Raw genomic sequence first — 288,358 nt, forward strand, 5'->3', positions numbered from 1 at the left:
TCTCTATGAACATGGAAACATCTACAACGCCATCTGTACGAACATGGAAATATCTACTCCGCCATCTGTACGAACATGGAAATATCTACACCGCCATCTGTATGAACATGGAAATATCTACACCGCTATCTGTATGAACTTGGAAATATCTACACTGCTATCTGTATAAAATTGAAATTATCTACACCACTATCTCTATAAACATGGAAATATCCACACTGATGTCTGTATATACATGGAAATATCTACACCGCTATCAGTATAAACATGGAAATATCTTCACCGCTATCTGTATAAACATGGAAATATCTACAACGCTGTCTCTATAAACTTGGAAATAACTACACCACTATCTCTATAAACATGGAAATATCTAGACCGCCATCTCTATAAACATGGAAATATCTACACCACCATCTGTATAAACATGGAAATACCTATACCACTATCTGCATAAACATGGATAATCTACACCGCAATCTCTATGAACATGGGAAAATCTACACCGCCATCTGTACGAACATGGAAATATCTACACCGCCATCTGTATGAACATGTAAATATCTACACCGCCATCTGTATTCACATGGAAATATCTACACCGCTAACTGTATGAACATGGAAATATCTACAAGGCTATCTGTATTTACATGGAAATATCTACACCGTTATCCCTAAGAACATGGAAATATCTACACTGCTATCTGTATGAACATGGAAATATCTACACTGCCATCTGTATGATCATGGAAACATCTACACCGCTACCTTTATGAACATGGAAATATCTGCACCGCTATCTCTATGAACATGGAAATACCTGCACCGCTATCTGTAAGAACCTGGAAATATCTGCACCGCTATCAGTATGAGCATGGAAATATCTACACCGCTATCTCTATGAACATGCAAATATCTACACAGCTATATGTATCTCAATGGAAATATCTACACTGCAATCTCTATGAACATGGAAATAACTACACTGCTATCTGTACAAACATGGAAATATCTACACTGCCATCTATAAGAACATGGAAATATCTACACCACCATCTGTATAAACATGGAAATATCTATACTGCTATCTGCATAAACATGGATATAACTACAACGCCATCTCTATGAACATGGAAACATCTACAACGCCATCTGTACGAACATGGAAATATCTACTCCGCCATCTGTATGAACATGGAAATATCTACACCGCCATCTGTATGAACATGGAAATATCTACACCGCTAACTGTATGAACATGGAAATATCTACACCGCCATCTGTATTAACATGGAAATATCTACACCGCTAACTGAGTGAACATGGAAATATCTACACCGCTATCAGTATTAACATGGAAATATCTACACCGCTATCTGCATGAACATGCAAATATCTACACAGCTATCTGTATATCAATGGAAATATCTACACTGCTATCTCTATAAACATGGAAATAGCTACACTGCTATCTGTATAAACATGGAAATATCTACAGCGCCATCTCTATGAACATGGAAATGTCTACATCACCATTTGTATGAACATGGAAATATCTACACCGCCATCTCTATGAACATGGAAATATCTACACCGCCATGTGTATGAACATGGAAATATCTACACCGCCATCTGTATGAACATGGAAATATCTTCACCGCCGTCTGTATGAACACGGATATATCTACACCGACATCTGGATGAACGTGGAAATATCTACACCGCTATCTGCATGAACATGGAAATATCTACACAGCTATCTGCATATACATGGAAATATCTACACAGATTTCTCTATAAATATGGAAATAAGTACAGCGCTATCTGTATAAACGTCGAAATATCTGCACCGCCATCTGTATGAACATGGAAATATCTACACCGCCATCTGTACGAACATAGACATATCTACACCGCCATCTGTATTAAGATGGAAATATCTACACCGCTATCTGTATAAACATGGAAATCTCTGCCCAACTATCAGTATAAACATGGAAATGTCCGCACCGATATCTGTATAAACATGGAAATATCTACACCGCTATCTGCATAAACATGGAAATATCCACACCGCTATCTGTGTAAACATGGAAATGTCAACACCGCTATCTGTGTAAACATGGAAATAACTACAGTGCCATCCGTGTAAACATGAAAATATCTACACCGCCATCTCTAAAAACATGGAAATATCTACACCGCCATCTGTATGAACATGGAAATACGTTCACCGCTATCTGTATAAACATGGAAATATCTACAACGCTGTCTCTATAAACTTGGAAATAACTACACCACTATCTCTATAAACATGGAAATATCTAGACCGCCATCTCTATAAACATGGAAATATCTACACCACCATCTGTATAAACTTGGAAATAACTATACCGCTATCTGCATAAACATGGAAATATCTACACCGCCATCTCTATGAACATGGAAAAATCTACACCGCCATCTGTACGAACATGGAAATATCTACACCGCCATCTGTATGAACATGTAAATATCAACACCGCCATCTGTATGAACATGGAAATATCTACACCGCTAACTGTATGAACATGGAAATATCTACAAGGCTATCTGTATGAACATGGAAATATCTACACCGTTATCCCTATGAACATGGAAATATCTACACTGCTATCTGTATGACCATGGAAATATCTACACCGCTATCTGTACGAACATTGAAATATCTACACCGCTATCTGTATGAACATGCAGATATCTACACAGCTATCTGTACATAAATGGAATTATCTACACTGCTATCTGTATAAACATGGAAATAACTACACTGATATCTGTATAAACATGGAAATATCTACACCGCCACCTGTATGAACATGGAAATATGTACACTGCCATCCGTGCGAACATGTAAATATCTACACCGCCATCTGTATGAACATGTAAATATCTACACCGCCATCTGTATGAACATGGAAATATCTACACCGCCATCTGTATGAACATGGAAATATCTACACCGCTATCTGTATGAACATGGAAATATCTGCACCGCTATCTCTATGAACATGGAAATATCTGCACTGCTATCTCTATGAACATGGAAATAACCACACTGCTATCTGTACAAACATGGAAATATCTACACCGCCATCTATATGAACATGGAAATACCTACACCACCATCTGTATAAACATGGAAATATCTATACTGCTATCTGCATAAACATGGATATAACAACACCGCCATCTCTATGAACATGGAAACATCTACACCGCCATGTGTACGAACATGGAAATATCTACTCCGCCATCTGTATGAACATGGAAATATCTACACCGCCATCTGTATGAACATGGAAACATCTACACCGCTAACTGTATGAACATGGAAATATCTACACCGCTATCTGTATCAACATGGAAATATCTACACCGTTATCTGTATGAATATGGAAATATCTACACCGCTATCTGTATAAACATGGAAATATCTACACCGCCACCTGTATGAACATGGAAATATCTACACCGCCATCTGTATGAACATATAAATATCTACACAGCTATCTGTATATCAATGGAAATATCTACACTGCTATCTCTATAAACATGGAAATAACTACACTGCTATCTGTAAGAACATGGAAATATCTACACCGCCACCTGAATGAACATGGAAATACCTACACTGCCATCCGTACGAACATGGAAATATCTACACCGCCATCTGTATGAACATGTAAATATCTACACCGCCATCTGTATGAACATGGAAATATCTACACCGCCATCTGTATGAACATGGAAATACCAACACCGCCATTTGTATGAACATGGAAATATCTACACCGCCATCTGTATGAACATGGAAATATCTTCACCGCCATCTGTATGAACATGGATACATCTACACCGGCATCTGGATGAACATGGAAATATCTACACCGCTATCTGCATGAACATGGAAATATCAACACTTCTAACTGTGTGAACATGGAAATATCTACACCGCTATCTGTGTGAACATGGAAATATCTACACCGCTATCTGTATGAACATGTAAATATCTACACCGCCATCTGTATGAACATGGAAATATCTACACCGCTAACTGTATGAACATGGAATTATCTACACCGCTATGTGTATCAACATGGAAATATCTACACCGATATCTGTAAAACATGGAAATATCTACACCGCTATCTGTATGAACATGGAAATATCTACACAACTATCTGTATGAACATGGAAATATCTACACCGCTATCTGTATGAACATGCAAATATCTAAACTGGAATCTGTATGAACATGGAAATATCTACACCGCTATCTCTATAAACATGGAAATATCTACATTGCTATCTGTTTAAACATGCAAATATTTACACCGCCATCTCTATGAACATGGAAATATGTACACCGCCATTTGTATGAACACGGAAATATCTACACCGCCATCTGTATGAACATGGAAATACCTACACCGCCATCTGTATGAACATGGAAATATCTACACCGCCATCTGTATGAATATGGAAATATCTTCACCGCCATCTGTATGAACATGGATATATCTACACCGGCATCTGGATGAACATGGAAATATCTACACCGCTATCTGCATGAACATGGAAATATCTACACAGCTATCTGCATATACATGGAAATATCTACAGAGATTTCTCTATAAATATGGAAATAACTACAGCGCTATCTCTATAAACTTCGAAATATCTACACCGCCATCTGTATGAACATGGAAATATCTACACCGCCATCTGTACGAACATGGACATATCTACACCGCCATCTGTATTAAGATGGAAATATCTAGACCGCTATCTGTATAAACATGGAAATATCTGCCCAACTATCTGTATAAACATGGAAATATCCGCACCGCTCTCTGTATAAACATGGAAATATCTATACCGGTATCTGCATAAACATGGAAATATCCACACCGCTATATGTGTAAACAAGGAAATATCTACACTGCTATCTGTATAAACATGGAAACATCTACACCGCTATCTGTATAAACATGGAAATACCTTCACCGCTATCTGTATAAACATGGAAATATCTACAATGCTGTCTCTATAAACTTGGAAATAACTACACCACTATCTCTAGAAACATGGAAATATCTAGAACGCCATCTCTATAAACATGGAAATATCTACACCACCATCTGTATAAACATGGAAATATCTATACCGGTATGTGCATAAACATGGAAATAACTACACCGCCATCTCTATGAACATGGAAATATCTACACCACCATCTGTACGAACATGGAAATATCTACACCGCCATCTGTATGAACATGTAAATATCTACACTGCCATCTGTATGAACATGGAAATATCTACACCGCTAACTGTATAAACTTGGAAATATCTACACCGCTATCTGTATGAACATGGAAATATCTACACCGTTATCAGTATGAACATGGAACTATCTACACTGCCATCTGTATGAACATGGAAATATCTACACCGCTATCTGTACGAACATGGGAATATCTACACTGTTATCTGTATGAACATGGAAATATCTACACCGCTATCTGTATGAACATGGAAATATCTACATCGCCATCTGTACGAACATGGAAATATCTACACGGCTATCAGTATGAACATGCAAATATCTACACAGCTATATGTATATCAATGGAAATATCTACACTGCTATCTCTATAAACATAGAAATAACTACACTGCTATCTGTACAAACATGGAAATATCTACACCGCCACCTGTACGAACATGGAAATATCTACACTGCCATCCATACGAACATGGAAATATCTACACCGCCATCTGTATGAACATGTAAATATCTACACAGATATCTGTATATCAATGGAAATAGCTACACTGCTATCTCTATAAACATGGAAATAACTACACTGCTATCTGTATGAACATGGAAATATCTACACCGCCACCTGTATGAACATGTAAATATCTACACTGCCTTCCGTACGAACATGGAAATATCTACACCGCCATCTGTATGAAGATGTAAATATCTACACCGCCATCTGTATGAACATGGAAATGTCTACACCGCTTAGTGTATGAACATGGAAATATATTCACCGCTATCTGTATGAACATGGAAATATCTACACCACTATCTGTAAAACACGGAAATATCTACACCGCTACCTGTATGAACATGGAAATATCTACACCGCTATCAGTATGAACATGGAAATATCTACACCGCTATCTGTATAAACATGGAAATATATACACAGCTATCTGTATATCAATGGAAATATCTACATCGCTATCTCTATAAACATGGAAATATCTACATTGCTATCTGTATAAACATGGAAATATCTACACCGCCATCTGTATGAAGATGGAAATATCTACACCGCCATTTGTATGAACATGGAAATATCTACACCGCCATCTGCAGGAACATGGAAATATCTTCACCGCCGTCTGTATGAACATGGATATATCTACACCGGCATCTGGATGAACATGGAAATATCTACACCGCTATCTGCATGAACATGGAAGTATCTACACCGCTAACTGTATGAACATGGAAATATCTACACTGCTACCTGTGTGAACATGGAAATATCTACACCGCTATCTGTATGAACATGGAAATATCTACACCGTTATCTGTATGAACATGGAAATATCTACACCGCTATGTGTATGAACATGGAAATATCTAGACCGCCATTTGTATGAATATGGAAATATCTACACCGCCATCTCTATTAACATGGAAATATCTTCACCGCCATCTGTATGAACATGGATATATCTACACCGGCATGTGGATGAACATGGAAATATCTACACCGCTATCTGCATGAACATGGAAATATCTACACAGCTATCTGCATATACATAGAAATATCTACACAGATTTCTCTATAAATATGGAAATAACTACAGCGCTATCTCTATAAACTTCGAAATATCTCCACCACCATCTGTATGAACATGGAAATATCTACACCGCCATCTGTGTGAACATAGACATATCTACACCGCCATCTGTATTAAGATGGAAATATCTACACTGCTATCTGTATAAACATGGAAATATCTGCCCAACTATCTGTATAAACATGGAAATATCCACATCGCTATCTGTATAAACATGGAAATATCTACACCGCTATCTGCATAAACATGGAAATATCCACACCGCTATCGGTGTAAACATTGAAATGTCTACACCGCTATCTGTGTAAACATGGAAATATCTAGACCGCCATCTGTGTAAACATGAAAATATCTACACCGCCGTCTCTATAAACATGGAAATATCTACACCGCCATCTGTATGAAAATGGAAATAACTACACTACCATCTCTATAAACGTGGAAATACCTACACTGCTATCTGTATGAACTTGGAAATATCTACAGTGCTATCTGTATAAAATTGAAATTATCTACACCACTATCTCTATAAACATGGAAATATCTACAGTGCTATCTGTATAAAATTGAAATTATCTACACCGCTATCTGTATAAACATGGAAATATCTTCACCGCTATCTGTATAAACATGGAAATATCTACACCGCCATCTGTACGAAGTTGGAAATATCTACACCGCTATCAGTATGAACATGCGAATATCTACACAGCTATATGTATATCAATGGAAATATCTACATTGCTATCTCTATAAACATGGAAATAACTACTCTGCTATCTGTATAAACATGGAAATATCTACACTGCCACCTGTACGAACATGGAAATATCTACACTGCCATCCGTACGAACATGGAAATATCTACACCGCCTTCTGTATGAACATGTAAATATCTACACAGCTATTTGTATATCAATGGAAATATCTACACTGCTATCTCTATAAACATGGAAATAACTACACTGATATCTGTATGAACATGGAAATATCTACACCGCCATCTGTATGAAGATGTAAATATCTACACCGCCATCTGTATGAACATGGAAATATCTACACCGCTAACTGTATGAACATGGAAATATATTCACCGCTATCTGTATGAACATGGAAATATCTACACCAATATCTGTAAAACATGGAAATATCTACACCGCTATCTGTATGAACATGGAAATATCTACACCGCTATCTGTATGAACATGGAAATATCTACACCGCTATCTGTATGAACATGGAAATATATACACACCTATCTGTATATCAATGGAAATATCTACACCGCTATCTCTATAAACATGGAAATATCTACATTGCTATCTGTATAAACATGGAAATATCTACACCGCCATCTGTATGAACATGGAAATATCTACACCGCCGTTTATATGAACATGGAAATATATACACCGCTAACTGTATGAACATGGAAATATCTTCACTGCCGTCTGTATGAACATGGATATATCTACACCGGCATCTGGATGAACATGGAAATATCTACACCGCTATCTGTATGAACATGGAACTATTTACACCGCTAACTGTATGAACATGGAAATATCTACACCGCTACCTGTGTGAACATGGAAATATCTACACTGCTATCTGTATGAACATGGAAATTTCTACACCGTTATCTGTATGAACATGGATATATCTACACCGCTATGTGTATGAACATGGAAATATCTACACCGCTATCTGTATGAACATGGAAATATCTACACCGCTATCTGTATGAACATGCAAATATCTACAAAGTTATCTGTATATCAATGGAAATATCTACACTGCTATCTCTATAAACATGGAAATAACTACACAGCTATCTGTAAAAACATGGGAATATCTACACCGCCACCTGTATGAACATGGAAATATCTACACTGCCATCCGTACGAACATGGAAATATCTACACCGCCATCTGTATGAACATGTAAATATCTACACAGCCATCTGTATTAAAATGGAAATATCTACACCGCCATCTGTATGAACATGGAAATATCTACACCGCTAACTGTATGAACATGGAAATACCTACACCGCTATCAGTATGAACATGGAAATATCTTCACCGTGATCTGTATGAACATGCAAATATCTACACAGCTATCTGTATATCAATGGAAATATCTACACTGCTATCTCTATAAACATGGAAATAACAACACTGCTATCTGTATAAACATGGAAATATCTACACCGCCATCTCTATGAATATGGAAATATCTACACCGCCATTTGTATGAACATGGAAATATCTACACCGCCATCACAATGAACATGGATATATCTACACCGCCATGTGTATGAACATGGAAATATCTACACCGCCATCTGTATGAATATGGAAATATCTTCACCGCCATCTGTATGAACACGGATATATCTACACCGGCATCTGGATGAACGTGGAAATATCTACAGCGCTATCTGCATGAACATGGAAATATATACACAGATATCTGCATATACATGGAAATATCTACACAGATTTCTCTATAAATATGGAAATAACTACAGCGCTATCTGTATAAACTTCGAAATGTCTACACCGCCATCTGTATGAACATGGAAATATCTACACCGCTATCTGTACGAACATAGACATATCTACACCGCCATCTGTATTAAGATGGAAATATCTACACTGCTATCTGTATAAACATGGAAATCTCTGCCCAACTATCTGTATAAACATGGAAATATCCGCACCGATATCTGTATAAACATGGAAATATCTACAACGCTATCTGCATAAACATGGAAATATCCACACCGCTATCTGTGTAAACATGGAAATGTCTACACCGCTATCTGTGTAAACATGGAAATATCTACACCGCCATTTGTATGAACATGGAAATATCTACACCGCCATCTCTATGAACATGGATATATCTACACCGCCAAGTGTATGAACATGGAAATATCTACACCGCCATCTGTATGAACATGGAAATATCTTCACCGCCATCTGTATGAACATGGATATATCTACACCGGCATCTGGATGAACATGGAAATATCTACACCGCTATCTGCATGAACATGGAAATATCTACACAACTATCTTCATATACATGGAAATATCTACACAGATTTCTCTATAAATTTGGAAATAACTACAGCGCTATCTCTATAAACTTCAAAATATCTACACAGCCATCCCTATGAACATGGAAATATCCACAGCGCCATCTGTACGAACATAGACATATCTACACCGCCATCTGTATTAAGATGGAAATACCTACACCGCTATCTGTATAAACATGGAAATATCTGCCCAACTATCTGTATAAACATGGAAATATCCGCACCGCTATCTGTATAAACATGGAAATATCTACACCGCTATCTCATAAACGTGGAAATATCCACACCGCTATCTGTGTAAACATGGAAATGTCTACACCGCTATCTGTGTAAACATGGAAATATCTCCACCGCCATCTGTGTTAACATGAAAATATCTACACCGCCATCTCTAAAAACATGGAAATATCTACACGGCCATCTGTATGAACATGGAAATATCTACACCACTATATGTATGAACATGCAAATATCTACACAGCTATATGTATATCAATGGAAATATCTACATTGCTATCTCAATAAACATTGAAATAACTACACTGCTATCTGTATAAACATGGAAATATCTACACCGCCACCTGTACGAACATGGAAATATCTACACTGCCATCCGTACGAACATGGAAATATCTACAATGCCATCTGTATGAACATGTAAATATCTACACAGCTATCTGTATATCAATGGAAATATCTACACTGCTATCTCTATAAACATGGAAATAACTACACTGCTATCTGTATGAACATGGAAATATCTACACCGCCATCTGTATGAACATGGTAATATCTACACTGTCATCTGTACGAACCTGGAAATATCTACACCGCCATCTGTATGAACATGTAAATATCTACACCGCCTTCTGTATGAACATGTAAATATCTACACCGCCATCTGTATGAACATGGATATATCTACACCGCCAAGTGTATGAACATGGAAATATCTACACCGCCATCTGTATGAACATGGAAATATCTTCACCGCCATCTGTATGAACATGGATATATCTACACCGGCATCTGGATGAACATGGAAATATCTACACCGCTATCTGCATGAACATGGAAATATCTACACAACTATCTGCATATACATGGAAATATCTACACAGATTTCTCTATAAATTTGGAAATAACTACAGCGCTATCTCTATAAACTTCGAAATATCTACACCGCCATCCCTATGAACATGGAAATATCCACAGCGCCATCTGTACGAACATAGACATATATACACCGCCATCTGCATTAAGATGGAAATATCTACACCGCTATCTGTATAAACATGGAAATATCTGCCCAACTATCTGTATAAACATGGAAATATCCGCACCGCTATCTGTATAAACATGGAAATATCCACACCGCTATCTGCATAAACGTGGAAATATCCACACCGCTATCTGTGTAAACATGGAAATGTCTACACCGCTATCTGTGTAAACATGGAAATATCTCCACCGCCATCAGTGTAAACATGAAAATATCTACACCGCCATCTCTAAAAACATGGAAATATCTACACCGCCATCTGTATGAACATGGAAATATCTACACCGCCATATCTATAAACGTGGAAATATCTACACTGCTATCTGTATGAACTTGGAATTATCTACACTGCTCTCTGTATAAAATTGAAATTATCTTCACCACTATCTCTATAAACATGGAAATATCTACACCGCTATCTGTATAAACATGGAAATAACTTCACCGCTATCTGTATAAACATGGAAATATCTACAACGCTGTCTGTATTACCTTGGAAAAAACTACACCACTATCTCTATAAACATGGAAATATCTAGACCGCCATCTCTATAAACATGGAAATATCTACACCACCATCTGTATAAACATGGAAATATCTATACCGCTATCTGCATAAACATGGAAATATCTACAACGCTATCTCTATGAACATGGAAATATCTACACCGCCATCTGTACGAACATGGAAATATCTACAACGCCATCTGTATGAACATGTAAATATCTACACCGCCATCTGTATGAACATGGAAATATCTACACCGCTAACTGTATGAACATGGAAATGTCTACACCGCTATCTGTATGAACATGGAAATATCTACACCGTTATCTGTATGAACATGGAAATATCTACACCGCTATCTGTATGAACATGGAAATATCTACACCTCTATCTGTATGAACATGGAAATATCTACACCGCTATCTGTATGAACATGCAAATATCTACACAGCTATATGTATATCAATGGAAATATCTACATTGCTATCTCAATAAACATTGAAATAACTACACTGCTATCTGTATAAACATGGAAATATCTACACCGCCACCTGTATGAACATGGAAATATCTACACTGCCATCCGTACGAACATGGAAATATCTACAACGCCATCTGTATGAACATGTAAATATCTACACAGCTATCTGTATATCAATGGAAATATCTACACTGCTATCTCTATAAACATGGAAATAACTATACTGCTATCTGTATGAACATGGAAATATCTACACCGCCATCTGTATGAACATGGAAATATCTACACTGCCATCCGTACGAACATGGAAATATCTACACTGCCATCTGTATGAACATGTAAATATCTGCACCGCCATCTGTATGAACATGTAAATAACTACACCGCCATCTGTATGAACATGGAAATATCTACACCGCTAACTGCATGAACATGGAAATAACTACACCGCTATCTGTATGAACATGGAAATATCTACAAAGCTATCTGTATTAACATGGAAATATCTGCACCGCTATCTGTATGAACATGGAAATATCTACACAGCTATCTGTATAACAATGGAAATATCTACACTGCTATCTCTATAAACATGGAAATAACTACACTGCTATCTGTACAAACATGGAAATATCTACACCGCCATCTCTATGAACATGGAAATATCTACACCGCCATTTGTATGAACATGGAAATATCTACACCGCCATCTGTATGAACATGGAAATATCTTCACCGCCATCTGTATGAACATGAATATAGCTACACCGGCATCTGGATGAACATGGAAATATCTACACCGCTATCTGCATGAACATGGAAATATCTACACCGCTAACTGTATGAACATGGAAATATCTACACCGCTATCTGTGTGAACATGGAAATATCTACACCGCTATCTGTATGAACATGCAAATATCTACACCGTTATCTGTATGAACATGGAAATATCTACACCGCTGTGTGTATGAACATGGAAATATCTACACCACTATCTGTATGAACATGGAAATATCTACACCGCTATCTGTATGAACATGCAAATATCTACACAGCTCTCTGTATATCAATGGAAACATCTACACTGCTGTCTCTATAAACACGGAAATAACTATTCAGCTATCTGTAAAAACATGGGAATATCTACACCGCCACCTGTATGAACATGGAAATATCTACACTGCCATCCGTACGAACATGGAAATATCTACACCGCCATCTGTATGAACATGTAAATATCTACACGGCCATCTGTATGAACATGGAAATATCTACACCGCCATCTGTATGAACATGGAAATATCTACACCGCTAACTGTATAAACATGGAAGTATCTACACCGCTATCAGTATGAACCTGGAAATATCTACACCGCTATCTGTATGAACATGCAAATATCTACACAGCTATCTGTATATCAATGGAAATATCTATACCGCTATCTGTATAAACATGGAAATATCTACATTGCTATCTGTATAAACATGGAAATATCTACACCGCCATCTCTATGAACATGGAAATATCTACACCGCCATTTGTATGAACACGGAAATATCTCCCCCGCCATCTGTATGAACATGGAAATATCTACACCGCCATCTGTATGAACACGGAAATATCTACACCGCCATCTGTATGAACATGGAAATATCTTCACCGCCATCTGTATGAACATGGATATATCTACACCGGCATCTGGATGAACATGGAAATATCTACACCGCTATCTGCATGAACATAGAAATATCTACACCACTAACTGTATGAACATGGAAATATCTACACCGCTATCTGTGTGAACATGGAAATATCTACACCGCTATCTGTATGAACATGGAAATATCTACACCGTTATCTGTATGAACATGGAAATATCTACACCGCTCTGTGTATGAACATGGAAATATCTACACCGCTATCTGTATGAACATGGAAATATCTACCCCGCTATCTGTATGCACATGCAAATATCTACACAGCTATATGTATATCAATGGAAATATCTACACTGCTATCTCTATAAACATGGAAATAACTACAGAGCTATCTGTAAAAACATGGGAATATCTACACCGCCATCTCTATGAACATGGAAATATCTACACCGCCGTTTGTATGAACACGGAAATATCTACTTCGCCATCTCTATGAACATGGAAATATCTACACCGCCATGTGTATGAACATGGAAATATCTACACCGCCATCTGTATGAACATGGAAATATCTACACCGCCATCTGTACGAACATGGACATTTCTACACAGCCATCTGTATTAAGATGGAAATATCTACACCGCTATCTGTATAAACATGGAAATATCTGCCCAACTATCTCTATAAATATGGAAATATCCGCACCGCTATCTGTATAAACATGGAAATATCTACACCGCTATCTGCATAAACATGGAAATATCCTCACCGCTATCTGTGTAAACATGGAAATGTCTGCACCGCTATCTGTATAATCATGGAAATATCTCCACCGCCGTCTGTGCAAACGTGAAAATATCTACACCGCCATCTCTAAAAACATGGAAATATCTACACCAAAATCTGTATGAACATGGAAATACCTATACCGCTGTCTGCATAAACATGGAAATATCTACACCGCTGTCTCTATAAATTTGGAAATAACTACACCACTATCTCTATAAACATGGAAATATCTAGACCGCCATCTCTATAAACATGGGAATAACTACAGAGCTATCTGTAAAAACATGGGAATATCTACACCGCCACCTGTATGAACATGGAAATATCTACACTGCCATCCGTACGAACATGGAAATATCTACACCGCCAACTGTATGAACATGTAAATATCTACACCGCCATCTGTATGAACATGGAAATATCTACACCGCCATCTGTATTAACATGGAAATATCTACACCGCTAACTGAGTGAACATGGAAATATCTACACCGCTATCAGTATTAACATGGAAATATCTACACCGCTATCTGCATGAACATGCAAATATCTACACAGCTATCTGTATATCAATGGAAATATCTACACTGCTATCTCTATAAACATGGAAATAGCTACACTGCTATCTGTATAAACATGGAAATATCTACAGCGCCATCTCTATGAACATGGAAATGTCTACATCACCATTTGTATGAACATGGAAATATCTACACCGCCATCTCTATGAACATGGAAATATCTACACCGCCATGTGTATGAACATGGAAATATCTACACCGCCATCTGTATGAACATGGAAATATCTTCACCGCCGTCTGTATGAACACGGATATATCTACACCGACATCTGGATGAACGTGGAAATATCTACACCGCTATCTGCATGAACATGGAAATATCTACACAGCTATCTGCATATACATGGAAATATCTACACAGATTTCTCTATAAATATGGAAATAAGTACAGCGCTATCTGTATAAACGTCGAAATATCTGCACCGCCATCTGTATGAACATGGAAATATCTACACCGCCATCTGTACGAACATAGACATATCTACACCGCCATCTGTATTAAGATGGAAATATCTACACCGCTATCTGTATAAACATGGAAATCTCTGCCCAACTATCAGTATAAACATGGAAATGTCCGCACCGATATCTGTATAAACATGGAAATATCTACACCGCTATCTGCATAAACATGGAAATATCCACACCGCTATCTGTGTAAACATGGAAATGTCAACACCGCTATCTGTGTAAACATGGAAATAACTACAGTGCCATCCGTGTAAACATGAAAATATCTACACCGCCATCTCTAAAAACATGGAAATATCTACACCGCCATCTGTATGAACATGGAAATACGTTCACCGCTATCTGTATAAACATGGAAATATCTACAACGCTGTCTCTATAAACTTGGAAATAACTACACCACTATCTCTATAAACATGGAAATATCTAGACCGCCATCTCTATAAACATGGAAATATCTACACCACCATCTGTATAAACTTGGAAATAACTATACCGCTATCTGCATAAACATGGAAATATCTACACCGCCATCTCTATGAACATGGAAAAATCTACACCGCCATCTGTACGAACATGGAAATATCTACACCGCCATCTGTATGAACATGTAAATATCAACACCGCCATCTGTATGAACATGGAAATATCTACACCGCTAACTGTATGAACATGGAAATATCTACAAGGCTATCTGTATGAACATGGAAATATCTACACCGTTATCCCTATGAACATGGAAATATCTACACTGCTATCTGTATGACCATGGAAATATCTACACCGCTATCTGTACGAACATTGAAATATCTACACCGCTATCTGTATGAACATGCAGATATCTACACAGCTATCTGTACATAAATGGAATTATCTACACTGCTATCTGTATAAACATGGAAATAACTACACTGATATCTGTATAAACATGGAAATATCTACACCGCCACCTGTATGAACATGGAAATATGTACACTGCCATCCGTGCGAACATGTAAATATCTACACCGCCATCTGTATGAACATGTAAATATCTACACCGCCATCTGTATGAACATGGAAATATCTACACCGCCATCTGTATGAACATGGAAATATCTACACCGCTATCTGTATGAACATGGAAATATCTGCACCGCTATCTCTATGAACATGGAAATATCTGCACTGCTATCTCTATGAACATGGAAATAACCACACTGCTATCTGTACAAACATGGAAATATCTACACCGCCATCTATATGAACATGGAAATACCTACACCACCATCTGTATAAACATGGAAATATCTATACTGCTATCTGCATAAACATGGATATAACAACACCGCCATCTCTATGAACATGGAAACATCTACACCGCCATGTGTACGAACATGGAAATATCTACTCCGCCATCTGTATGAACATGGAAATATCTACACCGCCATCTGTATGAACATGGAAACATCTACACCGCTAACTGTATGAACATGGAAATATCTACACCGCTATCTGTATCAACATGGAAATATCTACACCGTTATCTGTATGAACATGGAAATATCTACACCGCTATCTGTATAAACATGGAAATATCTACACCGCCACCTGTATGAACATGGAAATATCTACACCGCCATCTGTATGAACATATAAATATCTACACAGCTATCTGTATATCAATGGAAATATCTACACTGCTATCTCTATAAACATGGAAATAACTACACTGCTATCTGTAAGAACATGGAAATATCTACACCGCCACCTGAATGAACATGGAAATACCTACACTGCCATCCGTACGAACATGGAAATATCTACACCGCCATCTGTATGAACATGTAAATATCTACACCGCCATCTGTATGAACATGGAAATATCTACACCGCTAACTGTATGAATATGGAAATATTTACCCCGCTATCTGTATGAACATGGAAATATCTACACCGCTTTCTGTAAAACATGGAAATATCTACACCGCTATCTGTATCAACATGGAAATATCTACACCGCTATCTGTATGAACATGGAAATATCTACACCGCTATCTGTATGAACATGCAAATATGTACACAGCTATCTGTATATCAATGGAAATATCTACACCGCTATCTGTATAAACATGGAAATATCTACACCGCCATCTCTATGAACATGGAAATATCTACATCGCCATTTGTATGAACACGGAAATATCTACATCGCCATCTGTATGAACATGGAAATATCTACACCACCATTTGTATGAACACGGAAATATCTACACCGCCATCTGTATGAACATGGAAATATCTTCACCGCCATCTGTATGAACATGGATATACCTACACCGGCATCTGGATGAACATGGAAATATCTACACCGCGATCTGCATGAACATGGAAATGTCTACACCGCTAACTGTATGAACATGGAAATATCTACACCGCTATCTGTGTGAACATGTAAAAATCTACACCGCTATCTGTATGAACATGGAAATATGTACACCGTTATCTGTATGAACATGGAAATATCTACACCGCTATTTGTATGAACATGGAAATATCTACACCGCTATCTGTATGAACATGGAAATATCTACACCGCTATCTGTATGAACATGCAAATACCTACACAGCTATCTGTATATCAATGGAAATATCTACACTGCTATCTCTATAAACATGGAAATAACTACACAGCTATCTGTAAAAACATGGGAATATCTACACCGCCACCTGTATGAACATGGAAATATCTACACTGCCATCCGTACGAACATGGAAATATCTACACCGCCATCTGTATGAACATGTAAATATCTTCACAGCCATCTGTATGAACATGGAAATATCTACACCGCCATCTGTATGAACATGGAAATATCTACACCGCTAACTGTATGAACATGGAAATATCTACACCGCTATCAGTATGAACGTGGAAATATATACACCGCTATCTGCATGAACATGCAAATATCTACACAGCTATCTTCATATCAATGGAAATATCTACACTGGTATCTCTATAAACATGGAAATAACTACACTGCTATGTGTATAAACATGGAAATATCTACAATTCCATCTCTATGAACATGGAAATATGTACACCGCCATTTGTATGAACATGGAAATATCTACACAGCCATCTCTATGAACATGGAAATATCTACACCGCCGTGTGTATGAACATGGAAATATCTACACCGCCATCTGAATGAACATGAATATATGTTCACCGCCATCTATATGAACATCGATATATCTACACCGGCATCTGGATGAACATGGAAATATCTACACCGCTATCTGCATGAACATGGAAGTATCTACACAGCTATCTGCATATACATGGAAATGTCTACACAGATTTCTCTATAAATTTGGAAATAACTACAGCGCTATCTCTATAAACTTTGAAATATCTACACCACCATCTGTATGAACATGGAAATATCTACACCGCCATCTGTACGAACATAGACATATCTACACCGCCATCTGTATTAAGATGGAAATATCTACACCGCAATCTGTATAAACATGGAAATATCTTCCCAACTATCTGTATAAACATGGAAATATCCGCACCGCTATCTGTATAAACATGGAAATATCTACACCGCTATCTGCATAATCGTGGAAATATCCACACCGCTATCTGTGTAAACATGGAAATGTCTACACCGCTATCTGTGTAAACATGGAAATATCTACACCGCCATCTGTGTAAACATGAAAATATCTACACCGCCATCTCTATAAACATGGAAATATCTACACCGCCATCTGTATGAACATGGAAATATCTACACCGCCATCTCTATAAAGGTGGAAATATCTACACCGCTATCTGTATGAACTTGGAAATATCTACACTGCTATCCATATAAAATTGAAATTATCTACACCAATATCTCTATAAACATGGAAATATCTACACTGCTGTCTGTATAAACATGGAAATATCTACACCGCTATCTGTATAAACATGGAAATATCTTCACCGCTATCTTTATAAACATGGAAATATCTACAACGCTGTCTCTATAAACATGGAAATAACTACACCACTATCTCTATAAACATGGAAATATCTAGACCGCCATCTCTATAAACATGGAAATATCTACACCACCATCTGTATAAACATGGAAATAACTGTACCGCTATCTGCATAAACATGGAAATATGTACACCGCCATTTCTATGAACATGGAAATATCTACACCGCCATTTGTATGAACATGGAAATATCTACACCGCCATCTGTATGAACATGGAAATACCTACACCGCCATTTGTATGAACATGGAAATATCTACACCGCCATCTGTATGAACATGGAAATATCTTCACCGCCATCTGTATGAACATGGATACATCTACACCGGCATCTGGATGAACATGGAAATATCTACACCGCTATCTGCATGAACATGGAAATATCAACACTTCTAACTGTGTGAACATGGAAATATCTACACCGCTATCTGTGTGAACATGGAAATATCTACACCGCTATCTGTATGAACATGTAAATATCTACACCGCCATCTGTATGAACATGGAAATATCTACACCGCTAACTGTATGAACATGGAATTATCTACACCGCTATGTGTATCAACATGGAAATATCTACACCGATATCTGTAAAACATGGAAATATCTACACCGCTATCTGTATGAACATGGAAATATCTACACAACTATCTGTATGAACATGGAAATATCTACACCGCTATCTGTATGAACATGCAAATATCTAAACTGGAATCTGTATGAACATGGAAATATCTACACCGCTATCTCTATAAACATGGAAATATCTACATTGCTATCTGTTTAAACATGCAAATATTTACACCGCCATCTCTATGAACATGGAAATATGTACACCGCCATTTGTATGAACACGGAAATATCTACACCGCCATCTGTATGAACATGGAAATACCTACACCGCCATCTGTATGAACATGGAAATATCTACACCGCCATCTGTATGAATATGGAAATATCTTCACCGCCATCTGTATGAACATGGATATATCTACACCGGCATCTGGATGAACATGGAAATATCTACACCGCTATCTGCATGAACATGGAAATATCTACACAGCTATCTGCATATACATGGAAATATCTACAGAGATTTCTGTATAAATATGGAAATAACTACAGCGCTATCTCTATAAACTTCGAAATATCTACACCGCCATCTGTATGAACATGGAAATATCTACACCGCCATCTGTACGAACATGGACATATCTACACCGCCATCTGTATTAAGATGGAAATATCTAGACCGCTATCTGTATAAACATGGAAATATCTGCCCAACTATCTGTATAAACATGGAAATATCCGCACCGCTCTCTGTATAAACATGGAAATATCTATACCGGTATCTGCATAAACATGGAAATATCCACACCGCTATATGTGTAAACAAGGAAATATCTACACTGCTATCTGTATAAACATGGAAACATCTACACCGCTATCTGTATAAACATGGAAATACCTTCACCGCTATCTGTATAAACATGGAAATATCTACAATGCTGTCTCTATAAACTTGGAAATAACTACACCACTATCTCTAGAAACATGGAAATATCTAGAACGCCATCTCTATAAACATGGAAATATCTACACCACCATCTGTATAAACATGGAAATATCTATACCGGTATGTGCATAAACATGGAAATAACTACACCGCCATCTCTATGAACATGGAAATATCTACACCACCATCTGTACGAACATGGAAATATCTACACCGCCATCTGTATGAACATGTAAATATCTACACTGCCATCTGTATGAACATGGAAATATCTACACCGCTAACTGTATAAACTTGGAAATATCTACACCGCTATCTGTATGAACATGGAAATATCTACACCGTTATCAGTATGAACATGGAACTATCTACACTGCCATCTGTATGAACATGGAAATATCTACACCGCTATCTGTACGAACATGGGAATATCTACACTGTTATCTGTATGAACATGGAAATATCTACACCGCTATCTGTATGAACATGGAAATATCTACATCGCCATCTGTACGAACATGGAAATATCTACACGGCTATCAGTATGAACATGCAAATATCTACACAGCTATATGTATATCAATGGAAATATCTACACTGCTATCTCTATAAACATAGAAATAACTACACTGCTATCTGTACAAACATGGAAATATCTACACCGCCACCTGTACGAACATGGAAATATCTACACTGCCATCCATACGAACATGGAAATATCTACACCGCCATCTGTATGAACATGTAAATATCTACACAGATATCTGTATATCAATGGAAATAGCTACACTGCTATCTCTATAAACATGGAAATAACTACACTGCTATCTGTATGAACATGGAAATATCTACACCGCCACCTGTATGAACATGTAAATATCTACACTGCCTTCCGTACGAACATGGAAATATCTACACCGCCATCTGTATGAAGATGTAAATATCTACACCGCCATCTGTATGAACATGGAAATGTCTACACCGCTTAGTGTATGAACATGGAAATATATTCACCGCTATCTGTATGAACATGGAAATATCTACACCACTATCTGTAAAACACGGAAATATCTACACCGCTACCTGTATGAACATGGAAATATCTACACCGCTATCAGTATGAACATGGAAATATCTACACCGCTATCTGTATAAACATGGAAATATATACACAGCTATCTGTATATCAATGGAAATATCTACATCGCTATCTCTATAAACATGGAAATATCTACATTGCTATCTGTATAAACATGGAAATATCTACACCGCCATCTGTATGAAGATGGAAATATCTACACCGCCATTTGTATGAACATGGAAATATCTACACCGCCATCTGCAGGAACATGGAAATATCTTCACCGCCGTCTGTATGAACATGGATATATCTACACCGGCATCTGGATGAACATGGAAATATCTACACCGCTATCTGCATGAACATGGAAGTATCTACACCGCTAACTGTATGAACATGGAAATATCTACACTGCTACCTGTGTGAACATGGAAATATCTACACCGCTATCTGTATGAACATGGAAATATCTACACCGTTATCTGTATGAACATGGAAATATCTACACCGCTATGTGTATGAACATGGAAATATCTAGACCGCCATTTGTATGAATATGGAAATATCTACACCGCCATCTCTATTAACATGGAAATATCTTCACCGCCATCTGTATGAACATGGATATATCTACACCGGCATGTGGATGAACATGGAAATATCTACACCGCTATCTGCATGAACATGGAAATATCTACACAGCTATCTGCATATACATAGAAATATCTACACAGATTTCTCTATAAATATGGAAATAACTACAGCGCTATCTCTATAAACTTCGAAATATCTCCACCACCATCTGTATGAACATGGAAATATCTACACCGCCATCTGTGTGAACATAGACATATCTACACCGCCATCTGTATTAAGATGGAAATATCTACACTGCTATCTGTATAAACATGGAAATATCTGCCCAACTATCTGTATAAACATGGAAATATCCACATCGCTATCTGTATAAACATGGAAATATCTACACCGCTATCTGCATAAACATGGAAATATCCACACCGCTATCGGTGTAAACATTGAAATGTCTACACCGCTATCTGTGTAAACATGGAAATATCTAGACCGCCATCTGTGTAAACATGAAAATATCTACACCGCCGTCTCTATAAACATGGAAATATCTACACCGCCATCTGTATGAAAATGGAAATAACTACACTACCATCTCTATAAACGTGGAAATACCTACACTGCTATCTGTATGAACTTGGAAATATCTACAGTGCTATCTGTATAAAATTGAAATTATCTACACCACTATCTCTATAAACATGGAAATATCTACAGTGCTATCTGTATAAAATTGAAATTATCTACACCGCTATCTGTATAAACATGGAAATATCTTCACCGCTATCTGTATAAACATGGAAATATCTACACCGCCATCTGTACGAAGTTGGAAATATCTACACCGCTATCAGTATGAACATGCGAATATCTACACAGCTATATGTATATCAATGGAAATATCTACATTGCTATCTCTATAAACATGGAAATAACTACTCTGCTATCTGTATAAACATGGAAATATCTACACTGCCACCTGTACGAACATGGAAATATCTACACTGCCATCCGTACGAACATGGAAATATCTACACCGCCTTCTGTATGAACATGTAAATATCTACACAGCTATTTGTATATCAATGGAAATATCTACACTGCTATCTCTATAAACATGGAAATAACTACACTGATATCTGTATGAACATGGAAATATCTACACCGCCATCTGTATGAAGATGTAAATATCTACACCGCCATCTGTATGAACATGGAAATATCTACACCGCTAACTGTATGAACATGGAAATATATTCACCGCTATCTGTATGAACATGGAAATATCTACACCAATATCTGTAAAACATGGAAATATCTACACCGCTATCTGTATGAACATGGAAATATCTACACCGCTATCTGTATGAACATGGAAATATCTACACCGCTATCTGTATGAACATGGAAATATATACACACCTATCTGTATATCAATGGAAATATCTACACCGCTATCTCTATAAACATGGAAATATCTACATTGCTATCTGTATAAACATGGAAATATCTACACCGCCATCTGTATGAACATGGAAATATCTACACCGCCGTTTATATGAACATGGAAATATATACACCGCTAACTGTATGAACATGGAAATATCTTCACTGCCGTCTGTATGAACATGGATATATCTACACCGGCATCTGGATGAACATGGAAATATCTACACCGCTATCTGTATGAACATGGAACTATTTACACCGCTAACTGTATGAACATGGAAATATCTACACCGCTACCTGTGTGAACATGGAAATATCTACACTGCTATCTGTATGAACATGGAAATTTCTACACCGTTATCTGTATGAACATGGATATATCTACACCGCTATGTGTATGAACATGGAAATATCTACACCGCTATCTGTATGAACATGGAAATATCTACACCGCTATCTGTATGAACATGCAAATATCTACAAAGTTATCTGTATATCAATGGAAATATCTACACTGCTATCTCTATAAACATGGAAATAACTACACAGCTATCTGTAAAAACATGGGAATATCTACACCGCCACCTGTATGAACATGGAAATATCTACACTGCCATCCGTACGAACATGGAAATATCTACACCGCCATCTGTATGAACATGTAAATATCTACACAGCCATCTGTATTAAAATGGAAATATCTACACAGCCATCTGTATGAACATGGAAATATCTACACCGCTAACTGTATGAACATGGAAATACCTACACCGCTATCAGTATGAACATGGAAATATCTACACCGCGATCTGTATGAACATGCAAATATCTACACAGCTATCTGTATATCAATGGAAATATCTACACTGCTATCTCTATAAACATGGAAATAACAACACTGCTATCTGTATAAACATGGAAATATCTACACCGCCATCTCTATGAATATGGAAATATCTACACCGCCATTTGTATGAACATGGAAATATCTACACCGCCATCACAATGAACATGGATATATCTACACCGCCATGTGTATGAACATGGAAATATCTACACCGCCATCTGTATGAATATGGAAATATCTTCACCGCCATCTGTATGAACACGGATATATCTACACCGGCATCTGGATGAACGTGGAAATATCTACAGCGCTATCTGCATGAACATGGAAATATATACACAGATATCTGCATATACATGGAAATATCTACACAGATTTCTCTATAAATATGGAAATAACTACAGCGCTATCTGTATAAACTTCGAAATGTCTACACCGCCATCTGTATGAACATGGAAATATCTACACCGCCATCTGTACGAACATAGACATATCTACACCGCCATCTGTATTAAGATGGAAATATCTACACTGCTATCTGTATAAACATGGAAATCTCTGCCCAACTATCTGTATAAACATGGAAATATCCGCACCGATATCTGTATAAACATGGAAATATCTACAACGCTATCTGCATAAACATGGAAATATCCACACCGCTATCTGTGTAAACATGGAAATGTCTACACCGCTATCTGTGTAAACATGGAAATATCTACACCGCCATTTGTATGAACATGGAAATATCTACACCGCCATCTCTATGAACATGGATATATCTACACCGCCAAGTGTATGAACATGGAAATATCTACACCGCCATCTGTATGAACATGGAAATATCTTCACCGCCATCTGTATGAACATGGATATATCTACACCGGCATCTGGATGAACATGGAAATATCTACACCGCTATCTGCATGAACATGGAAATATCTACACAACTATCTGCATATACATGGAAATATCTACACAGATTTCTCTATAAATTTGGAAATAACTACAGCGCTATCTCTATAAACTTCAAAATATCTACACAGCCATCCCTATGAACATGGAAATATCCACAGCGCCATCTGTACGAACATAGACATATCTACACCGCCATCTGTATTAAGATGGAAATACCTACACCGCTATCTGTATAAACATGGAAATATCTGCCCAACTATCTGTATAAACATGGAAATATCCGCACCGCTATCTGTATAAACATGGAAATATCTACACCGCTATCTCATAAACGTGGAAATATCCACACCGCTATCTGTGTAAACATGGAAATGTCTACACCGCTATCTGTGTAAACATGGAAATATCTCCACCGCCATCTGTGTTAACATGAAAATATCTACACCGCCATCTCTAAAAACATGGAAATATCTACACGGCCATCTGTATGAACATGGAAATATCTACACCACTATATGTATGAACATGCAAATATCTACACAGCTATATGTATATCAATGGAAATATCTACATTGCTATCTCAATAAACATTGAAATAACTACACTGCTATCTGTATAAACATGGAAATATCTACACCGCCACCTGTACGAACATGGAAATATCTACACTGCCATCCGTACGAACATGGAAATATCTACAATGCCATCTGTATGAACATGTAAATATCTACACAGCTATCTGTATATCAATGGAAATATCTACACTGCTATCTCTATAAACATGGAAATAACTACACTGCTATCTGTATGAACATGGAAATATCTACACCGCCATCTGTATGAACATGGTAATATCTACACTGTCATCTGTACGAACCTGGAAATATCTACACCGCCATCTGTATGAACATGTAAATATCTACACCGTCTTCTGTATGAACATGTAAATATCTACACCGCCATCTGTATGAACATGGATATATCTACACCGCCAAGTGTATGAACATGGAAATATCTACACCGCCATCTGTATGAACATGGAAATATCTTCACCGCCATCTGTATGAACATGGATATATCTACACCGGCATCTGGATGAACATGGAAATATCTACACCGCTATCTGCATGAACATGGAAATATCTACACAACTATCTGCATATACATGGAAATATCTACACAGATTTCTCTATAAATTTGGAAATAACTACAGCGCTATCTCTATAAACTTCGAAATATCTACACCGCCATCCCTATGAACATGGAAATATCCACAGCGCCATCTGTACGAACATAGACATATATACACCGCCATCTGCATTAAGATGGAAATATCTACACCGCTATCTGTATAAACATGGAAATATCTGCCCAACTATCTGTATAAACATGGAAATATCCGCACAGCTATCTGTATAAACATGGAAATATCCACACCGCTATCTGCATAAACGTGGAAATATCCACACCGCTATCTGTGTAAACATGGAAATGTCTACACCGCTATCTGTGTAAACATGGAAATATCTCCACCGCCATCAGTGTAAACATGAAAATATCTACACCGCCATCTCTAAAAACATGGAAATATCTACACCGCCATCTGTATGAACATGGAAATATCTACACCGCCATATCTATAAACGTGGAAATATCTACACTGCTATCTGTATGAACTTGGAATTATCTACACTGCTCTCTGTATAAAATTGAAATTATCTTCACCACTATCTCTATAAACATGGAAATATCTACACCGCTATCTGTATAAACATGGAAATAACTTCACCGCTATCTGTATAAACATGGAAATATCTACAACGCTGTCTGTATTACCTTGGAAAAAACTACACCACTATCTCTATAAACATGGAAATATCTAGACCGCCATCTCTATAAACATGGAAATATCTACACCACCATCTGTATAAACATGGAAATATCTATACCGCTATCTGCATAAACATGGAAATATCTACAACGCTATCTCTATGAACATGGAAATATCTACACCGCCATCTGTACGAACATGGAAATATCTACAACGCCATCTGTATGAACATGTAAATATCTACACCGCCATCTGTATGAACATGGAAATATCTACACCGCTAAATGTATGAACATGGAAATGTCTACACCGCTATCTGTATGAACATGGAAATATCTACACCGTTATCTGTATGAACATGGAAATATCTACACCGCTATCTGTATGAACATGGAAATATCTACACCTCTATCTGTATGAACATGGAAATATCTACACCGCTATCTGTATGAACATGCAAATATCTACACAGCTATATGTATATCAATGGAAATATCTACATTGCTATCTCAATAAACATTGAAATAACTACACTGCTATCTGTATAAACATGGAAATATCTACACCGCCACCTGTATGAACATGGAAATATCTACACTGCCATCCGTACGAACATGGAAATATCTACAACGCCATCTGTATGAACATGTAAATATCTACACAGCTATCTGTATATCAATGGAAATATCTACACTGCTATCTCTATAAACATGGAAATAACTACACTGCTATCTGTATGAACATGGAAATATCTACACCGCCATCTGTATGAACATGGAAATATCTACACTGCCATCCGTACGAACATGGAAATATCTACACTGCCATCTGTATGAACATGTAAATATCTGCACCGCCATCTGTATGAACATGTAAATAACTACACCGCCATCTGTATGAACATGGAAATATCTACACCGCTAACTGCATGAACATGGAAATAACTACACCGCTATCTGTATGAACATGGAAATATCTACAAAGCTATCTGTATTAACATGGAAATATCTGCACCGCTATCTGTATGAACATGGAAATATCTACACAGCTATCTGTATAACAATGGAAATATCTACACTGCTATCTCTATAAACATGGAAATAACTACACTGCTATCTGTACAAACATGGAAATATCTACACCGCCATCTCTATGAACATGGAAATATCTACACCGCCATTTGTATGAACATGGAAATATCTACACCGCCATCTGTATGAACATGGAAATATCTTCACCGCCATCTGTATGAACATGAATATAGCTACACCGGCATCTGGATGAACATGGAAATATCTACACCGCTATCTGCATGAACATGGAAATATCTACACCGCTAACTGTATGAACATGGAAATATCTACACCGCTATCTGTGTGAACATGGAAATATCTACACCGCTATCTGTATGAACATGCAAATATCTACACCGTTATCTGTATGAACATGGAAATATCTACACCGCTGTGTGTATGAACATGGAAATATCTACACCACTATCTGTATGAACATGGAAATATCTACACCGCTATCTGTATGAACATGCAAATATCTACACAGCTCTCTGTATATCAATGGAAACATCTACACTGCTGTCTCTATAAACACGGAAATAACTATTCAGCTATCTGTAAAAACATGGGAATATCTACACCGCCACCTGTATGAACATGGAAATATCTACACTGCCATCCGTACGAACATGGAAATATCTACACCGCCATCTTTATGAACATGTAAATATCTACACGGCCATCTGTATGAACATGGAAATATCTACACCGCCATCTGTATGAACATGGAAATATCTACACCGCTAACTGTATAAACATGGAAATATCTACACCGCTATCAGTATGAACCTGGAAATATCTACACCGCTATCTGTATGAACATGCAAATATCTACACAGCTATCTGTATATCAATGGAAATATCTACACTGCTATCTCTATAAACATGGAAATAACTACACTGCTGTCTGTATACACATGGAAATATCTACACCGCCATCGCTATGAATATGGAAATACCTACACCGCCATTTGTATGAACATGGAAATATCTACACCGCTATCTCTATGAAAATGGATATATCTACACCGCCATGTGTATGAACATGGAAATATCTACACCGCCATCTGTATGAACATGGAAATATCTTCACAGCCATCTGTTTGAACATGGATATATCTACACCGGCATCTCAATGAACATGGAAATATCTACACCGCTATCTGCATGAACACGGAAATATCTACACAACTCTCTGCATATAGATGGAAATATCTACACAGATTTCTCTATAAATTTGGAAATATCTACAGCGCTATCTCTATAAACTTCGAAATATCTACACCGCCATCCCTATGAATATGCAAATATCTACACTGCCATCTGTACGAACATAGACATATCTACACCGCCATCTGTATTAAGATGGAAATATCTACACCGCTATCTGTATAAACATGGAAATATCTGCCCAACTATCTGTATAAACATGGAAATATCCGCACCGCTATCTGTATAAACATGGAAATATCTACTCCGCTATCTGCATATACGTGGAAATATCCACACCGCTATCTTTGTAAACATGGAAATGTCTACACCGCTATCTGTGTAAACATGGAAGTATCTCCACCGCCATCTGTGTAAACATGAAAATATCTGCACCGCCATCTCTAAAAACATGGAAATATCTACACCGCCATCTGTATGAAGATGGAAATATCTACACCGCCATCTCTATAAACATGGAAATATCTACACCGCTATCTGTATGAACTTGGAATTATCTACACTGCTATCTGTATAAAATTGAAATTATCTACACCACTATCTCTATAAACATGGAAATATCTACACCGCTATCTGTATAAACATGGAAATATCCTCACCGCTATCTGTATAAACATGGAAATATCTACAATGCTGTCTCTATAAACTTGGAAATAACTACACCACTATCTCTATAAACATGGAAATATCTAGACCGCCATCTCTATAAACATGGAAAAATCTACACCACCATCTGTATAAACATGGAAATATCTATAACGCTATCTGCATAAACATGAAAATATCCACACCGCCATCTCTATGAACATGGAAATATCTACACCGCCATCTGTACGAACATGGAAATATCTACAACGCCACCTGTATGAACATGTAAATATCTACACAGCCATATGTATGAACATGGAAATATCTACACCGCTAACTGTATGAACATGGAAATATCTACACCGCTATCGTATGAACATGGAAATATCTACACCGTAATCTGTATGAACATGGAAATATCTACAGAGCTATCTGTATGAACATGGAAATATCTACACCTCTATCTGTATGAACATGGAAATATCTACACCGCTATCTGTATGAACATGCAAATATCTACACGGCTGTATGTATATCAATGGAAATATCTACATTGCTATCTCTATAAACATTGAAATAACTACACTGCTATCTGTATAAACATGGAAATATCTACACCGCCACCTGTACGAACATGGAAATATCTACACTGCCATCCGTACGAACATGGAAATATCTACACCGCCATCTGTATGAACATGTAAATATCTACACAGCTATCTGTATATCAATGGAAATATCTACACTGCTATCTCAATAAACATGGAAATAACAACACTGTTATCTGTCTGAACATGTAAATATCTACACCGCTATCTGTATGAACATGGAACTATCTACACCGCCATCTGTATGAACATGGAAATATCTACACCGCTAAATGTATGAACATGGAAATATCTACACCGCTATCAGTATGAACATGGAAATATCTACACCGCCACGGTATGAACATGCAAATATCTACACAGCTATCTGTATATCAATGGAAATATCTACACTGCTATCTCTATAAACATGGAAATAACTACACTGCTATCTGTATAAACATGGAAATATCTACACCGCCATCTCTATGAATATGGAAATATCTACACCGCCATTTGTATGAACATGGAAATATCTACACCGCCATCTCTATGAACATGGATATATCTACACCACCAAGTGTATGAACATGGAAATATCTACACCTCCATCTGTATGAACATGGAAATATCTTCAACGCCATCTGTATGAACATGGATATATCTACACCGGCATCTGGATGAACATGGAAATATCTACACCGCTATCTGCATGAACATGGAAATATCTACACAACTATCTGCATATACATGGAAATATCTACACAGATTTCTCTATAAATTTGGAAATAACTACGGCGCTATCTCTATAAACTTCGAAATATCTACACCGCCATCCCTATGAACATGGAAATATCCACAGCGCCATCTGTACGAACATAGACATATCTACACCGCAATCTGTATTAAGATGGAAATATCTACACCGCTATCTGTATAAACATGGAAATATCTGTCCAACTATCTGTATAAACATGGAAATATCCGCACCGCTATCTGTATAAACATGGAAATATCTACACCGCTATCTCATAAACGTGGAAATATCCACACCGCTATCTGTGTAAACATGGAAATGTCTACACCGCTATCTGTGTAAACATGGAAATATCTCCACCGCCATCTGTTTAAACATGAAAATATCTACACCGCCATCTCTAAAAACATGGAAATATCTACACCGCCATCTGTATGAACATGGAAATATCTACACCACTATCTGTATGAACATGCAAATATCTACACAGCTATATGTATATCAATGGAAATATCTACATTGCTATCTCAATAAACATTGAAATAACTACACTGCTATCTGTATAAACATGGAAATATCTACACCACCACCTGTACGAACATGGAAATATCTACACTGCCATCCGTACGAACATGGAAATATCTACAATGCCATCTGTATGAACATGTAAATATCTACACAGCTATCTGTATATCAATGGAAATATCTACACTGCTATCTCTATAAACATGGAAATAACTACACTGCTATCTGTATGAACATGGAAATATCTACACCGCCATCTGTATGAACATGGAAATATCTACACTGCCATCCGTACGAACGTGGAAATATTTACACCGCCATCTGTATGAACATGTAAATATCTACACCGCCATCTGTATGAACATGTAAATATCTACACCGCCATCTGTATGAACATGGATATATCTACACCGCCAAGTGTATGAACATGGAAATATCTACACCGCCATCTGTATGAACATGGAAATATCTTCACCGCCATCTGTATGAACATGGATATATCTACACCGGCATCTGGATGAACATGGAAATATCTACACCGCTATCTGCATGAACATGGAAATATCTACACAACTATCTGCATATACATGGAAATATCTACACAGATTTCTCTATAAATTTGGAAATAACTACAGCGCTATCTCTATAAACTTCGAAATATCTACACCGCCATCACTATGAACATGGAAATATCCACAGCGCCATCTGTACGAACATAGACATATATACACCGCCATCTGTATTAAGATGGAAATATCTACACCGCTATCTGTATAAACATGGAAATATCTGCCCAACTATCTGTATAAACATGGAAATATCCGCACCGCTATCTGTATAAACATGGAAATATCTACACCGCTATCTGCATAAACGTGGAAATATCCACACCGCTATCTGTGTAAAAATGGAAATGTCTACACCGCTATCTGTGTAAACATGGAAATATCTCCACCGCCATCAGTGTAAACATGAAAATATCTACACCGCCATCTCTAAAAACATGGAAATATCTACACCGCAATCTGTATGAACATGGAAATATCTGCCCAACTATCTGTATAAACATGGAAATATCCGCAGCGCTATCTGTATAAACATGGAAATATCTACACCGCTATCTCATAAACGTGGAAATATCCACACCGCTATCTGTGTAAACATGGAAATGTCTACACCGCTATCTGTGTAAACATGGAAATATCTCCACCGCCATCTGTGTTAACATGAAAATATCTACACCGCCATCTCTAAAAACATGGAAATATCTACACCGCCATCTGTATGAACATGGAAATATCTACACCACTATATGTATGAACATGCAAATATCTACACAGCTATATGTATATCAATGGAAATATCTACATTGCTATCTCAATAAACATTGAAATAACTACACTGCTATCTGTATAAACATGGAAATATCTACACCGCCACCTGTACGAACATGGAAATATCTACACTGCCATCCGTACGAACATGGAAATATCTACAATGCCATCTGTATGAACATGTAAATATCTACACAGCTATCTGTATATCAATGGAAATATCTACACTGCTATCTCTATAAACATGGAAATAACTACACTGCTATCTGTATGAACATGGAAATATCTACACCGCCATCTGTATGAACATGGTAATATCTACACTGTCATCTGTACGAACCTGGAAATATCTACACCGCCATCTCTATGAACATGGAAATATCTACACCGCCTTCTGTATGAACATGTAAATATCTACACCGCCATCTGTATGAACATGGATATATCTACACCGCCAAGTGTATGAACATGGAAATATCTACACCGCCATCTGTATGAACATGGAAATATCTTCACCGCCATCTGTATGAACATGGATATATCTACACCGGCATCTGGATGAACATGGAAATATCTACACCGCTATCTGCATGAACATGGAAATATCTACACAACTATCTGCATATACATGGAAATATCTACACAGATTTCTCTATAAATTTGGAAATAACTACAGCGCTATCTCTATAAACTTCGAAATATCTACAACGCCATCACTATGAACATGGAAATATCCACAGCGCCATCTGTACGAACATAGACATATATACACCGCCATCTGTATTAAGATGGAAATATCTACACCGCTATCTGTATAAACATGGAAATATCTGCCCAACTATCTGTATAAACATGGAAATATCCGCACCGCTATCTGTATAAACATGGAAATATCTACACCGCTATCTGCATAAACGTGGAAATATCCACACCGCTATCTGTGTAAAAATGGAAATGTCTACACCGCTATCTGTGTAAACATGGAAATATCTCCACCGCCATCAGTGTAAACATGAAAATATCTACACCGCCATCTCTAAAAACATGGAAATATCTACACCGCAATCTGTATGAACATGGAAATATCTGCCCAACTATCTGTATAAACATGGAAATATCCGCACCGCTATCTGTATAAACATGGAAATATCTACACCGCTATCTCATAAACGTGGAAATATCGACACCGCTATCTGTGTAAACATGGAAATGTCTACACCGCTATCTGTGTAAACATGGAAATATCTCCACCGCCATCTGTGTTAACATGAAAATATCTACACCGCCATCTCTAAAAACATGGAAATATCTACATCGCCATCTGTATGAACATGGAAATATCTACACCACTATATGTATGAACATGCAAATATCTACACAGCTATATGTATATCAATGGAAATATCTACATTGCTATCTCAATAAACATTGAAATAACTACACTGCTATCTGTATAAACATGGAAATATCTACACCGCCACCTGTACGAACATGGAAATATCTACACTGCCATCCGTACGAACATGGAAATATCTACAATGCCATCTGTATGAACATGTAAATATCTACACAGCTATCTGTATATCAATGGAAATATCTACACTGCTATCTCTATAAACATGGAAATAACTACACTGCTATCTGTATGAACATGGAAATATCTACACCGCCATCTGTATGAACATGGTAATATCTACACTGTCATCTGTACGAACCTGGAAATATCTACACCGCCATCTCTATGAACATGGAAATATCTACACCGCCTTCTGTATGAACATGTAAATATCTACACCGCCATCTGTATGAACATGGATATATCTACACCACCAAGTGTATGAACATGGAAATATCTACACCGCCATCTGTATGAACATGGAAATATCTTCACCGCCATCTGTATGAACATGGATATATCTACACCGGCATCTGGATGAACATGGAAATATCTACACCGCTATCTGCATGAACATGGAAATATCTACACAACTATCTGCATATACATGGAAATATCTACACAGATTTCTCTATAAATTTGGAAATAACTACAGCGCTATCTCTATAAACTTCGAAATATCTACACCGCCATCCCTATGAACATGGAAATATCCACAGCGCCATCTGTACGAACATAGACATATATACACCGCCATCTGCATTAAGATGGAAATATCTACACCGCTATCTGTATAAACATGGAAATATCTGCCCAACTATCTGTATAAACATGGAAATATCCGCACCGCTATCTGTATAAACATGGAAATATCCACACCGCTATCTGCATAAACGTGGAAATATCCACACCGCTATCTGTGTAAACATGGAAATGTCTACACCGCTATCTGTGTAAACATGGAAATATCTCCACCGCCATCAGTGTAAACATGAAAATATCTACACCGCCATCTCTAAAAACATGGAAATATCTACACCGCCATCTGTATGAACATGGAAATATCTACACCGCCATATCTATAAACGTGGAAATATCTACACTGCTATCTGTATGAACTTGGAATTATCTACACTGCTCTCTGTATAAAATTGAAATTATCTTCACCACTATCTCTATAAACATGGAAATATCTACACCGCTATCTGTATAAACATGGAAATAACTTCACCGCTATCTGTATAAACATGGAAATATCTACAACGCTGTCTGTATTACCTTGGAAAAAACTACACCACTATCTCTATAAACATGGAAATATCTAGACCGCCATCTCTATAAACATGGAAATATCTACACCACCATCTGTATAAACATGGAAATATCTATACCGCTATCTGCATAAACATGGAAATATCTACAACGCTATCTCTATGAACATGGAAATATCTACACCGCCATCTGTACGAACATGGAAATATCTACAACGCCATCTGTATGAACATGTAAATATCTACACCGCCATCTGTATGAACATGGAAATATCTACACCGCTAACTGTATGAACATGGAAATGTCTACACCGCTATCTGTATGAACATGGAAATATCTACACCGTTATCTGTATGAACATGGAAATATCTACACCGCTATCTGTATGAACATGGAAATATCTACACAACTATCTGCATATACATGGAAATATCTACACAGATTTCTCTATAAATTTGGAAATAACTACAGCGCTATCTCTATAAACTTCGAAATATCTACACCGCCATCCCTATGAACATGGAAATATCCACAGCGCCATCTGTACGAACATAGACATATATACACCGCCATCTGCATTAAGATGGAAATATCTACACCGCTATCTGTATAAACATGGAAATATCTGCCCAACTATCTGTATAAACATGGAAATATCCGCACCGCTATCTGTATAAACATGGAAATATCCACACCGCTATCTGCATAAACGTGGAAATATCCACACCGCTATCTGTGTAAACATGGAAATGTCTACACCGCTATCTGTGTAAACATGGAAATATCTCCACCGCCATCAGTGTAAACATGAAAATATCTACACCGCCATCTCTAAAAACATGGAAATATCTACACCGCCATCTGTATGAACATGGAAATATCTACACCGCCATATCTATAAACGTGGAAATATCTACACTGCTATCTGTATGAACTTGGAATTATCTACACTGCTCTCTGTATAAAATTGAAATTATCTTCACCACTATCTCTATAAACATGGAAATATCTACACCGCTATCTGTATAAACATGGAAATAACTTCACCGCTATCTGTATAAACATGGAAATATCTACAACGCTGTCTGTATTACCTTGGAAAAAACTACACCACTATCTCTATAAACATGGAAATATCTAGACCGCCATCTCTATAAACATGGAAATATCTACACCACCATCTGTATAAACATGGAAATATCTATACCGCTATCTGCATAAACATGGAAATATCTACAACGCTATCTCTATGAACATGGAAATATCTACACCGCCATCTGTACGAACATGGAAATATCTACAACGCCATCTGTATGAACATGTAAATATCTACACCGCCATCTGTATGAACATGGAAATATCTACACCGCTAACTGTATGAACATGGAAATGTCTACACCGCTATCTGTATGAACATGGAAATATCTACACCGTTATCTGTATGAACATGGAAATATCTACACCGCTATCTGTATGAACATGGAAATATCTACACCTCTATCTGTATGAACATGGAAATATCTACACCGCTATCTGTATGAACATGCAAATATCTACACAGCTATATGTATATCAATGGAAATATCTACATTGCTATCTCAATAAACATAGAAATAACTACACTGCTATCTGTATAAACATGGAAATATCTACACCGCCACCTGTATGAACATGGAAATATCTACAATGCCATCCGTACGAACATGGAAATATCTACAACGCCATCTGTATGAACATGTAAATATCTACACAGCTATCTGTATATCAATGGAAATATCTACACTGCTATCTCTATAAACATGGAAATAACTACACTGCTATCTGTATGAACATGGAAATATCTACACCGCCATCTGTATGAACATGGAAATATCTACACTGCCATCTGTACGAACATGGAAATATCTACACTGCCATCTGTATGAACATGTAAATATCTACACCGCCATCTGTATGAACATGTAAATAACTACACCGCCATCTGTATGAACATGGAAATATCTACACCGCTAACTGCATGAACATGGAAATAACTACACCGCTATCTGTATGAACATGGAAATATCTACAAAGCTATCTGTATTAACATGGAAATATCTGCACCGCTATCTGTATGAACATGGAAATATCTACACAGCTATCTGTATAACAATGGAAATATCTACACTGCTATCTCTATAAACATGGAAATAACTACACTGCTATCTGTACAAACATGGAAATATCTACACCGCCATCTCTATGAACATGGAAATATCTACACCGCCATTTGTATGAACATGGAAATATCTACACCGCCATCTGTATGAACATGGAAATATCTTCACCGCCATCTGTATGAACATGAATATAGCTACACCGGCATCTGGATGAACATGGAAATATCTACACCGCTATCTGCATGAACATGGAAATATCTACACCGCTAACTGTATGAACATGGAAATATCTACACCGCTATCTGTGTGAACATGGAAATATCTACACCGCTATCTGTATGAACATGCAAATATCTACACCGTTATCTGTATGAACATGGAAATATCTACACCGCTGTGTGTATGAACATGGAAATATCTACACCACTATCTGTATGAACATGGAAATATCTACACCGCTATCTGTATGAACATGCAAATATCTACACAGCTCTCTGTATATCAATGGAAACATCTACACTGCTGTCTCTATAAACACGGAAATAACTATTCAGCTATCTGTAAAAACATGGGAATATCTACACCGCCACCTGTATGAACATGGAAATATCTACACTGCCATCCGTACGAACATGGAAATATCTACACCGCCATCTTTATGAACATGTAAATATCTACACGGCCATCTGTATGAACATGGAAATATCTACACCGCCATCTGTATGAACATGGAAATATCTACACCGCTAACTGTATAAACATGGAAATATCTACACCGCTATCAGTATGAACCTGGAAATATCTACACCGCTATCTGTATGAACATGCAAATATCTACACAGCTATCTGTATATCAATGGAAATATCTACACTGCTATCTCTATAAACATGGAAATAACTACACTGCTGTCTGTATACACATGGAAATATCTACACCGCCATCGCTATGAATATGGAAATACCTACACCGCCATTTGTATGAACATGGAAATATCTACACCGCTATCTCTATGAAAATGGATATATCTACACCGCCATGTGTATGAACATGGAAATATCTACACCGCCATCTGTATGAACATGGAAATATCTTCACAGCCATCTGTTTGAACATGGATATATCTACACCGGCATCTCAATGAACATGGAAATATCTACACCGCTATCTGCATGAACACGGAAATATCTACACAACTCTCTGCATATAGATGGAAATATCTACACAGATTTCTCTATAAATTTGGAAATATCTACAGCGCTATCTCTATAAACTTCGAAATATCTACACCGCCATCCCTATGAATATGCAAATATCTACACTGCCATCTGTACGAACATAGACATATCTACACCGCCATCTGTATTAAGATGGAAATATCTACACCGCTATCTGTATAAACATGGAAATATCTGCCCAACTATCTGTATAAACATGGAAATATCCGCACCGCTATCTGTATAAACATGGAAATATCTACTCCGCTATCTGCATATACGTGGAAATATCCACACCGCTATCTTTGTAAACATGGAAATGTCTACACCGCTATCTGTGTAAACATGGAAGTATCTCCACCGCCATCTGTGTAAACATGAAAATATCTGCACCGCCATCTCTAAAAACATGGAAATATCTACACCGCCATCTGTATGAAGATGGAAATATCTACACCGCCATCTCTATAAACATGGAAATATCTACACCGCTATCTGTATGAACTTGGAATTATCTACACTGCTATCTGTATAAAATTGAAATTATCTACACCACTATCTCTATAAACATGGAAATATCTACACCGCTATCTGTATAAACATGGAAATATCCTCACCGCTATCTGTATAAACATGGAAATATCTACAATGCTGTCTCTATAAACTTGGAAATAACTACACCACTATCTCTATAAACATGGAAATATCTAGACCGCCATCTCTATAAACATGGAAAAATCTACACCACCATCTGTATAAACATGGAAATATCTATAACGCTATCTGCATAAACATGAAAATATCTACACCGCCATCTCTATGAACATGGAAATATCTACACCGCCATCTGTACGAACATGGAAATATCTACAACGCCACCTGTATGAACATGTAAATATCTACACAGCCATATGTATGAACATGGAAATATCTACACCGCTAACTGTATGAACATGGAAATATCTACACCGCTATCTGTATGAACATGGAAATATCTACACCGTAATCTGTATGAACATGGAAATATCTACAGCGCTATCTGTATGAACATGGAAATATCTACACCTCTATCTGTATGAACATGGAAATATCTACACCGCTATCTGTATGAACATGCAAATATCTACACGGCTGTATGTATATCAATGGAAATATCTACATTGCTATCTCTATAAACATTGAAATAACTACACTGATATCTGTATAAACATGGAAATATCTACACCGCCACCTGTACGAACATGGAAATATCTACACTGCCATCCGTACGAACATGGAAATATCTACACCGCCATCTGTATGAACATGTAAATATCTACACAGCTATCTGTATATCAATGGAAATATCTACACTGCTATCTCAATAAACATGGAAATAACAACACTGTTATCTGTCTGAACATGTAAATATCTACACCGCTATCTGTATGAACATGGAACTATCTACACCGCCATCTGTATGAACATGGAAATATCTACACCGCTAAATGTATGAACATGGAAATATCTACACCGCTATCAGTATGAACATGGAAATATCTACACCGCCACGGTATGAACATGCAAATATCTACACAGCTATCTGTATATCAATGGAAATATCTACACTGCTATCTCTATAAACATGGAAATAACTACACTGCTATCTGTATAAACATGGAAATATCTACACCGCCATCTCTATGAATATGGAAATATCTACACCGCCATTTGTATGAACATGGAAATATCTACACCGCCATCTCTATGAACATGGATATATCTACACCACCAAGTGTATGAACATGGAAATATCTACACCTCCATCTGTATGAACATGGAAATATCTTCAACGCCATCTGTATGAACATGGATATATCTACACCGGCATCTGGATGAACATGGAAATATCTACACCGCTATCTGCATGAACATGGAAATATCTACACAACTATCTGCATATACATGGAAATATCTACACAGATTTCTCTATAAATTTGGAAATAACTACGGCGCTATCTCTATAAACTTCGAAATATCTACACCGCCATCCCTATGAACATGGAAATATCCACAGCGCCATCTGTACGAACATAGACATATCTACACCGCCATCTGTATTAAGATGGAAATATCTACACCGCTATCTGTATAAACATGGAAATATCTGTCCAACTATCTGTATAAACATGGAAATATCCGCACCGCTATCTGTATAAACATGGAAATATCTACACCGCTATCTCATAAACGTGGAAATATCCACACCGCTATCTGTGTAAACATGGAAATGTCTACACCGCTATCTGTGTAAACATGGAAATATCTCCACCGCCATCTGTTTAAACATGAAAATATCTACACCGCCATCTCTAAAAACATGGAAATATCTACACCGCCATCTGCATGAACATGGAAATATCTACACCACTATCTGTATGAACATGCAAATATCTACACAGCTATATGTATATCAATGGAAATATCTACATTGCTATCTCAATAAACATTGAAATAACTACACTGCTATCTGTATAAACATGGAAATATCTACACCACCACCTGTACGAACATGGAAATATCTACACTGCCATCCGTACGAACATGGAAATATCTACAATGCCATCTGTATGAACATGTAAATATCTACACAGCTATCTGTATATCAATGGAAATATCTACACTGCTATCTCTATAAACATGGAAATAACTACACTGCTATCTGTATGAACATGGAAATATCTACACCGCCATCTGTATGAACATGGAAATATCTACACTGCCATCCGTACGAACGTGGAAATATCTACACCGCCATCTGTATGAACATGTAAATATCTACACCGCCATCTGTATGAACATGTAAATATCTACACCGCCATCTGTATGAACATGGATATATCTACACCGCCAAGTGTATGAACATGGAAATATCTACACCGCCATCTGTATGAACATGGAAATATCTTCACCGCCATCTGTATGAACATGGATATATCTACACCGGCATCTGGATGAACATGGAAATATCTACACCGCTATCTGCATGAACATGGAAATATCTACACAACTATCTGCATATACATGGAAATATCTACACAGATTTCTCTATAAATTTGGAAATAACTACAGCGCTATCTCTATAAACTTCGAAATATCTACACCGCCATCCCTATGAACATGGAAATATCCACAGTGCCATCTGTACGAACATAGACATATATACACCGCCATCTGTATTAAGATGGAAATATCTACACCGCTATCTGTATAAACATGGAAATATCTGCCCAACTATCTGTATAAACATGGAAATATCCGCACCGCTATCTGTATAAACATGGAAATATCTACACCGCTATCTGCATAAACGTGGAAATATCCACACCGCTATCTGTGTAAAAATGGAAATGTCTACACCGCTATCTGTGTAAACATGGAAATATCTCCACCGCCATCAGTGTAAACATGAAAATATCTACACCGCCATCTCTAAAAACATGGAAATATCTACACCGCAATCTGTATGAACATGGAAATATCTACACCGCCATATGTATAAACGTGGAAATATCTACACTGCTATCTGTATGAACTTGGAATTATCTACACTGCTATCTGTATAAAATTGAAATTATCTTCAGCACTATCTCTATAAACATGGAAATATCTACACCGCTATCCGTATAAACATGGAAATATCTTCACCGCTATCTGTATAAACATGGAAATATCTACAACGCTGTCTGTATTAACTTGGAAATAACTACACCACTATCTCTATAAACATGGAAATATCTAGACCGCCATCTCTATAAACATGGAAATATCTACACCACCATCTGTATAAACATGGAAATATCTATACCGCTATCTGCATAAACATGGAAATATCTACAACGCTATCTCTATGAACATGGATATATCTACACCGCCATTTGTATGAACATGGAAATATCTACACCGCTATCTGTATGAACATGGAAATATCTACACCGTAATCTGTATGAACATGGAAATATCTACAGCGCTATCTGTATGAACATGGAAATATCTACACCTCTATCTGTATGAACATGGAAATATCTACACCGCTATCTGTATGAACATGCAAATATCTACACGGCTATATGTATATCAAAGGAAATATCTACATTGCTATCTCTATAAACATTGAAATAACTACACTGCTATCTGTATAAACATGGAAATGTCTACTCCGCCACCTGTACGAACATGGAAATACCTACACTGCCATCCGTACGAACATGGAAATATCTACACCGCCATCTGTATGAACATGTAAATATCTACACAGCTATCTGTATATCAATGGAAATATCTAAACTGCTATCTCAATAATCATGGAAATAACAACACTGTTATCTGTCTGAACATGTAAATATCTACACCGCTATCTGTATGAACATGGAAATATCTATACCGCCATCTGTATGAACATGGAAATATCTACACCGCTAACTGTATGAACATGGAAATATCTACACCGCTATTAGTATGAACATGGAAATATCTACACCGCTACGGTATGAACATGCAAATATCTACACAGCTATCTGTATATCAATGGAAATATCTACACTGCTATCTCTATAAACATGGAAATAACTACACTGCTATCTGTATAAACATGGAAATATCTACACCGCCATCTCTATGAATATGGAAATATCTACACCGCCATTTGTATGAACATTGAAATATCTACACCGCCATCTCTATGAACATGGATATATCTACACCGCCATGTGTATGAACATGGAAATATTTACACCGCCATCTGTATGAACATGGAAATATCTTCACCGCCATCTGTATGAACATGGATATATCTCCACCGGCATCTGGATGAACATGGAAATATCTAAACCGCTATCTGCATGAACATGGAAATATCTACACAGCTATCTGAATATACATGGAAATATCTACACAGATTTCTCTATAAATATGGAAATAACTAAAGCGCTATCTCTATAAACTTCGAAATATCTACACCGCCATCTGTATGAACATGGAAATATCTACACCGCCATATCTATAAACGTGGAAATATCTACACTGCTATCTGTATGAACTTGGAATTATCTACACTGCTATCTGTATAAAACTGAAATTATCTTCACCACTATCTCTATAAACATGGAAATATCTACACCGCTATCTGTATAAACATGGAAATATCTTCACCGCTATCTGTATCAACATGGAAATATCTATACCACTATCTGCATAAACATGGAAATATCTACAACGCTATCTCTATGAACATGGAAATATCTACACCGCCATCTGTACGAACATGGAAATATCTACAACGCCATCTGTATGAACATGTAAATATCTACACCGCCATCTGTATGAACATGGAAATATCTACACCGCTAACTGTATGAAGATGGAAATATCTACACCGCTATCTGTATGAACATGGAAATGTCTACACCGTTATCTACATGAACATGGAAATATCTACACCGCTATCTGTATGAACATGGAAATATCTACACCTCTATCTGTATGAACATGGAAATATCTACACCACTATCTGTATGAGCATGCAAATATCTACACAGCTATATGTATATCAATGGAAATATCTACATTGCTATCTCAATAAACATTGAAATAACTACACTGCTATCTGTATAAACATGGAAATATCTACACCGCCACCTGTACGAACATGGAAATATCTACACTGCCATCCGTACGAACATGGAAATATCTACAACGCCATCTGTATGAACATGTAAATATCTACACAGCTATCTGTATATCAATGGAAATATCTACACTGTTATCTCTATAAACATGGAAATAACTACACTGCTATCTGTATGAACATGGAAATATCTACACCGCCATCTGTATGAACATGGAAATATCTACACTGCCATCCGTACGAACGTGGAAATACCTACACCGCCATCTGTATGAACATGTAAATATCTACACCGCCATCTGTATGAACATGTAAATATCTACACCGCCATCTGTATGAACATGGATATATCTACACCGCCAAGTGTATGAACATGGAAATATCTAAACCGCCATCTGTATGAACATGGAAATATCTTCACCGCCATCTGTATGAACATGGATATATCTACACCGGCATCTGGATGAACATGGAAATATCTACACCGCTATCTGCATGAACATGGAAATATCTACACAACTATCTGCATATACATGGAAATATCTACACAGATTTCTCTATAAATTTGGAAATAACTACAGCGCTATCTCTATAAACTTCGAAATATCTACACCGCCATCCCTATGAACATGGAAATATCTACACCGCCATCTCTATGAACATGGAAATATCTACACCGCCATTTGTATGAACATGGAAATATCTACACCGCCATCTCTATGAACATGGAAATATCTACACCGCCGTTTGGATGAACATGGAAATATCTACAATGCCATCAGTATGAACATGGAAATATCTACACCATCTCTATAAACGTGGAAATATCTACACCGTCATGTCTATAAACGTGGAAATATCTACATCGCTATCTGTATGAACTTGGAAATATCTACACTGCTCTCGGGAAAATTGAAATTATCTACACCACTATCTCTATAAACATGGAAATATCTACACTGCTATCTGTATAAACATGGAAATATCTACATCGCTATCTGTATAAACATGGAAATATCTTCACCGCCATCTGTATATACATGGAAATATCTAGACCTCCATCTCTATAAACATGGAAATATCTACAACACCATCTGTATAAGCATTTAAATATCTATACTGCAATCTGCATAAACATGGAAATACCTACAGCGCTATCTGTATAAACATGGAAATATCTACACCGCTATCTGTATAAACATGGAAATATCTTCATCGCTATCTCTATAAACATGGAAATATCTAAAATGCTGTCTCTATAAGCTTGGAAATAACTACACCACTATCTCTATGAACATGGAAATATCTAGACCGCCATCTCTATAAACACGGAAATATCTACACCACCATCTCTATAAACATGGAAATATCTGTACCGCTACCTGCATAAACATGGAAATATCTACACCGCCTTCTCTATGAACATGGAAATATCTACACCGCCATCTGTACGAACATGGAAATATGTACACCGCCATCTGTATGAACATGTAAATATCTACACTGCCATCTGTATGAACATTGAAATATCTACACCGCTAACTGTACGAACATGGAAATATCTGCACAGCTATCTGTATGAACATGGAAATATCTAAACCGTTATCTGTATGAACATGGAAATATCTACACCGCTATCTGTATGAACATGGAAATATCTACACCGCTATCTGTATGAACATGGAAATATCTACACTGCTATCTGTATGAACATGCAAATACCTTCACAGCTATCTGTATATTAATGGAAATATCTAAACTGCTATCTCTATAAACATGGAAATAACTACACTGCTATCAGTATAAACATGGAAATATCTACACCGCCATCTCTATGAACATGGAAATATCTACACCGCCATTTGTATGAACATGGAAATATCTTCACCGCCATCTCTATGAACATGGAATTATCTACACCACCATTTGTATGAACATGGATATATCTACACCGCCATCTGTATGAACATGGAAATATCTTCCCCGCCATCTGTATGAACATGGATATATCTACACCGGCATCTGGATGAACATGGAAATAACTACACCGTCATCTGCATGAACATGGAAATATCTACACAGCTGTCTGCATATGCATGGAAATATCTACACAGATTTCTCTATAAATATGGAAATAACTACAGCGCTATCTCTGTAAACTTCGAAATATCTACACCGCCATCTGTATGAACATGGAAATATCTACACCGCCATCTGTACGAACATGGACATATCTACACCACCATCTGTTTTAAGATGGAAATATCTACACCGCTATCTTTATAAACATGGAAATATGTGCACCACTATCTGTATAAACATGGAAATATCCGCACCGCTATCAGTATAAAGATGGAAATATCTACACAGCTATCTGCATAAACATGGAAATATCCACACCGCTATCTGTGTAAACATGGAAGTGTCTATACCGCTATCTGTGTAAAGATGGAAATATCTACACCGCCATCTGTGTAAACATGAAAATATCTACACCGCCATCTCTATAAACATGGAAATATCTACACTGCCATCTGTATGAACATGGAAATATCTTCACTGCTATCTGTATGAACTTCGAAATATCTACACTGCTATCTGTATGAACTTGGAAATATCTACACTGCTATCTGTATAAAATTGAAATTATCTACACCACTATCTCTATGAACATGGAAATATCTACACTGCTATCTGTATAAACATGGAAATATCTACACCGCTATCTGTATAAACATGGAAATACCTTCACCGCTATCTGCATAAACATGGAAATAACTACAACGCTGTCTCCATGAACTTGGAAATAACTACACCACTATCTCTATAAACATGGAAATATCAAGACCGCCATCTCTATAAACATGGAAATATCTACACCACCATCTGTATAAACATGGAAATACCTATACCGCTATCTGCATAAACATGGAAATATCTACACCGCCATCTCTATGAACATGGAAATATCTACACCGCCATCTGTATGAACATGGAAATATCTACACCGCCATCTGCATGAACATGTAAATATCTACACGGCCATCTGTATGAACATGGAAATATCTACACCGCTAACTGTTTGAACATGAAAATATCTACACCGCTATCTGTATGAACATGGAAATATCTACACCGTTATCTGTATGAACATGGAAATATCTACACCGCTATCTGTATGAACATGGAAATATCTACACTGCTATCTGTACGAACATGGAAATATCTACACCTCTATCTGTATGAACATGCAAATATCTACACCGCTATCTGTATGAACTTGGAAATGTCTACACTGCTATCTGTATAAAATTGAAATTCTCTACACCACTGTCTCTATATACATGGAAATAACTACACTGTTATCTGTATAAAAATGGAAATATCTACACCGCTATCTGTATGAACATGGAAATATCTACACCGCCATCTCTATAAACGTGGAAATATCTACACCGCTATCTGTATGAACTTGGAAATATCTACACTGCTATCTGTATAAAATTGAAATTCTCTACACCACTGTCTCTATATACATGGAAATAACTACACTGTTATCTGTACAAAAATGGAAATATCTACACCGCTATCTGTATAAACATGGAAATATCTTCACCGCTATCTCTATAAACATGGAAATATCTACAACGCTGTCTCTATAAACTTCGAAATAGCTACACCACTATCTCTATAAACATGGAAATATCTAGACAGCCATCTCTATAAACATGGAAATACCTACACCACCATCTGTATAAAGATGGAAATATCTATACCGCTATCTGCATAAACAAGGAAATATCTACACCGCCATCTCTATGAACATGGAAATATCTACACCGCTATCTGTATGAACATGGAAATATCTGCACCGCTATCTGTATGAAGATGTATATATCTACACCATTATCTCTATGAACATGGAAATATCTACACCGCTATCTGTATGAAGTTGTAAATATCTACACAACTATATGTAAGAACATGGAAATATCTACACCGCTCTCTGTATGAACATGCAAATATCTACACAGCTATCAGTATATCAATGGAAATATCTACACTGTTATCTCTATAAACATGGAAATAACTACACTGCTATCTGCATAAACATGGAAATATCTACACTGCCATCTTTATGAGCATGGAAAGATCTACACCGCCATCTGTATGAAGATGGAAATATCTTCACCCCCATCTGTATGAACATGGATATATCTACACCGGGATCTGGATGAACATGGAAATATCTTCAACGCTATCTGCATGAACATGGAAATATCTACACAGATATCTGCATATACATATAAATATCTACACAGATTTCTCTATAAATATGGAAATAACTACAGCGCTATCTCTATAAACTTCGAAATAACTACACAGCCATCTGTATAAACATGGAAATATCTACACTGCCATCTGTAGAAACATGGAAATATCTACACCGCCATCTGTATGAACATGGAAATATCTACACCGCCATCTCTATAAACGTGGAAATATCTACACCGCTATCGGTATAAACTTAGAAATATCTACACTGCTATCTGTATAAAATTGGAATTATCTACACCACTATCTCTATAAACATGGAAATATCTACACCGCTATCTGTATAAACATGGAAATATCTACACGGCTATCTGTATAAACATGGAAATACCTTCACCGCTATCTGTATAAACATGGAAATATCTACAATGCTGTCTCTATAAACTTGGAAATAACTACACCACTGTCTCTATAAACATGGAAATATCTAGACTGCCACGTCTATAAACATGGAAATATCTACAACACCATCTGTATAAACTTGGAAATATCTGTACAGCTATCTGCATAAACATGGAAATATCTACACCGCCATCTCTATGAACATGGAAATATCTACACAGCCATCTGTACGAACATGGAAATATTTACACCGCCATCTGTACGAACATGTAAATATCTACACCGCCATCTGTATGAACATGGAAATATCTACACCGCTATCTGTATGAACATGAATATATCTACACAGCTATCTGTATATCAATGGAAATATCTACACTGCTATCTCTATAAACATGGAAATAACTACACTGCTATCTGTATAAACGTGGAAATATCTACACCGCCACCTGTATGAACATGGAAATACCTACACTGCCATCCGTACGAACATGGAAATATCTACACCGCCATTTGAATGAACATGTAAATATCTACACCGCCATCTGTATGAACATGGAAATATCTACACCACTAACTGTATGAACAGCGAAATACCTACACCGCTATCTGTATGAACATGGAAATATCTACACCGCTATCTGTATGAGCATGGGAATATCTACAACGCTCTCTGTATGAACATGGAAATATCTACACCGCTATCTGTATGAACATGGAAATATCTACACCGCTATCTGCATGAACATTGAAATATATACACAGCTATCTGAATATACATGGAAATATCTACACAGATTTCTCTATAAATATGGAAATTTCTACAGCGCTATCTCTATAAACTTCGAAATATCTACACCGCCATCTGTACAAACATGGACATATCTACACCGCCATCTGTATTAAGATGGAAATATCTACACCACTATCTGTATAAACATGGAAATATCTGCCCAACTATCTGTATAAACATGGAAATATCCGCACCGCTATCTGTATAAACATGGAAATATCTACACTGCTATCTGCATAAACATGGAAATATCCACACCGCTATCTGCGTAAATATGGAAATGTCTACACCGCTATCTGTGTAAACATGGAAATATCTACACCGCTATCTGTATGAACATGGAAATATCTACACCGCTATCTGTATGAACATGGAAATATATACAACGCTATATGTATGAACATGCAAATATCTGCACAGCTATCTGCATATCAGTGGAAATATCTACACTGCTATCTCTGTAAACATGGAAATAACTACACTGCTATCTGTATACACATGGAAATATCTACACCGCCACCTGTATGAACATGGAAATATCTACACTGCCATCCGTACGAACATGGAAATATCTACACCGCCCTCTGTATGAACATATAAATATCCACACCGCCATCTGTATGAACACGGAAATATCTACACCGCTAACTGTATGGACATGGAAATATCTACACCGCTATCTGTATGAAAATGGAAATATCTACACCGCTATCTGTATGAACATGGAAATATCTACACCGCTCTCTGTATTAACATGGAAATATCTACAACGCCATCTGCATAAACATGGAAATATCTACACCACCATCTGTATAAACATGGAAATATCTATACCGCTATCTGCATAAACATGGAAATATCTACACCGCCATCAGTATTAAGATGGAAATATCTACACCGCCATCTGTATAAACATGGAAATATCAGCACCAATATCTGTATAAACATGGAAATATCCGCACCACTATCTGTATAAACATGGAAATATCTAAACCGCTATCTGAATAAACATGGAAATATCCACACCACTATCTGTGTAAACATGGAAATGTCTATACCGCTATCTGTGTAAACATGGAAATATCTACACCGCCATCTGTGTAAACATGAAAATATCTACACCGCCATCTCTATAAACATGGAAATATCTACACCGCCATCTGTATGAACATGGAAATATCTACACCGCCATCTCTATAAACGTGGAAATATCTACACCGCTATCTGTATGAACTTGGAAATATCTACACTGCTATCTGTATAAAATTGGAATTATCTACACCACTATCTCTATAAACATGGAAATATCTACACCGCTATCTGTATAAACATGGAAATATCTACACCTCTATCTGTATAAACATGGAAATATCTTCACCGCTAACTCTATAAACATGGAAATATCTTCAACGCTGTCTCTATAAACTTGGAAATAACTACACCACTATCTCTATAAACATGGAAATATCTAGACCACCATCTCTATAAACATGGAAATATCTATACCACCATCTATATAAAAATGGAAATATCTATACCGCTATCTGCATAAACATGGAAATATCTACACCGCCATCTCTATGAACATGGAAATATCTACACCGCCATCTGTACAAACATGGAAATATCTACACCGCCATCTGTATGAACATGTAAATATCTACACCGCCATCTGTATGAACATGGAAATATCTACACCGCTTACTGTATGAACATGGAAATATCTGCACCGCTATCTGTATGAACATGTAAATACCTACACCGTTATCTCTATGAACATGGAAATATCTACACCTCTATCTGTATGAAGTTGTAAATATCTACACAGCTATCTGTATGAACATGGAAATATCTACACCGCTATCTGTATGAACATGCAAATATCTACACAGCTATCAGTATATCAATGGAAATATCTACACTGTTATCTCTATGAACATGGAAATAACTAAACTGCTATCTGCATAAACATGGAAATATCTACACTGCCATCTTTATGAGCATGGAAATATCTACACCGCCATCTGTATGAACATGGAAATATCTTCACCGCCATCTGTATGAACATGGATATATCTACACCGGCATCTGGATGAACATGGAAATATCTTCAACGCTATCTGCATGAACATGGAAATATCTACACAGATATCTGCATATACATATAAATATCTACACAGATTTCTCTATAAATATGGAAATAACTACAGCGCTATCTCTATAAACTTCGAAATAACTACACAGCCATCTGTATGAACATGGAAATATCTACACTGCCATCCTTAGAAACATGGAAATATCTACACCGCGATCTGTATGAACATGGAAATATCTACACCGCCATCTCTATAAACGTGGAAATATCTACACCGCTATCGGTATAAACTTAGAAATATCTACACTGCTATCTGTATAAAATTGGAATTATCTACACCACTATCTCTATAAACATGGAAATATCTACACCGCTATCTGTCTAAACATGGAAATATCTACACGGCTATCTGTATAAACATGGAAATACCTTCACCGCTATCTGTATAAACATGGAAATATCTTCAACGCTGTCTCTATAAACTTGGAAATAACTACACCACTGTCTCTATAAACATGGAATTACCTAGACTGCCACGTCTATAAACATGGAAATATCTACAACACCATCTGTATAAACTTGGAAATATCTGTACAGCTATCTGCATAAACATGGAAATATCTACACCGCCATCTCTATGAACATGGAAATATCTACACAGCCATCTGTACGAACATGGAAATATTTACACCGCCATCTGTACGAACATGTAAATATCTACACCGCCATCTGTATGAACATGGAAATATCTACACCGCTATCTGTATGAACATGAATATATCTACACAGCTATCTGTATATCAATGGAAATATCTACACTGCTCTCTCTATAAACATGGAAATAACTACACTGCTATCTGTATAAACGTGGAAATATCTACACCACCACCTGTATGAACATGGAAATACCTACACTGCCATCCGTACGAACATGGAAATATCTACACCGCCATTTGAATGAACATGTAAATATCTACACCGCCATCTGTATGAACATGGAAATATCTACACCACTAACTGTATGAACAGTGAAATACCTACACCGCTATCTGTATGAACATGGAAATATCTACACCGCTATCTGTATGAGCATGGGAATATCTACAACGCTCTCTGTATGAACATGGAAATATCTACACCACTATCTGTATGAACATGGAAATATCTACACCGCTATGTGTATGAACATGCAAATATCTAGACAGCTATCAGTATATCAATGGAAATATCTACACTGCTATCTCTATGAACATGGAAATATCTTCACCGCCATCTGTATGAACATGGGTATATCTACACCGCCATGTGGATGAACATGGAAATATCTACACCGCTATCTGCATGAACATGGAAATATCTACACAGATAACTGCATATACATGGAAATATCTACACAGATTTCTCTATAAATATGGAAATATCTACAGCGCTATCTCTATAAACTTTGTAATACCTACACCGCCATCTGTATGAACATGGAAATATCTACACCGCCATCTGTACAAACATGGACATATCTACACCGTCATCTCTATTAAGATGGAAATATCTACAACACTATCAGTATAAACATGGAAACATCTGCCCATCTGTATAAACATGGAAATATCCGCACCGCTATCTGTATAAACATGGAAATATCTATACCGCTATCTGCATAATCATGGAAATATCCACACCGCTATCTGTGTAAACATGGAAATGTCTACACTGCTATCTGTGTAAACATGGAAATATCTACACCGCAATCTGTGTAAACATGATAATATGTACACCGCCATCTCTGTAAACATGGAAATATCTACACCGCCATCTGTAAGAACATGGAAATATCTACACCGCCATCTCTATAAACGTGGAAATATCTACACCGCTATCTGTATGAACTTGGAAATATCTACACTGCTATCTGTATAAAATTGAAATTATCTACACCCCTATCTCTATAAACATGGAAATATCTACACTGTTATCTGTATAAACATGGAAATATCTACACCGCTATCTGTATAAACATGGAAATATCTATACCGCTATCTGCATAAACCTAGAAATACCTACATCGCCATCTCTATGAACATGGAAATATCTACACCGCCATCTGTACGAAGAAGGAAATATCAACACCGCCATCTGTTTGAACATGTAAATATCTACACCGCCATCTGTATGAACATGGAAATATCTACACCGCTAACTGTATGAACATGGAAATATCTACACCGCTATCTGTATGAACATTGAAATATCTACACCGTTATCAGTATGAACATGGAAATATCTACACCGCTATCTGTAAGAACATGGAAATATCTAAACCACTATCTGTACGAACATGGAAATATCAACACCGATATCTGTATGAACATGCAAATATCTACACTGCTATCTGTATATCAATGGAAATATCTACACTGCTATCTCTATAAATGTGGAAATAACTACACTGCTATCGGTATAAACATGGAAATATCTACACCGCCACCTGTATGAACATGTAAATATCTACACTGCCATCTGTATGAACATGGAAATATCTACACCGCTATCTGTATGAACATGGAAAAATCTACACCGCTATCTGTATGAACATGGAAATATCTACACCGCTATCTGAATGAACATGCAAATATCTACACAGCTATCAGTATATCAATGGAAATATCTACACTGTTATCTCTATGAACATGGAAATAACTACACTGCTATCTGCATAAACATGGAAATATCTACACTGCCATCTTTATGAGCATGGAAATATCTACACCGCCATCTGTATGAACATGGAAATATCTTCACCGCCATCTGTATGAACATGGATATATCTACACCGGCATCTGGATGAACATGGAAATATCTTCAACGCTATCTGCATGAACATGGAAATATCTACACAGATATCTGCATATACATATAAATATCTACACAGATTTCTCTATAAATATGGAAATAACTACAGCGCTATCTCTATAAACTTCGAAATAACTACACAGCCATCTGTATGAACATGGAAATATCTACACTGCCATCCTTAGAAACATGGAAATATCTACACCACGATCTGTATGAACATGGAAATATTTACACAGCTATCTGTATGAACATGGAAAAATCTACACCGCTATCTGTATGAACATGGAAATATCTACACCGCTATCTGTATGAACATGCAAATATCTACACAGCTATCTGTATATCAATGGAAATATCTACTCTGCTATCTCTATAAACATGTAAATAACTACACTGCTATCTGTATAAACATGGAAATATCTACACTGCTATCTGTATAAACATGGAAATATCCACACCGCTATCTGTGTACACATGGAAATGTCTACACCGCTATCTGTGTAAACATGGAAATATCTACACCGCCATCTGTGTAAACATGAAAATATCTACACCGCCATCTCTATGAACATGGAAATATCTACACCGCCATTTGTATGAACATGGAAATATCTACACGGACATCTCTATGAACATGGAAATATCTACACCGCCATTTGTATGAACATGGAAATATCTACACCGCCCTCTGAACATGGAAATATCTGCAACGCCATCTCTATAAACGTGGAAATATCTACACCGCTATATGTATGAACTTGGAAATATCTACACTGCTCTCTGTATAAAATTGAAGTTATCTACACCACTATCTCTATAAACATGGAAATATCTACACTGCTATCTGTATAAACATGGAAATATCTACAACGCTATCTGTATAAACATGGAAATATCTTCACCGCTATCTGTATAAACATGGAAATATCTACAACACTGTCTCTATGAACTTGGAAATAACTACACCACTATCTCTGTAAACATGGAAATATCTAGACCGCCATCTCTATAAATATGGAAATATCTACACCACCATCTGTATTAACATGGAAATATCTATACCGCTCTCTGCATATACATGGAAATATCTACACCGCCATCTCTACGAACATGGAAATATCTACACCGCCATCTGTACGACCATTGAAATATCTACACCGCCATCTGTAGGAACATGGAAATATCTACACCGCCATCTGTATGAACATGGAAATATCTACAACGCTAACTGTATGAACATGGAAATATCTACACCGCTCTCTGTATGAACATGGAAATATCTACACCGCTATCTGCATGAACACGCATATATCTACAAATCTGTCTGTATATCATTGGAAATATCTACACTGCTATCTCTATAAACATGGAAATAACTACACTGCTATCTGTATAAACATGGAAATATCTACACCGCCATCTCGATGAACATGGAAATATCTACACAGCTATCTGCATATACATAGAAATATCTACACAGATTTCTCTATAAATATGGAAATAACTACAGCGCTATCTCTATAAACTTCGAAATATCTCCACCACCATCTGTATGAACATGGAAATATCTACACCGCCATCTGTGTGAACATAGACATATCTACACCGCCATCTGTATTAAGATGGAAATATCTACACTGCTATCTGTATAAACATGGAAATATCTGCCCAACTATCTGTATAAACATGGAAATATCCACATCGCTATCTGTATAAACATGGAAATATCTACACCGCTATCTGCATAAACATGGAAATATCCACACCGCTATCGGTGTAAACATTGAAATGTCTACACCGCTATCTGTGTAAACATGGAAATATCTAGACCGCCATCTGTGTAAACATGAAAATATCTACACCGCCGTCTCTATAAACATGGAAATATCTACACCGCCATCTGTATGAAAATGGAAATAACTACACTACCATCTCTATAAACGTGGAAATACCTACACTGCTATCTGTATGAACTTGGAAATATCTACAGTGCTATCTGTATAAAATTGAAATTATCTACACCACTATCTCTATAAACATGGAAATATCTACAGTGCTATCTGTATAAAATTGAAATTATCTACACCGCTATCTGTATAAACATGGAAATATCTTCACCGCTATCTGTATAAACATGGAAATATCTACACCGCCATCTGTACGAAGTTGGAAATATCTACACCGCTATCAGTATGAACATGCGAATATCTACACAGCTATATGTATATCAATGGAAATATCTACATTGCTATCTCTATAAACATGGAAATAACTACTCTGCTATCTGTATAAACATGGAAATATCTACACTGCCACCTGTACGAACATGGAAATATCTACACTGCCATCCGTACGAACATGGAAATATCTACACCGCCTTCTGTATGAACATGTAAATATCTACACAGCTATTTGTATATCAATGGAAATATCTACACTGCTATCTCTATAAACATGGAAATAACTACACTGATATCTGTATGAACATGGAAATATCTACACCGCCATCTGTATGAAGATGTAAATATCTACACCGCCATCTGTATGAACATGGAAATATCTACACCGCTAACTGTATGAACATGGAAATATATTCACCGCTATCTGTATGAACATGGAAATATCTACACCAATATCTGTAAAACATGGAAATATCTACACCGCTATCTGTATGAACATGGAAATATCTACACCGCTATCTGTATGAACATGGAAATATCTACACCGCTATCTGTATGAACATGGAAATATATACACACCTATCTGTATATCAATGGAAATATCTACACCGCTATCTCTATAAACATGGAAATATCTACATTGCTATCTGTATAAACATGGAAATATCTACACCGCCATCTGTATGAACATGGAAATATCTACACCGCCGTTTATATGAACATGGAAATATATACACCGCTAACTGTATGAACATGGAAATATCTTCACTGCCGTCTGTATGAACATGGATATATCTACACCGGCATCTGGATGAACATGGAAATATCTACACCGCTATCTGTATGAACATGGAACTATTTACACCGCTAACTGTATGAACATGGAAATATCTACACCGCTACCTGTGTGAACATGGAAATATCTACACTGCTATCTGTATGAACATGGAAATTTCTACACCGTTATCTGTATGAACATGGATATATCTACACCGCTATGTGTATGAACATGGAAATATCTACACCGCTATCTGTATGAACATGGAAATATCTACACCGCTATCTGTATGAACATGCAAATATCTACAAAGTTATCTGTATATCAATGGAAATATCTACACTGCTATCTCTATAAACATGGAAATAACTACACAGCTATCTGTAAAAACATGGGAATATCTACACCGCCACCTGTATGAACATGGAAATATCTACACTGCCATCCGTACGAACATGGAAATATCTACACCGCCATCTGTATGAACATGTAAATATCTACACAGCCATCTGTATTAAAATGGAAATATCTACACCGCCATCTGTATGAACATGGAAATATCTACACCGCTAACTGTATGAACATGGAAATACCTACACCGCTATCAGTATGAACATGGAAATATCTTCACCGCGATCTGTATGAACATGCAAATATCTACACAGCTATCTGTATATCAATGGAAATATCTACACTGCTATCTCTATAAACATGGAAATAACAACACTGCTATCTGTATAAACATGGAAATATCTACACCGCCATCTCTATGAATATGGAAATATCTACACCGCCATTTGTATGAACATGGAAATATCTACACCGCCATCACAATGAACATGGATATATCTACACCGCCATGTGTATGAACATGGAAATATCTACACCGCCATCTGTATGAATATGGAAATATCTTCACCGCCATCTGTATGAACACGGATATATCTACACCGGCATCTGGATGAACGTGGAAATATCTACAGCGCTATCTGCATGAACATGGAAATATATACACAGATATCTGCATATACATGGAAATATCTACACAGATTTCTCTATAAATATGGAAATAACTACAGCGCTATCTGTATAAACTTCGAAATGTCTACACCGCCATCTGTATGAACATGGAAATATCTACACCGCTATCTGTACGAACATAGACATATCTACACCGCCATCTGTATTAAGATGGAAATATCTACACTGCTATCTGTATAAACATGGAAATCTCTGCCCAACTATCTGTATAAACATGGAAATATCCGCACCGATATCTGTATAAACATGGAAATATCTACAACGCTATCTGCATAAACATGGAAATATCCACACCGCTATCTGTGTAAACATGGAAATGTCTACACCGCTATCTGTGTAAACATGGAAATATCTACACCGCCATTTGTATGAACATGGAAATATCTACACCGCCATCTCTATGAACATGGATATATCTACACCGCCAAGTGTATGAACATGGAAATATCTACACCGCCATCTGTATGAACATGGAAATATCTTCACCGCCATCTGTATGAACATGGATATATCTACACCGGCATCTGGATGAACATGGAAATATCTACACCGCTATCTGCATGAACATGGAAATATCTACACAACTATCTGCATATACATGGAAATATCTACACAGATTTCTCTATAAATTTGGAAATAACTACAGCGCTATCTCTATAAACTTCAAAATATCTACACAGCCATCCCTATGAACATGGAAATATCCACAGCGCCATCTGTACGAACATAGACATATCTACACCGCCATCTGTATTAAGATGGAAATACCTACACCGCTATCTGTATAAACATGGAAATATCTGCCCAACTATCTGTATAAACATGGAAATATCCGCACCGCTATCTGTATAAACATGGAAATATCTACACCGCTATCTCATAAACGTGGAAATATCCACACCGCTATCTGTGTAAACATGGAAATGTCTACACCGCTATCTGTGTAAACATGGAAATATCTCCACCGCCATCTGTGTTAACATGAAAATATCTACACCGCCATCTCTAAAAACATGGAAATATCTACACGGCCATCTGTATGAACATGGAAATATCTACACCACTATATGTATGAACATGCAAATATCTACACAGCTATATGTATATCAATGGAAATATCTACATTGCTATCTCAATAAACATTGAAATAACTACACTGCTATCTGTATAAACATGGAAATATCTACACCGCCACCTGTACGAACATGGAAATATCTACACTGCCATCCGTACGAACATGGAAATATCTACAATGCCATCTGTATGAACATGTAAATATCTACACAGCTATCTGTATATCAATGGAAATATCTACACTGCTATCTCTATAAACATGGAAATAACTACACTGCTATCTGTATGAACATGGAAATATCTACACCGCCATCTGTATGAACATGGTAATATCTACACTGTCATCTGTACGAACCTGGAAATATCTACACCGCCATCTGTATGAACATGTAAATATCTACACCGCCTTCTGTATGAACATGTAAATATCTACACCGCCATCTGTATGAACATGGATATATCTACACCGCCAAGTGTATGAACATGGAAATATCTACACCGCCATCTGTATGAACATGGAAATATCTTCACCGCCATCTGTATGAACATGGATATATCTACACCGGCATCTGGATGAACATGGAAATATCTACACCGCTATCTGCATGAACATGGAAATATCTACACAACTATCTGCATATACATGGAAATATCTACACAGATTTCTCTATAAATTTGGAAATAACTACAGCGCTATCTCTATAAACTTCGAAATATCTACACCGCCATCCCTATGAACATGGAAATATCCACAGCGCCATCTGTACGAACATAGACATATATACACCGCCATCTGCATTAAGATGGAAATATCTACACCGCTATCTGTATAAACATGGAAATATCTGCCCAACTATCTGTATAAACATGGAAATATCCGCACCGCTATCTGTATAAACATGGAAATATCCACACCGCTATCTGCATAAACGTGGAAATATCCACACCGCTATCTGTGTAAACATGGAAATGTCTACACCGCTATCTGTGTAAACATGGAAATATCTCCACCGCCATCAGTGTAAACATGAAAATATCTACACCGCCATCTCTAAAAAAATGGAAATATCTACACCGCCATCTGTATGAACATGGAAATATCTACACCGCCATATCTATAAACGTGGAAATATCTACACTGCTATCTGTATGAACTTGGAATTATCTACACTGCTCTCTGTATAAAATTGAAATTATCTTCACCACTATCTCTATAAACATGGAAATATCTACACCGCTATCTGTATAAACATGGAAATAACTTCACCGCTATCTGTATAAACATGGAAATATCTACAACGCTGTCTGTATTACCTTGGAAAAAACTACACCACTATCTCTATAAACATGGAAATATCTAGACCGCCATCTCTATAAACATGGAAATATCTACACCACCATCTGTATAAACATGGAAATATCTATACCGCTATCTGCATAAACATGGAAATATCTACAACGCTATCTCTATGAACATGGAAATATCTACACCGCCATCTGTACGAACATGGAAATATCTACAACGCCATCTGTATGAACATGTAAATATCTACACCGCCATCTGTATGAACATGGAAATATCTACACCGCTAACTGTATGAACATGGAAATGTCTACACCGCTATCTGTATGAACATGGAAATATCTACACCGTTATCTGTATGAACATGGAAATATCTACACCGCTATCTGTATGAACATGGAAATATCTACACCTCTATCTGTATGAACATGGAAATATCTACACCGCTATCTGTATGAACATGCAAATATCTACACAGCTATATGTATATCAATGGAAATATCTACATTGCTATCTCAATAAACATTGAAATAACTACACTGCTATCTGTATAAACATGGAAATATCTACACCGCCACCTGTATGAACATGGAAATATCTACACTGCCATCCGTACGAACATGGAAATATCTACAACGCCATCTGTATGAACATGTAAATATCTACACAGCTATCTGTATATCAATGGAAATATCTACACTGCTATCTCTATAAACATGGAAATAACTATACTGCTATCTGTATGAACATGGAAATATCTACACCGCCATCTGTATGAACATGGAAATATCTACACTGCCATCCGTACGAACATGGAAATATCTACACTGCCATCTGTATGAACATGTAAATATCTGCACCGCCATCTGTATGAACATGTAAATAACTACACCGCCATCTGTATGAACATGGAAATATCTACACCGCTAACTGCATGAACATGGAAATAACTACACCGCTATCTGTATGAACATGGAAATATCTACAAAGCTATCTGTATTAACATGGAAATATCTGCACCGCTATCTGTATGAACATGGACATATCTACACAGCTATCTGTATAACAATGGAAATATCTACACTGCTATCTCTATAAACATGGAAATAACTACACTGCTATCTGTACAAACATGGAAATATCTACACCGCCATCTCTATGAACATGGAAATATCTACACCGCCATTTGTATGAACATGGAAATATCTACACCGCCATCTGTATGAACATGGAAATATCTTCACCGCCATCTGTATGAACATGAATATAGCTACACCGGCATCTGGATGAACATGGAAATATCTACACCGCTATCTGCATGAACATGGAAATATCTACACCGCTAACTGTATGAACATGGAAATATCTACACCGCTATCTGTGTGAACATGGAAATATCTACACCGCTATCTGTATGAACATGCAAATATCTACACCGTTATCTGTATGAACATGGAAATATCTACACCGCTGTGTGTATGAACATGGAAATATCTACACCACTATCTGTATGAACATGGAAATATCTACACCGCTATCTGTATGAACATGCAAATATCTACACAGCTCTCTGTATATCAATGGAAACATCTACACTGCTGTCTCTATAAACACGGAAATAACTATTCAGCTATCTGTAAAAACATGGGAATATCTACACCGCCACCTGTATGAACATGGAAATATCTACACTGCCATCCGTACGAACATGGAAATATCTACACCGCCATCTGTATGAACATGTAAATATCTACACGGCCATCTGTATGAACATGGAAATATCTACACCGCCATCTGTATGAACATGGAAATATCTACACCGCTAACTGTATAAACATGGAAGTATCTACACCGCTATCAGTATGAACCTGGAAATATCTACACCGCTATCTGTATGAACATGCAAATATCTACACAGCTATCTGTATATCAATGGAAATATCTACACCGCTATCTGTATAAACATGGAAATATCTACATTGCTATCTGTATAAACATGGAAATATCTACACCGCCATCTCTATGAACATGGAAATATCTACACCGCCATTTGTATGAACCCGGAAATATCTCCCCCGCCATCTGTATGAACATGGAAATATCTACACCGCCATCTGTATGAACACGGAAATATCTACACCGCCATCTGTATGAACATGGAAATATCTTCACCGCCATCTGTATGAACATGGATATATCTACACCGGCATCTGGATGAACATGGAAATATCTACACCGCTATCTGCATGAACATAGAAATATCTACACCACTAACTGTATGAACATGGAAATATCTACACCGCTATCTGTGTGAACATGGAAATATCTACACCGCTATCTGTATGAACATGGAAATATCTACACCGTTATCTGTATGAACATGGAAATATCTACACCGCTCTGTGTATGAACATGGAAATATCTACACCGCTATCTGTATGAACATGGAAATATCTACCCCGCTATCTGTATGCACATGCAAATATCTACACAGCTATATGTATATCAATGGAAATATCTACACTGCTATCTCTATAAACATGGAAATAACTACAGAGCTATCTGTAAAAGCATGGGAATATCTACACCGCCATCTCTATGAACATGGAAATATCTACACCGCCGTTTGTATGAACACGGAAATATCTACTTCGCCATCTCTATGAACATGGAAATATCTACACCGCCATGTGTATGAACATGGAAATATCTACACCGCCATCTGTATGAACATGGAAATATCTACACCGCCATCTGTACGAACATGGACATTTCTACACAGCCATCTGTATTAAGATGGAAATATCTACACCGCTATCTGTATAAACATGGAAATATCTGCCCAACTATCTCTATAAATATGGAAATATCCGCACCGCTATCTGTATAAACATGGAAATATCTACACCGCTATCTGCATAAACATGGAAATATCCTCACCGCTATCTGTGTAAACATGGAAATGTCTGCACCGCTATCTGTATAATCATGGAAATATCTCCACCGCCGTCTGTGCAAACGTGAAAATATCTACACCGCCATCTCTAAAAACATGGAAATATCTACACCAAAATCTGTATGAACATGGAAATACCTATACCGCTGTCTGCATAAACATGGAAATATCTACACCGCTGTCTCTATAAATTTGGAAATAACTACACCACTATCTCTATAAACATGGAAATATCTAGACCGCCATCTCTATAAACATGGGAATAACTACAGAGCTATCTGTAAAAACATGGGAATATCTACACCGCCACCTGTATGAACATGGAAATATCTACACTGCCATCCGTACGAACATGGAAATATCTACACCGCCAACTGTATGAACATGTAAATATCTACACCGCCATCTGTATGAACATGGAAATATCTACACCGCCATCTGTATTAACATGGAAATATCTACACCGCTAACTGAGTGAACATGGAAATATCTACACCACTATCAGTATTAACATGGAAATATCTACACCGCTATCTGCATGAACATGCAAATATCTACACAGCTATCTGTATATCAATGGAAATATCTACACTGCTATCTCTATAAACATGGAAATAGCTACACTGCTATCTGTATAAACATGGAAATATCTACAGCGCCATCTCTATGAACATGGAAATGTCTACATCACCATTTGTATGAACATGGAAATATCTACACCGCCATCTCTATGAACATGGAAATATCTACACCGCCATGTGTATGAACATGGAAATATCTACACCGCCATCTGTATGAACATGGAAATATCTTCACCGCCGTCTGTATGAACACGGATATATCTACACCGACATCTGGATGAACGTGGAAATATCTACACCGCTATCTGCATGAACATGGAAATATCTACACAGCTATCTGCATATACATGGAAATATCTACACAGATTTCTCTATAAATATGGAAATAAGTACAGCGCTATCTGTATAAACGTCGAAATATCTGCACCGCCATCTGTATGAACATGGAAATATCTACACCGCCATCTGTACGAACATAGACATATCTACACCGCCATCTGTATTAAGATGGAAATATCTACACCGCTATCTGTATAAACATGGAAATCTCTGCCCAACTATCAGTATAAACATGGAAATGTCCGCACCGATATCTGTATAAACATGGAAATATCTACACCGCTATCTGCATAAACATGGAAATATCCACACCGCTATCTGTGTAAACATGGAAATGTCAACACCGCTATCTGTGTAAACATGGAAATAACTACAGTGCCATCCGTGTAAACATGAAAATATCTACACCGCCATCTCTAAAAACATGGAAATATCTACACCGCCATCTGTATGAACATGGAAATACGTTCACCGCTATCTGTATAAACATGGAAATATCTACAACGCTGTCTCTATAAACTTGGAAATAACTACACCACTATCTCTATAAACATGGAAATATCTAGACCGCCATCTCTATAAACATGGAAATATCTACACCACCATCTGTATAAACTTGGAAATAACTATACCGCTATCTGCATAAACATGGAAATATCTACACCGCCATCTCTATGAACATGGAAAAATCTACACCGCCATCTGTACGAACATGGAAATATCTACACCGCCATCTGTATGAACATGTAAATATCAACACCGCCATCTGTATGAACATGGAAATATCTACACCGCTAACTGTATGAACATGGAAATATCTACAAGGCTATCTGTATGAACATGGAAATATCTACACCGTTATCCCTATGAACATGGAAATATCTACACTGCTATCTGTATGACCATGGAAATATCTACACCGCTATCTGTACGAACATTGAAATATCTACACCGCTATCTGTATGAACATGCAGATATCTACACAGCTATCTGTACATAAATGGAATTATCTACACTGCTATCTGTATAAACATGGAAATAACTACACTGATATCTGTATAAACATGGAAATATCTACACCGCCACCTGTATGAACATGGAAATATGTACACTGCCATCCGTGCTAACATGTAAATATCTACACCGCCATCTGTATGAACATGTAAATATCTACACCGCCATCTGTATGAACATGGAAATATCTACACCGCCATCTGTATGAACATGGAAATATCTACACCGCTATCTGTATGAACATGGAAATATCTGCACCGCTATCTCTATGAACATGGAAATATCTGCACTGCTATCTCTATGAACATGGAAATAACCACACTGCTATCTGTACAAACATGGAAATATCTACACCGCCATCTATATGAACATGGAAATACCTACACCACCATCTGTATAAACATGGAAATATCTATACTGCTATCTGCATAAACATGGATATAACAACACCGCCATCTCTATGAACATGGAAACATCTACACCGCCATGTGTACGAACATGGAAATATCTACTCCGCCATCTGTATGAACATGGAAATATCTACACCGCCATCTGTATGAACATGGAAACATCTACACCGCTAACTGTATGAACATGGAAATATCTACACCGCTATCTGTATCAACATGGAAATATCTACACCGTTATCTGTATGAACATGGAAATATCTACACCGCTATCTGTATAAACATGGAAATATCTACACCGCCACCTGTATGAACATGGAAATATCTACACCGCCATCTGTATGAACATATAAATATCTACACAGCTATCTGTATATCAATGGAAATATCTACACTGCTATCTCTATAAACATGGAAATAACTACACTGCTATCTGTAAGAACATGGAAATATCTACACCGCCACCTGAATGAACATGGAAATACCTACACTGCCATCCGTACGAACATGGAAATATCTACACCGCCATCTGTATGAACATGTAAATATCTACACCGCCATCTGTATGAACATGGAAATATCTACACCGCTAACTGTATGAATATGGAAATATTTACCCCGCTATCTGTATGAACATGGAAATATCTACACCGCTTTCTGTAAAACATGGAAATATCTACACCGCTATCTGTATCAACATGGAAATATCTACACCGCTATCTGTATGAACATGGAAATATCTACACCGCTATCTGTATGAACATGCAAATATGTACACAGCTATCTGTATATCAATGGAAATATCTACACCGCTATCTGTATAAACATGGAAATATCTACACCGCCATCTCTATGAACATGGAAATATCTACATCGCCATTTGTATGAACACGGAAATATCTACATCGCCATCTGTATGAACATGGAAATATCTACACCACCATTTGTATGAACACGGAAATATCTACACCGCCATCTGTATGAACATGGAAATATCTTCACCGCCATCTGTATGAACATGGATATACCTACACCGGCATCTGGATGAACATGGAAATATCTACACCGCGATCTGCATGAACATGGAAATGTCTACACCGCTAACTGTATGAACATGGAAATATCTACACCGCTATCTGTGTGAACATGTAAAAATCTACACCGCTATCTGTATGAACATGGAAATATGTACACCGTTATCTGTATGAACATGGAAATATCTACACCGCTATTTGTATGAACATGGAAATATCTACACCGCTATCTGTATGAACATGGAAATATCTACACCGCTATCTGTATGAACATGCAAATACCTACACAGCTATCTGTATATCAATGGAAATATCTACACTGCTATCTCTATAAACATGGAAATAACTACACAGCTATCTGTAAAAACATGGGAATATCTACACCGCCACCTGTATGAACATGGAAATATCTACACTGCCATCCGTACGAACATGGAAATATCTACACCGCCATCTGTATGAACATGTAAATATCTTCACAGCCATCTGTATGAACATGGAAATATCTACACCGCCATCTGTATGAACATGGAAATATCTACACCGCTAACTGTATGAACATGGAAATATCTACACCGCTATCAGTATGAACGTGGAAATATATACACCGCTATCTGCATGAACATGCAAATATCTACACAGCTATCTTCATATCAATGGAAATATCTACACTGGTATCTCTATAAACATGGAAATAACTACACTGCTATGTGTATAAACATGGAAATATCTACAATTCCATCTCTATGAACATGGAAATATGTACACCGCCATTTGTATGAACATGGAAATATCTACACAGCCATCTCTATGAACATGGAAATATCTACACCGCCGTGTGTATGAACATGGAAATATCTACACCGCCATCTGAATGAACATGAATATATGTTCACCGCCATCTATATGAACATCGATATATCTACACCGGCATCTGGATGAACATGGAAATATCTACACCGCTATCTGCATGAACATGGAAGTATCTACACAGCTATCTGCATATACATGGAAATGTCTACACAGATTTCTCTATAAATTTGGAAATAACTACAGCGCTATCTCTATAAACTTTGAAATATCTACACCACCATCTGTATGAACATGGAAATATCTACACCGCCATCTGTACGAACATAGACATATCTACACCGCCATCTGTATTAAGATGGAAATATCTACACCGCAATCTGTATAAACATGGAAATATCTTCCCAACTATCTGTATAAACATGGAAATATCCGCACCGCTATCTGTATAAACATGGAAATATCTACACCGCTATCTGCATAATCGTGGAAATATCCACACCGCTATCTGTGTAAACATGGAAATGTCTACACCGCTATCTGTGTAAACATGGAAATATCTACACCGCCATCTGTGTAAACATGAAAATATCTACACCGCCATCTCTATAAACATGGAAATATCTACACCGCCATCTGTATGAACATGGAAATATCTACACCGCCATCTCTATAAAGGTGGAAATATCTACACCGCTATCTGTATGAACTTGGAAATATCTACACTGCTATCCATATAAAATTGAAATTATCTACACCAATATCTCTATAAACATGGAAATATCTACACTGCTGTCTGTATAAACATGGAAATATCTACACCGCTATCTGTATAAACATGGAAATATCTTCACCGCTATCTTTATAAACATGGAAATATCTACAACGCTGTCTCTATAAACATGGAAATAACTACACCACTATCTCTATAAACATGGAAATATCTAGACCGCCATCTCTATAAACATGGAAATATCTACACCACCATCTGTATAAACATGGAAATAACTGTACCGCTATCTGCATAAACATGGAAATATGTACACCGCCATTTCTATGAACATGGAAATATCTACACCGCCATTTGTATGAACATGGAAATATCTACACCGCCATCTGTATGAACATGGAAATACCTACACCGCCATTTGTATGAACATGGAAATATCTACACCGCCATCTGTATGAACATGGAAATATCTTCACCGCCATCTGTATGAACATGGATACATCTACACCGGCATCTGGATGAACATGGAAATATCTACACCGCTATCTGCATGAACATGGAAATATCAACACTTCTAACTGTGTGAACATGGAAATATCTACACCGCTATCTGTGTGAACATGGAAATATCTACACCGCTATCTGTATGAACATGTAAATATCTACACCGCCATCTGTATGAACATGGAAATATCTACACCGCTAACTGTATGAACATGGAATTATCTACACCGCTATGTGTATCAACATGGAAATATCTACACCGATATCTGTAAAACATGGAAATATCTACACCGCTATCTGTATGAACATGGAAATATCTACACAACTATCTGTATGAACATGGAAATATCTACACCGCTATCTGTATGAACATGCAAATATCTAAACTGGAATCTGTATGAACATGGAAATATCTACACCGCTATCTCTATAAACATGGAAATATCTACATTGCTATCTGTTTAAACATGCAAATATTTACACCGCCATCTCTATGAACATGGAAATATGTACACCGCCATTTGTATGAACACGGAAATATCTACACCGCCATCTGTATGAACATGGAAATACCTACACCGCCATCTGTATGAACATGGAAATATCTACACCGCCATCTGTATGAATATGGAAATATCTTCACCGCCATCTGTATGAACATGGATATATCTACACCGGCATCTGGATGAACATGGAAATATCTACACCGCTATCTGCATGAACATGGAAATATCTACACAGCTATCTGCATATACATGGAAATATCTACAGAGATTTCTCTATAAATATGGAAATAACTACAGCGCTATCTCTATAAACTTCGAAATATCTACACCGCCATCTGTATGAACATGGAAATATCTACACCGCCATCTGTACGAACATGGACATATCTACACCGCCATCTGTATTAAGATGGAAATATCTAGACCGCTATCTGTATAAACATGGAAATATCTGCCCAACTATCTGTATAAACATGGAAATATCCGCACCGCTCTCTGTATAAACATGGAAATATCTATACCGGTATCTGCATAAACATGGAAATATCCACACCGCTATATGTGTAAACAAGGAAATATCTACACTGCTATCTGTATAAACATGGAAACATCTACACCGCTATCTGTATAAACATGGAAATACCTTCACCGCTATCTGTATAAACATGGAAATATCTACAATGCTGTCTCTATAAACTTGGAAATAACTACACCACTATCTCTAGAAACATGGAAATATCTAGAACGCCATCTCTATAAACATGGAAATATCTACACCACCATCTGTATAAACATGGAAATATCTATACCGGTATGTGCATAAACATGGAAATAACTACACCGCCATCTCTATGAACATGGAAATATCTACACCACCATCTGTACGAACATGGAAATATCTACACCGCCATCTGTATGAACATGTAAATATCTACACTGCCATCTGTATGAACATGGAAATATCTACACCGCTAACTGTATAAACTTGGAAATATCTACACCGCTATCTGTATGAACATGGAAATATCTACACCGTTATCAGTATGAACATGGAACTATCTACACTGCCATCTGTATGAACATGGAAATATCTACACCGCTATCTGTACGAACATGGGAATATCTACACTGTTATCTGTATGAACATGGAAATATCTACACCGCTATCTGTATGAACATGGAAATATCTACATCGCCATCTGTACGAACATGGAAATATCTACACGGCTATCAGTATGAACATGCAAATATCTACACAGCTATATGTATATCAATGGAAATATCTACACTGCTATCTCTATAAACATAGAAATAACTACACTGCTATCTGTACAAACATGGAAATATCTACACCGCCACCTGTACGAACATGGAAATATCTACACTGCCATCCATACGAACATGGAAATATCTACACCGCCATCTGTATGAACATGTAAATATCTACACAGATATCTGTATATCAATGGAAATAGCTACACTGCTATCTCTATAAACATGGAAATAACTACACTGCTATCTGTATGAACATGGAAATATCTACACCGCCACCTGTATGAACATGTAAATATCTACACTGCCTTCCGTACGAACATGGAAATATCTACACCGCCATCTGTATGAAGATGTAAATATCTACACCGCCATCTGTATGAACATGGAAATGTCTACACCGCTTAGTGTATGAACATGGAAATATATTCACCGCTATCTGTATGAACATGGAAATATCTACACCACTATCTGTAAAACACGGAAATATCTACACCGCTACCTGTATGAACATGGAAATATCTACACCGCTATCAGTATGAACATGGAAATATCTACACCGCTATCTGTATAAACATGGAAATATATACACAGCTATCTGTATATCAATGGAAATATCTACATCGCTATCTCTATAAACATGGAAATATCTACATTGCTATCTGTATAAACATGGAAATATCTACACCGCCATCTGTATGAAGATGGAAATATCTACACCGCCATTTGTATGAACATGGAAATATCTACACCGCCATCTGCAGGAACATGGAAATATCTTCACCGCCGTCTGTATGAACATGGATATATCTACACCGGCATCTGGATGAACATGGAAATATCTACACCGCTATCTGCATGAACATGGAAGTATCTACACCGCTAACTGTATGAACATGGAAATATCTACACTGCTACCTGTGTGAACATGGAAATATCTACACCGCTATCTGTATGAACATGGAAATATCTACACCGTTATCTGTATGAACATGGAAATATCTACACCGCTATGTGTATGAACATGGAAATATCTAGACCGCCATTTGTATGAATATGGAAATATCTACACCGCCATCTCTATTAACATGGAAATATCTTCACCGCCATCTGTATGAACATGGATATATCTACACCGGCATGTGGATGAACATGGAAATATCTACACCGCTATCTGCATGAACATGGAAATATCTACACAGCTATCTGCATATACATAGAAATATCTACACAGATTTCTCTATAAATATGGAAATAACTACAGCGCTATCTCTATAAACTTCGAAATATCTCCACCACCATCTGTATGAACATGGAAATATCTACACCGCCATCTGTGTGAACATAGACATATCTACACCGCCATCTGTATTAAGATGGAAATATCTACACTGCTATCTGTATAAACATGGAAATATCTGCCCAACTATCTGTATAAACATGGAAATATCCACATCGCTATCTGTATAAACATGGAAATATCTACACCGCTATCTGCATAAACATGGAAATATCCACACCGCTATCGGTGTAAACATTGAAATGTCTACACCGCTATCTGTGTAAACATGGAAATATCTAGACCGCCATCTGTGTAAACATGAAAATATCTACACCGCCGTCTCTATAAACATGGAAATATCTACACCGCCATCTGTATGAAAATGGAAATAACTACACTACCATCTCTATAAACGTGGAAATACCTACACTGCTATCTGTATGAACTTGGAAATATCTACAGTGCTATCTGTATAAAATTGAAATTATCTACACCACTATCTCTATAAACATGGAAATATCTACAGTGCTATCTGTATAAAATTGAAATTATCTACACCGCTATCTGTATAAACATGGAAATATCTTCACCGCTATCTGTATAAACATGGAAATATCTACACCGCCATCTGTACGAAGTTGGAAATATCTACACCGCTATCAGTATGAACATGCGAATATCTACACAGCTATATGTATATCAATGGAAATATCTACATTGCTATCTCTATAAACATGGAAATAACTACTCTGCTATCTGTATAAACATGGAAATATCTACACTGCCACCTGTACGAACATGGAAATATCTACACTGCCATCCGTACGAACATGGAAATATCTACACCGCCTTCTGTATGAACATGTAAATATCTACACAGCTATTTGTATATCAATGGAAATATCTACACTGCTATCTCTATAAACATGGAAATAACTACACTGATATCTGTATGAACATGGAAATATCTACACCGCCATCTGTATGAAGATGTAAATATCTACACCGCCATCTGTATGAACATGGAAATATCTACACCGCTAACTGTATGAACATGGAAATATATTCACCGCTATCTGTATGAACATGGAAATATCTACACCAATATCTGTAAAACATGGAAATATCTACACCGCTATCTGTATGAACATGGAAATATCTACACCGCTATCTGTATGAACATGGAAATATCTACACCGCTATCTGTATGAACATGGAAATATATACACACCTATCTGTATATCAATGGAAAAATCTACACCGCTATCTCTATAAACATGGAAATATCTACATTGCTATCTGTATAAACATGGAAATATCTACACCGCCATCTGTATGAACATGGAAATATCTACACCGCCGTTTATATGAACATGGAAATATATACACCGCTAACTGTATGAACATGGAAATATCTTCACTGCCGTCTGTATGAACATGGATATATCTACACCGGCATCTGGATGAACATGGAAATATCTACACCGCTATCTGTATGAACATGGAACTATTTACACCGCTAACTGTATGAACATGGAAATATCTACACCGCTACCTGTGTGAACATGGAAATATCTACACTGCTATCTGTATGAACATGGAAATTTCTACACCGTTATCTGTATGAACATGGATATATCTACACCGCTATGTGTATGAACATGGAAATATCTACACCGCTATCTGTATGAACATGGAAATATCTACACCGCTATCTGTATGAACATGCAAATATCTACAAAGTTATCTGTATATCAATGGAAATATCTACACTGCTATCTCTATAAACATGGAAATAACTACACAGCTATCTGTAAAAACATGGGAATATCTACACCGCCACCTGTATGAACATGGAAATATCTACACTGCCATCCGTACGAACATGGAAATATCTACACCGCCATCTGTATGAACATGTAAATATCTACACAGCCATCTGTATTAAAATGGAAATATCTACACAGCCATCTGTATGAACATGGAAATATCTACACCGCTAACTGTATGAACATGGAAATACCTACACCGCTATCAGTATGAACATGGAAATATCTACACCGCGATCTGTATGAACATGCAAATATCTACACAGCTATCTGTATATCAATGGAAATATCTACACTGCTATCTCTATAAACATGGAAATAACAACACTGCTATCTGTATAAACATGGAAATATCTACACCGCCATCTCTATGAATATGGAAATATCTACACCGCCATTTGTATGAACATGGAAATATCTACACCGCCATCACAATGAACATGGATATATCTACACCGCCATGTGTATGAACATGGAAATATCTACACCGCCATCTGTATGAATATGGAAATATCTTCACCGCCATCTGTATGAACACGGATATATCTACACCGGCATCTGGATGAACGTGGAAATATCTACAGCGCTATCTGCATGAACATGGAAATATATACACAGATATCTGCATATACATGGAAATATCTACACAGATTTCTCTATAAATATGGAAATAACTACAGCGCTATCTGTATAAACTTCGAAATGTCTACACCGCCATCTGTATGAACATGGAAATATCTACACCGCCATCTGTACGAACATAGACATATCTACACCGCCATCTGTATTAAGATGGAAATATCTACACTGCTATCTGTATAACCATGGAAATCTCTGCCCAACTATCTGTATAAACATGGAAATATCCGCACCGATATCTGTATAAACATGGAAATATCTACAACGCTATCTGCATAAACATGGAAATATCCACACCGCTATCTGTGTAAACATGGAAATGTCTACACCGCTATCTGTGTAAACATGGAAATATCTACACCGCCATTTGTATGAACATGGAAATATCTACACCGCCATCTCTATGAACATGGATATATCTACACCGCCAAGTGTATGAACATGGAAATATCTACACCGCCATCTGTATGAACATGGAAATATCTTCACCGCCATCTGTATGAACATGGATATATCTACACCGGCATCTGGATGAACATGGAAATATCTACACCGCTATCTGCATGAACATGGAAATATCTACACAACTATCTGCATATACATGGAAATATCTACACAGATTTCTCTATAAATTTGGAAATAACTACAGCGCTATCTCTATAAACTTCAAAATATCTACACAGCCATCCCTATGAACATGGAAATATCCACAGCGCCATCTGTACGAACATAGACATATCTACACCGCCATCTGTATTAAGATGGAAATACCTACACCGCTATCTGTATAAACATGGAAATATCTGCCCAACTATCTGTATAAACATGGAAATATCCGCACCGCTATCTGTATAAACATGGAAATATCTACACCGCTATCTCATAAACGTGGAAATATCCACACCGCTATCTGTGTAAACATGGAAATGTCTACACCGCTATCTGTGTAAACATGGAAATATCTCCACCGCCATCTGTGTTAACATGAAAATATCTACACCGCCATCTCTAAAAACATGGAAATATCTACACGGCCATCTGTATGAACATGGAAATATCTACACCACTATATGTATGAACATGCAAATATCTACACAGCTATATGTATATCAATGGAAATATCTACATTGCTATCTCAATAAACATTGAAATAACTACACTGCTATCTGTATAAACATGGAAATATCTACACCGCCACCTGTACGAACATGGAAATATCTACACTGCCATCCGTACGAACATGGAAATATCTACAATGCCATCTGTATGAACATGTAAATATCTACACAGCTATCTGTATATCAATGGAAATATCTACACTGCTATCTCTATAAACATGGAAATAACTACACTGCTATCTGTATGAACATGGAAATATCTACACCGCCATCTGTATGAACATGGTAATATCTACACTGTCATCTGTACGAACCTGGAAATATCTACACCGCCATCTGTATGAACATGTAAATATCTACACCGTCTTCTGTATGAACATGTAAATATCTACACCGCCATCTGTATGAACATGGATATATCTACACCGCCAAGTGTATGAACATGGAAATGTCTACACCGCCATCTGTATGAACATGGAAATATCTTCACCGCCATCTGTATGAACATGGATATATCTACACCGGCATCTGGATGAACATGGAAATATCTACACCGCTATCTGCATGAACATGGAAATATCTACACAACTATCTGCATATACATGGAAATATCTACACAGATTTCTCTATAAATTTGGAAATAACTACAGCGCTATCTCTATAAACTTCGAAATATCTACACCGCCATCCCTATGAACATGGAAATATCCACAGCGCCATCTGTACGAACATAGACATATATACACCGCCATCTGCATTAAGATGGAAATATCTACACCGCTATCTGTATAAACATGGAAATATCTGCCCAACTATCTGTATAAACATGGAAATATCCGCACAGCTATCTGTATAAACATGGAAATATCCACACCGCTATCTGCATAAACGTGGAAATATCCACACCGCTATCTGTGTAAACATGGAAATGTCTACACCGCTATCTGTGTAAACATGGAAATATCTCCACCGCCATCAGTGTAAACATGAAAATATCTACACCGCCATCTCTAAAAACATGGAAATATCTACACCGCCATCTGTATGAACATGGAAATATCTACACCGCCATATCTATAAACGTGGAAATATCTACACTGCTATCTGTATGAACTTGGAATTATCTACACTGCTCTCTGTATAAAATTGAAATTATCTTCACCACTATCTCTATAAACATGGAAATATCTACACCGCTATCTGTATAAACATGGAAATAACTTCACCGCTATCTGTATAAACATGGAAATATCTACAACGCTGTCTGTATTACCTTGGAAAAAACTACACCACTATCTCTATAAACATGGAAATATCTAGACCGCCATCTCTATAAACATGGAAATATCTACACCACCATCTGTATAAACATGGAAATATCTATACCGCTATCTGCATAAACATGGAAATATCTACAACGCTATCTCTATGAACATGGAAATATCTACACCGCCATCTGTACGAACATGGAAATATCTACAACGCCATCTGTATGAACATGTAAATATCTACACCGCCATCTGTATGAACATGGAAATATCTACACCGCTAAATGTATGAACATGGAAATGTCTACACCGCTATCTGTATGAACATGGAAATATCTACACCGTTATCTGTATGAACATGGAAATATCTACACCGCTATCTGTATGAACATGGAAATATCTACACCTCTATCTGTATGAACATGGAAATATCTACACCGCTATCTGTATGAACATGCAAATATCTACACAGCTATATGTATATCAATGGAAATATCTACATTGCTATCTCAATAAACATTGAAATAACTACACTGCTATCTGTATAAACATGGAAATATCTACACCGCCACCTGTATGAACATGGAAATATCTACACTGCCATCCGTACGAACATGGAAATATCTACAACGCCATCTGTATGAACATGTAAATATCTACACAGCTATCTGTATATCAATGGAAATATCTACACTGCTATCTCTATAAACATGGAAATAACTACACTGCTATCTGTATGAACATGGAAATATCTACACCGCCATCTGTATGAACATGGAAATATCTACACTGCCATCCGTACGAACATGGAAATATCTACACTGCCATCTGTATGAACATGTAAATATCTGCACCGCCATCTGTATGAACATGTAAATAACTACACCGCCATCTGTATGAACATGGAAATATCTACACCGCTAACTGCATGAACATGGAAATAACTACACCGCTATCTGTATGAACATGGAAATATCTACAAAGCTATCTGTATTAACATGGAAATATCTGCACCGCTATCTGTATGAACATGGAAATATCTACACAGCTATCTGTATAACAATGGAAATATCTACACTGCTATCTCTATAAACATGGAAATAACTACACTGCTATCTGTACAAACATGGAAATATCTACACCGCCATCTCTATGAACATGGAAATATCTACACCGCCATTTGTATGAACATGGAAATATCTACACCGCCATCTGTATGAACATGGAAATATCTTCACCGCCATCTGTATGAACATGAATATAGCTACACCGGCATCTGGATGAACATGGAAATATCTACACCGCTATCTGCATGAACATGGAAATATCTACACCGCTAACTGTATGAACATGGAAATATCTACACCGCTATCTGTGTGAACATGGAAATATCTACACCGCTATCTGTATGAACATGCAAATATCTACACCGTTATCTGTATGAACATGGAAATATCTACACCGCTGTGTGTATGAACATGGAAATATCTACACCACTATCTGTATGAACATGGAAATATCTACACCGCTATCTGTATGAACATGCAAATATCTACACAGCTCTCTGTATATCAATGGAAACATCTACACTGCTGTCTCTATAAACACGGAAATAACTATTCAGCTATCTGTAAAAACATGGGAATATCTACACCGCCACCTGTATGAACATGGAAATATCTACACTGCCATCCGTACGAACATGGAAATATCTACACCGCCATCTGTATGAACATGTAAATATCTACACGGCCATCTGTATGAACATGGAAATATCTACACCGCCATCTGTATGAACATGGAAATATCTACACCGCTAACTGTATAAACATGGAAATATCTACACCGCTATCAGTATGAACCTGGAAATATCTACACCGCTATCTGTATGAACATGCAAATATCTACACAGCTATCTGTATATCAATGGAAATATCTACACTGCTATCTCTATAAACATGGAAATAACTACACTGCTGTCTGTATACACATGGAAATATCTACACCGCCATCGCTATGAATATGGAAATACCTACACCGCCATTTGTATGAACATGGAAATATCTACACCGCTATCTCTATGAAAATGGATATATCTACACCGCCATGTGTATGAACATGGAAATATCTACACCGCCATCTGTATGAACATGGAAATATCTTCACAGCCATCTGTTTGAACATGGATATATCTACACCGGCATCTCAATGAACATGGAAATATCTACACCGCTATCTGCATGAACACGGAAATATCTACACAACTCTCTGCATATAGATGGAAATATCTACACAGATTTCTCTATAAATTTGGAAATATCTACAGCGCTATCTCTATAAACTTCGAAATATCTACACCGCCATCCCTATGAATATGCAAATATCTACACTGCCATCTGTACGAACATAGACATATCTACACCGCCATCTGTATTAAGATGGAAATATCTACACCGCTATCTGTATAAACATGGAAATATCTGCCCAACTATCTGTATAAACATGGAAATATCCGCACCGCTATCTGTATAAACATGGAAATATCTACTCCGCTATCTGCATATACGTGGAAATATCCACACCGCTATCTTTGTAAACATGGAAATGTCTACACCGCTATCTGTGTAAACATGGAAGTATCTCCACCGCCATCTGTGTAAACATGAAAATATCTGCACCGCCATCTCTAAAAACATGGAAATATCTACACCGCCATCTGTATGAAGATGGAAATATCTACACCGCCATCTCTATAAACATGGAAATATCTACACCGCTATCTGTATGAACTTGGAATTATCTACACTGCTATCTGTATAAAATTGAAATTATCTACACCACTATCTCTATAAACATGGAAATATCTACACCGCTATCTGTATAAACATGGAAATATCCTCACCGCTATCTGTATAAACATGGAAATATCTACAATGCTGTCTCTATAAACTTGGAAATAACTACACCACTATCTCTGTAAACATGGAAATATCTAGACCGCCATCTCTATAAACATGGAAAAATCTACACCACCATCTGTATAAACATGGAAATATCTATAACGCTATCTGCATAAACATGAAAATATCCACACCGCCATCTCTATGAACATGGAAATATCTACACCGCCATCTGTACGAACATGGAAATATCTACAACGCCACCTGTATGAACATGTAAATATCTACACAGCCATATGTATGAACATGGAAATATCTACACCGCTAACTGTATGAACATGGAAATATCTACACCGCTATCGTATGAACATGGAAATATCTACACCGTAATCTGTATGAACATGGAAATATCTACAGAGCTATCTGTATGAACATGGAAATATCTACACCTCTATCTGTATGAACATGGAAATATCTACACCGCTATCTGTATGAACATGCAAATATCTACACGGCTGTATGTATATCAATGGAAATATCTACATTGCTATCTCTATAAACATTGAAATAACTACACTGCTATCTGTATAAACATGGAAATATCTACACCGCCACCTGTACGAACATGGAAATATCTACACTGCCATCCGTACGAACATGGAAATATCTACACCGCCATCTGTATGAACATGTAAATATCTACACAGCTATCTGTATATCAATGGAAATATCTACACTGCTATCTCAATAAACATGGAAATAACAACACTGTTATCTGTCTGAACATGTAAATATCTACACCGCTATCTGTATGAACATGGAACTATCTACACCGCCATCTGTATGAACATGGAAATATCTACACCGCTAAATGTATGAACATGGAAATATCTACACCGCTATCAGTATGAACATGGAAATATCTACACCGCCACGGTATGAACATGCAAATATCTACACAGCTATCTGTATATCAATGGAAATATCTACACTGCTATCTCTATAAACATGGAAATAACTACACTGCTATCTGTATAAACATGGAAATATCTACACCGCCATCTCTATGAATATGGAAATATCTACACCGCCATTTGTATGAACATGGAAATATCTACACCGCCATCTCTATGAACATGGATATATCTACACCACCAAGTGTATGAACATGGAAATATCTACACCTCCATCTGTATGAACATGGAAATATCTTCAACGCCATCTGTATGAACATGGATATATCTACACCGGCATCTGGATGAACATGGAAATATCTACACCGCTATCTGCATGAACATGGAAATATCTACACAACTATCTGCATATACATGGAAATATCTACACAGATTTCTCTATAAATTTGGAAATAACTACGGCGCTATCTCTATAAACTTCGAAATATCTACACCGCCATCCCTATGAACATGGAAATATCCACAGCGCCATCTGTACGAACATAGACATATCTACACCGCAATCTGTATTAAGATGGAAATATCTACACCGCTATCTGTATAAACATGGAAATATCTGTCCAACTATCTGTATAAACATGGAAATATCCGCACCGCTATCTGTATAAACATGGAAATATCTACACCGCTATCTCATAAACGTGGAAATATCCACACCGCTATCTGTGTAAACATGGAAATGTCTACACCGCTATCTGTGTAAACATGGAAATATCTCCACCGCCATCTGTTTAAACATGAAAATATCTACACCGCCATCTCTAAAAACATGGAAATATCTACACCGCCATCTGTATGAACATGGAAATATCTACACCACTATCTGTATGAACATGCAAATATCTACACAGCTATATGTATATCAATGGAAATATCTACATTGCTATCTCAATAAACATTGAAATAACTACACTGCTATCTGTATAAACATGGAAATATCTACACCACCACCTGTACGAACATGGAAATATCTACACTGCCATCCGTACGAACATGGAAATATCTACAATGCCATCTGTATGAACATTTAAATATCTACACAGCTATCTGTATATCAATGGAAATATCTACACTGCTATCTCTATAAACATGGAAATAACTACACTGCTATCTGTATGAACATGGAAATATCTACACCGCCATCTGTATGAACATGGAAATATCTACACTGCCATCCGTACGAACGTGGAAATATTTACACCGCCATCTGTATGAACATGTAAATATCTACACCGCCATCTGTATGAACATGTAAATATCTACACCGCCATCTGTATGAACATGGATATATCTACACCGCCAAGTGTATGAACATGGAAATATCTACACCGCCATCTGTATGAACATGGAAATATCTTCACCGCCATCTGTATGAACATGGATATATCTACACCGGCATCTGGATGAACATGGAAATATCTACACCGCTATCTGCATGAACATGGAAATATCTACACAACTATCTGCATATACATGGAAATATCTACACAGATTTCTCTATAAATTTGGAAATAACTACAGCGCTATCTCTATAAACTTCGAAATATCTACACCGCCATCACTATGAACATGGAAATATCCACAGCGCCATCTGTACGAACATAGACATATATACACCGCCATCTGTATTAAGATGGAAATATCTACACCGCTATCTGTATAAACATGGAAATATCTGCCCAACTATCTGTATAAACATGGAAATATCCGCACCGCTATCTGTATAAACATGGAAATATCTACACCGCTATCTGCATAAACGTGGAAATATCCACACCGCTATCTGTGTAAAAATGGAAATGTCTACACCGCTATCTGTGTAAACATGGAAATATCTCCACCGCCATCAGTGTAAACATGAAAATATCTACACCGCCATCTCTAAAAACATGGAAATATCTACACCGCAATCTGTATGAACATGGAAATATCTGCCCAACTATCTGTATAAACATGGAAATATCCGCACCGCTATCTGTATAAACATGGAAATATCTACACCGCTATCTCATAAACGTGGAAATATCCACACCGCTATCTGTGTAAACATGGAAATGTCTACACCGCTATCTGTGTAAACATGGAAATATCTCCACCGCCATCTGTGTTAACATGAAAATATCTACACCGCCATCTCTAAAAACATGGAAATATCTACACCGCCATCTGTATGAACATGGAAATATCTACACCACTATATGTATGAACATGCAAATATCTACACAGCTATATGTATATCAATGGAAATATCTACATTGCTATCTCAATAAACATTGAAATAACTACACTGCTATCTGTATAAACATGGAAATATCTACACCGCCACCTGTACGAACATGGAAATATCTACACTGCCATCCGTACGAACATGGAAATATCTACAATGCCATCTGTATGAACATGTAAATATCTACACAGCTATCTGTATATCAATGGAAATATCTACACTGCTATCTCTATAAACATGGAAATAACTACACTGCTATCTGTATGAACATGGAAATATCTACACCGCCATCTGTATGAACATGGTAATATCTACACTGTCATCTGTACGAACCTGGAAATATCTACACCGCCATCTCTATGAACATGGAAATATCTACACCGCCTTCTGTATGAACATGTAAATATCTACACCGCCATCTGTATGAACATGGATATATCTACACCGCCAAGTGTATGAACATGGAAATATCTACACCGCCATCTGTATGAACATGGAAATATCTTCACCGCCATCTGTATGAACATGGATATATCTACACCGGCATCTGGATGAACATGGAAATATCTACACCGCTATCTGCATGAACATGGAAATATCTACACAACTATCTGCATATACATGGAAATATCTACACAGATTTCTCTATAAATTTGGAAATAACTACAGCGCTATCTCTATAAACTTCGAAATATCTACACCGCCATCACTATGAACATGGAAATATCCACAGCGCCATCTGTACGAACATAGACATATATACACCGCCATCTGTATTAAGATGGAAATATCTACACCGCTATCTGTATAAACATGGAAATATCTGCCCAACTATCTGTATAAACATGGAAATATCCGCACCGCTATCTGTATAAACATGGAAATATCTACACCGCTATCTGCATAAACGTGGAAATATCCACACCGCTATCTGTGTAAAAATGGAAATGTCTACACCGCTATCTGTGTAAACATGGAAATATCTCCACCGCCATCAGTGTAAACATGAAAATATCTACACCGCCATCTCTAAAAACATGGAAATATCTACACCGCAATCTGTATGAACATGGAAATATCTGCCCAACTATCTGTATAAACATGGAAATATCCGCACCGCTATCTGTATAAACATGGAAATATCTACACCGCTATCTCATAAACGTGGAAATATCCACACCGCTATCTGTGTAAACATGGAAATGTCTACACCGCTATCTGTGTAAACATGGAAATATCTCCACCGCCATCTGTGTTAACATGAAAATATCTACACCGCCATCTCTAAAAACATGGAAATATCTACATCGCCATCTGTATGAACATGGAAATATCTACACCACTATATGTATGAACATGCAAATATCTACACAGCTATATGTATATCAATGGAAATATCTACATTGCTATCTCAATAAACATTGAAATAACTACACTGCTATCTGTATAAACATGGAAATATCTACACCGCCACCTGTACGAACATGGAAATATCTACACTGCCATCCGTACGAACATGGAAATATCTACAATGCCATCTGTATGAACATGTAAATATCTACACAGCTATCTGTATATCAATGGAAATATCTACACTGCTATCTCTATAAACATGGAAATAACTACACTGCTATCTGTATGAACATGGAAATATCTACACCGCCATCTGTATGAACATGGTAATATCTACACTGTCATCTGTACGAACCTGGAAATATCTACACCGCCATCTCTATGAACATGGAAATATCTACACCGCCTTCTGTATGAACATGTAAATATCTACACCGCCATCTGTATGAACATGGATATATCTACACCACCAAGTGTATGAACATGGAAATATCTACACCGCCATCTGTATGAACATGGAAATATCTTCACCGCCATCTGTATGAACATGGATATATCTACACCGGCATCTGGATGAACATGGAAATATCTACACCGCTATCTGCATGAACATGGAAATATCTACACAACTATCTGCATATACATGGAAATATCTACACAGATTTCTCTATAAATTTGGAAATAACTACAGCGCTATCTCTATAAACTTCGAAATATCTACACCGCCATCCCTATGAACATGGAAATATCCACAGCGCCATCTGTACGAACATAGACATATATACACCGCCATCTGCATTAAGATGGAAATATCTACACCGCTATCTGTATAAACATGGAAATATCTGCCCAACTATCTGTATAAACATGGAAATATCCGCACCGCTATCTGTATAAACATGGAAATATCCACACCGCTATCTGCATAAACGTGGAAATATCCACACCGCTATCTGTGTAAACATGGAAATGTCTACACCGCTATCTGTGTAAACATGGAAATATCTCCACCGCCATCAGTGTAAACATGAAAATATCTACACCGCCATCTCTAAAAACATGGAAATATCTACACCGCCATCTGTATGAACATGGAAATATCTACACCGCCATATCTATAAACGTGGAAATATCTACACTGCTATCTGTATGAACTTGGAATTATCTACACTGCTCTCTGTATAAAATTGAAATTATCTTCACCACTATCTCTATAAACATGGAAATATCTACACCGCTATCTGTATAAACATGGAAATAACTTCACCGCTATCTGTATAAACATGGAAATATCTACAACGCTGTCTGTATTACCTTGGAAAAAACTACACCACTATCTCTATAAACATGGAAATATCTAGACCGCCATCTCTATAAACATGGAAATATCTACACCACCATCTGTATAAACATGGAAATATCTATACCGCTATCTGCATAAACATGGAAATATCTACAACGCTATCTCTATGAACATGGAAATATCTACACCGCCATCTGTACGAACATGGAAATATCTACAACGCCATCTGTATGAACATGTAAATATCTACACCGCCATCTGTATGAACATGGAAATATCTACACCGCTAACTGTATGAACATGGAAATGTCTACACCGCTATCTGTATGAACATGGAAATATCTACACCGTTATCTGTATGAACATGGAAATATCTACACCGCTATCTGTATGAACATGGAAATATCTACACCTCTATCTGTATGAACATGGAAATATCTACACCGCTATCTGTATGAACATGCAAATATCTACACAGCTATATGTATATCAATGGAAATATCTACATTGCTATCTCAATAAACATAGAAATAACTACACTGCTATCTGTATAAACATGGAAATATCTACACCGCCACCTGTATGAACATGGAAATATCTACACTGCCATCCGTACGAACATGGAAATATCTACAACGCCATCTGTATGAATATGTAAATATCTACACAGCTATCTGTATATCAATGGAAATATCTACACTGCTATCTCTATAAACATGGAAATAACTACACTGCTATCTGTATGAACATGGAAATATCTACACCGCCATCTGTATGAACATGGAAATATCTACACTGCCATCTGTACGAACATGGAAATATCTACACTGCCATCTGTATGAACATGTAAATATCTACACCGCCATCTGTATGAACATGTAAATAACTACACCGCCATCTGTATGAACATGGAAATATCTACACCGCTAACTGCATGAACATGGAAATAACTACACCGCTATCTGTATGAACATGGAAATATCTACAAAGCTATCTGTATTAACATGGAAATATCTGCACCGCTATCTGTATGAACATGGAAATATCTACACAGCTATCTGTATAACAATGGAAATATCTACACTGCTATCTCTATAAACATGGAAATAACTACACTGCTATCTGTACAAACATGGAAATATCTACACCGCCATCTCTATGAACATGGAAATATCTACACCGCCATTTGTATGAACATGGAAATATCTACACCGCCATCTGTATGAACATGGAAATATCTTCACCGCCATCTGTATGAACATGAATATAGCTACACCGGCATCTGGATGAACATGGAAATATCTACACCGCTATCTGCATGAACATGGAAATATCTACACCGCTAACTGTATGAACATGGAAATATCTACACCGCTATCTGTGTGAACATGGAAATATCTACACCGCTATCTGTATGAACATGCAAATATCTACACCGTTATCTGTATGAACATGGAAATATCTACACCGCTGTGTGTATGAACATGGAAATATCTACACCACTATCTGTATGAACATGGAAATATCTACACCGCTATCTGTATGAACATGCAAATATCTACACAGCTCTCTGTATATCAATGGAAACATCTACACTGCTGTCTCTATAAACACGGAAATAACTATTCAGCTATCTGTAAAAACATGGGAATATCTACACCGCCACCTGTATGAACATGGAAATATCTACACTGCCATCCGTACGAACATGGAAATATCTACACCGCCATCTTTATGAACATGTAAATATCTACACGGCCATCTGTATGAACATGGAAATATCTACACCGCCATCTGTATGAACATGGAAATATCTACACCGCTAACTGTATAAACATGGAAATATCTACACCGCTATCAGTATGAACCTGGAAATATCTACACCGCTATCTGTATGAACATGCAAATATCTACACAGCTATCTGTATATCAATGGAAATATCTACACTGCTATCTCTATAAACATGGAAATAACTACACTGCTGTCTGTATACACATGGAAATATCTACACCGCCATCGCTATGAATATGGAAATACCTACACCGCCATTTGTATGAACATGGAAATATCTACACCGCTATCTCTATGAAAATGGATATATCTACACCGCCATGTGTATGAACATGGAAATATCTACACCGCCATCTGTATGAACATGGAAATATCTTCACAGCCATCTGTTTGAACATGGATATATCTACACCGGCATCTCAATGAACATGGAAATATCTACACCGCTATCTGCATGAACACGGAAATATCTACACAACTCTCTGCATATAGATGGAAATATCTACACAGATTTCTCTATAAATTTGGAAATATCTACAGCGCTATCTCTATAAACTTCGAAATATCTACACCGCCATCCCTATGAATATGCAAATATCTACACTGCCATCTGTACGAACATAGACATATCTACACCGCCATCTGTATTAAGATGGAAATATCTACACCGCTATCTGTATAAACATGGAAATATCTGCCCAACTATCTGTATAAACATGGAAATATCCGCACCGCTATCTGTATAAACATGGAAATATCTACTCCGCTATCTGCATATACGTGGAAATATCCACACCGCTATCTTTGTAAACATGGAAATGTCTACACCGCTATCTGTGTAAACATGGAAGTATCTCCACCGCCATCTGTGTAAACATGAAAATATCTGCACCGCCATCTCTAAAAACATGGAAATATCTACACCGCCATCTGTATGAAGATGGAAATATCTACACCGCCATCTCTATAAACATGGAAATATCTACACCGCTATCTGTATGAACTTGGAATTATCTACACTGCTATCTGTATAAAATTGAAATTATCTACACCACTATCTCTATAAACATGGAAATATCTAAACCGCTATCTGTATAAACATGGAAATATCCTCACCGCTATCTGTATAAACATGGAAATATCTACAATGCTGTCTCTATAAACTTGGAAATAACTACACCACTATCTCTATAAACATGGAAATATCTAGACCGCCATCTCTATAAACATGGAAAAATCTACACCACCATCTGTATAAACATGGAAATATCTATAACGCTATCTGCATAAACATGAAAATATCTACACCGCCATCTCTATGAACATGGAAATATCTACACCGCCATCTGTACGAACATGGAAATATCTACAACGCCACCTGTATGAACATGTAAATATCTACACAGCCATATGTATGAACATGGAAATATCTACACCGCTAACTGTATGAACATGGAAATATCTACACCGCTATCTGTATGAACATGGAAATATCTACACCGTAATCTGTATGAACATGGAAATATCTACAGCGCTATCTGTATGAACATGGAAATATCTACACCTCTATCTGTATGAACATGGAAATATCTACACCGCTATCTGTATGAACATGCAAATATCTACACGGCTGTATGTATATCAATGGAAATATCTACATTGCTATCTCTATAAACATTGAAATAACTACACTGATATCTGTATAAACATGGAAATATCTACACCGCCACCTGTACGAACATGGAAATATCTACACTGCCATCCGTACGAACATGGAAATATCTACACCGCCATCTGTATGAACATGTAAATATCTACACAGCTATCTGTATATCAATGGAAATATCTACACTGCTATCTCAATAAACATGGAAATAACAACACTGTTATCTGTCTGAACATGTAAATATCTACACCGCTATCTGTATGAACATGGAACTATCTACACCGCCATCTGTATGAACATGGAAATATCTACACCGCTAAATGTATGAACATGGAAATATCTACACCGCTATCAGTATGAACATGGAAATATCTACACCGCCACGGTATGAACATGCAAATATCTACACAGCTATCTGTATATCAATGGAAATATCTACACTGCTATCTCTATAAACATGGAAATAACTACACTGCTATCTGTATAAACATGGAAATATCTACACCGCCATCTCTATGAATATGGAAATATCTACACCGCCATTTGTATGAACATGGAAATATCTACACCGCCATCTCTATGAACATGGATATATCTACACCACCAAGTGTATGAACATGGAAATATCTACACCTCCATCTGTATGAACATGGAAATATCTTCAACGCCATCTGTATGAACATGGATATATCTACACCGGCATCTGGATGAACATGGAAATATCTACACCGCTATCTGCATGAACATGGAAATATCTACACAACTATCTGCATATACATGGAAATATCTACACAGATTTCTCTATAAATTTGGAAATAACTACGGCGCTATCTCTATAAACTTCGAAATATCTACACCGCCATCCCTATGAACATGGAAATATCCACAGCAACATCTGTACGAACATAGACATATCTACACCGCCATCTGTATTAAGATGGAAATATCTACACCGCTATCTGTATAAACATGGAAATATCTGTCCAACTATCTGTATAAACATGGAAATATCCGCACCGCTATCTGTATAAACATGGAAATATCTACACCGCTATCTCATAAACGTGGAAATATCCACACCGCTATCTGTGTAAACATGGAAATGTCTACACCGCTATCTGTGTAAACATGGAAATATCTCCACCGCCATCTGTTTAAACATGAAAATATCTACACCGCCATCTCTAAAAACATGGAAATATCTACACCGCCATCTGCATGAACATGGAAATATCTACACCACTATCTGTATGAACATGCAAATATCTACACAGCTATATGTATATCAATGGAAATATCTACATTGCTATCTCAATAAACATTGAAATAACTACACTGCTATCTGTATAAACATGGAAATATCTACACCACCACCTGTACGAACATGGAAATATCTACACTGCCATCCGTACGAACATGGAAATATCTACAATGCCATCTGTATGAACATGTAAATATCTACACAGCTATCTGTATATCAATGGAAATATCTACACTGCTATCTCTATAAACATGGAAATAACTACACTGCTATCTGTATGAACATGGAAATATCTACACCGCCATCTGTATGAACATGGAAATATCTACACTGCCATCCGTACGAACCTGGAAATATCTACACCGCCATCTGTATGAACATGTAAATATCTACACCGCCATCTGTATGAACATGTAAATATCTACACCGCCATCTGTATGAACATGGATATATCTACACCGCCAAGTGTATGAACATGGAAATATCTACACCGCCATCTGTATGAACATGGAAATATCTTCACCGCCATCTGTATGAACATGGATATATCTACACCGGCATCTGGATGAACATGGAAATATCTACACCGCTATCTGCATGAACATGGAAATATCTACACAACTATCTGCATATACATGGAAATATCTACACAGATTTCTCTATAAATTTGGAAATAACTACAGCGCTATCTCTATAAACTTCGAAATATCTACACCGCCATCCCTATGAACATGGAAATATCCACAGTGCCATCTGTACGAACATAGACATATATACACCGCCATCTGTATTAAGATGGAAATATCTACACCGCTATCTGTATAAACATGGAAATATCTGCCCAACTATCTGTATAAACATGGAAATATCCGCACCGCTATCTGTATAAACATGGAAATATCTACACCGCTATCTGCATAAACGTGGAAATATCCACACCGCTATCTGTGTAAAAATGGAAATGTCTACACCGCTATCTGTGTAAACATGGAAATATCTCCACCGCCATCAGTGTAAACATGAAAATATCTACACCGCCATCTCTAAAAACATGGAAATATCTACACCGCAATCTGTATGAACATGGAAATATCTACACCGCCATATGTATAAACGTGGAAATATCTACACTGCTATCTGTATGAACTTGGAATTATCTACACTGCTATCTGTATAAAATTGAAATTATCTTCAGCACTATCTCTATAAACATGGAAATATCTACACCGCTATCCGTATAAACATGGAAATATCTTCACCGCTATCTGTATAAACATGGAAATATCTACAACGCTGTCTGTATTAACTTGGAAATAACTACACCACTATCTCTATAAACATGGAAATATCTAGACCGCCATCTCTATAAACATGGAAATATCTACACCACCATCTGTATAAACATGGAAATATCTATACCGCTATCTGCATAAACATGGAAATATCTACAACGCTATCTCTATGAACATGGATATATCTACACCGCCATTTGTATGAACATGGAAATATCTACACCGCTATCTGTATGAACATGGAAATATCTACACCGTAATCTGTATGAACATGGAAATATCTACAGCGCTATCTGTATGAACATGGAAATATCTACACCTCTATCTGTATGAACATGGAAATATCTACACCGCTATCTGTATGAACATGCAAATATCTACACGGCTATATGTATATCAAAGGAAATATCTACATTGCTATCTCTATAAACATTGAAATAACTACACTGCTATCTGTATAAACATGGAAATGTCTACTCCGCCACCTGTACGAACATGGAAATACCTACACTGCCATCCGTACGAACATGGAAATATCTACACCGCCATCTGTATGAACATGTAAATATCTACACAGCTATCTGTATATCAATGGAAATATCTAAACTGCTATCTCAATAATCATGGAAATAACAACACTGTTATCTGTCTGAACATGTAAATATCTACACCGCTATCTGTATGAACATGGAAATATCTATACCGCCATCTGTATGAACATGGAAATATCTACACCGCTAACTGTATGAACATGGAAATATCTACACCGCTATTAGTATGAACATGGAAATATCTACACCGCTACGGTATGAACATGCAAATATCTACACAGCTATCTGTATATCAATGGAAATATCTACACTGCTATCTCTATAAACATGGAAATAACTACACTGCTATCTGTATAAACATGGAAATATCTACACCGCCATCTCTATGAATATGGAAATATCTACACCGCCATTTGTATGAACATTGAAATATCTACACCGCCATCTCTATGAACATGGATATATCTACACCGCCATGTGTATGAACATGGAAATATTTACACCGCCATCTGTATGAACATGGAAATATCTTCACCGCCATCTGTATGAACATGGATATATCTCCACCGGCATCTGGATGAACATGGAAATATCTAAACCGCTATCTGCATGAACATGGAAATATCTACACAGCTATCTGAATATACATGGAAATATCTACACAGATTTCTCTATAAATATGGAAATAACTAAAGCGCTATCTCTATAAACTTCGAAATATCTACACCGCCATCTGTATGAACATGGAAATATCTACACCGCCATATCTATAAACGTGGAAATATCTACACTGCTATCTGTATGAACTTGGAATTATCTACACTGCTATCTGTATAAAACTGAAATTATCTTCACCACTATCTCTATAAACATGGAAATATCTACACCGCTATCTGTATAAACATGGAAATATCTTCACCGCTATCTGTATCAACATGGAAATATCTATACCACTATCTGCATAAACATGGAAATATCTACAACGCTATCTCTATGAACATGGAAATATCTACACCGCCATCTGTACGAACATGGAAATATCTACAACGCCATCTGTATGAACATGTAAATATCTACACCGCCATCTGTATGAACATGGAAATATCTACACCGCTAACTGTATGAAGATGGAAATATCTACACCGCTATCTGTATGAACATGGAAATGTCTACACCGTTATCTACATGAACATGGAAATATCTACACCGCTATCTGTATGAACATGGAAATATCTACACCTCTATCTGTATGAACATGGAAATATCTACACCACTATCTGTATGAGCATGCAAATATCTACACAGCTATATGTATATCAATGGAAATATCTACATTGCTATCTCAATAAACATTGAAATAACTACACTGCTATCTGTATAAACATGGAAATATCTACACCGCCACCTGTACGAACATGGAAATATCTACACTGCCATCCGTACGAACATGGAAATATCTACAACGCCATCTGTATGAACATGTAAATATCTACACAGCTATCTGTATATCAATGGAAATATCTACACTGTTATCTCTATAAACATGGAAATAACTACACTGCTATCTGTATGAACATGGAAATATCTACACCGCCATCTGTATGAACATTGAAATATCTACACCGCTATCTGTATGAACATGGAAATATCTTCACCGCTATCTGTGTGAACATGGAAATATCTACACCGCTATCTGTATGAACATGGAAATATCTACACCGCCATCTGTATGAACATGTAAATATCTACACCGCCATCTGTATGAACATGGATATATCTACACCGCCAAGTGTATGAACATGGAAATATCTACACCGCCATCTGTATGAACATGGAAATATCTTCACCGCCATCTGTATGAACATGGATATATCTACACCGGCATCTGGATGAACATGGAAATATCTACACCGCTATCTGCATGAACATGGAAATATCTACACAACTATCTGCATATACATGGAAATATCTACACAGATTTCTCTATAAATTTGGAAATAACTACAGCGCTATCTCTATAAACTTCGAAATATCTACACCGCCATCCCTATGAACATGGAAATATCTACACCGCCATCTCTATGAACATGGAAATATCTACACCGCCATTTGTATGAACATGGAAATATCTACACCGCCATCTCTATGAACATGGAAATATCTACACCGCCGTTTGGATGAACATGGAAATATCTACAATGCCATCAGTATGAACATGGAAATATCTACACCATCTCTATAAACGTGGAAATATCTACACCGTCATGTCTATAAACGTGGAAATATCTACATCGCTATCTGTATGAACTTGGAAATATCTACACTGCTCTCGGGAAAATTGAAATTATCTACACCACTATCTCTATAAACATGGAAATATCTACACTGCTATCTGTATAAACATGGAAATATCTACATCGCTATCTGTATAAACATGGAAATATCTTCACCGCCATCTGTATATACATGGAAATATCTAGACCTCCATCTCTATAAACATGGAAATATCTACAACACCATCTGTATAAGCATTTAAATATCTATACTGCAATCTGCATAAACATGGAAATACCTACAGCGCTATCTGTATAAACATGGAAATATCTACACCGCTATCTGTATAAACATGGAAATATCTTCATCGCTATCTCTATAAACATGGAAATATCTAAAATGCTGTCTCTATAAGCTTGGAAATAACTACACCACTATCTCTATGAACATGGAAATATCTAGACCGCCATCTCTATAAACACGGAAATATCTACACCACCATCTCTATAAACATGGAAATATCTGTACCGCTACCTGCATAAACATGGAAATATCTACACCGCCTTCTCTATGAACATGGAAATATCTACACCGCCATCTGTACGAACATGGAAATATGTACACCGCCATCTGTATGAACATGTAAATATCTACACTGCCATCTGTATGAACATTGAAATATCTACACCGCTAACTGTACGAACATGGAAATATCTGCACAGCTATCTGTATGAACATGGAAATATCTAAACCGTTATCTGTATGAACATGGAAATATCTACACCGCTATCTGTATGAACATGGAAATATCTACACCGCTATCTGTATGAACATGGAAATATCTACACTGCTATCTGTATGAACATGCAAATACCTTCACAGCTATCTGTATATTAATGGAAATATCTAAACTGCTATCTCTATAAACATGGAAATAACTACACTGCTATCAGTATAAACATGGAAATATCTACACCGCCATCTCTATGAACATGGAAATATCTACACCGCCATTTGTATGAACATGGAAATATCTTCACCGCCATCTCTATGAACATGGAATTATCTACACCACCATTTGTATGAACATGGATATATCTACACCGCCATCTGTATGAACATGGAAATATCTTCCCCGCCATCTGTATGAACATGGATATATCTACACCGGCATCTGGATGAACATGGAAATAACTACACCGTCATCTGCATGAACATGGAAATATCTACACAGCTGTCTGCATATGCATGGAAATATCTACACAGATTTCTCTATAAATATGGAAATAACTACAGCGCTATCTCTGTAAACTTCGAAATATCTACACCGCCATCTGTATGAACATGGAAATATCTACACCGCCATCTGTACGAACATGGACATATCTACACCACCATCTGTTTTAAGATGGAAATATCTACACCGCTATCTTTATAAACATAGAAATATGTGCACCACTATCTGTATAAACATGGAAATATCCGCACCGCTATCAGTATAAAGATGGAAATATCTACACAGCTATCTGCATAAACATGGAAATATCCACACCGCTATCTGTGTAAACATGGAAGTGTCTATACCGCTATCTGTGTAAAGATGGAAATATCTACACCGCCATCTGTGTAAACATGAAAATATCTACACCGCCATCTCTATAAACATGGAAATATCTACACTGCCATCTGTATGAACATGGAAATATCTTCACTGCTATCTGTATGAACTTCGAAATATCTACACTGCTATCTGTATGAACTTGGAAATATCTACACTGCTATCTGTATAAAATTGAAATTATCTACACCACTATCTCTATGAACATGGAAATATCTACACTGCTATCTGTATAAACATGGAAATATCTACACCGCTATCTGTATAAACATGGAAATACCTTCACCGCTATCTGCATAAACATGGAAATAACTACAACGCTGTCTCCATGAACTTGGAAATAACTACACCACTATCTCTATAAACATGGAAATATCAAGACCGCCATCTCTATAAACATGGAAATATCTACACCACCATCTGTATAAACATGGAAATACCTATACCGCTATCTGCATAAACATGGAAATATCTACACCGCCATCTCTATGAACATGGAAATATCTACACCGCCATCTGTATGAACATGGAAATATCTACACCGCCATCTGCATGAACATGTAAATATCTACACGGCCATCTGTATGAACATGGAAATATCTACACCGCTAACTGTTTGAACATGAAAATATCTACACCGCTATCTGTATGAACATGGAAATATCTACACCGTTATCTGTATGAACATGGAAATATCTACACCGCTATCTGTATGAACATGGAAATATCTACACTGCTATCTGTACGAACATGGAAATATCTACACCTCTATCTGTATGAACATGCAAATATCTACACCGCTATCTGTATGAACTTGGAAATGTCTACACTGCTATCTGTATAAAATTGAAATTCTCTACACCACTGTCTCTATATACATGGAAATAACTACACTGTTATCTGTATAAAAATGGAAATATCTACACCGCTATCTGTATGAACATGGAAATATCTACACCGCCATCTCTATAAACGTGGAAATATCTACACCGCTATCTGTATGAACTTGGAAATATCTACACTGCTATCTGTATAAAATTGAAATTCTCTACACCACTGTCTCTATATACATGGAAATAACTACACTGTTATCTGTACAAAAATGGAAATATCTACACCGCTATCTGTATAAACATGGAAATATCTTCACCGCTATCTCTATAAACATGGAAATATCTACAACGCTGTCTCTATAAACTTCGAAATAGCTACACCACTATCTCTATAAACATGGAAATATCTAGACAGCCATCTCTATAAACATGGAAATACCTACACCACCATCTGTATAAAGATGGAAATATCTATACCGCTATCTGCATAAACAAGGAAATATCTACACCGCCATCTCTATGAACATGGAAATATCTACACCGCTATCTGTATGAACATGGAAATATCTGCACCGCTATCTGTATGAAGATGTATATATCTACACCATTATCTCTATGAACATGGAAATATCTACACCGCTATCTGTATGAAGTTGTAAATATCTACACAACTATATGTAAGAACATGGAAATATCTACACCGCTCTCTGTATGAACATGCAAATATCTACACAGCTATCAGTATATCAATGGAAATAACTACACTGTTATCTCTATAAACATGGAAATAACTACACTGCTATCTGCATAAACATGGAAATATCTACACTGCCATCTTTATGAGCATGGAAAGATCTACACCGCCATCTGTATGAAGATGGAAATATCTTCACCCCCATCTGTATGAACATGGATATATCTACACCGGGATCTGGATGAACATGGAAATATCTTCAACGCTATCTGCATGAACATGGAAATATCTACACAGATATCTGCATATACATATAAATATCTACACAGATTTCTCTATAAATATGGAAATAACTACAGCGCTATCTCTATAAACTTCGAAATAACTACACAGCCATCTGTATAAACATGGAAATATCTACACTGCCATCTGTAGAAACATGGAAATATCTACACCGCCATCTGTATGAACATGGAAATATCTACACCGCCATCTCTATAAACGTGGAAATATCTACACCGCTATCGGTATAAACTTAGAAATATCTACACTGCTATCTGTATAAAATTGGAATTATCTACACCACTATCTCTATAAACATGGAAATATCTACACCGCTATCTGTATAAACATGGAAATATCTACACGGCTATCTGTATAAACATGGAAATACCTTCACCGCTATCTGTATAAACATGGAAATATCTACAATGCTGTCTCTATAAACTTGGAAATAACTACACCACTGTCTCTATAAACATGGAAATATCTAGACTGCCACGTCTATAAACATGGAAATATCTACAACACCATCTGTATAAACTTGGAAATATCTGTACAGCTATCTGCATAAACATGGAAATATCTACACCGCCATCTCTATGAACATGGAAATATCTACACAGCCATCTGTACGAACATGGAAATATTTACACCGCCATCTGTACGAACATGTAAATATCTACACCGCCATCTGTATGAACATGGAAATATCTACACCGCTATCTGTATGAACATGAATATATCTACACAGCTATCTGTATATCAATGGAAATATCTACACTGCTATCTCTATAAACATGGAAATAACTACACTGCTATCTGTATAAACGTGGAAATATCTACACCGCCACCTGTATGAACATGGAAATACCTACACTGCCATCCGTACGAACATGGAAATATCTACACCGCCATTTGAATGAACATGTAAATATCTACACCGCCATCTGTATGAACATGGAAATATCTACACCACTAACTGTATGAACAGCGAAATACCTACACCGCTATCTGTATGAACATGGAAATATCTACACCGCTATCTGTATGAGCATGGGAATATCTACAACGCTCTCTGTATGAACATGGAAATATCTACACCGCTATCTGTATGAACATGGAAATATCTACACCGCTATCTGCATGAACATTGAAATATATACACAGCTATCTGAATATACATGGAAATATCTACACAGATTTCTCTATAAATATGGAAATTTCTACAGCGCTATCTCTATAAACTTCGAAATATCTACACCGCCATCTGTACAAACATGGACATATCTACACCGCCATCTGTATTAAGATGGAAATATCTACACCACTATCTGTATAAACATGGAAATATCTGCCCAACTATCTGTATAAACATGGAAATATCCGCACCGCTATCTGTATAAACATGGAAATATCTACACTGCTATCTGCATAAACATGGAAATATCCACACCGCTATCTGCGTAAATATGGAAATGTCTACACCGCTATCTGTGTAAACATGGAAATATCTACACCGCTATCTGTATGAACATGGAAATATCTACACCGCTATCTGTATGAACATGGAAATATATACAACGCTATATGTATGAACATGCAAATATCTGCACAGCTATCTGCATATCAGTGGAAATATCTACACTGCTATCTCTGTAAACATGGAAATAACTACACTGCTATCTGTATACACATGGAAATATCTACACCGCCACCTGTATGAACATGGAAATATCTACACTGCCATCCGTACGAACATGGAAATATCTACACCGCCCTCTGTATGAACATATAAATATCCACACCGCCATCTGTATGAACACGGAAATATCTACACCGCTAACTGTATGGACATGGAAATATCTACACCGCTATCTGTATGAAAATGGAAATATCTACACCGCTATCTGTATGAACATGGAAATATCTACACCGCTCTCTGTATTAACATGGAAATATCTACAACGCCATCTGCATAAACATGGAAATATCTACACCACCATCTGTATAAACATGGAAATATCTATACCGCTATCTGCATAAACATGGAAATATCTACACCGCCATCAGTATTAAGATGGAAATATCTACACCGCCATCTGTATAAACATGGAAATATCAGCACCAATATCTGTATAAACATGGAAATATCCGCACCACTATCTGTATAAACATGGAAATATCTAAACCGCTATCTGAATAAACATGGAAATATCCACACCACTATCTGTGTAAACATGGAAATGTCTATACCGCTATCTGTGTAAACATGGAAATATCTACACCGCCATCTGTGTAAACATGAAAATATCTACACCGCCATCTCTATAAACATGGAAATATCTACACCGCCATCTGTATGAACATGGAAATATCTACACCGCCATCTCTATAAACGTGGAAATATCTACACCGCTATCTGTATGAACTTGGAAATATCTACACTGCTATCTGTATAAAATTGGAATTATCTACACCACTATCTCTATAAACATGGAAATATCTACACCGCTATCTGTATAAACATGGAAATATCTACACCTCTATCTGTATAAACATGGAAATATCTTCACCGCTAACTCTATAAACATGGAAATATCTTCAACGCTGTCTCTATAAACTTGGAAATAACTACACCACTATCTCTATAAACATGGAAATATCTAGACCACCATCTCTATAAACATGGAAATATCTATACCACCATCTATATAAAAATGGAAATATCTATACCGCTATCTGCATAAACATGGAAATATCTACACCGCCATCTCTATGAACATGGAAATATCTACACCGCCATCTGTACAAACATGGAAATATCTACACCGCCATCTGTATGAACATGTAAATATCTACACCGCCATCTGTATGAACATGGAAATATCTACACCGCTTACTGTATGAACATGGAAATATCTGCACCGCTATCTGTATGAACATGTAAATACCTACACCGTTATCTCTATGAACATGGAAATATCTACACCTCTATCTGTATGAAGTTGTAAATATCTACACAGCTATCTGTATGAACATGGAAATATCTACACCGCTATCTGTATGAACATGCAAATATCTACACAGCTATCAGTATATCAATGGAAATATCTACACTGTTATCTCTATGAACATGGAAATAACTAAACTGCTATCTGCATAAACATGGAAATATCTACACTGCCATCTTTATGAGCATGGAAATATCTACACCGCCATCTGTATGAACATGGAAATATCTTCACCGCCATCTGTATGAACATGGATATATCTACACCGGCATCTGGATGAACATGGAAATATCTTCAACGCTATCTGCATGAACATGGAAATATCTACACAGATATCTGCATATACATATAAATATCTACACAGATTTCTCTATAAATATGGAAATAACTACAGCGCTATCTCTATAAACTTCGAAATAACTACACAGCCATCTGTATGAACATGGAAATATCTACACTGCCATCCTTAGAAACATGGAAATATCTACACCGCGATCTGTATGAACATGGAAATATCTACACCGCCATCTCTATAAACGTGGAAATATCTACACCGCTATCGGTATAAACTTAGAAATATCTACACTGCTATCTGTATAAAATTGGAATTATCTACACCACTATCTCTATAAACATGGAAATATCTACACCGCTATCTGTCTAAACATGGAAATATCTACACGGCTATCTGTATAAACATGGAAATACCTTCACCGCTATCTGTATAAACATGGAAATATCTTCAACGCTGTCTCTATAAACTTGGAAATAACTACACCACTGTCTCTATAAACATGGAATTACCTAGACTGCCACGTCTATAAACATGGAAATATCTACAACACCATCTGTATAAACTTGGAAATATCTGTACAGCTATCTGCATAAACATGGAAATATCTACACCGCCATCTCTATGAACATGGAAATATCTACACAGCCATCTGTACGAACATGGAAATATTTACACCGCCATCTGTACGAACATGTAAATATCTACACCGCCATCTGTATGAACATGGAAATATCTACACCGCTATCTGTATGAACATGAATATATCTACACAGCTATCTGTATATCAATGGAAATATCTACACTGCTCTCTCTATAAACATGGAAATAACTACACTGCTATCTGTATAAACGTGGAAATATCTACACCACCACCTGTATGAACATGGAAATACCTACACTGCCATCCGTACGAACATGGAAATATCTACACCGCCATTTGAATGAACATGTAAATATCTACACCGCCATCTGTATGAACATGGAAATATCTACACCACTAACTGTATGAACAGTGAAATACCTACACCGCTATCTGTATGAACATGGAAATATCTACACCGCTATCTGTATGAGCATGGGAATATCTACAACGCTCTCTGTATGAACATGGAAATATCTACACCACTATCTGTATGAACATGGAAATATCTACACCGCTATGTGTATGAACATGCAAATATCTAGACAGCTATCAGTATATCAATGGAAATATCTACACTGCTATCTCTATGAACATGGAAATATCTTCACCGCCATCTGTATGAACATGGGTATATCTACACCGCCATGTGGATGAACATGGAAATATCTACACCGCTATCTGCATGAACATGGAAATATCTACACAGATAACTGCATATACATGGAAATATCTACACAGATTTCTCTATAAATATGGAAATATCTACAGCGCTATCTCTATAAACTTTGTAATACCTACACCGCCATCTGTATGAACATGGAAATATCTACACCGCCATCTGTACGAACATGGACATATCTACACCGTCATCTCTATTAAGATGGAAATATCTACAACACTATCAGTATAAACATGGAAACATCTGCCCATCTGTATAAACATGGAAATATCCGCACCGCTATCTGTATAAACATGGAAATATCTATACCGCTATCTGCATAATCATGGAAATATCCACACCGCTATCTGTGTAAACATGGAAATGTCTACACTGCTATCTGTGTAAACATGGAAATATCTACACCGCCATCTGTGTAAACATGATAATATGTACACCGCCATCTCTGTAAACATGGAAATATCTACACCGCCATCTGTAAGAACATGGAAATATCTACACCGCCATCTCTATAAACGTGGAAATATCTACACCGCTATCTGTATGAACTTGGAAATATCTACACTGCTATCTGTATAAAATTGAAATTATCTACACCCCTATCTCTATAAACATGGAAATATCTACACTGTTATCTGTATAAACATGGAAATATCTACACCGCTATCTGTATAAACATGGAAATATCTATACCGCTATCTGCATAAACCTAGAAATACCTACATCGCCATCTCTATGAACATGGAAATATCTACACCGCCATCTGTACGAAGAAGGAAATATCAACACCGCCATCTGTTTGAACATGTAAATATCTACACCGCCATCTGTATGAACATGGAAATATCTACACCGCTAACTGTATGAACATGGAAATATCTACACCGCTATCTGTATGAACATTGAAATATCTACACCGTTATCAGTATGAACATGGAAATATCTACACCGCTATCTGTAAGAACATGGAAATATCTAAACCACTATCTGTACGAACATGGAAATATCAACACCGATATCTGTATGAACATGCAAATATCTACACTGCTATCTGTATATCAATGGAAATATCTACACTGCTATCTCTATAAATGTGGAAATAACTACACTGCTATCGGTATAAACATGGAAATATCTACACCGCCACCTGTATGAACATGTAAATATCTACACTGCCATCTGTATGAACATGGAAATATCTACACCGCTATCTGTATGAACATGGAAATATTTACACCGCTATCTGTATGAACATGGAAAAATCTACACCGCTATCTGTATGAACATGGAAATATCTACACCGCTATCTGAATGAACATGCAAATATCTACACAGCTATCAGTATATCAATGGAAATATCTACACTGTTATCTCTATGAACATGGAAATAACTACACTGCTATCTGCATAAACATGGAAATATCTACACTGCCATCTTTATGAGCATGGAAATATCTACACCGCCATCTGTATGAACATGGAAATATCTTCACCGCCATCTGTATGAACATGGATATATCTACACCGGCATCTGGATGAACATGGAAATATCTTCAACGCTATCTGCATGAACATGGAAATATCTACACAGATATCTGCATATACATATAAATATCTACACAGATTTCTCTATAAATATGGAAATAACTACAGCGCTATCTCTATAAACTTCGAAATAACTACACAGCCATCTGTATGAACATGGAAATATCTACACTGCCATCCTTAGAAACATGGAAATATCTACACCACGATCTGTATGAACATGGAAATATTTACACAGCTATCTGTATGAACATGGAAAAATCTACACCGCTATCTGTATGAACATGGAAATATCTACACCGCTATCTGTATGAACATGCAAATATCTACACAGCTATCTGTATATCAATGGAAATATCTACACTGCTATCTCTATAAACATGTAAATAACTACACTGCTATCTGTATAAACATGGAAATATCTACACTGCTATCTGTATAAACATGGAAATATCCACACCGCTATCTGTGTACACATGGAAATGTCTACACCGCTATCTGTGTAAACATGGAAATATCTACACCGCCATCTGTGTAAACATGAAAATATCTACACCGCCATCTCTATGAACATGGAAATATCTACACCGCCATTTGTATGAACATGGAAATATCTACACGGACATCTCTATGAACATGGAAATATCTACACCGCCATTTGTATGAACATGGAAATATCTACACCGCCCTCTGAACATGGAAATATCTGCAACGCCATCTCTATAAACGTGGAAATATCTACACCGCTATATGTATGAACTTGGAAATATCTACACTGCTCTCTGTATAAAATTGAAGTTATCTACACCACTATCTCTATAAACATGGAAATATCTACACTGCTATCTGTATAAACATGGAAATATCTACAACGCTATCTGTATAAACATGGAAATATCTTCACCGCTATCTGTATAAACATGGAAATATCTACAACACTGTCTCTATGAACTTGGAAATAACTACACCACTATCTCTGTAAACATGGAAATATCTAGACCGCCATCTCTATAAATATGGAAATATCTACACCACCATCTGTATTAACATGGAAATATCTATACCGCTCTCTGCATATACATGGAAATATCTACACCGCCATCTCTACGAACATGGAAATATCTACACCGCCATCTGTACGACCATTGAAATATCTACACCGCCATCTGTAGGAACATGGAAATATCTACACCGCCATCTGTATGAACATGGAAATATCTACAACGCTAACTGTATGAACATGGAAATATCTACACCGCTCTCTGTATGAACATGGAAATATCTACACCGCTATCTGCATGAACACGCATATATCTACAAATCTGTCTGTATATCATTGGAAATATCTACACTGCTATCTCTATAAACATGGAAATAACTACACTGCTATCTGTATAAACATGGAAATATCTACACCGCCATCTCGATGAACATGGAAATATCTACACCGCCATTTGTATGAACATGGAAATATCTACACCGCCATCTCTATGAACATGGAAATATCTACACCGCCATTTGTATAAACATGGAAATATCTACACCGCCATCTGTATGAACATGGAAATATCTTCACCGCCATCTGTATGAACATGGATATATGTTCTCCGGCATCTGGATGAACATGGAAATATCTACACCGCTATCTGCATGAACATGGAAATATCTAGACATCTATCAGAATATACATGGAAATATTTACACAGATTTCTCAGTAAATATGGAAATAACTACAGCGCTATCTCTATAAACTTCGAAATATATACACCGCCATCTGTATGAACATGGAAATATCTACACCGCCACCAGTACAAACATGGATATATCTACACCGCCATCTATATTACGATGGAAATATCTACACCGCTATCTGTATAAACATGGAAATATCTGCCCAACTATCTGTATAAACATGGAAATATCCACACCACTATCTGTATAAACATGGAAATATCTACACTGCTATCTGCATAAACATGGAAATATCCACACCGCTATCTGTGTAAACATGGAAATATCTACACTGCCATCTGTGTAAACATGAAAATATCTACACCGCCATCCCTATAAACATGGAAATATCTAGACCGCCATCTCTATATAAATGGAAACATCTACACCACCATCTCTATGAACATGGAAATATCTACACCGCCATCTGTACGAACATGGAAATATCTATACCGCCATCTGTATGAACATGCAAATATCTACACCGCCATCTTTATGAACATGGAAATATCTACACCGCTAACTGAATGAACAAGGAAATATCTACACCGCTATCTGTATGAACATGGAAATATCTACACTGTTATCTGTATTAACATGGAAATATCTACACCGCTAACTGTATGAACATGGAAATATCTACACCGCTATCTGTACGAACATGGAAATATCTACACCGCTATCTGTATGAACATGCAAATATCTACACAGCTATCTGTATATCAATGGAAATATCTACACTGCTATCTCTTTAAACATGGAAATAACTACACTACTATCTGTATAAACATGGAAATATCTACACCGCCACCTGTATGAACATGGAAATATCTACACCGCCATCTGTACGAACATGGAAATATCTACACCACCATCTGTATGAACATGTAAATATCTGCAACGCCATCTGTATGAACATGGAAATATCTACACCGCTAACTGAATGAATATGGAAATATCTACACCGCTATCGGTATGAACATGGAAATATCTACACCGCCATCTGTATGAACATGGAAATATCTACACCGCCATCTGTATGAACATGGAAATATCTACACGGCCATCTGTATGAACATGGAAATAACTGCACCGCTAACTGTATGAACATGGAAATATCTACACCGCTATTGGTATGAACATGGAAATATCTACACCGCTATCTGTATGAACATGGAAATATCTACACTGCTATCTGTATGAACATGGAAATATCTACACCGCTATCTGTATGAACATGGAAATATCAACACCGCTATGTGTATGAACATTCAAACATCTACACAGCTATCTGTATAACAATGGAAATACCTACACTGCTCTCTCTATAAACATGGAAATAACTACACTGCTATCTGTATAAACAGGGAAATATCTACACCGCCAAATGTATGAACATGTAAATATCTACACCGCGATCCGTACGAACATGGAAATATCTACACTGCCATCTGTATGAACATGGAAATATCTACACCGCCATCTGTATGAACACGGAAACATCTACACCGCTAACTGTATGAACATGGAAATACCTACACCGCTATAGGTATGAACATGGAAATATCTACAACACTGTCTCTATAAACGTGGAAATAACTCCACTACTATCTCTATAAACATGGAAATATCTAGACCGCCATCTCTATAAACATGGAAATATCTACACCACCATCTGTATAAACATGGAAATATCTATACCGCTATCTGCATAAACAAGGAAATATCTACACCGCCATCTCTATGAACATGGAAATACCTACACCACCATCTGTACGAACATGGAAATATCTACACCGCCATCTGTATGAACATGTAAATATCTACACCGCCATCTGTATGAACATGGAAATATCTACAGCGCTATCTGTATGAACATGGAAATATCTACACCGGTATCTGTATGAACATGGAAATATCTACACCGCTATCTGTATGAACATGCATATATCTACAAAGCTATCTGTATATCAATGGAAATATCTACACTGCTATCCATATAAACATGGAAATAACTACACTGCTATCTGTATAAACATGGAAATAGCTACACCGCCATCTCTATGAACATGGAAATATCTACACCGCCATCTGTATGAACATGTAAATATCTACACTGTCATCTGTATGAACATGGAAAAATCTACACCGCTAACTGTATGTACATGGAAATATCTACACCGCTATCTGTATGAAAATGGAAATATCTACACCGCTATCTGTATAAACATGGAAATATCTACACCGATATCTGTATGAACATGGAAAAATCTGCACCGCTATCTGTATGAACATGGAAATATCTACACCGCTATCTGTATGAACATGCAAATATCTACACAGCTATCTGTATATCAATGGAAATATCTACACTGCTATCTCTATAAACATGCAAATAACTACACTGCTATCTGTATAAACATGGAAATATCTACACTGCTATCTGCATAAACATGGAAATATTCACTCCGCTATCTGTGTACACATGGAAATGTCTACACCGCTATCTGTGTAAACATGGAAATATCTACACCGCCATCTGTGTAAACATGAAAATATCTACACCGCCATCTCTATGAACATGGAAATATCTACACCGCCATTTGTATGAACATGGAAATATCTACACCGCCATCTCTATGAACATGAAATATCTACACCGCCATTTGTATGAACATGGAAATATCTACACCGCCATCTGTATGAACATGGAAATATCTGCACCGCCATCTCTATAAACGTGGAAATATCTACACCGCTATCTGTATGAACTTGGAAATATCTACACTGCTCTCTTTATAAAATTGAAATTATCTACACCACTATCTCTATAAACATGGAAATATCTACCCTGCTATCTGTATAAACATGGAAATATCTACACCGCTATCTGTATAAACATGGAAATATCTTCACCGCTATCTGTATAAACATGCAAATATCTACAACGCTGTCTCTATAAACTTGGAAATAACTACACCACTATCTCTGTAAACATGGAAATATCTAGACCGCCATCTCTATAAATATGGAAATATCTACACCACCATCTGTATTAACATGGAAATATCTATACCGCTCTCTGCATAAACATGGAAATATCTACACCGCCATCTCTATGATCATGGAAATATCTACACCGCCATCTGTACGAACATGGAAATATCTACAGCGCCATCTGTAGGAACATGGAAATATCTACACCGCTATCTGTATGAACATGGAAATATCTACACCGCTCTCTGTATGAACATGGAAATATCTACACCGCTATCTGTATGAACATGCAAATATCTACAAATCTGTCTGTATATCATTGGAAATATGTACACTGCTATCTCTATAAATATGGAAATAACTACACTGCTATCTGTATAAACGTGGAAATATCTACACCACAATCTCGATGAACATGGAATTACCTACCCCGCCATTTGTATGAACATGGAAATATCTACACCGCCATCTCTATGAACATGGAAATATCTACACCGCCATCTGTATGAACGTGGAAATATCTACACCGCCATCTGAATGAACATGGAAATATCTTCACCGCCATCTGTATGAACATGGATATATGAACGCCGGCATCTGGATGAACATGGAAATATCTACACCGCTATCTGCATGAACATGGAAATATCTACACAGCAATCTGAATATACATGGAAATATTTACACAGATTTCTCTGTAAATATGGAAATAACTACAGCGCTATCTCTATAAACTTCGAAATATCTACACCGCCATCTGTATGAACATGGAAATATCTACACCGCCATCAGTACAAACATGGATATAGCTACACCGCCATCTGTATTACGATGGAAATATCTACACCGCTATCTGTATAAACATGGAAATATCTGCCCAACTATCTGTATAAACATGGAAATATCCACACCGCTATCTGTGTAAACATGGAAATATCTACACTGCCATCTGTGTAAACATGAAAATATCTACACCGCCATCCCTATAAACATGGAAATATCTAGACCGCCGTCTCTATATACATGGAAACATCTTCACCACCATCTCTATGAACATGGAAATATCTACACCGCCAACTGTACGAACATGGAAATATCTATACCGCCATCTGTATGAACATGTAAATATCTACACCGCCATCTGTATGAACATGGAAATATCTACACCGCTAACTGTATGAACATGGAAATATCTACACCGCTATCTGTACGAACATGGAAATATCTACACCGCTATCTGTATGAACATGCAAATATCTACACAGCTATCTGTATATCAATGGAAATATCTACACTGCTATCTCTATAAACATGAAAATAACTACACTACTATCTGTATAAACATGGAAATATCTACACCGCCACCTGTATGAACATGGAAATATCTACACTGCCATCCGTACGAACATGGAAATATCTACACCACAATCTGTATGAACATGTAGATATCTGCAACGCCATCTGAATGAACATGGAAATATCTACACCGCTAACTGAATGAACATGGAAATATCTACACCGCTATCTGTAGGAACATGGAAATATCTACACCGCCATCTGTATGAACATGGAAATATCTACACCGCCATCTTTATGAACATGTAAATATCTACACGGCCATCTGTATGAACATGGAAATAACTACACCGCTAACTGTATGAACATGGAAATATCTACACCGCTATTGGTATGAACATGGCAATATCTACACCGCTATCTGTATGAACATGGAAATATCTACACCGCTATGTGTATGAACATGCAAACATCTACACAGCTATCTGTATATCAATGGAAATACATACACTGCTCTCTCTATAAACATGGAAATAACTACACTGCTATCTGTATAAACAGGGAAATATCTACACCGCCACCTGTATGAACATGTAAATATCTACAGCGCGATCCGTACGAACATGGAAATATCTACACCGCCATCTGTATGAACATGTAAATATCTACAATGCCATCTGTATGAACATGGAAATATCTACACCGCTAACTGTATGAACATGGAAATATCTACACCGCTATCTGTATGAACATAGAAATATCTACACCGCTATCTGTATGAACATGGAAATATCTACAACGCTATCTGTATGAACATGGACATATCTACACCGCTATCTGAATGTACATTCAAATATCTACAGAGCTATCTGTATATCAATGGAAATATCTACACTGCTATCTCTATAAACATGGAAATAACTACACTGCTATCTGTATAAACATGGAAATATCTACACCGCCATCTCGATGAACATGGAAATATCTACCCCGCCATTTGTATGAACATGGAAATATCTACAGCGCCACCTGTATGAACATGGAAATATCTACACCGCTATCTGTATGAACATGGAAATATCTACACCGCTCTCTGTATGAACATGGAAACATCTACACCGCTATCTGTATGAACATGCAAATATCTACAAATCTGTCTGTATATCATTGGAAATATCTACACTGCTATCTCTATAAATATGGAAATAACTACACTGCTATCTGTATAAACGTGGAAATATCTACACCACAATCTCGATGAACATGGAATTATCTACACCGCCATTTGTATGAACATGGAAATATCTACACCGCCATCTCTATGAACATGGAAATATCTACACCGCCATCTGTATGAACGTGGAAATATCTACACCGCCATCTGAATGAACATGGAAATATCTTCACCGCCATCTGTATGAACATGGATATATGAACGCCGGCATCTGGATGAACATGGAAATATCTACACCGCTATCTGCATGAACATGGAAATATCTACACAGCAATCTGAATATACATGGAAATATTTACACAGATTTCTCTGTAAATATGGAAATAACTACAGCGCTATCTCTATAAACTTCGAAATATCTACACCGCCATCTGTATGAACATGGAAATATCTACACCGCCATCAGTACAAACATGGATATAGCTACACCGCCATCTGTATTATGATGGAAATATCTACACCGCTATCTGTATAAACATGGAAATATCTGCCCAACTATCTGTATAAACATGGAAATATCCACACCGCTATCTGTGTAAACATGGAAATATCTACACTGCCATCTGTGTAAACATGAAAATATCTACACCGCCATCCCTATAAACATGGAAATATCTAGACCGCCATCTCTATATACATGGAAACATCTTCACCACCATCTCTATGAACATGGAAATATCTACACCGCCATCTGTACGAACATGGAAATATCTATACCGCCATCTGTATGAACATGTAAATATCTACACCGCCATCTGTATGAACATGGAAATATCTACACCGCTAACTGTATGAACATGGAAATATCTACACCGCTATCTGTACGAACATGGAAATATCTACACCGCTATCTGTATGAACATGCAAATATCTACACAGCTATCTGTATATCAATGGAAATATCTACACTGCTATCTCTATAAACATGAAAATAACTACACTACTATCTGTATAAACATGGAAATATCTACACCGCCACCTGTATGAACATGGAAATATCTACACTGCCATCCGTACGAACATGGAAATATCTACACCACAATCTGTATGAACATGTAGATATCTGCAACGCCATCTGAATGAACATGGAAATATCTACACCGCTAACTGAATGAACATGGAAATATCTACACCGCTATCTGTAGGAACATGGAAATATCTACACCGCCATCTGTATGAACATGGAAATATCTACACCGCCATCTTTATGAACATGTAAATATCTACACGGCCATCTGTATGAACATGGAAATAACTACACCGCTAACTGTATGAACATGGATATATCTACACCGCTATTGGTATGAACATGGCAATATCTACACCGCTATCTGTATGAACATGGAAATATCTACACCGCTATCTGTATGAACATGGAAATATCTACACCGCTATGTGTATGAACATGCAAACATCTACACAGCTATCTGTATATCAATGGAAATACATACACTGCTCTCTCTATAAACATGGAAATAACTACACTGCTATCTGTATAAACAGGGAAATATCTACACCGCCACCTGTATGAACATGTAAATATCTACAGCGCGATCCGTACGAACATGGAAATATCTACACCGCCATCTGTATGAACATGTAAATATCTACACCATCTGTATGAACATGGAAACATCTACACCGCTAACTGTATGAACATGGAAATATCTACACCGCTATAGGTATGAACATGGAAATATCTACAACGCTATCTGTATGAACATGGAAATATCTACACCGCTATCTGTATGAACATGTAAATATCTACAATGCCATCTGTATGAACATGGAAATATCTACACCGCTAACTGTATGAACATGGAAATATCTACACCGCTATCTGTATGAACATAGAAATATCTACACCGCTATCTGTATGAACATGGAAATATCTACAACGCTATCTGTATGAACATGGACATATCTACACCGCTATCTGAATGTACATGCAAATATCTACAGAGCTATCTGTATATCAATGGAAATATCTACACTGCTATCTCTATAAACATGGAAATAACTACACTGCTATCTGTATAAACATGGAAATATCTACACCGCCATCTCGATGAACATGGAAATATCTACCCCGCCATTTGTATGAACATGGAAATATCTACAGCGCCATCTGTATGAACATGGAAATATCTACACCGCTATCTGTATGAACATGGAAATATCTACACCGCTCTCTGTATGAACATGGAAATATCTACACCGCTATCTGTATGAACATGCAAATATCTACAAATCTGTCTGTATATCATTGGAAATATCTACACTGCTATCTCTATAAATATGGAAATAACTACACTGCTATCTGTATAAACGTGGAAATATCTACACCACAATCTCGATGAACATGGAATTATCTACACCGCCACTTGTATGAACATGGAAATATCTACACCGCCATCTCTATGAACATGGAAATATCTACACCGCCATCTGTATGAACGTGGAAATATCTACACCGCCATCTGAATGAACATGGAAATATCTTCACCGCCATCTGTATGAACATGGATATATGAACGCCGGCATCTGGATGAACATGGAAATATCTACACCGCTATCTGCATGAACATGGAAATATCTACACAGCAATCTGAATATACATGGAAATATTTCCACAGATTTCTCTGTAAATATGGAAATAACTACAGCGCTATCTCTATAAACTTCGAAATATCTACACCGCCATCTGTATGAACATGGAAATATCTACACCGCCATCAGTACAAACATGGATATAGCTACACCGCCATCTGTATTACGATGGAAATATCTACACCGCTATCTGTATAAACATGGAAATATCTGCCCAACTATCTGTATAAACATGGAAATATCCACACCGCTATCTGTGTAAACATGGAAATATCTACACTGCCATCTGTGTAAACATGAAAATATCTACACCGCCATCCCTATAAACATGGAAGTATCTAGACCGCCATCTCTATATACATGGAAACATCCTCACCACCATCTCTATGAACATGGAAATATCTACACCGCCATCTGTACGAACATGGAAATATCTATACCGCCATCTGTATGAACATGTAAATATCTACACCGCCATCTGTATGAACATGGAAATATCTACACCGCTAACTGTATGAACATGGAAATATCTACACCGCTATCTGTACGAACATGGAAATATCTACACCGCTATCTGTATGAACATGCAAATATCTACACAGCTATCTGTATATCAATGGAAATATCTACACTGCTATCTCTATAAACATGAAAATAACTACACTACTATCTGTATAAACATGGAAATATCTACAAAGCCACCTGTATGAACATGGAAATATCTACACTGCCATCCGTACGAACATGGAAATATCTACACCACAATCTGTATGAACATGTAGATATCTGCAACGCCATCTGAATGAACATGGAAATATCTACACCGCTAACTGAATGAACATGGAAATATCTACACCGCTATCTGTATGAACATGGAAATATCTACACCGCCATCTGTATGAACATGGAAATATCTACACCGCCATCTTTATGAACATGTAAATATCTACACGGCCATCTGTATGAACATGGAAATAACTACACCGCTAACTGTATGAACATGGAAATATCTACACCGCTATTGGTATGAACATGGCAATATCTACACCGCTATCTGTATGAACATGGAAATATCTACACCGCTATCTGTAAGAACATGGAAATATCTAAACCGCTATGTGTATGAACATGCAAACATCTACACAGCTATCTGTATATCAATGGAAATACATACACTGCTCTCTCTATAAACATGGAAATAACTACACTGCTATCTGTATAAACAGGGAAATATCTACACCGCCACCTGTATGAACATGTAAATATCTACAGCGCGATCCGTACGAACATGGAAATATCTACACCGCCATCTGTATGAACATGTAAATATCTACACGGCCACCTGTATGAACATGGAATCATCTACACCGCTAACTGTATGAACATGGAAATATCTACACCGCTATAGGTATGAACATGGAAATATCTACAACGCTATCTGTATGAACATGGAAATATCTACACCGCTATCTGTATGAACATGTAAATATCTACAATGCCATCTGTATGAACATGGAAATATCTACACCGCTAACTGTATGAACATGGAAATATCTACACCGCTATCTGTATGAACATAGAAATATCTACACCGCTATCTGTATGAACATGGAAATATCTACACCGCTATCTGTATGAACATGGACATATCTACACCGCTATCTGAATGTACATGCAAATATCTACAGAGCTATCTGTATATCAATGGAAATATCTACACTGCTATCTCTATAAACATGGAAATAACTACACTGCTATCTGTATAAACATGGAAATATCTACACCGCCATCTCGATGAACATGGAAATATCTACCCCGCCATTTGTATGAACATGGAAATATCTACACCGCCATCTCTGTGAACATGGAAATATCTACACCGCCATTTGTATGAACATGGAAATATCTACACAGCCATTTGTATGAACACGGAAATATCTTCACAGCCATCTGTATGAACATGGATATATGTGCACCGGCATCTGGACGAACATGGAAATACCTACACCGCTATCTGCATGAACATGGAAATATCTACATAGCTATCTGAATATACATGGAAATATCTACACAGATTTCTCTATAAATATGGAAATAACTACAGCGCTATCTCTATAAACTTTGAAATATCTACACGGCCATATGTATGAACATGGAAATATCTACACCTCCATCTGTACAAACATGGACATATCTACACCGCCATCTGTATTAAGATGGAAAATCTACACCGCTATCTGTATAAACATTTAAATATCTACAACGCTGCCTCTATAAACTTGGAAATAACTACACCACTATCTCTGTAAACATGGAAATATCTAGACCGCCATCTCTATAAACATGGAAATATCTACACCACCATATGTATAAACATGGAATTATCTATACCGCTATCTGCATAAACATGGAAAAATCTACACCGCCATCTCTATGAACATGGAAATATCTACACCGCCATCTGCACGAACATGGAAATATCAATACCGCCATCTATATGACCATGTAAATATCTACACCGCCATCTGTATGAACATGGAAATATCTACACTGCTAACTGTATGAACATGGAAATATCTACACTGCTATCTGTATGAACATGGAAATATCTACAACGTTATCTGTATGAACATGGAAATATCTACACCGCTATCTGTATGAACATGGAAATATCTACACCGCTATCTGTACGAACATGGAAATATCTACACCGCTATCTGTATGAACATGCAAATATCTACACAGCTATCTGACTATCAATGGAAATAGGTACACAGCTATCTCTATAAACATGGAAATAACTACACTGCTATCTGTATAAACATGGAAATATCTACACTGCCACCTGTATGAACATGGAAATATCTACACTGCCATCCATACGAACATGGAAATATCTACACCGCCATCTCTATAAACATGGAAATATCTACACCACCATCTGTATAAATATGCAAATATCCATACCGCTATCTGCATAAACATGGAAATATCTACACCGCCATCTCTATGAACATGGAAATATCTACACCGCCATCTGTATGAACATGGAAATATCTATACCGCCATCTGTATGAACATGGAAATATCTACACCGCCATCTGTATGAACATGGAAATATCCACACCGCTAACTGTATGAACATGGAAATATGTACACCGCTATCTGTATGAACATGGAAATATCTACACCGCTATCTGTATGAACATGGAAATATCTACACCGCTATCTGTATGAACATGGAAATATCTACACCGCTATCTGTATGAACATGCAAATATCTACACAGCTATCTGTATATCAATGGAAATACCCACACTGCTATCTCTATAAACATGGAAATAACTACACTGCTATCTGTATAAACATGGAAATATCTACACCGCCATCTCTATGAACATGGAAATATCTACACCGCCATTTGTATGAACCTGGAAATATCTACACCGCCATCTCTATGAACATGGAAATATCTTCACCGCCATTTGTATGAACATGGAAATATCCACACCGCCATCTGTATGAACATGGAAATATCTTCACCGCCATCTGTATGAACTTGGATATATGTACACCGGCATCTGGATGAACATGAAAATATCTACACCGCTTTCTGCATGAACATGGAAATATCTACACAGATTTCTCTATAAATAAGGAAATAACTACAGCGCTATCTCTATAAACTTCGAAATATCTACACCGCTATCTGTATGAACATGGAAATATCTACACGGCCATCAGTATGAACATGTAAATATCTACACCGCTAACTGTAAAAACATGGAAATATCTACACCGCTATCTGTATAAACATGGAAATATCTACACCGCCATCTCTATGAACATGGAAATATCTACACAGCCATCTGTATGAACATGGAAATATCTACACCGCCATCTGTATGAAGATGGATGTATCTACACCGGTATCTGGATGAACATGGAAATAACTACACTGCTATCTGCAGCAACATGGAAATATCTACACAGCTATCTGCATACAGATGGAAATATCTACACAGATTTCTAAAGAAATATAGAAGTAACTACAGCGCTATCTCTATAAACTTCGAAATATCTACACCGACATCTGTATGAAGATGGAAATATGTACACCACCATCTGTATAAACATGGAAAAATCTATACCGCCATCTGCATAAACATGGAAATATCTACACCACCATCTGTATAAACATGGAAATATCTATACCACTATCTGCATAAATATGGAAGTATACACACCGCCATCTGTATTAAGATGGAATATCTACACCGCTATCTGTATAAACATGGAAATATCCGCACCACTATCTGTATAAAGATGGAAATATCCGCACCGCTATCTGTATAAACATGGAAATATCTACACCGCTATCTGCATAAACATGGAAATATACACACCGCTATCTGTGTAAACATGGAAATGTCTGCACCGCTATCTGTGTAAACATAAAAATATCTACACCGCCATCTGTGTAAACATGAAAATATCTACACTGCCATCTCTATAAACATGGAAATATCTACACCGCCATCTGTTTGAGCATGGAAATATCTACACCGCCATCTCTATAAACGTGGAAATATCTACACCGCTATCTGTATGAACTTGGAAATATCTACACTGCTATCTGTATAAAATTGGAATTATCTACACCACTATCTCTAGCAACATGGAAATATCTACACCGCTATCTGTATAAACATGGAAATATCTACACCGCTATCTGTATAAACATGGAAATATCTTCACCGCTGTCTCTATAAACATGGATATATCTACAACGCTGTCTCTATAAACATGGAAATATCAACAACACTGTCTCTATAAACTTGGAAATAACTACACTACAATCTCTATAAACATGGAAATATCTAGACCGCCATTTCTATAAACATGGAAATATCTACACCACCATCTGTATAAACATGGAAATATCTATACCGCTATCTGCATAAACATGGAAATATCTACACCGCCATCTCTATGAACATGGAAGTACCTACACCACCATCTGTACGAACATGGAAATATCTACACCGCCATCTGTATGAACATGAAAATATCTACACCGCCATCTGTATGAACATGGAAATATCTACAGCGCTATCTGTATGAACATGGAAATATCTACACCGGTATCTGTATGAACATGTAAACATCTACACCGCCATCTGTATGAACATGTAAATATCTACACCGCCATCTGTATGAACATGGAAATATCTACACCGCCATCTGTATGAACATGGAAATATCTACAGCGCTATCTGCATGAACATGGAAATATCTACACAGCTATCTGCATATACATGGAAATATCTACACAGATTTCTCTATAAATATGGAAATAACTACAGCGCTATCTCTATAAACTTCAAAATATCTACACCGCCATCTGTATGAACATGGAAATATCTACACCGCCATCTGTTCGAACATGGACATATCTACACCGCCATCTGTAATAACATGGAAATATCTACACCGCTATCTGTATAAACATGGAAATATCTCCACCACTATCTGTATAAACATGGAAATAACCGCACCGCTATCTGTATAAACATGGAAATATCTACAACGCTATCTGCATAAAGATGGAAATATCCACACCGCTATCTGTGTAAACATGGAAATGTCTACACCGCTATCTGTGTAAACGTGGAAATATCTACACCGCAATCTGTGTAAACATGAAAATATCTACACCGCCATCTCTATAAACATGGAAATATCTACACCACCATATGTATGAACATGGAAATATCTACACCGCTATCTGTATGAACTTAGAAATATCTACACTGCTATCTGTATAAAATTGGAAATATCTACTCCACTATATCTATAAACATGGAAATATCTACACCGCTATCTGTATAAACATGGAAATATCTACACCGCTATCTGTATAAACTTGGAAATATCTTCACCGCTATCTGTATAAACATGGAAATATCTACAACGCTGTTTCTATAAACTTGAAAATAACTACACCACTGTCTCTATAAACATGGAAATATCTAGACTGCCATCTCTATATACATGGAAATATCTACAGTACCATCTGTATCAACATGGAAATATCTATACCGCTATCTGCATAAACATGGAAATATCTACAGCGCCATCTCTATGAACATGGAAATATCTACACCGCTATCTGTATGAACATGCAAATATCTACACAGCTATCTGTATATCAATGAAAATATCCACACTGCTTTCTCTAAAACTTGGAAATAACTACACCGCTATCTGTATAAACCTGTAAATATCTACACCGCCACCTGTATGAACATGGAAATATCTACACTGCCATCCGTACGAACATGGAAATATCTACACCTCCATCTGTATGAACATGTAAATATCTACACCGCCATCTGTATGAACGTGGAAATATCTACACCGCTAACTTTATGAACATGGAAATATCTACACCGCTAATGGTATGAACATGGAAATATCTACACCGCTATCTGTATGAACATGGAAATATCTACACCGCCATCTCTATAAACGTGGAAATATCTACACCGCTATCTGTATGAACTTGGAAATATATACACTGCTCTCGGTATAAAATTGAAATTATCTACACCACTATGTCTATAAACATGGAAATATCTACACTGCTATCTGTATAAACATGGAAATATCTACACCGCTATTTGTATAAACATGGAAATATCTTCACCGCTATATGTATAAACATGGAAATATCTACAACGCTGTCTCTATAAACTTGGAAATAACTACACCACTATCTCTGTAAACATGGAAATATCTAGACAGCCATCTCCATAAACATGGAAATATCTACTCCACCATCTGTATAAACATGGAAATATCTATACATCTATCTTCAGAAACATCGAAATATCTACACCGCCATCTCTAAGAACATGTAAATATCTACACCGCCATCTGTATGAACATGTAAATATGTACACCGCCATCTGTATGAACATGGAAATATCTACACCGCTGACTGTATGAACATGGAAATATCTACACCACTATTGGTATGAGCATGGAAATATCTACACCGCTATCTGTATGAACATGGAAATATCTACACCGCTATCTGTATGAACATGGAAATATCTACACTGCTCTCTGTATAAAATTGAAATTATCTACACCACTATCTCTATAAACATGGAAATAACTACACTGCTATCTGTATAAACATAGAAATATCTACACCGCCACCTGTATGAACATGGAAATATCTTCACCGCCATCTGTATGAACATGGATATATGTACACCGTCATCTGGATGAACATGGGAATATCTACACCGCTATCTGCATGAACATGGAAATATCTACACAGCTATCTGAATATACATGGAAATATTTACAAATATTTCTCTGTAAATATGGAAATAACTACAACGCTATCTCTATAAACTTCGAAATATCTACACCGCCATCTGTATGAACATGGAAATATCTACACCGCCATCAGTACAAACATGGATATATCTACACCGCCATCTGTATTACGATGGAAATATCTGCCCAACTATCAGTATAAACATGGAAATATCCGCACCGCTATCTGTATAAACATGGAAATATCTACACTGCTATCTGCATAAACATGGAAATATCCACACTGCTATCTGTGTAAACATGGAAATATCTACACCGCCATCTGTGAAAACATGAAAATATCTACACCACCATCCCTATAAATGTGGAAATATCTAGACCGCCATCTCTATATACATGGAAATATCTACACCACCATCTGTATAAACATGGAAATATCTATACCGCTATCTGCATAAACATGGAAATATCTACACCGCTATCTGTATGAAGTTGGAAATATCTACACTGCTCTCTGTATAAAATTGAAATTATCTTCACCACTATCTCTATAAACATGGAAATATCTACACTGCTATCTGTATAAACATGGAAATATATACACCGCTATCTGTATAAACGTGGAAATATCTTCACCGCTATCTGTATAAACATGGAAATATCTACAACGCTGTCTGTAGAAACTTGGAAATAACTACACCACTATCTCTGTAAACATGGAAATATCTAGACCGCCATCTCTATAAACATGGAAATATCTACACCACCATCTGTATAAACATGGAAATATCTATACCGCTATCTGCATAAACATGGAAGTATCTACACCGCCATCTCTATGACCATGGAAATAACTACACCGCCATCTGTACGAACATGGAAATATCTATACCGCCATCTGTATGAACATGTAAATATCTACACCGCCATCTGTCTGAACATGGAAATAACTACACCGCCATCTGTACGAACATGGAAATATCTATACCGCCATCTGTATGAACATGTAAATATCTACACCGCCATCTCTCTGAACATGGAAATAACTACACCGCTAACTGTATGAACATGGAAATATCTACACCGCTATCTGAACATGGAAATATCTACACCGTTATCTGTATGAACATGAAAATATCTACACCGCTATCTGTATGAACATGGAAACATATACACCGCTAACTGTATGAACATGGAAATATCTACACCGCTATCTGTATGAACATGGAAATATCTACAGCGCCATCTGTATGAACATGGAAATATCTACACCGCTATCTGTATGAACATGGAAATATCTACACCGCTCTCTGTATGAACATGGAAATATCTACACCGCTATCTGTATGAACATGCAAATATCTACAAAACTGTCTGTATATCATTGGATATATCTACACTGCTATCTCTATAAACATGGAAATAACTACACTGCTATCTGTATAAACATGGAAATATCTACACCACCATCTTGATGAACATGGAAATATCTACACCGCCATTTGTATGAACATGGAAATATCTACACCGCTATCTGTATAAACATGGAAATAGCTACACTGCTATCTCTATAAACTTTGAAATAACAACTCCACTATCTCTATAAACGTGGAAATATCTAGACCGCCATCTCTATAAACATGGAAATATCTACACCACCATCTGTATCAGCATGGAAATATCTACACCGCTATCTGTATAACCAAGGAAATATCTTGACCGCCATCTCTATAAACATGGAAATATCTACACCGCTATCTGTATAAACATGGAAATATCTACACCGCTATCTGTATAAACATGGAAATAGCTACACTGCTATCTCTATAAACTTTGAAATAACAACTCCACTATCTCTATAAACGTGGAAATATCTAGACCGCCATCTCTATAAACATGGAAATATCTACACCACCATCTGTATCAGCATGGAAATATCTACACCGCTATCTGTATGAACATGGAAATATCTACACCGCTATCTGTATGAACATGGAAATATGTACATTGCTATCTGTATAAAAATGGAAATATCTACACCGCTATCTCTATAAAGATGGAAATATCTACACCTCTATCTGTATAAACAAGTAAATATCTTGACCGCCATCTCTATAAACATGGAAATATCTACACCGCTACCTGTATAAACATGGAAATATCTACACCGCTATCTGAATAAACATGGAAATATCTACACTGCTATCTCTATAAACTTGGAAATAACTACACCACTATCTCTATAAACTTGGAAATATCTAGACCGCCATCTCTATAAACATGGAAATATCTACACCACCATCTGTATCAGCATGGAAATATCTACACCGCTATCTGTATGAACATGGAAATACCTACACCGCTATCTGTATGAACATGCAAATATCTACACAGCTATCTGTATATCAATGGAAATATCTACACTGCTATGTCTATAAACATGGGAATAACTACACAGCTATCTGTAAAAACATGGGAATATCTACACCGCCACCTGTATGAACATGGAAATATCTTCACTGCCATCCGTACGAACATGGAAATATCTACACCGCCGTCTGTATGAACATGTAAATATCTGCACCGCCATCTGTATGAACATGGAAATATCTACACCACCATCTGCAGGAACATGGAAATATCTACAGCGCCATCTGTATTAAGATGGAAATATCAGCACCGCTCTCTGTATAAATATGGAAATATCTACACCGCCATCTCTATAAACGTGGAAATATCTACACCGCTATCTGCATGAACATGGAAATATCTACATTGCTATCTGTATAAAATTGGAAATATCTACACTGCTATCTCTATAAACATGGAAATATCTACACCGCTATCTGTGTAAATGAGAAAATATATAGACCGCAATCTCTATAAACATGTAAATATCTACACCGCTATCTGTATAAACATGGAAATATCTACACCGCTATCTGTATAAACATGGAAATATCTACACCGCTATCTGTATAAACTTGGAAATATCTGCACCACTATCTGTAAAAAAATGGAAATATCTGCACCGCTATCAGTATAAACATGGAAATATCTACACTGCTATCTGTATAAACAGGTAAATATCCACACTGCTATCTGTGTCAACATGGAAATCTCTTCACCGCTATCTGTATAAACATGGAAATAACTACACCACTATCTCTATAAACATGCGAATAACTACAACACTATCTGTGTAAACATGGAAATGCCTATAGCGCTATCTGTGTAAACATGGAAATATCTACACCGCTATCTGTGTAAACATGGAAATATCTACACCGATATCTCTATGAACATGGAAATATCTACACCGCCATCTGTACGAAAATGGAAATATCTATACCGCCATCTGTATGAACATGTAAATATCTACACTGCTATCTGTATATGAATGGAAATATCTACACTGCTCTCTCTATAAACATGGAAATAACTACACTGCTATCTGTATAAACAGGGAAATATCTACACCGCCACCTGTATGAACATGGAAATATCTACACTGCCATCTGTATGAACATGGAAATACCTACACCGCTAACTGTATGAACATGGAAATATCTACACCGCTATTGGTATGAACATGGAAATATATACACCGCTATCTGTATGAACATGGAAATATCTACACCGCTATCTGTATGAACATGGAAATATCTACACCGCTATCTGCATGAACATGCAAATATCTACAGAGCTATCTGTATATCAATGGAAATATCTACACTGCTATCTCTATAAACATGGAAAAATCTACACTGCTATCTGTATAAACATGGAAATATCTACACCGCCATCTCTATGAACATGGAAATACCTACACCGCCATTTGTATGAACTTGCAAATATCTACACCGCCATCTCTGTGAACATGGAAATATCTACACCGCCATTTGTATGAACATGGAAATATCTACACCTCCATCTGTATGAACATGGAAATATCTTCACCGCCATCTGTATGAACATGAATATATGTGCACCGGCATCTGGATGAACATGGAAATACCTACACCGCTATCTGCATGAACATGGAAATATCTACACAGCCATCTGAATATACATGGAAATATCTACACAGATTTCTCTATAAATATGGAAATAACTACAGCGCTATCTCTATAAACTTCGAAATATCTACACCGCCATCTGCATGAAGATGGAAATATCTACACTGCCGTCTGTACAAACATGGACATATCTACACCGCCAACTGTATTAAGATGGAAATATCTACACCGCTATCTGTATAAACATGGAAATATCTGCCCAAATATCTGTATAAACATGGAAATATCCGCACCGCTATCTGTATAAACATGGAAATATCTACACTGCTATCTGCATAAACATGGAAATATCCACACCGCTATCTGTGTAAACATGGAAATGCCTACAACGCTATCTGCGTAAACATGGAAATATCTACACCGCTTTCTGTATAAACATGGAAATATTCGCACCGCTATCTGTATAAACATGGAAATATCCGCACCGCTATCTGTATGAACATGGAAATTTCTACAACGCTATCTGCATGAACATGGAAATATCTACAACGCTATCTGTATGAACATGGAAATATCTACACTGCCAACTGTAGGAAGATGGAAATATCTACAACGCCATCTGTATTAAGGTGGAAATATCTACACCGCTATCTGTATAAAAATGGAAATATCTACACTGCTATCTGTAGAAACAAGGAAATATCTCCACCGCTATTTGTGTAAACATGGAAATATCTTCACCGCTATCTGTATAAACTTGGAAATAACTACACCACTATCTCTATAAACATGTAAATATCTACAACGCTATCTGTGTAAACATGGAAAGGTCTACACCGCTATCTGTGTAAACATGGAAATATCTACACCGCTTTCTGAATAAACATAGAAATATCTACACCGCCATCTCTATAAACATGGAAATATCTACAACGCCATCTGTATGAATATGGAATTATCTACACCGCCATCCGTATGAACATGGAAATATCTTCACCGCCATCTCAATGAACATGGAAATATCTACACCGCCATCTGTATGAGCATGGAAATATCTACACCGCCATCTGCATGAACATGGAAATATCTACAATGCTAGCTGTATGAACATGGAAATATCTACACCGCTAACTGTATGAACATGGAAATATCTACACCGCTATCTTTATGAACATGGAAATATCTACATCGCTATCTGTATGAACATGGAAATATCTGCACCGCTATCTGTATAAACATGGAAATATCTGCACCGCTATCTGTATAAACATGGAAATATCTGCACCGCTATCTGTATAAACATGGAAATATCCACACTGCTATCTGTGTCAACATGGAAATATCTTCACCGCTATCTGTATAAACATGGAAATAACTACACCGCTATCTCTACAAACATGTAAATAACTACACCACTATCTCTACAAACTTGGAAATATCTAGACCGCCATCTCTATAAACATGGAAATATCTACACCGCCATCTGTATTAACATGGAAATATCTACACCGCTATCTGTATGAACATGGAACTATCTACAAAACTATCTGTATGAACATGCAAATATCCACACAGCTATCTATATACCAATGGAAATATATATACGGCTATCTCTATAAACATGGCAATAACTACACTGCTATCCGTATAAACATGGAAATATCTACACCGCCATCTCTATGAACATGGAAATCGCTACACCGCCATTTGTATGAACATGGAAATATCTACACCGCTATCTGTATGAACATGGAAATATCTGCACCGCTATTTGTATGAACATGCAAATATCTACACCGCTATCTGTATGAACATGGAAATATCTACACCGCTATCTGTATGAACATGGAAATATCTACACAGCTATCAGTATATCAATGAAAATATCTACACTTCTATCTCTATGAACATGAAAATAACTACATCGCTATCTGTATGAACATGGAAATATCTGCACCGCCATCTCTACGAACATGGAAATAGCTACACCGCCATCTGTATGAACATGGAAATATCTACATCGCCATCTGTATGAACATGGAAATATCTTCACCGCCATCTGTATGAACATGGATATATCTACACCGCCATGTGGATGAACGTGGAAATATCTACACCGCTATCTGTATGAACTTGGAAATAGCTACACAGCTATCTGCATATACATGGAAATATCTACACAGCTTTCTCTATAAACGTGGAAATAACTACACCACTATCTATAAACTTGGAAATATCTACACCGCCATCTGTATGAACACGGAAATATCTACACCACCATTTTTAAGAACATGGAAATATCTACACCACCATCTGTATTAAGATTTAAATATCTGCACCGCTATCTGTATAAACATGGAAATATCTACTCCGCTATCAGTATAAACATGGAGATATCCACACCGCTATCTGTGTAAACATGGAAATATCTACACCACCATCTGTATAAAGATGGAAATATCTGCAACGCCATCTGGATCAACATGGAAATATCTACACCACCATCTCTATAAACGTGGAAATATCTACACCGCTATCTGTATGAACATGGAAATATCTAAACTGCTATCTGTATAAAATTGGGAATATCTACACCGCTATCTCTATAAACGTGGAAATATCTACACCGCCAACTGTATGAACATGGAAATATCTAAAGTGCTATCTGTATAAAATTGGGAATATCTACACCGCTATCTCTATGAACATGGAAATATCTACACCGCTATCTGTATAAACCAGAAAATATCTAGACCGCCATTTCTATAAACATGTAAATATCTACAACGCTATCTGTATAAACATGGAAATATCTACACAGCTATGCATATCAACATGGAAATATCTACACCACTGTCTCTGTAAACATGGAAATATCTAAACCGCCCTCTGTATAAACATGGAAATATCTACACTGCCATCTCTATAAACATGGAAATATCTACAACGCCATCTGTATGAACATGGAAATATCTACACCGCCATCCGTATGAACATGGAAATATCTACACCGCTCTCTGTATATACATGGAAATATCTACACCGCTATCTCTATGAACATGGAAATAACTACGCCGCTATCTTTTTAAATATGGAAATAACTACACCGCCATCCGTATGAACATGGAAATATCTACACCGCTATCTGTATGAACATGGAAATATCTACACAGCTATCTGTATATACATGGAAATATCTACACTGCTATCGCTATGAACATGGAGATAACTACACCGCTATCTCTATAAATATGGAAATATCTACACTGCCATCTCTATGAACATGGAAATCACTACACCGCCACTTCTATGAACATAGAAATATCTTCACCTCCATCTCTATGAACATGGAAATATCTACACCGTGATTTGTATGAACATGGAAGTAACTACACCGCAATCTGTATGAACATGGAAATATCTTCATCGCCATCTGTATGAACATGGATATATCTACACCGGCATCTGGATGAACATGGAAATATCTACACCGCTATCTGCATTAACATGGAAATATCTGCACAGCAATCTGCATATAAATGGAAATATCTACACAGCTTTCTCTATAAACATGGAAATAACTACACCGCTATCTCTATAAACTTCGAAATACCTACACCACCATCTGTATGAACATGGAAATATCTACACAACCATCTGTAGGAACATGGAAATATCTACAGCACCATCTGTATTAAGATGGAAATACCTGCACCGCTCTCTGTATAAACACGGAAATATCTACACTGCCATCTCTATAAACGTGGAAATATCTACACCGCTACCTGCATGAACATGGAAATATCTACATTGCTATCTGTATAAAATTGGAAATATCTACACTGCTATCTCTATAAACATGGAAATATCTACACCGCTATCTGTGTAAACGAGAAAATATATAGACCGCCATCTCTATAAACATGTAAATATCTACACTGTTATCTGTATAAACATGGAAATATCTACACCGCTATCTGTATAAACATGGAAATATCTACACCGCTATCTCTATAAACATGGAAATATCTACACCGCTATCTGTAAAAACATGGAAATGTCTACACCGCTATCTGTATAAACTTGGAAATATCTGCACCGCTATCTGTATAAACATGGAAATATCTGCACCGCTATCAGTATAAACATGGAAATATCTACACCGCTATCTGTATTAACAGGTAAATATCCACACCGCTATCTGTGTCAACATGGAAATCTCTTCACCGCTATCTGTATAAACATGGAAATAACTACACCACTATCTCTATAAACATGCGAATAACTACAACGCTATCTGTGTAATCATGGAAATGCCTATAGCGCTATCTGTGTAAACATGGAAATATCTACACCGCTATCTGTTTAAACATGGAAATATCTACACCAATATCACTATAAACATGGAAATATCTACACCGCCATCAGTATAAACATGAAATATCTACACCGCCATCTCTATAAACATGGAAATATCTACACAGCCATCAGTATAAACATGAAATATCTACACCGCCATCTCTATAAACATGGAAATATCTACACCGCCATCTGTATGAACATGGAAATATCTACACCGCCATCTCTATAAACGTGGAAATATCTACACCACTCTCTGTACATGGAAATATCTACACTGCTATCTGTATAAACATGGAAATATCTACACCGCTATCTGTGTAAACATGGAAATATCTACACCACTATCTCTATAAACATGGAAATATCTAGACCGCCATTTCTATAAACATGGAAATATCTACACCACCATCTGTATACACATGGAAATATCTATACCGCTATCTGTAGAAACATGGAAATATCTACACCGCTATCTCTATAAACTTGGAAATATCTGCAACGTTATACGTATCAACATGGAAATATCTACACCAACATCTGTATAAAGATGGAAATAAATAACTACACCACAATCAGTATGGACAATGAAATATCTACAGCACTATCTGTATAAACATTTAAATATCTACACCGCTATCTGCGAAATCATGGAAATATCTACACCGCTTCCTCTGTTAACATGGAAATATCTACACCGCTATCTGTATAAACAAGGAAATATCTACACTGCCATCTCTGTAAACATGGAAATAACTACACCGCTATCTGTATGAACATGAAAATATCTACAGCGCCATCTGTATAAACATGGAAGTATCTACACCGCTATCTCTATAAACATGAAAATATCTAAACCGCCATCTCTCTAAAAACGGAAATATCTACACCGCCATCATTATAAACACGCAAATATCTATACGCCCCTCTTTATGAACATGGAAATATTTCCAACGCCATCTCTATAAAGATGGAAATATTCACACCGCCATCTGTATAAACATGGAAATATCTACACCGCTATCTCTATAAACATAGAAGTATCTACAATGCTATCTGTGTATACATGGAAATATCCACACTGCCATCTGTGTAAACATGGAAATAGCTACACCGACATCTGTATGAACATGGAAATATCTACATGGCCATCTGTATAAACATGGAAATATCTACACCGCTATCACTATAAACTTGGAAATATCTGCACCGCTATGTGTATCAAGATGAAAATATCTACACCGCTTTCTCAGTAAACATTTAAATATCTACACCGCCATCTGTATGACCATGGAAATATCTACACCGCCTTCTGGATGAACATGGAAATATCTACACCGCTATCTGTATGAACTTGGAAATATCTACACCGCTATCTGTATAAACATGCAAATATCTACACCGCTTTCTGTATAAACAAGGAAATAGCTACACCGCCATCTCTATAAACATGGAAATATCTACACTGCCATCTGTAAAAACATGGAAATATCCACACCGCTATCTGTATATGCATAGAAATACCTACACCCCTACTGTATGAACATGGAAAAATCTGCACCGCTGTATGTATAAACATCTAGATATCTACACCGATATCTCTATAAACATGGAAATATGTACACCGCCATCTGTAGAAACATGGAAATATCTACACTGCCATCTCTATAAACATTTAAATATCTCCACAGCCATCTGTGTGAATATGGAAATATCTACACCACCATCTGTATAAAGATGGAAATAAATATTTACCCCGCAATCAGTATGGACATGGTAATATCTACACCGCTATATGTATAAACATTTAAATATCTACACCGCTATCTGCATAAACATGGAAATATCTACACCGCTACCTCTGTAAACATGGAAATATCTTCACAGCTATCTGTATAAACATGGAAATATCAACACGGCTATCTCTATAAACATGGAAATATCTACAACGGTATCTGTGTAAACATGGAAATGTCTATACCGCTATCTGTGTAAACATGGAAATTTCTACACCGCCATCTGTTTGAACATGGAAATATCCACAGCCCCATCACTATAAAGATGGAAATACCTACACCGCTATCTGTATAAACATGGAAATATCTTCACCGCTAAGTGTATAAGCATGGAAATATCTACAACGCTATGTGTATAAACATAGAAATATCTACACCGCTATCTGCATAAACATGGAAATATCTTCACCGCTATCTGTATAAACATGGAAATATCTACACCGCTCTCTGTATAAACATGGAAATATCTACACTGCTATCTGCAAAACGGGGAAGTGTCTACACCGCTATCTCTATAAACATGGAGATATCTACACCACCATCTGTACAAACATGGAAATATCTACACCGCCATCTGTACGAACATGGAAATATCTACACCGCCATCTCTATAAAGGTGGAAATAGCTACACCGCTCTCTGTATGTACATGGAAATATCTACACTGCTATCTGTATAAAAATGAAAATATCTACAACGCTATCTGTATAAACATGGAAATATCTACCCCGCTATGTGTATGAACATGGAAATACCTACACCGCTATCTCTATAAACTTGGAAATACCTACACCACTATCTCTATAAACATGGAAATATCTAGACTGCCATTTCTACAAACATGGAAATATCTACACCGCCATCTGTATAAACATGGAAATATCCATACCGCTATCTGTAGAAACATGGAAATATCTACACCGCCATCTCTATAAACTTGGAAATATCTGCACCGCTATGTGTAACAACATGGAAATATCTACACCGCTATCTCTGTAAACATGGAAATATCTACACCGCCATCTGTATGACCATGGAAATATCTACACCGCCATCTGGATGAACATGGAAATATCTACACCGCTATCTGTATGAACATGGAAATATCTACACCGCTATCTCTATAAACATGCAAATATCTACACCGCTATCTGTATAAACAAGGAAATAGCTACACCGCCATCTCTATAAACATGGAAATATCTACACTGCCATCTGTAAAAGCATGGAAATATCCACATCGCTATCAGTATATACATAGAAATATCTACACCGCTACTATATGAACATGGAAATATCTACACCGCCATCTGTAGAAACATGGAAGTATCTACACTGCCATCTCTATAAACATGGAAATATCTACACAGCCATTTGTCAGAATATGGAAATATCTACACCACCATCTGTATAAAGATGGAAATATATATCTACACCGCAATCAGTATGGACATGGAATTATCAACACCGCCATCTGTATAAATATTTAAATATCTACACCGCTATCTGCATAATCATAGAAATATCTACAACGCTTCCTCTGTTAACATGGAAATATCTACACCGCTATCTGTATAAACAAGGAAATATCTACACTGCCATCTCTATAAACATGGAAATATCTACACCGTTATCTGTATGAACATGAAAATATCTACAGCGCCATCTGTATAAACATGGAAGTATCTACACGGCTATCTCTATAAACATGAAAATATCTAAACCGCCATCTCTCTAAAAACGGAAATATCTACACCGCCATCTTTATAAGCACGGAAATACCTATACCGCCCTCTCTATGAACATGGAAATATCTACAACTCCATCTCTATAAAGATGGAAATATGTACACCGCCTTCTGTATAAACATGGAAAAATCTACATCGCTATCTCTATAAACATAGAAATATCTACAACGCTATCTGTGTATACATGGAAATATCAACACTGCCATCTGTGAAAACTTGGAAATATCTACACCGCCATCTGTATGAACATGGAAATATCTACATGGCCATTCGTATAAACATGGAAATATCTACAATGCCATCTCTATAAACATGGAAATATCTACACCGCCATCTGTATAAACATGGAAATATCTACACCGCCATCTGTATAAACATGGAAACATGAACACCGCCATCTCTATAATCATGGAAATATCTACACCGCCATCTGTATGAACATTTAAATATCTACGCCGCCACCTGCATAAAGATGCAAATATCTACACCGCTATCTGTATGAACATGGAAATACCTACACTGCTATCTGTATAAACATGGAAATATCTTCACCGCTATCTCTATGAACATGAAAATATCTTCACCGCTATCTGTATAAACAAGGAAACATCTACACAGCCATCTCTATAAACATGGAAATACCTACACGGCTATCTGTATGAACATGAATATATCTACAGCGCCATCTGTATAAACATAGAGGCATCTACAACGCTTTCTCTATAAACATGGAAATAACTACTCCGCCATCTGAATGAACATGGAAGTATCTACAACGCTATCTGTATGAACATGGAAATATCTACACCGCTATCTGTATGAACATGGAAATATCTACACCGCTATCTGAATGAACATGGAAATATCAACTCCGCTATCTCTCTAAACATGGAAATAACTACACCGCTATCTCCTTAAACATGAAAGAATCTAGACCGCCCTCTCCATAAACATGGAAACACCTACAATGCCATCTGTATAAACATGGAAATATCTACACCACCATCAGTTTAAACATGGAAATATCTATAAGGCTATCTGTAAAAACATGGAAATATCTACACCGCTATCTGTATAAACATGAATATACCTAAACCGCTATCTGTATGAACATGGAAATATCTACACCGCTATCTTTATAAACATGGAAATATTTTCACAGCTATCTGTATAAACATGGAAATATCTACACCGCTATCTCTATAAACATTGAAATATCTACAACGGTATCTGTGTAAACATGGAAATGTCTACACCACTATCTGTGTAAACATGGAAATTCCTGCAGCGCCATCTGTTTGAACATGGAAATATCCACAGCGCCATCACTATAAAGATGGAAATACCTACACCGCTATCTGTATAAACATGGAAATATCTACACTGCTAAGTGTATAAGGATGGAAATATCTACACCGCTAAGTGTATAAGCATGGAAATATCTACAAAGCTATCTGTATAAACATGGAAATATCTACACCGCTATCTGTATAAACATGGTAATATCTACACTGCTATCTGCAAAACAGGGAAGTGTCTACACCGCTATCTCAATAAACATGGAGATATCTACACTACTATCTGTATAAACATTGAAATATCTACACCACCATCTGTATGAACATGGAAATATCTACACCGCCATCTGTATAAACATGGAAATATCTACACCGCCATCTGTATAAACATGGAAACATCAACACCGCCCTGTCTATAACCATGGAAATATCTACACCGCCATCTGTATGAACATTTAAATATCTACGCCGCCAAATGCATAAAGATGCAAATATCTACACCGCTATCTGTATGAACATGGAAATACCTACACTGCTATCTGTATAAACATGGAAATATCTACACCGCTATCTCTATGAACATGGAAATGTCTTCACCGCTATCTGTATAAACAAGGAAATATCTACACTGCCATCTGTATAAACATGGAAATATCTACACCGCTATCTGTATATACATGGAAATATCTGCACCGCTATGTGTATAAACATGGAAATATCTATACCGCTATCTCTATAAACACGGAAATATCTACACCACTATCTGTATAAACATGGAAATGTCCACACCGCTATCTGTATAGACATGGAAATATCTACACCGCTAACTGTATAAACATTGAAATATCTACACCGCTATCGGTATAAACATCCGTATTTGCTCTTAATTTATACCCAAGGCTGGGATGTTTCATATGAAAAAAGACCAAGTACATAATTAGTCTATATTTGGTCTGGCAATTGATCTCTGCAATAATGAAACCTCAAAGACAATCAAATCTGAAATCTAAGCTACATATTAAATAGCTTGATTTTTAGGTAGCACGTTGCTGTGTATGCTGGCTTCATAGAAAATGCAAGTAGCAATGGCCATTTTTTAATATTCATTAGCCTTGAAGTCCTCCTAATTTTGAATCACATAGAAATAGAAATCTAATCTCACTAGATTTTTTTTTTTTTGAAACTGTGTCTGGCTTCGTTGCCCAGGGTGAAGAGCAGGGCATGATCTTGGCTCACACCTCTGCCTCTCGGACTCAAGCCATCCACCCACCTCAGACTTGGGGTAGCTGGGACCACAGGCACGTGCCAGCATATCCAGATAATATTTTTATTTTTGTACAAATGGGGTTTGTCATCTTTCCCAGGCAGGCCTCAAACTCCAAGACTCAAGCAATCCACCTGCCTTGAATTCCCAAAGTACTGGGTTTACAGGTGACAGCCATTACGCCCAGCAACTAAACTTCTAAAAATCAATTTTACATAAAATTATCTAAGCGTGCAAGGAAAGATAAGAAGCCTAAGGAACCAGTGAGTTGAAGAATAAATGCAGTTTAAATCATACATGTAAACAACATGATGTGATGTGGTAGGAATCATCTAACATGCTTTAAAGCATGAGTAAAAGGTCTTTTCTTAGAAAACTGGATCTTAGTTTAGGATATCTTTAGATAAGAGTATGAAAAGTCATATCATATTGATAAGTGAAGTGCTTCCTTTGGCTAATTTTAGGGATAGGACATTTACTTTCATATAATTCATAGGAATCTTAGACTGAAAAATAAAATTTCCCTTCTCAAATCCTTACTTTCATACATTTTTTGCATTTCTTTCACTTTTGTGTTAATGGCCTATGTCTCAACATATTCTATTAAGCCTTCTGGAAACACATACTTTGTTTCCAGCCTCTTCAGAGAACCATCACTCCACTTCCTAGGCTTCTGAAGAAGCAGACCCAAGCTTATAGTTATTACATATTTCTAAATCTAGGTGACCAAGAAAAATTGATACTTTTCCCATCATACCTTTAAGTTAATAATCAGGTGAATGCTGAGAGGTAAAGACCCAAGAGTGTTGGTTGTCTAATTGTGCAGCTGTATAAACAAATCTTAATGCTTGAAAATATTCAAAGGTTATTCTCACGTTGATTGTTGGTAACTATGTGTAACAACATGAAAAGAAAAAAAATCAAAGAATTACGTCTGAGGATAATACACAATCTCTAAGGGTAAGAAGAGCAACAAAAATTCTGCTTCAATTACCACTGAAATAATATATTTATCCTGTAAAATCTATGGTGGCTGGTTGTAAAAATTAGGCATTAGCAAACTGATAAAGACTTTTTAATGAAAACATTATGAAACATAGTTTTTAAAAAGTTAAATACACCCACACCAGTTTTTCACATTCTTTGGGCTGCTTTAATGCTGCCATTAAATAATTGATTTAGTTGTGACATAGATCCTATGTTCCATTCAGTCTACCATTCATAAAGATGCAATGTAAGGTAACAAAAGTATAAATTGTGTGTGTGAGGGGGAGAAGTCAAGAGTATTTTTATGTGACAGAAGTTAAGTTGTTATCAGTGTAAAATAGTCTGTTACAAATACAGGACTCTGTATGTTAGTTTCACTTACCAGAAAGAAATAAATTACAGCAGATACACACACACACACCAAAAAAGGGAAAAGAAACAAAGCTTAGCACCACAGAAAACCACCAAACTAGAGAGATGAACAATAAGAAAGGAAGAAGTGAACAAGTAATCTAAAAAACAAGTAATGAAATGGTAGAAGGAAGTCCTAATTTATCAATAATAAACTTCAATAGAAGTGGATTAAACTCTACTTAAAAGATATAAAGTGGATGAATGGATTCAGATAGCAAAACCCACCTATGTGCTGCCTACATGATACTTACCTCACTATTAAAGACAAATAGACTGAAAGTGAAGAGATGGAAAAATATATTTTATGCAAACAAATGAAAAGCAAGCAGGAGTAGCCACAGTCATGTCATATTTTAAAAGGCTTTAAATAAAAAAACTATATAAAAAAAGAATGTCACTGTATAATGAAATGATAAAAGGTCCAATTCAATAAGAGGATGTAACATATATGTTACTTAGGTGTAACTATATATGTACCCAACACCAGAACAACCAGATATGTAAAGCAAATATTAGATTTAAAGGTAGAGATGGACTGCAATACAATATTAGTAGGAAATTTCAACACTCCACTTTAAAAACGGACAGATTATATGAAGAGAAAATCAACCAAAAAATGACAGACTCAAACTATACCATAGACCAAATGGACCTAGCAGGTAAAGAAGATCTCACCTGATATGGTTTGGCTGTATATCCCCACCGAAATCTCATCTTGATTATAGCTCCCATAATTCATACATGTTGTGGGAGGGAACCAGTGGGAGATAATTGAATCATGGGGGCGGTTTCCCCCATACTGTTCTTGTGGTAGTGAATACGTCTAACAAGATCTGATGGTTTTATAAGGGGGAACCCTTTCACTTGGTTCTCAATTCTATTTTGTTTGCTACCATGTAAGATGTGCCTTTCGCCTTCCATCATGATTGGGAGACCTCCCCAGCCACGTGGAACTATGAGTCCACTAAACCTCTTTTTCTCTGTAAATTACCCAGTCTCGGGTATGTCTTTATCAGCAGTATGAAAACAGACTAATACATCATCCAGCAGCTGCAGAATACAAATTATTCTCAACTGTACACCAAACATTCTCTAGGACCAATCATGCATTATGACACATAATAAGTCTTAACAAACTTAAGAAGACAGATATCATATGAAGTATCTTTTCTGATTACAGTGATATAAAGCCAGAAATCAACAACAGGAAAGCCCTTGGAAATTTTATAAAAACATGGAAATTAAATAGCATGCACCCAAGAAATCAATAGGTCTCATTAAGACATTAATAGGAAAATTTCAAAAGTCACTGAGACAAGTAAGAATGAAAATCCAACATACCCAAACCTATGGAACGTAGCAAAAGCAGTTCTAAGAGGGAAATTTATAGCAATAAAAGCCTACACCAAAAATGAAGAAAGATTTTCAAATCACAAAGCAAAATTATACACTTCAAGTAACTAGAACATCAAAAACAAACTAAACCCACAATTGGTAGAAGGAAGGAAATAATAAAGCTCACAGCAGATATAAAGGAAACAGACACTAAAAAATATTTCAAAAGATAAATAAGACAAAGTGTAAAGGTAAAACTGACAAACCTTTAGCTAAACTAAGACAAAAGGAGAGAAAATTCAAATAAATAAAAGATGAAAAAGGAGACATTACAACTGATACACCACAGAAATATAAGGGATTGTAAGACATTACTCATAACTATATGCCAACAAATTTGATAATGTAGAATAAAGTGAATAAATTTCTGCACACATACAACTACCAAGATTAAATTGTGAGGAAATATAACATCTGAACACATCAATAATGAGTTTGGAAATTGAATCAATAATAAAACATCTTCCATCAAAACAACAACAACAACAACCAACACCCAGGACCTGATGTCTTCACTGCTGAATTCTACCAAACAGTTAAAGAATAACTACCAATTCTCCACAAACTTTTCCACAAAAGTAATGAGGAAGGAATACTTCCATACTCATCTTATGAGGCTCGCAATATCCTGATTCTAAAACCAGACAAAGACACGCACAAAATGAAAATAACAGGCCAATATTCCTGAAGAACATAGATACAAAAATTCTCAACAAGATACAAGTGAACTGACTTCGACAGCACACTAAAAAGAGTATTCACTATAATCAAGTGGGATTCATCCCAGGGATGAAAGGATGGCTTAACATGCACAAATCAGTAAATATGATACACCACCACAATAGAAAGAAAAACAAAAACCATGTGATCATTTCAACAGATGCAAAAAGAACACTTGACAAAAGTCAACATTCGTTTATGATAAAAACTGTCAAGAAAGTAGGTATAGGAGTGTACCTCAACGCAGTAAAGGCCATATGTGACAAACCCACAGCTAACATCTTATTTATGGTGAATAGTTAAATGCTTTTCCTCTATGATATGGAGGAAGACAAGGATGTCAACTTCTACCACTTCTATTTAGCATAGTACTGGAGGTCAGAGCCAGAGCAATTAGACAAAAGAAATAAATAAGAGGGATCCAAACTGGAAAGAAGGAAGTCAGATTGTTTCTGTTTGTAGAAAATGTGATCTCACATACATATGTATACATCTATATATATGATCATATAGATATATATGATCTCTCTCTCTTTAGGGTTCTTTCTATATATACTTATATAGAGTGAGAACCCTAAAGACTTGACCAAAAACTACTAGAAATCATAAATAAATTCAGTAAAGTTGTAGTATACAAAATCAACACAGAAAATTCAGTGGTGTTTCTATACACTAATAGTGAACTATCTGAAAAAGTCATCAAGAAAGGAATTCCATTTACAATAGCTACCAAGAAATCTGCAGATAAATTTAATCAAGGTCGTGAAAGATCTCTTCAATGAAAACTATAACACACTGATGGAAAAATTTACAATACACAAAAAATGGACACTATATACTCATGGAATGGAAGAATTGATACTATTGAAATGACCATACTAACAAAATGTCCTACAGATTCAATGCAATCCCTATCAAAATACCAATGAAATTCTTCACAGAAATAGAAAAAAATACCCTAAAATTTGTATGAAACCAGAAAAGACCCCAAATAACCAAAGCAATCCTGTGCAAAAATAACAAAGCTGGAGGCACCACACTACCTGACTTCAAAATATACTACAAAGCCATAGTAAGCAAAACAGCATGGCACTGCCATAAAGCAAACACATAGACCAATGGAAGAGAATATACAGCTCAGAAATAAATTCTCATACCTAAAGTCAACTGATTTTCAAAAAAGGAGTCAAGAGCACACACAGGGGTAAAGACAGTGTCTTCATTAAATGGTACTGAGAAGATTGGATATCTATATGTGGGATAATGAAATCAGACCCCTATCTTTTACCTTATACAAAAATCAACTCAAATGCGATTAAAGACCTAAAGGTAAGATTGAAAACTATGAAAAACTACTAGAAGATAACATGTGGGAAATTCTCTATAACTTTGGGTTGTACAAGGATTTTTTAAATGAGACGTCAAAAGCACAGGCAACAAAAGCAAAAATAGATAAATGGGGTTTCATCAAACTAAAATGCTTTTGCACAGCAAAGGAAACTTAACAGAGTGAAAAAACAACTTACAGAATGGGATACAATATTTGCAAACTATACATCTGCTAAGGAGTTAATGCCCAGATTATATAAGAAACTTAAACAACTCAACAGCAAAAACATAAATAACTTATTTAAAAATGGGCAAAACTGAGAGGCTGAGGCAGATGGATTGCCTGAGGTCAGGAGTTTGAGACCAGCCTGACCAATATGGTGAAATCATTTCTCTACTAAAAATACAAAAATTTAGCCAAACATGATGGCGTGTGCCTGTAACCCCGGCTACTCAGCAGGCTGAGGCAGGGGAATTGCTTGAACCAGGGAGATGGAGGTTGCCGTGAGCCCCGATTGCACCACTGTACTCCAGCTTGGGCAACAGAGCAAGACTCCTTCTCAAAAAAAAAAAAAAAGGACAAAATAAACTAAAAGACATGCCACAAGAGAAAATATAGAAATGGTCAAGACGAATATATAATAAAATCATGTTCAACATCACTAACCATCAGGGAAATGCAAATCAAAACCACAATGAGATACCAGTTCACCCATTAGAATGGCTATTACCAAAAAGGTAAAAGAAAGCAAGAGTTGGCAAGGAAGTGGAGAAAAGGGAACACTTACACACTGTTGATGGGGTTGTAAACTAGTACAACCATTAAGCAAAACTTTATGGAAATTCGCTAAAAAATAAAAAAAAACAAAAAAACAATCATTCGATCACATAACCCAGCAATCCCACTACTGGGTATACATCCATAGGAAATGAAATCATTGTGTTTGAAAATTATCTGCACTCTTATGTTTACTGTAGCACTATTTCTAATAATCAGATATGGAATCAATCTATGTGTCTAAAAACAAACAAGTGAATTATATATATACAATATATATTATGTATATTATATATAATATATATTATGTATATTATATATAATATATATTATGTATATTTTATATAATATATATTATGTATATTATATATAATATATATTATGTATATTATATATAATATATATTATGTATAATATATATAATATATATTATGTATATTATATATAATATGTATATTATATATAATATATATTATGTATATTATATATAATATGTATATTACATATAATATATATTATGTATATTATATATAATATATATTATGTATATTACATATAATATATATTATGTATATTATATATAATATATATTATGTATATTATATATAATATATATTATGTATATTATATAATATATATGATGTATAATACATATAATATATTATGTATATTATATATAATATATATTATGTATATTATATATAATATATATTATGTATACTATACATAATATGTTATGTATATAATATACATAATATATATTATGTATATAATATATATTATGTATATTATATATAATATATAACGTATAATATATATACATACATATATAATACATATATACATATATAATATACATAACGTATATTATGTATAATATACATAACGTATATTATGTATATTATATATATTACGTGTAATATATATTATTATATGTATAATTACATATAATTATAATTATAATTATATATAATTTTATGTGTAATTATAATTATACATAAAATTAATTATATATATATATATGTATATGGACACACACACAATGAACTACTATTCAGCCATAAAAAAAGAATGAAATTCTGCCAATTGCAACAACATGGATGACCCTGCAGGATACAATGTTAAGTGAAATAAGCCAGACACAGAAAGCAAATACCGCATGATCTCTCTCATATGTGAAATCTTAAAAAAAAAAAGTTAATAGAGAAGTAGAGTAGAATAGTGGTTACCAAACAGTGAGGAAGAAGTGGGGAGGGCAAAATGGAGATAGATTGGTTAACAGTTATGAAATCACAATTATATAGGAAGAATAAGTTGAAGTGTTCTTTGCAAAGCAGGGTGACTATAGTTAAAAGTAAAGTATTGTATATTACAATGTATCTAGAAGAAAGGATTTTGAAATTTCTTATTAAAAAGAAATGATGAATGCATGAGGTAATTAATACACTAAGTATCCTTATTGGATCATTAGACAACATACATATTCATTGAAACATCAAATTGTATCCTATAAATCTATATAATTACAATGTGAAAATTTTTTAAAAATAAATTAATGAATTAAATAACAATTTTAAAATGTTCTCAATCACCAATGCAAAGTTTAGGAGCTTTGTTCTTGACTCAGCCTTAAGACTGAAAACTAATGTGTTAGAAATATTTGTAGATCCTCTCAATTTTGAAAGAATCCTAGCTAAACTACTGAAATATATAATATATTCTATGTAATATGCTCTTAGGTATGTTCTTAGGTGAACTCTGCTTTTAGATGAAGCTTATAAAAAGGAAAAACGTTTCTGAAATAAAATTTTAAAGTATTTGGAAAATTACACCTTAATCTATTAAAGACAAATTTTCTATGCGTAACCTTTTTATATGCTTTTGAAATGGGATATACAATTATTTTCCCTGATGTGAAACAAAATATAGAAAGTTGGCATTTTATCTAAGAAGTTAACTTAGGAAGAAAGAGTGAGAGGCAGTGGAATGAGGGAAGAAAGGAAGGCTGATGATGGGATACCTTATCAAGTTGCCTAATGCTGTATTGGAACCTAATAGGCCTTCTAAGGAGTTTTATTACATAATGCAAGACTCCTCAATCTGGGAGGAGGAAAGGGCTTTATTTTTGAGTGGTCACAGGTTGCCCCATGGGCATAAACTCTACCAAGCTTCTAGGTTACACCTACATGAGCATCCCACCTGCTTAAGTGAGAGCAGCCACAAACTGTGGGCCATTCCAGGTAAGTGTCATATCACACCTGCACCAACTAGTCAAAGCCTGGGTCAAAGCCTGTGCAGAACTGATTGCTACAGCAGAGGCTAAAATAAGAAATGGGGCTAAGAGAATGAAAAGCAGTGCCCATATGTATCCAAAAACAGGTTGAAGATATCTTTAGGAAGGAACAGATAATTTTTTTATTCATACAATAACAGATGCATATGAACTCCTCGAGTAGTCACCCATTCCTGTCAGCCCTTGGGCTTCATAACTAAATCATTCTTCCTTTGTAATCCAGTCCCACATTTTCAGCTATCTCTCTATGTTTATTATCTTAAATATTTCTTTGCTCTATACTCTTCCCCTAGTCTTCAACCAATTTCTTTCTTTATTGTCCCAACCCACAGACTGTTATTTCCACTTCGATGTCCCATAGAAGCTTCAAGGGTTTGAAATACCTAAAAAAAACTCATCTTTCTCCCTAAAACTCCCTCTCCTTCTCCCACTTCAAAATTTCAACTAATGGCTCCCCCTGTTATTCCCACCAGAATCCTGAATGATCCGTTTCTCCTCATTCACTCCATACATGTAAATCTCATTAACGTTACTTTCTAGATATTTCATGAATCCTTTCCATTCATTCTGTACTAGAAAGTGTTCCCAGTTTAGACCCTGGTGGTTGGTGGCCTGTTACCGAGGCGCTCTCTCTCTCTCTCTCTCTGTGGGTGTGGGTGTGGGTGTGTGTGTCCTGAGAATTTATTTACTTCTGGTTTTTGTTTGTTTTTTAGTATCCAGAATCTACAGGGAACTTAAATCAATTAGAAAAAAAAATAACCCAATTAAAAAATGGGCAAAGGACATGAACAAACACTTCTCAAAAGAACATATACAAATGGCCAACAAATACACGAAAAAAAAATGCTAAGAATCACTAATCATCAGAAAAATGCAAATCAAAACACAATGAGATACAATTTCATACCGGTTGGAATGGCTATTATTAAAAAGTCAAAATACAACAGATGCCAGCAGGGCTGTAGACAAGAGGAAGTGTCTGTATATTTTTAGCTATAGCCCCACTTCAAACGTGTCCCCCTTACAGCCAAAAGAGCGGCCTATCTAAAGGACTGTTCTGATCAGCTCACTTACCTGACTGAAACCTTCAGTGACTCCCATGGCCTGCAGGTCAATGCACTAATTCATGACTATAACATGTGAGATATCTTTGATCTGGCTACTGGTCTAGCCCTCTCTGACTCACGCTTTATAAACCATGCATTCTGGAACTTTTTAGTTGTTTCCCACATCAGCATGCTACTTCCCATCCATGTAGATTTGCAGAGACCTCCTCATCTTTTTAATTCCCAGTTCCCACTCTCAACATGGGCCATCTCCTACCCACACTTCAAAACCTAAGCAAAACAACACCTTCCGTGACACCTCCATGCTGAGTCAGATGCCATCCCCTTTGTATTGTAGTTCTTTGCTTGTGTGCCTTTGTCTCACTTTGTTCTCTTTAAAATAAACTCCATGAGGACAATGATCACCTGCTATTTGTGTTAATATCTGCACCAAGTGGCATAGTGTCTGGAGTATAGTAGGATCTATTTTCAAGGAACAAAAGATTATATCTATACCAATAGACATGAATTAGCGCTTTTTTTTTAAAGATAAGCTCCCTTTGAACTAAGTCAATGTTTACAAGAAGAGTTATACTAAAAGGTTCACTTTTGCTGCTTACGTTTCATTTATTTCAGGCAATTAATTCATTGTTATTGGTAAATCGATACTTTTTATTGATACTGAAAAGAGAGAAATAAACTAATGACTATCTCTGTTAGAGTAGATTTGTTCATATCTATCAGTAAAATGTTAATTATCTGAAAGTCAATAATAAAACATAAACTGTGATCTTAAATGTTTTTTAGGGGCTCAAAAATAATTAGAATTCATGTCAGCATATAACAAAAGATCAGAGTATTTTTAAGATATGATAAAATTTTATTTTAGTTTCTTAGGGATTTTTGTGACCTTATAGAGTTCAACTAATTATAATTTTAAAAATAGGATTGATAGAGTGTTAGAATTAGAAACAATTTGTAGATTATTTTATTTTTCTTTTGAGGAATCAGGTCATCAGAAGATCAAGGAACACCTATAATGTCACTAGATCCTAATTTAATTTAAATTTTAGAATCCAGGTATTCTAACTCCTGTCTTGATACTATTTCTACTTCATTATGTTGCTTCCCAGGGCTTTAAAAAATAAAAGCTGGGAAATTACATTTGCTTTGCATATACAGCACCAATTATCAAATTCAGCATAAAAGCATAACATGTATACATCAAAAAGAAAACATAAAAACTTCATATTAAAAGCATCTCAAAACAATTGAATATAATAGGGAAACCTTATACAAATGCAACACTCACCCATTAATAAAAAGACACCAATTGGAGAAAAAAGAAATTCAATATAAACATGTTGGAATATAACCTAATTCATTTTAATCCAATGCTTCAAATTGAAAAAAATTAGCACTAATGTTATTTTCCTTCATCATTACAATCTTGCTTTTCATTACATTATGCTATGTTTTGTATTAAACATAAAATCAATTTTTCACCTTAACACATGCTAGAAATACAGTCACCATGTTGGAAATCAGTAGAAAGTGTCTTTGTTTCTACTTTTTTTTTTCTCTGAAAAAGCTTTGGGAAAAAAAATCATTTACAAGGTTTAATTTTAATAACTTAAAGAATGTAATTGATTTTTGTTTGTTTTTGACACGGAGTTTCACTCTTGTCACTCAGGCTGGAGTACAATGGCATGATCTCGGCTCACTGTAACCTCCACCTCCCAGGTTCAAATGATTTTTCTGTCTCAGCCTCCCGAGTAGCTGGGATGACAGGCACTCGCCACCACACCTGGCTAATTTTTGTATTTTTAGTAGAGATGGGGTTTCATCATGTTGGCCAGGCTGGTCTCAAACTCCTGACCTCAGGCGATCCGCCCCCCTTGGCCTCCCAAAGCGCTGGGACTACAGGCGTGAGCCACCGCGCCCAGCCAATTGAATAGTTTTTAACTCAGAGGATAAATGCTTGAGGGGATGGAAAGCCCATTCCTCATGATGTGATTATTTCACACTGCATGCCTGTATCAAAACATCTCATGTACCCCACAAATATATAAACCTCCTATGTACCCACAAAAATTTTATAAAATAATGAAAATATTTTAAAACTAAAAAAAATTGTTTTTTAATTAAGCAACCTTATTTAAATAAAATCATTCTTCCTCATCCTCAGTCCTGGGATCTACCAGAAAGAATTAGCAACATCTTAAAGATGACAAAGTGTTAAAGATAAGCTGCTATTAAGTAAAAGTGTGAAGTGTGGAGGGGACAAGCTGGATGCCTGAACCATTTTGTTCTATCTTTAGGACAGTGAAAGAGCAAGAAGCAGGGATGGGGTGGGGGACACATATTCTGTTGAGCATTGTCACCACTATATTCACTGAAATTCATCTGCATGCTTGTATGTATACTTTTGATTCGCCTGATACACTGAAAATTATATGAAATTGTTCTCTATTCTTTAGATAATTATAATCTAAGTGCTAATATGAAGCTTAGAATTTATATGAAATATTTATGCCCACAACAAGACATTTCAGCTATTTCCTAGATAATAATCTCACTTCACCCTGCACAAAACAGGCACATGATCATGTCACTCTGACCTGGTTTGAGTCCAAGGAGGCTTTTGTTTTTAAAATAATTTAGGTTAGTAGTTAAAATATGAACTTTGGGCCAGGAGTGGTGGCTCATGCCTATAATCCCAGCACTTCGGGAGGCTGAGGCGTGTGGATGACTTGAAGTCAGGAGTTGGAGACTGGCCTGGCCAACATGCTGAAACCCCATCTCTACTAAAAAAAAAAAATACAAAAATTAGCTGGGTGTGGGGGGGGGCACCTATAATCCGAGCTACTTGGGAGACTGAGGGGGAGAATTGCTTGAGCATGGGAAGTGGAGGTTGCAGTGAGCAGAGATAATACCACTACACTCCAAAACAAACAACAAACAAAAAAATTCTAGAGTCACACTGAAAATCTTAACAACCTGCTTCTACTACTCATTTTTTTAATTTTTATTTTGACCTGATTTTAGATTGATAGTAAAATGCACAAATAACACAAAGTGCCCCCTATGTCCCTCACCCTACTTCCCCTAATACTAACATTTTCAGAGCCATCCTTATTTTCTCTATAAAAGAGCAGAATTCTCCTTTTAGAGATTTGGAAAGATTATTAAAAGATAAGTTACAAAATACAGTACCTGACACGTATAAAATATTAAATAAATATTAGCCATGCTTAAATATTTTGTTTTAAGTCTATATGAGTCAAGTTTTAGTAGAAATATGGGCTAGAAAAAAAAAAAAGAAAGCGGGACTCTGTGATCCGACTTGGGCTTATAGAACAGACTGTACTAGTTTGTTCTCATGCTGCTAATAAAGTCCTACCCAAGACCGGGTAATTTATAAAGGAAAGAGGTTTAATGAACTCACAATTCCACATGGCTGGGGAGGCCTCACAGTCACGGCAGAAGGCAAAAAAGAAGCAAAGGCACATCTTAAATGGTAGCAGAGAAGAAAGCTTGTGTAGGGAAACTCCCATTTTAAAAGCATCAGATCTGGTGAGACTTATTCGCTACCAGGAGAACAGTAGGGGGAACCCGCCCCTATGATTCAATTATCTCCACCTGACTCCATCCTTGACATGCGGGGATAATTACAATCAAGGTGAGATTCGGCCGGAGACACAGCCGAATCATATCAATGACTAATGAGAGTTATGTCCAGAACCTAATGAAAACCTGTCTGAGGCCACATTCCCTGTAAAGCAGATTTGAGATAGAGATTTGTGTAGAGAACATTTAACTGGGTAAAATCCTAGGAACCATCAACTATGGCGAAAAAACTGAATTGGATAAAGGGAGTTGAGATGTGAGGCAGTCACAACAAATACCTCAGCTAATCTCAAGGGGGAGCTGAGAAGCTGGGGTGACCCTTCAGAGTTGCCCTAAATTGAGGCAGGAGTATGGAGTTTTAATACCTTTCACTGACCATTCTTCAGATACGAGTTGTCCCCAAGGATGGACATCAGCTTGACAAGTTATTAATTAGATCTCCTGAGAATAAATTCTAGAGAGAATCAGCTGAGAGGCATGATTTAGCAAATGAGAACCAAGTGAAAGGCGAAAGGGGTTTCCCCTTATAAAACCATCAGATCTCATGAGACTTATTCACTACCACTAGAACAGTGTGGGGAAAACTGCCCCCATGATCCACTTACCTCTCACTGGGTCCCTCCCACAACATGTGAATTATGGGAGCTACAGTGCAAGATGAGATTTCGGTGCAGACACAGCCAAGCCATATCAGAGAGTAATAACTTTCAATTAAATATAGCTAGACGTTCTGTCAATGGGTCACAGCAGTCTAGAGAATACATTGAAAAACTCTGGGAACAGCAGATATAGAGGTCAGATCTAGAGATTTTGAACAAAGTTTAGTGCTACAATGCATTGGTGACCACAGACAAAAGGTGTCTGTTGTTGTTATAGTTTGTTTCTGTCTTGTTTTTCATCATGGGAGGACAAAAAGAAAAAATGGGGGCAATGGTGAAGGAGAAATGAAAAAGACCTGCTTTTCTATGGGTGGAAGCGACTAAACGAGAGAATAAATTTGGATTACACAACAAATGCAAATCAAGTTAGAAGCATGAAAGGCATGATTAAGGCCATGGTTCTAATAGATATCAGCCAGAGGAACCAGGATCATGCCACATCAAGAGAGGCTGCAGAGCCATTGCCTTCTCTCCTGTCAATGCTAAATTAATGAAATGGAACTCACAGAAGCACTATGTAATCAAATATTGGTGGGACACAAGCAAATTCTGAAAAAGTTTCATTGATCAATGATAATATCTTTTGGTGTAAATATCTCCTCAAAACAGTTCAGGAAAAAAAATAAAGCTATAATTTTCCTTTAGAAATATTTAACTTTGTTATACTAGTTTACTTATTTTTTACCTAATACATTCTGATATATTGTTATGTAGGTTAAAGATGCTCGATTCATGCCACTGTGGAAACCACACATAATTTAGGCAATAATGCGAATTCTTTTCAAATTCTTTTATCAGTGTATTCACTTTATTTTTATTTCTAACACAATTCAAAATTACAGGATGCTATCAAAGTGATGCTACAAAACCCCACTAAACTTTTTTCAATTCTTCAAATCACACACTTACACACACACACACACACACACACACACACACACAGACACACACCACATGCATTCCCCGTACAGGCCTTTTTTGTGGGGGGCCTGAGTAAATAATTGCATTTTATTTTCAATTTTTCATTTTGAAATAATTAAAGACTTACCAAAAATGTTGCAAAACTACGTGCCTTTTTGAAGTAAAGTCTTGAAAAAGTTGTTTGGTATATCCTTTATAGTAAAAAAAGAAAACACGTGTATATTCTGTTGATTAAAGGCATGCTGAGATTGTTAGACATGTGATTTCATCAGAGACTCCAATATAGAGCACAGCTGTAACGACATCCTAAGAGTGTTCTAACTGAAATGTGTTGGAAGAAGGTTCTAATTTTTCTCAACCCTTCTCAAGTTGGCACTTAGCAGATTTCCACTCTATAAAAATAACTCCTGCTCTGCAACTAATGTTCACAGATAAGCTCCAAACATATTTACAGCTCCATTTAAGTATAATGTACACACAGTAAAATTCACCCTTTTCAATGTGCAATTTAATGGGTTATGGCAGATGAATATCATCATTTGACCACAATCATGATCAAGATACAGAAAATCTGCATCATCACAAAATGTTTTCTTTTGCTGTTTTGCATTTGATCTTTTCTCCATTCCTGAACACAGGCAACCACTAATCTGCTTCTGTTTCTACAGTTTGCATTTTCTAGAGTATCCTATTAGTGGAATGATACATTGGTGTCTTTCATGTCTAGCTTCTTTCACTGAGCATAATGCTTTTGATATTCATTTATATTGCTGTTGTATCAGTTTGCTCCTTTTTATTGTTGAGTGGTACTCCATCTACAACTGGTTTATCCATTTACAAGTTGATGGACACATCTGCTATGAACTTCAAGGATGAGGCTTGGTACGGATATGTTTTTATTTATTTTGAGTCGCAGTGGAATTATTTGGTTATATGATCAGTACTAAGTTTAACATTAAAAGAAACTGCCAAACTGCTTTCCAAAATGTCTGTACCATTTTGGAGTCCCACTAGCCAGGTGTGAATAGCAATTCTTCACATCATGTGGTATGGTCAGTTCTGCTCGTGTCAGCCACTCCAGTGGGTGTACAGTGGTACCTCAATGTGGTTTTAACTTGAATTTCCCTGATGACGGGTAATGTTAAGTATCTTTTCATTTGTGTATTGGACATCATCTCTTTTTAAATTAAAATATCTGTACAAATATTTGGTCCATTTAGGTCAAAATATTATGTTAAATGAGTTATTTGTGTTTTGTTATTTAGTTTTTTAGTTATGTGTACATTCTAGATGAAAGTTCTTTATCAGACATATTTAAAATTATTCTGTCCCAATCTGTGGTTTGCCTTTTCATTTTTTGATGCTATGTTTTAAATTGCAAAAGTCTTAATTTCATGAAGTCCAACTTACTATTTTTTTCCATTTTCATCCATCCTTTTCTTATCTAAAAAATTTTTAGCTATAGTAAGATTATTAAAAATTTTTCCTATTCAGTAAGCTTTATACTTTTTATATTTACATTATGTATAAAATATATGTTGAGTTAACTTGAGGATATGGTGTGAGGTAATTCTGAAGTTCATATTCTCCATTTAATATCCAATGTTATTAGTACCATCTTTATAAAGACATTGATTTCCTTATTGAATTATTTTGGCAACTTTGGCCATGTAAGGCTGGATATATTTCTAAATTATTTATTCTGTTTCACTGATATATATGTCTTCTTCATGCCAGTAAGTTTACTGTACTGGTTAGTGTAGCTTTACAATATGTCTTGAAATTTGGAAAGTTTTCCAACTTTATTCTTCTTTCTAAAACATGCTCTGGCTATTCTAGGACTTCCATATTTAAAAAAAAAATTAGAATCAGCTTTGTAATTTCTCCAAAAAGGCCTATAGGTTTGATTGGGATTGTGCCAAATCTGGAGATCAGTTTCAGAAGAATTATCATCTAATAAGTATGACATGTATATTTACCAATGAACTTGATACATATTTCTACCTATTCAATCTCTCGTATTAGTGATTTAGAAATTTTGGATCAGCATACCTTTTATTAAATTTATTCTGAATTATTTTATTATTTTTGAGGCTATTATAAGTTAAATTGCTTACATAATTTTATTTTCTAATTGGTGTTGATTGTGTATAGAAACACAATTGATTTTATTTATTGATCTTTCATCCTACAACTTTGTTAAATTCACTTCATACCTCTAGCACACTTCTGCAGATGCCTAAGGATTTTCTGTGTATATGTTTACATCATGTGAGAATAGTATTTTTCTTTCTTCCCAACTTGGGTGTCACTTATTTCTTATTTTCTTTTCTTTTCTCTTTATTTCTTTCTTCTTTCTGTCCATTCCTCCTTCCTTCCCTTCTTTCTTTCTCCCTGTTTTAGAATCAGTTTTGTAATTTATCCAAAAGGACCTATAAGGTTTCATGGGAATTCCACTGAATCTAGAGATCAATTTCAGGAGAATTATCATCTCATAAGTATTAAATATTTATCAATGAACTTGGTATATATTTCCACTTATTTAATGTTGAATGCAATACTTTAAAGAACTAGGGAGAGAGGACATCATTGCATTTTTCATAATCTTATGTAGAAAGTATTAAGGCTTTCACCATTTTAAGTAAGATGTTTGCTATAGATTTTCTGTAAACACATAATCAGTTTGAAAATGTACTTTTCTATCCTCAGTTTGCTGGGAGTTTTTAATTTAAAAAATGTGTTACATTTTGTAAATTCCCTTTTTGCATCTATTGAGAGTGTCACGTGATTTTTCTTTTTTCTGTCAGCATGGTAGATTTTCAGTTGTTGAAACCAACTTGAGATAAGCCCCACTTGGTTAAAACACATTATCATTTTTAAATATTCCTAGACTCACTTTGCTAATATTGTATTAAGAATGTTGCATCTAAGTTCATAATGGTTATCAGTCTGTCATTTTTGAGTTGTGATATCTGTATTTGTTTCTGATATCGAGAGAATCCACGTAAAACATCTACTTCTGTCATCAGTAATAATCTGACCAGGGATAACACCAACAGTTAGAGAGGAACCTGTCATTACCTGTGGCAGCAGAGATATCAGAGATTCCAAAAAGAAAAGCAAGGTTAAAATTTCAAATATAATCACATGAAATATCAGAAAGCCAGGGGATAGAAATATAGGAGAGCAAAATCTTAGAGGTCAAAACAAGTAGTTAAGTACTGCACATGATAATAAAAAGTAAAGTCTTTTCCTAAGGCAGAGCCTGGCTGCTGCCTAGCTTCTTTGACAATTCTTGGTAGGCTTTCATGGCTTTATAAGGGCTTATACTTTAGGTAAAGTTATAGTCAGGGAAACGGTGGGTGTAGGTTGGCTCTGTAGAAATGAAGCATTACAGGAGCACTGCAGTTAGAAAGAAACTGATACTGATGATACTTCGGTCACACTAATAATACATGCTAATGATAATCATAGCAATCATGGTAATGACAGAAAAAATATATATATAATATTAACATGCTTCTATTTGCACATATACATATGTGAATAGAAACATTGATTTAAAGACATGAAAGTATAGAAATAGCCTACACCTGATAAAGATATGCTCATACACAATAACAAACATCAGTATAAACAGAGATTTTGATGTATCACAGAATTCTCCAATAGATCACAATTTTGACACTATGGGAAGTGTCATTTTCAGAACTTTTCTTTATCTCCATTATCTCCATTCTCTATTTCCAACATTCCTGGAGACTGAACTCAAGGATCAGTAAATATTCTCAACCTTAACCATAGCAGACTTCATTCATCCCATATATGCTTGTTATTTTTCCCCATTGACAGAAGGCATTGTACCATGAAATATACAACATATCTCTGACACACCTGACGGAAACAAACAATGGGGAAAGATTGACTATTTAATCAATGGTGATGGGAAAACTGGCTAGCCATATGAAGAAAGCTGAAACTGGACCCCTTCCTTACACCTTATAAAATAATTAACTCAAGATGGATTAAAGACTTAAACATAAGATCTAAAACCATAAAAACTCTAGAAGAAAACCTAGCCAATACCATTCAGAACATAGGCATAGGCAAAGACTTCATGACTAAAACACCAAAAGCAGTGGCAACAAAAGCCAAAATTGAGAAACGGGATCTAATTAAACTAAAGATAGCTTCTGCACAGCAAAAGACACTATCATCGGAGTGAACACACAACCTACAGAGTGGGAGAAAATTTTTGCAATCTATCCATCTAACAAAGGGCTAATATCCAGAATCTACAAGGAACTTAAACAAATTTACAAGAAAAAAACAACCCCATCAAAAAGTGGGAAAAGGATATGAACAGACACTTCTCAAAAGAAGACATTTATGCGGCCAATAAACACATGAAAAAAAGCTCATCATAGGCTGGGCGTGGTGGCTCACGCCTGTAATCCCATCACTTTGGGAGGCCAAGGCGAGTGGATCACAAGGTCGGGAGTTTGAGACTTGCCTGGCCACTACGGTGAAACTCTGTCTCTACCAAAAACACACACAAAAAACTTTAGCCAGGCGTGGTGGTATATATCTGTAATCCCAGCTACTCAAGAGGCTAAGGCAGGAGAATTGCTTGAACCCATTAGGTGGAGGTTGCAGTGAGCCGAAATTGTGCCACTGCACTCCACCCTGGGTGACAGAGTGAGGCTGTCTCGAAGAAAAAAAAAAAAAAGCTCATCACCCCTGGTCCAATGAGATACCATCTCGCGCCAGTTAGAATGGCAATCATTAAAAAGTCAGGAAACAACAGGTGCTAGAGAGGATGTGGAGAAATAGGAATGCTTTTACACTGTTGGTGGGAGTGTAAATTAGTTCAACCATTGTGGAAGACAGTGTAGCAATTCCTCAAGGATCCAGAACTAGAAATACCATTTGACCTAACAGTCTCATTACTAGGTACACATCCAAAGGATTATAAATCATTCTACTATAAAGACACATTCACACATATGTTTATTGCAGCACTATTCACAATAGCAAAGACTAGGAACCAACCCAAATGCCCATCAATGATAGACTGGATAAAGAATATGTGGCACATATACACCATGGAATACTATGCAGCTATAAAAAAGGATGGATTAATGTCTTTTGCAGAGACATGGATGAAGCTGGAAACCATCATTCTCAGCAAACTATCACAAGAACAGAAAACCAAACACCACATGTTCTCACTCATAAGTGGGAGTTGAACAAAGAGAACACATAGACACAGGGAGGGGAACATCACACACTGGGGCCTGTCAGTGGGTAGGAAGGAAAGAGGAGGGATAGCATTAGGAGAAATACTTAATGTAGATGACGGGTTGATGGGTGCAGCAAACCACGACAGCACATGTATACCTATTTCACAAAACTGCAAGTTCTGCATATGTATCCCAGAACTTAAAGTGTATGTATGTGTGTATATATATACACACAAATGTAAATGTAAATGTAAATAAATTGAAAATGGTAAAAATAGAAATATGTTTCGTACACAAATAGTGACATAATAAAGCAAGATAGAATGTATGTTTGAGTTAAAAAAAATTGCTTAGAAGACAACTTGAATTCCATTCCAAGGAACTAGTTTTCAAAAGTTTACAACCAGATTTCAGTTTGGCAAAAGGCAACAATGCTGTTTTGAAAATAATTTCTGAAAAGAGCTTCCCCAGCAGTTCCAAATGGCAGTCCTGATACAAGGAAGTAGGAGCAATTTTGTTACCACCAGGAACATTGAATTTATTTTCAGACCTTGAAATTCTGGGAGGCCCTCGAATAATAATCAACTACAATATTTTACTTTACATAGAAATATTGTTTTAATGTTTATATAAAAGCTTGTATATGAACTAAAATTGTCAATCTGCCACTTTTAAGAAAGAAGAATCCATTATGTCCCTAATCTATAGTGAGTTGATATGTTCCATAAGCAGTTCTGGAAGGAGGCTACACTTAGAGCATGAATTGGTATAGATCGCTTGGCTCTCACAGATAGCGACACAATATTTTCTGCTGAATGGGAAAAAGTTTGAAGGCATAAATCAAGATAAAGCAACCATCTGACAAAGAATTACAAAGAGGCCCCATACCTTTTTCTTAGTGAACGCCATGTGGCACATTGATTTTCCACTGAAGATAAAAGCCAAAATCATGTGTCATCAATAGAAAGCAAGCAAAACTATTTGGTTCAATATGTTATGGTACTTAACAAAAAAAAACTTGCAGAGAAAAGACAAATCTAAAATGTTGCACATGATTCAAACAAGTCTGGATCAGAAGAGACATTTCAGAGGTCACCGCTAGAGAGTCAAGGATACATTAGAGAGAAATAAACTCCTGCTTTTTTGTTTATCTACTTACATACACAGATACTGTCTGATGAAGATGATTGATATCAGGTATGGTATTTGATGGTATAGTCATTTACAAAATAATTCATCCCTTATGATCTAATGCAATTTTCTTCATATTACACGTGTATATTTAAATACTTCCTTGTGAAGTGGCGGCTAGCCAGGCTGCTGTTAGCATATCCAGTACATTACTGCAAATTCCAAAATGGCAAATCCCACCGTTGAAATTTCAACCTCTCTAGCGTCCCTCGGCTGGAGTGCATAATCACGGCAAAAATCTGCAACATCAGAGGTGGCCGCCACAGACACAAAGTCTATGTTTCTCATTCCATTCTACCAAATCTAGTCAGCAGTCTGGGTGAGGGGGCTTGGCAGTATCTATGAGCAGAAAGCATTCAAATGGCTGGTATATGTGCTTCCGGGGAAACTAAGGGAAAAAAAGAGAGAGGGAGGGAGGGAGGGAAGAAGAAAGAAGAAGGAAACTCAAGGAGAGAGGAAGGGAAGGAGGCTGGCAAGAAGGGATGGAGGGAGCAAGGGAGGGAGGAATAAAGGGAGGAAGTTACACCAAGTTTCAAAACTGGCCACGGACTGAGAAGGATTAAGAGACAAACGGAATTGAAAGCATTTATGTTCATACTCGGTATTTTTCTTACCCATTCTTGCAAATTAGTAATTTAAAAATTTTCATTTCCACAAATCCACGTGTTTTCTTGTTCCTCTCTCTCCGCTCTTTTTCCTTCTTTCCTTCCTGCCTTTCTTCTTTCTTTTCAACATAGGTTATATAAATGTGTGAGAGCTATCACTAGTCTACATTAATCATCAGGATTTTCCTGTATATTTCCAATTAAGATGACCCATAATAATATTCTACTGTAATTTTGGAGGGTCCAAAATACTAGATGGCATTTAGTGTTTTGGAAATCATGACAAGTCTAACAGGACTTTAAAAAACCTATCAAGACATCTGATGTGTTTTCTTCCCCATACACTCTTTAATGAGGTCTGCTTGACCCTTTCTTCTTCCCTTCTCTAGTCATGGGTTCTTCACACTGAAAACTAAGCTTTGCATCAGTGTTTGACGAACAGGTGACATAATAAACTGCAGTTACATTTTAAATTCAGCTCAAGATGGTAGATGAGAAATCTAAGATTGTGAAGTGAGATTTAGCATGCTGTTCAGTATGCAACAAATCTGAGTGTTGCTCACACAGGATTCATACCAACAGGCTCCTTCCAAAACCTTTCAATGCAAATTCTAGCAAATGCACACTTGGAAGAAAAATGTTCCATGAAGTTGTATATGTAAATTTATACTTTCAGCATTTATGTATATAATTTCAGGGGAAGTGGGATCAACTTAACATTATTAAACATAGTCCAATGATATTTACAACATAACTTCAGAAACATTTTATTACTAGAAGTATTTTAAAAAGGATGTACCATTTAGGATTTAAGACACACCCCACAAATGAAAAAACAAATGAGATTATAAACAACATTTTTAAAAAAATTATGCCATCTTTTCACTACAAAATCCTCCTGGGGGAAAAATATCTTTTCCTTCATTATTAAAGGATGTTATCAGAGCACAGTGGAATTCTTTCAGATTTAGTCAGAAGGTTCTCTGGAGTTGAGAGATCTATTGGAGAATATTTTCTTTGAAAGTCCATGTCCTTTCCCCAGGCCTACATCATATATAAATAAACATTTCAGAAAAGGGGCCATGTTAAGAAAAAGTGGGTTGAAGATTGTAAGACCTGGTTCCTGGGTGCCAAATAATTCACAAGTTGGAATAAGCTGGGTTTCTGTAACACTTCTCTATGACTGCCATTGATACTGAACTATGCCAAGGAACTAAGTCCTACCAAGGAAAAGCAGGAGGAAAACAGGTGTAAGAAAACATTTCCTGTCAGTGTGTCCAGAGATAGCATGAGTCAACAGCGGCTCCTCATGAAGCCATCGATTCGTAACACTGGAGTATCTAGAATGCATCTGGGTCGAATTATTAAAAAGAAAGTTCTTCTCAAGCTAGTTGTAATGGTAGCTAATTTAAAAAATTAATGTTCTGCGATTCTGATAAAAACCTATGTGGTGAACCAACAATAAAGGCGGCTGGAGATATTGGTATGAAATAGTTATTTTTCCTTATATACCTGGACGTTCATGTAAGAAATTATACTTTTGGAAGGTCTGTCATATTCTCAGTGTATAAGAGTTGAATCATTTTTAGAAGTTATTGTCAGAATTTTGCTTTAATAGTGCAGTAAAGTGTGCATTCTCTCTCTCTCATTTTCATTCAACAGCCTCTACAAATTGAGCCTGGCTCAAAGGTCTTTCCCTCTTGGAATATGACTCCTCCCCTGTCCCTCTACATAGGCTGTTCTATAACAAATTATTTTGCTGTCTTGATTTTTCAGAGACCTCATGCTAGTAGTAGAGAGTCAGGAGAAAGTGAGATGTCCTATATAAAAGGCCTGCTAGAAAAAGAAATCAGCACTGAGTTCTAAGGATACTGAACAACTTTTTAAAAAACAAGCAAGCCATATTAAACACATTAGTTACAACCAAATTAGATAAAACCATGAAAATTATCCAAGAAGAAAAAGTACATCACCTGTCTAGGTTTAAAATTGCTTAAGGCTGCCATCCAAGGACCATCTATGATAACAAATACAGTAGTCTGTATTGACACAAAGTTTTAGTGATAGACGTAATTACATTCTTCTGCTGGTGGTGTTCTAGAATAAATGGAATATCTGCTGATCAAATCTGAATGCATCCCATAATATTAGCATGTAGGATCCCAGATCTGCAGGCACTATCTCTTTCTCAGATCTACACTTTGAATATTATGTTAGTTAAAATGAGAAGTATGTTAGAAAATGTCTTTTACAAAAGAAATATTGGCTGAGTATGGTGGCTCATGCCTGTAATCCCAACACTCTGGGAGGCCAAGGTGAGAAGATCTCTTGAGCTCAAGAATTTGAGACCAGCTTGGGCAACATATCTATAAAAAATTTTAAAACTTAGCCGGTGTGGTGGTGCACACCTATAGGCACAGCTACTTCAGAGGCTGAATCAAGAGGATCACTTGAGCTTGGGAGTTTGAGGTTGCAGTGAACTATGAACATGGCACTGAACTCCAGTCTGGGCAACAGAGTGAGAACTTGTCTTCAAAAAAATAAAAAAGAAGAAAAAAATAGGAAATATTGTGTTCACATCTGCTATGGTACTCTTTCTTATATAAACTATTTCTTTGCAGTATTCTAGAGGATTTAAGACAAATTTACCACTGAATAATTTCATATGGTATATTATTGCATTAGTATAGTATGTTATTATATAATTAGTATAAGTGACCAGTGCTGCAACAACCACATTCCAAAAAGTATTGTGATCCTCCAAAATTACAATGTCTAAATGACATTATTCTCCTTCATGAGACCATTATACCTTAATTTTTCAGCACCATGAAAATCTACAAATGCCCTCTAAAATATATTTAGAAAACGTGGGGAAAAAATAGATACAGTTTCAGAAGATACATATATTTTGAAAATTAGCCTTTTTGGAATAAATTATTCTTTATGACATATAAATAAACACATTTTTCAGACTGGCGGGGTAACATTTGCATCAGTCAAAATAATTAGATTACTAAAACCTGTAATCTTATTAGAAAAATGGTTTATTCAGAGAATCATTGGAATTATTAGCCTTCAAGCTGCTATAGATTGAATCTGATCAAAATAATTAAGATAATATTATATCATTTTTCAGTATAATATCTCCTTAGTATTTTTGTTTCTTATTTAATATGTGATTATATTTACTTCTGTGAATAATATGGATGAAGATCATTACAGTGTCAAGATCACTGGGTTCAGAGCACAGAAACCTCAAGTCTATTCTTTTTTCTTAAATACCTGTAAGACTTTAAAGAAGACAGAGTTTCTGGACTCTAATTTCTCTATCTGTAGAATAAATGGGTTAGACCAAATAACTCCTTTCTGCTTATAAATTTTCTAATTATATGACTGAGCTTACACCTGGAAAACAGTCTATCTCCTGTATAAATTAATGATAGAAATGAAAACCACCACGTTTCATGAAATTAACCACATAAATATCAACATCAACTGCTCAGAAGGACTTAAGTGCAAGTATCACAGGAATTCTGAAGCACAGAGAACTAAATATAAGAAATGTAACACTCTTCGTATTTTCAAAGAAGATTTTAATAATATATGTAAACACAGTAGCCTGTTCATAAGAAAAAAGAAAAGGGACGTCTTGGCATATTCAGGGTTCAACCAAAACTACTACTGGAATGTAAATCAAAGTAATATTCACCTAACTGTCATAATTGGCATGAATAATTTTAAGTAAAACACTTTTATTTGATATTAAATGTGAACAATAAGCCAAAACAGAGAAAATTAATAAATTGATCATTTATTGAAACTGAAATAAAAATATATAATTATTGAAGCCTCTTATATACATAAACCAATCATTGCTTAAATGAGCTGACATACTAGCTCCATAGTTTTATGTCACTAAGGAACTCTTTTGAACACAATAAAGAAACCAGAATTGAGCACAAAGAATGATGAACTGGGAAGTTCATGGCTTTCTATCTACTAATTAGGAGTACAATCATTCAGTCAAACAGCCACTCAACAAACATTTAGCATACAGCTTCTGGATACCAGGTACTGGTGTAGGTGCTAGAGCAACAAGGAAATAGTCCCTGCATTCAGGGAGCTCACAGGCAAGTAAACAAGTAAGTATAAAGACTGCATGACTGATTGGGAGCGGTGGTTCATGCCTGTAATCCCAGCACTTTGGGAGGCCAACGTGGTCAGATCACGAGGTCAAGAGATCGAGACCATCCTGGCCAACATAGTGAAACCCCGTCTCTACTAAAAATACAAAAATTAGCTGGGCACGGTGGTGCACGCCTGTAGTTCCTTGGGAGGCTGAGGCAAGAGAATCAGTTGAACCTGGAAGGTAAAGGTTGCAGTGAGCTGAGATCACACCACTGCACTCCAGCCTGGTGACAGAGTGAGACTCTGTCTCAAAAAAAAAAAAAAAAGACTCCATGATAAATGTGTATCTACAAAGGGCACAAAGGAATGAGTAGCTAATCCCCAAAGCCATATGGAGCAGTCAGTATAAGCTTCAGGAAAAGAAACTGAAGTAAAAAGCTAACCTGAATCTGAAAAAAATGAGTAGGTATTTTCCAAGCACGTTTCAGGGGAAAAGTTGCAGGATGCAGAAGTCCTCCCAAGTACAAAAAGAGAATGAACTCTGGACAACTGGCAATTTATGGCACACAGGAATCAGTAAATGTAGGGATGAGAGGCACACAGAAACATGGGCAAAAACAGGAATTTTGACTTTATTCCATAAATCATGGAAAGCCACCAATGGGTTTTAAGTAATAAAATACTAAGACCAGGTTTGCATTTTAGAAAGATCAATTTGATTTCAGTGAGGAGGTCCAAAAATGAGAGCAGCAAGGCCAGATAGAAGTCCTGCTGCAACTAGCTATGGTTAGAGATGCAGACCAAAACTAAGGTGAAATCATTTAGAAGAAAGAACGTGGATATAAGAGCCATTGGTTTGGCCTCTCCACATCATTTTTTTTTTATTTTATTTTCATTTATTTATTTATTTATTTTTTGAGACAGAGTCTCGCTCTGTCACCCAGGCTGGAGTGCAGTGGCGTGATCTTGGCTCACTGCAAGTTCTGCCTCGCGGGTTCACACTATTCTCCTGCCTCAGCCTCCCGAGTAGCTGGGACTACAGGCACGCGCCACCACGCCCAGCTAATTTTTTCTATTTTTTAGTAGAGATGGGGTTTCACCGTGTTAGCCAGGATGGTCTCGATCTCCTGACCTCGTGATCCACCCACCTCGGCCTCCCAATGTGCTGGGATTACAGGCTTGAGCCACCATGCCCAGCTGGCCTCTCCACATCTTTACTGTTATACTGATAACATGGGGATGAAAATAAATATTATTTGTATTTAAACTATTATTGTTATGTGAAAATTAAACAAATAACATACTATGATAACATCGGAGGTTCAAGAAATATTAAGTCTTGAAAATAGGAAAGATGAAAGGAAGGAAACAGGGAGTGGGGAGGAAAGTAGGAGAAAGGAGAGAATATAGGAATGAGAGAGGAGGAAAATAATAAGAAAGAAGTAGAAAGCTAGGTACGGTGGCTCATGACTGTAATCCCAGCGCTTTGGGAGGCCGAGTCAGGCAGATCACAAGGTCAGGAGTTCAAGACCAGCCTGGCCAATATGGTGAAACCTTGTCTCCACTAAAAATACAAAAATTAGCTGGGTGTGGTGGCAGGCACCTATAGTCCCAGCTACTCGGGAGGCTGAGGCAGGAGAATCACTTGACCCTGGGAGGCAGAGGTTGCAGTGAGCTGAGATCACACCACTGCACTCCAGCCTGGGTGACAGAGAAAGATGCTGTCTCAAAAAAAAAAAAAGAAAAAAAAAAAGAAAGAAGTAGAAAAAGATATAGTATTTCTTAATCAGCAGAAGCTACTCTTATTTTTCAATACTCTACCTTTCTAATGTATCACTGACAAGGAAAGGTCTTGAATAATTGACTGAAGTCAGAATAGGTAAGGCACTCTACCTGTGGATACATGAGAGGCCTTAAAAAGTTCATGGAAAATGTATATTATGAAAAAAACTATGCAAAGGTTTCAATTTTGGCAGCAAAATAAACTCATACTAATTTATTATAGCATGTTTGAACAGGATCTAGTTTGAGACAGTAAGAAGGAGTAGACATTAGTTTGAAAAGAGCCCCTAGCAGAGCAATGTAAATTCTGCTAAAATTGAAGCAAGAACAAACATTAGATTATGATGAAGCTTGAGTGAAAGAATGGTGAAATCACTGATGCTTTACAAGAAGCTTGAGGGGACAATGCACCAAAGAAATCAGTAGTTCACAAGCGGACAGCTTTTTTAAAGAAGAAACGAGATGATGTGGAAGATGAAGTCCACAGGGACAGATCATCCATATCAATTTGCAAGGAAAAAAATTAATCTTGTTTGTGCCCTAATTGAAGAGGACTGATAATCAACAGCACAAACAATAGCCAACATCATAGACATCTTAATTGGTTCAGCTTACACAGTTCTGACTAAAAAATTAAAGTTGAACCAACTTTCCACTGCATGGGTGCCAAAAGTGTTGTGCTCAGATCAGCTGCAGACAAGAGGAGAGCTCTCAATGGAAATTTTAAAGAACTAGGGTCAAGATCCTGAAGGATTTCTTTGAAGAATTGTAACAGAAGATAAAACATGGCTTTCCCAGTATGATCCTGAGGGCAAAACACAATCAAAGCAATGGCTACCAAAGGTGGAAGTGGTCCAGTCAAAGCTAAAGGGGATCACTCAAGAGCAAAGGTCACGGCAACAGTTTTTTGGGGACATTCCAGGCATTTTGCTTGTTGACTTTGTGGAAGGTCAAAGAACAATAATATCTGCATATCATGAGAGTGTTTTGAATAAGTTAGCCAAAGTTTTAGGGCAAAATACCTGGGAAAGCTTTAGCAGACAGTCCTCTAACACCACAATGTTTCTGCTCATTCCTGTCATCAAGCAAAGGCAATTTTGTGAGAGTCTCAATGGGAAATTGTCAGGCATCCACCTTACAGCTCTGATTTGGCTCCTTCTGACTTCTTTTTGTTTCCCAATCTCAACAAATGTGGAAAGGGCACCCATTTTTCTTAAGTTAATAATGTATAAGAGACTGCTTTGACATTGTTAAGTTCCCAGGACCATCAGTTCTTTAGGGATGAAAACCGAAGATCACATTTTCAATGTTTATCTTTTAACTTCATTTTTCCACAAACTTTTTGAAGTTTCTCCATACAAATGTCTCCATACAAATGAGCACTTGCAAAATAAGCAGAGAGTCTCATTCAATGGACAGAAAGTTCTGTGCCATCTAAAAATTATCTTAAGCAAGTTCAATGTGTAGCAACAGACTGTATTGATAAATATCAGTTAGTTTGACTTCTGCAATGACCATGATGGAGTAACAAGAACTAGACTTTCTCTCCCTCCTGAAACAACCAAAAAAATGGCCAAAATGTATGCCACAAAAGTTTGCAAGACCCTGTAAAGTCAGTCTCAAACAAGGTGAGCCTATCAACGGCCCTAATTTATGCCTGGAGAAAGTTTTCCAGCCCACTACTCCAGGAGAAAAGCCCAAGAGGAGCCCATCGTTCTCCCTGAGCTGAGGGGACAGAGCTGAGAGTCCACAGAAACCATGTTGACATGAGCTCTCAGGACAAGGTTTCCGAGAAGAAGGGGCTGCACAGAAAGAGAACTCCAGAGCTCTGCAAAGGGTCCCCCTAAAGTACATAGCTAAGTAATTGTTAGGACAGGCCTAGAGAAAAGTACCTACGGTTGGGGAAACAACACCCAGATAAGATGAAAAGTAACAGTACACATGCTCACCAAGGTCCAGTAATAGTGCTTATTTTATCAGCCAAACCAGAAACACCTCAAGATTCCCAGGGATACCCAGAAGGATCTTGCCTCACTAGTTGGGAGTGATTAGCTCTAAAATGAGAACTGGTCTGATCCCACCTAATGAATTTTTAAAGCAAGACCAAAAAGAGTCAAACTCTTTCCAACTAAACTTAAATACATACCAATACAAAGATCAAGAATATGTATATATACTTCCAGCACTCAATAAGATAAAAGTCACCATATCTGACATCCAGACACAGTTTAGCAGAGACACAACAGTAACAACAAAAGACAGAAGAACGTGGCTCATAATAAGGAGAAAAATCACTGAGTCAGAACTGATCCAGAGTAAATCAAGGTGCCAGAGTTATCAGTTAAGAACATTCAAATGCTTATTGAAACAGTATTCTATATGTTCTAAAATAGAGACATGCAAGATACACTAAAGGAGGCTGGGCGCAGTGGCTCACGCCTGTAATCTCAGCATTTTGCGAGGCCGAGGCAGGTGGATCACGAAGTCAGGAGTTCAGGACCAGCCTGACCAATATGGTGAAATCCCATCTCTACTAAAAATACAAAAATTAGCGGGGCATAGTAGCATGCGGCTGTAGTCCCAGCTACATGGTAGGCTGATAGCACATTAGTCATTAAAGAAGAAAAGATAGACACCTCTCAAAATAAAATAGAGAGAGAAAATAAATTTTTAAAAAACATGAACAGAGCAATAGTAGACAGTAAATTTCAAGTAACTGAATTTACGTGTAATCTCAGTTCCCAAAGGAGAGGAGAGGGAAGATGTGAAAACATTTGGGACTTTGAGTCAGGCAAAGCTTTCTTTGATATGACCCCACAGCATGATTTATATAATAATATATTGATAAGAAGAACTCATCAAATTTAAAAAAAAGAATCTGCTCTTCAAAAGAATCTATTAAGAGACTGAAAAGACAAGCTGCAGGCTGGGAGAAAATATTTGCAATTCATATATCTGATGAAAGGCTTGCATCAAAAATATATTTTAAAAGCTCAAAATTTAATAATGAAAAACAAACAACCCCATTTAAAACTTGGGTGAAAGACTGGAACAGACATTACATAGTAGACATTTGTTTGGTAAATAAGCACATATGCTCAACATAATTAATGCTTAGGGCAATGCAAATTAAAACCAAAATGAGACGCCACTATCTATTTTTAAATAGCTAAGATTAGCATGACTGATAACAGCCAAGCACTGGCTTGGATGTGGAGAAGCTGAAACTCTCATACACTGCTGATGGGAATACAAAAAAGTGTAACCTTTGAAAAACAGTTTAAGAGTCCCTTAAAAAGTTAAACATACTTCTGCCGTAAGACTCAGCCATTGCACTCCTGGGTATTTACCCAAGAGAGATAAAAGTAGGTGTTCATATAATGATATCAACACAAATGTTCATAGCACATGTATTCATAATAGCCCAAACTAGAAACAGTCTAAATATCAATCAATACATTAATGAATTAACTTGCTTTATCCGAATTAATTATGGATACATACTATAACATGAATGAATCTCAAAATAACTATACTAAGTGAAACAAGGCAGACTCTAGAGGTAAAACATGCAGAGAAAAAAACATAAAATGTCAGACAAAAAAGTGCATAGTGTAAAATTTTATTTATATACATTTTTTGACTGTATAAATTACTGTCCAGTGACAGAAAGCAGTTTGGTGGTTTTTAAGGGCCAGGAATGAGGGGCCAGAGAAATGTATTATAAAGAGGCATCAGGAAACTGGAGGTGAAGTATATTTCCATCACCTCGATTGCGTGCTGATGGTTTCTAAACTTTCAATATTTTTAGTATATTATATGTTATACAAAATAAAGCTTGTAATAAAAATCAAAAGATTGAGCCATCCTTATTTTCTCTATAAAAGAGCAGAATTCTCCTTTTAGAGATTTGGAAAGATTATTAAAAGATAAGTTACAAAATACAGTACCTGACACGTATAAAATATTAAATAAATACTAGCCATGCTTAATTATTTTGTTTTAAGTCTATATGAGTCAAGTTTTAGTAGAAATATGGGCTAGAAAAAAAAACAGAAAGCGGGACTCTGTGATCCGACTTGGGCTTATAGAACAGACTGCACTAGTTTGTTCTCATGCTGCTAATAAAGTCATACCCAAGACCGGGTAATTTAGAAAGGAAAGAGGTTTAATGAACTCACAATTCCACATGGCTGGGGAGGCCTCACAGTCACGGCAGAAGGCAAAAAAGAAGCAAAGGCACATCTTAAATGGTAGCAGAGAAGAAAGCTTGTGTAGGGAAACTCCCATTTTAAAAGCATCAGATCTCGTGAGACTTATTCGCTACCAGGAGAACAGTAGGGGGAACCCGCCCCTATGATTCAATGATCTCCACCTGACTCCATCCTTGACATGCGGGGATAATTACAATCAAGGTGAGATTCGGGTGGAGACACAGCCGAATCATATCAATGACTAATGAGAGTTACGTCCAGAACCTAATGAAAACCTGTCTGAGGCCACATTCCCTGTAAAGCAGATTTGAGATAGGATTTGTGTAGAGAATATTTAACTGGGTAAAATCCTAGGAGCCAACAACTGTGGCGAAAAAGCTGAATTGGACAAAGGGATTTGAGATGTGAGGCAGTCACAACAAATACCTCAGCTAATCTCAAGGGGGAGCTGAGAAGCAGGGGTGACCCTTCACAGTTGCCCTAAATTGAGGCAGGAGTATGGAGTTTTAATACCTTTCACTGGCCATTCTTCAGATACGAGTTGTCCCCAAGGATGGACATCAGCTTGACAAGTTATTAATTAGATCTCCTGAGAATAAATTCTAGAGAGAATCAGCTGAGAGGCATGATTTGCCAACACTCCCAATAGCTGGGCAAACTTCAGTTTTGAGGGAGGATTTGGGTCACACACAAAAGTCTCCACAACCAATTATTCATGGGAAATTCTATGTAGGCAGAGCTATTTCATGGCCAGTTAATCAAAACTACATAATCTATTTGGTTAAGCAAAAGAAATTAAAAAGATAAAATAAAACCTATATATTAACACTCAAAAGTTTTTAATGCATTTGCCTTGCATTTCATATGTTTTGCCTTGCATTTCATATGTTTTGCCTTGCATTTGTTTATTTGCTTTCAAGAACCTTTAGAGAACAATAATTACTAATATAATATGGAGTAGCACAGCATAGACGAGGGAAGCTAACTCTCTCCCTTTTCCCAGAACCTGGAACAGCTAAAGATCCTAAGCATTGTCAGCTTTGGTATCTGACATAGTTTGGATGTTTGTCCCCTTCAAATCTCACGTTAAAATGTGATCCCCAATGTTGGAGAGAGATGCCTCCTGAATGGCTTGGTGCTGTCCTCTTGGTAATGAATGAGTTCTTACCCTGTGAGTTCATGCGATATCTGGTTGTTTAAAAGAGACTGACACCTCCTCCCTGTCTCTCTTGCTTCCTCTCTCACCATGTGATATGCTGGTTTCCCTTCACCTTCCACCATGATTGGAAGGTTCCTGAGGCCCTCCCTGGAAGCAGGTGCCAGTACTATGCTTCACGTACAGCCTTCAGAACAAGAAGCCAAATAAACCTCATTTCTTTATTAATTACCCCACCTCAGGTATTTCTTTATAACAATGCAAATGGGCTAACAGAGTATCATTCATGGACAGTGAGTGTATTAGTCAATTTTCATGCTGCTGATAAAGACATACCCAAGACTGGGTAATTTATAAAGAAAAAGAGGTTTAATGAATTCACATATCTGCACCGCTAGCTGTATAAATATGGAAATATCTTCACTGCTACCTGTACAAATATGGAAATATCTACAGCGCTACCTGTATAAACATGGAAATATCTACACCGCTATCTGTATAAACATAGAAATATCTACACCGCTATCTCTATAAACATGGAAATATCTACAGCGCTATCCGTATGAACATGGAAATATCTACACCGCTATCTGTAAAAACAAGGAAATAACTACACCGCCATCTCTATAAACATGGATATATCTACAGGGCCATCTGTATAAACACGGAAATAACTACACCGCTATCTGTATATACATGGAAATATATACACCGCTATCTCTATAAACATGGAAATATCTACACCATTATCTGTATAAACATGGAAATAACTACACCTCTATCTCTATAAACATGGAAATATCTACACTGCTATCTGCATAAACATCGAAATATCTAAACCGCTACCTGTAAAACAGGGAAATATCTACACCGCTATCTCTATAAACATTGAAACATCTACACTGCTATCTTTATAAACATTGAAATACCTACACTGCTATTTGTATAAACATGTAAATATCTACAACGCTATCTCTATAAACATGGAAATAACTACACCGCTATCTCTATAAACGTGGAAATATCTACACCACCATCTGTATGAACATGGAATTATCTAAAACGCCATCTGTATGAACATTGAAATATCTTCACCGCTATCTGTATAAACATGGAAATATCTACACCGCTATCTGTATATACATGGAAATATCAACACCGCTATCTCTATCAAGATGGAAATATCTACACCGCTATCTCTATAAACATGGAAATACCTACAACGCCATCTGTATCGACATGAAAATATGTACACCGCCATCTGTATAAACATGGAAATACCTACACTGCTATCTGTATTAAGATGGAAATATCTACACCGCCATCTATATAAACATGGAAATATCTACACCACTATCTGTATGAACATGGAAATATCTACACCGCTATCTGTATGAACATGGAAATATCTACACCGCTATCTGTATGTACATGCAAATATCTACACAGCTATCTGAATATCAGTGGAAATATCTACACTGCTATCTCTATAAACATGGAAATAACTACACTGCTATCTGTATAAACACGGAAATATCTACACCGCCATCTCTATGAACATGGAAATATCTACACCGCCATTTGTATGAACATGGAAATATCTACACCGCCATCTCTATGAACATGGAAATATCTCCACCGCCATTTGTATGAACATGGAAACATCTACACCGCCATCTGTATGATCTTGGAAATATCTTCACCGCCATCTGTATGAACATGGATATATGTACACCGGCATCTGGATGAACATGGAAATATCTACACCGCTATCTCCATGAAAATGGAAATATCTACACAGCTATCTGAATATACATGGAAATATCTACACAGATTTCTCTATAAATATGGAAATATCTACAGCGCTATCTCTATAATCTTCGAAATATCTACACCGCCATCTGTATGAACATGGAAATATCTACACCGCCATCTGTACGAACATGGACATATCTACACCGCCATCTGTACTAAGATGGAAATATCTACACCGCTATCTGTATAAACATGGAAATATCTGCCCAACTATCTGTATAAACATGGAAATATCCGCACCGCTATCTGTATAAACATGGAAATATCTACACTGCTATCTGCATAAACATGGAAATATCCACACCGCTATCTGTGTAAAGATGGAAATGTCTACACCGCTATCTGTGTAAACATGGAAATACCTACACCGCCATCTGTGTAAACATGAAAATATCTACACCGCCATCCCTATAAACATGGAAATATCTACACCGCCGTCCGTATGAACATGGAAATATCTACACAGCTATCTGAATATACATGGAAAAATCTACACAGATTTCTCTATAAATATGGAAATAACTACAGCGCTATGTCTATGAACTCCGAAATATCTACACCGCCATCTGTATGAACATGGAAATATCTACACCGCCATCTGTATGAACATGGAAATACCTACACCGCCATCTCTTTAAACATGGAAATATCTACACCGCTATCTGTATGAACTTGCAAATATCTACACTGCTCTCTGTATAAAATTGAAATTATCTACACCACTATCTCTATAAACATGGTAATATCTACACTGCTATCTGTAGAAATATGGAAATATCTACAGCGCTATCTGTATAAACATGGAAATATCTTCACCGCTATCTGTATAAACATGGAAATATCAACAACGCTGTCTCTATAAACTTGGAAATAACTACACCACTATCTCTGTAAACATGGAAATATCTAGACCGCCATCTCTATAAACATGGAAATATCTACACCACCATCTCTACAAACATGGAAATATCTGTACCGCTATCTGCATAAACATGGAAATATCTACACCGCCATCTCTATGAACATGGAAATATCTACACCGCCATCTGTACGAACATGGAATTGTCTATACCGCCCTCTCTATGAACATGTAAATATCTACACTGCCATCTGTATGAATATGGAAATATCTACACCGCTAACTGTATGAACATGGAAATATCTACACTGCTGTCTGTATGAACATGGAAATATCTACACCGTTATCTGTATGAACATGCAAATATCTACACAGCTATCTGTATATCAATGGAAATATCTACACAGCTATCTCTATTAACATGGAAATAACTACACTGTTATCTCTATAGACATGGAAATATCTACACCGCCACCTGTATGAACATGGAAATATCTACACTGCCATCCGTACAAACATGGAAATATCTACACCGCAATTTGTATGAACATGGAAATATCTAAACCGCCATCTCTATGAACCTGGAAATGTCTACACCGCCATTTGTATGAACATGGAAATATCTACACCGCCATCTGTATGAACATGGAAATATCTTCACCACCATCTGTATGAACATGGACATATGTACACCGGCATCTGTATGAACATGGAAATATCTACACTGCTATCTGCATGAAAATGGAAATATCTACACCGCTATCTGTACGAACATGGAAATATCTACACCGCTAACTGTATGAACATGGAAATATCTACACCGCTATCTGTATAAACATGGAAATATCTGCCCAACTATCTGTATAAACATGGAAATATCCGCACCGCTATCTGCATAAACATGGAAATATCTACACTGCTATCTGCATAAACATGGAAATATCCACACCGCTATCTGTGTAAACATGGAAATATCTACACCGCCATCTGTGTAAACATGAAAATATCTACACCGCCATCTGTGTAAACATGAAAATATCTAGACGGCCATCTCTATAAACATGGAAATAACTACACCACCATCTGTATAAACATGGAAATATCTATACCGCTATCTGCATAAATATGGAAATATCTAGACCGCCATCTCTATGAACATGGAAATATCTACACCGCAATCTATATGAACATGGAAATATCTATATCGCCATCTGTAGGAACATGTAAATATCTACACCGCCATCTGTATGAACATGGAAATATCGACAACTCTAACTGTATGAACATGGAAATATCTACACCGTTATCTGTATGAACATGGAAATATATACACCGCTATCTGTATGAACATGGAAATATCTACACCGCTATCTGTATGAACATGGAAATATCTACACCGCTATCTGTATGAACATGCAAATATCTACACAGCTATCTGTATATCAATGGAAATATCAACACTGCTATCTCAATAATCATGGAAATAACTACACTGCTATCTGTATAAACATGGAAATATCTACACCACCACCTGTATGAACATGGAAATATCAACACTGCCATCCGTACGAACATGGAAATATCTACACCGCCATCTGTATGAACATGTAAATATCTGCAACGCCATCTGTATGAACATGGAAATATCTACACCGCTAACTGAATGAACATGGAAATACATACACCACTATCTGTATGAACATGGAAATATCTACACAGCCATCTGTATGAACATGGAAATATCTACACCGTCATCTGTATGAACATGTAAATATCTACACCGCCATCTTTATGAACCTGGAAATATCTACACCGCTAACTGTATGAACATGGAAATATCTACACCGCTATTGGTATGAACATGGAAATATCTACACCGCTATCTGTATGAACATGGAAATATCTATGCCGCTATCTGTATGAACATGGAAATATCTACACCGCTATCTGTATGAACATGCAAATATCTACACAGCTATCTGTATATCAGTGCAAATGTCTTAGCTGCTATCTTTATAAACATGGAAATAACTACACTGGTATCTGTATAAACATGGAAATATCTACACCGCCATCTCGATGAACATGGAAATATCTACACCGCCATTTGTATGAACATGGAAATGTCTACAACGCTATCTGTGTAAACATGGAACTATCTACACCGCTACCTCTATGAACATGGAAATATATACACCGCTATCTGTATGAATATGAAAATATCTACACCGTTATATGTATGAACATGGAAATATCTACACCGCTATCTGTATGAACATGGAAATATCTACACCGCTATCTGTACGAACATGGAAATATCTACACCGCTATCTGTATGAACATGCAGATATCTTCACAGCTATCTATATATAAATGGAAATATCCACACTGCTATCTCTATAAACATGGAAATAACTACACTGCTATCTGTATAAACATGGAAATATCTACACCGCCACGTGTGTGAACATGGAAATATCTACACTGCCATCCGTACGAACATGGAAATATCTACACCGCCATCTGTATGAACATGTAAATATCTAAACCGCCATCTGTATGAACATGGAAATATCTACACCGCTATCTGTATGAACATGGAAATATCTACACCGCCATCTGTATGAACATGGAAATACCTATACCGCCATCTGTATGAACATGGAAATATCTACACCGCCTTCTGTGTAAACATGAAAATATCTACACCGCCATCCCTATAAACATGGAAATATCTACACCGCCGTCTGTATGAACATGGAAATATCTACACCGCCATCTCTATAAACGTGGAAATATCTACACCGCTATCTGTATGAACTTGGAAATATCTACACTGCTCTCTGTATAAAATTGAAATTATCTACACCACTATCTCTTTAAACATGGAAATATCTGCACTGCTATCTGTATAAACATGGAAAAATCTACACCGATATCTGTATAAACATGGAAATATCTTCACCGCTATCTGTATAAACATGGAAATATCTACAACGCTGTCTCTATAAACTTGGAAATAACTACACCACTATCTCTGTAAACATGGAAATATCTAGACCGCCATCTCTATAAACATGGAAATATCAACACCACCATCTGTATAAATATGGAAATATCTATACCGCTATCTGCATAAACATGGAAATATCTACACCGCTATCTCTATGAACATGGAAATATCTACACCGCCATCTGTACGAACATGGAAATATCTATACCGCCATCTGTATGAACATGTAAATATCTACACCGCCATCTGTATGAACATGGAAATATCTACACCGCTAACTGTATGAACATGGAAATATCTACACCGCTATCTGTATGAACATGGAAATATCTAAACAGCCATCTGTATGAACCTGGAAATATCTACACCGCCATCTCTATGAACATGGAAATATCTACACCGCCATCTGTATAAACATGGAAATATCTACACCGCCATCTCTATGAACATGGAAATATCTACACCGCCATCTGTATGAACATGGAAATATCTACACCGCCATCTCCATGAACATGGAAATATCTACACCGCCATTTGTATGAACATGGAAATATCTACACCGCCATCTCTATGAAAATGGAAATATCTACATTGCCATTTGCATGAACATGGAACTATCTACACCGCCATCTGTATGAACATGGAAGTATCTTCACCGCCAACTGTATGAACATGGATATATGTACACTGACATCTGGATGAACATGGAAATATCTACACCACTATCTGCATGAACATGGAAATACCTACACAGCTATCTGAATATACATGGAAATATCTACACAGATTTCTCTATAAATAAGGAAATAACTACAGCGCTATCTCTATAAACTTCGAAATATCTCCACCGCCATCTCTATGAACATGGAAATATCTACACCGCCATCTGTATGAACATGGAAATATCTACACCGCCATCTGTATGAACATGGAAATATCTACACCGCTATCTGTACGAACTTGGAAATATCTACACCGCTATCTGTATGAACATGGAAATACCTAAACCGCTATCTGTATATCAATGGAAATATATACACAGCTATCTCTATTAACATGGAAATATCTACACTGCTATCTCTATAAACATGGAAATATCTACACCGCCACCTGTATGAACATGGAAATATCTACACTGCCATCCTTACAAACATGGAAATATCTACACCGCCATCTGTAGGAACATGTAAATATCTTCACGGCCATCTGTAAGAACATGGAAATATCTACACCGCTAAATGGACGAACATGGAAATGTCTACACCGCTATGGGAATGAACATTGAACTATCTACACCGCTATCCGTATGAACATGGAAATATCTACACCGCTTTCTGTATGAACATGGGAATATCAACACCATTATCTGTATGAACATGGAAATATCTACACCGCCATCTGAATGAACAGGTAAATATCTACACCGCCATCTGTAAAAACATGGAAATATCTACACCGCCAACTGTATGAACATGGAAATATCTACACAGCTATCTGTATGAACGTGGAAATAGCTACACCTCTATCTGTATGAACATGGAAATACCTACACCGCTATCTGTATGAACATGGAAATATCTACACCGCTATCTGTATGAACATGGAAATATCTACACCACTATCTGTATGAACATGCAAATATCTACACAGCTATCTGTATATCAATTTAAATCTCCACACTGCTATCTCTATAAACATGGAAATAACTACACTGCTATTTGTATAAACATGGAAATATCTACACCGCCATCTCTATGAACATGGAAATATCTACACCGCAATTTGTATGAACCTGGAAATATCTACACCGCCATCTCTATGAACATGAAAATATCTACACCGCCATTTGTATGAACATGGAAATATCTACACCGCTATCTCTGTAAACATGGATATATCTACACCGCTATCTGTATGAACATGGAAATATCTTCACCGCTATCTGTATGAACCTGGAAATATCTACACCGCTATCTGTATGAACATGCAAATATCTACACAGCTATCTGTATATCAATGGAAATATCTACACTGCTACCTGTATAAACATGGAAATAACTACACTGCTGTCTGTATAAACATGGAAATATCTACACCGCCATCTGTATGAAGATGGAAATATCTACACCGCCATCTCTATAAACGTGGAAATATCTACACCGCTATCTGAATGAACTTGGAAATATCTACCCTGCTATCAGTACGTACATGGAAATATCTACACCGCTCTCTGTATGAACATGCAAATGTCTACACAGCTATCTGTATGAACATGGAAATAACTACACTGCTATCTGTATAAACATGGAAATAACTACACAGCTGTCTGAAAAACTTGGAAATATCTTCACCACCACCGGTATGAACATGGAAATATATACACTGCCATCCGTACGAACATGGAAATATCTACACCGCCATCTGCATGAACATGGAAATATCTACCACTCCGTCTGTATGAACATGGAAATATCTACACCGCCATCTGTATGAACATGGAAATATCTACAACGCCATCTGTATGAACTTGGAAATCTCTTCTTCGCCATCTGTATGAACATGGATATATGTACATCGGCATCTGGATGAACATGGAAATATCTACACCGCTATCTGCATGAACATGGAAATATCTACACAGCTATCTGAATATACATGGAAATATCTACACAGATCTCTCTATAAGTACGGAAATAACTACAGTTCTATCTCTATAAACTTCGAAATATCTACACCGCCATCTGTATGAACATGGAAATATCTACTCCGCCATCTGTACGAACATGGACATATCTACACCGCCATCTGTATTAAGATGGATATATCTACACCGCTATCTGTATTAACATGGAAATATCTGCCTAACTATCTGTACAAACATGGAGATATCCGCACCGCTATGTGTATAAACATGGAAATATCTACACTGCTATCTACATAAACATGGAAATATCCACACCACCATCTGTGTAAACATGGAAATGTCTACACCGCTATCTGTGTAAACATGGAAATATCTACAGCGCCATCGGTGTAAACATGAAAATATCTACACTGCCATCCCTATAAACATGGAAATATCTACACCGCCATCTGTATGAACATGGAAATATCTACACCGCCATCTCTATAAACGTGGAAATATCTACATGGCTATCTGTATGAACTTGGAAATATCTACACTGCTCTCTGTATAAAATTGAAATTATCTAAACCACTATCTCTATAAACATGGAAATATCTATACTGCTATCTGTATAAACATGGAAATATCTACACCGCTATCTGTATAAACGTGGAAATATCTTCACTGCTATCTGTATAAACATGGAAATATCTACAACGCTGTCTCTATAAACTTTGAAATAACTACACCGCTATCTCTGTAAACATGGAAATATCTAGATCGACATCTCTATAAACATGGAAATATCTACACCACCATCTGTATAAACATGGAAATATCTATACCGTCATCTGCACAAACATGGAAATATCTACACCGCCATCTCTATGAACATGGAAATATCTACACAGCTAACTGTATGAACATGGAAATATCTACACCGTTATCTGTATGAACATGGAAATATCTACACCATTTTCTGTATGAACATGGAAATATCTACACTGCTATCTGTATGAATATTGAAATATCTACACTGCTATCTGTATGAACATGGAAATATGTACACTGCTATCTGTATGAGCATGCAAATATCTACACAGCTATCTGTATATCAATGGAAATATCTACACTGCTATCTCTATAAACATGGAAATAACTACACTGCTATCTGTATAAACATGGAAATATCTTCACCGCCACCTGTATGAACATGGAAATATCTACACTGCCTTCCGCCTGAACATGGAAATATCTACAACGACATCTGTATGAGCATGTAAATATCTACACCGCCATCTGTATGAATATGGAAATATCTACACCGCTAACTGTATGAACATGGAAATATCTTCACCGCTACCTGTATGAACATGGAAATATCTACACCGCTATCTGTATGAACATGGAAATATCTACACCGCTATCTGTATGAACATGGAAATATCTACACCGCCCTCAGCATGAACATGGAAATATCTACACCACCGTCTGTATAAACATGGAAATATCTATACCGCTATCTGCATAAACAAGGAAATATCTACGCCGCCATCTCTATGAACATGGAAATATCTACACTGCCATCTGTATGAACATGGAAATATCTACACCGCTTACTGTATGAACATGGAAATAACTACACCGCTGTCTGTATGAACATGGAAATAACTACACCGCTACCTGTATGAACATGGAAATATCTACACCGCTATCTGTATGAACATTTAAATATCTTCACCGCTATCTGTATGAACATGCAAATATCTACACAGCTATCTGTATATCAATGGAAATATCTACACTGCTATCTCTATAAACATGGAAATAACTACACTGCCATCTGTATAAACTTGGAAATATCTACACCGCCATCTCTATGAACATGGAAATATCTACACCGCCATTTGTATGAACATGGACATTTCTACACCGCCATCTCTATGAACATGGAAATACCTACACCGCCATTTGTATGAGCATGGAAATATCTACACTGCCATCCGTACGAACATGGAAATATCTACACCACCATCTGTATGAACATGTAAATATCTACACCGCCATATGTATGAACATGGAAATATCTACATCACTAACTGTATGGACATGGAAATATCTACACCGCTATTGGTATGAACATGGAAATATCTACACCGCTATCTGCACGAACATGGAAATAACTACACCGCTATCTGTATGAACATGGAAATATCTACACCGCTATCTGTATGAACATGGAAATATCTACACCGCTATCTGTAGGAACATGCAAACATCTTCACAGTTATCTGCATAAAATTGAAATTATCTACACCACTATCTCTATAAACATGGAAATAACTACACTGCTATCTGTATAAACATGGAAATATCTACACCGCCATCTCTATGAACATGGAAATATCTACACCGCCATTTGTAAGAAAATGGAAATATCTACACCGCCATCTCTATGAACATGGACATATCTACACAGCCGTTTGTATGAACATGGAAATATCTACATCGCCATCTGTATGAACTTGGATATATCTTCACCGACATCTGTATGAACATGGATATATCTACACCGGCATCTGGATTAACATGGAAATATCTACACGGCTATCTGCATGAACATGAAAATATCTACACAGCTATCTGCATATACATGGAAATATCTACACAGATTTCTCTATAAATATGGAAATAACTACAGCGCTATCTCTATAAACTTCAAAATATCTACACCGCCATCTGTATGAACATGGAAATATCTACACCGCCATCTGTACGAACATGGACATATCTACACCGCCATCTTTATTAAGATGGAAATATCTACACCGCTATCTGTATAAACATGGAAATATCTGCCCATCTGTATAAACATGGAAATATCCGCACCGCTATCTGTATAAACATGGAAATATCTACACCGCTATCTGTATAAACATGGAAATATCTACACTGCTATCTCTATAAACATGGAAATAACTACATTGCTATCTGTATAAACATGGAAATATCTACACCTTCATCTCTATGAACATGGAAATATCTACACCGCCATTTGTATGAACAGGGAAATATCTACACCGCCATCTCTATGAACATGGAAATATCTACACAGCCATGTGTATGAAAATGGAAATATCTACACCGCCATCTGTATGAACATGGAAATATCTTCACCGCCATCAGTATGAACATGGATATATCTACACCGGCATCTGGATGGACATTGAAATATCTACACCGCTATCTGCGTGAACATGGAAATATCAACAAACAGCTATCTGCATATACATTGAAATATATTCAGAGATTTCTCTATAAATATGGAAATAACTACAGCGCTATCTCTATAAACTTCGAAATATCTACAGCGCCATCTGTACGAACATGGAAATATCTACACCGCCATCTGTACAAACATGGACATATCTACAAAGCCATCTATATTAAGATGGAAATATCTATACCGCTATCTGTATAAACATGGAAATATCTGCCCAACTATCTGTATAAACATGGAAATATCCGCACCGCTATCTGTATAAACATGGAAATATCTACAACGCTATCTGCATAAACATGGAAATATCCACAACGCTATCTCTGTAAACATGGAAATGTCTACACCGCTATCTGTGTAAACATGGAAATATCTACACCGCCATCTGTGTAAACATGAAAATATCTACACCGACATCTCTATATACATGGAAATATCTACACCGCCATCTGTATGAACATGGAAATATCTACACCGCCATCTCTATAAACGTGGAAATATCCACACCGCTATCTGTATGAACTTGGAAATATCTACACAGCTCTCGGTATAAAATTGAAATTATCTACACCACTATCTCTATAAACATGGAAATATCTACACCGCTATCTGTATAAACATGGAAATATCTACACCGTTATCTTTATAAACATGGAAATATCTTCACCACTATCTGTATAAACATGGAAATATCTACAGCGCTCTCTCTATATAAATTTGGAAATAACTACACCACTATCTCTGTAAACATGGAAATATCTAGACCGCTATCTCTAAAAACATGGAAATATCTACACCACCATCTGTATAAACATGGAAATATCTACACCGCTATCTGCATAAACATGGAAATATCTACACCGCCATCTCTATGAACATGCAAATAGCTACACCGCCATCTGTACGAACATGGAAATATCTACACCGCCATCTGCATGAACATGTAAATATCTACACCGCCATCTGTATGAACATGGAAATATCTACAACGCTAACTGTATGAACATGGAAATATCTACACCGCTATCTGTATGAACATGGAAATATCTACACCGTTATCTGTAAGAACATTGAAATATCTACACCGCTATCTGTATGAACATGGAAATATCTACACCGCTATCTGTACAAACATGGAAATATCTACACCGCTATCTGTATGAACATGCAAATATCTACACAGCTATCTGTATATCAATGGAAATATCTACACTGCTATCTCTATAAACATGGAAATAACTACACTGCTATCTGTAAACATGGAAATATCTACACTGCCACCTGTATAAACTTGGAAATATCTACAATGCCATCCGTACGAACATGGAAATATCTACACCGCAATCTGTATGAACAAGTAAATATATAAACCGCCATCTGTAAGAACATGGAAATATCTACACCGCTAACTGTATGGACATGGAAATATCTACACCGCTATTGGTATGAACATGGAAATATCTACACCGCTATCTGTATGAACATGGAAATATCTACACCGCTATCTGTATGAACATGGAAATTTCTACACCGCTAACTGTATGAACATGCAAATATCTACCCAGCTATCTGTATAAAATTGAAATTATCTAAACCGATATCTCTATAAACATGGAAATAACTACACTGCTATCTCTATAAACATGGAAATATCTACACCGCCATCTCTAAGAACATTTAAATATCTACACCGCCATCTGTATGAATTTGGAAATATCTTCACCGCCATCTCTATGAACATGGATATATCTACACCGGCATCTGGATGGACATGGAAATACCTACACCGCTATCTGCATGAACATGGAAATATCTACACAGCCGTCTGCATATGCATGGAAATATCTACAAAGATTTCTCTATAAATATGGAAATAACTACAACGCTATCTCTATAAACTTCGAAATATCTACACCGCCATCTGTATGAACATGGAAATATCTACACCGCCATCTGTACGAACATGGACATATCTACACCCCCATCTGTATTAAGATGGAAAAATCTACACCGCTAACTGTATAAACATGGAAATATCTGCCCAACTATCTGTATAAACATGGAAATATCCGCACCGCTATCTGTATAAACATGGAAATATCTACACCGCTATCTGCATAAACATGGAAATATCCACACCGCTATCTGTGCAACCATGGAATTGTCTACACCGCTATCTGTGTAAAGATGGAAATATCTACACCGCCATCTGTGTAAACATGAAAATATCTACACCGACATCTCTGTAAACATGGAAATATCTACACCGCCATCAGTATGAACATGGAAATATCTACACCGCCATCTCTATAAACGTGGAAATATCTACACCGCTATCTGTATGAACTTGGAAATATCTACACTGCTCTCGGTATAAAATTCAAATTATCTACACCGCTATCTCTATAAACATGGAAACATCTACACTGTCATCTGTATAAACATGGAAATATCTTCACCGCTATCTGTATAAACATGGAAATATCTACAACGCTGTCTCTAAATACGTGGAAATAACTACACCACTATCTCTATAAACATGGAAATATCTAGACCGCCATCTCTATAAACATGGAAATATCTACACCACCATCTGTATAAACATGGAAATATCTATACCGCTATCTGCATAAACATGGAAATATCTACACCGCCATCTCTATGAACATGGAAATATCTACACCGCCATCTGTATGACCATGGAAATATCTACACCGCCATCTGCATGAACATTTAAATATCTACACCGCCATCTGTATGCACATGGAAATATCTACAACGCTAACTGTATGAACATGGAAATATTTACACCGCTATCTGTATGATCATGGAAATATCTACACCGTTATCTGTATGAACATGGAAATATCTACACCGCCATCTCTGAATATGGAAATATCTACACCGCCTTTTGAATGAACATGGAAATATCCACACCGCCATCTGTATGAACATGGAAATATCTTCACTGCCGTCTGTATGAGCATGGATATATCTACACCGGCATCTGGATGAACATGGAAATATCTACACCGCTATCTGCATGAACATGGAAATATCTACACGGCTATCAGCATATACATGGAAATATCTACACAGATTTCTCTATCAATATGGATATAACTACAGTGCTATCTCTATAAACTTCGAAATATCTACACCGCCATCTGTATGAACATGGATATATCTACACCGCCATCTGTACTAACATGGACATATCTACACCGTCATCTGTATTAAGATGGAAATATCTACACCGCTATCTGTATAAACATTGAAATATCTGCCCAACTATCTGTATAAACATGGAAATATCCGCACTGCTATCTCTATAAACATGGAAATATCTACACTGCTATCTGAATAAACATGGAAATATCCACACCGCTATCGGCGTAAACATGGAAATGTCTACACCGCGATCTGTGTAAACATGGAAATACCAACACCACCATCTGTGCAACATGGAAATATCTACACCGCCATCTCTATAAACATGGAAATATCTACACCGCCGTCTGTATGAACATGGAAATATCTACACCGTCATCTCTATAAACGTGGAAATATCTACACCGCTATCTGTATGAACTTGGAAATATCTACACTGCTATCTGTATAAAATTGAAATTATCTACACCACTATCTCTATAATCATGGAAATATCTACACTGTTATCTGTATAAATATGGAAATATCAACACCGCTATCTGTATAAACATGGAAATATCTTCACCGCTATCTGTATAAACATGGAATTATCTGCAACGCTGTCTCTGTAAACTTGGCAATAACTACATCACTATTTCTTTAAACATGCAAATATCTAGACCGCATCTCTATAAACATTGAAATACCTACACCACCATCTGTATAAACATGGAAATATCTATACCGCTATCTGAATAAGCATGGAAATATCTACACCGCCATCTCTATGAACATGGAAATATCTACGCCGCCATCTGTACGAACATGACAATATCTACACCGCCATCTGAATGAACGTGGAAATATCTACACCGCCATCTGTATGAACATGGAAATACCTACACCGCTAACTGTATGCACATGGAAATATCTACACTGCGATGTGTATGAACATGAGAATATCTACACCGTTATCTGTATCAACATGGAAATATCTACACTGCTATCTGTATGAACATGGAAATATCTACACCACTATCTGTACGAACATGGAAATATCTACACCGCCATCTGTATGAACATGGAAATATCTACACCGCTGACTGTATGGACATGGAAATATCTACACCGTTATTGGTATGAACATGGAAATATCTACGCCGCTATCTGTATGAACATGGAAATATCTACACCGCTATCAGTATAAAATTGAAATTATCTACACTGCTATCTCTATAAACATGGAAACAACTACACTGCTATCTGTATAAACATGGAAATATCTACACCGCCATCTCTATGAACATGGAAATATCTACACCGCCGTTTGTATGAACATGGAAATATCTACACCGCCATCTCTATGAACATGGAAATCTCTACACCGCCATTTGTAGGAACATGGAAATATCTACACCGCCATCTGTATGAACATGGAAATATCTTCACCGCCATCTGTATGAACATGGATATATCTACACCGGCATCTGGATGAACATGGAAATATCTACACCGCTATCTGCATGAACATGGAAATATCTACACAGCTGTCTGCATACGCATGGAAACATCTACACAGACTTCTCTATAAATACGGAAATAACTACAGCGCTATCTCTATAAACTTCGAAATATCTACACCACTATCTGTACGAACATGGAAATATCTACACCGCCATCAGTACGAACATGGACATATCTACACCGCCATCTGTATTAAGATGGAAATATCTACACCGCTATCTGTATAAACATGGAAATATCTGCCCAACTATCTGTATAAACATGGAAATATCCGCACCGCTATCTGTATAAACATGGAAATATCTACACCGCTATCTGCATAAACTTGGAAATATCCACACCGCTATCTGTGTAAACAAGGAAATGTCTACACCGCTATATCTGTAAACATGGAAATATCTACACCGCCATCTGTGTAAACATGAAAATATCTACACCGCCATCTCTATAAAGATGGAAATATCTACAACGCCATCAGTATGAACATGGAAATATCTACACCGCCATCTCTAAAAACGTGGAAATATCTACACCGCTATCTGTATGAACTTGGAATTATCTACACTGCTCTCGGTATAAAATTGAAATTATCTACACCACTATCTCTATAAACATGGAAATATCTACACTGCTATCGGTATAAACATGGTAATATCTACACCGCTATCTGTATAAACATGGAAATATCTTCACTGCTATCTGTATAAACATGGAAATATCTAGACCGCCATCTCTATAAACATGGAAATATCTACACCACCATCTGTATAAACATGGAAATATCTATACCGCTATCTGCATAAACATGGAAATATCTACACCGCCATCTCTATGAACATGGAAATATCTACACCGCCATCTGTATGAACAAGTAAATATATAAACCGCCATCTGTAAGAACATGGAAATATCTACACCGCTAACTGTATGGACATGGAAATATCTACACCGCTATTGGTATGAACATGGAAATATCTACACCGCTATCTGTATGAACATGGAAATATCTACACCGCTATCTGTATGAACATGGAAATTTCTACACCGCTAACTGTATGAACATGCAAATATCTACCCAGCTATCTGTATAAAATTGAAATTATCTAAACCGATATCTCTATAAACATGGAAATAACTACACTGCTATCTCTATAAACATGGAAATATCTACACCGCCATCTCTAAGAACATTGAAATATCTACACCGCCATCTGTATGAATTTGGAAATATCTTCACCGCCATCTCTATGAACATGGATATATCTACACCGGCATCTGGATGGACATGGAAATACCTACACCGCTATCTGCATGAACATGGAAATATCTACACAGCCGTCTGCATATGCATGGAAATATCTACAAAGATTTCTCTATAAATATGGAAATAACTACAACGCTATCTCTATAAACTTCGAAATATCTACACCGCCATCTGTATGAACATGGAAATATCTACACCGCCATCTGTATGAACATGGACATATCTACACCCCCATCTGTATTAAGATGGAAAAATCTACACCGCTATCTGTATAAACATGGAAATATCTGCCCAACTATCTGTATAAACATGGAAATATCCGCACCGCTATCTGTATAAACATGGAAATATCTACACCGCTATCTGCATAAACATGGAAATATCCACACCGCTATCTGTGCAACCATGGAATTGTCTACACCGCTATCTGTGTAAAGATGGAAATATCTACACCGCCATCTGTGTAAACATGAAAATATCTACACCGACATCTCTGTAAACATGGAAATATCTACACCGCCATCAGTATGAACATGGAAATATCTACACCGCCATCTCTATAAACGTGGAAATATCTACACCGCTATCTGTATGAACATGCAAATATCTACACAGCTATCTGTATATCAATGGAAATATATACACTGCTATCTCTATAAACATGGAAATATCTACACTGCTATCTGTATAAACATGGAAATATCTACACCGCCATCTCTATGAACATGGAAATATATACAACGCCATTTGTATGAACATGGAAATATCTACACCGCCATCTCTGAATATGGAAATATCTACACCGCCTTTTGAATGAACATGGAAATATCTACACCGCCATCTGTATGAACATGGAAATACCTTCACTGCCGTCTGTATGAGCATGGATATATCTACACCGGCATCTGGATGAACATGGAAATATCTACACCGCTATCTGCATGAACATGGAAATATCTACACGGCTATCAGCATATACATGGAAATATCTACACAGATTTCTCTATCAATATGGATATAACTACAGTGCTATCTCTATAAACTTCGAAATATCTACACCGCCATCTGTATGAACATGGAAATATCTACACCGCCATCTGTACTAACATGGACATATCTACACCGTCATCTGTATTAAGATGGAAATATCTACACCGCTATCTGTATAAACATTGAAATATCTGCCCAACTATCTGTATAAACATGGAAATATCCGCACTGCTATCTCTATAAACATGGAAATATCTACACTGCTATCTGAATAAACATGGAAATATCCACACCGCTATCGGCGTAAACATGGAAATGTCTACACCGCGATCTGTGTAAACATGGAAATACCTACACCACCATCTGTGCAACATGGAAATATCTACACCGCCATCTCTATAAACATGGAAATATCTACACCGCCGTCTGTATGAACATGGAAATATCTACACCGTCATCTCTATAAACATGGAAATATCTACACCGCTATCTGTATGAACTTGGAAATATGTACACTGCTATCTGTATAAAATTGAAATTATCTACACCACTATCTCTATAATCATGGAAATATCTACACTGTTATCTGTATAAATATGGAAATATCTACACCGCTATCTGTATAAACATGGAAATATCTACACCGCTATCTGCATAAACATGGAAATATCCACACCGCTATCTGTGCAACCATGGAATTGTCTACACCGCTATCTGTGTAAAGATGGAAATATCTACACCGCCATCTGTGTAAACATGAAAATATCTACACCGACATCTCTGTAAACATGGAAATATCTACACCGCCATCAGTATGAACATGGAAATATCTACACCGCCATCTCTATAAACGTGGAAATATCTACACCGCTATCTGTATGAACATGCAAATATCTACACAGCTATCTGTATATCAATGGAAATATATACACTGCTATCTCTATAAACATGGAAATATCTACACTGCTATCTGTATAAACATGGAAATATCTACACCGCCATCTCTATGAACATGGAAATATATACAACGCCATTTGTATGAACATGGAAATATCTACACCGCCATCTCTGAATATGGAAATATCTACACCGCCTTTTGAATGAACATGGAAATATCTACACCGCCATCTGTATGAACATGGAAATACCTTCACTGCCGTCTGTATGAGCATGGATATATCTACACCGGCATCTGGATGAACATGGAAATATCTACACCGCTATCTGCATGAACATGGAAATATCTACACGGCTATCAGCATATACATGGAAATATCTACACAGATTTCTCTATCAATATGGATATAACTACAGTGCTATCTCTATAAACTTCGAAATATCTACACCGCCATCTGTATGAACATGGAAATATCTACACCGCCATCTGTACTAACATGGACATATCTACACCGTCATCTGTATTAAGATGGAAATATCTACACCGCTATCTGTATAAACATTGAAATATCTGCCCAACTATCTGTATAAACATGGAAATATCCGCACTGCTATCTCTATAAACATGGAAATATCTACACTGCTATCTGAATAAACATGGAAATATCCACACCGCTATCGGCGTAAACATGGAAATGTCTACACCGCGATCTGTGTAAACATGGAAATACCTACACCACCATCTGTGCAACATGGAAATATCTACACCGCCATCTCTATAAACATGGAAATATCTACACCGCCGTCTGTATGAACATGGAAATATCTACACCGTCATCTCTATAAACATGGAAATATCTACACCGCTATCTGTATGAACTTGGAAATATGTACACTGCTATCTGTATAAAATTGAAATTATCTACACCACTATCTCTATAATCATGGAAATATCTACACTGTTATCTGTATAAATATGGAAATATCTACACCGCTATCTGTATAAACATGGAAATATCTTCACCGCTATCTGTATAAACATGGAATTATCTGCAACGCTGTCTCTGTAAACTTGGCAATAACTACATCACTATTTCTTTAAACATGCAAATATCTAGACCGCCATCTCTATAAACATTGAAATACCTACACCACCATCTGTATAAACATGGAAATATCTATACCGCTATCTGAATAAGCATGGAAATATCTACACCGCCATCTCTATGAACATGGAAATATCTACGCCGCCATCTGTACGAACATGACAATATCTACACCGCCATCTGAATGAACGTGGAAATATCTACACCGCCATCTGTATGAACATGGAAATACCTACACCGCTAACTGTATGCACATGGAAATATCTACACCGCGATGTGTATGAACATGAGAATATCTACACCGTTATCTGTATCAACATGGAAATATCTACACTGCTATCTGTATGAACATGGAAATATCTACACCACTATCTATACGAACATGGAAATATCTACACCGCCATCTGTATGAACATGGAAATATCTACACCGCTGACTGTATGGACATGGAAATATCTACACCGTTATTGGTATGAGCATGGAAATATCTACGCCGCTATCTGTATGAACATGGAAATATCTACACCGCTATCAGTATAAAATTGAAATTATCTACACTGCTATCTCTATAAACATGGAAACAACTACACTGCTATCTGTATAAACATGGAAATATCTACACCGCCATCTCTATGAACATGGAAATATCTACACCGCCATTTGTATGAACATGGAAATATCTACACCGCCATCTCTATGAACATGGAAATCTCTACACCGCCATTTGTAGGAACATGGAAATATCTACACCGTCATCTGTATGAACATGGAAATATCTTCACCGCCATCTGTATGAACATGGATATATCTACACCGGCATCTGGATGAACATGGAAATATCTACACCGCTATCTGCATGAACATGGAAATATCTACACAGCTTTCTGCATACGCATGGAAATATCTACACAGACTTCTCTATAAATATGGAAATAACTACAGCGCTATCTCTATAAACTTCGAAATATCTACACCACTATCTGGATGAACATGGAAATATCTACACCGCCATCAGTACGAACATGGACATATCTACACCGCCATCTGTATTAAGATGGAAATATCTACACCGCTATCTGTATAAACATGGAAATATCTGCCCAACTATCTGTATAAACATGGAAATATCCGCACCGCTATCTGTATAAACATGGAAATATCTACACCGCTATCTGCATAAACTTGGAAATATCCACACCGCTATCTGTGTAAACAAGGAAATGTCTACACCGCTATATCTGTAAACATGGAAATAACTACACCGCCATCTGTGTAAACATGAAAATATCTACACCGCCATCTCTATAAAGATGGAAATATCTACAACGCCATCAGTATGAACATGGAAATATCTACACCGCCATCTCTAAAAACGTGGAAATATCTACACCGCTATCTGTATGAACTTGGAATTATCTACACTGCTCTCGGTATAAAATTGAAATTATCTACACCACTATCTCTATAAACATGGAAATATCTACACTGCTATCGGTATAAACATGGTAATATCTACACTGCTATCTGTATAAACATGGAAATATCTTCACTGCTATCTGTATAAACATGGAAATATCTAGACCGCCATCTCTATAAACATGGAAATATCTACACCACCATCTGTATAAACATGGAAATATCTATACCGCTATCTGCATAAACATGGAAATATCTACACCGCCATCTCTATGAACATGGAAATATCTACACCGCCATCTGTACGAACATGGAAATATCTACACAGCCATCCATACGAACATGGAAATATCTACATCGCCATCTGTATGAACATGGAAATATCTACACCGCCATCTGTATGAACATGGAAATACCTACACCACTAACTGTATGGACATGGAAATATCTACACCGCTATTGGTATGAACATGGAAATACCTACACCGCTATCTGCATGAACATGGAAATATCTACACTGCTATCTGTATGAACATGGAAATATCTACACCGCTATCTGTATGAACATGGAAATATCTACACCGCCATCTCTATAAACATGGAAATATCTACACCGCCATCTGTATGAACATGGAAATATCTACACCGCCATCTCTATAAACGTGGATATATCTACACCGCTCTCTGTATGAACTTGGAAATATCTACACTGCTATCTGTATAAAATTGAAATTACCTACACCACTATCTCTATAAACATGGAAATATCTACACTGTTACCTGTATAAACATGGAAATATCTACACCGCTATCTGTATAAAAATGGAGATATCTTCACCGCTATCTGTATAAACATGGAAATATCTACAACGCTGTCTCTATAAACTTGGAAATAACTACACCTCTATCTCTATAAACATAGAAATATCTGGACCGCCATCTCTATAAGCAAGGAAATACCTACACCACCATCTCTATAAACATGGAAATATCTATACCGCTATCTGCATAAGCATGGAAATATCTACACGGCCATCTCTATGAGCATGGAAATATCTACACCGCCATCTGTATGAACATGGAAATATCTACACTGCCATCCGTACAAACATGGAAATATCTACACCGCCATCTGTATGAACATGTAAATATCTACACCACTATCTGTATGAATATGGAAATATCTACACCGCTATCTGTATGAACATGGAAATATCTACACCGCTATCTGTATGAACATGGAAATACCCACACCGCTATCTGTATGAACATGCAAATATCTACACAGCTATCTGTATATCAATGGAAATATCTACACTGCTATCTCTATAAACATGGAAATAACTACACTGCTATCTGTATAAACATGGAAATATCTACACTGCCATCTCTATGAACATGGAAATATCTATACCGCTATTTGTATGAACATGGAAATATCTACACCGCCATGTCTATGAACAGCGAAATATCTACACCGGCATTTGTATGAACATGGAAATATCTACAACACCATCTGTATGAACTTGGAAATATCTTCATCGCCATCTGTATGAACATGGATATATGTACACCGGCATTTGGATGAACATGGAAATATCTACACCGCTATCTGCATGAACATGGAAATATCTACACAGCTATCTGAACATACATGGAAATATCTACACAGATTTCCCTATAAGTACGGAAGTAACTACAGTGCTATCTCTATAAACTTCGAAATATCTACACCGCCATCTGTATGAACATGGAAATATCTACACTGCCATCTGTACGAACATGGACATATCTACACCGCCATCTGTATTAAGATGGATATGTCTACACCGCTATCTGTATAAACATGGAAATATCTGCCCAACTATCTGTATAAAGATGGAAATATCCGCACCGATATGTGTATAAACATGGAAATATATACACTGCTATCTACATAAACATGGAAATATCCATACCGCCATCTGTGTAAACATGGAAATGTCTACACCGCTATCTGTGTAAACATGGAAATATCTACACCGCCATCTGTGTAAACATGAAAATATCTACACTGCCATCACAATAAACATGGAAATATCTACGCCGCCATCTGTACGAACATTGAATTATCTATACCGCCATCTGTATGAACATGTAAATATCTACACCGCCATCTGTATGAACATGTAAATATCTAAACAGCTAACTGTATGAACATGGAAATATCTACACCGCAAACTGTATGAACTTGGAAATATCTACACCGCTATCTGTATGAACATGGAAATATCTACACCATTATCTGTATGAACATGGAAATATCTACACCGCTATCTGTATGAACATGGAAATATCTACACAGCTATCTGTATATCAATGGAAATATCTACACTGCTATCTCTATAAACATGGAAATAACTACACTGCTATCTGTATAAACATGGAAATATATAAACCGCCATCTGTATGAACATGGAAATATCTACACCGCCATCTCTATAAACGTGGAAATATCTACACCGCTATCTGTAGGAACATGGAAATATCTACACCGCTATCTGTACGAACATGGAAATATCTATACCACTATCTGTAGGAACATGCAAGTATCTACACAGCTATCTGTATATCAATGGAAATATCCACACTGCTATCTCTATTAACATGGAAATAACTACACTGGTATCTGTATAAACATGGAAATATCTACACCGCCATCTGTATGAACATGTAAATATCTTCACCGCAATCTGTATGAACATGGAAATATCTACACTGCTAACTGTATGAACATGGAAATATCTACACCGCTATCTGTATGAACAAAGAAATATCTACACCGCTATCTGTATGAACATGGAGATATCTACACCGCTATCTGTATGAACATGGGAATATCTACACCGCTCTCTGTATGAACATGGAAATATCTACACCGCTATCTGTGTGAACATGCAAATATCTACACAGCTATCTGTATATCAATGAAAATATCTACAGTGCTATCTCTATAAACATAGAAATAACTACACTGCTATCTGTATAAACATGGAAATATCTACAGCGCCATCTCTATGAACATGGAAATATCTACACCGCCTTTTGTATGAACATGGAAATATCTACACTGCCATCTCTATGAACATGGAAATATCTACACCGCCATCTGTATGAACATGTAAATATCTACACCGCCATCTGTATGAACATGGAAATATCTACACCGCTATGTGTATGAACTTGGAAATATCTACACCGTTATCTGCATGAACATGGAAATATCTACACCGCTATCTGTAGGAACATGGAAACATCTACACCACTATGTGTATGAACTTGGAAATATCTACACCGTTATCTGCATGAACATGGAAATATCTACACCGCTATCTGTAGGAACATGGAAATATCTACACCGCTATCTGTACGAACATGGAAATATCTACACCGCTATCTGTATAAACATGGAAATATCTGCCCATCTGTATAAACATGGAAATATCCGCACCGCTATCTATATAAACATGGAAATATCTACACCGCTATCTGCATAAACATGGAAATATCCACACCGCTTTCTTTGTAAACATGGAAATGTCTACCCCGCTATCTGTGTAATCATGGAAATATCTACACCGCCATCTGTGTAAACATGAAAATATCTACACCGCCATCTCTATAAACATGGAAATATCTACACCGCCATCTGTATGAACATGGAAATATCTACACCTCCATCTCTATAAACGTGGATATATCTACACCGCTCTCTGTATGAACTTGGAAATATCTACACTGCTATCTGTATAAAATTGAAATTACCTACACCACTATCTCTATAAACATGGAAATATCTACACTGTTATCTGTATAAACATGGAAATATCTACAATGCTATCTGTATAAAAATGGAGATATCTTCACCGCTATCTGTATAAACATGGAAATATCTACAACGCTGTCTCTATAAACTTGGAAATAACTACACCTCTATCTCTATAAACATGGAAATATCTGGACCGCCATCTCTATAAACAAGGAAATACCTACACCACCATCTCTATAAACATGGAAATATCTATACCGCTATCGGCATAAGCATGGAAATATCTACACCGCCATCTCTATGAACATGGAAATATCTACACCGCCATCTGTACGAACATGGAAATATCTACACTGCCATCCGTACAAACATGGAAATATCTACACCGCCATCTGTATGAACATGTAAATATCTACACCACCATCTGTATGAATATGGAAATATGTACACCGATAACTGTATGAACATGGAAATATCAACACCGTTATCTGTATGAACATGGAAATATCTACACCGCTATCTTTTTGAACATGGAAATATCTACACTGCTATCTGTATGAACATGGAAATGTCTACACCGCTATCTGTGTGAACATGGAAATACCCACACCGCTATTTGTATGAACATGCAAATATCTACAAAGCTATCTGTATATCAATGGAAATATCTACACTGCTATCTCTATAAACATGGAAATAACTACACTGCTATCTGTATAAACATGGAAATATCTACACCGCCATCTCTATGAACATGGAAATATCTATACCGCTATTTGTATGAACATGGAAATATCTACACCGCCATGTCTATGAACAGCGAAATATCTACACCGGCATTTGTATGAACATGGAAATATCTACAACGCCATCTGTATGAACTTGGAAATATCTTCATCGCCATCTGTATGAACATGGATATATGTACACCGGCATTTGGATGAACATGGAAATATCTACACCGCTATCTGCATGAACATGGAAATATCTACACAGCTATCTGAATATACATGGAAATATCTACACAGATTTCCCTATAAGTACGGAAGTAACTACAGTGCTATCTCTATAAACTTCGAAATATCTACACCGCCATCTGTATGAACATGGAAATATCTACACCGCCATCTGTACGAACATGGACATATCTACACCGCCATCTGTATTAAGATGGATATATCTAAACCGCTATCTGTATAAACATGGAAATATCTGCCCAACTATCTGTATAAAGATGGAAATATCCGCTCCGCTATGTGTATAAACATGGAAATATCTACACTGCTATCTACATAAACATGGAAATATCCACACCGCCATCTGTGTAAACATGGAAATGTCTACACCGCTATCTGTGTAAACATGGAAATATCTACACCGCCATCTGTGTAAACATGAAAATATCTACACTGCCATCCCAATAAACATGGAAATATCTACACCGCCATCTGTATGAACATGGAAATATCTACACCGCCATCTCTATAAACGTGGAAATATCTACATCGCTATCTGTATGAACTTGGAAATATCTACACTGCTCTCTGTATAAAATTGAAATTATCTACACCACTATCTCTATAAACATGGAAATATCTACACTGCTATCGGCATAAACATGGAAATATCTACACCGCTATCTGTATAAACATGGAAATATCTTCACCGCTATCTGTATAAACATGGAAATATCTAGACCGCCATCTCTATAAACATGGAAATATCTACACCACCATCTGTATAAACATGGAAATATCTATACCGCTATCTGCATAAACATGGAAATATCTACACCGCCATCTCTATGAACATGGAAATATCTACACCGCCATCTGTACGAACATGGAAATATCTACACAGCCATCCATACGAACATGGAAATATCTATACCGCCATCTGTATGAACATGGAAATATCTACACTGCCATCTGTATGAACATGGAAATATCTACACCGCTAACTGTATGGACATGGAAATATCTACACCGCTATTGGTATGAACATGGAAATACCTACACCGCTATCTGCATGAACATGGAAATATCTACACAGCTATCTGTATGAACATGGAAATATCTACACCGCTATCTGTATGAACATGGAAATATCTACACCGCTATCTGTATAAACATGGAAATATCTGCCCATCTGTATAAACATGGAAATATCCGCACCGCTATCTGTATAAACATGGAAATATCTACACCGCTATCTGCATAAACATGGAAATATCCACACCGCTTTCTGTGTAAACATGGAAATGTCTACCCCGCTATCTGTGTAATCATGGAAATATCTACACCGCCATCTGTGAAAACATGAAAATATCTACACCGCCATCTCTATAAACATGGAAATATCTACACCGCCATCTGTATGAACATGGAAATATCTACACCGCCATCTCTATAAACGTGGATATATCTACACCGCTCTCTGTATGAACTTGGAAATATCTACACTGCTATCTGTATAAAATTGAAATTACCTACACCACTATCTGTATAAACATGGAAATATCTACACTGTTATCTGTATAAACATGGAAATATCTACACCGCTATCTGTATAAAAATGGAGATATCTTCACCGCTATCTGTATAAACATGGAAATATCTATACCGCTATCTGTATGAACATGGAAGTATCTATACCGCTATGTGTATGAACATGCAAATATCTACACAGCTATCTGTATATCAATGGAAATATCTACACTGCTATCTCTATAAACATGGAAATATCTACACTGCTATCTGTATAAACATGGAAATATCTACACCACCATCTCTACGAACATGGAAATACCTACACCGCTATCTGTATGAACATGGAAATATCTACACCGCTATCTGTATGAACATGGAAATATCTACAACGTTATCTGTATGAACATGGAAATATCTACACCGCTATCTGTATGAACATGGAAATATCTACACCGCTATCTGTATGAACATGGAAATATCTACACCGCTATCTGTATGAACATGCAAATACCTACACAGCTATCTGTATATCAATGGAAATATCTACACTGCTATCTCTATAAACATGGAAATAACTACACAGCTATCTGTAAAAACTTGGAAATATCTTCACCGCCACCGGTATGAACATGGAAATATATACACTGCCATCCGTACGAACATGGAAATATCTACACAGCCATCTGTATGAACATGTAAATATCTACACCGCCATCTGTATGAACATGGAAATATCTACACCGCTATCTGTATGAACATGGAAATATCTACAGTGCTATCTGCATAAACTTGGAAATACCCTCACCGCTATCTGTGTAAACATGGAAATGTCTACACCGCTTTCTGTGTAAACATGGAAATATCTACACCGCCATCCGTGTAAACATGAAAATATCTACACCGCCATCCCTATAAACATGGAAATATCTACACCGCCATCTGTATGAACATGGAAATATCTTCACCGCCATCTCTATAAATGTGGAAATATCTACACCGCTATCTGTATGAACTTGGAAATATCTACACTGCTCTCTGTATAAAATTGAAATTATCTACAACACTATCTCTATAAACATGGAAATATCTACACTGCTATCTGTATAAACATGGAAATATCTACACCGCTATCTGTATAAACATGGAAATATCTTCACCGCTATCTGTATGAACATGGAAATATCTACAACACTGTCTCTATAAACTTCGAAATAACTACACCACTATATCTGTAAACATGGAAATATTTAGACCGCCATCTCTATAAACATGGAAATATCTACACCACCATCTGTATAAACATGGAAATATCTATACCGCTGTCTCCATAAACATGGAAATATCTAAACCGCCATCTATATGAACATGCAAATATCTACACAGCTATCTGTATATCAATGGAAATATCTACACTGCTATCTCTATAAGCATGGAAATAACTACACTGCTATCTGTATAAACATGGAAATATCTACACCGATATCTGTATGAACATGTAAATATCTACACCGCCATCTGTATGAACATGGAAATATCTACACCACTAACTGTATGAACATGGAAATATCTACACCGCTATTGGTATGAGCATGGAAATATCTACACTGCCATCTGTATGAACATGGAAATATCTACACCGCTAAATGTATGAACATGGAAATATCTACACCGCTATCTGTATGAACTTGGAAATATCTACACCGCCATCTGTATGAACTTGGAAATATCTACACCGCCATCTGTATGAACATGTAAATATCTACACCGCCATCCGTACGAACATGTAAATATCTACACTGCCATCTGTAAGAACATGGAAATATCTACACCGCTAAATGTATGAACAGGGAAATACCTACACCGCTATCTGTATGAACATAGAAATATCTACACCGCTATCTGTATGAACATGGAAATATTTACACCGCTCTCTGTACGAACATGGAAATATCTACACCGCTATCTGTATGAACATGGAAATATCTACACCGCCATCTGTATGAACATGGAAATATCTTAACCGCCATCTGTATGATCATGGATATATATACACCGGCATCTGGATGAACACGGAAATATCTACACCGCTATCTGCATGAACATGAAAATATCTACACAGCTATCTGCATGTACATGGAAATATCTACACAGATTTCTCTATAAATATGGAAATAACTACAGCACTATCTCTATAAACTTCGAAATATCTACACCGCCGTCTGTATGAACATAGAAATATCTGCCCAACTATCTGTATAAACATGGAAATATCCGCACCGCTATCTGTATAAGCATGGAAATATCTACACTGCTATCTGCATAAACATGGAACTATCCACACCGCTATCTGTGTAAACATGGAAATGTCTACACCGCTATCTGTGTAAACATGGAAATATCTACACCGCCATCCGTGTAAACATGAAAATATCTACACCGCCATCCCTATAAACATGGAAATATCTACACCGCCATCTGTTTAAACATGGAAATATCTATACCGCTATCTGCATAAACATGGAAATATTTACTCCGCCATCTATATGAACATGGAAATATCTACACAGCTATCTGTATATCAATGAAAATATCTACACTGCTATCTCTATAAACATGGAAATAACTACGCTGCTATCTGTATAAACATGGACATATCTACACCGCAATCTCTATGAACATGGAAATATATACACCGCTATCTCTATAAACATGGAAATATATACAACGCTGTCTCTATAAACATGGAAATATCTACAACGCTGTCTCTATAAACTTGGAAATAACTACTCTACTATCTCTATAAACATGGAAATATCTAGACCGCCATCTCTATAAACATGGAAATATCTACACCACCATCTGTATAAACATGGAAATATCTATACCGCTATCTGCATAAACATGGAAATATCTACACCGCCATCTCTATGAACATGGAAATATCTACACCGCCATCTGTATGAACATGGAAATATCTACACCGCCATCTGTATGAACATGTATATATCTACACCGCCATCTGTATGAACATGGAATTATCTACACCGCTATCTGTATGAACATGGAAATATCTACACCGCTATCTGTATGAACATGGAAATATCTACACCGCTATCTGTATGAACATGCAAATATCTACAAAGCTATCTGTATATCAATGGAAATATATACACTGCTATCTATATAAACATGGAAATAACTACAATGCTATCTGTATAAACATGGAAATAGCTACACCGCCATCTCTATGAACATGGAAATATCTACACTGCCATCTGTACGAACTTGGACATATCTTCACCGCCATCTGTAATAAGATGGAAATATCTACACCGCTATCTGTATAAACATGGAAATATCTACACCGCTATCTGCATAAACATGGAAATATCCACACCGCTATCTGTGTAAACATGGAAATGTCTACACCGCTATCTGTGTAAACATGGAAATAACTACACCGCCATCTGTGTAAACATGAAAATACCTACACCGCCATCTCTATGAACATGGAAATATCTACACCGCTATCTGTATGAACATGGAAATATCTACACCGTTATCTGTATGAACATGGAAATATCTACACCGCTATCTGTATGAACATGGAAATGTCTACACCGCTATCTGTACGAACTTGGAAATATCTACACCGCTATCTGTATGAGCATGCAAATATCTAAACAGCTATCTATATATCAATGGAAATATCCACACTGATATCTCTATAAACATGGAAATAACTACACTGCTATCTGTATAAACATGGAAATATCTACACCGCCACCTGTATGAACATGGAAATATCTACACTGCCATCCGTACGAACATGGGAATATCTATACCGCCATCTGTATGAACATGGAAATATCTACACAGCCATCTGTATGGACATGGAAATATCTACACCGCTATCTGTATGAACTTAGAAATATCTTCACTGCTATCTGTATAAAATTGGAAATATCTACACCACTATCTCTATAAACATGGAAATATCTACACCGCTATCTGTATAAACACGGAAATATCTACACCGCTATCTGTATAAACATGGAAATATCTTCACCGCTATCTGTATAAACATGGAAATATCTACAACGCTGTCTCTATAAACTTGGAAATAACTACACCACTGTCTCTACAAACATGGAAATATCTAGATTGCCATCTCTATAAACATGGAAATATCTACAGCACCATCTGCATAAGCATGGAAATATCTGTACCGCTATCTGCATAAACATGGAAATATCTACACCGCCATCTCTATGAACATGGAAACATCTACACCGCTATCTGTATGAACAATGAAATATCTACACCGCTATCTGTATGAACACGGAAATATCTACACCGCTATCTGTATGAACATGGAAATATCTACACCGCTATCTGTATGAACATGGAAATATCTACACCGCTATCTGTATGAACATGGAAATATCTACACCGCTATGTGTATGAACATGCAAATATCTACACAGCTATCTGTATATCAATGGAAATATCTACCCTGCTATCTCTATAAACATGGAAATATCTACAGTGCTATCTGTATAAACATGGAAATATCTACACCACCATATCTATGAACATGGAAATACCTACACCGCTATCTGTACGAACATGGAAATATCTACACCGCTATCTGTATGAACATGGAAATATCTACACCGTTATCTATATGAACATGGAAATATCTACACCGCTCTCTGTATGAACATGGAAATATCTACACAGCTATCTGTATATCAATGGAAATATCTACACTGCTATCTCTATAAACATGGAAATAACTACACTGCTATCTGTATAAACATGGAAATATATAAACCGCCATCTGTGTGAACATGGAAATATCTACACCGCCATCTCTATAAACGTGGAAATAACTACACCGCTATCTGTAGGAACATGGAAATATCTACACCGCTATCTGTACGAACATGGAAATATCTATACCACTATCTGTAGGAACATGCAAGTATCTACACAGCTATCTGTATATCAATGGAAATATCCACACTGCTATCTCTATTAACATGGAAATAACTACACTGGTATCTGTATAAACATGGAAATATCTACATCGCCATCTGTATGAACATGTAAATATCTTCACCGCCATCTGTATGAACATGGAAATATCTACACTGCTAACTGTATGAACATGGAAATATCTACACCGCTATCTGTATGAACAAAGAAATATCTACACCGCTATCTGTATGAACATGGAGATATCTACACCGCTATCTGTATGAACATGGGAATATCTACACCGCTCTCTGTATGAACATGGAAATATCTACACCGCTATCTGTGTGAACATGCAAATATCTACACAGCTATCTGTATATCAATGAAAATATCTACAGTGCTATCTCTATAAACATGGAAATAACTACACTGCTATCTGTATAAACATGGAAATATCTACAGCGCCATCTCTATGAACATGGAAATATCTACACCGCCTTTTGTATGAACATGGAAATATCTACACTGCCATCTCTATGAACATGGAAATATCTACACCGCCATCTGTATGAACATGTAAATATCTACACCGCCATCTGTATGAACATGGAAATATCTACACCGCTATGTGTATGAACTTGGAAATATCTACACCGTTATCTGCATGAACATGGAAATATCTACACCGCTATCTGTAGGAACATGGAAACATCTACACCACTATGTGTATGAACTTGGAAATATCTACACCGTTATCTGCATGAACATGGAAATATCTACACCGCTATCTGTAGGAACATGGAAATATCTACACCGCTATCTGTACGAACATGGAAATATCTACACCGCTATCTGTATAAACATGGAAATATCTGCCCATCTGTATAAACATGGAAATATCCGCACCGCTATCTATATAAACATGGAAATATCTACACCGCTATCTGCATAAACATGGAAATATCCACACCGCTTTCTTTGTAAACTGGAAATGTCTACCCCGCTATCTGTGTAATCATGGAAATATCTACACCGCCATCTGTGTAAACATGAAAATATCTACACCGCCATCTCTATAAACATGGAAATATCTACACCGCCATCTGTATGAACATGGAAATATCTACACCGCCATCTCTATAAACGTGGATATATCTACACCGCTCTCTGTATGAACTTGGAAATATCTACACTGCTATCTGTATAAAATTGAAATTACCTACACCACTATCTCTATAAACATGGAAATATCTACACTGTTATCTGTATAAACATGGAAATATCTACAATGCTATCTGTATAAAAATGGAGATATCTTCACCGCTATCTGTATAAACATGGAAATATCTACAACGCTGTCTCTATAAACTTGGAAATAACTACAACTCTATCTCTATAAACATGGAAATATCTGGACCGCCATCTCTATAAACAAGGAAATACCTACACCACCATCTCTATAAACATGGAAATATCTATACCGCTATCGGCATAAGCATGGAAATATCTACACCGCCATCTCTATGAACATGGAAATATCTACACCGCCATCTGTACGAATATGGAAATATCTACACTGCCATCCGTACAAACATGGAAATATCTACACCGCCATCTGTATGAACATGTAAATATCTACACCACCATCTGTATGAATATGGAAATATGTACACCGATAACTGTATGAACATGGAAATATCAACACCGTTATCTGTATGAACATGGAAATATCTACACCGCTATCTTTTTGAACATGGAAATATCTACACCGCTATCTGTATGAACATGGAAATATCTACACCGCTATCTGTGTGAACATGGAAATACCCACACCGCTATTTGTATGAACATGCAAATATCTACAAAGCTATCTGTATATCAATGGAAATATCTACACTGCTATCTCTATAAACATGGAAATAACTACACTGCTATCTGTATAAACATGGAAATATCTACACTGCCATCTCTATGAACATGGAAATATCTATACCGCTATTTGTATGAACATGGAAATATCTACACCGCCATGTCTATGAACAGCGAAATATCTACACCGGCATTTGTATGAACATGGAAATATCTACAACGCCATCTGTATGAACTTGGAAATATCTTCATCGCCATCTGTATGAACATGGATATATGTACACCGGCATTTGGATGAACATGGAAATATCTACACCGCTATCTGCATGAACATGGAAATATCTACACAGCTATCTGAATATACATGGAAATATCTACACAGATTTCCCTATAAGTACGGAAGTAACTACAGTGCTATCTCTATAAACTTCGAAATATCTACACCGCCATCTGTATGAACATGGAAATATCTACACCGCCATCTGTACGAACATGGACATATCTACACCGCCATCTGTATTAAGATGGATATATCTAAACCGCTATCTGTATAAACATGGAAATATCTGCCCAACTATCTGTATAAAGATGGAAATATCCGCTCCGCTATGTGTATAAACATGGAAATATCTACACTGCTATCTACATAAACATGGAAAAAACCACAACGCCATCTGTGTAAACATGGAAATGTCTACACCGCTATCTGTGTAAACTTGGAAATATCTACACCGCCATCTGTGTAAACATGAAAATATCTACACTGCCATCCCAATAAACATGGAAATATCTACACCGCCATCTGTATGAACATGGAAATATCTACACCGCCATCTCTATAAACGTGGAAATATCTACATCGCTATCTGTATGAACTTGGAAATATCTACACTGCTCTCTGTATAAAATTGAAATTATCTACACCACTATCTCTATAAACATGGAAATATCTACACTGCTATCGGCATAAACATGGAAATATCTACACCGCTATCTGTATAAACATGGAAATATCTTCACCGCTATCTGTATAAACATGGAAATATCTAGACCGCCATCTCTATAAACATGGAAATATCTACACCACCATCTGTATAAACATGGAAATATCTATACCGCTATCTGCATAAACATGGAAATATCTACACCGCCATCTCTATGAACATGGAAATATCTACACCGCCATCTGTACGAACATGGAAATATCTACACAGCCATCCATACGAACATGGAAATATCTATACCGCCATCTGTATGAACATGGAAATATCTACACTGCCATCTGTATGAACATGGAAATATCTACACCGCTAACTGTATGGACATGGAAATATCTACACCGCTATTGGTATGAACATGGAAATACCTACACCGCTATCTGCATGAACATGGAAATATCTACACTGCTATTTGTATGAACATGGAAATATCTACACCGCTATCTGTATGAACATGGAAATATCTACACCGCTATCTGTATAAACAAGGAAATATCTGCCCATCTGTATAAACATGGAAATATCCGCACCGCTATCTGTATAAACATGGAAATATCTACACCGCTATCTGCATAAACATGGAAATATCCACACCGCTTTCTGTGTAAACATGGAAATGTCTACCCCGCTATCTGTGTAATCATGGAAATATCTACACCGCCATCTGTGTAAACATGAAAATATCTACACCGCCATCTCTATAAACATGGAAATATCTACACCGCCATCTGTATGAACATGGAAATATCTACACCGCCATCTCTATAAACGTGGATATATCTACACCGCTCTCTGAATGAACTTGGAAATATCTACACTGCTATCTGTATAAAATTGAAATTACCTACACCACTATCTCTATAAACATGGAAATATCTACACTGTTATCTGTATAAACATGGAAATATCTACACCGCTATCTGTATAAAAATGGAGATATCTTCACCGCTATCTGTATAAACATGGAAATATCTATACCGCTATCTGTATGAACATGGAAATATCTATACCGCTATGTGTATGAACATGCAAATATCTACACAGCTATCTGTATATCAATGGAAATATCTACACTGCTATCTCTATAAACATGGAAATATTTACACTGCTATCTGTATAAACATGGAAATATCTACACCACCATCTCTACGAACATGGAAATACCTACACCGCTATCTGTATGAACATGGAAATATCTACACCGCTATCTGTATGAACATGGAAATATCTACAACGTTATCTGTATGAACATGGAAATATCTACACCGCTATCTGTATGAACATGGAAATATCTACATCGCTATCTGTATGAACTTGGAAATATCTACACTGCTCTCTGTATAAAATTGAAATTATCTACACCACTATCTCTATAAACATGGAAATATCTACACTGCTATCGGCATAAACATGGAAATATCTACACCGCTATCTGTATAAACATGGAAATATCTTCACCGCTATCTGTATAAACATGGAAATATCTAGACCGCCATCTCTATAAACATGGAAATATCTACACCACCATCTGTATAAACATGGAAATATCTATACCGCTTTCTGCATAAACATGGAAATATCTACACCGCCATCTCTATGAACATGGAAATATCTACACCGCCATCTGTACGAACATGGAAATATCTACACAGCCATCCATACGAACATGGAAATATCTATACCACCATCTGTATGAACATGGAAATATCTACACTGCCATCTGTATGAACATGGAAATATCTACACCGCTAACTGTATGGACATGGAAATATCTACACCGCTATTGGTATGAACATGGAAATACCTACACCGCTATCTGCATGAACATGGAAATATCTACACTGCTATTTGTATGAACATGGAAATATCTACACCGCTATCTGTATGAACATGGAAATATCAACACCGCTATCTGTATAAACAAGGAAATATCTGCCCATCTGTATAAACATGGAAATATCCGCACCGCTATCTGTATAAACATGGAAATATCTACACCGCTATCTGCATAAACATGGAAATATCCACACCGCTTTCTGTGTAAACATGGAAATGTCTACCCCGCTATCTGTGTAATCATGGAAATATCTACAGCGCCATCTGTGTAAACATGAAAATATCTACACCGCCATCTCTATAAACATGGAAATATCTACACCGCCATCTGTATGAACATGGAAATATCTACACCGACATCTCTATAAACGTGGATATACCTACACCGCTCTCTGAATGAACTTGGAAATATCTACACTGCTATCTGTATAAAATTGAAATTACCTACACCACTATCTCTATAAACATGGAAATATCTACACTGTTATCTGTATAAACATGGAAATATCTACACCGCTATCTGTATAAAAATGGAGATATCTTCACCGCTATCTGTATAAACATGGAAATATCTATACCGCTATCTGTATGAACATTGAAATATCTATACCGCTATGTGTATGAACATGCAAATATCTACACAGCTATCTGTATATCAATGGAAATATCTACACTGCTATCTCTATAAACATGGAAATATTTACACTGCTATCTGTATAAACATGGAAATATCTACACCACCATCTCTACGAACATGGAAATACCTACACCGCTATCTGTATGAACATGGAAATATCTACACCGCTATCTGTATGAACATGGAAATATCTACAACGTTATCTGTATGAACATGAAAATATCTACACCGCTATCTATATGAACATGGAAATATCTACAACGCTATCTGTATGAACATGGAAATATCTACACCGCTATCTGTATGAACATGCAAATACCTACACAGCTATCTGTATATCAATGGAAATATCTACACTGCTATCTCTATAAACTTGTAAATAACTACACAGCTATCTGTAAAAACTTGGAAATATCTTCACCGCCACCGGTATGAACATGGAAATATATACACTGCCATCCGTACGAACATGGAAATATCTACACAGCCATCTGTATGAACATGTAAATATCTACACCGCCATCTGTATGAACATGGAAATATCTACACCGCTATCTGTATGAACATGGAAATATCTACAGTGCTATCTGCATAAACTTGGAAATACCCTCACCGCTATCTGTGTAAACATGGAAATGTCTACACCGCTTTCTGTGCAAACATGGAAATATCTAAACCGCCATCCGTGTAAACATGAAAATATCTACACCGCCATCCCTATAAACATGGAAATATCTACACCGCCATCTGTATGAACATGGAAATATCTTCTCCGCCATCTCTATAAATGTGGAAATATCTACACCGCTATCTGTATGAACTTGGAAATATCTACACTGCTCTCTGTATAAAATTGAAATTATCTACAACACTATCTCTATAAACATGGAAATATCTACACTGCTATCTGTATAAACATGGAAATATCTACACCGCTATCTGTATAAACATGGAAATATCTTCACCGCTATCTGTATGAACATGGAAATATCTACAACACTGTCTCTATAAACTTCGAAATAACTACACCACTATATCTGTAAACATGGAAATATTTAGACCGCCATCTCTATAAACATGGAAATATCTACACCACCATCTGTATAAACATGGAAATATCTATACCGCTGTCTACATAAACATGGAAATATCTACACCGCCATCTATATGAACATGCAAATATCTATACAGCTATCTGTATATCAATGGAAATATCTACACTGCTATCTCTATAAGCATGGAAATAACTACACTGCTATCTGTATAAACATGGAAATATCTACACCGATATCTGTATGAACATGTAAATATCTACACCGCCATCTGTATGAATATGGAAATATCTACACCACTAACTGTATGAACATGGAAATATCTACACCGCTATTGGTATGAGCATGGAAATATCTACACTGCCATCAGTATGAACATGGAAATATCTACACCGCTAAATGTATGAACATGGAAATATCTACACCGCTATCTGTATGAACTTGGAAATATCTACACCGCCATCTGTATGAACATGTAAATATCTACACCGCCATCTGTATGAACATGTAAATATCTACACCGCCATCCGTACGAACATGTAAATATCTACACTGCCATCTGTAAGAACATGGAAATATCTACACCGCTAAATATATGAACAGGGAAATACCTACACCGCTATCTGTATGAACATAGAAATATCTACACCGCTATCTGTATGAACATGGAAATATTTACACCGCTCTCTGTACGAACATGGAAATATCTACACCGCTATCTGTATGAACATGGAAATATCTACACCGCTACGTGTATGAACATGCAAATATCTACACTGCTATCTGTATATCAATGGAAATATCTACACTGCTATCTCTATAAACATGGAAATATCTACACTGCTATCTGTACAAACATGGAAATATCTACACCACCATCTCTATGAACATGGAAATACCTACACCGCTTTCTGTATGAACATGGAAATATCTACACCGCTATCTGTATGAACATGGAAATATCTACACCGTTATCTGTATGAACATGGAAATACCTACACCGCTCTCTGAATGAACATGGAAATATCTACACAGCTATCTCTATATCAATGGAAATATCTACACTGCTATCTCTATAAACATGGAAATAACTACACTGCTTTCTGTATAAACATGGAAATATCTAAACCGTCATCTCTATGAACGTGGAAATATCTACACCGCCATTTGTATGAACATGGAAATATCAACACCGCCATCTCTATGAACATGTAAATATCTACACCGCCATGTGTATGAACATGGAAATATCTACACCGCCATCTGTATGAACATGGAAATATCTTAACCGCCATCTGTATGATCATGGATATATATACACCGGCATCTGGATGAACACGGAAATATCTACACCGCTATCTGCATGAACATGAAAATATCTACACAGCTATCTGCATGTACATGGAAATATCTACACAGATTTCTCTATAAATATGGAAATAACTACAGCACTATCTCTATAAACTTCGAAATATCTACACCGCAGACTGTATGAACATAGAAATATCTGCCCAACTATCTGTATAAACATGGAAATATCCGCACCGCTATCTGTATAAACATGGAAATATCTACACTGCTATCTGCATAAACATGGAACTATCCACACCGCTATCTGTGTAAACATGGAAATGTCTACACCGCTATCTGTGTAAACATTGAAATATCTACACCGCCATCCGTGTAAACATGAAAATATCTACACCGCCATCCCTATAAACATGGAAATATCTACACCGCCATCTGTTTAAACATGGAAATATCTATACCGCTATCTGCATAAACATGGAAATATTTACTCCGCCATCTATATGAACATGGAAATATCTACACAGCTATCTGTATATCAATGAAAATATCTACACTGCTATCTCAATAAACATGGAAATAACTACGCTGCTATCTGTATAAACATGGACATATCTACACCGCAATCTCTATGAACATGGAAATATATACACCGCTATCTCTATAAACATGGAAATATATACAACGCTGTCTCTATAAACATGGAAATATCTACAACGCTGTCTCTATAAACTTGGAAATAACTACTCTACTATCTCTATAAACATGGAAATATCTAGACCGCCATCTCTATAAACATGGAAATATCTACACCACCATCTGTATAAACATGGAAATATCTATACCGCTATCTGCATAAACATGGAAATATCTACACCGCCATCTCTATGAACATGGAAATATCTACACCGCCATCTGTATGAACATGGAAATATCTACACCGCCATCTGTATGAACATGTATATATCTACACTGCCATCTGTATGAACATGGAATTATCTACACCGCTATCTGTATGAACATGGAAATATCTACACCGCTATCTGTATGAACATGGAAATATCTACACCGCTATCTGTATGAACATGCAAATATCTACAAAGCTATCTGTATATCAATGGAAATATATACACTGCTATCTATATAAACATGGAAATAACTACACTGCTATCTGTATAAACATGGAAATAGCTACACCGCCATCTCTATGAACATGGAAATATCTACACTGCCATCTGTACGAACTTGGACATATCTTCACCGCCATCTGTAATAAGATGGAAATATCTACACCGCTATCTGTATAAACATGGAAATATCTACACCGCTATCTGCATAAACATGGAAATATCCACACCGCTATCTGTGTAAACATGGAAATGTCTACACCGCTATCTGTGTAAACATGGAAATAACTACACCGCCATCTGTGTAAACATGAAAATACCTACACCGCCATCTCTATGAACATGGAAATATCTACACCGCTATCTGTATGAACATGGAAATATCTACACCGTTATCTGTATGAACATGGAAATATCTACACCGCTATCTGTATGAACATGGAAATATCTACAACGCTATCTGTACGAACATGGAAATATCTACACCGCTATCTGTATGAGCATGCAAATATCTAAACAGCTATCTATATATCAATGGAAATATCCACACTGATATCTCTATAAACATGGAAATAACTACACTGCTATCTGTATAAACATGGAAATATCTACACCGCCACCTGTATGAACATGGAAATATCTACACTGCCATCCGTACGAACATGGGAATATCTATACCGCCATCTGTATGAACATGGAAATATCTACACAGCCATCTGTATGGACATGGAAATATCTACACCGCTATCTGTATGAACTTAGAAATATCTTCACTGCTATCTGTATAAAATTGGAAATATCTACACCACTATCTCTATAAACATGGAAATATCTACACCGCTATCTGTATAAACACGGAAATATCTACACCGCTATCTGTATAAACATGGAAATATCTTCACCGCTATCTGTATAAACATGGAAATATCTACAACGCTGTCTCTATAAACTTGGAAATAACTACACCACTGTCTCTACAAACATGGAAATATCTAGATTGCCATCTCTATAAACATGGAAATATCTACAGCACCATCTGCATAAGCATGGAAATATCTGTACCGCTATCTGCATAAACATGGAAATATCTACACCGCCATCTCTATGAACATGGAAACATCTACACCGCTATCTGTATGAACAACGAAATATCTACACCGCTATCTGTATGAACACGGAAATATCTACACCGCTATCTGTATGAACATGGAAATATCTACACCGCTATCTGTATGAACATGGAAATATCTACACCGCTATCTGTATGAACATGGAAATATCTACACCGCTATGTGTATGAACATGCAAATATCTACACAGCTATCTGTATATCAATGGAAATATCTACCCTGCTATCTCTATAAACATGGAAATATCTACAGTGCTATCTGTATAAACATGGAAATATCTACACCACCATATCTATGAACATGGAAATACCTACACCGCTATCTGTACGAACATGGAAATATCTACACCGCTATCTGTATGAACATGGAAATATCTACACCGTTATCTATATGAACATGGAAATATCTACACCGCTCTCTGTATGAACATGGAAATATCTACACAGCTATCTGTATATCAATGGAAATATCTACACTGCTATCTCTATAAACATGGAAATAACAACACTGCTATCTGTATAAACATGGAAATATATAAACCGCCATCTGTATGAACATGGAAATATCTACACCGCCATCTCTATAAACGTGGAAATATCTACACCGCTATCTGTAGGAACATGGAAATATCTACACCGCTATCTGTACGAACATGGAAATATCTATACCACTATCTGTAGGAACATGCAAGTATCTACACAGCTATCTGTATATCAATGGAAATATCCACACTGCTATCTCTATAAACATGGAAATAACTACACTGGTATCTGTATAAACATGGAAATATCTACACCGCCACCTGTATGAACATGTAAATATCTACACCGCCATCTGTATGAACATGGATATATCTACACCACTAACTGGATGAACATGGAAATATCTACACCGCTATCTGTATGAACAACGAAATATCTACACGGCTATCTGTATGAACATGGAAATATCTACACCGCTATCTGTATGAACATGGAAATATCTACACCGCTATCTGTATGAACATGGAAATATCTACACCGCTATCTGTATGAACATGCAAATATCTACACAGCTATCAGTATATCAATGAAAATATCTACACTGCTATCTCTATAAACATGGAAATAACTACACTGCTATCTGTATAAACATGGAAATATCTACACCGCAATCTCTATGAACATGGAAATATATACACCGCTATCTCTATAAACATGGAAATATATACAACGCTGTCTCTATAAACATGGAAATATCTACAACGCTGTCTCTATAAACTTGGAAATAACTACTCTACTATCTCTATAAACATGGAAATATCTAGACCGCCATCTCTATAAACATGGAAATATCTACACCACCATCTGTATAAACATGGAAATATCTATACCGCTATCTGCATAAACATGGAAATATCTACACCGCCATCTCTATGAACATGGAAATATCTACACCGCCATCTGTATGAACATGGAAATATCTACACCGCCATCTGTATGAACATGTATATATCTACACTGCCATCTGTATGAACATGGAATTATCTACACCGCTATCTGTATGAACATGGAAATATCTACACCGCTATCTGTATGAACATGGAAATATCTACACCGCTATCTGTATGAACATGCAAATATCTACAAAGCTATCTGTATATCAATGGAAATATATACACTGCTATCTATATAAACATGGAAATAACTACACTGCTATCTGTATAAACATGGAAATAGCTACACAGCCATCTCTATGAACATGGAAATATCTACACTGCCATCTGTACGAACTTGGACATATCTTCACCGCCATCTGTAATAAGATGGAAATATCTACACCGCTATCTGTATAAACATGGAAATATCTACACCGCTATCTGCATAAACATGGAAATATCCACACCGCTATCTGTGTAAACATGGAAATGTCTACACCGCTATCTGTGTAAACATGGAAATAACTACACCGCCATCTGTGTAAACATGAAAATACCTACACCGCCATCTCTATGAACATGGAAATATCTACACCGCTATCTGTATGAACATGGAAATATCTACACCGTTATCTGTATGAACATGGAAATATCTACACCGCTATCTGTATGAACATGGAAATATCTACAACGCTATCTGTACGAACATGGAAATATCTACACCGCTATCTGTATGAGCATGCAAATATCTAAACAGCTATCTATATATCAATGGAAATATCCACACTGATATCTCTATAAACATGGAAATAACTACACTGCTATCTGTATAAACATGGAAATATCTACACCGCCACATGTATGAACATGGAAATATCTACACTGCCATCCGTACGAACATGGGAATATCTATACCGCCATCTGTATGAACATGGAAATATCTACACAGCCATCTGTATGGACATGGAAATATCTACACCGCTATCTGTATGAACTTAGAAATATCTTCACTGCTATCTGTATAAAATTGGAAATATCTACACCACTATCTCTATAAACATGGAAATATCTACACCGCTATCTGTATAAACACGGAAATATCTACACCGCTATCTGTATAAACATGGAAATATCTTCACCGCTATCTGTATAAACATGGAAATATCTACAACGCTGTCTCTATAAACTTGGAAATAACTACACCACTGTCTCTACAAACATGGAAATATCTAGATTGCCATCTCTATAAACATGGAAATATCTACAGCACCATCTGCATAAGCATGGAAATATCTGTACCGCTATCTGCATAAACATGGAAATATCTACACCGCCATCTCTATGAACATGGAAACATCTACACCGCTATCTGTATGAACAACGAAATATCTACACCGCTATCTGTATGAACACGGAAATATCTACACCGCTATCTGTATGAACATGGAAATATCTACACCGCTATCTGTATGAACATGGAAATATCTACACCGCTATCTGTATGAACATGGAAATATCTACACCGCTATGTGTATGAACATGCAAATATCTACACAGCTATCTGTATATCAATGGAAATATCTACCCTGCTATCTCTATAAACATGGAAATATCTACAGTGCTATCTGTATAAACATGGAAATATCTACACCACCATATCTATGAACATGGAAATACCTACACCGCTATCTGTACGAACATGGAAATATCTACACCGCTATCTGTATGAACATGGAAATATCTACACCGTTATCTATATGAACATGGAAATATCTACACCGCTCTCTGTATGAACATGGAAATATCTACACAGCTATCTGTATATCAATGGAAATATCTACACTGCTATCTCTATAAACATGGAAATAACAACACTGCTATCTGTATAAACATGGAAATATATAAACCGCCATCTGTATGAACATGGAAATATCTACACCGCCATCTCTATAAACGTGGAAATATCTACACCGCTATCTGTAGGAACATGGAAATATCTACACCGCTATCTGTACGAACATGGAAATATCTATACCACTATCTGTAGGAACATGCAAGTATCTACACAGCTATCTGTATATCAATGGAAATATCCACACTGCTATCTCTATTAACATGGAAATAACTACACTGGTATCTGTATAAACATGGAAATATCTACACCGCCACCTGTATGAACATGTAAATATCTACACCGCCATCTGTATGAACATGGATATATCTACACCACTAACTGGATGAACATGGAAATATCTACACCGCTATCTGTATGAACAACGAAATATCTACACGGCTATCTGTATGAACATGGAAATATCTACACCGCTATCTGTATGAACATGGAAATATCTACACCGCTATCTGTATGAACATGGAAATATCTACACCGCTATCTGTATGAACATGCAAATATCTACACAGCTATCAGTATATCAATGAAAATATCTACACTGCTATCTCTATAAACATGGAAATAACTACACTGCTATCTGTATAAACATGGAAATATCTACACCGCAATCTCTATGAACATGGAAATATCTACACCGCCATTTGTATGAACATGGAAATATCTACACCGCCATCTCTATGAACAGGGAAGTATCTACACCGCCATTTGTATGAACATGGAAATATCTACACCGCCATCTGTATGAACATGGAAATATCTACACCGCCATCTCTATAAACGTGGAAATATCTACACCGCTATCTGTAGGAACATGGAAATATCTACACCGCTATCTGTATGAACATGGAAATATCTATACCACTATCTGTAGGAACATGCAAGTATCTACACAGCTATCTGTATATCAATGGAAATATCCACACTGCTATCTCTATTAACATGGAAATAACTACACTGGTATCTGTATAAACATGGAAATATCTACACCGCCACCGGTATGAACATGGAAATATCTACACTGCCATCCGTACGAACATGGAAATATGTACACCGCCATCTGTATAAACATGTAAATATCTACACCGCCATCTGTATGAATATGGAAATATCTACACCTGCTATTGGTATGAACATGGAAATATCTACACCGCTATCTGTAGGAACATGGAAATGTCTACACCACTTTCTGTATGAACATGGAAATATCTACACCGCCATCTGTATGAACATGGAAATATCTACATTGCCATCTGTACGAACATGTAAATATCTACACCGCCATCCGTATGAACATGGAAATATCTACACCGCTATCTGTATGAACATGGAAATATCCACACCGCTATCTGTATGAGCATGGAAATATCTACACCGCTTTATGTATGAACATGGAAATATCTACACCGCTATCTGTATGAACATGCAAATATCTACACAGCTATCTGTATATCAATGGAAATATCTACACTGCTATCTCTATAAACATGGAAATAACTACACTGCTATCTGTATAAACATGGAAATATCTACACTGCCATCTCTATGAACGTGGAAATATCTACACGGCCATTTGTATGAACATGGAAATATCTACACCGCCATCTCTATGAACATGGAAATATCTACACCGCCATGTGTATGAACATGGAAATATCTACACCGCCATCTGTATGAACATGGAAATATCTACACCGCCATCTCTATAAACGTGGAAATATCTACACCGCTATCTGTATGAACTTGGAAATATCTACACTGCTCTCGGTATAAAATTGAAATTATCTACACCACTATCTCTATAAACATGGAAATATCTACACTGCTATCTGTATAAACATGGAAATATCTACACCGCTATCAGTATAAACATGGAAATATCTTCACCGCTATCTGTATAAACATGGAAATATCTACAATGCTGTCTCCATAAACTTGGAAATAACTACACCACTATCTATATAAACATGGAAATATCTAGACCGCCATCTCTATAAACATGGAAATATCTACACCACCATCGGTATAAACATGGAAATGTCTATACCGCTATCTGCATAAACATGGAAATATCTACACCGCCATCTCTATGAACATGGAAATATCTACACCGCCATCTGTACGAAAATGTAAATATCTACACCGCCATCTGTAGGAACATGGAAATATCTACACCGCCATCTGTATGAACATGGAAATGTCTACACCGCTAACTGTATGAACATGGAAATATCTACACTGTTATCGGTATGAATATGGAAATATCTACACCGCTATCTGTATGGACATGGAAATATCTACACCGCTATCTGTATGAACATGGAAATATCTACACCGCTATCTGTACGAACATGGAAATATCTGCACCGCCATCTGTATGAACATGTAAATATCTACACCGCCATCTGTATGAACATGGAAATATCAACACCGATAACTGTATGAACATGGAAATATCTACACCGCTATCTGTATGAACATGGAAATATCTACACCGCTATCTGCATGAACATGGAAATATCTACACAGCTATTTGAATATACATGGAAATACCTACGCAGATTACTCTATAAATATGGAAATATCTACAGCGCTATCTCTATAAACTTCGAAATATCTACACTGCCATCTGTATGAACATGGAAATATCTACACCGCCATCTGTACAAACATGGACATATCTACACCGTCATCTGTATTAAGATGGAAATATCTACACCGATATCTGTATAAACATGGAAATATCTGCCCAACTATCTGTATAAACATGGAAATATCCACACCGCTGTCTGTATAAACATGGAAATATCTACACTGATATCTGTATAAACATGGAAATATCCACACCGCTATCTGTGTAAACATGGAAATGTCTACACCGCTATCTGTGTAAACATGGAAATATCTACACCGCTATCTGTGTAAACATGAAAATGTCTACACCGCCATCCCTATAAACATGGAAATATCTACACCGCCTTCTGTATGAACATGGAAATATCTACACCGCCGTCTCTATAAACGTGGAAATATCTACACCGCTATCTGTATGAAGTTGGAAATATCTACACTGCTCTCTGTATAAAACTGAAATTATCTACACCACTATCTCTATAAACATGGAAATATCTACACTGCTATCTGTATAAACATGGACCTATCTACACCGCTATCTATATAAACATGGAAATATCTTAACCGCTATCTGTATAAACATGGAAATATCTACAACGCTGTCTGTATAAACTTGGAAATAACTACACCGCTATCTCTGTAAATATGGAAATATCTAGACCGCCATCTCTATAAACATGGAAATATCTACACCACCATCTGTATAAACATGGAAATATCTATATCGCTATCTGCATAAACATGGAAATATCTACACCGCCATCTCTATGAACATGGAAATATCTACACCGCCATCTGTACGAACATGGAAATATCTATACCGCCATCTGTATGAACATGTAATTACACCGCCATCTGTATGAACATGGAAATATCTACACCGCTATCTGTATGAACATTGAAATATCTACACCGTTATCTGTATGAACATGGAAATATCTACACCGCTATCTGTATGAACATGGAAATATCTACACCGCTATCTGTACGAACATGGAAATATCTACACCGCTATCTGTATGTACATGCAAATATCTACACAGCTATCTGTATATCAATGGAAATATCTACACTGCTATCTCAATAAACATGGAAATAACTACACTGCTATCTGTATAAACATGGAAATATCCACACCGCCATCTGTATGAACATGGAAATATCTACACTGCCTTCCGTACGAACATGGAAATATCTTCACCGCCATCTGTCTGAACATGTAAATATCTGCACCGCCATCTGTATGAACATTGAAATATCTACACCGCTAACTGCATGAACATGGAAATGTCTACACCGCCATCTGTATGAACATGGAAATATCTGCACCGCCATCTGTATGAACATGGAAATATCTACACGGCCATCTGTATGAACATGGAAATATCTACACCGCCATCTGTATGAACATGTAAATATCTACACCACCATCTGTATGAACATGGAAATATCTACAACGCTAACTGTATGAACATGGAAATATCTACACCGCCATCTGTATGAACATGTATATATCTACACCACCATCTGTATGAATAAGGAAATATCTACACCGCTAACTGTATGACCATGGAAATATCTACACCGCTATCTGTACGAACATGGAAATATCTGCACCGCCATCTGTATGAACATGTAAATATCTACACCGCCATCTGTATGAACATGGAAATATCAACACCGCTAACTGTATGAACATGGAAATATCTACACCGCTATCTGAATGACCATGGAAATATCTACACCGCTATCTGTATGAACATGGAAGTAACTACACCGCTATCTGTATGAACATGGAAATATCTACTCCGCTATCTGTATGAACATGGAAATATCTACACAGCTATCTGTATATCAATGGAAATATCTACACTGCTATCTCTCTAAACATGGAAATACCTGCACTGCCATCCGTACGAACATGGATATATCTATACCGCCATCTGTATGAACATGTAAATATCTACACCGCCATCTGTATGAACATGGAAATATCTACACCGCTAACTGTATGAACATGGAAATATCTACACCGCTATCTGTAAGAACATGGAAATATCTACACCGTTATCTGTATGAACATGGAAATATCTGCACTGCTATCTGTATGAACATGGAAATATCTACACCGCTATCGGTACGAACAAGGAAAATTCTACACCGCTATCTGTATGAATATGCAAATATCTACACAGCTATCTGTATATCAATGGAAATATCTACACTGCTATCTCTATAAACATGGAAATAACTACACTGCTATCTGTATAAACATGGAAATATCCACACCGCCACCTGTATGAACATGGAAATATCTACACTGCCATCCGTACGAACATGGAGATATCTACACAGCCATCTGTATGAACATGTAAATATCTGCACCGCCATCTGTATGTACATGGAAATATCTACACCGCTAACTGTATGAACATGGAAATATCTACACCGACATCTGTATGAACATGGAAATATCTACACCGCCATCTGTATGAACATGGAAATATCTACACCGCCATTTGTATGAACATGGAAATATCTACAACGCCATCTGTATGAACATGTAAATATCTACACCGCCATCTGTATGAACATGGAAATATCTACACCACCAACTGTATGAACATGGAAATATCTACACCGCCATCTGTATGAACATGTAAATATCTACACCGCCACCTGTATGAAAATGGAAATATCTACACCGCTAACTGTACGAACATGGAAATATCTACACCACTATCTGTATGAACATGGAAATATCTACACCGCTATCTGTATGAACATGGAAATATCTACATCGCTATCTGTATGAACATGGAAATATCTACACCGCTATCTGTATGAACATGGAAATATCTACACCGCTATCTGTATGAATATGCAAATATCTACACAGCTGTCTGTATATCAATGGAAATATCTACACTGCTATCTCTATAAACATGGAAATAACTACACTGCTATCTGTATAAACATGGAAATATCTACACAGCCATCTCGATGAACATTGATATATCCACACCGCCATTTGTATGAACATGGAAATATCTACACCGCCATCTCTATGAACATGGAAATATCTACAACGCCATGCGTATGAACATGGAAATATCTACACCGCCATCTGTATGAACATGGAAATATCTTCACCAACATCTGTATGAACATGGATATATGTACACCGGCATCTGGATGATCATGGAAATATCTACACCGCTATCTGCATGAACATGGAAATATCTACAAAGCTATCTGTATGAACACGGAAATATCTACAGTGCTATCTCTATATACATGGAAATAACCACACTGCTATCTGTATAAACATGTAAATATCTACAAATCTATCTGTATGAACACGGAAATATCTACACTGCTATCTCTATATACATGGAAATAACCACACTGCTATCTGTATAAACATGGAAATATCTACACCGCCACCTGTATGAACATGGAAATATCTATACTGCCATCCGTACGAACATGGAAATATCTACACCGCCATCTGTATGAACATGTAAATATCTGCAACGCCAGCTGTATGAACATGGAAATATCTTCACCGTTAACAGAATGAACATGGAAATATCTTCACCGCCACCTGTATGAACATGGAAATATCTACAACGCCATCTGTATGAACATGGAAATATCTACACCGCCATCTGTATGAACATGTAAATATCTACACCGCCATCTGTATGAACATGGAAATAACTACACCACTAACTGTATGAACATGGAAATATCTACACCACTATTGGTATGAACATGGAAATATCTACACCGCTATCTGTATGAACATGGAAAAACTACACTGCTATCTGTATGAACATGGAAATATCCACACCGCTATCTGTATGAACATGGAAATATCTACACCGCTATGTGTATGAACATGCAAATATCTACACAGCTATCTGTATAACAATGCAAATGTCTACAATGCTATCTCTATAAACATGGAAATAACTACACTGCTATCTGTATAAACATGGAAATATCTACACCGCCATCTCTATGAACATGGAAATATCTACAACGCCATTTGTATGAACATGGAAATATCTACACCGCCATCTCTATGAACATGGAAATATCTACACCGCCATTTGTAGAACATGGATATATCTACACCGCCATCTGTATGAACATGGAAATAACTTCACGGCCATCTGTATGAACATGGATATATCTACACTGCCATCTGTATGAACATGGAAATATCTACACCGCCATCTGTATTAAGATGGAAATATCTACACCGCTATCTGTATAAACATGGAAATAACCGCACCGCTATCTGTATAAACATGGAAATATCTACACCGCTATCTGCATAAACATGGAAATATCCACAACGCTATCTGTGTAAACATGGAAATGTCTACAACGCTATCTGTGTAAACATGGAAATATCTACACCGCCATCTGTGTAAACATGAAAATATCTACACCGATATCTCTACGAACATGGAAATATCTACACCGCCATCTGTACGAACATGGAAATATCTACACCGCCATCTGTATGAACATGTAAATATCTACACCGCCATCTGTATGAACATGGAAATATCTACACCGCTAACTGTATAAACATGGAAATATCTACACCGCTATCTGTATGAAGATGGAAACATCTACACCGTTATCTGTATGACCATGGAAATATCTAAACCGCTATCTGTACGAACATGGAAATATCTACACAGCTATCTGTATATCAATGGAAATATCTACACTGCTATCTCTATAAACATGGAAATAACTACACTGCTATCTGTATAAACATGGAAATATCTACACCGCCACCTGTATTAACATGGAAATATCTACACTGCCATCCGTACGAACATGGAAATATCTACACTGCCATCTGTATGAACATGTAAATATCTGCAAGGCCATCTGTATGAACATGGAAATATCTACACCGCTAACTGAATGAACATGGAACTATCTACACCGCTATCTGTACGAACATGGAAATATCTACACCGCTATCTGTATGAACATGCAAATATCTACACAGCTATCTGTATATCAATGGAAATATCTACACTGCTATCTCTATAATTATGGAAATAACTACTCTGCTATCTGTATAAACATGGAAATATCTACACCGCCACCTGTATGAACATGGAAATATCTACACCGCCATCCGTAAGAACAGGGAAATATCTACACTGCCATCTGTATGAACATGTAAATATTTGCAACGCCATCTGTATGAACATGGAAATATCTACACCACTAACTGAATGAACATGGAAATATCTACACCGGTATCTGTATGAACATGGAAATATCTACACCGCCATCTGTATGAACATGGAAATATCTACACCGCCATCTGTATGAACATGTAAATATCTACACCGCCATCTGTATGAACATGGAAATATCTACACCGCTAACTGTATGAACATGGAAATATCTACACCACTATTGGTATGAACATGGAAATATCTGCACCGCTATCTGTATGAACATGGAAATATCTAACTGCTATCTGTATGAACATGGAAATATCTACACCGCTATCTGTATGAACATGGAAATATCTACACCGCTATGTGTATGAACATGCAAATATCTACACAGCTATCTGTATATCATTGAAAATGTCTACAGTTCTATCTCTATAAACATGGAAATAACTACACTGCTATCTGTATAAACATGGAAATATCTACACCGCCATCTCTATGAACATGGAAATATCTACACCGCCATTTGTATGAACATGGAAATATCTACCCCGCCATCTGTATGAACATGGAAATAGCTTCACGGCCATCTGCATGAACATGGATATATCTACACCGGCATCTGGATGAACATGGAAATATCTACACCGGTTTCTGCAGGAACATGGAAATATCTACACAGCTTTCTGCATATACATGGAAATATCTACACAGATTTCTCTATAAATATGGAAAAAGCTACAGCGCTATCTCTATAAACTTCGAAATGTCTACACCGCCATCTGTATGAACATGGAAATATCTACACCGCCATCTGTATTAAGATGGAAATATCTACACTGCTATCTGTATAAACATGAAAATAACCGCACCGCTATCTGTATAAACATGGAAATATCTACACCGCTATCTGCATAAACATGGAAATATCCACAACGCTATCTGTGTAAACATGGAAATGTCTACAACGCTATCTGTGTAAACATGGAAATATCTACACCGCCATCTGTGTAAACATGAAAATATCTACACCGATATCTCTACGAAGATGGAAATATCTACACCGCCATCTGTACGAACATGGAAATATCTATACCGCCATCTGTATGAACATGTAAATATCTACACCGCCATCTGAATGAACATGGAAATATCTACACCGCTAACTGTATGAACATGGAAATATCTACACCGCTATCTGTATGAAGATGGAAACATCTACACCGTTATCTGTATGAACATGGAAAAACCACACTGCTATCTGTTTGAACATGGAAATATCCACACCGCTATCTGTATGAACATGGAAATATCTACACCGCTATGTGTATGAACATGCAAATATCTACACAGCTATCTGTATAACAATGCAAATGTCTACAATGCTATCTCTATAAACATGGAAATAACTACACTGCTATCTGTATAAACATGGAAATATCTACACCGCCATCTCTATGAACATGGAAATATCTACAACGCCATTTGTATGAACATGGAAATATCTACACCGCCATCTCTATGAACATGGAATTATCTACACCGCCATTTGTAGAACATGGATATATCTACACCGCCATCTGTATGAACATGGAAATATCTTCACGGCCATCTGTATGAACATGGATATATCTACACCGGCATCTAGATGAACATGGAAATATCTACACCACTATCTGTATAAGGACGAAAATATCTACACCAACATCTGTATTAACATGGAAATATCTACACCGCTATCTGTATAAACGTGGAAATGTCTACACCGCTATCTGTATGAACATGGAAATATCTACACCGCTATCTGTATGAGCATGGAAATATCTACACCGTTATCTGTATGAACATGGAAATATCTACACCGCTATCTGTATGAACATGGAAATATCTACACCGCTATCTGTACGAACATGGAAATATCTACACCGCTTTCTGCATGAACATGGAAATATCTACACAGCTATCTGCATATACATGGAAATATCCACACAGATTTCTCTATAAATATGGAAATAACTACAGCGCTATCTCTATAAACTTCGAAATATCTACACCGCCATCTGTATGAACATGGACATATCTACACCGCCATCTGTATTAAGATGGAAATATCTACACCGCTATCTGTATAAACAAGGAAATATCTCCCCAACTATCTGTATAAACATGGAAATATCCGCACCGCTATCTGTATAAACATGGAAATATCTACACTGCTATCTGCATAAACATGGAAATTTCCACACCGCTATCTGTGTAAACATGGAAATATCTACACCGCCATCTCTGGAAACATGAAAATATCTACACCGCCATCCCTATAAACAAGGAAATATCTAGACCGCCGTCTCTATAAACATGGAAATATCTACATCACCATCTGTATGAACATGGAAATATCTATAACGATATCTGCATAAATATGGAAATATCTACACCGCCATCTCTATGAACATGGAAATATCTACACCGCCATCTGTACGAACATGGAAATATCTATACCGCCATCTGTATGAACATGTAAATATCTACACCGCCATCTGTATGAACATGGAAATATCTACACCGCTAAGTGTATGAACATGGAAATATCTACACCGCTATCTGTATGAAGATGGAAACATCTACACCGTTATCTGTATGACCATGGAAATATCTAAACCGCTATCTGTACGAACATGGAAATAGCTACACAGCTACCTGTATATCAATGGAAATATCTACACTGCTATCTCTATAAACATGGAAATAACTACACTGCTATCTGTATAAACATGGAAATATCTACACCGCCACCTGTATTAACATGGAAATATCTACACTGCCATCCGTACGAACATGGAAATATCTACACTGCCATCTGTATGAACATGTAAATATCTGCAAGGCCATCTGTATGAACATGGAAATATCTACACCGCTAACTGAATGAACATGGAACTATCTACACCGCTATCTGTACGAACATGGAAATATCTACACCGCTATCTGTATGAACATGCAAATATCTACACAGCTATCTGTATATCAATGGAAATATCTACACTGCTATCTCTATAATTATGGAAATAACTACTCTGCTATCTGTATAAACATGGAATTATCTACACCGCCACCTGTATGAACATGGAAATATCTACACCGCCATCCGTAAGAACATGGAAATATCTACACTGCCATCTGTATGAACATGTAAATATTTGCAACGCCATCTGTATGAACATGGAAATATCTACACCACTAACTGAATGAACATGGAAATATCTACACCGGTATCTGTATGAACATGGAAATATCTACACCGCCATCTGTATGAACATGGAAATATCTACACCGCCATCTGTATGAACATGTAAATATCTACACCGCCATCTGTATGAACATGGAAATATCTACACCGCTAACTGTATGAACATGGAAATATCTACACCACTATTGGTATGAACATGGAAATATCTGCACCGCTATCTGTATGAACATGGAAATATCTAACTGCTATCTGTATGAACATGGAAATATCTACACCGCTATCTGTATGAACATGGAAATATCTACACCGCTATGTGTATGAACATGCAAATATCTACACAGCTATCTGTATATCATTGAAAATGTCTACAGTTCTATCTCTATAAACATGGAAATAACTACACTGCTATCTGTATAAACATGGAAATATCTACACCGCCATCTCTATGAACATGGAAATATCTACACCGCCATTTGTATGAACATGGAAATATCTACCCCACCATCTGTATGAACATGGAAATAGCTTCACGGCCATCTGCATGAACATGGATATATCTACACTGGCATCTGGATGAACATGGAAATATCTACACCGGTTTCTGCAGGAACATGGAAATATCTACACAGCTATCTGCATATACATGGAAATATCTACACAGATTTCTCTATAAATATGGAAAAAGCTACAGCGCTATCTCTATAAACTTCGAAATGTCTACACCGCCATCTGTATGAACATGGAAATATCTACACCGCCATCTGTATTAAGATGGAAATATCTACACCGCTATCTGTATAAACATGAAAATAACCGCACCGCTATCTGTATAAACATGGAAATATCTACACCGCTATCTGCATAAACATGGAAATATCCACAACGCTATCTGTGTAAACATGGAAATGTCTACAACGCTATCTGTGTAAACATGGAAATATCTACACCGCCATCTGTGTAAACATGAAAATATCTACACCGATATCTCTACGAAGATGGAAATATCTACACCGCCATCTGGATGAACATGGAAATATCTATACCGCCATCTGTATGAAGTTGTAAATATCTACACCGCCATCTGAATGAACATGGAAATATCTACACCGCCATCTCTATGAACATGGAAATATCTACACCGCCATCTGTACGAACATGGAAATATCTATACCGCCATCTGTATGAACATGTAAATATCTACACCACCATCTGTATGAACATGGAAATATCTACACCACTAACTGTATGAACATGGAAATATCTACACCGCTATCTGTATGAACATGGAAATATCTACACCGTTATCTGTATGAACATGGAAATATCTACACCGCTATCTGTATAAACATGGAAATATCTACACCGCTATCTGTATAAACATGGAAATAACTTCACCGCTATCTGTATAAACATGGAAATATCTACAATGCTGTCTCTATAAACTTTGAAATAACTACACCACTATCTCTATAAACAATGGAAATATCTAGACCGCCATCTCTATAAACATGGAAATGTCTACACCACCATCTGTATAAACATGGAAATATCTATACTGCTATCTGCATAAACATGGAAATATCTATACCGCCATCTCTATGAACATGGAAATATCTACACCGCCATCTGTATGAACATGGAAATATTTACACTGCCATCTGTATGAACATGTAAATATCTAAACCGCCATCTGTATGAACATGGAAATATCTACACCGCTAACTGAACATGGAAATATCTACACCGCTATCTGTATGAACATGGAAATATCTACACCGCTATCTGTATGAACATGGAAATATCTACACCGCTCTCTATATGAACATGGAAATATATACACCGCTATCTGTATGAACATGGAAATATCTACACCGCTATCTGTATGAACATGCAAATATCTACACAGCTATCTGTATATCAATGGAAATAAATACACTGCTCTCTCTATGAACATGGAAATAACTACACTGCTATCTGTATAAACATGGAAATATCTACACCGCCATCTCTATGAACATGGAAATATCTTCACCACCGTTTGTATGAACATGGAAATATCTACACCGCCTTCTGTATGAACTTGGGAATATCTTCACGGCCATCTGTATGAACATGGATATATCTACACCGGCATCTGGATGAACATGGAAATATCTACACCGCTTTCTGCATGAACATGGAAATATCTACACAGCTATCTGCATATACATGGAAATATCTACACAGATTTCTCTATAAATATGGAAATAACTACAGCGCTATCTCTATAAACTTCGAAATACCTACACCGCCATCTGTATGAACATGGAAATATCTACACCGCCATCTGTACAAACATGGACATATCTACACCGCCATCTGTATTAAGATGGAAATATCTACACCGCTATCTGTATAAACATGGAAATATCTGCCCAGCTATCTGTATAAACATGGAAATATCCGCACCGCTATCTGTATAAACATGGAAATATCTACACTGCTATCTGCATAAACATGGAAATTTCCACACCGCTATCTGTGTAAACATGGAAATACCTACACCGCCATCTCTGTAAACATGAAAATATCTACACCGCCATCCCTATAAACAAGGAAATATCTAGACCGCCATCTCTATAAACATGGAAATATCTACATCACCATCTGTATGAACATGGAAATTTGTATAACGATATCTGCATAAATACGGAAATATCTACACCGCCATCTCTATGAACATGGAAATATCTACACCGCCATCTGTACGAACATGGAAATATCTACACCGCCATCTGTATGAACATGGAAATATCTACACCGCCATCTGTATGAACATTGAAATATCTACACCGCTAACTGTATGAACATGGAAATATCTACACCGCTATCTGTATGAACATGGAAATATCTACACAGTTATCTGTACGAACATGGAAATATCTACACCGCTATCTGTATGAACATGGAAATATCTACACCGCTATCTGTACGAACATGGAAATATCTACACCGCTATCTGTATGAACATGCAAATATCTACACAGCTATCTGTATATCAATGGAAATATCTACACTGCTATCTCTATAAACATGGAAATAACTACACTGCTATCTGTATAAACATGGAAATAACTACACCGCCACCTGTATGAACATGGAAATATCTACTCTGCTATCAGTAAGAACATGGAAATATCTACACTACCATCTGTATGAACATGTAAATATCTGCAACGCCATCTGTATGAACATGGAAATATCTACACCGCTATCTGTATGAACATGGAAATATCTACACCGCTATCTGTATGAATATGCAAATATCTACACAGCTGTCTGTATATCAATGGAAATATCTACACTGCTATCTCTATAAACATGGAAATAACTACACTGCTATCTGTATAAACATGGAAATATCTACACCGCCATCTCTATGAACATGGAAATATCTACACCGCCATTTGTATGAACATGGAAATATCTACACCGCCATCTCTATGAACATGGAAATATCTACACCGCCATTTCTATGAACATGGAAATATCTACACCGCCGTCTGTATGAACATGGAAATATCTTCACGGCCATCTGTATGAACATGGATATATCTACACCGGCATCTGGATGAACATGGAAATATCTACACCGCTTTCTGCATGAACATGGAAATATCTACACAGCTATCTGCATATACATGGAAATATCTACACAGATTTCTCTATAAATATGGAAATAACTACAGCTTTATCTCTATAAACTTCGAAATGTCTACACCGCCATCTGTATGAACATGGAAATATCTGCACTGCCATCCGTACAAACATGGAAATATCTACACTGACATCTCTATGAACATGTAAATATCTACACCGACATCTGTATGAACATGGAAATATCTACACCGCTAACTGTATGAACATGGAAATATCTACACCGCTATTGGTATGAACATGGAAATATCTACACCGCTATCTGTATGAACATGGAAATATCTACACCGCCATCTGTATGAACATGGAAATATCTACACCGCCATCTGTATGAACATGGAAATATCTAGACCGCCATGTGTATGAACATGTAAATATCTACACCGCCATCTGTATGAACATGGAAATATCTACACCGCTAACTATATGAACATGGAAATATCTACACCGCTATCTGTATGAACATGGAAATATCTACCCCGCTATCTGTATGAACATGGAAATATCTACACCGCTATCTGTATGAACATGGCAATATCTACACCGCTATGTGTATGAACATGGAAATATCTACACCGCTATCTGTATGAACATGCAAATATCTACAGAGCTATCTGTATATCAATGGAAATATCTAAACTGCTATCTCTATAAACATGGAAATAACTACACTGCTATCTCTATAAACATGGAAATAACTACACTGCTATCTGTATAAACATGGAAATATCTACTCCGCCATCTCTATGAACATGGAAATATCTACACCGCCATTTGTATGAACATGCAAATATCTACACCGCCATCTCTGTGAACATGGAAATATCTACAACGCCATTGGTATGAACATGGAAATATCTACACCGCCATCTGCATGAACATGGAAATATCTACACCGCTAACTGTATGAACATGGAAATATCTACACCGCTATCTGTATGAACATGGAAATATCTACACCGCTATCTGTATGAACATGGAAATATCTACACCGCTATCTGTATGAACATGCAAATATCTACAGAGCTATCTGTATATCAATGGAAATATCTAAACTGCTATCTCTATAAACATGGAAATAACTACACTGCTATCTCTATAAACATGGAAATAACTACACTGCTATCTGTATAAACATGGAAATATCTACTCCGCCATCTCTATGAACATGGAAATATCTACACCGCCATTTGTATGAACATGGAAATATCTACACCGCCATCTCTGTGAACATGGAAATATCTACAACGCCATTGGTATGAACATGGAAATATCTACACCGCCATCTGCATGAACATGGAAATATCTACACCGCTAACTGTATGAACATGGAAATATCTACACCGCTATCTGTATGAACATGGAAATATCTACACCGCTATCTGTATGAACATGGAAATATCTACACCGCTATCTGTATGAACATGGAAATATCTACACCGCTATGTGTATGAACATGGAAATATCTACACCGCTATCTGTATGAACATGCAAATATCTACAGAGCTATCTGTATATCAATGGAAATATCTAAACTGCTATCTCTATAAACACGGAAATAACTACACTGCTATCTCTATAAACATGGAAATAACTACACTGCTATCTGTATAAACATGGAAATATCTACTCCGCCATCTCTATGAACATGGAAAATCTACACCGCCATTTGTATGAACATGCAAATATCTACACCGCCATCTCTGTGAACATGGAAATATCTACAACGCCATTGGTATGAACATGGAAATATCTACACCGCCATCTGTATGAACATGGAAATATCTACACCACCATCTGTATGAACATGGAAATATCCACACCGCCGTCTGCATGAACATGTAAACATCTACACCGCCATCTGTATGAACATGGAAATATCTACACCGCTAACTGTATGAACATGGAAATATCTACACCGCTATTGGTATGAACATGGAAATATCTACACCGCTATCTGTATGAACATGGAAATATCTACACTGTTATCTTTATGAACATGGATATATCTACACCACTATCTGTATGAACATGGAAATATCTACACCGCTATGTGTATGAACATGCAAATATCTACACAGCTATCTGTATATCAATGCAAATGTCTACAATGCTATCTCTATAAACATGGAAATAACTACACTGCTATCTGTATAAACATGGAAATATCTACACCGCCATCTCTATGAACATGGAAATATCTACACCGCCATTTGTATGAACATGGAAATATCTACACCGGCATCTGGATGAACATGGAAATATCTACACCGCTTTCTGCATGAACATGGAAATATCTACACAGCTATCTGCATATACATGGAAATATCTACACAGATTTCTCTATAAATATGGAAATAACTACAGCGCTATCTCTATAAACTTCGAAATGTCTACACTGCCATCTGTATTAAGATGGAAATATCTACACCGCTATCTGTGTAAACATGGAAATAACCGCACCGCTATCTGTATAAACATGGAAATATCTACAACGCTATCTGCATAAACATGGAAATATCCACACCGCTATCTGTGTAAACATGGAAATGTTCAAACCGCTAACTCTGTAAACATGGAAATATCTACACCGTCATCTGTGTAAACATGAAAATATCTAGACCGATATCTCTATGAACATGGAAATATCTACACCGCCATCTGTACGAACATGGAAATATCTATACCGCCATCTGTATGAACATGTAATTATCTACACCGCCATCTGTATGAACATGGAAATATCTACACCGCTAACTGTATGAACATGGAAATATCTACACCGCTATCTGTATGAACATGGAAATACCTACACCGTTATCTGTATGAAAATGGAAATATCTACACCGCTATCTGTATGAACATGCAAATATCTACACAACTATCTGTATATCAATGGAAATATCTACACTGCTCTCTCTATAAACATGGAAATAACTACACTGCTATCTGTATAAACAGGGAAATATCTACACCGCCACCTGTAGGAACATGGAAATAGCTACACTGCCATCCATACGAACATGGAAATATCTATACCGCCATCTGTATGAACTTGTAAATAGCTACACCGCCATCTGTATGAACATGGAAATATCTACACCGCTAACTGTATGAACATGGAAATATCTACACCGCCATCTGTATAAACATGGAAATATCTACACCGTTATCTGTATGAACATGGAAATATCTACACTGCTATCTGTATAAACATGAAATATCTACACCGCCATCACGATGAAAAAGGAAATATCTACACCGCCACTTGTATGAACATGGAAATATCTACACTGCCATCTCTATGAACATGGAAATATCTACACCGCCATTTGTATGAACATGGAAATATCTACACCACCATCTGTATGAACATGGAAATATCTTCACCGCCATCTATATGAACATGGATATATGTACACCGGCATCTGGATGAACATGGAAATATCTACACAGCTATCTGCATGAACATGGAAATATCAACACAGCTATCTGAATATACATGGAAATATTTTCACAGATTTCTCTGTAAATATGGAAATAACTACAGCGCTATCTCTATAAACTTCGAAATATCTACACCGCCATCTGTATGAACATTTAAATATCTACACCGCCATCTGTGTAAACATGAAAATATCTACACTGCCATCTCTATAAACATGGAAATATCTACACCGCCATCTGTATGAACATGGAAATATCTATACCGCCATCTCTATAAACCTGGAAATATCTACACCGCTATCTGTATGAAGTTGCAAATATCTACACTGCTCTCTGTTTAAAATTGGAATTATCTACACCACTATCTCTATCAACATGGAAATATCTACACCGCTATCTGTATAAACATGGAAATATCTACAACGCTGTCTCTATAAACATGGAAATATCTACAACGCTGTCTGTATAAACTTGGAAATAACTACACTACGATCCCTATAAACATGGAAATATCTAGTCCCCCATATCTATAAACATGGAATTATCTACACCACCATCTGTATAAACATGGAAATATCTATACCGCTATCTGCATAAACATGGAAATATCTACACCGCCATCTGTACGAACATGGAAATATCTACACCGCCATCAGTATTTACATGTAAATATCTACACCGCCATCTGTATGAACATGGAAATATCTACACCGCTAACTGTATGAACATGGAAATATCTACACCGCTATCTGTATGAACGTGGAGATATCTACAGCGCCATCTGTATGAACATGGAAATATCTACACCGCTATCTGTATGAACATGGAAATATCTATACCGCTCTCTGTATGAACATGGAAATATCTACACCGCTATCTGTATGAACATGGAAATATCTACAAGTCTGTATATCATTGGAAACATCTACACTGCTATCTCTATAAACATGGAAATAACTACACTGCTATCTGTATAAACATGGAAATATCTACACCGCCATCTCGATGAACATGGAAATATCTACACCGCCATTTGTATGAACATGGAAATATCTACACCGCCATCTCTATGAACATGGAAATATCTACACCGCCATTTGTATGAACATGGAAATATCTACACAGCCATCTGTATGAACATGGAAATATCTTCACCGCCATCTGTATGAACATGGATATATGTTCTCCGGCATCAGGATGAACATGGAAATATCTACACCGCTATCTGCATGAACATGGAAATATCTACACAGCTATCTGAATATACATGGAAATATTTACACAGATTTCTCTGTAAATATGGAAATAACTACAGCGCTATCTCTATAAACTTCGAAATATCTACACCGCCATCTGTATGAACATGGAAATATCTACACCGCCATCAGTACAAACATGGATATATCAACACCGCCATCTGTATTACGATGGAAATATCTACACCGCTATCTGTATAAACATGGAAATATCTGCCCAACTATCTGTATAAACATGGAAATATCCGCACCACTATCTGTATAAACATGGAAATATCTACACTGCTATCTGCATAAACATGGAAATATCCACACCGCTATCTGTGTAAACATGGAAATATCTACACTGCCATCTGTGTAAACATGAAAATATCTACACCACCATCCCTATAAACATGGAAATATCTAGACCGCCATCTTTATATACATGGAAACATCTACACCACCATCTCTATGAACATGGAAATATCTACACCGCCATCTGTACGAACATGGAAATATCTATACCGCCATCTGTATGAACATGTAAATAACTACACCGCCATCTGTATGAACATGGAAATATCTACACCGCTAACTGTATGAACATGGAAATATCTACACCGCTATCTGTATGAACATGGAAATATCTACACCGTTATCTGTATGAACATGGAAATATCTACACCGCTATCTGTATGAACATGGAAATATCTACACCGCTGTCTGTACGAACATGGAAATATCTACACCGCTATCTGTATGAACATGCAAATATCTACACAGCTATCTGTATATCAATGGAAATATCTACACTGCTATCTCTATAAACATGGAAATAACTGCACTACTATCTGTATAAACATGGAAATATCTACCCCGCCACCTGTATGAACATGGAAATATCTACACTGCCATCCGTACGAACATGGAAATATCTACACCACCATCTGTATGAACATGTAAATATCTGCAACGCCATCTGTATGAACATGGAGATATCTACACCGCCATCTGTATTAAGATGGAAATATCTACACTGCTATCTGTATAAACATGGAAATATCTGCTCACCTATCTGTATAAACATGGAAATATCCGCACCGCTATCTGTATAAACAGGGAAATATCTACACCGCTATCTGCGTAAACATGGAAATATCCACACCGCTATCTGTGTAAACATGGAAATATCTACACCGCCATCTCTATAAACATGGAAATATCTACACCGCTATCTGAACATGGAAATAACTACACCGCTATCTGTATGAACATGCAAATATCTACACAGCTATCTGTATATCAATGGAAATATCTACACTGCTATCTCTATAAACATGGAAATAACTACACTGCTATCTGTATAAACATGGAAATATCTACACCGCAACCTGTATGAACATGGAAATATCTACACTGCCATCCGTACGCACATGGAAATATCTACACCGCCATCTGTATGAACATGTAAATATCTACACCGCCATCTGTATGAACATGGAAATATCTACACCGCTAACTGCATGAACCTGGAAATATCTACACCGCTATCTGTATGAACATGCAAATATCTACACAGATATCTGTATATCAATGGAAATATCTACACTGCTATCTCTATAAACATGGAAATAACTAAACTGCTATCTGTATAAACATGGAAATATCTACACCGCCACCTATATGAACATGGAAATATCTTCAGTGCCATCCGTACAAACATGGAAATATCTACACCGCCATCTGTATGAACACGTAAATATCTACACCGCTATCTGTATGAACATGGAAATATCTTCACTGGTATCTGTATGAACATGGAAGTATCTACACCGCTATCTGTATGAACATGGAAATATCTACACCGCTACCTGTATGAACATGGAAATATCTACACAGCTATCTGTATGAACATGCAAATATCTACACAGCTATCTGTATATCAATGGAAATATCTACAGTGCTATCTCTATAACCATGGAAATAACTACATTGCTATCTGTATAAACATGGAAATATCTACACCGCCATCTCTATGAACATGGAAATATCTACACCGCCATTTGTATGAGCATGAAAATATCTACACCGTCATCTCTATGAACATGGAAATATCTACACCGCCATCCCTATGAACATGGAAATTTCTACACCGCCATCTCTATGAAGATGGAAATATCTTCACCGCCATCTGTATGAACATGGATATATCTACACCGGCATCTGGATGAACATGGAAATATCTACACCGCCATCTGTATGAACATGGAAATATCTTCACCGCCATCTGTATGAACATGGATATATCTACACAGCTATCTGCATATACATGGAAATATCTACACAGATTTCTCTATAAATATGGAAATAACTACAGCGCTATCTCTATAAACTTCGAAATATCTACACCGCCATCTGTATGAACATGGAAATATCAACACCGCCATCTGTAGGAACATGGACATATCTACACCGCCATCTGTATTAAGATGGAAATATCTATACGGCCATCTGTATGAACATGGAAATATCTGCACTGCCATCCATACGAACATGGAAATATCTACACCGCCATCTGTATGAACATGTAAATATCTACACCGCCATCTGTATGAACATGGAAATATCTACACCGCCATCTGTATGAACATGGAAATATCTATACCGCTAAGTGTATGAACATGGAAATATCTACCCCGATATCTGTAGGAACATGGAAATATCTACACCGCTATCTATATGAACATGGAAATATCTACACCGCTATCTGTATGAACATGGAAATATCTAAACCACTGTCTGTATGAACATGGAAATATCTACACCGCTATCTGTATGAACAAGCAAATATCTACACAGCTATCTGTATATCAATGGAAATATCTACACTGCTATCTCTATAAACATGGAAATAACTACACTGCTACCTGTATAAACATGGAAATATCTACACCGCCATCTCTAGGAACATGGAAATATCTACACTGCCATTTGTATGAACATGGAAATATCTACACCGCCATGTCTATGAACATGGAAATATCTACACCGCCATTTGCATGAACATGGGAATATCTACACCTCCATCTGTATGAACATGGAAATATCTATACTGCTAACTGTATAAACATGGAAATATCTACACCGCCATCTGTCTGAACATGGAAATATCTACACCGCCGTCTCTATAAACGTGGAAATATCTACACTGCTATATGTATGAACTTGGAAATATCTACACTGCTATCTGTATAAAATTGGAATTATCTACACCACTATCTCTATAAACATGGAAATATCTACACCGCTGTCTGAATAAACATGGAGATATCTACACCGCTCTCTGTATAAACGGATATATCTTCAGCTCTATCTGTGTAAACATGGAAATATCTACAACACTGTCTCTATAAACTTGGAAATAACTACACCACTATCTCTATAAACACGGAAATATCTAGACTGCCATCACTATAAACATGGAAATATCTACACCACCATCTGTATAAACATGGAAATATGTACACCGCCATCCCTATAAACGTGGAAATATCTACACCGCTATCTGTAGGAACTTGGAAATATCTACCCTGCTATCTGTATAAAATTGGATTTATCTACACCACTATCTCTATAAACATGGAAATATCTACACCGTTATCTGTATAAACATGGAAATATCTACACCGCTATCTGTATAATCATGGAAATATCCGCACCGCTATCTGTATAAAAATGGAAATATCTACAACGCTGTCTCTATAAACTTGGAAACAACTACACCACTATATCTATAAACATGGAAATATCTAGACCGCCATCTCTATAAACATGGAAATATCTACACTGCTATCTGTATAAACATGGAAATACCTTCACCGCCTTCTGTATGAAAACGGAAATATCTTCACCGCTATCTGGATGAACATGGAAATATCTACACCGCCATCTGTATGAACATGGAAATAACTACATAGCTATCTGTATGAACATCGAAATACGTACACCGCCATCCGTATGAACATGGAAAAATCTACACCGCCATCTGTGGGAACATGGAAATATCTACACCGCCATCTGTATTAAGATGGAAATATCTGCACCGCTATCTGTATAAACATGGAAATATCTACACAGCTATCTGTATACACATGGAGATATCCACACCGCTATCGGGGTAAACATGGAAATACCTACACCGCTATCTGAATAAAGGTGGAAATATCTACACCACCATCTGTATAAACATGGAAATATCTGCACCTCCATCTCTATAAACATGGAAATATCTACAACGCCATCTGTATGAACATGGAAATATCTACACTGCCATCTCTGTAAGAGTGGAAATATCTACACAACTACCTGTATGAACATGGAAATATCTACACTACTATCTGTATAAAATTGGAAATAACTACACCGCTAACTCAATCAACATGGAAATATTTACACTGCTATCTGTATAAACAAGAAAATATCTAGACCGCCATCTCTATAAACATGTAAATATCTACACCGCTATCTGTATAAACATGGAAATATCTACACCGCTATCTGTATAAGCATAGAAATATCTACACCGCTATCTCTATAAACTTGGAAATAACTACAACACTATCTCTGTAAACATGGAAATATCTAGACCGCCATCTCTATAAACATGTAAATATCTACACCGCCATCTGTATAAACATGGAAATATCTACACCGCCATCTCTATAAACATGGAAATATCTACACCGCTATCTCTATAAACTTGGAAATATCCACACAGCTATCTCTATAAACTTGGAAATCTCTACACCACTATGTGTATCAGCATGGAAATATCTACACTGCCATCTCTATAAACATGGAAACATCTACAACGCCATAAGTATGAAATGAAAATATCTACATCGCCATCCGTATGAACATCGAAATATCTTCACCGCCATGTGTAAGAACATGGAAATAACTACACCGCCATCTGTATGAACATGGAAATATCTTCACCGCCATCTGTATGAACATGGAAATATCTACACCGCTATCTGTATGAACATGGAAATATGTACACCGCTATCTGTATGAACATGGAAATATGTACACCGCTATCTGTAAGAACATGGAAATTTCTACACCGCTATCTGTATGAAGATGGAAATATCTACACCGCTATCTGTAAGAACTCGGAAATATCTACAGAGCTATCTGTACATAAATGGAAATATCTACACTGCTATCTCTATAAACATGGAAATAACTACACCACTATCTCTATAAACATGAAAAAAACTACACAGCCATCTCTATGAACATGGAAATATCTACACCGCCATTTGTATGAACATGGAAATATCTACACCGCCATCTGGATGAACATGTAAGCATCTACACCACCATCTGCATGAACATGGAAATATGTACACCCCTACCAGTATGAAGATGGAAATATATACACCGCTATCTGTATGAACATGGAAATATCTACACTGCTATCTGTATGAACATGAAAATAATTACACAGCTAACTGCATATACATGGAAATATCTACACAGCTTTCTGTATAAACAAGGAAATAACTACACCGCTTTCTCTATAAACATGGAAATATCTACACCGCCATTCGCATGAACATGGAAACTTCTAAACTGCCATCTGTAGGAACATGGAAATATCTGCAATGCCATCTGTATTAAGATGGATATATCTACATGGCTATCTGTATTAACATGCAAATATTTACACCGCTATCGGTATAAACATGGAAATATCTACACCACCATCTGTATGAACATGGAAATATCTACACCGCTATCTGTATGAACACGGAAATATCTACACCGCTATCTGAATGAACATGGAAATATTTACACCGCTACCTGTATGAACATGTAAATATCTACACCGCAATTTGTATGAACATGGAAATAACTAAATCGCTATCAGTATGAACATGGAAATATCTACATAGCTATCTGTATATACATGGAAAATACTACACCGCTATCTCTATAAACATGGAAATATCTACACCGCTATCTCTATAAAACTGGAAATATATACACCGCCATCTGCATGAACATGGAAATACCTGCACCGCCATCTGTATGAACATGGAAATATCTACACCGCCATCTGTATTAACATGCAAATATCCACAGTGCTATCTGAAGAAACATGGAAATATCTACACCGATATCTGTATAAACATGGAAATATCTACACCGCTATCTGTATAAACATGGAAATATCTACACCGAAATCTCTAAAATCATGGAAATACCTACACCGCCATCTGTATGAACATGGAAATATCTACACCGCCATATCTATAAAGGTGGAAATATCTACACCGCTATCTGTATGAACATGGAAATAACTACACCGCTATCTGTATAAACAAGAAAATATCTAGACCGCCATCTCTATAAACATGTAAATATCTACACCGCTATCTGTATAAACATGGAAATATCTACACCGCTATGTGTATAAACATGGAAATATCTTCACCACTATCTGTATAAACATTGAAATATCTACATCGCTATCTCTATGAACTTGGAAATAACTACACCACTATTTCTACAAACATGGAAATACCTATACCGCTATCTGTATAAACATGGAAATATCTACAACGCAATCTCTATAAATATAGAAATATCTACACCGCTATCTCTATAAAGTTGGAAATATCTACACCGCTATGTATATCAACATGGAAATATCTACACCGCTATCGCTGTAAACATGGAAATATCTAAACCTCCCTCTGTATAAACATGGAAATATCTATACCGCCATCGCTATGAACATGCAAATACCTACACCGCCATTTGTATGAACATGGAAATATCTACACCGCCATCTGGATGAACATGGAAGCATCTACACCGCCATCTGCATGAACATGGAAATATGTACACCCCTACCAGTATGAAGATGGAAATATATACACCGCTATCTGTATGAACATGGAAATATCTTCACCGCCATCTGAATGAACATGGATATATCTACACCTCCATCTGGATGAACATGGAAATATCTACACCGCCATCTCTTTTAACATGGAAATATCTACACCACCATTTGTATGAACATGGAAATATCTACACTGCCATATATATGAACATGGAAATATCTTCACCGCCATCTGTATGAACATGGATGTATCTAAACCGCCATGTCGATGAACATGTAAATATCAACACCGCTATCTGTATGAACATGGAAACATCTACACAGCTATCTGCATATACATGCAAATATCTACACACCTTTCTCCATAAACATGAAAATAACTACACCGCTATCTCTATAAACTTGGAAATATCTACACCGCCATCTGTAGGAACATGGAAATATCTACACCGCCATCTGTACTGAGATGGAAATATCTACACCGCTATCTGTATAAACATGGAAATACCTACACCACTATCTGTATAAACTTGGAAATGTCTACACCACTATCTGTATGAACATGGAAATATCTACACTGCTATCATTATAAAATTGGAATTATCTACACCACTATCTCCGTAAACAAGGAAACATCTACACCGCTATCTGTATAAACAGGAAAATATCTAGGCCGCCATCTCTATAAACATGTAAATATCTACACCGCTATCTGTATAAACGTGGAAATATCTACCCCGCTATCTGAATAAACATGGATATATCTTCACCGCTGTCTGTATAAACATGGAAATATCTACAACGCTATCTGTATAAACTTGGAAATAACTACACCAGTATCTCTATAAACATGGAAATATCTAGACCGCCATCTCTATAAACATGGAAATATCTACACCACCATCTGTATAAACATGGAAATATCTATACCGCTATCTGCATAAACATGGAAATGTCTACATCGCTATCTCTATAAACATGGAAATATCTACACCGCTATCTCTATAAACTTGGAAATATCTACACCGCTATGTGTATCAACATGGAATTATCTACACCGCTATTTGTGTAAACATGGAAATATCTAAGCCGACCTCTGTATAATCATGGAAATATCTACACCACCATCTCTATAAACATGGAAATATCAACACCTCCACCTGTATGAACATGGAAATATCTACACTGCCATCCGTATGAACAAGTAAATATCTACACTGCCATCTCTATGAACAAAGAAATATCTACACCGCCATCTCTATGAATATGGAAATATCTACACCGCCATATGTATGAACATAGAAATACCTACACCGCCATCTGTATGAACATGGATATATATACACCGCCATCTGGATGAACAGGGAAATACCTACACCGCTCTCTGTATGAACATGGAAATAACTACAGAGGTATCTGCATATACATGGAAATATCTACAGAGCATTCTCTATAAACATGGAAATAACTACACCGCTATCTCTATAATCTTGGAAATATCTACACCGCCATCTGTATGAACATGGAAATATCTACACCGCCATCTGTAGGAACATGGAAATATCTACACCGCTATCTGTATGAACATGGCAATATCTACACCGCTATGTGTATGAACATGGAAATATCTACACCGCTATCTGTATGAACATGCAAATATCTACAGAGCAATCTGTATATCAATGGAAATATCTAAACTGCTATCTCTATAAACATGGAAATAACTACACTGCTATCTCTATAAACATGGAAATAACTACACTGCTATCTGTATAAACATGGAAATATCTACTCCGCCATCTCTATGAACATGGAAAATCTACACCGCCATTTGTATGAACATGCAAATATCTACACCGCCATCTCTGTGAACATGGAAATATCTACAACGCCATTGGTATGAACATGGAAATATCTACACCGCCATCTGTATGAACATGGAAATATCTACACCACCATCTGTATGAACATGGAAATATCCACACCGCCATCTGCATGAACATGTAAACATCTACACCGCCATCTGTATGAACATGGAAATATCTACACCGCTAACTGTATGAACATGGAAATATCTACACCGCTATTGGTATGAACATGGAAATATCTACACCGCTATCTGTATGAACCTGGAAATATCTACACTGCGATCTTTATGAACATGGATATATCTACACCACTATCTGTATGAACATGGAAATATCTACACCGCTATGTGTATGAACATGCAAATATCTACACAGCTATCTGTATATCAATGCAAATGTCTACAATGCTATCTCTATAAACATGGAAATAAGTACACTGCTATCTGTATAAACATGGAAATATCTACACCGCCATCTCTATGAACATGGAAATATCTACACCGCCATTTGTATGAACATGGAAATATCTACACCGGCATCTGGATGAACATGGAAATATCTACACTGCTTTCTGCATGAACATGGAAATATCTATACAGCTATCTGCATATACATGGAAATATCTACACAGATTTCTCTATAAATATGGAAATAACTACAGCGCTATCTCTATAAACTTCGAAATGTCTACACTGCCATCTGTATTAAGATGGAAATATCTACACCGCTATCTGTGTAAACATGGAAATAACCGCACCGCTATCTGTATAAACATGGAAATATCTACAACGCTATCTGCATAAACATGGAAATATCCACACCGCTATCTGTGTAAACATGGAAATGTTCAAACCGCTATCTCTGTAAACATAGAAATATCTACACCGTCATCTGTGTAAACATGAAAATATCTAGACCGATATCTCTATGAACATGGAAATATCTACACCGCCATCTGTACGAACATGGAAATATCTATACCGCCATCTGTATGAACATGTAATTATCTACACCGCCATCTGTATGAACATGGAAATATCTACACCGGTAACTGTATGAACATGGAAATATCTACACCGCTATCAGTATGAACATGGAAATACCTACACCGTTATCTGTATGAAAATGGAAATATCTACACCGCTATCTGTATGAACATGCAAATATCTACACAACTATCTGTATATCAATGGAAATATCTACACTGCTCTCTCTATAAACATGGAAATAACTACACTGCTATCTGTATAAACAGGGAAATATCTACACCGCCACCTGTAGGAACATGGAAATATCTAGACTGCCATCCGTACGAACATGGAAATATCTACACCACCATCTGTATGAACATGTAAATATCTGCAACGCCATCTGTATGAACATGGAAATATCTACACCGCTAACTGAATGAACATGGAAATATCTACACCGCTATCTGTATGAACATGGAAATATCTACACCGCCATCTGTATGAACATGTAAATATCTTCACCGCCATCTGTATGAACATAGAAACATCTACACCGCTAACTGTATGAACATGGAAATATCTACACCGTTATAGGTATGAACATGGAAATATCTACAACGCTATCTGTATGAACATGGAAATATCTGCACCGCTATCTCTATAAACATGGAAATATCTACACCGCTATCTGTATGAACATGGAAATATCTACACCGCCATCTGTATGAACATGTAAATATCTACAATGCCATCTGTATGAACCTGGAAATATCTACACCGCTAACTGTATGAACATGGAAATATCTACACCGCTATCTCTATGAACATAGAAATATCTACACCGCTATCTGTATGAACATGGAAATATCTACACCGCTATCTGTATGAACATGGAAATATCTACACCGCTATCTGAATGAACATGCAAATATCTACAGAGCTATCTGTATATCAATGGAAATATCTACACTGCTATCTCTATAAACATGGAAATAACTACACCGCTATCTGTGTAAACATGGAAATATCTACACCGCCATCTCTATGAACATGGAAATATCTACACCGCCGTTTGTATGAACATGGAAATATCTACACCGCCATCTCTGTGAACATGGAAATATCTACACCGCCATTTGTATGAACATGGAAATATCTACACAGCCATCTGTATGAACATGGAAATATCTTCACCACCATCTGTATGAACATGGATATATGTGCACCGGCATCTGGATGAACATGGAAATACCTACACCGCTATCTGCTTGAACATGGAAATATCTACACAGCTATCTAAATATACATGGAAATATCTACACAGATTTCTCTATAAATATGGAAATAACTACAGCGCTATCTCTATAAACTTCGAAATATCTACACCGCCATATGTATGAACATGGAAATATCTACACCGCCATCTGTACAAACATGGACATATCTACACCGCCATCTGTATTAAGATGGAAAATCTACACCGCTATCTGTATAAACATGGAAAAATCTACAACAATGCATCTATAAACTTGGAAATAACTACACCACTATCTCTGTAAACATAGAAATATCTAGACCGCCATCTCTATAAACATGGAAATATCTACACCACCATCTGTATAAACATGGAATTATCTATACCGCTATCTGCATAAACATGGAAATATCTACACCGCCATCTCTATGAACATGGAAATATCTACACCGCCATCTGTACGAACATGGAAATATCTATACCGCCATCTGTATGAACATGTAAATATCTACACCGCCATCTGTATGAACATGGAAATATCTACACTGCTAACTGTATGAACATGGAAATATCTACACCGCTATCTGAATGAACATGGAAATATCTACACCGTTATCTGTATGAACATGGAAATATCTACACCGCTATCTGTATGAAAATGGATATATCTACACCGCTATCTGTACGAACATGGAAATATCTACTCCGCTATCTGTATGAACATGCAAATATCTACACAGCTATCTGTATATCAGTGGAAATATGTACACAGCAATCTCTAAACATGGAAATAACTACACTGCTATCTGTATAAACATGGAAATATCTACACCGCCACCTGTATGAACATGGAAATATCTACACTGCCATCCATACGAACATGGAAATATCTACACCGCCATCTGTATTAAGATGGAAATATCTACAACGCTATCTGTATAAACATGGAAATATCTGCCCAACTATCTGTATAAACATGGAAATATCCGCACCGCTATCTGTATAAACATGGAAATATCTACACGGCTATCTGCATAAACATGGAAATATCCACACCGCTATCTGTGTAAACATGTAAATTTCTACACCGCTATCTGTGTAAACATGGAAATATCTACACCGCCATCTCTGTAAACATGAAAATATCTACACCGCCATCCCTATAAACATGGAAATATCTACACCGCCATCTGTATGAACATGGAAATATCTACACCGCTAACTGAATGAGCATGGAAATATCTACACCGCTATCTGCATGAACATGTAAACATCTACACCGCCATCTGTATGAACATGGAAATATCTACACCGCTAACTGTATGAACATGGAAATATCTACACTGCTATTGGTATGAACATGGAAATATCTACACCGCTATGTGTATGAACATGCAAATATCTACACAGCTATCTGTATATCAATGCAAATGTCTACAATGCTATCTCTATAAACATGGAAATAACTACACTGCTATCTGTATAAACATGGAAATATCTACACCGCCATCTCTATGAACATGGAAATATCTAGACCGCCATTTGTATGAATATGGAAATATCTACACCGCTATCTGTATGAACATGGAAATATCTACACCGCCATCTGTATGAACATGGAAATATCTTCACGGCCATCTGTATGAACATGGATATATCTACACCGGCATCTGGATGAACATGGAAATATCTACACCGCTTTCTGCATGAACATGGAAATATCTACACAGCTATCTGCATATACATGGTAATATCTACACAGATTTCTCTATAAATATGGAAATAACTACAGCGCTATCTCTATAAACTTCGAAATGTCTACACTGCCATCTGTATTAAGATGGAAATATCTACACCGCTATCTGTGCAAACATGGAAATAACCGCACCGCTATCTGTATAAACATGGAAATATCTACACCGCTATCTGCATAAACATGGAAATATCCACACCGCTATCTGTGTAAACATGGAAATGTTCAAACCGCTATCTGTGTAAACATGGAAATATCTACACCGCCATCTGTGTAAACATGAAAATATCTAGACCGATATCTCTATGAACATGGAAATATCTACACCGCCATCTGTACGAAAATGGAAATATCTATACCGCCATCTGTATGAACATGTAAATATCTACACCGCCATCTGTATGAACATGGAAATATCTACACCGCTATCTGTATGAACATGGAAATACCTACACCGTTATCTGTATGAACATGGAAATATCTACACCGCTATCTGTATGAACATGCAAATATCTACACAATTATCTGTATATCAATGGAAATATCTACACTGCTCTCTCTATAAACATGGAAATAACTACACTGCTATCTGTATAAACAGGGAAATACCTACACCGCCACCTGTATGAACATGGAAATAGCTACACTGCCATCCGTACGAACATGGAAATATCTATACCGCCATCTGTATGAACTTGTAAATACCTACACCGCCATCTGTTTGAACATGGAAATATCTACACCGCTAACTGTATGAACATGGAAATATCTACACCGCCATCTGTATGAACATGGATATATCTACACCGGCATCTGGATGAACATGGAAATATCTACACCGCTATCTGCATGAACATGGAAATATCTACACCGCTAACTGTATGAACATGGAAATATCTACACCGCTATCTGTATGAAGTTGCAAATATCTACACTGCTCTCTGTTTAAAATTGGAATTATCTACACCACTATCTCTATCAACATGGAAATATCTACACTGCTATCTGTATAAACATGGAAATATCTACAACGCTGTCTGTATAAACTTGGAAATAACTACACTACGATCCCTAAAAACATGGAAATATCTAGTCCCCCATATCTATAAACATGGAATTATCTACACAACCATCTGTATAAACATGGAAATATCTATATTGCTATCTGCATAAACATGGAAATATCTACACAGCAATCTCTATGAACATGGAAATATCTACACCGCCATCTGTACGAACATGGAAATATCTACACCGCCATCAGTATGAACATGTAAATATCTACACCGCCATCTGTATGAACATGGAAATATCTACACCGCTAACTGTATGAACACGGAAATATCTACACAGCTATCTGTATGAACGTGGAGATATCTACAGCGACATCTGTATGAACATGGAAATATCTACACCGCTATCTGTATGAACATGCAAATATCTACACAACTATCTGTATATCAATGGAAATATCTACACTGCTCTCTCTATAAACATGGAAATAACTACACTGCTATCTGTATAAACAGGGAAATATCTACACCTCCATCTGTATGAACATGGAAATAGCTACACTGCCATCCGTACGAACATGGAAATATCTATACCGCCATCTGTATGAAGTTGTAAATACCTACACCGCCATCTGTATGAACATGGAAATATCTACACCGCTAACTGTATGAACATGGAAATATCTACACCGCCATCTGTATGAACATGGAAATATCTACACCGTTATCTGTATGAACATGGAAATATCTACACTGCTATCTGTATGAACATGGAAATATTTACACTGCTATCTGCACGAACATGGAAATATCTACACCGCTATCTGTATGAACATGCAAATATCTACACAGCTATCTGTATATCAATGGAAATATCTACACTGCTATCTCTATAAACATGGAAATAACTACACTGCTATCTGTATAAACATGGAAATATCTACACCGCCATCACGATGAAAAAGGAAATATCTACACCGCCACTTGTATGAACATGGAAATATCTACACTGCCATCTCTATGAACATGGAAATATCTACACCGCCATTTGTATGAACATGGAAATATCTACACCGCCATCTGTATGAACATGGAAATACCTTCACCGCCATCTATATGAACATGGATATATGTACACCGGCATCTGGATGAACATGGAAATATCTACACAGCTATCTGCATGAACATGGAAATATCTACACAGCTATCTGAATATACATGGAAATATTTTCACAGATTTCTCTGTAAATATGGAAATAAGTACAGCGCTATCTCTATAAACTTCGAAATATCTACACCGCCATCTGTATGAACATGGAAATATCTACACCGCCATCTGTGTAAACATGAAAATATCTACACTGCAATCTCTATAAACATGGAAATATCTACACCGCCATCTGTATGAACATGGAAATATCTATACCGCCATCTCTATAAACCTGGAAATATCTACACCGCTATCTGTATGAAGTTGCAAATATCTACACTGCTCTCTGTTTAAAATTGGAATTATCTACACCACTATCTCTATCAACATGGAAATATCTATACCGCTATCTGCATAAACATGGAAATATCTACACCGCAATCTCTATGAACATGGAAATATCTACACTGCCATCTGTACGAACATGGAAATATCTATACCGCCATCAGTATGATCATGTAAATATCTACACCGCCATCTGTATGAACATGGAAATATCTACACCGCTAACTGTATGAACATGGAAATATCTACACCGCTATCTGTATGAACGTGGAGATATCTACATCGCCATCTGTATGAACATGGAAATATCTACACCGCTATCTGTATGAACATGGAAATATCTACACCGCTCTCTGTATGAACATGGAAATATCTACACTGCTATCTGTATGAACAAGCAAATATCTACAAATGTGTCTGTATATCATTGGAAACATCTACACTGCTATCTGTATAAACATGGAAATATCTACACCGCAATCACTATGAACATGGAAATATCTACACCGCCATCTCGATGAACATGGAAATATCTACACCGCCATTTGTATGAACATGGAAATATCTACACCGCCATCTCTATGAACATGGAAATATCTACACCGCAATCTGTATGAACATGGAAATATCTACACCGCCATCTCTACAAACGTGGAAATATCTACACCGCTATCTGTAGGAACATGGAAATATCTACACCGCTATCTGTACGAACATGGAAATATCTATAAGACTATCTGTAGGAACATGCAAGTATCTACACAGCTATCTGTATATCAATGGAAATATCCACACTGCTATCTCTATTAATATGGAAATAACTACACTGGAATCTGTATAAACATGGAAATATCTACACCGCCACCTGTATGAACATGGAAATATCTACACTGCCATCCGTACGAACATGGAAATATGTACACCGCCATCTGTATAAACATGTAAATATCTACACCGCCATCTGTATGAACATGGAAATATCTACACCGCTAACTGTGTGAACATGGAAATATCTACACCTGCTATCGGTATGAACATGGAAATATCTACACCGCTATCTGTAGGAACATGGAAATGTCTACACCACTTTCTGTATGAACATGGAAATATCTACACCGCCATCTGTATGAACATGGAAATATATACATTGCCATCTGTATGAACATGTAAATATCTACACCGCCATCCGTATGAACATGGAAATATCTACAAAGCTAACTGTATGAACATGGAAATATCTACACCGCTATCTGTATGAACATGGAAATATCCACACCGCTATCTGTATGAGCATGGAAATATCTACACCGCTTTCTGTATGAACATGGAAATATCTACACCGCTATCTGTATGAACATGCAAATATCTACACAGCTATCTGTATATCAATGGAAATATCTACACTGCTATCTCTATAAACATGGAAATAACTACACTGCTATCTGTATAAACATGGAAATATCTACACTGCCATCTCTATGAACGTGGAAATATCTACACCGCCATTTGTATGAACATGGAAATATCTACACCGCCATCTCTATGAACATGGAAATATCTACACCACCTTTTGTATGAACATGGAAATATCTACACCGCCATCTGTATGAACATGGAAATATCTACACCACCATCTCTATAAACGTGGAAATATCTACACCGCTATCTGTATGAACTTGGAAATATCTACACTGCTCTCGGTATAAAATTGAAATTATCTACACCACTATCTCTATAAACATGGAAATATCTACACTGCTATCTGTTTAAACATGGAAATATCTACACCGCTATCAGTATAAACATGGAAATATCTTCACCGCTATCTGTATAAACATGGAAATATCTACAACGCTGTCTCTATAAACTTGGAAATAACTACACCACTATCTCTATAAACATGGAAATATCTAGACCGCCATCTCTATAAACATGGAAATATCTACACCACCATCTGTATGAACATGGAAATATCTATACCGATATCGGCAAAAATATGGAAATATCTACACCGCCATCTCTATGAACATGGAAATATCTACACCGCCATCTGTACGAACGTGGAAATATCTATACCGCCATCTGTATGAACATGGAAATATCTACACCGCTAACTGTATGAACTTGGAATTATCTACACCGCTATCTGTATGAAAATGGAAATAACTACACCGTTATCTGTATGAACATGGAAATATCTACACCGCCATCTATACGAACATGGAGATATCTACACCGCTATCTGTACGAACATGGAAATATCTACACCGCTATCTGTATGAACATGCAAATATCTACAAAGCTATCTGTATATCAATGGAAATATCTACACTGCTATCTCTATAAACATGGAAATAACTACACTGCTATCTGTATAAACATGGAAATATCTACACCACCACCTGTATGAACATGGAAATATCTACACTGACATCCATACGAACATGGAAATATCTACACCGCCATCTGTATGAACATGTAAATATCTGCAATGCTATCTGTATGAACATGGAAATATCTACACCGCTAACTGAATGAACATGGAAATATCTACACCGCTATCTGTATGAACATGGAAATATCTACACCGCTATCTGTATGAACATGAAAATATCTACACCACCATCTGTTTGAACATGGAAATATCTACACCGCCATCTGTATGAACATGTAAATATCTACACCGCTATTGGTATGAACATGGAAATATCTACACCGCTATTCGTATGAACATGGAAATATCTACACCGCTAGCTGTATGAACATGGAAATATCTACACCGCTATTGGTATGAACATGGAAATATCTACACCGCTATGTGTATGAACATGCAAATATCTACACAGCTATCTGTATATCAGTGAAAAAGTCTAGAATGCTATCTCTATAAACATGGAAATAACTACACTGCTGTCTGTATAAACATGGAAATATCTACACCGCCATCTCTATGAACATGGAAATATCTACACCGCCATTTGTATGAACATGGAAACATCTACACCGCCATCTCTATGAACATGGAAATATCTACACCGCCTTGTGTATGAACATAGAAATATCTACACCGCCATCTGTATGAACATGGAAATATCTTCACCGCCATCTGTATGAACATGGATATATGTACACCGGCATCTGGATGAGCATGGAAAAATCTACACCGCTATCTGCATGAACATGGAAATATCTACACAGCTATCTGTATGAACACGGAAATTTCTACACCGCTATCTCTATATACATGGAAATAACTACACTGCTATCTGTATAAACATGGAAATATCTACACCGCCACCTGTATGAACATGGAAATATCTATACTGCCATCCGTACGAACATGGAAATATCTACACCGCCATCTGTATGAACATGTAAATATCTGCAACGCCATCTGTATGAACATGGAAATATCTACACCGCTAACTGAATGAACATGGAAATATCTACACCGCTATCTGTATGAACATGGAAATATCTACACCGCTATCTGTATGAACATGCAAATATCTACACAGCTATCTGTATATCAATGGAAATATCTACACTGCTATCTCTATAAACATGGAAATAACTACTCTGCTATCTGTATAAACATGGAAATATCTACACCGCCACCTGTATGAACATGGAAATATCTACACTGCCATCCGTACGAACATGGAAATATCTACACTGCCATCTGTATGAAAATGTAAATATCTGCAACGCCATCTGTATGAACATGGAAATATCTACACCGCTAACTGAATGAACATGGAAATATCTACACCGCTATCTGTATGAACATGGAAATATCTACACTGCCATCTGTATGAACATGGAAATATCTACACCGCCATCTGTATGAACATGTAAATATCTACACCGCCATCTGTATTAAGATGGAAATATCTACACCGCTATCTGTATAAACATGGAAATAACCGCACCGCTATCTGTATAAACATGGAAATATCTACACCGCTATCTGCATAAACATGGAAATATCCACAACGCTATCTGTGTAAACATGGAAATGTCTACAACGCTATCTGTGTAAACATGGAAATATCTACACCGCCATCTGTGTAAACATGAAAATATCTACACCGATATCTCTACGAACATGGAAATATCTACACCGCCATCTTTACGAACATGGAAATATCTATACCGCCATCTGTATGAACATGTAAATATCTACACCGCCATCTGTATGAACATGGAAATATCTACACCGCTAACTGTATGAACATGGAAATATCTACACCGCTATCTGTATGAAGATGGAAACATCTACACCGTTATCTGTATGACCATGGAAATATCTACACCGCTATCTGTATGAAAATGGAAATATCTACACCGCTATCTGTACGAACATGGAAATATGTACACCGCTATCTGTATGAACATGTAAATATCTACACAGCTATCAGTATATCAATGGAAATACCTACACTGCTCTCTCTATAAACATGGAAATAACTACACTGTTATCTGTATAAAGAGGGAAATATCTACAACGCCACCTGTACGAACATGGAAATATCTACACCGCTATCTGTATGAACATGGAAATAACTACACCGCTATCTGTATGAACATGGAAATATCTACTCCGCTATCTGTATGAACATGGAAATATCTACACAGCTATCTGTATATCAATGGAAATATCTACACTGCTATCTCTCTAAACATGGAAATAACTACACTGCTATCTGTATAAACATGGAAATATCCACACCGCCACCTGTATGAACATGGAAATATCTACACTGCCATCCGTACGAACATGGAAATATCTACACCGCCATCTGTCTGAACATGTAAATATCTGCACCGCCATCTGTATGAACATTGAAATATCTACACCGCTAACTGTATGAGCATGGAAATGTCTACACCGCCATCTGTATGAACTTGGAAATATCTGCACCGCCATCTGTATGAACATGGAAATATCTACACGGCCATCTGTATGAACATGGAAATATCTGCACCGCCATCTGTATGAACATGTAAATATCTACACCACCATCTGTATGAACATGGAAATATCTACACCGCTAACTGTATGAACATGGAAATATCTACACCGCCATCTGTATGAACATGTATATAACTACACCACCATCTGTATGAATATGGAAATATCTACACCGCTAACTGTATGAACATGGAAATATCTACACGGCTATCTGTACGAACATGGAAATAACTGCACCGCCATCTGTATGAACATGTAAATATCTACACCGCCATCTGTATGAACATGGAAATATCAACACCGCTAACTGTATTAACATGGAAATATCTACACCGCTATCTGTATGAACATGGAAATATCTACACCGCTATCTGTATGAACATGGAAGTAACTACACCGCTATCTGTATGAACATGGAAATATCTACTCCGCTATCTGTATGAACATGGAAATATCTACACAGCTATCTGTATATCAATGGAAATATCTACACTGCTATCTCTCTAAACATGGAAATAACTACACTGCTATCTGTATAAACATGGAAATATCTACACCGTCATCTCTATGAACATGGAAATATCTACACTGACATTTGTATGAACATGGAAATATCTACACCGCCATCTCTATGAACATGGAAATATCTACACCGCCATTTGTATGAGAATGGAAATATCTACACCGCCATCTATATGAACATGGAAATATCTTCACCGCCATCTGTATGAACATCGATATATGTACACGGGCATCTGGATGAACTTGGAAATATCTACACCGCTATCTGCATGAACATAGAAATATCTTCACAGCAATCTGAATATACATGGAAATATCTACGCAGATTTCTCTATAAATATGGAAATATCTACAGCGCTATCTCTATAAACTTCGAAATATCTACACCGCCATCTGTATGAACATGGAAATATCTACACCGCCAACTGTACAAACATGGACATATCTACACCGTCATCTGTATTAAGATGGAAATATCTACACCGCTATCTGTATAAACATGGAAATATCTGCCCAACTATCTGTATAAACATGGAAATATCTGCACCGCTATCTGTATAAACATGGAAATATCTACACTGATATCTGCATAAACATGGAAATATCCACACCGCTATCTGTGTAAACATGGAAATGTCAACACCGCTATCTGTGTAAACATGGAAATATCTACACCGCCATCTGTGTAAACATGAAAATGTCTACACCGCCATCCCTATAAACATGGAAATATCTACACCGCCTTCTGTATGAACATGGAAATATCTACACCGCCATCTCTATAAACGTGGAAATATCTACACCGCTATCTGTATGAACTTGGAAATATCTACACTGCTCGCTGTATAAAAGTGAAATTATCTACGCCACTATCTCTATAAATATGGAAATATCTACACTGCTATCTGTATAAACATGGACCTATCTACACCGCTATCTGTATAAACATGGAAATATCTTCACCGCTATCTGTATAAACATGGAAATATCTATAACGCTGTCTCTATAAACTTGGAAATAACTACAACACTATCTCTGTAAACATGGAAATATCTGGACCGCCATCTCTATAAACATAGAAATATCTACACCAACATCTGTATAAACATGGAAATATCTATACCGCTATCTGCATAAACATGGAAATATCTACACCGCCATCTCTATGAACATGGAAATATCTACACCGCCATCTGTACGAACATGGAAATATCTATACCGCCATCTGTGTAAACATGAAAATATCTACACCGATATCTCTACGAACATGGAAATATCTACACTGCCATCTGTACGAACATGGAAATATCTATACCGCCATCTTTATGAACATGTAAATATCTACACCGCCATCTGTATGAACATGGAAATATCTACACCGCTAACTATGAACATGGAAATATCTACACCGCTATCTGTATGAAGATGGAAACACCTACACCGTTTTCTGTATGACCATGGAAATATCTACACCGCTATCTTTATGAAAATGGAAATATCTACACCGCTATCTGTACGAACATGGAAATATGTACACCGCTATCTGTATGAACATGTAAATATCTACACAGCTATCAGTATATCAATGGAAATACCTACACTGCTCTCTCTATAAACATGGAAATAACTACACAGCTATCTGTATAAACAGGGAAATATCTACACCGCCACCTGTATGAACATGGAAATATCTACACCGCTATCTGTATGAACATGGAAATAACTACACCGCTATCTGTATGAACATGGAAATATCTACTCCGCTATCTGTATGAACATGGAAATATCTACACAGCTATCTGTATATCAATGGAAATATCTACACAGTTATCTCTCTAAACATGGAAATAACTACACTGCTATCTGTATAAACATGGAAATATCCACACCGCCACCTGTATGAACATGGAAATATCTACACTGCCATCCGTACGAACATGGAAATATCTACACCGCCATCTGTATGAACATGTAAATATCTGCACCGCCGTCTGTATGAACATTGAAATATCTACACCGCTCACTGTATGAGCATGGAAATGTCTACACCGCCATCTGTATGAACATGGAAATATCTGCACCGCCATCTGTATGAACAGGGAAGTATCTACACTGCCATCTGTAAGAACATGGAAATATCTACACCGCCATCTGTATGAACATGTAAATATCTACACCACCATCTGTATGAACATGGAAATATCTACACCGCTAACTGTATGAACATGGAAATATCTACACCGCCATCTGTATGAACATGTATATATCTACACAACCATCTGTATGAATATGGAAATATCTACATGCTAACTGTATGAACATGGAAATATCTACACGGCTATCTGTACGAACATGGAAATATCTGCACCGCCATCTGTATGAACATGTAAATATCTACACCGCCATCTGTATGAACATGGAAATATCAACACCGCTAACTGTATGAACATGGAAATATCTACACCGCTATCTGTATGAACATGGAAGTAACTACACCGCTATCTGTATAAACATGGAAATATCTACTCCGCTATCTGTATGAACATGGAAATATCTACACCGCTATCTGTATGAACATGGAAGTAACTACACCGCTATCTGTATGAACATGGAAATATCTACTCCGCTATCTGTATGAACATGGAAATATCTACACAGCTATCTGTATATCAATGGAAATATCTACACTGCTATCTCTGTAAACATGGAAATAACTACACTGCTATCTGTATAAACATGGAAATATCTACACCGTCATCTCTATGAACATGGAAATATCTACACTGCCATTTGTATGAACATGGAAATATCTACAACGCCATCTCTATGAACATGGAAATATCTACACCACCATTTGTATGAACATGGAAATATCTACACCGCCATCTCTATAAACATGGAAATAACTACACTGCTATCTCTATGAACATGGAAATATCTACACCGCCATCTCTATGAACATGGAAATATCTACACCGCCATCTGTATGAACGTGGAAATATCTATACCGCCATGTGTATGGACATGTAAATATCTACACCGCCATCTGTATGAACATGGAAATATCTACACCGCTAACTGTATGAACTTGGAAATATCTACACCGCTATCTGTATGAACATGGAAATATCTACACCGTTATCTGTATGAACATGGAAATATCTACACCGCTATCTGTACGAACATGGAAATATCTACACCGCTATCTGTATGAACATGCAAATATCTACAAAGCTATCTGTATATCAATGGAAATATCTACACTGCTATCTCTATAAACATGGAAATAACTACACTGCTATCTGTATAAACATGGAAATATCTACACCACCACCTGTATGAACATGGAAATATCTACACTGCCATCCATACGAACATGGAAATATCTACACCGCCATCTGTATGAACATGTAAATATCTGCAATGCCATCTATATGAACATGGAAATATCTACACCGCTATCTGTATGAACATGGAAATATCTACACCGCCATCTGTATGAACATGGAAATATCTACACCGCTAGCTGTATGAACATGGAAATATCTACACCGCTATTGGTATGAACATGGAAATATCTACACCGCTATGTGTATGAACATGCAAATATCTACACAGCTATCTGTATATCAATGAAAATGTCTAGAATGCTATCTCTATAAACATGGAAATAACTACACTGCTGTCTGTATAAACATGGAAATATCTACAACGCCATCTCTATGAACATGGAAATATCTACACCGCCATTTTTATGAACATGGAAATATCTACACCGCCATCTCTATGAACATGGAAATATCTACACTGCCCTTTGTATGAACATGGAAATATCTACACCGGCATCTGGATGAACATGGAAATATCTACACCGCTTTCTGCATGAACATGGAAATATCTACACAGCTATCTGCATATACATGGTAATATCTACACAGATTTCTCTATAAATATGGAAATAACGACAGCGCTATCTCTATAAACTTCGTAATGTCTACACCGCCATCTGTATGAACATGGAAATATCTACACTGCCATCTGTATTAAGATGGAAATATCTACACCGCTATCAGTATAAACATGGAAATAACCGCACCGCTATCTGTATAAACATGGAAGTATCTACACCTTTATCTGCATAAACATGGAAATATCCACACCGCTATCTGTGTAAACATGGAAATGTCTACAACGCTATCTGTGTAAACATGGAAATATCTACACCGCCATCTGTACGAACATGTAAATATCAACACCGCCATCTGTATGAACATGGAAATATCTACACCGTTAACTGTATGAACACGGAAATATCTACACCGCTATCTGTAGGAACATGGAAATATCTACACCGCTATCTGTATGAACATGGAAATATCTACACCGCTATCTGCATGAACATGCAAATATCTACACAGCTGTCTGTATATCAATGGAAATATCTACACTGCTATCTCTATAAACATGGAAATAACTACACTGCTATCTGTATAAACCTGGAAATATCTACACCGCCATCTCTATGAACATGGAAATATCTACACCGCCATTTGTATGAAGATGGAAATATCTACACCGCCATCTCTATGAACATGGAAATATCTACACCGCCATTTGTATGAACATGGAAATATCTTCACCGCCATCTGTATGAACATGGATATATGTACACCAGCATCTGGATGAACATGGAAATATCTACATCGCTATCTGCATGAACATGGAAATATCTACACAGCTATCTGAATATACATGAAAATGTTTTCACAGATTTCTCTGTAAATATGGAAATAACTACAGTGCTATCTCTATAAACTTCGAAATATCTACACCGCCATCTGTATGAAGATGGAAATATCTTCACCGCCATCTGTACAAACATGGACATATCTACACCGCCATCTGTATTAAGATGGAAATATCTACACCGCTATCTGTATAAACATGGAAATATCTGCCCAACTATCTGTATAAACATGGAAATATCCGCACCGCTATCTGTATAAACATGGAATTATCTACACTGCTATCTGCATAAACATGGAAATATCCACACCGCTATCTGTGTAAACATGGAAATATCTACACCGCCATCTGTGTAAACATGAAAATATTTACACCGCCATTCCTATAAACAAGGAAATATCTATACCGCCATCTCTATAAACATGGAAATATCTACACCACCATCTGTATGAACATGGAAATATCTATACCGATATCTGCATAAATATGGAAATATCTACACCGCCATCTCTATGAACATGGAAATATCTGCACCGCCATCTGTATGAACATTGAAATATCTACACCGCTAACTGTATGAACATGGAAATATCTACACCGCTATCTGTATGAACATGGAAATATCTACAAAGCTATCTGTATGAACACGGAAATATCTACACTGCTATCTCTATAGACATGGAAATAACCACACTGCTATCTGAAAATGTTTTCACAGATTTCTCTGTAAATATGGAAATAACTACAGTGCTATCTCTATAAACTTCGAAATATCTACACCGCTAACTGTATGAATATGCAAATATCTACACAGCTGTCTGTATATCAATGGAAATATCTACACTGCTATCTCTATAAACATGGAAATAACTACACTGCTATCTGTATAAACATGGAAATATCTACACCGCCATCTCAATGAACATTGAAATATCTACACCGCCATTTGTATGAACATGGAAATATCTACACCGCCATCTCTATGAACATGGAAATATCTACACCGCCATGTGTATGAACATGGAAATATCTACACCGCCATCTGTATGAACATGGAAATATCTTCACTACCATCTGTATGAACATGGATATATGTACACCGGCATCTGGATGATCATGGAAATATCTACACCGCTATCTGCATGAACATGGAAATATCTACAAAGCTATCTGTATGAACACGGAAATATCTACACTGCTATCTCTATAGACATGGAAATAACCACACTGCTATCTGTATAAACATGGAAATATCTACAAATCTATCTGTATGAACACGGAAATATCTACACTGCTATCTCTATATACATGGAAATAACCTCACTGCTATCTGTATAAACATGGAAATATCTACACCGCCACCTGTATGAACATGGAAATATCTATACTGCCATCCGTACGAACATGGAAATATCTACACCGCCATCTGTATGAACATGTAAATATCTGCAACGCCAGCTGTATGAACATGGAAATATCTTCACCGCTAACTGAATGAACATGGAAATATCTTCACCGCCACCTATATGAACATGGAAATATCTACAACGCCATCTGTATGAACATGGAAATATCTACACCGCCATCTGTATGAACATGTAAATATCTACACCGCCATCTGTATGAACATGGAAATAACTACACCACTAACTGTATGAACATGGAAATATCTACACCACTATTGGTATGAACATGGAAATATCTACACCGCTATCTGTATGAACATGGAAAAACTACACTGCTATCTGTATGAACATGGAAATATCCACACCGCTATCTGTATGAACATGGAAATATCTACACCGCTATGTGTATGAACATGCAAATATCTACACAGCTATCTGTATAACAATGCAAATGTCTACAATGCTATCTCTATAAACATGGAAATAACTACACTGCTATCTGTATAAACATGGAAATATCTACACCGCCATCTCTATGAAAATGGAAATATCTACAACCCCATTTGTATGTACATGGAAATATCTACACCGCCATCTCTATGAACATGGAAATATCTACACCGCCATTTGTAGAATATGGATATATCTACACCGCCATCTGTATGAACATAGAAATATCTTCACGGCCATCTGTATGAACATGGATATATCTACACCGGCATCTGGATGAACATGGAAATATCTACACCACTATCTGTATAAGGACGAAAATATCTACACCACCATCTGTATTAACATGGAAATATCTACACCGCTATCTGTATAAACGTGGAAATGTCTACACCGCTATCTGTATGAACATGGAAATATCTACACCGCTATCTGTATGAGCATGGAAATATCTACACCGTTATCTGTATGAACATGGAAATATATACACCGCTATCTGTATGAACATGGAAATATCTATACCGCTATCTGTACTAACATGGAAATATCTACACAGCTATCTGTATATCAATGGAAATATCTACAATGCTATCTCTATAAACATGGAAATATCTACACTGCTATCTGTATAAACATGGAAATATCTACACCGCCACCTGTATTAACATGGAAATATCTACACTGCCATCTGTACGAACATGGAAATATCTACACCGCCATCTGTATGAACATGTAAATATCTGCAACGCCAGCTGTATGAACATGGAAATATCGTCACCGCTAACTGAATGAACATGGAAATATCTTCACCGCCACCTGTATGAACATGGAAATATCTACAACGCCATCTGTATGAACATGGAAATATCTACACCGCCATCTGTATGAACATGTAAATATCTACACCGCCATCTGTATGAACATGGAAATATCTACACCACTAACTGTATGAACATGGAAATATCTACACCACTATTGGTATGAACATGGAAATATCTACACCGCTATCTGTATGAACATGGAAAAACAACACTGCTATCTGTATGAACATGGAAATATCCACACCGCTATCTGTATGAACATGGAAATATCTACACCGCTATGTGTATGAACATGCAAATATCTACACAGCTATCTGTATAACAATGCAAATGTCTACAATGCTATCTCTATAAACACGGAAATAACTACACTGCTATCTGTATAAACATGGAAATATCTACACTGCCATCTCTATGAACATGGAAATATCTACAACGCCATTTGTATGAACATGGAAATATCTACACCGCCATCTCTATGAACATGGAAATATCTACACCGCCATTTGTAGAACATGGATACATCTACACCGCCATCTGTATGAACATGGAAATATCTTCACGGCCATCTGTATGAACATGGATATATCTACACCGGCATCTGGATGAACATGGAAATATCTACACCACTATCTGTATAAGGACGAAAATATCTACACCACCATCTGTATTAACATGGAAATATCTACACCGCTATCTGTATAAACGTGGAAATGTCTACACCGCTATCTGTATGAACATGGAAATATCTACACCGCTATCTGTATGAACATGGAAATATCTACACCGTTATCTGTATGAACATGGAAATATCTACACCGCTAACTGTATGAACATGGAAATATCTACACCACTATTGGTATGAAAATGGAAATATCTGCACCGCTATCTGTATGAACATGGAAATATCTACACTGCTATCTGTATGAACATGGAAATATCTACACCGCTATCTGTATGAACATGGAAATATCTACAACGCTATGTGTATGAACATGCAAATATCTACACAGCTATCTGTATATCATTGAAAATGTCTACAGTGCTATCTCTATAAACATGGAAATAACTACACTGCTATCTGTATAAACATGGAAATATCTACACCGCCATCTCTATGAACATGGAAATATCTACACCGCCATTTGTATGAACATGGAAATATCTACCCAGCAATCTGTATGAACATGGAAATAGCTTCACGGCCATCTGCATGAACCTGGATATATCTACACCGGCATCTGGATGAATATGGAAATATCTACACCGCTTTCTGCAGGAACATGGAAATATCTACACAGCTATCTGCATATACATGGAAATATCTACACAGATTTCTCTATAAATATGGAAAACGCTACAGCGCTATCTCTATAAACTTCGAAATGTCTACACTGCCATCTGTATGAACATGGAAATATCTACACCGCCATCTGTATTAAGATGGAAATATCTACACCGCTATCTGTATAAACATGGAAATAACCGCACCGCTATGTGTAAACATGGAAATATCTACACCGCTATCTGCATAAACATGGAAATATCCACAACGCTATCTGTGTAAACATGGAAATGTCTACAACGCTATCTGTGTATACATGGAAATATCTACACCGCCATCTGTGTAAACATGAAAATACACCGATATCTCTACGAACATGTAAATATCTACACCGCCATCTGTATGAACATGGAAATATCTACACCGCAAACTGTATGAACATGGAAATATCTACACCGCTATCTGTATGAAGATGGAAACATCTACACCGTTATCTGTATGACCATGGAAATATCTACACCGCTATCTGTACGAACATGGAAATATCTACACAGCTATCTGTATATCAATGGAAATATCTACACTGCTATCTCTATAATTATGGAAATAACTACTCTGCTATCTGTATAAACATGGAAATCTCTACACCGCCACCTGTATGAACATGGAAATATCTACACTGCCATCCGTACGAACATGGAAATATCTACACTGCCATCTGTGTGAACATGTAAATATTTGCAACGTCATCTGTATGAACATGGAAATATCTACACCGCTAACTGAATGAACATGGAAATATCTACACCGGTATCTGTATGAACATGGAAATATCTACACCGCCATCTGTATGAACATGGAAATATCTACACCGCCATCTGTATGAACATGTAAATATCTACACCGCCATCTGTATGAACATGGAAATATCTACACCGCTAACTGTATGAACATGGAAATATCTACACCACTATTGGTATGAACATGGAAATATCTGCACCGCTCTCTGTATGAACATGGAAATATCTACACTGCTATCTGTATGAACATGGAAATAACTACACCGCTATCTGTATGAACATGGAAATATCTACACCGCTATCTGTATGAACATGCAAATATCTACACAGCTATCTGTATATCATTGAAAATGTCTACAGTGCTATCTCTATAAACATGGAAATAACTACACTGCTATCTGTATAAACATGGAAATATCTAAACCGCCATCTCTATGAACATGGAAATATCTACACCGCCATTTGTATGAACATGGAAATATCTACCCCGCAATCTGTATGAACATGGAAATAGCTTCACGGCCATCTGCATGAACATGGATATATCTACACCGGCATGTGGATGAACATGGAAATATCTACACCGCTTTCTGCAGGAACATGGAAATATCTACACAGCTATCTGCATATACATGGAAATATCTACACAGATTTCTCTATAAATATGGAAAAAGCTACAGCGCTATCTCTATAAACTTCAAAATGTCTACACCGCCATCTGTATGAACATGGAAATATCTACACCGCCATCTGTATTAAGATGGAAATATCTACACCGCTATCTGTATAAACATGGAAATAACCGCACCGCTATCTGTATAAACATGGAAATATCTACACCGCTATCTGCATAAACATGGAAATATCCACAACGCTATCTGTGTAAACATGGAAATGCCTACAACGCTATCTGTGTAAACATGGAAATATCTACACCGCCATCTGTGTAAACATGAAAATATCTACACCGATGTCTCTACGAACATGGAAATATCTACACCGCCATCTTTACGAACATGGAAATATCTATACCACCATCTGTATGAACATGTAAATATCTACACCGCCATCTGTATGAACATGGAAATATCTACACCACTAACTGTATGAACATGGAAATATCTACACCGCTATCTGTATGAAGATGGAAACATCTACACCATTATCTGTATGACCATGGAAATATCTACACCGCTATCTGTATGAACATGGAAATCTCTACACCCCTATCTGTACGAACATGGAAATATGTACACCGCTATCTGTATGAACATGTAAATATCTACACAGCTATCTGTATATCAATGGAAATACCTACACTGCTCTCTCTATAAACATGGAAATAACTACACTGCTGTCTGTATAAACAGGGAAATATCTACACCGCCACCGGTATGAACATGGAAATATCTACACTGCCATCCGTACGAACATGGATATATCTATACCGCCATCTGTATGAACATGTAAATATCTACACCGCCATCTGTATGAACATGGAAATATCTACACCGCTAACTGTATGAACATGGAAATATCTACACCGCTATCTGTATGAACATGGAAATATCTACACCGTTATCTGTATGAACATGGAAATATCTACACTGCTATCTGTATGAACATGGAAATATCTACACCACTATCTGTACGAACAAGGAAAATTCTACACCGCTATCTGTATGAACATGCAAATATCTACACAGCTATCTGTATATCAATGGAAATATCTACACTGCTATCTCTATAAACATGGAAATAACTACACTGCTATCTGTATAAACATGAAAATATCCACACCGCCACCTGTATGAACATGGAAATATCTACACTGCCATCCGTACGAACATGGAAATATCTACACCGCCATCTGCATGAACATGTAAATATCTGCACCGCCATCTCTATGAACATTGAAATATCTACACCGCTAACTGAATGAACATGGAAATATCTACACCGCCATCTGTATGAACATGGAAATATCTACACCGCCATCTGTATGAACATGGAAATATCTACACCGCCATCTGTATGAACATGGAAATATCTACAACGCCATCTGTATGAACATGTAAATATCTACACCGCCATCTGTATGAACATGGAAATATCTACACCGCTAACTGTACGAACATGGAAATATCTACACCGCCATCTGTATGAACAGGTAAATATCTACACCGCCATCTGTATGAACATGGAAATATCTACACCGCTAACTGTACGAACATGGAAATATCTACAACGCTATCTGTATGAACATGGAAATATCTACACCGCTATCTGTATGAACATGGAAATATCTACACCGCTATCTGTATGAACATGGAAATATCTACACCGCTATTTGTATGAACATGGAAATATCTACACAGCTATCTGTATGAACACGGAAATATCTACACTGCTATCTCTATAGACATGGAAATAACCACACTGCTATCTGTATAAACATGGAAATATCTACACCGCCATCTCGATGAACATTGAAATATCTACACCGCCATTTGTATGAACATGGAAATATCTACACCGCCATCTCTATGAACATGGAAATATCTACACCGCCATGTGTATGAACATGGAAATATCTACACCGCCATCGGTATGAGCATGGAAATATCTTCACCGCCATCTGTATGAACATGGATACATGTACACCGGCATCTTCATGAGCATGGAAATATCTACACCGCTATCTGCATGAACATGGAAATATCTACACAGCTATCTGTATGAACACGGAAATATCTACACTGCTATCTCTATATACATGGAAATAACTACACTGCTATCTGTATAAACATGGAAATATCTACACAGCTATCTGAATATACATGGAAATATTTTCACAGATTTCTCTGTAAATATGGAAATAACTACAGCGCTATCTCTATAAACTTCGAAATATCTACACCGCCATCTATATGAACATGGAAATATCTACACCGCCATCTGTGTAAACATGAAAATATCTACACTGCCATCTCTATAAACATGGAAATATCTACACCGCCATCTGTATGAACATGGAAATATCTATACCGCCATCTCTATAAAACTGGAAATATCTACACCGCTATCTGTATGAAGTTGCAAATATCTACACTGCTCTCTGTTAAAAATTGGAATTATCTACACCACTATCTCTATCAACATGGAAGTATCTACACCACTATCTGTATAAACATGGAAATATCTACAACGCTGTCTGTATAATCTTGGAAATAACTACACTACGATCCCTATAAACATAGAAATATCTAGTCCCCCATATCTATAAACATGGAATTATCTACACCACCATCTGTATAAACATGGAAATATCTATACCGCTATCTGCATAAACATGGAAATATCTACACCACAATCTCTATGAACATGGAAATATCTACACCGCCATCTGTACGAACATGGAAATATCTACACCGCCATCAGTATGAACATGTAAATATCTACACCGCCATCTGTATGAACATGGAAATATCTACACCGCTAACTGTATGAACATGGAAATATCTACACCGCTATCTGTATGAACGTGGAGATATCTACAGCGCCATCTGTATGAACATGGAAATATCTACACCGCTATCTGTATGAACATGCAAATATCTACACCGCTCTCTGTATGAACATGGAAATATCTACACCGCTATCTGTATGAACATGCAAATATCTACAAATCTGTCTGTATATCATTGGAAACATCTACACTGCTATCTGTATAAACATGGAAATATCTACACCGCAATCACTATGAACATGGAAATATCTACACCGCCATCTCGATGAACATGGAAATATCTACACCGCCATTTGTATGAACACGGAAATATCTACACCGCCATCTCTATGAACATGGAAATATCTACACCGCCATCTGTATGAACATGGAAATATCTACACCGCCATCTCTATAAACGTGGAAATATCTACACCGCTATCTGTAGGAACATGGAAATATCTACACCGCTATCTGTACGAACATGGAAATATCTGTACCACTATCTGTAGGAGCATGCAATTATCTACACAGCTATCTATATATCAATAGAAATATCCACACTGCTATCTCTATTAACATGGAAATAACTACACTGGTATCTGTATAAACATGGAAATATCTACACCGCCACCTGTATGAACATGGAAATATCTACACTGCCATCCGTACGAACATGGAAATATGTACACCGCCATCTGTATAAACATGTAAATATCTACACCGCCATCTGTATGAACATGGAAATATCTACACCGCTAACTGTGTGAACATGGAAATATCTACACCTGCTATTGGTATGAACATGGAAATATCTACACCGCTATCTGTAGGAACATGGAAATGTCTACACCACTTTCTGTATGAACATGGAAATATCTACACCGCCATCTGTATGAACATGGAAATATCTACATTGCCATCTGTATGAACATGTAAATATCTACACCGCCATCCGTATGTACATGGAAATATCTACAAAGCTAACTGTATGAACATGGAAATATCTACACCGCTATCTGTATGAACATGGAAATATCCACACCGCTATCTGTATGAGCATGGAAATATCTACACCGCTTTCTGTATGAACATGGAAATATCTACACCGCTATCTGTATGAACATGCAAATATCTACACAGCTATCTGTATATCAATGGAAATATCTAAACTGCTATCTCTATAAACATGGAAATAACTACACTGCTATCTGTATAAACATGGAAATATCTACACTGCCATCTCTATGAACGTGGAAATATCTACACCGCCATTTGTATTAACATGGAAATATCTACACCGCCATCTCTATGAACATGGAAATATCTACACCACCTTTTGTATGAACATGGAAATATCTACACCGCCATCTGTATGAACATGGAAATATCTACACCACCATCTCTATAAACGTGGAAATATCTACACCGCTATCTGTATGAACTTGGAAATATCTACACTGCTCTCGGTATAAAATTGAAATTATCTACACCACTATCTCTATAAACATGGAAATATCTACACTGCTATCTGTTTAAACATGGAAATATCTACACCGCTATCAGCATAAACATGGAAATATCTTCACCGCTATCTGTATAAACATGGAAATATCTACAACGCTGTCTCTATAAACTTGGAAATAACTACACCACTATCTCTGTAAACATGGAAATATCTAGACCGCCATCTCTATAAACATGGAAATATCTACACCACCATCGGTATAAACATGGAAATGTCTATACCGCTATCTGCATAAACATGGAAATATCTACACCGCCATCTCTATGAACATGGAAATATCTACACCTCCATCTGTACGAAAATGGAAATATCTACACCGCCATCTGTAGGAACATGGAAATATCTACACCGCCATCTGTATGAACATGGAAATGTCTACACCGCTAACTGTATGAACATGGAAATATCTACACTGTTATCGGTATGAATATGGAAATATCTACACCGCTATCTGTATGAACATGGAAATATCTACACCGCTATCTGTATGAACATGGAAATATCTACACCGCCATCTGTATGAACATGGAAATATCAACACCGCTAACTGTATGAACATGGAAATATCTACACCGCTATCTGTATGAACATGGAAATATCTACACCGCTATCTGTATGAACATGGAAATAACTACACCGCTATGTGTATGAACATGGAAATATCTACTCCGCTATCTGTATGAACATGGAAATATCTACACAGATATCTGTATATCAATGGAAATATCTACACTGCTATCTCTCTAAACATGGAAATAACTACACTGCTATCTGTATAAACATGGAAATATCTACAACGCCATCTGTATGAACATGGAAATATCTTCACCGGCATCTGTATGAACATGGATATATGTACACCAGCATCTGGATGAACATGGAAATATCTACACCGCTATCTGCATGAACACGGAAATATCTACACAGCTATTTGAATATACATGGAAATACCTACGCAGATTTCTCTATAAATATGGAAATATCTACAGCGCTATCTCTATAAACTTCGAAATATCTACACTGCCATCTGTATGAACATGGAAATATCTACACCGCCATCTATACAAACATGGACATATCTACACCGTCATCTGTATTAAGATGGAAATATCTACACCGCTATCTGTATAAACATGGAAATATCTGCCCAACTATCTGTATAAACATGGAAATATCCACACCGCTATCTGTGTAAACATGGAAATGTCTACACCGCTATCTGTGTAGACATGGAAATATCTACACCGCCATCTGCGTAAACATGAAAATGTCTACACCGCCATCCCTATAAACATGGAAATATCTACACCGCCTTCTGTATGAACATTGAAATATCTACACCTCCGTCTCTATAAACGTGGAAATATCTACACCGCTATCTGTATGAACTTGGAAATATCTACACTGCTCTCTGTATAAAACTGAAATTATCTACACCACTATCTCGATAAACATGGAAATATCTACACTGCTATCTGTATAAACATGGACCTATCTACACCGCTATCTGTATAAACATGGAAATATCTTCACCGCTATCTGTATAAACATGGAAATATCTACAATGCTGTCTGTATAAACTTGGAAATAACTACACCACTATCTCTGTAAATATGGAAATATCTAGACCGCCATCTCTATAAACATGGAAATATCTACACCACCATCTGTATAAACATGGAAACATCTATACCGCTATCTGCATAAACATGGAAATATCTACACCGCCATCTCTATGAACATGGAAATATCTACACCGCCATCTGTATGAACATGGAAATATCTACACCGCCATCTGTATTAAGATGGAAATATCTACACCGCTATCTGTATAAACATGGAAATAACTGCACCGCTATCTGTATAAACATGGAAATATCTACACCGCTATCTGCATAAACATGGAAATATCCACAACGATATCTGTGTAAACATGGAAATGTCTACAACGCTATCTGTGTAAACATGGAAATACCATCACCGCCATCTATGTAAACATGAAAATATCTACACCGATATCTCTACGAACATGGAAATATCTACACCGCCATCTGTACGAACATGGAAATATCTATACCGCCATCTGTATGAACATGTATATATCTACACCGCCATCTGTATGAACATGGAAATATCTACACCGCTATCTGTATGAAGATGGAAATATCTACACCGTTATCTGTATGACCATGGAAATATCTACACCGCTATCTGTATGAACATGGAAATATCTACACCGCTATCTGTACGAACATGGAAATATGTACACCACTATCTGTATGAACATGTAAATATCTACAAAGCTATCTGTATATCAATGGAAATACCTACACTGCTCTCTCTATAAACATGGAAATAACTACACTGCTATCTGTATAAACAGGGAAATATCTACACCGCCACCTGTATGAACATGGAAATATCTACACTGCCATCCGTACGAACATGGATATAACTATACCGCCATCTGTATGAACATGTAAATATCTACACCGCCATCTGTATGAACATGGAAATATCTACACCGCTAACTGTATGAACATGGAAATATCTACACCGCTATCTGTATGAACAGGGAAATATCTACACCGTTATCTGTATGAACACGGAAATGTCTACACTGCTATCTGTATGAACATGGAAATATCTACACCGCTATCTGTACTTACAAGGAAAATTCTACACCGCTATCTGTATGAACATGCAAATATCTACACAGCTATCTGTATATCAATGGAAATATCTACACTGCTATCTCTATAAACATGGAAATAACTACACTGCTATCTGTATAAAGATGGAAATATCCACACCGCCACCTGTATGAACATGGAAATAACTACACTGCCATCCGTACGAACATGGACATATCTACACCGCCATCTGTATGAACATGGAAATATCTACTCCGCCATCTGTATGAACATTTAAATATCTGCACCACCATCTGTATGAACATTGAAATATCTACACCGCTAACTGTATGAACATGGAAATATCTACACCGACATCTGTATGAACATGGAAATATGTACACCGCCATCTGTATGAACATGGAAATATCTACACCGCCATCTGTATGAACATGGAATTATCTAGAACGCCATCTGTATGAACATGTAAATATTTACACCGCCATCTGTATGAACATGGAAATATCTACACCGCTAACTGTATGAACATGGAAATATCTACACCGACATCTGTATGAACATGGAAATATCTACACCGCCATCTGTATGAACATGGAAATATCTACACCGCCATCGGTATGAACATGGAAATATCTACAACGCCATCTGTATGAACATGTAAATATCTACACCGCCATCTGTATGAACATGGAAATATCTACACCGCTAACTGTATGAACATGGAAATATCTACACCGCCATATGTATGAACATGGAAATATCTACACCGCTAACTGTATGAACATGGAATTATCTACACCGCCATATGTATGAACATGGAAATATCTACACCGCCATCTGTATGAACATGGAAATATCTACACCGCTAACTGTACGAACATGGAAATATCTACACCGCTATCTGTATGAACATGGAAATATCTACACCGCTATCTGTATGAACATGGAAATATCTACACCGCTATCTGTATGAACATGGAAATATCTACACCACTATCTTTATGAACATGGAAATATCTACACCGCTATCTGTATGAATATGCAAATATCTACACAGCTGTCTGTATATCAATGTAATTATCTACACTGCTATCTCAATAAACATGGAAATAACTACACTGCTATGTGTATAAACATGGAAATATCTACACCCCCATCTCTATGAACATGGAAATATCTACACCGCCATTTGTAGAACATGGATATATCTACACCGCCATCTGTATGAACATGGAAATAGCTTCACGGCCATCTGTATGAACATGGATATATCTACACCGGCATCTGGATGAACATGGAAATATCTACACCGCTTTCTGCATGAACATGGAAATATCTACACAGCTATCTGCATATACATGGAAATATCTACACAGATTTCTCTATAAACATGGAAATAACTACAGCGCTATCTCTATAAACTTCGAAATGTCTACACCGCCATCTGTATGAACATGGAAATATCTACACCGCCATCTGTACGAACATGGAAATATCTATACCGCCATCTGTATGAACATGTATATATCTACACCGTCATCTGTATGAACATGGAAATATCTACACCGCTAACTGAATGAAAATGGAAATATCTACACCGCTATCTGTATGAAGATGGAAATATCTACACCGTTATCTGTATGACTATGGAAATATCTACACCGCTATCTGTATGAACATGGAAATATCTACACCGCTATCTGTACAAACATGGAAATATGTACACCGCTATCTGTATGAACATGTAAATATCTACAAAGCTATCTGTATATCAATGGAAATACCTACACTGCTCTCTCTATAAACATGGAAATAACTACAATGCTATCTGTATAAACAGGGAAATATCTACACCGCCACCTGTATGAACATGGAAATATCTACACTGCCATCCGTACGAACATGGATATAACTATACCGCCATCTGTATGAACATGTAAATATCTACACCGCCATCTGTATGAACATGGAAATATCTACACCGCTAACTGTATGAACATGGAAATATCTACACCGCTATCTGTATGAACATGGAAATATCTACACCGTTATCTGTATGAACATGGAAATATCTACACTGCTATCTGTATGAACATGGAAATATCTACACCGCTATCTGTACTTACAAGGAAAATTCTACACCGCTATCTGTATGAACATGCAAATATCTACACAGCTATCTGTATATCAATGGAAATATCTACACTGCTATCTCTATAAACATGGAAATAACTACACTGCTATCTGTATAAAGATGGAAATATCCACACCGCCACCTGTATGAACATGGAAATATCTACACTGCCATCCGTACGAACATGGACATATCTACACCGCCATCTGTATGAACATGGAAATATCTACTCCGCCATCTGTATGAACATGTAAATATCTGCACCACCATCTGTATGAACATTGAAATATCTACACCGCTAACTGTATGAACATGGAAATATCTACACCGTCATCTGTATGAACATGGAAATATCTACACCGCCATCTGTATGAACATGGAAATATCTACACCGCCATCTGTATGAACATGGAAATATCTACAACGCCATCTGTATGAACATGTAAATATCTACACCGCCATCTGTATGAACATGGAAATATCTACACCGCTAACTGTATGAACATGGAAATATCTACACCGACATCTGTATGAACATGGAAATATCTACACCGCCATCTGTATGAACATGGAAATATCTACACCGCCATCTGTATGAACATGGAAATATCTACAACGCCATCTGTATGAACATGTAAATATCTACACCGCCATCTGTATGAACATGGAAATATCTACACCGCTAACTGTATGAACATGGAAATATCTACACCGCCATATGTATGAACATGGAAATATCTACACCGCCATCTGTATGAACATGGAATTATCTACACCGCTAACTTTACGAACATGGAAATATCTACACCGCTATCTATATGAACATGGAAATATCTACACCGCTATCTGTATGAACATGGAAATATCTACACCGCTATCTGTATGAACATGGAAATATCTACACCGCTATCTTTATGAACATGGAAATATCTACACCGCTATCTGTATGAATATGCAAATATCTACACAGCGGTCTGTATATCAATGGAATTATCTACACTGCTATCTCTATAAACATGGAAATAACTACACTGCTATCTGTATAAACATGGAAATATCTACACCCCTATCTCTATGAACATGGAAATATCTACACCGCCATTTGTAGAACATGGATGTATCTACACCGCCATCTCTATGAACATGGAAATATCTTCACGGCCATCTGTATGAACATGGATATATCTACACCGGCATCTGGATGAACATGGAAATATCTACACCGCTTTCTGCATGAACATGGAAATATCTACACAGCTATCTGCATATACATGGAAATATCTACACAGATTTCTCTATAAACATGGAAATATCTACAGCGCTATCTCTATAAACTTCGAAATGTCTACACCGCCATCTGTATGAACATGGAAATATGTACACCGCCATCTGTACGAACATGGAAATATCTATACCGCCATCTGTATGAACATGTAAATATCTACACCGCCATCTGTATGAACATGGAAATATCTACACCGCTATCTGTACGAACATGGAAATATCTACACAGCTACCTGTATATCAATGGAAATATCTACACTGCTATCTCTATAAACATGGAAATAACTACACTGCTATCTATATAAACATGGAAATATCTACACCGCCACCTGTATTAACATGGAAATATCTACACTGCCATCCATACGAACATGGAAATATCTACACTGCCATCTGTATGAACATGTAAATATCTGCAACGCCATCTGTATGAACATGGAAATATCTACACCGCTAACTGAATGAACATGGAAATATCTACACCGCTATCTGTACGAACATGGAAATATCTACACCGCTATCTGTATGAACATGCAAATATCTAAAGAGCTATCTGTATATCAATGGAAATATCTACACTGCTATCTCTATAAACATGGAAATAACTACTCTGCTATCTGTATAAACATGGAAATATCTACACCGCCACCTGTATGAACATGGAAATATCTACACAGCCATCCGTACGAACATGGAAATATCTACTCTGCCATGTCTATGAACATGTAAATATTTGCAACGCCATCTGTATGAACATGGAAATATCTACACCGCTAACTGAATGAACATGGAAATATCTACACCGCTATCTGTATGAACATGGAAATATGTACACCGCCATCTGTATGAACATGGAAATATCTACACTGCCATCTGTATGAACATGGAAATATCTACACCGCTAACTGTATGAACATGGAAATATCTACACCACTATTGGTATGAACATGGAAATATCTGCACCGCTATCTGTATGAACATGGAAATATCTACACCGCTATGTGTATGAACATGCAAATATCTACACAGCTATCTGTATATCATTGAAAATGTCTACAGTGCTATCTCTATAAACATGGAAATAACTACACTGCTATCTGTATAAACATGGAAATATCTACACCGCCATCTCTATGAACATGGAAATATCTACACCGCCATTTGTATGAACATGGAAATATCTACCCCGCCATCTGTATGAACATGGAAATAGCTTCACGGCCATCTGCATGAACATGGAAATATCTACACAGCTATCTGCATATACATGGAAATATCTACACAGATTTCTCTATAAATATGGAAATAACTACAGCGCTATCTCTATAAACTTCGAAATGTCTACACCGCCATCTGTATGAACATGGAAATATCTACACCGCTATCTGCATAAACATGGAAATATCCACAACGCTATCTGTGTAAACATGGAAATGTCTACAACGCTATCTGTGTAAACATGGAAATATCTACACCGCCATCTGTGTAAACATGAAAATATCTACACCGATATCTCTACGAACATGGAAATATCTACACCGCCATCTGTACGAACATGGAAATATCTATACCGCCATCTGTATGAACATGTAAATATCTACACCGCCATCTGTATGAACATGGAAATATCTACAACGCCATCTGTATGAACATGTAAATATCTACACCGCCATCTGTATGAACATGGAAATATCTACACCGCTAACTGTATGAACATGGAAATATCTACACTGCCATATGTATGAACATGGAAATATCTACACCGCCATCTGTATGAACATGGAAATATCTACACCGCTAACTGTACTAACATGGAAATATCTACACCGCTATCTATATGAACATGGAAATATCTACACCGCTATCTGTATGAACATGGAAATATCTACACCGCTATCTGTATGAACATGGAAATATCTACACCGCTATCTTTATGAACATGGAAATATCTACACCGCTATCTGTATGAATATGCAAATATCTACACAGCTGTCTGTATATCAATGGAATTATCTACACTGCTATCTCTATAAACATGGAAATAACTACACTGCTATCTGTATAAACATGGAAATATCTACACCCCCATCTCTATGAACATGGAAATATCTACACCGCCATTTGTAGAACATGGATATATCTACACCGCCATCTGTATGAACATGGAAATAGCTTCACGGCCATCTGTATGAACATGGATATATCTACACCGGCATCTGGATGAACATGGAAATATCTACACCGCTTTCTGCATGAACATGGAAATATCTACACAGCTATCTGCATATACACGGAAATATCTACACAGATTTCTCTATAAACATGGAAATAACTACAGCGCTATCTCTATAAACTTCGAAATGTCTACACCGCCATCTGTATGAACATGGAAATATCTACACCGCCATCTGTACGAACATGGAAATATCTATACCGCCATCTGTATAAACATGTATATATCTACACCGCCATCTGTATGAACATGGAAATATCTACACCGCTAACTGTATGAAAATGGAAATATCTACACCGCTATCTGTATGAAGATGGAAATATCTACACCGTTATCTGTATGACCATGGAAATATCTACACCGCTATCTGTATGAACATGGAAATATCTACACCGCTATCTGTACGAACATGGAAATATGTACACCGCTATCTGTATGAACATGTAAATATCTACAAAGCTATCTGTATATCAATGGAAATACCTACACTGCTCTCTCTATAAACATGGAAATAACTACACTGCTATCTGTATAAACAGGGAAATATCTACACCGCCACCTGTATGAACATGGAAATATCTACTCTGCCATCCGTACGAACATGGATATAACTATACCGCCATCTGTATGAACATGTAAATATCTACACCGCCATCTGTATGAACATGGAAATACCTACACCGCTAACTGTATGAACATGGAAATATCTACACCGCTATCTGTATGAACAGGGAAATATCTACACCGTTATCTGTATGAACATGGAAATATCTACACTGCTATCTGTATGAACATGGAAATATCTACACCGCTATCTGTACTTACAAGGAAAATTCTACACCGCTATCTGTATGAACATGCAAATATCTACACAGCTATCTGTATATCAATGGAAATATCTACACTGCTATCTCTATAAACATGGAAATAACTACACTGCTATCTGTATAAAGATGGAAATATCCACACCGCCACCTGTATGAACATGGAAATATCTACACTGCCATCCGTACGAACATGGACATATCTACACCGCCATCTGTATGAACATGGAAATATCTACTCCGCCATCTGTATGAACATGTAAATATCTGCACCACCATCTGTATGAACATTGAAATATCTACACCGCTAACTGTATGAACATGGAAATATCTACACCGACATCTGTATGAACATGGAAATATCTACACCGCCATCTGTATGAACATGGAAATATCTACACCGCCATCTGTATGAACATGGAAATATCTACAACGCCATCTGTATGAACATGTAAATATCTACACCGCCATCTGTATGAACATGGAAATATCTACACCGCTAACTGTATGAACATGGAAATATCTACACCGACATCTGTATGAACATGGAAATATCTACACCGCCATCTGTATGAACATGGAAATATCTACACCGCCATCTGTATGAACATGTAAATATCTACAACGCCATCTGTATGAACATGTAAATATCTACACCGCCATCTGTATGAACATGGAAATATCTACACCGCTAACTGTATGAACATGGAAATATCTACACCGCCATATGTATGAACATGGAAATATCTACACCGCCATCTGTATGAACATGGAAATATCTACACCGCTAACTGTACGAACATGGAAATATCTACACCGCTCTCTATATGAACATGGAAATATCTACACCGCTATCTGTATGAACATGGAAATATCTACACCGCTATCTGTATGAACATGGAAATATCTACACCACTATCTTTATGAACATGGAAATATCTACACCGCTATCTGTATGAATATGCAAATATCTACACAGCTGTCTGTATATCAATGTAATTATCTACACTGCTATCTCTATAAACATGGAAATAACTACACTGCTATCTGTATAAACATGGAAATATCTACACCCCCATCTCTATGAACATGGAAATATCTACACCGCCATTTGTAGAACATGGATATATCTACACCGCCATCTGTATGAACATGGAAATAGCTTCACGGCCATCTGTATGAACATGGATATATCTACACCGGCATCTGGATGAACATGGAAATATCTACACCGCCATCTGTATGAACATGCATACATCTTCACCGCTATCTGTATGAACATGGAAATATCTACACCGCTAGCTGTATGAACATGGAAATATCTACACCGCCATCTGTATGAACATGTATATATCTACACCACCATCTGTATGAATATGGAAATATCTACACCGCTAACCGTATGAACATGGAAATATCTACACGGCTATCTGTACGAACAGGGAAATATCTGCACCGCCATCTGTATGAACATGTAAATATCTACACCGCCATCTGTATGAACATGGAAATATCAACACCGCTAACTGTATGAACATGGAAATATCTACACCGCTATCTGTATGAACTTGGAAATATCTACACCGCTATCTGTATGAACATGGAAGTAACTACACCGCTATCTGTATGAACATGGAAATACCTACTCCGCTATCTGTATGAACATGGAAATATCTACACAGCTATCTGTATATCAATGGAAATATCTACACTGCTATCTCTCTAAACATGGAAATAACTACACTGCTATCTGTATAAACATGGAAATATCTACACCGTCATCTCTATGAACATGGAAATATCTACACTGCGATTTGTATGAACACGGAAATATCTACACCGCCATCTCTATGAACATGGAAATATCTACAACGCCATTTGTATGAAAATGGAAATATCTACACCGCCATCTGTATGAACATGGAAATATCTTCACCGCCATCTGTATGAACATGGATATATGTACACCGGCATCTGGATGAACTTGGAAATATCTACACCGCTATCTGCATGAACATAGAAATATCTACACAGCTATCTGAGTATACATGGAAATATCTACGCAGATTTCTCTATAAATATGGAAATATCTACAGCGCTATCTCTATAAACTTCGAAATATCTACACCACCATCTGTATGAACATGGAAATATCTACACCGCCAACTGTACAAACATGGACATAGCTACACCGTCATCTGTATTAAGATGGAAATATCTACACCGCTATCTGTATAAACATGGAAATATCTGCCCAACTATCTGTATAAACATGGAAATATCTGCACCGCTATCTGTATAAACATGGAAATATCTACACTGATATCTGCATAAACATGGAAATATCCACACCGCTATCTGTGTAAACATGTAAATGTCTACACCGCTATCTGTGTAAACATGGAAATATCTACACCGCCATCTGTGTAAACATGAAAATGTCTACACCGCCATCCCTATAAACATGGAAATATCTACACCGCCTTCTGTATGAACATGGAAATATCTACACCGCCATCTCTATAAACGTGGAAATATCTACACCGCTGTCTGTATGAACTTGGAAATATCTACACTGCTCGCTGTATAAAAGTGAAATTATCTACACCACTATCTCTATAAATATGGAAATATCTACACTGCTATCTGTATAAACATGGACCTATCTACACCGCTATGTGTATAAACATGGAAATATCTTCACCGCTAACTGTATAAACATGGAAATAACTACAGTGCTGTCTCTATAAACTTGGAAATAACTACACCACTATCTCTGTAAACATGGAAATATCTACACCAACATCTGTATAAACATGGAAATATCTATACCGCTATCTGCATAAACATGGAAATATCTACACCGCCATCTCTATGAACATGGAAATATCTACACCGCCATCTGTACGAACATGGAAATATCTATACCGCCATCTATATGAACATGTAAATATCTACACCGCCATCTGTATGAACATGGAAATATTTCCACCGCTATCTGTATTAACATGGAAATATCTACACCGTTATCTGTATGAACATGGAAATATCTAGACCGCTATCTGTATGTACATGCAAATATCTACACAGCTGTCTGTATATCAATGGAAATATCTACACTGCTCTCTCAATAAACATGGAAATAACTATACTGCTATCTGTATAAACATGGAAATATCCACACCGCCACCTGTATGAACATAGTAAATCAACACTGCCATCCGTACGAACATGGAAATATCTACACCGCCATCTGTCTGAACATGTAAATATCTGCACCGCCATCTGTATGAACTTTGAAATATCTACACCGCTAACTGTATGAACATGGAAATATCTACACCGCCATCAGTATGAACATGGAAATATCTGCACCGCCATCTGTATGAACATGGAAATATCTACACCGCCATCTGTATGAACATGGAAATATCTACACCGCCATCTGTATGAACATGGAAATATCTACACCGCCATCTCTATGAACATGGAAATATCTACACCGCTCACTGAATGAACATGGAAATATCTACACTGCTATCTGTATGAACATGGAAATATCTACACCGCTATCTGTATGAACATGGAAATATCTACACCGCTATCTGCATGAACATGCAAATATCTACACAGCTGTCTGTATATCAATGGAAATATCTACACTGCTATCTCTATAAACATGGAAATAACTACACTGCTATCTCTATGAACATGGAAATATCTACACCGCCATCTCGATGAACATGGAAATATCTACACCGCCATTTGTATGAACATGGAAATATCTACACCGCCATCTCTATGAATATGGAAATATCTACACCGCCATTTGTATGAACATGGAAATATCTACACCGCCATCTGTACAAACCTGGACATATCAACACCGCCATCTGTATTAAGATGGAAATATCTACACCGCTATCTGTATAAACATGGAAATATCTGCCCAACTATCTGTATAAACATGGAAATATCCGCACTGCTATCTGTGTAAACATGGAAATATCTACAATGCTATCTGCATAAACATGGAAATATCCACACCACTATCTGTGTAAACATGGAAATATCTACACCGCTATCTGTGTAAACATGGAAATATCTACACCGCCATCCCTATAAACATGGAAATATCTAGACCGCCATCTCTATAAACATGCAAATATCTACACCACCATCTGTATGAACATGGAAATATATATACCGATATCTGCATAAATATGGAAATATCTACACCGCCATCTCCATGAACATGGAAATATCTACACCGCCATCTGTACGAACGTGGAAATATCTATACCGCCATCTGTATGAACATGTAAATATCTACACCGCCATCTGTATGAACATGGAAATATCTACACCGCTAACTGTATGAACTTGGAATTATCTAAACCGCTATCTGTATGAACATGGAAATATCTACACCGTTATCTGTATGAACATGGAAATATCTACACCGCTATCTGTATGAGCATGGAAATATCTACACCGCTATCTGTACGAACATGGAAATATCTACACCGCTATCTGTATGAACATGCAAATATCTACAAAGCTATCTGTATATCAATGGAAATATCTACACTGCTATCTCTATAAACATGGAAATAACTACACTGCTATCTGTATAAACATGGAAATATCTACACCACCACCTGTATGAACATGGAAATATCTACACTGCCATCCATACGAACATGGAAATATCTACACCGCCATCTGTATGAACATGTAAATATCTGCAATGCCATCTGTATGAACATGGAAATATCTACACCGCTAACTGAATGAACATGGAAATATCTACACCGCTATCTGTATGAACATGGAAATATCTACACCGCTATCTGTATGAACATGAAAATATCTACACCACCATCTGTTTGAACATGGAAATATCTACACCGCCATCTGTATTAACATGTAAATATCTACACCGCTATTGGTATGAACATGGAAATATCTACACCGCTTTCTGTATGAACATGGAAATATCTACACCGCTAGCTGTATGAACATGGAAATATCTACACCGCTATTGGTATGAACAAGGAAATATCTACACCGCTATGTGTATGAACATGCAAATATCTACACAGCTATCTGTATATCAATGAAAATGTCTAGAATGCTATCTCTATAAACATGGAAATAACTACACTGCTGTCTGTATATACATGGAAATATCTACACCGCCATCTCTATGAACATGGAAATATCTACACCGCCATTTGTATGAACATGGAAACATCTACACCGCCATCTCTATGAACATGGAAATATCTACACCGCCTTGTGTATGAACATGGAAATATCTACACCGCCATCTGTATGAATATGGAAATATCTTCACCGCCATCTGTATGAACATGGATATATGTACACCGGCATCTGGATGAGCATGGAAAAATCTACACCGCTATCTGCATGAACATGGAAATATCTACACAGCTATCTGTATGAACACGGAAATTTCTACACTGCTATCTCTATATACATGGAAATAACTACACTGCTATCTGTATAAACATGGAAATATCTACACCGCCACCTGCATGAACATGGAAATATCTATACTGCCATCCGTACGAACATGGAAATATCTACACCGCCATCTGTATGAACATATAAATATCTGCAACGCCAGCTGTATGAACATGGAAATATCTACACCGCTAACTGAATGAACATGGAAATATCTTCACCGCCACCTGTATGAACATGGAAATATCTGCAACGCCATCTGTATGAACATGGAAATATCTACACCGCCATCTGTATGAACATGTAAATATCTACACCGCCATCTGTATGAACATGGAAATAACTACACCGCTAACTGTATGAACATGGAAATATCTACACCGCTATTGGTATGAACGTGGAAATATCTACACCGCTATCTGTATGAACATGGAAAAACTACACTGCTATCTGTATGAACATGGAAATATCTACACCGCTATCTGTATGAATATGCAAATATCTACACAGCTATCTGTATATCAATGAAAATGTCTAGAATGCTATCTCTATAAACATGGAAATACCTACACTGCTGTCTGTATAAACATGGAAATATCTACACCGCCATCTCTATGAACATGGAAATATCTACACCGCCATTTGTATGAACATGGAAACATCTACACCGCCATCTCTATGAACATGGAAATATCTACACCGCCTTGTGTATGAACATGGAAATATCTACACCGCCATCTGTATGAACTTGGAAATATCTTCACCGCCATCTGTATGAACATGGATATATGTACACCGGCATCTGGATGAGCATGGAAAAATCTACACCGCTATCTGCATGAACATGGAAATATCTACACAGCTATCTGTATGAACACGGAAATTTCTACACTGCTATCTCTATATACATGGAAATAACTACACTGCTATCTGTATAAACATGGAAATATCTACACCGCCACCTGTATGAACATGGAAATATCTATACTGCCATCCGCACGAACATGGAAATATCTACACCGCCATCTGTATGAACATGTAAATATCTGCAACGCCAGCTGTATGAACATGGAAATATCTACACCGCTAACTGAATGAACATGGAAATATCTTCACCGCCACCTGTATGAACATGGAAATATCTACACCGCCATCTGTATCAACATGTAAATATCTACACCGCCATCTGTATGAACATGGAAATAACTACACCGCTAACTGTATGAACATGGAAATATCTACACCGCTATTGGTATGAACATGGAAATATCTACACCGCTATCTGTATGAACATGGAAAAACTACACTGCTATCTGTATGAACATGAAAATATCTACACCGCTATCTGTATGAACATGGAAATATCTACACCGCTATGTGTATGAACATGCAAATATCTACACAGCTATCTGTATAACAATGCGAATGTCTACAATGCTATCTCTATTAACATGGAAATAACTACACTGCTATCTCTATAAACATGGAAATATCTACACCGCCATCTCTATGAACATGGAAATATCTACAACGCCATTTGTATGAACATGGAAATATCTACACCGCCATCTCTATGAACATGGAAATATCTACACCGCCATTTGTAGAACATGGATATATCTACACCGCCATCTGTATGAACATGGAAATAGCTTCACGGCCATCTGTATGAACATGGATATATCTACACCGGCATCTGGATGAACATGGAAATATCTACTCCGCTTTCTGCATGAACATGGAATAATCTACACAGCTATCTGCATATACATGGAAATATCTACACAGATTTCTCTATAAATATGGAAATAACTACAGCGCTATCTCTATAAACTTCGAAATGTCTACACCGCCATCTGTATGAACATGGAAATATCTACACCGCCATCTGTACGAACATGGAAATATCTATACCGCCATCTGTATGAACATGTAAATATCTACATCGCCATCTGTATGAACATGGAAATATCTAAACCGCTAACTGTATGAACATGGAAATATCTACACCGCTATCTGTATGAACATGGAAATATCTACACCGTTATCTGTATGAACATGGAAATATCTA

The sequence above is a fragment of the Gorilla gorilla genome, chromosome 5 (genome assembly GCF_029281585.2).
Source record: "Gorilla gorilla gorilla isolate KB3781 chromosome 5, NHGRI_mGorGor1-v2.1_pri, whole genome shotgun sequence".
Lineage (NCBI taxonomy): Eukaryota > Metazoa > Chordata > Mammalia > Primates > Hominidae > Gorilla > Gorilla gorilla.